The sequence below is a fragment of the Ambystoma mexicanum genome, chromosome 11 (assembly GCF_040938575.1).
Source record: "Ambystoma mexicanum isolate Mex_15411 chromosome 11, UKY_AmexF1_1, whole genome shotgun sequence".
NCBI lineage: Eukaryota > Metazoa > Chordata > Amphibia > Caudata > Ambystomatidae > Ambystoma > Ambystoma mexicanum.
This window is the reverse complement of record NC_090934.1, coordinates 34,021,552-34,309,909: the sequence shown is the minus strand read 5'-3', so window position 1 is coordinate 34,309,909 and position 288,358 is coordinate 34,021,552. Positions and strand designations below refer to the sequence as shown.

Sequence of the window (288,358 nt, the reverse complement as noted above, 5' to 3'; positions counted from 1 at the left end):
ATATCACCAACTCACTTTTGAATCCAACTCCAAAGCTTTAACGGGGCAGGACTAATCTTAGCCACAGCCTGAGTGTGCAGGCTGACCTGGAAGTCATGCAGTGCTCGTAACCTCAGTATACTCAGGATCGCAGCATGGGTTGTGGGCGATTCGCCCTTACATCATCCACATTGCGGTCGATTTGCTCACACAACATCCTGCATCGTGGTCGATTGGTCTTACACCCTCCCACGTTGCGGTTGATTTGCTCTTCCATCCTCCTTGTCATGGTCGATTTGCTCTTACATCATCCGCATCATGGTCGATTCACTCTCACATCATACGCATCACAGTCGATTTGCTCTTGCATCATACGCATCACGGTCGATTCGCTCTTCCATTGCATGCGGTGCAGTCAATTTGTGCTTACATCATCCACATCGCAGTCGATTCGCTCTCACATCATAGGCGGCACAGTTGAATCGCTCTTCCATTGCCCACAGTGCAGTCAATTCGCTCTTACATCGTCCACGGCGCAGTCGATTCGCTCTCACATCATCCATGTCATGTTTAATTTCTACCTTAGAAATGGAATCTTGCCGCAAGGACTTGTTGTCAATAATGAACCCCGACTCTTTCTTAATAACAAAGAGTTTGTTGTCAGATGGAGTTATATTGCCAACAAATGTGGGCGTGATTGGCTGATTTTAATAATAGATACAGCGAAAGAAATGACTGAAAAGCAAACTGTAGAATTAGCAAAATTGGAAGATGAAATCAAAAAATTAGTCCCGTTGGAAGCCTTTACCATAAGATTGGAACAGATCATTAAAGAGATGAATGATTTCAAAGAATCTACAGTGAGAGATAGGATTCGAAGATTAAAAAAAGATATAGCCGATTTCAAACATGAAAAGGCTTTCCGCTATACACAAGAAGGGTATATCCCGAATCAACAATACGATGGAGCTCAAAAAACAGCCAAGAAAAATGTACGCTTTGCTAATACGTCTTATAGCTCACACAGTTCAGACGACGACGGTTTCCCACAGGATCCCAACTACAGATTCCAGAGACGAGGTGCTGGCAGAAATAGGGGCAATGGTAACAACAGACGGAGAGCCCAAAATCTTTGTTCTGCTCAGCGTGGACGCGGTCACCTACCCGTTTTTTAGACCAGGACATGTCAACATGGGATTACGAACCAAGGGTGACACGGAGCAACACAGCTTATTAATGAATCTCTCCAAATATACACCTACAGAAGTAGAGACAACGGTGTTGGAAAAGGGATTTGGGTTTGTACCCACAGCCACCTATGACCGGTTTAATACTCGCCTTGAAATACAGAACCTTTTCAGAAAAATACATCTGAAACAATACTTCAAAGATAATCCATTTGATATGGAGGAAGCCAACAGTGGGTTACATAACCCCTCTACCTTTTGCCCTCCAAGTTCTAGTCACAGTCCTGAGTCAGTGGTCTTTGAGCGGCGAGTCTTATCTGAATTAGATAAATTAGACGCCACAGTGATGACACGTACCTTTCAGAATTGTTCAAATGCACAACGTACAGCCATTAGTGGACTAAAAAACAACAAATCAGTTGTAATTCGCAGTGCCGATAAAGGCGGTGCCATTGTTCTACTTGATCGAGTGGATTACATCTCTGAATGCACTAGACAATTGGCTGACACCAGCTTCTATAAGCCTTTGAGTATTGATCCTACGATTCGCTTAAAGGCTACAATCACAACCAAAGTAGAGAAAGCAAGAGATAGAAAATGGATTACCAATAAAGAGGCAGTATATCTGGTTAAGAATGATCCTAGAGTTCCTGAATTCTACATTCTACCCAAAGTTCACAAGACCTTGGTCAACCCCCCTGGAAGACCAATAGTTTCAGGTACTAATTCACTACTGGAACCATTAGCAAAATTTGCAGATTCTTTTCTAAAAGGTTATGTGCCAGAGATGCAATCATTTATACAAGATTCCACCAGTGTTATCAATATCATTGAACATTTTCCGTTCAAAAGCAGTGAAGATATTTTGGCCACCTTGGATATCGTTTCACTGTATACCAAAATTCCACAATCATCCACCTTAGACATGATCGAAGAACTACTGCTGACAAAACGGACATCTGGTATTACGCCTAATTCTTTTATCCTTTGGTGCACTTCACTCGCTCTTACTGAGAATTATTTCAAATTCAACAACGATTTTTTCCAATAGATCCACGGAACAGCCATGGGTTCGGCGGTGGCACCCACTCTGGCTAACCTCTATGTCAATTCAGTTGAATTACAGAGTATTTACAACGAAACAAATACCTTTCGCCAGCATCAGACCTTATGGAAAAGGTATATCGATGACGTGCTCATGATTTGGCACGGAGACGAACAACAACTATTGACTTTTTTTGATTGGCTGAATGGTATCAATCCTTTTTTACAATTCACGATTCATCGTGATAGACACAGCATTGATTTTCTTGATCTCACTATTTTAGTTAATAACACTACCAACATGCTAGAAGTAAAACCATTCCATAAACCTACGGACAGGAATTCTCTTTTGAGATATGACAGTTTTCATCCCAAAACACTTCGTGACAATCTTCCCTTCGGCCAATTTCTTAGGTTGAAGCGTAATAGTACCAACATCCATGTCTTTAAGGAGGAAGCTGGCATTTTGAGCAACAATCTTATACAAAGAGGCTATCCTCGACAAATTGTAAAACGGGCATTTAAGAGGGCATCCAATAACCATCGACAAGCCTTTCTTGAACACAAGCGAAAATCTTCTACATCTGATCCTGACGGCTTCACCTTTGTCAGCACTTACAATCCATTGTCACACAAAATTGTCAGTATAATCAGAAAAAACTGGCATTTGTTATCTAAAAGTAACAATCCGGTCTCGATACCTAGATGCGCGTTCAAACGCAGACGTAATCTAAAAGAACTAGTCACTAGGAATGACATTAGTGACCACGCTACCTCCCAGCTCACCATAACAGAACAATAGGGCCTAGCGAGACCTAGCGGCCATGCACCTTGTGGTAGTTGTAAATGTTCTTCATCTACCAAAAGCACTACAACGGTTGACATAGGTTTGGCAAAACCCTGGCAACAGCATACTTTTACCAACTGCAATACAAGTGGAGTGATATACGCCATTTGGTGCCCTTGTCCAAAACTTTATATTGGACAAACAGAAAGTAAAATAAAGATTAGAGTTACCGAACATAAGAGCTGCATTAGGAATGAAAACATCCCAGCCCCCATGGTCGGACATTTTTTGACTAATAATCACAACTGTGAAAACTTGAAATGGACTGTTTTGAAAAAAGTATGCATTGCTAATGGCGACAATACAAGCAGAAATATCTTGATCAAGGAAGAGATGAGGCTAATATTTCTTACTAAAAGCCATTTAATTGGCCTTAATGAACAACTTGACCTCGCATTCTAATTTCCTCCTTTGAGGATGTAATTTGGAATGGATTTGTTGGTATCCGCATCTCTCCGTAGAGTCTTCCGTTTCTTTGCTTTTTGTCTGCACCATTTTACCCAATTGGTCCATTGGATATACCCCTATAGTGCGTATATTAGTGCCATTTGAACAGTCACCCCCTTCCAATATGGCCGCCTCAATTTATATTGGACATACCATTGCACGCAACCAGTACCGTGACATTTTGTGTATATATGGAGCCGGCAACTTCCTCTTGCAGTCCTTCTTCAATTTTTTTTGTGAGACTGCGCTCATTTGTATCATGGATTTCAGATGAATGCTCCCGTATGCGGTAAACATTTGTGTCTGTTTTCGTCCTGTATATGTGCACTTGCCTTTATATCACGGTGCAGCATGTTGGTCTTCCATTCTTCTTTTTCAGTATTTTACCGATCCAATATATTTGTTTAAACGGAAGAAGTTTGCTTGCCCGCTGCTTCCGGCTCAATCCTGATTTAAACACACTAAGGAATGGTGTCACTCACGGGGCGTTATGCAGGCTTGGACACCGATTCACATTGTATCATTACTATCGTATGGGTGCATGTTGCTTTTTCGTTTCAGCATGACATGTCGATGGAACGAACTTCTTTCTTGTTATATGGTGCGCAGTCACACGCGTGTTCTGAATAAGTACACATTTCTAGCTTAGACACTGATAAACGATTCTATGTGTTAACAGCATTTTGTCTTTCCATTCCATTGGATGGATACTCTGAATCGTCCTTGTCGGGACACATTTGACATGATCACCGCTGCACCTATGGATGCGGTTTTAACAAACAGATGGTGTACGTCATAATCTAGACTGCAATACAAGTTGCAGCAGATACTGATTTATTCAAGTAAGTTCTTATGATGTTTGGTTTCAGCTCTTTCCATTTACTTTTACCAACCTCCATATGACTTGACATTTCTTTGCGCATATACATATGTATCTTGATCTGTGATTTGTTACAGTAGGTCTTATGTTTTATCCTTTTATAGGACAGATATATATTTTTCAAGCATCCTGGCTTGGTTACATCGCGCTTTGTTAGAACTACTCGATCCAACTAGTGGGCCCAAGCCGCTACTCGATATATAGCAGAGTAAGTGTGATTTTGACCCTAGTACTAACATTACCGATTTAGCAATTAAGATGCGATACATGATTTCAGATGCCTTCTGTCGAAGCACCTGGGAGGGACCAGGTACGGCTACTCTAGGGCATTCTGGGTTAACCATCTGACCTAATCCAACTGTTTATCGATTGCTAGTGTCTCACTAGACCGCCAACGCTTCTATTTCATTGATACGCAGTTGGGATATACTCTTTCTTTTAGTGTAAGTTAGATTTTTGAACCCCGCGCCAAGCACACATTTTACATCAAATTTGGTATTGTGCATTGGTCACCAGATGATCTGTAGAGCCTTCACAGAACGGTTTCGTCTCTTGCATTCATTCTTTTGCTCTGCACATAGGGTTTGAACCTAATATATTTAGCTTCTATACCCTGTTGGTCCTCCCATTGGTTGATTGTGACCACCTGTAGGTTTCCCAATAGGTTGTGTGACCTTGTAACCACGCCCATCTATAGAGCGTGCCACAGATTTATACTGATCTCTTTAAATTATTTGATTCGAGACCAGTAATCTCTGCTCCTCCCTTTTCTTGTTTAGGTGTCAGGATAGGATTGACCCATGGAACTTTGCAGCATCCCAGCTCCGTCGATCATTGATGACTTCAGTTTCTAAGTCACCCTGAAGAATTTCCACATAATCAATTTTAAAAAAAGATGGAAAGAAACATGTCGGTTTTCTATATGGTCCAGCTTTGATGTGGCTAAAAATTTTCAATTAATATGCCTTTTGGAAGGTCCAAATTGGAAAGGACATTCCAACTATATTCTGGCAATATAGTGCTTGTCACTTACTAGATCTTGAGCATGGTGCTATAACAGTATGTGCAATAAGTTCATTGGTGTTTTTGTATAGTCAGTGTTCTCCACTTTCATTTTTGTGGTATGAATTATGGATATGTACATCATCCTCATTGTAGTCGATTTGCACTTATATCATCCCGTGCTGCTCTCTGCACGGTTCTGTTCTCCAGGTCACATGTGCAGGTGGGAAACATGGTGTAGCAGTGCCTCGCGCTGCAAGATGTCCGCTGGCACATCTGCTCAGCGGGCAGTCTTTACCACTCTGCCCTCTTAGGTAATGGAGGAGTGGTGGGGAGGGCATACTTTTTAGCTTAGCGGCCTATTGGCTTCAGATGGAGAGAAAAAAACAGGACGTGGTGGGGGAGAAGCTTATACATTTAAATAAATGACATTACGAACAGATACATTCCTCCCACAGATTTCTCATCTTTTGAAATGCATCCCAGATGCTGCCTGCTCAGAAAGTTATCCAATAGCCACTAGACGGCATCATGCGGCTCCAACACATGCCTTGTTAGGACTCCTTGATGCCATCTAGTGCCGGAAAAGACATCAGCATACCTAACACTCCAAGTCGCCAACACCAATTTACTTCACTTCCTTTTCCCATGGCCATATGCATTTTCTTTATTTTATTTGAATTTTTGGTGAGGTGAAACAGAAAATGCAAAAATGTTTTTAGGATAGGCAGGCAAGTGGTAGCAGGGGACATCAAGGGGCGGCGTAATGTAGAAAGTATTTTCCAACAAACTCAATTTCATCGTTTGTCAGGAAAACGGCTGGGGGGAAAAAATGTGTCTGGCTTCAACGCATTTTCCTCATGTCTTCACTCGATGTCTATGGCAGACCTGCACGATTCATGCCTCTGAGCTGTGCCGTGTCCAGGCTTTGTCTGGGGTGGCTGTTAGGGAGAATTTTCATGTATGTGCTAATTCCCTTTACCCTTAGAGACCCGCAGCTCTTTGCTGACTTGGGACCTATTACTTTTAACCCTGTCGTGAGTGAGACCTTTTTCTCACTCTCTCATGCATTTTTACCCGATTTGGATTTTGTGTTTTCACCGTTTTTGGAGTCTGACAAACTCCATAGGCATCTACTTTTTGTATGGTGACACACAGCACCTTCAGTGCAGTGTCACAGAGAAATCCATTAGATTTCTCATAGGGTTTAAATACCTTTTCTTATGTGAACTACAGTTCACAAGAATAGTAAAGTGAAATTGACTTTATTTACCTTTTCTCTTTGTAGGACCAGCACACCCCATCTTATGTGGAGTGCTGGGGTGGGGGGTTACTTAGTATCCCCTTTATCCTACTGTCTCATGTAACATTTTTATGTTGCCCTCAATACTTTAAATGGCTGGTGACAGTGGTTTATCTCTTCCTACCATTGTGTTTTTCTACTGCAGGCTGAACCCTCAACTGCAGTACAGCACCCATGGGTGACCATTTTGTCAAAATGGCCCTGGTTGTCTTTTTCACCATTTTCTGTTTGGGAGGCCTTTCTTGGGTTTTACTCTGTGTGATGAGACAAGTTTGAGCCCTTTCTTTGTTCTGCCTTTGGGGGACTTCAGTCCCAAGCCCGCCTCTGGCTCCAGTGTGTCTGGAAGGACAGGATTTGAGGGAGGGTACCGAAACTCATGTCCTTTATCTCTAGGAATGCCTGAATGAAACTAGTCCTGATCCCGCTGGCTGGCTGCCCTGAAAGGACAGCCACCCTGCTGTCAGATTGACAGCCTGGGCTGTGAATAAATGGGAAAAACCTGCTTAAAAGGTGAGGGTTTTGGGACTACAGCCAAGTGTCGACCAGTGGAAGAAACATCTGATGAAGAAACAGACAATAAGCCCACCGCAACCTCCTGGTCCTTGAATTGCCCCGTGAAGCCCTGCTGCAGTGCTGATCTCCTGTTTCACCTCGACAGAGAAGCTCCGAACGGATTGACTTCTCCACTTGGGTTAGTAGGACCAACTAAACCAGAGACAAACTCCTTGTGTGCACCATCCCAGACTTGCTGGGCCTATCCATTGGCGCAGAAGCTCCATGCCAGGGGTTAAGTGTCTATAGTCTAGTGCAATGTCTGCCGTGGAACGAATCCGGCTAAAAGCTCCAGGATCCTCCTAAGGACCCTCCAGAAGCAAGACCTCAAGATCCAGAGTCCCCCTCACCAGAGTGCAGTACCGAGGGAGCAAGGAAAGTCCAACCGGTGTCCATTGGTCTTCATCGGTGCTGTTTGCTAAGCTCTGAAACCGAAGCGAAGTGCCGACCCAAAGAAAACCCGTAGCTGCCGACTCTGATCCAAAGTACCACAGCAGGAGTCCTCCCAGCGCCCTCCCTCTAGTCCCCACGACTGAGGCTCAGGAACCAGGGCCTGCTTTGCTGTAGCAAGACAAAATCCAGCTGCACCCCTTTATTCTAACCAAAGCTACTTTTTCAAACTTGGGGGTACATACATTCCTGCCTTAAGTCGTGTGGTCTCTTGGGAGACTTTCATCTGCTTAACTTTTTCGAGTTAATTTCAACTCTTAAGAGCTTGTGTTCCTACAAGTGATTTTTCTGAACTCTCTAACTTTGTGGAAGACTTTTATCCAAGAAGTGCATCAGAACCATAGACTTTGTACGAATGACTTTGGCTGCCCTGACTCCCTAAAGGCACTCTTCTAAATCCATTGACTTTGATATTGCTTATCCCTCATGGGTTGCGGCTTGTTGTACGCGGTTACTACTGGGATAGACTTATATAGACTTCATTGGAGTGTTCATTAGTTCTCACATATTGTGAGAAACTGTTCAAACCTTTTTACTTCCCTTAACCCTTCCTTTCTGCAACTCAGAATCTACAAAGTGTATTAGTGTGATATATAAATGCAAGTTCTATCCTTGTGATTGAAGTCACCTCAGGCCGTGGGAGAAGTGGCTGAAGCATATCCAAAGATTATCCACTAGCTTGATTAATTCTGAAAAGATATTTCAAAGTGAACTTGAATTGTTACAATCAATTGCCTTTTTAAATGACTGCTCATTTAAAAATGATGTAAAATATCTATTTTATAACCAAAACCTTCAGTGCAAGTGTTACTTGGCTACTTGCATTGACCGATTTCATCTCTACAGCACACATTGAGCCCTCTTGAGATAGGCCTGGCTGCTCAGTCATCTACCAACTTGTGTAATACAGACCTATACCAACAAGTGGGTTACCTAATACCAAGCATTCCAGGGCTAGCACATGCCACTCCCTGGACACGCCTATGCCTCAGAGGACCATGAAACTGAGGAGTGTGAAGTGTTTTAGACAACGAAGGCCAACGCGCTGTGCGAGTGCCAGGCTAGAATGTTTCTGCATTCCAGCAAGGCCTCCATGCCTGCATGTGTTAAGGCAAACACCAACAATGCAGTGGAGCACAGGCAACCCCAGCGTGAGGGGGAAGACAGTGTCATGTATTTGAGATCTCAGCAGCATCAGGAGGTATGGCAGGGCCTGTGGAGACATTTCACATCGATGGCTCAGGCCTCTCAATGAAGGTGGACAGTGCTTCCCCTTGGACTATCATTTCTAAATAAACGTTCACAGGAACGTTGTGAGGGAAGAGTTGGCATTTCATATGCCTGCGTGCACAGCCAAACGTTTAGCAGTGAACCTTGCCCCATAAATAACAGCCTTTGTAAATAAAACCCTAATGGAGGGTCATGGCCCAAGTGCTCTGAAGGGGGCATTGGTATAAACCCTGCTTTAAAAAAAACAACTTAGAACAGTTCTAAATAATTACCGCCCAGTGGCCAACTTGTGTTGGCCAGATAAAATTCTGGAAAAAGCAGTATGCACTCAATTCCAACACTTTTGTGGATAGTAAGGGACTATTCGATGAATGTCAGTCAGGGTTTCAACCCAATCACGTGACAGAGACCACTTTATTGGCGGGCCAGGACGATCTACTGGAGGCCGCAGATAGAGGGGGATCCACTGTAGCGTTGAAGCTAGATCTAGCCGCAGCCTTCGATACGGTGGATCACAAGATCATCCTCCAACGAATTGAAAATGTTGGGAGGGCTTCAAAGACAGTGGTGGACTGGTTCAAGTCCTTCCTGTAAGACAGGACCCAACAGGTGACATTAGGAGGTTTCCTTTCAAGATATCATGGCTACGGTGCTGTGTTCCGCAGGGCTCTGCACTATCATCCCTGATCTTCAATTTATTTGTCTGTTACTTAATATTCTGAGGAGGCACAGGCTAAGTTTCCATTCCTATGCCAACAATACTCAGATTTATATAGACAGGGAGAATATTGCTGAGGCTTTTAACAAGATCAACTAATGTATGGAAGAAGTTACAGCTTAATGCAGCGAAAACCAAGGTGATGCCCAGGGAATAAAATGGCGAGTGAAAGAAAGCACTCCACCTCTGATCCTGGGCGACGAACTGTAATTCTCGAGGAAAGTCAGAAACATTGGGTGTTTTTGGTAGTGAAGCCCAGGTAGGTGCCAAAGTAAAAGCAGTATTCTACCCACTGCAAATGTGCTCCCACTTCCGAAGATCATGCAGTGTTACTAGGGAACCTGAACAATTCTTATCTTACTACTGCAAGTCTTATGGCAGCGATCCCAGCAAACCAGATGATGAGACTTCAGAGGGATCAGAATGCAGCGATTAGGCAACCTGCCACCTCAGGAAGCAGGACCACACTTCAGCCCTCCGCAGATCTCTTCACTGGTTTATGGTGGAAGTTTGTGTTAAATTGAAGATAGACTGTCTGATGTACAGATGTTTTCACAATCTTGCATCTAAATACCCACATGCTAGGCTATACCACCATCAACGAACAAGAGATAAACTACTGTTGTGCATACCCAGGACACAACGGGTTTCCAAAGGTGACAGAAAATTTCGGTGTCTGGCCCAAAGTGTGGAACCAGTTACCAGTTGAAATCCGGGCTTGAACGTCCTACGAGGGTTTCAGAAAACTAAAATAAAAAGTTCTTATTCATATGAACCTTATGAGTGTGAGACCAGCTGCTACATATGGCAGTCGTATTGCGAAATATAGTTCCCATGTGCACCCGAACGCAGTTAAGTCTGTTTGATGCGAGTAATAAATAATCAAAATGAAAGCCACCCCACATCCAGCCGCCTGGTTATGGCGAGACAGATTGAACGGAGGGGGCAGCGACACTTCAGCTGATCATTAGCTACAAGGGCAGGGAGTGTAACAGACATTCTTGCGGCAAACGAGGGATCGTCCATATTAGGATGGGAGGAACAAAGGAACCTAGCTAGGGGTTTGCATCCAAGCAAGGGCATCTGTTCCAGTGCTGATGGCAGAAGCGGATGATAGATGGGCCTGATGGACTCTCGCAAAGAGGATTGATGGAACGTGGGCACGGGGCAAACAGCAATGGGAAGATCCCTTTATACGTCGATTTGAGAAACCGGAACAAAAACATGTTGGAGAGACACCCTTTTCAGGCCATGTGTGAGGTGCTGTACTTGGAGAATCGAGCCAGTTCACGGTTATGATTTGTCCACTGCTTACCACCAGGTGCCATTGTCGTCGGGATGTAACAGCGTTCGTCACCACAGATGGCACTTAAGTACCTTCGGATACCCTTTGTCTAGTTTCAGCTGCAGCTCTCCTCAACTAATTATGGAGAAGATTTGGGAGGGTGTAAATAACGTTTTTAAGGAGGACATCCTAAGTTTTGCTGATAGCATCGAGCAACATGAAATGGTGTTCAGGCGCGTGCTGGTTTAACAGTGCAGCGTAGCAAATGTAAGATTCGGGTGGTGGAGTATCTTGGGCACAGGAGTTGCGCTCAGGGAATTGCTCCTAAGCACGCCCACAGCACTACAAGATAAGGATCTGTTGCATTTGTACAAAATGTTGCCCTCATTTCTACTCCGTTGAGAGCGTTGCTGAAGAAAGCAACCTTTGTGGTGATGACTGTATGGAAGCTTTCCAAGAGATGAAGAGCAGCATCTCTGATGCACCATCTTTAGGGAGATTTGTAAGTGGAAGAAAGATGACTGGATGCTAGCTTACAGGACAGTAGGAAGGAAAAGCATATGATAGCCCTCACATCTAAGCCACCAAGGGACGCAGAAAAAAACCGTCTGTGGTTGAAAGAGAAGCTTTGGCAGTGTTTTGGGATATTATGCATTTTAAGTTCTTTTTGCTGCAGTTTGGCATCAAGCACAGCCTTGATCACCCCAGAGCTAATGAGCTGGTGGAACGGGTCAATAGATTTCTTAGGGGTGGCATTCAGTTGGCCATGGGGGCAAGTTTGTGTTGAAACACATGATATGGAGCTACTGCATCACACCCCACTCAGTGACTAAAGTGCCCCCCTTTTGCCTCATTGAAAGGTCGCCAGCCGGGGGACAAAGTGGTTTCCAGGATGGATGGGGTTGGCGTGCTCTGCAAGTGTGAATCAAGAAGTGGTGTTGAGAAAGCTGGAAGAGGCACAATATAAAGTAGTGTTTGATGAAAACTGACCGGTTGGATATTGGATCAAGAAACCCAGGTCTGGTCTCGAAGTGCTTAGTGAGCAAATTCTTGGGGCATAAAAGGATTGCAGTAGTGAGGAACAGGGTGACGCTGGTGGCTGCAAGTATGGTCCAAGGGGAGGCTGGCTTTTATGTGACTAGAGGGTCGGCCCCGGGCAGTTCAGTCATGATATCCAGCACAGCGGGGCAGCTCCTGGGTCTGCACATGCTGCCTGTAGGCAGCAGCAAGGGCTATCTGTAGAAGAGCCTGCTGCCACCCCTTGCTCAGTGCTCCAGTCGCCGCAGCTCGACAAATATCACTTAGTTTTTTTAGCCATGTTCACAGGGCTCCAGATTGAGGGGGTACAGCAGCCAATGGAGGCTCTCATATGGGGGGGGGGGGGTGGGAGGGGAAGAGAACAGCCAGGTCAGGCTCCCCATGTGCGCCAGGTCAGGCTTCCATGTGCCAGCTAAACATTATCTGGAGTTACCACTTACCTAGATCTCTTCCAAGCCCCTCGACTCAATACTGGATTAAAAACAAAATTTGCGGCAGTCGTAGCTACATGAAAAAAATGTTGCCAGTTTTAGAGCTCTCCCTTAACATGCCCATGGATGACAAGGAGTCTGTGCCCAAGACTGCAGTTCAGGGCACATCCCAACGCCCCTCCCGCTCCAGGCAGTTCAGGGGCAAGGAGCTGTGCAGGAAGGGAACTGAGACGCCCAAGTCTCGCTCTTTCCCGCCCAGGAAGGTCCCGGGAGTTGCACAGAGAACAGCACTGCCGGTGCAGTACCCACCCATCCAACACCTTAAAAACAAAAAATATATACCCAAGGAGGGGGGATACGGCCACGGGCCACAGCCTTTAAATCCATCACGAAGCCGTTGAGACTGGCAAGAAGGTGGAGGGGGCATTTAATGTGACAAGAAACGTGTGCCAAGTTTAGGAGGGGCGCTACGTGCCATGCCAGATGGCACGCCTACCTCATCAGTCGAGCGATTACAAGTAGTAGAGACGGCCACTCTAGGGTCGGCCGTTGCTTGCACAGACCCATACGTGTCAAACAAATGTAGTATGTGGCAATCAAGCAGCTACAAGCAGGGTGTGGGCACTTAAACAGAGGCTGGCCAGAAAGGCAGGTGCCCGCCGGGCTCTGCTTCACCCCAAGCTGGGTTGCAATTAAGGTGCAGCTGCAGTATGCGCCGGAGATTCATAGATGTGTTCGTGCCCAAACAATTTGCCAACAAAACGATTGGCACACCCTCCACCACACTAGCGCTGCAACCACAAGCAAGCATTGGCGACTGGCTTTTGTGTCAGCATGGGAAAGGCGTTGCCATAGTGGTATTAACTGGCCATTGGTGGTAGCAGCTGCAAGATTATCAGAGTACATGGGCAGCCAATAGCAGTGACGTGGCAATGCCCAATACTGATAGGACTCGGTGCTAGTCAAGTGGCCAAGACACTGTTCCTACACCAATAGCAGCCCCACGCCGGCCATGAGCTCCCAGAAGGCTGCTTAGATAAACCCACTGGCAGGAATAATGCAGCTCAAGGTACACCAGGCGATGCGTTTTGGACAGGAACGGCCCTGGGCAGGTAAAGACCAACAAGCTGTGTATGCCAGTTTCCCCCACAGATGTATGCTTAATGCAATAGCTTCAGGCACCCAACGGCCAAAACCAAGAATTCTAACAGTTGGCAAAGGCCATCCAATGGCTATAATAACAGAAGGTTGCATTTGCCAGCGCAGGAAACCAGTGACTGAAGGTACAGGTGGTTTCATTACACTGGACTCGGATTTACAGACACCGTTTAAAAGCCATTAACTTGGAGATGGCCGCCTATAGGCGTGTGTGGCCAACAGGCCACTCGCTAGAGGAGGCTGGCGGTACAGGCACCAGGGCCATGTGCTCCACATGGAAGCGCAGCCACCAAGGCCACGAGCCATAGCGTTCCCACACTGCTCTGCTCCAGAGGAAGCAGAGCACTCGCCTCCACGTGTTGCTGCTACCATCAATGGCAAGCAAGTCCCCCCCACGCCCCCCTCTGCCAGGGGGATGGCGGGAGTCCCTCCACTCAGGCGGTTCTCCCATCCCTTCAGGTATGTTGGAGCCCACGCAACTGCGACCCTTGACAGTACAAATCCCCAACACCACGCAGAACCCTACCAAGCAAGCATTGGCAAAGCCAACAGGTGTGTGTAAGCAGTAGGCATTTTCCAGGCACTGCTATAAGCTGCCCAGGTACTCTGCTCATTTTCCTGCCATTCATTAATGGCAAGTGCCCCCCTCCTGTCTACACGTGGGCAGCTAGCCTAGACCTCCCAGTAGACCCCTGCACCCTGGGCTTCTTTTGTGCGATAATCGACTTTATTTCCAAAGCCTCATAGGAAAATGGTTCAACATGAACATGCAGAATGAGGCTACAGTTCCAGGGCCCCCGGCCACCTCCTGCACGTGCGCCTGCCCCGCTGGTAGACACATCAGCGTTTAAATGTCCAGTACGCTGGGAGTTACTAGGCATGGTAAGAAAGTTTACAGTAGCAATCCATGCTTACAGCCCACCATCACCCTCGTGCTTGTCACTCATCACTAGCGCCTATAGAAGCAGTGCGTACACCGCCTCCCCTCCCCCCAAGGACACCTGATGCAAAGTCTGATAGATGGAAAGGAATTCTGCGAGGTGTGGTTGGCTCCCAACAGTCACCGCTGCCGCAAGCTGTGGACATCACGAAGAGTACTTCCTGGGGAGGGGGACGGCTATCCTCAGTAAGTCAGAGGAGACATACAAAGGGGTGTTGGGGTGAATTTATTGAATGCAATGAAGGGGCTAGGGTCTGGACCTCACAACTACAGCATGCCAGTACCTCAGCCAAGGAGGTAAACGAGAGGCCATTCTAGCGCCCCCCTACACCGCCCCCAACCCTTACATTGCACGCATTCCTGCTGTGCCATCACTGGCTAGCTACTGGCCCCGAGCACCCCTGCGGTGGGCTCCTGAGAGTCAGGATAAGTGCTCGTAGCTTCATGCTCAGTCCCAATAGGACTGCACAGGGTCACAAACATCACCTTTCAGAAAAGCCCATGTGCCACAAGACCACTACGCTGGTGAGTCAAAAAGCAAGTTTTAATATTAGGATCAGAATGGCAAATTAGTCCGTGTGCCATCTACGACGCTTGGTTTATTTGCGGTCGTTATTCTAAGTTCCTTTAGACGAAGGAGCTGTTCTTTGCTATAGAAAAGATACTTTCCGTGCCTTTGGGGATAGCAAAGTAGCACCCCCGAACCAGAGTGCACGTGGTCCTAGGTGACCAGGGAGCGCCGACGTGCGCCCCTGGAGAGAGCCCTACAAGCAAACCCAGTACAGGTCTCTATGGGGGTCCACAGTCCCCATAGCACCATCCCACGAATGAAATCTGCTCCAGGCAAGGCAGGCACAGCTCGTGCCCGAACACCTCTTCCCACCAGGAGACGGGACTGGACATGAATGAGCGATACACACTAGGATTGGTCCAATGTATCGGATACGCCCCAATAGAACCCCCAAAGTCAAAGCATGCCTTCAAGGCACCAGCTGCCTCCGGAATCACACGTGGCTGAACGGGCCATTCTAGGCTAGAACCAGGCGCTATAGAGCTCACAGCAAGTGGCCACCCCCACCAGACAGCAGTAGCTACCCCTGCCTGGAAAGGACCAGCATGACAACACTACCAGACTGGAAAGGAAAACCAAGCAGTACTTGCCTGGCGGTAGTTCCACGTGAACCCCTAGGCTGTCCCACCAAGCTCGCCTGCAGCAACTCCAAGCCCCGAGAGTCAACAATCGCCCTACATTCAACGTAGGGTAATCAGCGGACACCCGCCCCCACCAAGCACAGTCTAGTTGCCGCGAACGCGAAGCACAATCCACTACTCCACAGCTAGCCTGGAGTCGGGGTGCCCAACGCCCACTCTATCGAAGGGTAAATCTCCAGCACAAGGCAAGGGGGCCGTGAAACAAGCCCTTAGTTGCCCTAACGCCCAAGAGCTGCTCCATGCTCGACACCCAGGTCTGAGACAGGAGAGCCTCCCAACACTACCCCCACACAACAGCACCATCACACCGCCAGCAGCCTTCCACAGACCGACTAAGCCCAGAAAGTACACTGGTTCCACACACTAGCAGGCTGCACAGTACCTTAAGTGGCTGCTCACGAAACACTGCATGCCCGACCAAAAGTAACCAAGCCACCCTGAGCTAAACCCACATAAGTAATACCCAACCAGGACTGCCAGGCCGAGGGCAACAGCCACCACGAGCTACACCATGCAGTAATAGACCAAACCAGGACTGCCAGGCCGAGGGCAACAGCCACACCATGCATTAATAGACCCAACCAGGACTGCCAGGCCGAGGGCAACAGCCACCGCGAGCTACACCATGCAGTAATAGACCAAACCTGGACCGCCAGGCCGAGGGCAACAGCCACCGGGAGCTACACCATGCATCAATAGACCCAACCAGGACTGCCAGGCCGAGGCCAACAGCCACCGCGAGCTACACCATGCAGTAATAGACCAAACCTGGACCGCCAGGCCGAGGGCAACAGCCACCGGGAGCTACACCATGCATTAATAGACCCAACCAGGACTGCCAGGCCGAGGGCAACAGCCACCGCGAGCTACACCATGCAGTAATAGACCAAACCTGGACCGCCAGGCCGAGGGCAACAGCCACCGGGAGCTACACCATGCATCAATAGACCCAACCAGGACTGCCAGGCCGAGGCCAACAGCCACCGCGAGCTACACCATGCATTGATAGACCAAACCAGGACTCGGCCGGCCCGAGGGAACACCATTCTTCCTGGACCATCATTCCACACCACATCTGTCCAGCATTAAAAGGCCACCAGGTTCCACACCCATCGGGCAGCCATTTGCTAGAGCCCAACACTGCCAGATGCCTCAATACTAGACGCCATGGGACGTTTCATTAGATGGGTCTGGAAATCGAGGTGCTGGACGCAGAGGCCAAACTCAAATGGCTCGAGTAGGGTCGGGATCTGTAAAACAAGGGGGTAAGTTAACTCTCAGAAGGAAAGGGGAGCTGTGATGTGTGAGGCTGTGTGTTTTTTTCGTTAAGCCCCTCTGAAACTCCTAACTAAACAACCATACCTCTACAGCACAACAGAATTGCAGGCACTTAACGAAAAAAACCACACAGCCTCTCACACCAGCACATCACAGCTCCTCTTCCTTCTGAGAGCTAACTTATCCCCTTGTTTTACAAAGCCACTAGAGCACCAAGGAAGTTGCACCTGTGCATGGTATTGGAGCCAACACCTGAAGGATTAGAGCAAGCTTGATAACCAAAAAGCATCCGTAGCGGTGGGTAGGATTGGTGCTGTCTGTCACACATGGGTGTGTAATAGTCAACCCGTTTTCAACAAGCAGCAAAAGCATTGAGCAAGGCTGCACCAAGTCAGCCAGCACTATATATTCCATTTCGTTTTACTGGGCCCAGCAGATACTCTACTAAGACTACATATTGGCGAGGAGATGTTACTGATCGGTTGATCACTGCCACCCCCATAACTGCGACGGGCAAAAATGCCAACTTGTTTAAACCCCCTTTACAGCACACATATGCAGGGGGGAAAGACTGCCTGCAGCCCCCCCATATTACAATTAGATCATATACCCCCGCCACATATATATGTGGTGTAAGGAGAGTCAGTATTTTGGCTGTCGCAATTATGAGGGCAACAATTTGGGCCATTGCCTTATAAGAGGGAGAGTGGAGGCAGATAAACTTGCCCCTTACTGCAAATGGCCACAGTAAGTGACAAAACAACAAAATGTGCCTGGGTGGCCAAATGGCACCATCATTTGAAGTGTACTTATGGTGACCTAGATCAACCCACCGTCACATTAGGAAGGGCACACCAAGCAAGCACCTCGCCCTGCAGACACAGCTTGAGCACATAAAGGGCGGGGGAGGGGGGTGTAGGAAGTGTAACGGACATTTCTACATTCATATAAAGTGACCCATATTGCTTCAGTGAAAAGAGGTAAACATTTAATTTCTTTAAAATGTAACAGTTAGAAAACAATAGAACAAAAAATAAGTGGCCATTAAAAAAGTATTTACAAACACCTTCATAATTCACAGCTTGAATTCTCCCCCATAATAAAAGTAAAGCAGTGGACAGAGATAATCACCCGAAGCCAATAACAGACAATTATCAATGAAACCAGGTCAGCTTTTCATAACCACAACAATTGAAAAAGATGAAAGATGGGGGAATGTAAGTTGAGCCCCGGTGCCTGCGGTCCACACAAGTCCTGCTGGTGAGGGTGGGAGTGTTCGTTATGGCCGCATGGCAACACTGTCCTCCAACAAGGCGATCCATCCTCTGGGTTGCAAGAGCCCCCACCCCTCCCTGGTAAAATAAAGCATACAGTGGGCAGTAGTGATTGGTGTGGAGTGCTCGTGGGCTCCCAAAAGGCCACTCCCAGTGATTAAGTCTGTGCGGGGGTGGATGAGCTAGGCTCCACCAGGAGAGGTCACTTGTGTTGGGCGCCAAGGAGAGTGTCTTGACGGTTCATAGTGAGGGTAGAGGAAATCCTTGGTCTTCACCACAGGGCAAGGGGGGGTGCAGTAGGTCCAGAGGATCTTTTCTAAGTCCAGCATCTGAAGGGGGGGAATAGAAGTGTTCTGGGGCAGAGGGGCTCGTGGTGAGCTTCCAGGTGCGCCAGTGCATGTCCAGAGACCCCAGCCCGTGTTACTAGGGTGCCGGAGCAGCCACCTCTTCCACTTGAGGTTCTACAGGTGGGTGCTCTTCTGGCTCAGCCGGCTTCTCAGCCTGCACTTCCTTCTCCTCAGGTTCTGGAGGGCTTTCAGGATTCTCTGGTGCTGACTGAGCCTCTTCCTCTGGCTCAGGGGTGGCACTGGGTTCCTTGCTCTCTGGAGAAGCAGCTGGTGTCTTGGCGTCATCGGGGACAGCTGCAGGCTCCTTCGCCTCCTCTGGAGCTGCAGCCACAGTAGCTGCAGGCTCTTCGGCTACCTTGGCTTCCTCCGGGGCAGCTTCTGCATCGCTGACCACCTTCTCAGCTGCAGGGGTCTCTTTCTTCACCCTGCGGAAAGAGATGCCACCCAGCTTGAAGGGCTTCTTGAAGGAGAAGCGCTTTTTCTTCTTGGCGGCTTCCTTGGCTGGAGCAGCCTCTCCTCCCTCTGGCGCGGGCTCTATGGCATCCCCTGAACCCACTTCAGCCTTGGCATCTGCTGCTGGCTCTGCAGAGCCATTATCAATGGCTGCTCCGTCGCCATCAGCTTTAGGGGACAAGTCACCGTTTGACTTCACATGTCCGTTCTCCTGAAAAGCAAGAACAAAAACACGTCAGAGGTGGTACCAAGTGCCAACACACTATTCTGAACAGAGTCAAGACAGAAGCCACAAGAACTGCGATTCAAACCCAAGGATGCGGCTTGGCCAGGATAATGCAACGACCACTGGCCAATATACATGTATGGGGCAACACATTAGCCAGCGGTTCTTAAACTCCACGGTAGGAGTGTTTAGATGCAAAAACAACCTTTAAAAAAAGCACTTGAGCTAATGAGTAAAACAATGCTCATGGGTAATGGCCCCAGTACAAAATAATTCCCGCCAAGGCTAGACTCACAGTACAAATCAAGTCCCGACATGTGGACAGGACCCACGACAGAAGGTGTGCACCCCATCACCAAAAGGGCACCCAGAAGTCCACAAGGACTGCATAAACCCTAGCACGAGACACTCATTCTATTTTGTGCAGATCCCAAAGACGCTGCAAAAGCCCCTCAGACCACACCAACAAGGAAACTCGGGGATCAATCTGACATTCCAGTGGAATTTTCAGCACCATGTGGACTGCAGACAAGGGTCACGCAGTCCTCCACGCGTAGACCACTAAAAACCCCAGCATACCATGGAATAGCTGAACCCTCAGCTGCACTCAACACAACTTGAAGAGCAGGGTCCTGTCCTCTAGCTCAGACCCACCCACTACACCATGCAGCAATCTGAAACCTCGAGCTCAGATCCAGCAAGCTATAGAAACGGGGTTCTTTACAATACTGCTAAGCACCACTGCGGCCGCGGCCCCTGGCACACCAACAGCAGCGCCTACACCCAGCTGAGAGCACTCCCAGCCCCAAACCCAACAGCAAGCAGGACCACCCTAGCTGAGCTGAGAGCACTCCTAGCCCCAACAGCCAGCAGGACCATCCCAGCTCACCCGCCCCGGTGGAGGCGGGGGCGGTGCGACTGGCTACACCCAGCTGAGAGCACCCCTAGCCCCAAACCCAACAGCAAGCAGGACCATCCTAGCTCACCCGCTCTTGGGGGAGGGGCTACACCCAGCTGAGAGCACCCCTAGCCCCAAACCCAGCAGCAAGCAGGACCACCCTAGCTGAGAGCATCCCTAGCCCCAAACCCAGCAGCAAGCAGGACCACCCTAGCTGAGAGCATCCCTAGCCCCAAACCCAGCAGCAAGCAGTACCATCGTAGCTCACCCGCCCTGGGGGGGCCTACACCCAGCTGAGAGCACTCCTAGCCCCAAACCCAGCAGCAAGCAGTACCATCCTAGCTCACCCGCCCTGGGAGGGCCTACACCCAGCTGAGAGCACTCCCAGCCCCAAACCCAGCAGGACCATCCCAGCTCACCCGCCCCGGTGGAGGCGGGGGCGGTGCGACTGGCTACACCCAGCTGAGAGCACCCCTAGCCCCAAACCCAACAGCAAGCAGGACCATCCTAGCTCACCCGCTCTTGGGGGAGGGGCTACACCCAGCTGAGAGCACCCCTAGCCCCAAACCCAGCAGCAAGCAGGACCACCCTAGCTGAGAGCATCCCTAGCCCCAAACCCAGCAGCAAGCAGGACCACCCTAGCTGAGAGCATCCCTAGCCCCAAACCCAGCAGCAAGCAGTACCATCGTAGCTCACCCGCCCTGGGGGGGCCTACACCCAGCTGAGAGCACTCCTAGCCCCAAACCCAGCAGCAAGCAGTACCATCCTAGCTCACCCGCCCTGGGAGGGCCTACACCCAGCTGAGAGCTCTCCCAGCCCCAAACCCAGCAGCACCATCCTAGCTCACCCGCCCTGGGGGGGCCTACACCCAGCTGAGAGCACTCCCAGCCCCAAACCCAGCAGCAAGCAGGACCATCCTAGCTCACCCGCCCTGGGGGGGCCTACACCCAGCTGAGAGCTCTCCTAGCCCCAAACCCAGCAGCAAGCAGGACCATCCTTGCAGCAAGGGGGCGCTCTAGTCCACTAAACCCAGCAGCAGCCCCCCCTCCATTTTGTGAGGGGGGCACTGCCCCTCCCCTCAGAGCCGAGGCAGAGCATCTGCGCTCCAGATGAGGCGGCCCCTCCCCGACGCGCTACGGCTGTGGGACACTGCCCCCCCCACCATACATAGGCGGTTTTGGGGGTTGGGGTGTGCGGCGACTTCCAGAGGGGGAGTCGTGGGGTAAAGATGGCCGCCTTTAAAAACTCGGGGGGGGGGGGCAAAGGGCGTTGGCCCGCCTCGCGCTTTACTTCAGGCTTTTTCCTCCATGTGGGGGTGGGGGCCTCTGGGTTCAGAAACTGGACCAGCCAATGGTTGCCGCAAAGCGTGCCAGGGGCACCCCGCCAATCCCAGGGTGCGTTCACCCACCAATCCCAGCGGTGCCCCGGGCAGAGCGCGCGGCCCCCCACCAATCCCAGGGTGCGTTCACCCACCAATCCCAGCGGTGCCCCGGGCAGAGCGCGCGGCCCCCCACCAATCCCCAGCGGTGCCCCGGACAGAGCGCGCGGCCCCCCACCAATCCCCAGCGGTGCCCCGGGCAGAGCGCGCGGCCCCCCACCAATCCCAGGTGAGACCCGGACAGCTCGCGACGTCCGTCAATCCAAGCGGTGATCTGGTCAGCGCACGGACACCCCCCTCCCCCACTAATGGTAACCCGCGCGAACCCCACCCACCGCATTTCTGTGAACACTAGCGCGCCCCCCCATCCCAAGGCTCCCCCATCGCATGGTTCCCAGGCAAAAAGCGCGCGGCCCCCCCAACCAATCCCATAGGTCCTCCGGCACAGCTCGTGCCCCCCACCCCCACCAATCGAAGGGGTCCCCCAGTCAACGAGCTCGCGGCCCCCCACCAATCGGATGGGTCCCCCAGGCAACGAGCTCGCGTCCCCCCACCAATCGGATGGGTCCTCTGGCCAGAGCGCGCGGCCCCCCACCAATCGAAGGGGTCCCCCAGGCAACGAGCTCGCGGCCCCCCACCAATCGGATGGGTCCTCCGGCCAGAGCGCGCGGCCCCCCACCAATCCTCGCCGCGCTTTCGGCCTCTAGGAGGCGCGCGCGTCCCGCACACACTGAGGAGGAACAAAGAACCGCTGGGACTGAGCGCGGCGTGAGGGAAGCTCGAGGCGGGGGACGGGCGCCGGCAACAGATGAGGCAGCGCTGGAGCGTCGAAGGGGCCCGGCCCCTGGGAAGTGATGGGGGCCCTGGAGCCAGGGCGCGGCCGCCCGCCTTTCCGCCGCCAGGAGGCGGGGGCGCGGAGTGAGCGCGCGCGCGGCCGTGTGAGGAGAAGCGGGGCTGGATGTCGGCGCGGCCCGGAGCTTGCCCCCTCCCGGACCCTTCCCTCTGTCCCCTATCCCGGGCGCTGGCCCCTCACCTCGCCGCTCTTGGCCTCGGCGGCGCTCTCCACGCCCTTCAGGACGCAGGCGTTGTCCGCGCTCTTGGAGTCGCTGCTGCCCATCGTGGATGCCGGGGTAGAGCGCGCGGTACAGGGCGGCCGGTCTCGGGGGTGAGGGGCGTAGGCTGGCGGGCGGCTGGAGGGTCTCTCTCGCTGCTTCTCTCGCAAAAGCCGTGCAGAGTCTGCGCTCAACAGGGCGGGGCCCGGCTTTAAAAGGCGGCGCGCGGGCATTTAAAGGGCTGGCCAATCAGAGCCCCGTGCGGGCCCGGGGGGCGGGGCGTGCGGGCCCGGGGGGCGGGGCGTGCGGGGCCGGGGCGTGCGGGGCCGGGGGCGGGGCTTGCGCCAGCAGCGGCAGCAGCAGGGAGCGTGCAGAGAGGCAGTGCTGCCGCGTCCAGACCTCATGCAGCCGTGCAGTGCAACTCCCCCTAATTGGGGGGGGGGGGGGGGGCACAGATCCAGGCTGCGACTGCCGGGAGCGTTGCATGCCCAACAGGCTGCTCCCCCTAATGGCTTGACATTATAATTCACCAAGCACAAATCAGTTCAGCAAGCAGAAGGGAATTACGTCATCGCAGCACACCCCAAAAAGAGTGGGAAGGAGGAGGCGTGCAATAGAGCAGCACCAGTAGACTCCTGTCACCCTCCCACGACGCTTGTGACCAGTGCCGAGTGTTGGGCAGTCTGTGGCACTGGCCTGTGCATGGGGACACTGGTCCTTTGAAGGGACGCGGGGTGTCTGTGGGGTCTTCATCGGTAACGGGTGAGGGCACTAAAGGTTCTGAGTAGGAGGGCCATGCAGCAGGCGAGTGTGAACATTTTAAAACTGCAAAGCAGTGAAGGAACTTTGCTGAAAAGGTTGGGGGATGGGGGTGACATTTAAACCAAAGGGGCCCCTAGCAAATGAGTGGGACAAAATAGTGTACCCCAAAAGTTGAAGGGGGCAAACACCACTGTCCTACCCTAAAATCTCACCCATGCTGCAAAGCATGACTTCTCTGCAGCCCCACCTTTCCTCAGCGGTGACTGGGCCTTGGGCCTGCCCTTCATGCAATCACTGTAAAAGCTGCCACAAGTTACTGTGTGTTTATCTTACAATCAAAAGCTGCCCCCGCCCAGTATCGCGGTGAGAGTGGTAGGCGTGCCACGGAGAAATAGGACTGCTCTTGCAAACACTGCCATGTTCACATAGAAACGGTTGAATAAATCAGCAATATTTACTCCAGTATGTGGGAGTTTCTTATCCAATCACACAGCCTGCATTTTAAGGGCTAAATGAATGCACTCGCTGCAGATGTCTGCCTGTGGCCTGAACTTGGCACAGCTCATCCGTCAGCAGCCGTGGACGTTTTCCATCTCATGAGAATGCCTATGTCATGAAAAGCGCCTTGACGTATTAATAAAAGGACCCTTGACTCCGGTTAAAATAGCTGTTATAGAACTATGCGTCCACAACAACTTATCTTCCACTGCTGGCAATGTCAGTGTTTTTAGCACCTGTTACCACCAAATCTTCTAACACGAGATTACCAAACACCTCTTGAAGATCTAGTTGTCCTCAGAGATCAACTTTTAGCAGACTCAGTGATAGTCTCCACGGCAAATGATCATCTTAACCTCTGGATCATCGGCCTCTGCTCCTCCAGTTAAATAAAGCGAAAGAACGGATCAGGTTGGCAAGAATATCTGCAACACTAGTGCTCTAGCAAGGGCGGAAAAGCCCTGCTCAGGACTCTCTGACCAATACAACTGGATTTTGTGGCTATGTTTGAGCGTTCTGTGCAACATCTTCCTTCGAATAAACAACAGAAAGTGTGTTGATCTCTTGCCAGAGAGACATGTTTTCTCTAATCATAAAGTCATCGGCGGGCCTGGAATATTTGTCTTCAAAAGTGGTAGCAGACCCTTTCATCAAGATGTTTATATCTTCCCTCACTGGTCTGAGATAATACCGGATTTGCTGCTGCTCTCAGGGAATGTATTATTTGACACCCAAACTGATGAGGAAATAACCAGGATGAAGACTTGAGTCGGACTCTGCTAGATCTGTAAGAGTTGCGAGAGAAGCAAACTGTCTTCAAAACGGACATACATCGGATATGTTTATAACACAAGGATATTGCAGTGGTCAAGCACCTTAATGCTGTCATCAAATATATTCCCAGGTATCGAGGTTTCCTGCAGGAAGTAGACCTTCCACTCTCACAGTGCCCCAGTAGGAAATGCAAATGACACATCCATGCCTCAATGGTCGTCTTCTTTCTCTCCCAACATGAAGCACTGAGTGGGGGAACTATTTTGGTTCATGTTCAAATGTGGAGAGACATGATCACTCACCGATGCTTGGGTGCTAGGATTTAAAAAGAACAGATATACACTTAATTTTCAAGATTTTCCACCACTGGTTCCTCTGGTAATGCTTATATGTGTTCTCTCCTGGTTTAGCGGGTGTTAATCCTCTAAGAAAAGGAGCAGTCAAATGGATGTTTAATCGATCAAAGGAAAGAGACTTCAATTTATACTTCAGCTGTTTCAATGGCATTGACCTGATCAAAGGGAAGAAACTTCAACTTATACTTCAGCTGTTTCAATGACATTGACCTGATCGAAGGTAAGAGACTTCAACATAAAATTCAACTGTTTCAATGACATTGACCTGACTGAAGGGAAGAGACTTCAACTTATACTTCATCTGTTTCAATGGCATTGACCTTTACCGAAGGGAAGAGACTTCCACTTATACTACAGCTGTTTCAATGACATTAACTGGATCGAAGGGAACAGACTTAAACTTATACTTCAGCTGTTTCAATGGCATTGACCTGACCGAAGGGAAGATACTTTACTACCATATATTTCATAGTTAGTACGAGTAACGAGACTTACTTTCACACAGCAATACAGTCACCGCATAGGAAGCGCCTCGGATATTGAGAATGAAACAAAGCTGAGTCCCACACAACATTTGCTCCAGCTGTTCACTGAGCTTTACTCTCATGACAATTTGTCACAGCACCCGTCCCAGTCCTGATAATATGGGCTGCTGTTTTGGTCTTGGCCATTCCTTACCTACTTTCGATCAGAATATAAATGCACACATACCTCTCACTACTTCTCAACTTAGACTACGGTCTTCCAAAGGATGTTTCTCCTCAAAGCCCTCCAAAGCCATACCAATCGCGGTAGGTGCTATACTAATGCCAAATAACATCATACTGACTCTTGGCAAAGGGTCTTTGCTGTGTTTCTTATATTCTGTAAACCTTGTGGATCAATCGTTGATACTTACGGTAGGTGTGGGGTTGGTGTTTCTGAAATTAAATACAAAAACGACATGCCATATCTAGAAAATCCATGCCTTGACAAGTCTCAAGGCTTCGCCTCAGCTGCCATGAGGTTTTCACTTCTTGACTTAGGAACAGCCACCTTGGCAGACCTTTATCCCCCTAGTCCCTAGGTGATCTACCTCAACATTGGCTCTTCAGTGACTGTGACCCACTGCATGATGTGCACACACCTGTCATTCGAGTCGAGATGTGCATGTGTTTGCATATACCTGGATATAGCCTGGGCTGTGAACAGGTATGCAGCAGAGGTATAGCCAGGATTGTCTTAACAAGTGGAGCCTGAAGCAAATGTAGTTGGTCTGACATCAACTTCCAGAACACCAGTGGTCCAGGGATGAATATCCGGATGAATATCGGTTTCTAAACCATCAATCAGCCTCACACCTCTAGAACACCAGAAGGGATCCAAACAGATTGGAAACACAAGCAAATTATAAACCTCCTTGTCCGGAATGTCAGGCTTATCTCTGCAAGGTTTGGGATCGTTGGTTAGTTGCAAGAAAGCAAAAATACCATTATCACCCAATGATAAAAGGAACTGTCCAGTCAAGATTGTATAAAAATATCTACTTTGTTATTATCACAACAGACAGTTCTAGCACACAACAAAATTCTCACCCTGTAAAGGAATGCAGAGGACAGACCGTTTCAAAGAAGGAAAAGGGATGCACTCTGGATACTGACAGGTGAAGTAATTAATCACAATAGTTCAAGGATACTTGGTTTCAACACAAAGGGAGCAATGGGTCATAAAATGTAACTAGGGACCTTCAGAGAAGGACCAGGGGGACAGAACCATAATGTACCTTGTGCTTGTAGACGTTCTTGGTTCTTGACAGCCTCAAGTTGTTTTCAGGGCGCTTTGCAGCTTCTGCGACAGAGTTCCAGGCGGGAGACAGCTGTGGGTATCAGGCGGCAGGCAGTTCGGCGATCAAGGCTGGTCGGACAGCTACTGGCTGGCCTACACAACGGCTTGTGGTCATGAATAGCTGTCTCAGTGCTGGTTGGTGTGTCTGACACACTGGTTAAGGCGTCTCGGATTACGTTAGCGACTGCAGCAGTGCAGTCGGTTGCAGCTCGATGAGCTCGACTGGCTCGAAAATGTCCTTTAAGGCGGATGCTGGTTGATGCTTGTCGATACACTCCTTCTAGCTTCTTGGCTGCACTTGTGCCGTCCTTTAAGGTGGATGGTCTAAAGGTGAGGAGAGTGTTGCAGGCAACAGCCTTGGTTTGGTTTGGTTCAGAGACTCTCTGGCACTTCCCACCTAGGAAGCTTGCTTGCTTTCCAGAGCTTAGCAGGGCATGCTCTGTGCTGCTGGGTACTGGTTCTGGAGCTGCAGAAGGGTCCTCTGGATTCAGTATCTCCCTCTGTTCGCTCTTGGGAAGGGATCTTGCTTCCCTCTTGGAGGTCATGGCCTTCCTTCACTGGCGGAAGATGTATGGCAGACTGGACCTTCAGGCAGGGTCCAATGCTGAGCTTTTCCTGTTAATTCTTATGAAGTCTTCAGATGATCTCCCAAAAGAGGGGCTCAGCCCTAATTCCAAACCAACTGGGCCACAGGGGATCAGTGTAGGCTAAGCCTACCTTAATGAACCAATCCTGAATCCCCACTAATAATCTCCTGCAACAGAAAAGGTAAAGGGTGAAAACGTGTAATACTAAGTCCCATCCATCTTCCTGTCTGTTGTGGATCAAAGGATCTCTCTAGTTAATGGAGCTCTCTGTGGTTCCTGATAAAAGCGGCAGGTCTCCCTTGAAGCTGCAGCGAGAACCGACTTTCTGCCTCCACCCATGCACATACTCGTACCTTCTGACTTACTGTAAACACATAGTCCCAAACATGACAGATCACTGCCCTTGATACTGTGAGGCGGGAGCTGGCTTCAGGTTTAAACAGTGCATATCAAAATGTGTTGGGGTTTCCTGTCTCCTTTGTAAAACTCTGCAGCCAGGCCCAATGTGGGCCTGTTTGAAGTATACTCTATTAGTAGACCAAATGAGTTCATTGCGGCCACCACCTGCAGTGCATACACAAAAGGACCGGGTGGATCCATGGAGCATTGGATAGTCAATTAGGCTGGCCATGGCAGGAGGAAGGTTTTGCCCTCCCCCTTCTGAGATGAGATGGTGTACTCTTGGCTGTCATATTCCAACTCAATATGACAGGGGGGTAGTGCAGTGAGCATAGGAAAATGTGTGCAGATTAGCCCCACACATTTTCCGTAGGTTCATCTAACATCATTCATTTTTTTTTAATTTTTAAAAATCCAGGCAAGCGCACATCCACCGTGCGCATGGTCGAATTCCTCCCAGGTGGGCACACCACAGTGACATTAACATCTGTGCTGAGTGGGTATTTACAGATTTTGGGTGGGCCTTGCCTGCTCGGGCTGCACCCTGTCTATGCGTCCGGTTTGCTGCCAGGCCTGTGCATTCTCTCTGGTGCACTGATTGGTGTTTGGTTTACTGAGCCAGAGACCCACGAGTTTCTCATTTTCCAGCATGTTGCAGTGTCTTAAAAAGATTTTGAACAGCCGGAAGTCATCAGTAGAAAAGATTCATAACATGTAACACACTAAACCAACACAGACACTGCAGCAGGATGAGCCGTGTACACCTGTTGACTGGGCTGTGCACTTGCACATCTGTGCTCTTCTCTGTGGACCGTGTTGTGCATGTCAGCCACCGGCAGAGGTCGAAGTGGACGGGAGCGGTCAGGAGCAGTGCTCCCATACTTTTTATTTTTAAGTTTTACCATTCCTATACTTTTATTTTAAAAGGAAACCGTTCTAGAATGGTTTCGTTTTAAAATAAAAGTGTAGGAAGAAATTGAAGCTTGCACTTCAGTGCACTGCACTGCAAATTCCCATAAATAGCAGGTGTGTTTGTTTGGGGGTTTGGATTTTGCGTGGGAGGGGAGCAGGGATGGGGTTTGTGGGGAGCAGGGCCGACCAGGAGGGAACATAGTTCCACTACTTCTTTTCGTACACTTCGACCACTGCCCGTCGATAACCGGAGCTGTGCACTTATCTGTGCCCCTGGGTAGCCCGTGCGCTGCACGGGGAGCTCTGCACATGTCTGCCCCACCCGAGGCCCCCACGTCCTCTGCACAGGAGAAGGGTGGGGTTCCCCGGTCAGGGACTGCCCAAGGCGAGCGCTTTCTTTTTCAGTTTGCCTCAGCGTGGGAAGGAATCCCCGGGGAAGCTGCTTCTGTCGGACCTGTCCTGTTCCTGGGCCTTTCCTATAGCAGAGTGGCCGCCCCGTCTGTACCCCGCAAGTGTGTCAATCTACGAACGCTGCCAGTGCCGGCAAACTTAGGTTCCAGGGAAGGAAGGGACCCTGCTCATCTTAGCCAGGCTTTGCTGGGGGGCGGGGGGGCTGTAGCTCCGGATAGAAGCTCAGGGGCTACAACCAAAAGGCTAGCTAGCCCCGACATTAGTGTAGCCCTGGATCTTTTCAAGACCTAGCAACACCCCAATCTCCCGCCACCCCTGCTCAGAACTAACATCCGCCTTTTCTGGACACGAATCCCTTGTTCACATTGGCTGCCGTACTTCCTATCAAGAACCTCTTGTTTTGATACCAGATAGCCAACCTAATATAATACGCAAAGAATGCACGTCATCGGGGAGGTTGTTATCACAGAATAAGGGCCCACCCGTAAGTCATCGCCCGAGGCAGAGCCATGGGCTATAATTAAGCACGAGTACCCAAAGAAGGGGGAATGGCGCCCATTGGGTGCCCAGAAAGCCTGACTTCCTGGCTCCAAGCAAAACAGGGGCAGTTGAGGGGAGCTGAGTGTATCCAACGGCCTGAATTCCCACCCCTCAGGGTGCTAAGGGTTTTAGGACCTGTTGCAGGGGTTGGGCAGATTTTTAAATCACCCATTATCAGTATACACAATGTACTTTGCTGGGTTGCCATGGAGACGCAGCACCACGCACAGGGAGCCAATGGTGTTGCCTGCACATTGAGTGAGGTGGATGTGCTGTGCGCCTGCCATGAAAAACAGAGAGCAACATGCAGTGGTGGAGGCAGCTTTTGGTGCCCGGAGGGAATTGGGGGGTGGAGGGGGGGTCCTGAAGGGGACCAAGATTTCTAAATGGTTCCTAGGTAAGCAAGTCCTCGCTGGGTGGTGAATGCTTTCAGTCGAGGGTTCTAAATATTTCCTCAAATGAGCGCAAGCGAGCAAGCATAGCGAGGAAGGGTAAAAGAATGGAGGGGTGTTTGGGGTGTTTTCTCATATAATTATTCTTCAAAAAACAAACATGGCAATGCAACAAGCCCTCTTCGACAAAATAAGAAAGCTGACTGCACAAGCAAGAGCTTTGGATAAAAAATTCAGACACTTTTCTCTAGTCTCAGTGATCAGATTTTACAGATCTATGGTGGTCCCATCCATAACATCGGACAATATATGGCTTCGACTGGAAGGGTACTTCTGGAGATCTGTGCTAAGCCTCCCGGCACCCTCGCCTATGGTATTAATTAGACGGGATTGAAGCCTCCCCTCCCTTCAAGCCTCACTTGAAAGAAACAGCATGATGCTACGGAGGAACTCTCTGCCCCTGTACACCAAGCATGATCAGAACAGAAACGACAGGAAATAGGTGCAACATGCTGAAAGCATGGGAGCAAGGCTGCAGCACCAAGCTGAATGAAATACAAGCTGGTGAGGAAGAGTTGATTCAAAACCCTATGAAAATAAAAAGCAAAATGGAAGAGCTGGACTGGATCAACACCCTGGACCACATACTTTAAATGGACGGCTCACCTACCAGAGCAGCCTAGGAAACGAAACTGTGTCCATAAATACCTAAAAAAGTTTCCAAACAAGTCATTAGGGAATATCTTTCTGAGAGCACGTCTCAATCTTTTGGAATCCAACGAAATCCTTGCAGTCAGAGGCTTGGCAAATTCGAACAAATGCCGCTTCTGTAAAAAAGACGACCAGATTGAAACATTACGGCATCTGCTTCTGACATGCCCTGGAACAAAAACCATAAGAACAAAGTACCTGAAGCCACTCCTGGCTCCTATCCACATTCGAGAGTAAACCTTGTGGTGGGAAAGATTAATTGGAGGGGAAAAAACCACCTGGGTAATAGCATCCGTGCAGATACTGAGACATATCCTAAGTGGAACCAACCAATAGGCACAAATTGGACTTATGTTTTTATCAGAGAAATCGTTTTTACTTGCAACACCTACATTTATGTTTGTACTTCTCTTGTAAAAATTGATAATCCGATTAAATCAAGTAATACAAAAAAATATACATTTTTACAATAACATAACGCCTACATTTTTCCAAGTTCTTCCCCATTTCCGCCCCCTTCCCAGCTCTCTGTGCAAGCCACGTCCACGCCTCCTATGGTGTCTCGCGCAAGGCACTCGGCCGCTCGCAGACACGTGCCGGACTGGTGCAAAAGGCGCACAAGTCCAGGAAAAACCTGCGCAGTCGACGGACAGGGATTTGCGCACAGAAAGGCACGGAAATCCCTGATTTTACACGCTAATAATTCCATGAATCGGGCCTTAGGAGTCCAACATCCCGCAGGCATACAACTCAAAGAGCTTTCCGCCCTCCCTGTCTAGTGCCACAAGGTGGCAACCTGATTGGCGCTTCCTTCCAAAAAATACCGCAGGGCCCGGGGTTGAACCTTCATTGGCCTTAAGACTTTTGTTGGGGAGAGCAGCTGAGAGGGAACTTCCTGGGGGCCTCACGGAGATCTGTCTCACCAAGGAGAAAGTTGACCTAATTTGGGTGCTGATAGAGGAAGTCCATTCGATGGCTTGTCCCAGAAGGTGGGTTGGGGTGGGCAGATGGAGCACTTAAAGCAGCCCCATTTCCAGGGTTCTAATTTCATCATTGTGTCACCCTCCTCCACCGCCCCCAACGCCAAAGCGAGTGAGTCTCCCTTCCTTGTCTGGGCTCCCCAGCTCTAGCCACCGGTGCTGCAGCCACCGGAGTACCAGCCACCAGAGCTCCAGCCACTGGAGTTCCAGCCACTGGAGCTCCAGCCACTGGTGCTTCAGCCACCGGATCTCCAGCCATTGGGTTTCCAGCTACCGGAGCTCCAACCACCGGTGTTCCAGCCACTGGCGCGTCAGCCACCGGCGCTCCAGCCCCAGCGCTCCAGCCACCGGCGCTCCAGTCCCAGCGCTTCAGCCACTGATGCTCCAGCCACCGGTGCTCCAGCCACCGGTGCTCCAGCCACTGGAGCTCCAGCCACTGGAGTTCCAGGCTCCAGCCACCGGTGTTCCAGCCACCAGTGCTCCAGCCCCGGTGCTCCAGCCACTGGAGCTCCAGGCTCCAGCCACTGGAGATCCAGCCACCGGAGATCCACCCACCGGAGCTCTAGCCACCAGAGCTCCAGCCACTTGCAACACCTACATTTATGTTTGTACTTCTCTTGTAAAAATTGCTAATCCGATTAAATCAAGTAATACAAAAAAATATATATTTTTACAATAACATAACGCCTACATTTTTGCAAGTTCTTCCCCATTTCCGCCCCCTTCCCAGCTCTCTGTGCAAGCCACGTCCACGCCTCCTATGGTGTCTCGCGCAAGGCACTCGGCCGCTCAAATCCAGGAAGTGCAAAGGCGCACAAGTCCAGGAAAAACCTGCGCAGTAGACGGGCAGGGATTTGCGCACAGAAAGGCACGCAAATCCCTGATTTTACACGCTAATAATTCCATGAATCGGGCCCTAGGAGTCCCACATCCCTCAGGCATACAGCTCAAAGAGTTTTCCTCCCTCCCTGTCTAGTGCCACAAGGTGGCAACCTGATTGGCGCATTCTTCCAAAAAATACCGCAGGGCCCGGGGTTGAACCTTCATTGGCCTTAAGACTTTTGTTGGGGAGAGCAGATGAGAGGGAACTTCCTGGGGGTCTCACGGAGATCTGTCTCACCAAGGAGAAAGTTGACCTAATTTGGGTGCTGATAGAGGAAGTCCTTTCGGTGGCTTGTCCCAGAAGGTGGGTTGGAGGGGGGGGGCAGATGGAGCACTTAAAGCAGCCCCATTTCCAGGGTTCTAATTTCATCATTGTGTCACCCTCCTCCACCGCCCCCCAACGCCACAGCGAGTGAGCCTCCCTTCCTTGTCTGGGCTCCCCAGCTCTAGCCACCGGTGCTCCAGCCACCGGAGTACCAGCCACCAGAGCTCCAGCCACTGGAGTTCCAGCCACTGGAGCTCCAGCCACCGGATCTCCAGCCACTGGGGTTCCAGCCACCGGAGCTCCAGCCACCGATGTTCCAGCTACTGGTGCTCCAGCCGCCGGAGCTCCAGCCACCGGCGCTCCAGCCCCGGCGCTCCAGCCACCGGCGCTCCAGTCCCGGCGCTTCAGCCACTGGTGCTCCAGCCACTGGTGCTCCAGCCACCGCTGCTCCAACCACCGGAGCTCCATCCACCGGTGTTCCAGCCACTGGAGCTCCAGCCACTGGTGCTCCAGCCACCGGAGCACCAGCCACTGGTGTTCCAGCCACTGGAGCTCCAGCCACTGGAGCTCCAGGCTCCAGCGCTCCAGCCCCAGTGCCCCAGCCACTGGTGCTCCAGCCACTGGTGTTCCAGCCACCAGCGCTCCAGCCCTGGCACTCTAGCCACTGGAGCTCCAGGCTCCAGCCACCGGAGATCCAGCAACCGGTGCTCTATCCACCAGAGCTCCAGAGCTCCAGCCACCGGTGTTCCAGCGACTGGAGCTCCAGCCACTGATGCTCCAGCCACCAGAGCTCCAGCCACCGGAGTTGCAGCCACTGGAGCTCCAGCCACTGGTGTTCCAGCTACCAGCGCCCCAGCCCCCGCGCTCCAGCCACCAGAGATCCAGCTACCACTACTCCAACCACCGGAGCTCCAGCCACCGGTGTTCCAGCCACTGGAGCTCCAGCCACCGGTGCTCCAGCCACCAGAGCTCCAGCCACCGGTGTTTCAGCCACCGGAACTCCAGCCACTGGTGTTCCAGCCACTTGTGCTCCGGCCACTGGAGCTCCAGGCTCCAGCCACCGGCTTTCCAGCCACCAGTGCTCCAGCCCTGGCGCTCCAACCACTGGAGCTCTAGGCTCCAGCCACTGGAGATCCAGCCACCGGAGCTCCAGCCACTAGTTCTCCAGCCACCAGAGCTCCAGCCACCGGTGCTCCAGCCACCGGAGCTCCATCCACTGGTGTTCCAGCCACCAGTGTTCCAGCCACTGGTGCTCCAGCCACCGGCGCTCCAGCAACCGGAGCTCCAGCCACCGTCGCTCCAGCCACTGGAACTCCAGGCTCCAGCCACCGGTGCTCCAGCACAGAGCTTCAGCCACCGGTGCTCCAGCCACTGGAACTCCAGGCTCCAGCCACCGGCGCTCCAGCTCTGGCGCTCCAGCAACTGGTGCTCCAGCGACCGGTGTTCCAGCCACTAGCGCTCCAGCCCCGGCGCTCCAGCCCCTGGAGCTCCAGCCACCGGAGGTCCAGCCACCGGTGTTCCAGCCACTGGTGCTCCAGCCACCGGAGCTCCAGCCACCGGCGCTCCAGCCACTGGAGCTCGAGGCTCCAGCCACCGGAGCTCCAGATACCGGAGCACCAGCCACCACTGCTCCAGCCACCGGTGTTCCAGCCACTGGTGCTCCAGCCACCGGAGCTCCAGCCACCGGTGCTCCAGCCACCGGAGCTCCAGCCCTAGCGCTCCAGCAACTGGTGCTCCAGCCACCGGTATTCCAGCCACTAGCGCTCCAGCCACGGCACCCCAGCCACTGGAGCTCCAGGCTCCAGCCACCGGAGCTCTAGCCACTGGTGCTCCAGCCATTGGAACTCCAGGCTCCAGCCACTGGGGCTCCAGCCACCGGAGCTCCAGCCACCGGCGCTCCAGTCACCGGAGCTCTAGCCACTGGTGCTCCAGCCACCAGCACTTCAGCCCCGGCACTCCAGCCACTGGAGCTCCAGGCTCCAGCCACCGGAGCTCCAGCCACCAGAGCTCCAGCCACCGGAGCTCCAGCCACCGGAGCTCCAGCCACCAGAGCTCCAGCCACCAGAGCTCCAGTCCTGGTGCTCCAGCCACTGTCGCTCCACTCACCGGAGCTCCAGCCACCGGTGCTCCAGCCACCGGAGCTCCAGCCCTGGCGCTCCAGCAACTGGTGCTCCAGCCACCGGTATTCCAGCCACTGGAGCTCCAGGCTCCAGCCACCGGAGCTCTAGCCACTGGTGCTCCAGCCATCAGCCCTTCAGCCCCGGCAAATCAGCCACTGGAGCTCCAGGCTCCAGCCACCGGCGCTCCAGCCAACAGAGCTCCAGCCACCGGAGCTCCAGCCACCAGAGCTCCAGCCACCAGAGCTCCAGCCCTGGTGCTCCAGGCTCCAGCCACTGTCGCTCCACTCACCGGAGCTCCAGCCACCGGTGCTTGTTCCAGCCACTGGTGCTCCAGCTACCAGAGCTCCAGCCACCGGAGCTCCAGCCACCGGCGCACCAGCCACTGGAACTCCAGGCTTCAGCCTTCGGAGCTCCAGCCACCAGCGCTCCAGCCACCGGCGCTCCAGCCACCGGAGCTCTAGCCAGCCACTGGAACTCCAGCCACTGGAACTCCAGGCTCCAGCCACCGGCGCTCCAGCCATGGTGCTCCAGACTCCAGCCACTGGTGCTCCAGCCACCGGAGCTCCAGCCACCGGTGCTCCAGCCACCGGAGCTCCAGCCCTGGCGCTCCAGCAACTGGTGCTCCAGCCACCGGTATTCCAGCCACTAGTGCTCCAGCCACGGCACCCCAGCCACTGGAGCTCCAGGCTCCAGCCACCGGAGCTCCAGCCACCAGAGCTCCAGCCACCGGACCTCCAGCCACCAGAGCTCCAGCCACCAGAGCTCCAGCCACTGGAGCTCCAGGCTCCAGCCACCGGACCTCCAGCCACCAGAGCTCCAGCCACCGGAGCTCCAGCCACCAGAGCTCCAGCCACCAGAGCTCCAGCCCTGGTGCTCCAGGCTCCAGCCACTGTCGCTCCACTCACCGGAGCTCCAGCCACCGGCGCTTGTTCCAGCCACTGGTGCTCCAGCTACCATAGCTCCAGCCACCGGAGCTCCAGCCACCGGCGCACCAGCCACTGGAAGTCCAGGCTCCAGCCTTCGGAGCTCCAGCCACCGGAGCTCCAGCCACCGGCGCACCAGCCACCAGCGCTCCAGCCACCGGAGCTCCAGCCACCGGCGCCCCAGCTACAGGAGCTCCAGCCACCGGAGCTCCAGCCAGCCACTGGAACTCCAGCCACTGGAACTCCAGGCTCCAGCCACCGGCGCTCCAGCCCTGGTGCTCCAGACTCCAGCCACTGGAGCTCCAGCCACGGGAGCTCCAGCCACCTGCGCTCCAGTCCTGGTGCTCCAGGCTCCAGCCACCGGAGATCCAGCCACCAGAGCTCCAGCCACTGGTGTTCCAGCCACCAGAGCTCCATCCACCGGTGTTGCAGCCACTTGTGCTCCAGCCACCAAAGCTCCAGCCACCGGCACTCCAGCCACCGGAGCTCTAGCCACCAGTGTTCCAGCCACCAGCACTCCAGCCACCGGAGCTCCAGCCAACGGGGGAGCACGTGGCTGACGTGACCAGACGGACACAAACTAACAGCCAAAACGACCACAATGTACTTCGGACGCAGGGGAGCTGGGATGTAAGGAGAGACACAAACCAATATGGGCATTCAGGCCCACTACCTGCCCTCCCCACCCAACCACACCCTCTGAGTCCTGTGATATCTCTGAGACCGCTCTATTCAACAATAACATCAGACTGTGGACTCCTAGCCTCCCAGTGCGTTTTTAAGGCAGTCTTCTGTGAGTTTGTGGCATTATTGCCGCTGTAAATGCACTACTGGTGTGATAAAAATGTCTTAAGCAAGTGTGCCTTCAGCCGCTTAATTTATAAGCAGTGTGTGTGTTCCCGCATCTGCTCCTTGCACTGAAGTGCAGATAAAAACCAGCATCAGAAAAGCCAACCGTATTGGTCCGTGTATATTTATCTAGCAGGTTTCCAAAATACTCACACTATGTCCCAACTGCTGCCATCGTGTAGCCAGGTTGCACCATTATGGCAGTGTTTGTCAAATGCCTGTCACTGTTTGCTTTGCCAATGCTTGTTTCCATGCACGATCTCTGCCCTTGTGCCTTCCCTGTGCACAATTGTGTCAGCTCTCCATGAGGGCGGTCACTTTGCTCTGGGTGGTCCTAGGTGTACTGCCCCTTGCTCTCCATCCAGAGTTGCTCCAAATGTGTTGCAATGTCGCTCTATTAGTTCATTCCAAAATAATCAATCTATACTCAATTAGTAAAATCATGAAGATGATACCTTCTGTTTTATTACTGAGGCCCTGACATCATGCAATCATTCAGCGCCCATGAATAGGTTATGCCAATGCATTCCGGACATTGGGCCTCATTACGACCCTGGCGCTAAGTGACAAACGATGGCGGTAAATGCTTACCGCCATCGTTTTCCGCCAGGTCCGATCATGACTCCTGACCGTAAACTACGATGCCAATAGCGGCATCGTAGTTAACGCTGCCGCTAACTGCGCTAAGGGTGCGCGCACGCGACCGCCCACACCGTACTTAGCGCCATGGCGGAAAGGCACGCAAATGCCGACCCAAGCGGACATGCACCTAACGCCATCACCGAGGCCGCAAAGTACCTTACCGCCATGGTGCAAATAACGCCATCGCGAACCAACCGTAAAGGGCCAATTCAAGTGAATGCAGCTGCCACAGGTGCACAGAAACAGCACAGGTGAAGGCAATACAGACTCAGGGGAGTACAAAAAGAGCACACCCCACCCCTACCCACACCCAGTCACACTCCACAATGATGCCAATACGACTAGCAATGTTGGGGCTGGAGGACCTGATAGCAATGCATGTGCTACTACAACAGCAACAACAACAACAACAACAGGCAGCACAGAGGAGACGCAGGAGGAGAAGGAGGGCAAGGCAGGCCCAGCAAGCCCCACCAGCACAGCCAGTGCCACCACGCAGGCAGCCCCCAATCCCACGCATCAGAGCCAATCCAAACAACCTCACAGCTGAGCAGATCCACACCCTGTACCGTTTGGACCGGGACACCATCACCGCCATCGTAGACATGATACACGACGACATCGTCAGCATGATAGAAAGTCCAACCGCCATCCCCCCCCTACTGAAGGTAGTGGCTGTACTCCACTTCCTGGCCACAGGCACCTACCAGCACACAGTGGGGCACCTGCATGGCATTTCACAACCATTATTCTCACGAACACTCATCCAAGTGCTCGATGCCCTCCTCAAGCACACAGACGACCACATCTCATTACCACGGACTGCCCAGGAGATTGCAAACACCAAAGTGGGTTTCCATGCACTAGCCAGCATACCCGGTTCCATTGGTGCCATCGACTGCACCCATGTGGAATTGGTGGTTCCACGTGCCATGAAGGTACCGTACCGCAACCGGAAACAGTTCCACTCTATCAACGTGCAAATGGTCTGTGACTCCAACAAGATCATCACACATTGTTGTGCCCGATTCCCCGGATCAACCCATGATTCCATGATCCTGAGGAACTCCACAATACCACGCTACATGGAGCGACATGCAGGCCCAAGATCCTGGCTACTCGGTGAGTGCTATGTCATGGAAGTGGGCATGGGAATGACGTACCAGTGCATACTCCACCTGGCAGAAAGGGGGGGGGGTGATGCATACTCCACCTGGCAGAAAGGGGGGGGGGGATGATGCATACTCCACCTGGCAGAAAGGGGGGGGGGGATGATGCATACTCCACCTGGCAGAAAGGGGGGGGGGGATGATGCATACTCCACCTGGCAGAAAGGGGGGGGGGATGATGCATACTCCACCTGGCAGAAAGGGGGGGGGATGATGCATACTCCACCTGGCAGAAAGGGGGGGGGGATGATGCATACTCCACCTGGCAGAAAGGGGGGGGGGGATGATGCATACTCCACCTGGCAGAAAGGGGGGGGGGATGATGCATACTCCACCTGGCAGAAAGGGGGGGGGGATGATGCATACTCCACCTGGCAGAAAGGGGGGGGGGGGATGATGCATACTCCACCTGGCAGAAAGGGGGGGGGGGATGATGCATACTCCACCTGGCAGAAAGGGGGGGGGATGATGCATACTCCACTGGCCTGTGAGTAACACAGAGAACGGATACAGAGGAAGGGCACTCACAATGCACAAAACCCCTCTGCATACATAGGGTGATGGCATGCAAAACAGGCCATGGCAGCAATGAGCATATACTGGTTGCATAGTGTGAATCAATTAGTGCATGTAGAAGTGAGCCAAGGTAACAGTTCCATGCCAGCCATGGTGGAACATCATGTTCCTGATCAGACAACATGACTGACACATACATTCTCGCCTACATACAGGTGATGCAGCCTACCCCCTGAAGAGGTGGCTCCTCACGCCAGTCCGGAACCCGCAGAACCAGCACGAGGAGGACTTCAACCGTGCACATACACGTACTCGTGTGGTCATAGAGCAGACATTCGGCCTCCTGAAGGCACGGTTCCGAAGCCTCAGCAGGTCTGGTGGGGCACTCCTGTATGGCCATGAGAAGGTGGCAAAGATCGTCATGGCATGTGTCATGCTGCACAATATGTGCGTCAGACGGAATGTGCCCCTGCCCCCTGACGCAGAACTGCAACCACCTGACGATGAGGATGAGGATGAGGAGGGTGCAGATGGGGCGCCACCACATGGAGGAGGCGATGTACAGGAGGGGCGTGCCATGCGCCAAAGTATCATCAACCACTGCTTCTAGCACACACGGCTGGTGTTCATCGCATGGAGACTGCACTTGGGGCACTGTGTGTCTCTGGGGCATGCACACTGTGGACTGTACACCAATAAAGCACACATACGCAATGAAAATGTCCACACATTTCCTTTTTTTGAAAGAAAAAAGTGTATTGGAACCATGAACTGTCGTGTCACACCCCCTCCCCCCTCCCCCCTGCACACCCCAACACACCCCCTCCCACCTCCCACCTCCCCCCTGCACACCCCAACACACCCCCTCCCACCTCCCACCTCCCCCCTGCACACCCCAACACACCCCCTCCCACCTCCCACCTCCCCCCTGCACACCCCAACACACCCCCTCCCACCTCCCACCTCCCCCCTGCACACCCCAACACACCCCAAGTAGCTGTCAACAGATGCCTGTGACAGTGTCCACAGGCCGTCACAAGCCCCCTCTCCCGGCACCCGGGGCACCCCTGGCTGTGGAGCGCAGGTTGCGTCCGGAACGGCGCACGGGGCTGCTCTGCGCAGAACTGGCAGTGGAGGATGTCCCTGGCTGCTCCTGTGCATGCACGTCCTGTCGTGTGTGGGTGAGGCCAATGACCGCACGACGCAAGGCCGCAAGTTCTGCACAGATGTCCCTGGACATGGCCTGCATGGCATCCCTGAGGGTGGCTGTGCTCTGCGCCACTTCCGCCCTTAGTGTCTCCGTGGCCTGTTCAATGCTACACCTAGCCCCCACACATTCCGCTGCATGCTCATCCAGCATTGCGGACAGTTGATGCTGCCGTTGAGTGATGTCCTCGAGGGACGGCTGGCCATGCTGGCCCATGGCCAGTGCAGGTGGAGTGATGGAGGGGCTGGTCCCCTCCTGTGGAGTGTGGACAGGGCATGGGGTGGAAGGCCACTCCTCTGCCTCAGTGTGCCCCTGTGTGTCGCCCTCATGGGGGCTGGCGTCTGAGAAACAGGGGGAATGTAGTTGGTCAGTGGGGCTTCTGACCTCCTGCTCCATGTCCGAGTCAGAACATGCAGCTGTTGCAGCTGTCTCCCCGATGTTGCTGCTGGCCGCTGACCCCCTGCCTTCTGTGGCAGGCAATGTCGGTGGAGGTGGAGCAGCAGCTGCTGGCCTGCTGCCAACAGGGGTGCTTGCCGGTGGGACCTCCGGTATGCCTGCAGTGGGACCTGCTTGTCGTGGGGTCTGCCTCACTGCAGCTGAGGTTGAGGGTGCAGGGAGGTTGTTGGTGGACTTCGCCCTCTTCGGCGCAGGGGTCTCCTGGTCCTCTGGGTGTGATTCAGTGCCTGTGGTGGAGCAAAGGTGGGAGGGCGTTATTGATGGGTATACGGACTTTTGAATGACAATGGTTGACATTATTTTGGCCAGTGGATGAGGCAGATTTCAGGCAGTGCCATGCAGGTTGTCTCCTTTTGGTGTGGCATGTGGATGCAGGTATGCGGGTGCCAGCAGTGTATGCAGGGTGGTGCTCGCATGTGGCTATGGGCAGTATTGATTTGTGTTGCATTTACACTCTAGGGCAACCTTGTGCTACACATGATTGGACTGCTGTGTCTTGTATGAGGCACCTACCTTCATCGCCTGATGTCGGGGCTCCCCTTTCCATCCCTCCAACGCCTTCGATGGATTCCATGCCGATGGTGGCAGCACAGATCTCCTCCCACGGTTGGAGTTTCAGGGGGGATTCTGACCCTCCACCGGTTCCCTGGGCAAGGTTGCGGTTTGCCGAGATGACGGCTCTGACCCGTATGCGCAGGTCATCCCAGCGTTTCCGGCACTGCTGTGGGGTGCGGGGTACGGTCCCCACCGCGCTGACGCGCTCAGCCACCAGGGCCCAGATGGCCTTCTTCTTCCCGATTGCTGTCCGGCTCATTTCAGGGGAGAAAACAACACCTGCGTTGTCCTGCAGGGTCTCCGCTAGCATGCAGAGTTCCTCCCGGCTGAATCGCTCCTGGCGCAGGCGGTCACAGGCCTTTTTCACGCATTTCGGCATTTTCGGGAACTTGGGTGGGTGGGTGTTTTGTCGGGACAGGTGTCAGGGTTGGGTCTGGTGTTGTTTGGTAGGATGGCGATGGATTGTGTTTTTAAAGATGGCCGACAGGCTGCTTCCCGTTCCGGCGCGATGACGCTATTTCCGGTTTGGCCTTTTACGGCCACCGTAAATTACGGTGGCCGTAAATTACGCTGGCCGTAAATTACGGTGGCCGCTACTTACGCTGGCGGATGGGCACCTTGCTCGCTTAGCGATGGCGGTAGGGGCCTTTTCCGCCATGGCGTTATTTGCATTACCGCCATGGCGTAATGCTCGTGCGCGATGGGTCGTGATGTGGCGCTCTTTACGCCATCGTCCCACGGCGTAAACGCTCATTACGCCATGGCGTTAATGACGGGCGCTTACCGCCAGGGTCGTAATGAGGCCCATTGTCCGTCATCAGGGCTTTTGGCGCTCTCACTGTCAATGATCAAAAATAAATGTATATCAGGACATTAGTTGAATGGGTCAAAAAAACAAACATAAAGGAAAAAGAAATCACGATGATACTAGTTTGTATATATTGATGGAAATCCTAAAAAGTCACACCAAATCATTTCAGTTTCAATTGTTCATCGATTGCTACCTTCTGCCACACACGCACCCCCTCCCCCACGCCCACCGGGTCTACAGTGCCAGCATCTTCACCCCTCCTTCACACGCACTCCTAACGCAGAGCACTCACGCACACAAGCTATCGCCTGACATCTCACACAGTGACGCCCCCAATCCCCCATGCACGCTCTGTGTGTGCCACACACGCACCCCTCCCCCACGCCCACCTGGTCTACAGTGCCAGCATCTTCACCTCTCCTTCACACGCACTCCTAACGCAGAGCACTCACGCACACAAGCTATCACCTCACCTGCACATCTCACACAGTGGCGCCCCCAATCCCCCATGCACGCTCGGTGTGTGCCACACACGCACCCCCTCCCCCACGCCCACCGGGTCTACAGTGCCAGCATCTTCACCTCTCCTTCACACGCACTCCTAACGCAGAGCACTCACGCACACAAGCTATCACCTCACCTGCACATCTCACACAGTGGCGCCCCCAACCCCCCATGCACGCTCGGTGTGTGCCACACACGCACCCCCTCCCCCACGCCCACCGGGTCTACAGTGCCAGCATCTTCACCCCTCCTTCACACGCACTCCTAACGCAGAGCACTCACGCACACAAGCTATCACCTCACCTGCACATCTCACACAGTGGCGCCCCCAATCCCCCATGCACGCTCGGTGTCTGCCACACACGCACCCCCTCCCCCACGCCCACCGGGTCTACAGTGCCAGCATCTTCACCCCTCCTTCACACGCACTCCTAACGCAGAGCACTCACGCACACAAGCTATCACCTCACCTGCACATCTCACACAGTGGCGCCCCCAATCCCCCATGCACGCTCGGTGTCTGCCACACACGCACCCCCTCCCCCACACCCACCGGGTCTACAGTGCCAGCATCTTCACCTCTCCTTCACACGCACTCCTAACGCAGAGCACTCACGCACACAAGCTATCACCTCACCTGCACATCTCACACAGTGGCGCCCCCAATCCCCCATGCACGCTCGGTGTCTGCCACACACGGCTCCCACTTCCTTCCCGGTTACGGTGCGGACGGTGGGAGGGAGGGGCGCCTGCCCCAGGTGATGGGATTTGCGAGGTGACGAGCCTTTGTTCCCTGGGGGGGCTCGGGTTAGGTGCAGAGTGAGGGGCGGGAGATAAGATATGTATTCGCTGGGCCTGTCCCCCCACCCCCTGTGGGGCTCTGTGTCCGGCACAGACGGGCCCCAATACACACACTGCTTCCCGTCAGACCCCAGGCGGGGGCGGAAGCCTAGGGAGCCCTCCGACGCCCATCACCCGCAACAGTCCAGCACGGCCTGGCCCGGGACTCGCCTATCGCCATTGTGTCCGGAGATAATGACATTATGGACCGCAGAGCGGGTGCGTGCACAGCCGCCTCTGCCTCCCTGTAGCCTGGGGCTGGGGGGGGGGACTTCCGGGCCTGGGACTGGGGAGGCTTAGCCTTTGTGACCTGGGTGACCCCAGCCCTTTACGATGCGTAGCAGTACCCTGGAGATGGACAGGGCTGCAGACTTTATTCATACTTCAATCATCCAAAGGACTCAGGTAGTTGGCAAAAGGAGAACTGTTTTATTATCAATTATTTAAAACAGGGAGCACAACGGACATCAACAGATGTCACAGCACATAACTTCTCAATGCAGCTTGAAAAAAATCATTCTTTTCTAGCAAAAAATCATCACTGATGACATCAACCTACGTATTTACTAACGTCATCCTACGTGGCAAACTACAAAAACCGAATGGAGAAAGTGATAGGGTCTAAGGCAGCCTTGTCCAACCTTTTTGAATGTGGGGCCGAAGCATACATTTTTTGTCACTAGGTGGGCCAGGAGCCAAAAGTCAACAACCTCGCCCAAAGCAGTATATTAAAAAGCCATATTGTGTGACCTTTGACACAATAGCATCACAGGCAGTGATAGCCACGCAGTCCCAAAGATAGCTTTTGGTGTCGGGCAGTGATCAAAGGTCACTTGCTTGTGACTTCATTCAGTGTGTATGTGTTCATATTTTCCTGAAATAGTGGGGGCGACCGAGCGTAGCGAAGAAGCTACAAGGATCTAGGGAGGGTTTGGGGGTGAGGGGGGGTCGCCCCAACATTTTTTTTCAAATATGGAGTTGAAATGGTGCATTTTACAGCAGAAAAAGTGAACAAAAAGCCATAAGTTTTCAAGCAGGTCTAAAGGGGAACATGAAAGTTCCATGTCACCAACAGCAGACAAGAACATTGTAGAACACAAGGCATGTTAATGATCAATGTGTCCACAGTGTAAGACAGCACCGTCACTGATGTAACACATTGGCATGCTAGCTGAGCCCAGGGTGAGAAGGCAGGCCCTGACCCAGCCCTCCCGGAAGCCTGGAGCGTCTGCAGAGCTGCCTGTCCCGCGTGTAGGGGAAGCTCCGGCAGGCAGAGCCCGGCAGAAGAGGCACATTGTAGCACAGTGCCTTTGTAGTAGTGATTCGTTTTCCACGGTCGTATAGCCAGTGGCAACCCACTCACCTTGGAAGGAAGACGACGACGCAAAGCAACACAGGTTAGAATCCCGGGTCCGCGCTTAGAAACGACTTCGGTATTGCGCGCGTTATACAAAAACAATGATAATTATAGAATAATCCATCCTCGTGAGAGATCATTTCTGTAATCTACAGCTCGGTTTAATGTGAAGGACCTAGACACGACAGTGATAGGAACTAGATGTAGTTGGCGTGCGGTTGTGTGATGGACTTGGGAGGTGCTCAAGTGGGCCCTACTGGTGTGGAGGTTTTTCCCCCAATTAGTGTGTAAGAATAGTATAGCTTTCATCAGGCCCTGCTCGGGCCGAGATTTGCATAAATTTGGGCCTGGCCACCAGCCAGCAGGCCTGGTGCAGTCTGCTCACTGGCCTGTCGGCCCCAGACGGGTCCATGGCCCTCCGGAACCGACAGGTCACCCTGCTAAGCAAGAGCGTCTCAGGTGGGGTGGACCCCAGCAGGACTTGACAACGCAGTGAAGGCAAGACCTGACCGTGCCTGATTGGTGCTCGGACGGGCCCGCACGGCAGCTGGTACCCAGCCCTATCACCTCCCCCTCGCCCCCAGGAGCTGGCTGGGCCTTCTTAAGTTTGGAGGGCCTGGGCGCGAAAACAGAGCCAGGGCAGTGGGGCTTCAAGAACAACAGGGGCACCTGATATCATGGGGTGCACAAGTCTGGGGTTAGGCGCCTGTGCACATCACCCCTCCAGTGAATGCTGGCCCTCTTGACTGCAGCTACATTCTGCTGCAAGACCAGGAGCTCTGTGTGCAACCAACCTACTCACACACGTCACCTTATCTTTCTTTCACCAATACATCAGGGCTGTGGACCCCTGAGCTGGTCAGGGCTGGCCCTGCAGCAAAAGAAACTCTGCTACAAGACCAGGGGCTCTGTGTGCAACCAACCTACTCACACACGTCACCTTTTCTTTCTTTCACCAATACATCAGGGCTGTGGACCCCTGAGCTGCTCAGGGCTGGCCCTGCAGCAAAAGAAACTCTGCTGCAAGACCAGGGGCTCTGTGTGCAAGCAACCTACTCACACATGTGACTTTTTCTTTCTTTCACCAATACATCAGGGCTGTGGACCCCTGAGCTGCTCAGGGCTGGCCCTGCAGCAAAAGAAACTCTGCTACAAGACCAGGGGCTCTGTGTGCAACCAACCTACTCACACACGTCACCTTTTCTTTCTTTCACCAATACATCAGGGCTGTGGACCCCTGAGCTGCTCAGGGCTGGCCCTGCAGCAAAAGAAACTCTGCTGCAAGACCAGGGACTCTGTGTGCAACCAACCTACTCACACACATCACCTTTTCTTTCTTTCACCAATACATCAGGGCTGTGGACCCCTGAGCTGGTCAGGGCTGGCCCTGCAGCAAAAGAAACTCTGCTACAAGACCAGGGGCTCTGTGTGCAACCAACCTACTCACACACGTCACCTTTTCTTTCTTTCACCAATACATCAGGGCTGTGGACCCCTGAGCTGCTCAGGGCTGGCCCTGCAGCAAAAGAAACTCTGCTGCAAGACCAGGGGCTCTGTGTGCAAGCAACCTACTCACACATGTGACTTTTTCTTTCTTTCACCAATACATCAGGGCTGTGGACCCCTGAGCTGCTCAGGGCTGGCCCTGCAGCAAAAGAAACTCTGCTACAAGACCAGGGGCTCTGTGTGCAACCAACCTACTCACACACGTCACCTTTTCTTTCTTTCACCAATACATCAGGGCTGTGGACCCCTGAGCTGCTCAGGGCTGGCCCTGCAGCAAAAGAAACTCTGCTGCAAGACCAGGGGCTCTGTGTGCAACCAACCTACTCACACACGTCACCTTTTCTTTCTTTCACCAATACATCAGGGCTGTGGACCCCTGAGCTGCTCAGGGCTGGCCCTGCAGCAAAAGAAACTCTGCTACAAGACCAGGGGCTCTGTGTGCAACCAACCTACTCACACACGTCACCTTTTCTTTCTTTCACCAATACATCAGGGCTGTGGACCCCTGAGCTGCTCAGGGCTGGCCCTGCAGCAAAAGAAACTCTGCTACAAGACCAGGGGCTCTGTGTGCAACCAACCTACTCACACACGTCACCTTTTCTTTCTTTCACCAATACATCAGGGCTGTGGACCCCTGAGCTGGTCAGGGCTGGCCCTGCAGCAAAAGAAACTCTGCTGCAAGACCAGGGGCTCTGTGTGCAACCAACCTACTCACACACGTCACCTTTTCTTTCTTTCACCAATACATCAGGGCTGTGGACCCCTGAGCTGGTCAGGGCTGGCCCTGCAGCAAAAGAAACTCTGCTACAAGACCAGGGGCTCTGTGTGCAACCAACCTACTCACACACGTCACCTTTTCTTTCTTTCACCAATACATCAGGGCTGTGGACCCCTGAGCTGGTCAGGGCTGGCCCTCTTGACTGCAGCAAAAGAAACTCTGCTGCAAGACCAGGGACTCTGTGTGCAAACAACCTACTCACACATGTGACTTTCTTTCACCAATAAATCAGGGGAAAGCACGAACGCTGTCCCCCACTACCAGAAATAATTCAGTCGCGTATCCCCCATTTGGGGACATCGCAGGGGTCCGCAAATCCGATGAGCAATGGATGAGCCTCATCCTGGGAGATCTGCCCTTCTGATCACAGATTCTCCCCTGCCAGGTAAGTAGGAGATGCAAGCAAGAGGGCAGGGGTTGGGCCCGTTCTGGAAGCCCCGCTAAGGGTGAGAAGGCAGGTGCTGACCCAGCCCCAGCCCTCCCGGAAGCCACGACCCCCATGGTTAATTTATTTATTTATGCAATCTTTGTCAGATAGAGGTATCCGACAAACATTGCATAAATAAATACATCTGTTGGGTCCACGTATCTGACAAACCTTTCATAAATAAATAAATTAACCGGGTCATGGCTGAGGACTGTAACTGCCTCTGGGGTCACCAGAGGCAGTTACAGTCCTCCACCACGACCCGGTCTTCAGCCAAGACCCAGTGAATTTATTTATTTATGCAATGTTTGTCGGATAGAGGTACCCGACAAACATTGCATAAATAAATGAATCTGCCGGTTCCACGTTTTTTTTTCTTTTCAGCCGAGCAACAACAAATATAACCCTAATCCCTTGTCTGTGCTCCTGAGCCTCGTGGGCCACATAAAATGGCTTGGAGGGCCGCATTGTGGCCCACGGGCTATATGTTGGACAAGCCTGGTCTAAGGGAATATCTAAGTATACGTTCTATACTAGTATGGGACAGTGAAAGAAAGTAATTGGTTTCTTAACATCAGGTGGAGCAACTAAGCCCTCCCCTTAAACAGGTCACTATGAACGCCACTAAATACACAACGTCCTATTGCTTGCACAAACTATAGGAACCTTGATTACGTGGTCCCCTACAATTGGTTGGCACTCTAACCTTTGTCAGTACTTTTCCTCCTGCGATAGCAGGTGCTGGTGAGCTCGCCTTGACCATAGCTCCCCACCAATTAGCATATCATCTATCATCACCTCAGTGGTCTGCTGCCAATTAGGACTTTTAACTTGTCCTTGGAAGTGTTCTTAGCTCTGGAGCATTCAGGGAGTGAAGGCACACTCTGCCCTCATGCGTAGGTGTGATCATCTTGTTCGTCCAACTTCATCCTTCCATGTGACTGAAGACCACAAAATCGAGCCTCTCGTGTATTCAAAATACTATTTTCTAATAGATCACTGACGTCTTCCTTGTTTGGTTCATGCCTTCTGAACAGGAGTTTTGTTCTTTCAAACGATTTGTATCCAATGTCTGCTCACTCCAGCCTGATAAGACCTTGGCTTCTTGGCTTGGCTTCATGGCTCATCCAGCCTCCCCTTTCTGTGAATCACTTGGTAATTAATTTATTTTCTTACTGTGACACACAAGAAAAGAGGCCTTCTTTTTCTAGCCCAGCTCTGCTATAGTTCGTAGTGGAAACATCCAATCTTTACTCTTTATGCATATATGTATATATTGGGGCATGCCGCAATATATTCACTACAAAGCTAGCCTCAAGAATACTTTGTCTGCTTGCATTTCTCTGCAGATGTACACGTGTAAACAGGCTTGATATCTTCATCAGTTCTGAGGCGTAAGCTTCTTCTTTCTTGGTCCCAAGATGTCACTTATCCATGATACTTTCTTGATGCCTTACAGAATATCTGCATTCTCTTGTCTCTGCATCTCTTCTCTGTACGTTAGCTCAACTCTGTATAACTGTAAAGACTGGTGGGGGGTATCTGTACTCCTACTCTCTATATGGTAGAGGAGAGGCACAGAGGACCCCAGCCAATATTCTCTATCTGGTAGCTATGGTCGAGTAATCAAGGCCTAGCTTCTCAGGAGGTGATGAAGGCTGGTTCTTAAGTACAGTGTAGTCCCCAAGCACCCACAAAGGGATGTCCACACACTGTATTAGTTAAAGCACAGTTTTCATATAATTAAGGTTCAAGGTTATATACACAATCACAATAACTCACTTTGTGCTCAGTGAATCTACAATGGCAAATATTTACAGTTCTAAGTGGTGCCACAATTATTATCAGATTTCATTAATGTGCATCAACTGTACTCTGGTCAAATGTCACACAAATCAATTAATAAAGGTAACCAACAATAGACATAGGAGTAAAAAAGTTGGTTAGAACAATTGGCAGAATGCTGGCCCTATTTACCTAGACATAGTTCTGTGTGGAGATCCCCCCATCTCGGCAACCTGCAAAATAAAGATATACTAGAAGCCCAGTCAATATATTGTTCAATTAGTCTTATTTCCTTCTAAAGTGTTTCTACCACCCCAATGTACCTGTAATAGCAGAGTTCCTCCAGGAGGTGTCGATGGATCATTCTTGAGCAGCTCCCTTTAAAGCAGGAGCCACGGATCATCGATGGGCCTCAAAGAAAGTGAACTCGGCTCGAGAATCCTCGATGGAAGTTCGGTGGGGTCGAGGCAGCAGCTTCGGTCCTGGCGGTGCTCCTCAGCGATGAGTCGAAGACGTCCTGCAAGGATGAGGCATGCGGGGCACCTCGATGTCGATAGTTCAGGACCACAAAGAGTGTGTGAAGAACTTTGGGCCAAAAAAAGGCGTTGAGTCGTCTGGCGTCTCTACGGTCTTTGGGTGACGGGAAACCCACCGGCGGATTCTCCTTGGCGCGTCGGTGGCCTCGACTTTCTCCGGCGGGACAAAGAGGTCGGCAGTGTGGTCAAGAGATTCCTTCAATTCGAATGTCTTAATCAATGGAGCGTTGCGGCTCTGGTCATCGACGGCACAGCGTCAAGCAGTCCGCGCTTCTGGGCAACACGGCTTTGACGGGCCTTCAGCAGTTATAGCAAACCTGCGAACCATGGTCGGCGACGGTGGACTGAATGTCCGGTGCTTCTCTTCGTTCTCCTCAGTGGTCCCCGTCTCAGGTCAGCAGCCTGTTGAGGGTCTGACTTCCAGGGAGCTTCGGCAAAGGTTAGCGGTGCTTGATGGTCCCTCGGAGCTCGGGAAGAGGGTGCCTAACCAGGTCCTCTCTCAGATCAGTCCTCGATGAACTCGACAGCCTTCGGATCGGGTCAAAGCAAATGCAGCAGAAAATCATCTTCCAGCTGGGCTTCAAGGATAAGCTTCAAGTATCAACTTCAGCTTCTGAACGAATTCTAGTAGTGAGAGGCCCCCAGATATACGGTTGATCTCCCATTCATTCCGCTGGGTCACACTCAGGCAACCAATCACTCAGAAGGGCATTCAGCAGTCAGTCAGCCAATCAGGCGCACGGTGCATTCAGGCCATTCTCCTCCCTCTCAGACGCTCACAACAAGGAATGTGTATTGGGACAAGTACCCAGCCATTCAACACTATACACTGCAGTCAGGCCAGTTTCGGGCAGGGCTGTCTCCGTCATTGTGTCAAACACCAGAAACCACAAACCACAATAAGAAGTGCATATTGGTCACACACTCCATTCACCCAGGTCCACCCACAGGGTTACCCACAACATACAGTCACTGGGAAGGCTCCAGCCAGTTTGGCCTGGACTTCACAACAGCACCATATATGGAACTTACACCTAACAGCCAGTCAGGGGGAAGGGACATGGTCAGGGCTTTCCAGGTCTTTCGGAAAACAAGGTAACAGACAATAGAAAGCAAGAGGCCACAGGGGTCATCTTGTTTCCTATCAGGACACAACTGATTCCAATGGCAGGGCCTGGGTATCCCAAAATGGAGGGTTCTCAGAGCACCTGTCAAATTGAGCATGGAGCTGCCACCAGCCCATACCCCGCTCTGTGGGCCAAACACAGATGCCCAAAAACATACACTAGGGGCACAGGGTTGTACACCCACCCATGGGTGCCATAAGGGTATCCCATGGGTCTGTACACCAATCCAAAAATAGGAAGAGCTGCACTACCAGGAGTCCCACATGGACTCCTGGGCAGAAAACAATACAGAACACCAATGAAAAAGGACTACAGGACAAGGACAGTGAGGCCCTGTCCCTCCAATGCATTTCCAGCATCACCACAACGTCACCATTCGTTTTTGTCCAGGTGTCTTACGAGTTGGTTATTCCCACCAGCTCAAGGGAAGAAGTCATCGTTGTGAAGTCAACCACCCAGCTGCAAACTCAGAACCAGTCCATAACCATGCTCTGAACCAGGGAAAAGTTCAGCATCATGATCTCAACCACCACCAGCAAGCTCGGAACCAGCCCAGCACCACGCTGTCAGCCATCCAAGCAGCAAACCCTAGTAGAAGATTCGGGCACAGAGGATAGGGAGACTTCGGTCCCAAGGACAAACCAATAAACAACCAACAAACAATATCTAACAACTCTGTGCACGTGCACTTTGAACAGGGCCACATAGCCAGGGTTCCTACATCCGAGGTGAGAAATAGAGACAAAGAAATAACGACAGAAGGAAACAAAGACAAAGATAAAGATAAAGAAGAAGCGTCAAATTGTTCAAATCATTTTTCAGATTTTCTTTTCTGAACAAAATAAATCGGAAAAAAAAAAAAAAAAAGAAGTCATCGTTGAAGGAGCTTCTCTGTCGATGGAGTTTCAGGCAATTCGGACCTGCAGCAGAGCTTCACCGGGCAAACCAATGGTCCAGGAGTCGCAGCAGTCGTCTTCCCTCAGCTCGTCTTCGGTTCGTTCGTTTCAGTGTTCGACTCTGCTTTCCAAGTCCCAGAGACCTACTTTTAAACAGTTTTCCCCCATTCATTCCAGCCTGGCTGTCACTCACCCAGCAGGGTGGCTGTCCTTGCCGGACAGTCAGCCAGCCAATCACGCCAGAGTGCATTCAGGTCTCCTAGGAGACTAAGCACAGGGAGTTTGGGGCACCTCCCTCACATCCTGTCCACCCCAGACACTTAGGCGCCAGAGGCGGGCTTCAGCACTGAAACCCGGCAAAGAGCATCGAACAAAGGGACCAAACCTGGTTTGGCGTGCAGAGTTAAACACAAGAAGGACCTTTCCTAAAAGAAATGGCAAAAAAAGATGACCGGAGTCTGTTTTTACATAGGGGTTATGGGCGCCATATTGAAAAACATGGCTGACCCGATTTTTTGCTACCGTTGTTCACAACCGGGAGAAATCATGATAGTTTGTTCTAAAACCACTGCCGCCAGCCATTTCAAGAGTAAAGGGTAACATTTGGCTGTTACATGAGTGTTTAGACATAGGGAATGCTAGGCAACCCCTCTAGCACTCTATAGGAAGATAGTGTTTGCTGGGTCTATGAATTTAAAAAGACCAGCAAAGTCAATTTAACTTTACATGCTCTAGGAGACGGTAGTCAGTCCCAGAGAAGGTATTTAAACCTTGGGGAGTTCTAAAGACACCCCTGTGCTACTGCACTGAAGGGGCTATGTTACACACAAGAAAAAGATGATGCCTATGGAGTTGTTTAAAACCCCATACCGAAAGAACACAAAAGTAAAACACACATCAAAATACATGAAAGAGTGGGAAAACAGGCTCACGCTCTTTCCAGGTAAAAATGAAAATCCTAGAAATCCAGCAAAGTTGCTGGGGGTCTCAAAAGGTAAGGGAAATTAGCACATTCTTGAGAATTCTCCCTAAAAGGCTGGCCCTCAGTTTGCTGCTTGGATGGCTGACAGCGTGGTGCTGGGCTGGTTCCGAGCTTTCTGGTGGTTGGGATCATGATGCTGAGCCTTTCCCTGGTTCAGAGCATGGTTATGGGGTGGTTCTGTGCTTGATGCTGGGTGGTTGACAGCCTAGTGCTGGGCTGGTTCCGAGCTTGCTGCTGGTGGTTGAGATCATGATGCTGAGGTGGTTGTGGTGTGGTGGCGAGCATGCTGCTGGGGTGGCTGAGCCTTTAACTGGTTCAGAGCATGGTTATGGGGTGGTTCTGAGTTTGCTGCTGGGTGGATGACAGCGTGGTGCTGGGGTGGTTCCGAGATGGCTGCTGGTGGTTGGTATCATGAGGCTGAGGTGGTTGTTTGGTGGTGTCGAGCATGCTGCTGGGGTGGCTGAGCCTTTGACTGGCCAGAGCATGGTTTTGGGGTGGTTCTGAGCTTGCTGCTGGGGTGGTTGACAGCATGGCACTGGTGGGCTCTGGCATAGTGCTGTCCTTGTCCAGAGCTTGCTGCTGGTGGTTGTGATCATGATGCTGAGGTGGTTGTGGTGTGGTGCAGAGCATGCTGCTGGGGTGGCTGAGCCTTTGACTGGTTTTGAGCATGGTTTTGGGGTGGTTTTGAGCTTGCTGCTGGGGTTGACAGCATGGCACTGGTGGGCTCTGGCATAGTGCTCGCCTGGTCCAGAGCTTGCTGTTGGTGGTTGAGATCATGATGCTGAGGTGGTTGTGGGGTTGTGCCGAGCATGCTGCTGGGGTGGCTGGGCCTTTGACTGGTTCAGGGCATGGTTTTGGGGTGGTTTTGAGCTTGCTGCTGGTGTGGTTGACAGCATGGTACTGGTGGGCTCCGGCATAGTGCTGTCCTTGTCCAGAGCTGGTTGCTGGGGGTTGAAATCATGATGCTGAGGTGATTGTGGAGTTGTGCCGAGCATGCTGCTGGGGTGGCTGGGCCTTTGACTGGTTCGGGGCATGGTTTTGTGGTGGTTTTGAGCTTGCTGCTGGTGTGGTTGACAGCATGGTACTGGTGGGCTCCGGCATAGTGCTGTCCTTGTCCAGAGCTTGTTGCTGGTGGTTGCGATCATGATGCTGAGGTGGTTGTGGGGTGGTGCCGAGCATGGTTCTGGGATGGCTGAACCTTTGACTGGTTCAGAGCATGGTTCTGGGATTGCTGAGAGCCTGGTGCTGAGGTGGTTGAGAGCCTGGTTCTGGGGTTGCTCAAAGCACAGCACCTGGTGCCAGCCCATGGCTGTTCAGGGCCACCCTTTTTGCACTGGCTGCTCAGGTCTGCTGATGTTCTCCTTAGAGCCTGCTGCCGGCACTGTAGAGCGCCTGGTTCTGGCACTGCTATGAGCCCGAGAGCCTGTTGCTGAGGTGGTTCAGTTCCTGAATCAGGAATCCTGCAACAGCTCAGTGACACTGGTCCGCACCTGATGTTGGTATGGTGTAAGGGCTTGGTACTGGCATGGATAAGTGCCTGGTGTTGGTATAGCCCTGGTACTGGTGTTGCCATTATTCATAACCTGGTGTTGGTGAGTCCCTGGTGCTGGCATTGTTCAGAGCCCTGTGTGTGTTGGCTTGGCATAAGCCAGGCCACACCACCTCACCTCACCTGCTGTCTAGTGTAAGGGCCTGCTGCGGTCATGGGCCAAAGCCTTGTGTTGGCACAGTCCTGTGACTAATCCCTGTGTGGAGGATTGCAAGACTCCAGGCCACGCCTCCATGGCTCCTTTGTGTTGCCCTAGGCCTGATGTATGCAGAGTTCAGAGCCCTGTGTGGAGGCTTAGCACACCCCTGGCATGGTTCGGAGCCTTGTGTGAAGACTATGCCCACCCCAAGTCACATATCCTGCTGTCTAGTGTAAGGGCGTGTTGCTGTCCTGGGTCTGATGTCTGCATAGTTCAGAGCCGTGTGTGGAAGCTTAGCACACCCCTGGCATGGTTCTGAGGCTTGAGTGAAGGCTGGGCAAGACCCAGGCCACACCGCCTTGTATCCTGTCTAGTGTGAGGCCTGGTGCTGTTATGATTCAGAGTCTGGTGTTGGCATTTCCCACTGCAAGATCCCTGTATGGAGGCTTGGCACCCCCTGCCACTCCCCGGATGTCTAGTGTCAGGGCCTGATGCTGGTATGGCCCAGAGCCTGGGGTTGGCACTGCCTGGGCCAGGGCCCAGTCTGGAGGCTTGGAACACCCCACCCTGCTTCCCCTGCTGTCTAGTGGGGGGCCTGGCGCTGGCATGGCTCAGAGCCTGGCATTGGCACAGCCCTGACCCATGCCCAGTGTAAAGGCTTGGCACCCCCACACCTAGTGTGAGGGCCTGGCATGGGCCAGAGTCTTGCATTGGCACTGCCCTGGGCACAGGGCCCAGTGTGGAGGCTTGACACAACCGCAGGCCACCTCTCCTCTGTCTACTGTGAGGACCCTGTGCTGGCATGGCTCAGAGCCTGGTGGGCCAGTGTGGCCGCTTAGCACGCCCCAAGCCATCCCGCCTGCTGTCTAGTGTGAGGGCCTGGTGCTGTCATGGTTCAGAGCCTGGTGTTGACACTGCCCTGGGCCAGGGTCCAGTGTGGAGGTTTGGCACGCCCCAGGCCAGCTCACCTCTCCTGCTGGCTAGCCTCGGGGCCTGGTGCTGGCATGGTTCAGAGCCTGGTGTTGGCACTGCCCTGGGACGGGGCCCAGTGTGTAGGATTGGCACGCCCCAGGCCTGCCGCCTCGTCTGCTGTCTACTGTGAGGTCCTGGTGCTGGCATGGTTCAGAGCACAGTGTGGGGGCATGGCATGCCCCAGGCCAGCTCACCTCACCTGCTGTCTATTGTGGGGGCCTGTTGGTGGCATGGTTCAGAGGCTGGTGTTGGCATTGCCCTGGATCAGGGCTCAGTGTGGAGGCTTGGCATGCCCCAGGCCAGCTTGCCTCGCCTGCTGTCTAGTGTGGGGGCCTGGTGCTGGCATGGTTCAGAGCCTGGTGTTGGCACTGCCCTGGGCCAGGGTCCAGTGTGGAGGCTTGGCATGCCCCAGGCCAGCTCGTCTCGGCTACTGTCTAGTGTGGGGGCCTGGTGCTGGCATGGTTCAGTGTTATGGAGAATTCACATAAATGTGCCAATTTCCCTTTCCTTTTGAGACCCCCAGCAACTTTGCTGAATTTCTAGGACTTTAATTTTCACCTGGGAAGAGTGTGAGCCTTTCTTCCCCACTCTTTCATGTATTTTGATGTGTGTTTTACTTTTGTGCTCTTTGGATATGGAGTTTTAGACGACTACATAGGCATCATCCTTTTCTTGTGTGTTACACGGCACCCTCAGTGCAGTGGCACAGGGATGTCTTTTAGACTTCCCAAGGTTTAAATACCTTCTCTGGGACTGACTACTGTCGCCCAGTGAATGTAAAACTAAGTTGACTTTGCTAGTCTTTTTAAATTGCTAGACCCTGCACACACTGCCTTTCAGCAGAGTGCTGGAGGGAATACCTAGTGTTCCCTATGCCTAGAAAATTCATGTAGCCCTCAAAAGCTACCCTTTCCTCTCAGAATGGCTGGTGGCAGTGTAATTACCATGATTTCCCCGACCGCAACCCATTTAAACGATACGGTAGCTGAAATCCACCAGAGCCATGTTTTTCAAGATGGCGTCTGAGCCCCCTCTGTAAACACAGATTCCGATCAACATTTTTCGCTATTTCTTTTTGGAAAGGTCCTTCTAGTGTTTGTCTCTGTGCGCCAAACCAGGTTTGGTCCCTTTGTTTGTTTGCCTTTGGTGGGCTTCTGTACTGAAGCCCCCCTCTGGAGCCTGAGTATCTGGGGTGGACAGGATGTGAGGGAGGTTCCCGAAACTCCCTGTTCTTAGTCTCCTAGGAGACCTGAATCACTCTGGCGTGATTGGCTGGCTGACTGTCCGGCAAGGACAACCACCCTGCGGTGTGAGTGACAGCTAGGCTGGAATGAATTGGAGAAAACTGTTTAAAAGCAGGTCTCTGGGACTTGGAAGGCAGAGTCGACCAATGGAACAAAAGAACCGAAGACGAGCTGAAGGAAGACGACTGATGCAACTCCTGGACCGTTGGTATGTCCGGTGAAGCCTTGCTGCAGGTCCGAATTGCCTGAAACTCCCTCGACAGAGAAGCCCTTCGAGGACAACTTCTTCCCTTGAGCTGGTGGGAACAACACACTCGCAAGTCACCAGAAAACCATCTCCATACTGGTCGAATTTTCTTCAGAGTGTTGTTGAAAACTGGATTGCCAGTGGGAAGGATACCAGATTGTGGACTTTAAGGCACTCACACCTTAAACTGATGTTTTGCCAAGCTTGTGGGTCTGTCCTCGTGCAGTGCAGGAAACTCCCGACATCCTCCCTCTTGTCCCCATGACTGAGGCTCAGGAACAGCGAGATCTGCAGGAACTGCTAGGAACAACTGCCTCAGCTACAACTTTTCTTCATCCATAAGGTACTGTGCTAATGCGGTAGAGAAATCCTCTTTCCTCTTTGCCGCAGTGAAAGTTTGTGAAACTTTCCCAACTTTGGAGTCTTGTTTGCTCCTAAACCGACCTATACCTCTTTTTCGTGCAAACTACTTCCAAGAACATTGGCAAAGACTTACCTGTTTACTACCAGAACGTGCTATCCTATCCAAGTCACTGAACCGTTGACTTTGGCCCAGCCCTATTGAATTGAATTACCTCTTGTAGTGAACTGAAACTATTTACCCTGCCTATGAAAGTAACTGTGTTTTGATTCTTATAACCTTTGTCTTTCTAACCCCTTTGAAAGTTACTGAAGTGCCATTTTGCTTCCACTTCAGGGGAGCCTAACTTGTTTAGAAACTTATTGGTTTGGTACTGGAGTGTATTATAGTGTGAAATTGAGCTGCTTATTACTAGTGGAATGTTTTCTAACTGTGTAAATAAATGTGTATAGTTTTACCAAGAAACCTTAAGTAAGTGTTCGTTTGAACCACTGTGATGGCAAGTCCTTTGTGTAACATCTTGTACTGCTCACATCCCTCTTGAGATAAGCCTGGCCGATCAGCCACTGCTACACATATCTGTGTAGTACAAGCTTGTACCAAAGGTGAGATTGTGCTTACACCTGTAGTCTTAATTGTGTGTGGTGTTCCCAAATGGTACTGCATGTAATTCTGCCTAACATTCAGAGCCTGGTGTTGGCACTGCTCTGGGCCAGGGCCCAGTGTGGAGGCTTTGCACGCCCCAGACCAGCTCGCCTCGCCTTCTGTCTAGCATGGGGGCCTGGTGCTGGCATGGTTCGGAGCCTGGTGTTGGTACTGCCCTGGGACAGGGCCCAGTGTGGGGGCTTGCCTGCTGTCTAGTGTGTGGGCCTGTTGTTGAGACTGCCCTGTGTTGGCACTGTCCTGGGCCAGGGCCCAGTGTTGAGGCCTGCCTGCTGTCTAGTGTGGGCCTGTTCTTGACACTGCCCTGTGCTGGCACTGCCCTGGGCCAGGGCCCAGTGTGGGGGCCTGCCTGCTGTCTAGTGTGGGGGCCTGGTGCTGTCATGGCTCAGAGCCTGGTACCCCAGGTTGGAGGCCTGGTGCTGGCATGGTTTGGAGCCTGGTGTTGGCCCTGCCCTGGGCCAGGGCCCAGTGTGGGGGCTTGCCTACTGTCTAGTGTGTGGGCCTGTTGTTGACACTACCCTGTGTTGGCACTGCCCTGGGCCAGGGCCCACTGTGGGGGCTTGCCTGTTGTCTAGTGTGGGGGCCTGGTGCTGGCATAGTTCAGAGCCTGGTGGTGGCACTGCCCTGGGCCAGGGCCCAGTGTGGGGTCTTGCCTGCTGTTTCGTGTGTGGGCCTGGAGCTGGCATGGTTCAGAGCCTGGTGTTGGCACTGCCCTGGGCCAGGGCCCAATGTGGAGGCTTGCCTATTGGCTAGTGTGTGGGCCTGTTGTTGACGCTGCCCTTTGTTGACACTGCCCTGGGACAGGGCTCTGTGTGGGGGCTTGCCTGATTTCTAGCGTGGGGGCCTAGTGCCGGCATGGTTCAGGGCCTGGTGTTGGCACTGCCCTGGGCCAGGGCCCAGTGTGGGGTCTTGCCTGCTGTTTCGTGTGGGGGCCTGGTGCCGGCATGGTTCAGGGCCTGGTGTTGGCACTGCCCTGGGTCACGGCCCAGTGTGGGGGCTTGCCTGCTGTCTACTGTGGGGGCCTGCCTGCTGTCTAGTGTGGGGGCCTGGTTCTGGCATGGTTCAGAGCCTGGTGTTGGCACTGCCCTGGGCCAGGGACCAGTGTGGAGGCTTGGCACGCCCCAGGCCAGCTCGTCTTGGCTGCTGTCTAGTGTGGGGGTCTGGTGTTGGCACTGCCCTAGGCCAGGGCCCAGTGTGGAGGCTTGCCTGCTGTCTAGTGTGGGGGCCTGGTGTTGGCACTTTCCTGGGCCAGGGCCCAGTGTGGAGGCTTGCCTGCTGTCTAGTGTGGGTGCCTGGTGTTGGCACTGCCATGGATCAGGGCACAGTGTGGAGGCTTGCCTGCTGTCTAGCGTGGGGGCCTGGTGCTGGCATGGTTCAGAGCCTGGTGTTGACACTGCCCTGGGCCAGGGTCCAGTGTGGGGGCTTGTCTGCTGTCTAGCGTGGGGGCCTGTTGCTGGCATGGTTCAGAGCCTGGTGTTGGCACTGCCCTGGGCCAGGGTCCAGTGTGGGGGCTTGCCTGCTGTCTAGTGTGGGGGCCTGGTGTTGGCACTGCCCTAGGCCAGGGCCCAGTGTGGAGGCTTGGCTGCTGTCTAGCGTGGGGGCCTGGTGCTGGCATGGGTCAGAGCCTGGTGTTGGCACTTCCCTGGGCCAGGGCCCAGTGTGGAGGCTTGGCACGCCCCAGGCCAGCTCGTCTCGGCTGCTGTCTAGTGTGGGGGTCTGGTGTTGGCACTGCCCTAGGCCAGGGCCCAGTGTGGAGGCTTGCCTGCTGTGTAGTGTGGGGGCCTGGTGTTGGCACTGCCCTAGGCCAGGGCCCAGTGTGGAGGCTTGCCTGCTGTCTAGTGTGGGGGCCTGGTGTTGGCACTTCCCTGGGCCAGGGCCCAGTGTGGAGGCTTGCCTGCTGTCTAGTGTGGGTGCCTGGTGTTGGCACTGCCATGGATCAGGGCACAGTGTGGAGGCTTGGCTGCTGTCTAGCGTGGGGGCCTGGTGCTGGCATGGTTCAGAGCCTGGTGTTGACACTGCCCTGGGCCAGGGTCCAGTGTGGGGGCTTGCCTGCTATCTAGCGTGGGGGCCTGTTGCTGGCACTGCCCTAGGCCAGGGCCCAGTGTGGAGGCTTGCCTGCTGTCTAGCGTGGGGGCTTGGTGCTGGCATGGGTCAGAGCCTGGTGTTGGCACTGCCTTGGGCCAGGGCCCAGTGTGGAGGCTTGGCACGCCCCAGGCCAGCTCGTCTCGGCTGCTGTCTAGTGTGGGGGTCTGGTGTTGGCACTGCCCTAGGCCAGGGCCCAGTGTGGAGGCTTGCCTGCTGTCTAGTGTGGGGGCCTGGTGTTGGCACTTCCCTGGGCCAGGGCCCAGTGTGGAGGCTTGCCTGATGTCTAGTGTGGGTGCCTGGTGTTGGCACTGCCATGGATCAGGGCACAGTGTGGAGGCTTGCCTGCTGTCTAGCGTGGGGGCCTGGTGCTGGCATGGTTCAGAGCCTGGTGTTGACACTGCCCTGGGCCAGGGTCCAGTGTGGGGGCTTGCCTGCTGTCTAGCGTGGGGGCCTGTTGCTGGCATGGTTCAGAGCCTGGTGTTGGCACTGCCCTGGGCCAGGGTCCAGTGTGGGGGCTTGCCTGCTGTCTAGTGTGGGGGCCTGGTGTTGGCACTGCTCTAGGCCAGGGCCCAGTGTGGAGGCTTGCCTGCTGTCTAGCGTGGGGGCCTGGTGCTGACATGAGTCAGAGCCTGGTGTTGGCACTGCCCTGGGCCAGGGCCCAGTGTGGAGGCTTGGCACGCCCCAGGCCAGCTCGTCTCGGCTGCTGTCTAGTGTGGGGGTCTGGTGTTGGCACTGCCCTAGGCCAGGGCCCAGTGTGGAGGCTTGCCTGCTGTCTAGTGTGGGGGCCTGGTGTTGGCACTTCCCTGGGCCAGGGCCCAGTGTGGAGGCTTGCCTGCTGTCTAGTGTGGGTGCCTGGTGTTGGCACTGCCATGGATCAGGGCCCAGTGTGGAGGCTTGCCTGCTGTCTAGCGTGGGGGCCTGGTGCTGGCATGGTTCAGAGCCTGGTGTTGACACTGCCCTGGGCCAGGGTCCAGTGTGGGGGCTTGCCTGCCGTCTAGCGTGGGGGCCTGTTGCTGGCATGGTTCAGAGCCTGGTGTTGGCACTGCCCTAGGCCAGGGCCCAGTGTGGAGGCTTGCCTGCTGTCTAGCGTGGGGGCCTGGTGCTGGCATGGGTCAGAGCCTGGTGTTGGCACTGCCCTGGGCCAGGGCCCAGTGTGGAGGCCTGCCTGCTGTCTAGTGTGGGCCTGTTGTTGACACTGCCCTGTGTTGGCACTGCCCTGGGCCACGGCCCAGTGTGGGGGCTTGCCTGCTGTCTAGTGTGTGGGCCTGTTGTTGACAGTGCCCTGTGTTGGCACTGCCCTGGACCAGGGCCCAGTGTGGGGGCCTGCCTGCTGTCTAGCATTGGGGCCTGGCGCTGGCATAGTCCAGAGCCTGGTGTGGCACTGCCCTGGGCCAGGGCCCAGTGTGGGGGCTTGCCCGCTGTCTAGCGTGGGGGCCTGGTGTTGGCACTGCCCTGTGTTGCCACTGCCCTGGGCCAGGGCCCACTGTGGGGGCTTGCCTGCTGTCTAGGGTGGGGGCCTAGTGCTGTCATGGCTCAGAGCCTGGTACCCCAGTGTGGAGGCTTGGCACGCCCCAGGCCTGCTCGCCTCACCCGCTGGCTAGTGTGGGGGCCTGGTGCTGGCATGGTTCAGAGCTTGGTGTTGGCACTGCCCTGGGCCAGTGCCAAGTGTGGGGGCTTGCCTGCTGTCTAGTGTGTGGGCCTGTTGTTGACACTGCCCTGTGTTGGCACTTCCCTGGGCCAGGGCCCTGTGTGGGGACATGCCTGCTGTCTAGTGTGGGGGCCTAGTGCTGTCATGGCTCAGAGCCTGGTAACCCAGTGTGGAGGCTTGGCACGCTTCAGGTCTGCTCGCCTCCCCTGCTGTCTAGCGTGGGGGCCTGTTGCTGGCATGGTTCAGGGCCTGGTGTTGGCGCTGCCCTGGGGGCTGCCTAGTGTGGGGGCTTGCCTGCTGCCTAGTGTGTGGGCCTGTTGTTGACACTGCCCTGTGTTGGCACTGCCCTAGGCCAGGGCCCAGTGTGGAGGCCTGTCTGCTGTCTAGCGTGGGGGCCTGGTGCTGGCATGGTTCAGAACCTGGTGTTGGCACTGCCCTGGGCCAGGGCCCAGTGTGGAGGCTTGTCCGCTGTCTAGTGTGGGGGCCTGCCTGCTGTCTAGTGTGGGGGCCTGGTGTTGGCACTGCCCCGGGCCAGGGCCCAGTGTGGAGGCTTGCCTGTCTAGTGTGGGGGCCTGCCTGCTGTCTAGTGTGGGGGCCTGGTGTTGGCACTGCCCTAGGCCAGGGCCCAGTGTGGAGGCTTGCCTGCTGTCTAGTGTGGGGGCCTGCCTGCTGTCTAGTGTGGGGGCCTGGTGTTGGCACTGCCCCGGGCCAGGGCCCAGTGTGGAGGCCTGCCTGCTGTCTAGTGGGGCCTGGTGCTGGCATAGATCAGAGCCTGGTGTTGGCACTGCCCTGGGCCAGGGCCCAGTGTGGGGGCTTGCACGCTGTCTAGTGTGGGGGCCTGGTGTTGGCACTGCCATGGGCCGGGGCCCAGTGTGGGGGCCTGCCTGCTGTCTAGTGTGGGGGCCTGGTGTTGGCACTGCCATGGGCCAGGGCCCAGTGTGGGTGCCTGCCTACTGTCTAGTTTGGGGGCCTGCCTGCTGTCTAGTGTGGGGGCCTGGTGTTGGCACTGCCCTGGGCCAGGCCCCAGTGTGGGGGCCTGCCTGCTGTCTAGTGTGGGGGCCTGGTGTTGGCACTGCCCTGGGCCAGGGCCCAGTGTGGAGGCCTGCCTGCTGTCTAGTGTGGGGGCCTGGTGCTGGCATAGTTCAGAGCCTGGTGTTGGCACTGCCCTGGGCCAGGGCTCAGTGTGGGGGCTTGCAAGCTGTCTAGTGTGGGGGCCTGGTGTTGGCACTGCCATGGGCCAGGGCCCAGTGTGGGGGCCTGCCTGCTGTCTAGTGTGGGGGCCTGGTGTTGGCACTGCCATGGGCCAGGGCCCAGTGTGGGGCCCTGCCTGCTGTCTAGTGTGGGGGCCTGCCTGCTGTCTAGTGTGGGGGCCTGGTGTTGGCACTGCCCTGGGCCAGGGCCCAGTGTGGGGGCCTGCCTGCTGTCTAGTGTGGGGGCCTGGTGTTGGCACTGCCCCGGGCCAGGGCCCAGTGTGGAGGCCTGCCTGCTGTCTAGTGTGGGGGCCTGGTGCTGGCATGGTTCAGAGCCTGGTGTTGGCACTGCCCTGGGCCAGGGCTCAGTGTGGGGGCTTGCAAGCTGTCTAGTGTGGGGGCCTGGTGTTGGCACTGCCATGGGCCAGGGTCCAGTGTGGGGGCCTGCCTGCTGTCTAGTGTGGGGGCCTGGTGTTGGCACTGCCATGGGCCAGGGCCCAGTGTGGGGGCCTTCCTGATGTCTAGTGTGGGGGCCTGCCTGCTGTCTAGTGTGGGGGCCTGGTGTTGGCACTGTCCCGGGCCAGGGCCCAGTGTGGAGGCCTGCCTGCTGTCTAGTGTGGGGGCCTGGTGCTGGCATGGTTCAGAGCCTGGTGTTGGCACTGCCCTGGGCCAGGGCTCAGTGTGGGGGCTTGCAAGCTGTCTAGTGTGGGGGCCTGGTGTTGGCACTGCCATGGGCCAGGGCCCAGTGTGGGGGCCTGCCTGCTCTCTAGTGTGGGGGCCTGGTGTTGGCACTGCCATGGGCCAGGGCCCAGTGTGGGGGCCTGCCTGCTGTCTAGTGTGGGGGCCTGCCTGCTGTCTAGTGTGGGGGCCTGGTGTTGGCACTGCCCTGGGCCAGGGCCCAGTGTGGGGGCCTGCCTGCTGTCTAGTGTGGGGGCCTGGTGTTGGCACTGCCCCGAGCCAGGGCCCAGTGTGGAGGCCTGCCTGCTGTCTAGTGTGGGGGCCTGGTGCTGGCATGGTTCAGAGCCTGGTGTTGGCACTGCCCTGGGCCAGGGCTCAGTGTGGGGGCTTGCAAGCTGTCTAGTGTGGGGGCCTGGTGTTGGCACTGCCATGGGCCAGGGTCCAGTGTGGGGGCCTGCCTGCTGTCTAGTGTGGGGGCCTGGTGTTGGCACTGCCATGGGCCAGGGCCCAGTGTGGGGGCCTTCCTGATGTCTAGTGTGGGGGCCTGCCTGCTGTCTAGTGTGGGGGCCTGGTGTTGGCACTGTCCCGGGCCAGGGCCCAGTGTGGAGGCCTGCCTGCTGTCTAGTGTGGGGGCCTGGTGCTGGCATGGTTCAGAGCCTGGTGTTGGCACTGCCCTGGGCCAGGGCTCAGTGTGGGGGCTTGCAAGCTGTCTAGTGTGGGGGCCTGGTGTTGGCACTGCCATGGGCCAGGGCCCAGTGTGGGGGCCTGCCTGCTCTCTAGTGTGGGGGCCTGGTGTTGGCACTGCCATGGGCCAGGGCCCAGTGTGGGGGCCTGCCTGCTGTCTAGTGTGGGGGCCTGCCTGCTGTCTAGTGTGGGGGCCTGGTGTTGGCACTGCCCTGGGCCAGGGCCCAGTGTGGGGGCCTGCCTGCTGTCTAGTGTGGGGGCCTGGTGTTGGCACTGCCCCGAGCCAGGGCCCAGTGTGGAGGCCTGCCTGCTGTCTAGTGTGGGGGCCTGGTGCTGGCATGGTTCAGAGCCTGGTGTTGGCACTGCCCTGGGCCAGGGCTCAGTGTGGGGGCTTGCAAGCTGTCTAGTGTGGGGGCCTGGTGTTGGCACTGCCATGGGCCAGGGCCCAGTGTGGGGGCCTGCCTGCTCTCTAGTGTGGGGGCCTGGTGTTGGCACTGCCATGGGCCAGGGCCCAGTGTGGGGGCCTGCCTGCTGTCTAGTGTGGGGGCCTGCCTGCTGTCTAGTGTGGGGGCCTGCCTCTCTCCCGCACCGTCACTGTCTCCACTTGTTTTCCTGCTGGATTCTGGTCAGGGGGGAACAATGGCGCGTTGTTCTCTTCCGCAACATCTGATCAGTTCAGCCACTGAGGCGCGCAGCAGTGAAGGGGAAAGGAAAGAAGAGGAGGGGGGAGTACCCCCGGGGGCGGGAAGAGGGGAGAGTGGGAGGGAGAGCGGGAAGCGGAGAGATAAGGGAATCACATTAAAGAAGGAGAGTGCGAGACCGGCGGGAACTCTAAGGGGATGGCAGTGCAAAAGAGAGGGGCACAGTGTGAGGCACCCAGGGGGCGCCTCAAAGACACTCGGAGAGGGTGAAATGCCAGGGTGGCAAGGTGGGCGGTATAAGCACACTACGGAAGTAGAGCAAGATCACCACACCGAGAGAAGCCATACCTTTGACCCCTAGAGCGGGTGAAAATACACGATTTCGGTTTTGGCGTGTGCGACTCCATTGACGTCTATGGGCGCGGAGGGGGCTTGACGGGTGAGTGAACTGATGGCCTGGCGTGTCACTAGAAGGGAGAGGTAGGGACCGAGGGTGAAAGACACTAGGAGGGTGAGATGGGGAGAGAGATTGAAACACACTAGGAGGGTCAGATAAGTAGGGAGATAGTGAAACACATTAGGAGGGTGAGACAAGTAGAGAGGTTGAAACACACTTGGAGGGTGAGATAAGTAGGGAGAGGGTGAAACACTCTAGGAGGGTGAGATAGGGAGAGAGGATGAAACACACCAGGAGGGTGAGATAGGGAGAGAGGGGGAAACACACTAGGAGGGAGAGATAGGGAGGGAGATTGAAACACACTTGGAGGGTCATATAAGTAGGGAGAGGGTGAAACACGCTAGGAGGGTGAGATATGGAGAGAGGGTGAAGCACTGGGAGGGTGAGATAGGGAGAGAGGGTGAAACACACTAGGAGGGTGAGATAAGTAGGGAGAGGGTGAAACACTATAGGAGGGTGAGATAGGGAGACAGGGTGAAACACACTAGGAGGGTGAGGTAAGTAGAGCGGGTGAAACACACTAGGAGGGTGAGATAGGGAGCGTGGGTGAAACACTAGGAGGGTGAGATAGGGAGAGAGGCTGAAACACAATAGGAGGGTGAGATAGGGAGAGAGGGTGAAACACACTAGCATGGAGAGATAGGGAGAGAGGGTGAAACACACTAGGAGGGTGAGATAAGTAGAGATGGTGAAACACTAGGAGGGTGATATAAGTAGAGAGGGTGAAACACACTAGGAGGGCTAGATAGGGAGAGAGGGGGAAACACACTAGGAGGGTGAGATAGGGAGAGAGGGTGAAACACACTAGGACAGTGAGATAGGGAGAGAGGGTGAAACATACTAGGAGGGTGAGATAAGTAGAGAGGGTGAAACACTAGGACAGTGAGATAAGTAGAGAGGGTGAAACACACTAGGAGGGTGAGATAGGGAGAGAGGGTGAAACACACTAGGAGGGTCAGATAAGTAGGGAGAGGGTGAAACACACTAGGAAGGTGAGATATGGAGAGAGGCTGAAACACATTAGGATGGAGAGGTATGTAGGGAGACGGGTGAAACACACTAGGCGGGAGAGATAAGTAGGGCGAGGGTGAAACACTTTAGGAGGGTGAGATAGGGAGAGAGGATGAAACACACTAGGAGGGTGAGATAGGGAGAGAGGGGGAACACACTAGGAGGGAGAGATAGGGAGGGAGATTGAAACACACTTGGAGGGTCAGATAAGTAGGGAGAGGGTGAAACACACTAGGAGGGTGAGATATGGAGAGAGGGTGAAACACTAGGAGGGTGAGATAGGGAGAGAGGGTGAAACACACTAGGAGGGTGAGATAAGTAGGGAGAGGGTGAAACACTATAGAAGGTTGTGAGATAGGGAGACAGGGTGAAACACACCAGGAGGGTGAGGTATGTAGAGCGGGTGAAACACACTAGGAGGGTGAGATAGGGAGCGTGGGTGAAACACTAGGAGGGTGAGATAGGGAGAGAGGGTGAAACATACTAGGAGGGTGAGATAGGGAGAGAGGGTGAAACACACTAGCATGGAGAGAATGGGAGAGAGGGTGAAACACTAGGAGGGTGAGATAAGTAGAGATGGTGAAACACTAGGAGGGTGTTATAAGTAGAGAGGGTGAAACACACTAGGAGGGTGAGATAGGGAGAGAGGGTGAAACACACTAGGACAGTGAGATAGGGAGAGAGGGTGAAACATACTAGGAGGGTGAGATAAGTAGAGAGGGTGAAACACTAGGACCGTGAGATAAGTAGAGAGGGTGAAACACTAGGACGGTGACATAAGTAGAGACGGTGAAACACACTACGAGGGTGAGATAGGGAGAGAGGGTGAAACACACTAGGAGGGTCAGATAAGTAGGGAGAGGGTGAAACACACTAGGAAGGTGTGATATGGAGAGAGGGTGAAACACACTAGGATGGTGAGGTAGGTAGGGAGAAGGGTGAAACACACCAGGAGGGAGAGGCAGCGACCGCGGGTGAAACACACTAGGAGGGCCAGATACGGAGAGAGGGTGTGTTAGGCAGAATCATATGCAGTACCCTTTGGGAACACTACACACAATTAAGACTACAAGTGTAAAGTACAATTTCACCTTTGGTACAAGCCTGTATTACACAGTAAAATGGTAGCGATGGCTGAGCAGTCAGACTTATCTCAAGAGCAAAGTGAGCAGTAGAACAATTTACCCAAAGGACCAACCAATACAGTGATTCAAGTAAACACTTACTCAAGGTTTCTTGGTAAAAGAATATACATTTATTTACACAGTCAGTTTGAAAACATTACACTAGTAAGAGCAGCTCAATATCACACACTAATAAACTACAAATACACAACCGATAAGTAAATGAACAAGTTTAGCTCCCCTGAAGTGGGAGCAAAATGGCACTTCAGATACTTTCAAAAGGGGTACAAAGACAAGGTTATAAGAATTAACAGCACAAATACTTTCATAGGCAGGGCAAAGGGTTTCAGTAAACTACAATCAGGAATTCAGTTCATAGGCCTGGGCTAAAGTCAATGGCTCAGAGTCTTTGTATCGGAGAGCACAGTTCTGGTAGTAAACGGTTAAGTCTTTGCCACAGTTTTTAGAAGAGTTTGGCTAGGCGAAAATTTTGACAAATGTTTAGGGAAGGACAAGCCTTCGAAGTTGAGAAAGTTTCCACAAACATTCGCGATGGCCGGAAAGATTTCAGGACCGCGTTTGCACAGTACCTTTGTATTGAAGAAGAGCTGTCGCTGAGGCAGTTGTTCCTGGCAGTTCGAGCAGATCTCGCTGTTCCTGAGCTTCAGTCATGGGGACAAGAAGGAGGACATCGGGAGGTTCCTGCACTGCCCAGGGATGAGGCCAAAAGCTTAATAAAATGTCAGTTTAAGGTGTGAGTGCCTTGAAGTCCACAAGCTGGTTTCCTTCCCCCTGGCTATCTGGTTTTCAACAGCACTCTGAAGAAAATTCGACCAGGGTGTGGACGGTGTCCAGGTGGCTTGCGAGTGGGTTGTTCCCACAAAACTCAAGGGAGGAAGTTAACCTTGAAGGGCTTCTCTGTCGATGGAGTTTCAGGCAATTCGGACCTGCAGCAGGGCTTCACCGCTCGTCCAGGAATTGCAGCAGTCCTCTTCCTTCAGCTCGTCTTCGGTTTTTTTCGTTCCAGTGGTCAACTCTGCTTTCCAAGTCCCAGAGACCTGCTTTTAAATAGTTTTCCTCCATTCATTCCAACCTGGCTGTCACGCACACAGCAGGGTGACTGTCCTGGCCGGACAGCCAGCTGGCCAATCACGCCAGAGTGCTTTCAGCTCTCCTAGGGCACTAAGCACAGGGAGTTTCGGGCACCTCCCTCACATCCTGTCCATCCCAGACACCGAGGCGCCAGAGGAGGGCTTCAGCACTGAAGCCCGCCAAAGGCCAAAAAACAAAGGGACCAAACCTGGTTTGGCGCACAGAGACAAACACAAGTAGGACCTTTCCTAAAAGAAATGGTGAAAAGAGTCGACCGGAGTCTGTTTTTGCAGATAGGTCTGGGGCACCAGATTGAAAAACATGGCTGACCCAATTTTTAGCTACCGTTGTTAGCAGTCGGGAAAAATCACTGTAGTTTGATCTAAACCAATGCCACCAGCCATTTAAAGTAGGAAAGGGTAACATTTGACTGTTACATGAGTGTATTGACTCAGGGGAAGCTAGGCAACCCCTCCAGCACTCTATAGGAAGATAGTGTGTTCTGGGTCTGTACATTTAAGGAGACTAGTAAAGCCAATTTAACTTTCCATGCTCTGGGAGACGCCAGTCTGTCCCAGAGTAGGTGTTCAAACCTTGGGAAGTGTGAAAGACATCCCTGTGCCACTGCAGTGAAGGTGCTGTGTGACACACAGAAAATGATGATGCCTCTGGAGTTGTTTTAAAACGCCATAACCAAAAGAACACAACAGTAAACCCACATCAAAAATGCATGTAAGAGTGGGAAAAAAGGCTCACACTCTTCCCAGGGGAAAAATGTAATCTTAGAAATCCAGCAAAGTTGCTGGGTGTCTCAAAAGATAAGGGAAATTAGCACATTCTTGAGAAATCTCCCTAACACTGGCCCCCCCAGACTAAGCGACAGGAGGATTTAATCTACTCCTGGAGGAATCTCCTTACTCCATTCGGTCAAACATCCTGGAGAGACCATCAGCATTTTGGTGGTGACACCCAGACCTGAGTTCAATGGTAAAATCAAACCCTTGCATGCTGATTGACCATCTCAGTAGTTTAGGGTTTTCCCCTTTCATTTGCATCAACCATCTCAAGGGTTGGTGGTCAGTCTGAATCACAAAAGTAGATCCATACAGGTATGGTCTAAACTTCTTCAATTACCACACAATAGCAAAACATTCCCTTTCAATGGTTGCCCACCTTGTCTCAGGTTACTTCAGCTTTGTGCTGATGAAGGAAATGGGGTGCTCCCTACCTTTCTCATCCAGCTGACTCGGAACTGCACCTATATCTGTATTGGAAGCATCTGTTTGCACAATGATGGTTTGGTTATACGTACAAGCTCTTAGGACTGGAGCTTGACAAAGGGCTTTCTTTAGGCCTTCAAATGCTTGAGTGCACTCCTCATTCCACCTGACCTTTTTAGGGAATTTGGGAGAGGAGATGACATTCAAGGGAGAAGCTATGGTCCCATAGTTCTCTATGAAGTTCCTGTAGTAACCAGTGAGGCCTAGGAAGGCTCTCACCTGGGTTTTAGTAGAAGGGCTGGCCCAGCTTTGCACAGCTTGTACTTTGCTAGGCAATGGCCTGATTTCACCTCCTCCTACCTCATGTCCAAGGTAGACCACTTTACACTGACCAATTTGACACTTGCTTACCTTTATGGTCGGATGGGCCTGCTCAAGAGCCTGCAAAACATATCCTAAGTGGTCAACATGTTCTTTCCAAATAGGGCTGAACACTGCAACGTCATCCAAGTATGCCATGCAGAAGTCCTCCATCCCATTCAGAACTTGATTAACCATCCTTTGGAATGTACCAGGTGCATTCTTTAGTCCAAAAGACATTAACTTAACCTGGTAGAGGCCTGCTGGGGTGGAGAATGACATTTTCTCCTTGGCATGGTCTGTCAGTGCTATTTGCCAATAGCCTAAAGTGAGATCAAATGTACTGAGGTACTAGGCTGAACCAAGTTTGTCCACCAGTTCATCTGTCCTGGGTAAAGGGTGGGCATCAGTCTTGGTGACTGCATTAAGAGCTCTATAGTCCACACAGAATCTCAACTCCTTGGATCCTGCTTTTGGTACTAGAACAACTGGACTAGACCATGGGCTGGTAGAGGGCTCTATTACCCCGAGATCAAGCATCTTGTTGACCTCCTCCTTTATGTGGGATCTTACATGATCTGACATCCTGTAACCTCTGCTTTTAACAGCAGACAAGAAAGGTCCCAAGGCACAGTGCGCCAAGAAATGCAAACATTTAAATACAATAGGGTCTGAGCCCTCCCTAGTAGTGACCTGTCCAGCACTCAGCCTTTGCCGCAATTGCGAAGTATAAGAGTTTGCACAGGCAATTTATGCCCCTACGTTACGCAATCCTCACCTCTAATAACAAGCCTCAGATGAAGAGCCGGGGTTGGCTCGAAGCACGTGTCAGGCTAACCAATCTACATAAATAAATACACTATTGTATTTACATTTTTGCATTTCTTGGCGCAGTGTGTCTTGGGACCTTTCTTGTCTGTGCTTAATTACCGTGGTAGTGTACTGGCAGTACACCCACACTTCCTTGACACCTGCTGCCTTTTTGCTGATCACAAGTGACTGTACAAGCGCTGTGGATACCCTTTAACTTTTACTGCCACTCTTTATTGTCTGCTTTTAACAGGTAAACAGTCATCAGTGAGAATATCATGCTGGCCCCAAGTGGCCAATCCTGGTGAAAGTGAAAACAGGGAGGCAAACTGATTTAACAGAAACTTGCACTCATCCTGTTGTTCAGGTGTCAAATTAGAAGAGATATTAACTCCTTCCATGTTCTAATCTAAAGGCTGGCCTCTGAGTAGGTCGGGTAGAGGTTCACTCTCCTCCTTCTCTTGAGCTGAAGCTAGAAGCAAAGCTCCTACTTCTGGTCTTGAGACATAAGCTTTAAGACGGTTGGTGTGAAAGACTCCGGGAGCCTCCGTAGGATTGCCTAAGTCCACCAGATAGTTGACTTCTTCAAGTTTACCCACAACCTTGAAGGGTCCTATCCATTTTTCCTGTAAGGCCCTCTGCCTTGTAGGTACCATAACTAGAACAAGCTGGTCTTGAGAAAACTCAACCATGTTGACCTTCTGGTCATGCCAATAATTTACCAGAGCCTGCCCTGCTTTCAAGTTGTCTGATGCTTCTGCCATCATGTGTGACATTCTCCTCCGGAGACCTATCACATAGTCAGTGACTCTCACTGGCTTGTGGGAAGGAGCACTCTCCAACCCCTTCTTAATTAGGGCCAATTGGCCTCTAACTGGATGGCCATAGAGAAGTTCAAAGGGACTAAATCCAACTCCCTCCTGAGGGACTTCTCTATAAGCAAATAGAAGGCATGGCAGTAGAAGGACCCACTTTCTCCTAAGGGGTTCCTCTAAAGCACCTATCATGCTCTTCATTGTATGGTTGAACCTCTCTACCAATCCATTTGTCTGAAGATGGTAGGCAGTTGAGAACTTGTAAGTTACTCCACAGTTTTTCCACATGGCCTGCATATAGTGGGACATAAAATTGGATCCCCTGTCAGAGATGACTTCCTTAGGAAAACCTTCTCTGGTAAAAATACCAAGTAGGGCCTTAGCCACAGCCAGAGCCGTAACAGTTCTCCTAGGTATTGCTTCAGGATACCTAGTAGCATGGTCTACTACAACCAGGATAAACCTGTTTCCTGAAGATGTTGGAGGGTCTAAGGAACCAACAATGTCGATTCCTACCCTCTAAAAAGGGACTCCCACCACTGGGAGAGGCACCAAGGGTGCCACATTCTTGGCTCCACTCTTGCCAGAGGTATGGCAAGTGTGACAGCTCCTACAGAACTTATCTACATCAGACCCCAACTTAGGCCAGTAGAAATATAAAGAGAGCCTTTCTTTAGTCTTCTTAAAACTTAAGTGACCAGCCAAAGGGATCTCATGGGCTAACTGTAGAAACTGGAGTCTGTTTTCAAGAGGCACTACAAGTCTTCTGTAGTCCCCTGATATAGACTCAGTCGGTTCACTGTAGAAGACGCCATCTTCCCAGTACAACCTATGCTTCCCTGGCTCTTGCCCATCCAGCTGGGAAGCTGCCTGTTGGCGAAGACCTTCAAGAGTAGGTCACTCTCTTTGACCTCTGCTGAGGTCTGCCCTACAGGGTCCACCTTCTGCCAGTAAAGACTGCAGCTCAGGATGGTCTGCAGGATCTAGATCTCGAACAGGAGCAAGGTCCGCTTCCAGCTCTGATTCCTCAGAAGCTGATTCAACCACACAAGGTTGTTCCACACACTCAGCCTCAGCTGGTGGAGGAGTCACAGGTGTGACTTTGGACAGTCCTCTCGGGATGTCCTTGTTTTTAGCACAGGAATGCTGGCTGGCTTCTTCCTGGAGGTTTTAGATTTCCCCTTTTCCTCCTTCTTCTTTGAAATTGCAGTCAGTAAGTCCTGTGGACTGGGAGTTATATTTTCTTCTATAATCTCTGCTTGAGAGCCTTTTAAGGTACTCTCTCTGGCCTTCATAGTCTGCTCCTGTTTCCTTTTGCTGGGAAGCCTGGGGGTGCTTGATACAACTCCAAGAGTTTTTAAGTCATTCCCCAACAGGACTCTCCCAGGTACTTCACTCTGCACACTTGCAGGTATCTTGACAGTCATGTCATTGCACTGGATGAGAGCTGGTAACTGTGGAAGCATTTGGACAGGGCCTCGAGAAAGCTTAGTGAGGTATTTTGGTGTTTTAGCAAAATCCTCTACCTTGAACAAATATTAATCCACTACAGTTATGCTGGCCCCAGTGTCTCTGATGACAGGGGTCTCCTGACCATTCACAAGAACACTGTCTTTGTAATACTCTTTAGTATTGTCTGGAATAGAGTTATACACATCCAAGTTCTGTTGTTCACACAGTCCCAAGGATACTAAAGAAACACTGGCTGAGACTTTCATGGGTTCCTCAGCCAATAAGTGAAAGTTTCCACTTGCCATTGGTATTTCATCCTCTGGGGAGAAGGCTAAGGAGACAGTGTGTTTCCCTGAAGGTTTACCCTTACATCTGGGATCCCCTTTCACATGGTCAGTTGACCCACAAGCATAACATTTTCCCCATGTCTTTATGAATGGGGGTTTGTTCTGACCTCCTTCTGGTTTGGCACCAGGAGGTACACTAGCCTGATTCGGTTTCCCTTGTGGCTTACCCTTGTTATTTTTTGTACCCTCCTTTGGAGTGGAGGTATTGGAATTCTCTTTGGTATCTTTCTTGTGCTGCTTTCCCTCATCCTTCTTCTGAGTTGCCCCAGAATCCTTGTGAGTAGCCCTGTTGGCAACCCACAGGTAAGCAGCCCTTGCTAACTTCTTTGGATCAATTTTCTTAGAGTCAGCCAAGTGCTTTCTCAGCTCAGGAGAGCAGGCATCATAAATAGATTCCAACATAAACAGATTTTTCATACCTTCATAAGTGTTCACTCTGTAACCCTTAACCCATCCATTTAAGTTTGTCAAACATTTAGTCACCCAGGTAGCCCAAGGGGTACCATCATGCTTTTTGAGGGTTCTAAACCTCTTAAGATACTGAGAAGGGGTCTTCCCAAACCTAGCTATCAAAGCCAGCTACACAGTTTCATACTCCTTTCTGTCTATATCCCCCAACTCCAGTACCACATCAGTTGCAACAGGAGGGTAGCTTAGAAAAAAGCCAAGGAATCAGCTGATTCCCTGTAATGGCTTGAATCCCATGGTTATATTCAAAAGCAGCCAAACAATCCAAAATATCAAGCTTAACCTCATACATACTTACTGCATCTTTGGGCATGCGAGGCCTCTTAGGACTGGAAGACCTAGAAGACTCTGGGAGAGAACCAGTTTCAAAAGACAACTTTTTCATTTCAAGTGCATGGTTCAACCCCATTTCTCTGGGTTTAAGTTCTTGATGTTTGCTTTCAGTTTGAGCTTGGATTCTTTTAAAGTCTAACTCCAGTCACATTCCTTCTAAAGAGACATACTCAGGACTAAGTGTTGGACCTGTCGGGGTCCCTGTGGTCAGAGGTTGAGGCCTATGAGCAGGTAGAGATAAAACAGAGCCAACATTCTGAGACTCTTCTGCCTCACCTAACTCACCCATAACATTTGAGTTGGGCTCAGAAACATTATCATCCTCATCAACATTTTCCACATTTGCTGCAGGGGGGGGGGTTCAGACCCACTCCTCAGACTTTGGTATTCTAACAAGTTTTCTATCAATTCAATTTTTTTGCCTTTTACAGTGAGATTCCTAGCTTTACACATGTCTCTCAATGTATCAACTGTTAAAGTGATTAGGGTCTCCTGTCTGTAGCTTTCCATATCATCCATGATAAAACAATTGCTTCTCTAGTGTTGCTTTGCCTTTTGAGGATTATTTGAACAAATGTAAAAGTAGCACTCTAAATGTAACAAGTGTACTTTACCCTCACCACTGTACACCAGTGTTAGGCAGAATCATATGCAGTACCCTTTGGGAACACTACACACAAGACTACAAGTGTCAGTACAGTTTCGCCTTTGGTACAAGCCTGTACTACACAGTAAAGTGGTAGCGATGGCTGAGCAGCCAGACTTATCTCAAGAGCAAAGTGAGCAGTAGAACAAGTTACACAAAGGACCAACAAATACAGTGATTCAAACAAACACTCACTCAAGGTTTCTTGGTAAACATTTATTTACACATTCAGTTTGAAAACATTACACTAGTAAGAGCAGCTCAATATCACACACTAATAAACCACAAATACATAACCGATAAGTAAATGAACAAGTGAAGTGGGAGCAAAATGGCACTTCAGATATTTTCAAAAGGGGTAAAAAGACAAGGTTATAAGAATTAATAGCACAAATACTTTCATAGGCAGGGCAAAGTGTTTCAGTAAACTAAGACCAGCAATTCAGTTCATAGGCCTGGCCCAAATTCAATGGTTCAGATCTTTGTATTGGAGAGCACAATTCTGGTAGTAAACGGTTAAGTCTTTACCACGGTTATTAGAAGAGTTTGGCTAGGCGAAAAGTTAGACGAATGTTTAGGGAAGGACAAGTCTTCGAAGTCGGGAAAGTTTCACAAACTTTCACGTGGCCGAAAAAACCTCCAGACCGTGTTTGCACAGTACCTTGTTAGTGAAGACAAGCTGTAGCTGAGGCATTTGTTCCTAGCAGTTCGAGCAGATCTTGCTGTTCCTGAGCTTCAGTCATGGGGACAAGAAGGAGGATGTCGGGAGGTTTCTGCACTGCCCAGGGATGAGGCCAAAAGCTTTGCTAAACATTGGTTTAAGGTGTGAGTGCCTTAAAGTCCACGAGCTGATTTCCTTACCCCTGGCTATCTGGTTTTCAACAGCACTCTGAAGAAAATTCGACCAGGGTGGCGATGGTGTCCAGGTGGCTTGCGAGTTGGTTGTTCCCACCAAACTCAAGGGAGGACGTTAACCTTGAAGGGCTTCTCTGTCGATGGAGTTTCAGGCAATTCGGACCTGCAGCAGGGCTTCACCAGTCCAGGAGTTGCAGCAGTCCTCTTCCTTCATCTCGTCTTTGGTTCTTTTGTTCCAGCGGTCCACTCTGCTTTCCAAGTCCCAGACACCTGCTTTTAAACAGTTTTTCCCCCATTCATTCCAGCCTGGCTTTCACTCACACAGCAGGGTGGCTGTCCTGGCCGGACAGCCAGCCGGCCAATCACGCCAGAGTGCATTCAGGTCTCCTAGGAGACTAAGCACAGGGAGTTTCGGGCACCTCCCTCACATCCTGTCCATCCCAGACACTCAGGCGCCAGAGGAGGGCTTCAGCCCTGAAGCCCGCCAAAGGCCAATGGACAAAGGGACCAAACCTGGTTTGGTGCACAGAGACAAATACAAGAAGGACCTTCCCAAAAAGAAATGGCGAAAAAAGTCGACCGGAGTCTGTTTTTTACAGATAGGTCTGGCACACCATATTGAAAAACATGGCTGACCCGATTTTTAGCTACCGTTGTTAGCGGTCGGGAAAAATCACGGTAGTTTGATCTAAACCTCTGCCACCAGCCATTTAAAGTAGGAAAGGGTAAAATGTGACTGTTACATGAGTGTTTTGACTCAGGGGATGCTAGGCAACCCCTCCAGCACTCTATAGGAAGATGGTGTGTGCTGGGTCTGTACATTTAAAGAGACTAGTAAAGTCAATGTAACTTTACATGTTCTGGGAGAGGGTAGTCAGTCCCAGAGAAGATGTTTAAAGCTTGGGAAGTCTGAAAGACATCCCCGTGCCACTGCACTGAAGGTGCTGTGTGACACACAGAAAAAGATGATGCCTATGGAGTTGTTTTAAAACTCCATAACCAAAAGAACACAACAGTAAACACACATCAAAAATACATGGAAGAGTGGGAAAATGGCTCACACTCTTCCCAGGTAAAATATAGAATCCTCGAAATCCAGCAAAGTTGCTGGGGTTTTCAAAAGGTAAGGGAAATTAGCATATTCTTGAGAATTCTCCCTAACAGAGTGAAACACACTAGGAGGGTGAGATAGGGAGAGAGATTGAAACACACTAGCAGGGAGAGGTAGGTAAGGAGAGGGGTGAAACACACTAGGAGGGTAAGATAAGTAGAGAAAGAGAGAGCAAAACACACTAGGAAGGAGAGCTAGGGAGAGAGGGTGAAACACAGTAGGAGGGAGAGGTAGGTAGGGAGAGCGGTGAAACACACTAGGAGTGTGAGATAAGTAGAGAGAGTGGGCGAAACACACTAGGAGGGAGAGCTAGGGAGAGAGGGTGAAACACAATAGGAAGGAGAGATAGGTAGGGAGAGGGGTCAAACAGACTAGTAGGGTGAGATAAGTAGGGAGAGAGGATGAAACACTGGGAGGAAGAGCTAGGGAGAGAGGGTGAAACACACTAGAAGGGTCAGATAAGTAGGGAGAGGGTGAAACACACTAGGAGGGAGAGCTAGGTAGGGAGAAGGGTACAACACACTAGGAGGGAGAGGTAAGTAGGGAGTTAGAGGGTGACATGCACTAGAAGGGACAGGAAGAGAGAGAGGGTGAAAAACTCTAGTAGGGAGAGGTAGGTAGGGAGGGGGGTGAAACACACTAGGAGGGAGAGCTAGGGAGAGAGGGTGTAACAAATAGGAGGGAGAGATAGGTAGGGAGAGGTGTGAAACACACTAGCAGGGTGAGATAAGTAGGGAGAGAGGATGAAACACACTAGGAAGGTGAGATAGGGAGGGAGAGAGGGTGAAACACTAGGAGGAAGAGCTAGGGAGAGAGGGTGAAACACACTAGGAGAGTCAGATAAGTAGGGAGAGGGTGAAACACACTAGGAGGGAGAGCTAGGTAGGGAGAAGGGTAAAACACACTAGGAGGGAGAGGTAGGTAGGGAGGGAGGTTGAAACACTCTAGAAGGGAGTGCTAGGGAGACAGAGTGAAACACACTAGGAAAGAGTGAGGAAGAGAGGGTGAAACACACTAGAAGGGAGAGCTAGGGAGTGAGGGTGAAACACTAGGAGGGAGAGGTAGGTAGGGAGAGGGGTGAAACACACTAGTAGGGTGAGATAAGCAGGGAGAGAGGGTGAAAAACACTATGAGGGAGAGCTAGAGAAAAAGGGTGAAACACTAGGAGGGTGAGATAAGTAGGGAGATATGATGAACACACTAGAAGAGAGAGGTAGGGAGAGAGGAGAAACACACTAGAAGGGAGAGAGGGTGGAACACACTAGGAGGGTGAGATAGAGAAAGGGTGAAACACACTAGGAGGGTGAGATAATTAGGGAGAGAGTGAAACACTAGGAGGGTGAGATAAGCAGAGAGAGAGGGCGAAACACACTAGGAGGGGAAGCTAGGGGGAGAGGGTGAAACACAATAGGGGGGTAAGATAGGTAGGGAGAAAGGTGAAACACATACTAGCAGGGTGAGATAAGTAGGGAGAGAGGATGAAACACACTAGGAGGGTGAGATAGGGAGCGGGAGAGGATGAACACTAAGAGGGGGAGCTAGGGAGAGAGGGTGAAACACACTTGGAGGGTCAGATAAGTAGCGAGAGGGTGAAACACACTAGGAGGGAGAGCTAGGTAGGGAGAGGAGTAAAACACACTAGGAGGGAGAGGTAAGTAGGGAGTTAGAGGGTGAAACACACTAGAAGGGACAGGAAGGGAGAGAGGGTTCAAAACACTAGTAGGGAGAGGTAGGTATGGTGGGGGGTGAAACACACTAGGAGGAAGAGCTAGGGAGAGAGGGTGTAACACAATAGGAGGGAGAGATAGGTAGGGAGAGGTGTGAAACACACTAGCAGGGTGAGATAAGTAGGGAGAGAGGATGAAACACACTAGGAGGGTGAGATAGGGAGAGATAGAAGGGGAACACTAGGAGGGAGAGCTAGGGAGAGAGGGTGAAACACACTAGGAGGGTCAGATAAATAGGGAGAGGATGAAACTCACTAGGAGGGTGAGATAGGGAGAGAGAGAGTGTGCACAATAGGAGGGAGAGCTAGGGAGAGAGGGTGATATTCATTAGCAGGGTCAGATAAGTAGGGAGAGAGTGTGAAACACACCAGGGGTGAAGTGGGTAGGGAGAGGGGTGAAACACACTAGAAGGGAGTGCTAGGGAGATCGCGTGAAACACACTAGGAGGGAGCTAGGAAGAGAGAGTGAAACACACTAGAAGGGAGAGCTACGGAGAGAGGGTGAAACACACTAGGAGGGTCAGATAAGTAGGGAGAGGGTGAAACACAGTAGGAGGGAGAGCTAGGTAGGGAGAAGGGTAAAACACACTAGGAGGGAGAGGTAAGTAGGGAGTTAGAGAGTGAAACAGACTAGAAGGGACAGGAAGAGAGAGAGGGTGAAAAACACTAGTAGGGAGAGGTAGGTAGGGAGGGGGGTGAACCACACTAGGAGGGAGAGATAGGGAGAGAGGGTGTAACACAATAGGAGGGAGAGATAGGTAGGGAGAGGTGTGAAACACACTAGCAGGGTGAGATAAGTTTGGAGAGAGGATGAAACACACTAGGAGGGTGAGATAGGGAGGGAGAGAGGGTGAAACACTAGGAGGGAGAGCTAGGGAGAGAGGGTGAAACACACTAGGAGGGTCAGATAAGTATGGAGAGGGTGAAACACACTAGGAGGGAGAGCTAGGTAGGAAAAGGGGTAAAACTCTCTACGAGGGAGAGGTAGGTAGGGAGGGAGGTTGAAACACTCTAGAAGGGAGTGCTAGGGAGACAGAGTGAAACACACTAGGAGAGAGTGAGGAAGAGAGGGTGAAACACACTAGAAGGGAGTGCTAGGGAGATCGCGTGAAACACACTGGGAGGGAGCTATGAAGAGAGAGTGAAACACACTAGAAGGGAGAGCTACGGAGAGAGGGTGAAACAGTAGGAGGGTAGAGGTAGGTAGGGAGATGGGTGAACCATACTAGCATGGAGAAATATGGAGTAACGGTGATACACACTGGAAGGGAGAGGTAGGGAGAGAGGGTGAAACACTCTACGAGGTGAGGTAGGGAGGGAGGGAGGGTGAAACACACTAGGAGGGAGAGGTAGGTCGGGGGAAGTTGAAACACACTAGGAGGGTCAGATAAGTAGGGAGAGAGGGTGAAACATACTAGGAAGGTGAAATAGGTAGGGAGTGGGTGAAACACACTAGGAGGGTCAGATAAGTAGGGAGAGAGGGTGAAACACGCTAGCTGGTAAGATAGTTCAGGAGAGGGGTGAACCACACTAGCATGGAGAGACACGGAGAGAGGGTGAAACACACTAGGAGGGAAAGATGGGTGCAAAGAGGGTGAAACACACTAGCATGGAGCGGGAGGGAGAGAAGGTGAAACTAACTAGGAGAGTGAGATGGGTCGTGTGAGGAATTAGACCATCCGCACGGTGATCGTGCGCTCGCCTGGACTTTTAAAAAAAAGTGAAATTAAATTGAATGATGGTAGGTCAACCGCCGGAACATGTGTGGGGCTAATTTGTAAAAATGTTCCTATGCTCACTACACGACATACACATAGACCCGTGTACTCTGGGTGGACACAGCATACAGGTGCAACCCCCCTGTCATATTTAGTTGGGATCTGACAGGTAGAGTACACCATGCATCTCCAGAAGGGGGAGGGCCAAACCTTCCCCCTGCCATGGCCAACCTAATTAACTAACAAAGGCTCCATGGATCCGCCCTGTCCATTTGTTGAGGCCTGTAGCTGGTGGCAGCATTTTCATACTAATGAGAGTTTAATTCCAACAGGCCCACATGGGACCTGGCTGCAGAGGCTAACAAAGGAGACAGGAAACCCCAATAACATTTCATATGCAACTGTGGCAACCTGATGCCAGCTCCCACCCTCAGTATCAATTGACAGTGAAACGTTATGTCTGGGACTGCTTGTTTACAGTAGTCATCCTGGCAGCGAGACCCCATTCAGAAGGTACGAGTATGTGGTTTGACAGAGCCAGAAAGTCTGGTCACGCCAGTGTTTCATGGGAGACCTGCCGCTTTAATCAGGAACCACAGAGAGCTTCATTAACCAGAGGGACCCTTTGATCCACAACAGACAGGAAGATGGGTGGGACTTAGTATTACATGTTTTCAACCCTTTACCTTTTCTGTTGCAAAGCACTCTGGTTATGATGTGATGCATACGGGAGATTGCTGGTGGGGACCTAGGTTTGGTTCTGTAAGGTAGGCTTAGCCTGCACCAATCACTGTGGCCCAATTTGCATTGAAAGAGGGGCAAGCCCCTTTTTTTACAGATAGTCGGAAGACTTTGCAAGGAGTTAAAAAAGAACTCAGCATTGGACACTGGCTGAAGGTACAGTCTGTCTTACATCTTCCACCAGTGAAGGAAGGCCATGACCTCCAATAGGGAAGCAAGATCCCTCCCCTAACCATCTACCAAGGAACAGAGGGAGATACCATAACAAGAGGACCCTCCAGCAGCTCCCAAACTGGTACCCAGCCAGCACACAGTGTACCCTGCTAAGCTCTGCACCTCCTAGGTGGGAAGTGCCAGAGAGTCTCTGAACCCTAAACACAGGACAGGGCAGCTGCCTGCAACACTCTCCTCAGCTTTGGGAACATCCGCCTTAAAGGACAACACAAGGCCAGTGGAGAAGCTAGGAGGAGTACATCGACAAGCATCTCTCAACCTCACCCTTAAAGGACATTTTCGAGCCAGCAAGCCCCTTGAGCTGCAATCAACTGCACCGCTGACGTTTGTTATGCTGCAGTCGCCAGAGCTGTCTGAGACGCCTCGACCAGTGCTTCAGACCCACCAACCAGCACTGAGACAATGATTCCTGACCCGAGCCACCGTGTAGGCCAGCCTGCAGCCGTCCATCCAGCTTTGCTCTCCGAACTGCCTGCCGCCTGATACCCACAGCTGCAAAACCCTCTGAAACCGACTCGACACTATCGAACACCAAAAACCAAGAACTCCTACAGCATCAGGTACATGTTGTTCTGTCCCCCTGATACTTCTTCGAAGCCCACTAGTTACATTTTACGACCCATTGCTCCCTTTGTGTTAAAGCCAGTATCCTTGAATTATTGTGATTAAATACTATATCGACTACCCTACTGTCAGTATCCAGAGTACATCCCTTTCCCTTCTTTTTTTGAACTGTCCGTCCTCTACATTCCTTTTGCAGGGTGGGCTGTATTTTGTAGTGTTCTAGAACTGTCTGTTGTGATAATAATAAAGCAGATATTTGTATACAACCTTGACTGGACAGTGTAAGGAAGTCATAGTATCAAACAGTGAAGACAGACACAAGTGATCGCAGTTCAAGGGTGTTTATTGAACTTCCATGGGTTGGTTGACCGCCTGTCTAAACCTACATCCAAGGTTGGTAGGAAGCTATGACCATCAACTAATAATAATGCTGTCCTAGTGGAGTCTCTGTCAAAATAAAAGGGCCTATACCAATGGTGTGGGACAACAATGTATGCAAGAAGAAAAGTGCTAAGAAATGAAATATTGAGCAGTTGGCTTCCCTTACCACATTTTCAGCCCGGGGCAAGGTAGCATGCTCGAGCTTCGCACACACTCTGGCTTCTCTGCCACAAGGATACATTTCAAAGCGTAGCTATCAGGGCCTTTTGCCAAAGTCTCTTTCCCAATAACAGTCTCTTATTGCAGAGGGCCTGTTGTAACAAACAAGCACCAACAATCCTTTCTTATCAGCAATTTCACATTCACAAGTTCTAGGGTCCACTTTTCACCGTGGGTCTCCCTCCTTCAGGCTCGAATCCCCTTTTAACACAATGTTCACAATGGGTCTGCCTCGGTCAGGCTAGCACCATGGATATCCCTCATTTGGGCTCGGACCCCTTTAGCACAATGTTCACAACTGGTCTCCCTCATTCAGGCGTGATCCCTTATGCACAATGTTCTCAATTGGTCTCCCTCGTTCGGGCATGGACCATGTAATCTCACTTTCTAAGCTTTTCCTCTTTGTATCAAAAATCGAAGACTTTTGATTGTGCAATGGCTTTTGCTTAAACCTTTGTAGGATCACTTCCATTCACCTAATTTCTCATTCTCCTCTTTTACTTTTGCTTTTGCCACTTCTTGGCTGGATACCTCACAGAGACCTTCGATTGAGCACACTCGCAGTGCCGGACCACTCTGCCACTGGTATTGTATCTTTCTTTGTTGGAGTTCAAACATCCATCAGCCATTAAGCTTTCCTCGTGCCTTTCATCACACGCGTTACCAATATTTGTTCTTGCGCTCTTTATACAATGTTGCCGCTTGCAACCTTGACTTCAACACAGACCGGTCTTACATCGGTCTCCCCAACTCACTGGCTGTGTAGATCCCTCTGGCACTGCTTTGATCTTGGAGCCAAGGATGGTACCACAGCGGTTGCTGCTCCTCCCCAACATGGCCAGCCATGCAGGAGGGCCCGGGTATCTCTGACTCATCATGCAGGATTCTTCAATCTGGTTTCCTGGCCTTACACTTTTTAATCTGAAGTATTTTGGAAAGTAACGGTTTCTCACTGGAAAGGTCAAGGGTATCTCCCTGCTTGTGCACCCTTCTTGGTTTGCCATCTTTCTTCCTTTGTTCAGCTGCCATCTGGAAAATACTGTTCCTTCGTGTGCTTTGCCTCGCTCAGAGTGTGCTCTCGTCCTCTGCCTTTTATCCGTGTGGGGAAGCTTAATGGAAGTCAGGTATGAGTGGTTACCAGTAGTTGCCTGACCTTGCCTGACCACAGTAGTGGGGCATGTCATGTACAATGCTCGGTGTGAGTCTGTTTTCTCCCAGAGCGGTCTGTCCGTGCGAAAGTGTTTGTGAAGGGAAAAGGTGGTGGGGGCTAAAGTTCGCAAATATCCTACTGGGTAGGATGGAGTGAAGGTGTTACAGGGGAGGGGATTCTCCCCGAAAACCCCTCACCCAGGTGATCCTCCGCACTGGTCCACCCCCAGGGTCTGGATCCAAAAGCGATGGCCGTGCCCTGGCCACCTGAGAGAGAGACCCCCAGGGGCACCTTCTGGACACCTTCTGGTTTCTCACAACTGTCCCTTTGTTCATTGGATGATAATTGTATTTTTGCTGTGTTGCAACTAGCCAACGATCCACGACCTTTCGAAAATAAGCCCGCTGTTCCATCCACATTACTAAAATTGGAGAAGGAGATTAATAATTCACTCGTGGTTCCAATCTTTTCGGATCCCTTCTGGTGACTATAGGTGTAGGCTTGATTGATGGTTTAAAAACCGATATTCATCACTGGACCACTGGTGCCCCAGGAAGAAGATTCGTCACATTGGTGACAGGCGGTCAGATCGAGTTGGAGCCTTGCGCACAGCTTAGTCACCCAATGATAAAAGTACTGTTGCAGGCAACGTTTAGACATTACTAGGTATTGTTAAATAATCATGAATCTTGACATAGAGACTGTGAAAGGCATGAGAAAGGATGTCCTGCACGTCCTATGTCAAGAAAGGAGACTTTCCCACAGCACTAAGGTTAATAAACCTGAGTTGCTGACCAGCCTCCAAGCCTGGGTAGAAGCGAGGGTTGTTGGGGAGAAGACCTGGGATGGATTAGACCCTGTGCACCTGAATGAAGAAGACCTTCTGGGAGGGGTAGTGGTAGATGACGAGGAAGACAGTATGAGCAGTGTTTCTCACCAACCATACCGCTGGGGGGCAAGCGTGGTTTCTCAATATTTTAGAGTGTCATGGATCCCACACTACCCAGGTCTCAGAACTGTCTCTAAGTGGATCAGTAATTGTCCAGGCTGTTAACAATGTAGTGGCTGGAAAGCTCCTGTTGGAGGAAAGGAGACTAGCACTGGAGGAACAAAAACATTGGGACTAGGTCACAATTGAGTGGGACAGGGCCGCCATAAAGCTGCGCAGGCTGCCACTTAATGAGAAGCAGGGGGCCAACAGATCCACCTCTATAGAAAGTAGCAGTAGTGGCTCAAACCGGGGTGCCCGGGATAAACCCCAGTGCCACATCCCCAAAGATTTAGCGCAGGCTTACGAGGCCGGGAAGGATATTTTTGACTGGTTTGTAGCACCTGAGCTTGCTTTTCAGCTACAGGAGGTGAACAAGGTACTGTGGGGTGCAGCCTGATGAGCCGTTTGCCAACACCAGGGACTGATGCAATTCTTCAGTTAACTACAGAGGAAAGGCCAGTTTATGAAAGAATGAAGGCAACCCTCCTCGGGAAGTCATGTAAAACCCCAAAAACAGTATCTAAAGTGCTTCAGAGAGCTCGGAAAGACAACTGGGCAGACTTTTGAAGCGTTCACACACTTGTCATTGAAATATCGGAGCGGGTGGGTAGCTGGTAACAAAGTTGGCACATTTAAAGGGATGTACAATTTGATTGCATGTGAGCATGTATTGAAAAATTGTGAGGTTGACCTATACCAGCATCTTGTGGACAAAATGGAGCTTGCAAAGGCTGCCGACAGGTTTGCGAGTACTCGAATCCAGAAAAAGGCTCAGGCGAGCACATCCAAACTGGAAGAGAAATCTTCAGACAAAAAAAGTTAACAAGGATGGGAAGGACAAAGGTCCAACCCAATCCTCTTCGAAGTCATATCCCCAAAAGAATGAAGGGAAATCGCAAAACTTGGGTTCAGCCGTACACACCAAAGAGAAGAGCGCAGGCACCCCTAACACTAGGACACCTGCATTCTCCCCACCCGAAGATTGTTTTGTGTGTAAGGAGCTGGGCAGGAGGAAAGGGGATCCTGCTAGCAAGGGCTTACCCAGGCAAGGCAAGGAATGAGTGGGAACGGTACCGGGTCTCCAGAAGAGATCACAGTCCCAATAATACTCAATTCTATTTAGAACATGTGTATCAATGGACACAAAACTCCTGCAGTCTGAGACATCGGGGCTAGCGTCACTGCTGTCACCTGGCAGTGGGTACAGCCAGGCCATTGTATAGATGGGCCAGATTGTAGTGTCAGCGGGTTTGGCAGAAAGAGTACGTGCCCCTTGGCGATAGTAGAGTTCAGCTGGCGTCATAAAACTACACAGTGCTGTGTAGTGGTGAAAGACTCCATCCCTGTCCCATGTGTGTTGGGTAATGCTCTTCCTGAGATAGTCATGGTAGCCAACCGATTGAGGGCCAGAGAGATCACCAGATTAAACACTCTCAGAGCCTTAGGGCCTGTAGTGCTTTTGGAGGGCTTGTTGGAGGGACCGGCATGGCCAGCAGCGCCTAGTCCAGTTTCACAGACTGCTGAGTTTCCTACTCCTGTGGGAGAGGGGCCAGTAGCCCCTGAGGACTCTGCTTTGGTAGCAGGGGACTCAATGACTTCAGAGTTGCCTGGCACAGCGCAGGATCCTGAGGTGGAGAACCAGGTGAGCGCAGATCTGAAGGGTCTGCCCACGCTGGATGAGTTTGCATCAGCGGGGGGCCCAGAGCAGACTGACCTCTACACAGCCTAGAAAGAATGTCTCACTCTGGCGGGTCTTCGGAAGCAGGCGGTGGAGCAGGCTACGGGCGAGGCCCCTGGACTGTTCAAAGTGTACTAGGAGGATGGACTACAGTACAGTGATCCAAAAAACTCTGAGGGCCAGGTCACCAGAAGGTCAGTGATTCCCCAGTGCCACATAAAGTTCATTTTGCATTTGACTCACTAAATTCCTTCAGCGGGTCACTTGGGGGTGACTAAGACATCAGACCAGTTGTCTGCACACGTTTACTGGCCACAGTTTGGTGTAAAAGTTAAGGAATATGTCCGGTTTTGCCCGACTTGTCAGGCTTCTGGCAAGTCAGGTGGTTTCACAAGCACCCACTTAATTCCACTACTGTGATTGGGCGGTCTTTTGAGAGAAAAGGCATGGATATTTTGGGTCCTTTGTATCCTCCAAACCGCTCAGGGAACAGATACATCTTGGTGGTGGTATACCACGCAACAAGGTACCCTGAGGCTGTCCCGCTAAGGAGCCCCTTGGTTGCAAAGGCTCTGATTGGGATATTCTACTGTGTTGGATTCGTTTCTGACAGGGAATCAAACTTCATATTTGTGTATATGAAGGCTATGTGAGAAGAGTGTGGAGTCACCGAATAGTTCTCTACATCCTTCCACCCACAAACAAATGGGCTTGTTGGGCGGTTCAACAAGACCGTGAAAGGCATAATAGGTGGCTTGGAAGAGCACCTGAGGAGATAATGGGATATTCTCCTGCCTTGCCTTCTGTTCGCCTACAGGGAGGTGCCACAGAACGGAGTACGGTTTAGCCCCTTTCAGCTTCTGTTTGGACACCCTGTACGAGGTCCCCTCAGTTCAGTGAAAGAGAGATGGGAGGACAACCCCTCATCCCCTATGCGAGATGTGGTGGACTCTGTACTTGGCCTTCGGTATAGAATAGTAAAGTACATGGAACAGTTGGCAAAAAATCCAATGGCCAGTCAGGAGCTGATGAAGCACTGGCACGACCAGAAGGCCACAGTGACAGTCTATTCTCCAGGCCAGTAGGCGTGGATTATGGAGCCTGTCAAACCCAGTGCCCTTTGGGACAAGTGGACTGGGCCTTACTGTGTGCTGGAAAAAGTCAGTGAGCTGAATGATCTCATTGATGTGAAAGGACCTAAACAAGGAGGACATTTCCAAGGTGTTGTCCCTAGGAGTGATACAGCCATCCCACAGGCCATGGGCTAACCCAGTGGTACTGGTCCCTACAATGACCAGTGGTGGGAAGACTGATGTTTGCTTTTGTTTGGACTACAGAGGGCTCAATTCTGTCATGAAGACAGCTGCTCACCCCATTCCTCGGGCAAATGAGCTCATTGACAAGCTGGGTGCTGCCAAGTACATGAGCACCTTTGACCTCATGGCAGGGTACTAGCAGGTCGGCTTGACAGATGGAGCGAGAGAGAGGTCAGCATTCTTAACCCCAGAAGGACATGATCAGTTCACTGGGATGCCCTTCGGATTGACGAATGCCGCTGCTACTTTTCTGAGGATGTTAACCAGGTTTTTTTGGACTGAAAACCTCAGTGTCACCTAGTTAGACAACATTGCTGTGCTCAGCCATACCTGGGAGGATCACTTATCCCACCTGAAACAAGTGCTTCAGGCACTGCTCAACGCAGGTCTGACTATTAAGGCCATGAAGTTCCAGTTAGCATAGGGCACAGTGACTTACCTAGGCCACCTGGTCAGTCGGTCGAGGTAAGAAACTACCTCTTGAAGCGAAGGTACAGGCTGTGAAGGATTGGGTCATCCCCACGACACAGACACAAGTGAGAGCCTTTCTAGGTCTTACTGGGTACTACCAGTCATTCATCAAGGGGCATGGGACCATTAATGTAACTTACTAGAAAATGCTGAAGCAGGTAACTTAGACCCCTGCCTGTCAAACCTCCTTTCAGGATTTAAAGGATGGATTGTGCAGGGTCCCAGTTTTGAAAGTGCCAGACTATGGTCAGGAGTTCATTATCCAGAAAGACACCTGTGATATAGGGTTTGGAGCAGTGTTAGCTCAGCTGCACTCTCAAGGGGTAGAGCAACCTGTTGCCTATATTAGCAGGCGATTGACAAAAAGGGAAAGGAATTGGGCAGGCGTTGAAAAAGAGGCTTACATGGCTGTGCGTGGGGGCCGTAAAGAAGCTGAAACCCTACATCTTTGGGTCACACTTTACGATCCAGACAGACCCCCGGCCTCTTCAATGGTTGCTGGTCATGCAAGGGGAGAACCCTAAGCTTTTGCTTTGGGCCATATCCCTACGGGGATTAGATATGGACAACCAGCCCAAGCCAGGCTCCCAGCATGGAACTGCCGATGGCCTCAGCCAGCACTTTTGCATTGATGATAAACCAGACCCTGAGTTGGGTGGCGGTTCACATGTTGGAGCTGGGGGGCATGTGAGAGGAGCTCGCCTGGGTTTTTTACATTTTCTGGAAAATGTGTGGGGCTGATCCGCACACATTTTGCTATGCTCACCGCATGACTTACCGAATGCACCCTAAAACTGAAATGCTAGAAGGAAGTGTGCAGACACCAACAGACATAGAAGGACTATAAGTGAAGTCTGACAGGGGTAAAGTGACGTCATGAAGAAAAGATACAAGGACGCACTGAAACGATATACGAATACTTAAAGAATGAAGATGTAATTGAAGTGAGAAAGTGAATATACATGCACAAGCGAAGCAATCAAACATACTAAGAAGTTAAGTAAGAAGAGATGCAGTAGAGGTACATATGCAGAAACGCAAGGAGGATGAGACGTACAGAAACTTGCTACAGTAGAAAATATGACGCGGGTAAAGCAGAGCCTTTTTGATTAGATGGATGTCGGTTTCGTGTAGTAGCTGAAAACCCGAAGGAGAGAGACCGAGGCAGAAGAGCTGACAGGCACAAAGGAGTAAACATCTGTGAGGACCAAGTATTGGACAATTAAAAGAGAAGAAAGCATATGAAAAATTGAACAACCAAGTTTCAAGAGGCCAAAGAGAGTGATAGCACCCAGTATAATGAAATCAAATAGCACTCATTTAAAGGACAGAATGGAGAAATCATGGTCTCCTCACATGTGGTGCAAGATGAAGAAACCAGGCCTAGTCATAATGCTCCAGACGAAGATAGCAATGAACGGAAGGTGAAGTGATCGATTGGGGAAGAGTCGATACCGAAGGGCTTGAGCTGCACAAACAGATGTAAGTAGAAGCATCGAAAGTGGCAAATAAAAGGGGAGGGATCATATTGCATGTGTTGATATAGTGGGGAATATACCAGGATTTGATTAAAGGAGAGATACCACGATTCCTAATCTCAAGGAGCATAGAAGGCACTGCAGAGCCAAAGAAGGCCATGCAAAACACACTCCAAAATGGAGTAAAAAGGAGATGAGATACTCTTGCTAGAGAAAGTGAGGAAGACGATCGTAGAAAGTAGTGAGCACATTTTTTGTTTGGGGTTGTGAAATTATAAGCGTAAAAAAGTTGACATGTTTTGTATTAGTTGTGATAATATCGCTTGTAGGTTGAAACTATAAAACGATAGTAATACATTTCATGATTAGATTCTAAAAACACAAGCAATTGGCACCAATCAATCAATCAATCAATCAATCAATTAATTACAGGAGGAGAGGAGTTGGAAAAATAGAATATAATAAGACTCTTAGGTTGTCAATGATTAAAACAGGATAGTAAGAATTGAAGGAACCATTAACGAAGAAGTAAAAAGAATATTATTGTGCAGGTTTGAAAATTGTTTGGAGAATTGTTTTGGGAAATGGGCGGCGATTGATGGTGCTTGTCCGAATTGATTGTTGCGGTTTAAGTGATTAAAGTAATAGAAAAATAAAAGGACTGATAAGTACTGACGGTCAAAAACATCTTGTCTTCATGTGGGACACTCCCCTTCTACGCTTGTGCAAAACATTACAGAGATACATGTCTAAAATTAGGAAATACCACTCCATGTGGGTAAAAGGCACGGCTGACAAAATGTTAATGCCTTGGCCTCAAGAAGCTTCGCTATCAAGAACAATATTGCAAAGCATGACAACATACTGACATGCTGCATACTCAGGGAAGAAGTATCAGAAAAGGTTACATGTGCTAGAGTTACAGAAGAAGTATCAGAGTGAGAGAGAAGATCCACCTGAGAAGGAGTGGATGCTTAACCAGCATAAAGAGGAGGACGTAATGCCCTCGGCTCCTCGTTCTCCTCCTAATAACGATAGTACAATTGAAGATAAACAGGGAATTTATCCTTTAAAGGAATTAAAGGCAGCGGCAGGGTATGTTAATTCAATGTACCCGGCCCCCGCTTATAGTAGTGAGGATAATATAGAAGAGAGCAAACTTAAAGAGCGTAAATATATGTCCACACACGATAAACACAAAGAGCATGATCAAAGAAGGGACAAACAGATAGAAATAGAAGAAGCTAAGAGACAAAAAGGAGAGAAATACAGAGCTAGTGGAGAGACAATGGTACAGAACGAGTGGATGGGAGCACACATATTACTCAAATTAGATGGAAAGGGTATTGACAAAGTCAAAGAAAGAGAGGAACGGGAAAAGAGGGAAAAAGAACAAGAAAGGAAATACAAAGAGAAGGAAAAAGAGAGGAAGCAAAAGGAAGAACCAAGAAGGAATGAAGAACAGGAAAAAGCTGTTGCCTCATCTAGGGTAAAGCTCTAAAGCCAATGCATTTCAGAGTACGGACTCCTTCATCAGGGCGAAGCCCTAAAGAATGTTAAATAGAACAAATACAATGGATTACACCAAATTATATAAATTAATAAGCATCTTGTATGATAGTGAAATCATTGTAAGTACATTATAAATTGTGAAGATACATACCAAATGTCACAAAATGATGTAGAGCAGGAGAAAAAAGACAAGAACAAAATGTATGTCAGTGTGCAACATTCCAAACCCATTTAACTCAAAGCAAGTGAAAAAATACAACCGTGAACGGAAAATACCTAAATAGTTGGGGAAAAGCGATCAATTCCAATTCTTTCTCTGTAGAGAAGCTGTTGTGTGCACACGCACTCGCACACAGTTCCACAAGCTGAAACCAGATCAAAATGAAGTGTAAAAATAAACCGCATGTGAAATATGAAGAATTAAATAGATGGAGTGCAGGGCAGCCGCTTATCTGCAGGCAGCGTCGCATACAGTCAATGGAGAAAATGCTTATATCAGGTAGTTATGGAGACCGAATGGACGCCGCCACGAGGCTCCCCAATAGGAGGGGCCAAGCTTGCTGCGTCTTACGTCCTGTTCCCTCCAGAGTTGGAGAGATCAGGATGCGTCAGTCTCAACTAAGTGCACAAAACAAAGGTGTAAATGCAAATCGGGTGATGTTAGGACAAATGGAAATATAAAAATGGTCTTCATACGGAATCTAAATTAGGCAATACGGATTGATGCGCCCGCAATGTGACGCATGACCACGACCACAGTGTGACGTACGCCGATCTGTCTATGGTGACGGGGAGATCGGTATACTATGTAAAAGGTGGTTTGGCAGTATAGCGGGGAATCATATAAAGTCTATAGGGTAACCCAATGTGCATTGATCATTGGTGTGGCCACAGCGTGGAGTGCATAGGTCTCTCAACAGAGATAGGGAGATTAAATGGTGTAAAGACAGGAGCATATTGTAAACACTATATTAGAGGGGGTATAAATGCAAAAGGTGTATCAGAGGTATACATTTATCACCAATGCGACAAAAATAGTATGTGTATAGGGCATAACTATGAGTTATCTGAACAGAGCTGTAACATGGGAGGTAACAGTATCATTGATTGCACGGCCATGGAAGTGAAGCGATGGGCAGAAATACAGGTGACTATCGTACATCATTGACGACTATTACCAGAGAAGAATAAGAAGAGAGCTGGGAAGAGAAAGCCGGAGGAAGCGAGATTGGGGAGAGGATGAGAGCAATAGTAGCTCTTGCTGGGTGAAGGATACAGGCTAACATAACTGACAGATGAAGAGTTGTTTAGAGATGATTTTCAGATGATGAATTCGTATTTTTCAGAAGTCTCACTTATTGGATTAAAGTTGAGAACAGGGAGATACTACAGCGAATGGCATTGATTGATGAAAAAGAATCTGCCATTTTTCCAGGAAGATTTAGAAAAGGTGCCAGGCATATTATGGACCAGTAGTCCATATGACATGGGCCTATTAAGTGGAGCAGGAGCAGTTGAAATAAAACTCAAACTAGGAGCAAACCTGCCACGAGCAAAACAGCATTCCATTTTCAGAAAAGCAGACAAAGGCATATTTGAAAGCATTTCCACGTTAATACAGTGGTACCTTCAGAATCCCCGTGTAACACTGTGGAGTACCAGTGAAGACAACAACTGGGGGGTGTGCAGATTTATTCAAGATCCCCGGCCCCTAAACAATACTGTTGGAGCAGAATTTCCGTTGGTTCCGAATCCAGCTACAATATAATGTAACATCCCAGCGAAAGCCAAATAATAACAGTCATATATTTAACCTCTTAACTGCTGACCTTTATTCAAGTCTATGCAAAAATGAAAAGCATACTCGTCCCTAGCACTTAAGGGGTTAAAGAAGACTTTCCTTTCAATTCCCCTTCATGAAGACTCACATGATTTGACTTACCTTTCGTATAGAAACCAGAGCCTGAAATATACAAGATTACCTCAAGGGTTCTCTGAGTCCCCATCCATCTTTAGTAGCAGAGGCGTTGCTAGGGGGGGGTAAGGGGGCTATAGCCCCTGGTCTTTTGGTTGTAGCCCCGGATAGAATCTCGGGAGCTACAGCCAAAAGGCTAGCTAGCCCCCAGTCCCAACAATCCAGTAATTACCGTAGCCCTGGGTCTTTTCCAGACCTTGAAACTCCCCTGTTTAGTAGGGTTCTTCAGATGGACCTAGGTAATGTGCAACTTGAGAGCACAATAATTCAGTACGTAGATGACATATTGGTGTGCAATGAGACAGAGAAAAGATGCACAGAAGATTCAGTTCAACTAATGATAGTACTAACAGAAAAAGGATACAAGGTAGATAACGAAAAGCTACAATATTGCTAGGAAGAGGTCCTATACATAGGACAGTTACTCTCTCAAGAGGGGAGAAAAGTAACACCAGAGAGAGCAGAAGCGATCATGAAAACAACACCTGAGACAGTGAGGGATAATTTGTATGCCTATGTAATTATTGCAGAGCCTGGGTTTTTGATTACAGTACATACATTTAACCGTTTTTAAAAGGACTCAAGGAAGCACAGATAGGTAAAAGTTAAATAACATGGACAGATGAGATGACTGCAGAATTAAAAAGGGTGACCTGTACAGCCCCTGTGTTAGGAATTGCAGACTACAATGAGGAGTTTTATTTATTCTCAATTTCAAATGGAGAAGTGATGACTGCAGTGCTCACACAGAAAATGACATTAGAACATGGACATAAACCAGTAGTCTACTGTAGTGGGATGATTTTGGACCCAGTAATGAAAGGGCTTTACCCTTGCGAACAAGCGTTAGCTGTTGCTGCTTTCGCAATTGAAAAAGCTGAAAGTATTACAATGGGGTGTTCAATGACATTATTTGTCGAGCATTCTTTATTTGCCATTTTGGAGAAACCCAAAAGCATATTGACTACACAAAGAGCGTCAAGGTACGAAGCAATCATTTCGAATCCAGTGATCAAAACTGTCAGATGTAAGATAGTGAATCCAGCAACATTTATAGCAGAACCAGTAGGGAAGGACGAATATGTACATGACAGTACAATGTATACTGCATTTTATGATGATATTCCCCATGTTAGAAAAAATGCTTGTGGAGGAGAAATTCTATTTATTGATGGTTCTTTGAAAATTAATCAAACGACGGGAGTAAGACATATGGGATTGGCAGTGGTGAAGTTGAACCGGGATGGTGAATTTGAAGTAGTGACGAGTGCATGATTGCCTGCACATTGCTCAGTACATGCTGTCAGATTACTGCATGTTGATGAAGGAAGGTTTAATATGTTATCCATTGTACGGTTAATTGAGTAGCAAGGTTGAGCACCACAGGAGGTACAGGATTCATAGAAGAGACAGGGGTGGTCTTTATCCTCCACTGAGGCTTTATGGAGACAGGATAGCACTGGAAATCCAGTTATGCCTCTAGCATTATTGAAAGATGCGCTGGATCAGCTTCACTATCCTGTGCATATAACCAGAGAGAACCTTGCTGCTATGATTGCAGAAAACTGGTTTTCACCAAATTTAGTACAACACGTTGCACAGTTTATTGTGAACTGCATTATTTGCCTGAAATGTACAGTAGGGCATACCTTGTGAACGGTGAAAGGAGCAATACCATGGCCCAATGTTCCTTTTCAGCATCAACATATAGATGATTTGGATATGTTGGAGGTAAGCAAAGGCTACAGATATTTGTTAGCGGTAGTATGTCCCTTTTCCAGATTGATTGAGGCAGGTCCATTTACGCACCCCGATGCCACATGCACTGCAAAATGTCTCATGCGTTGGGTGTTTCCTAGATAAAACTGCTTGTTAAATAAATAAATAATTATTTTGCTAGACAACCTTGAGAGTAAGTGTTATTTGTATACTTCTATTTGTGGATTTCAATGCTACAGCTCTACAGCTCACATTTACCCCTCTTGAGAAGTCTGGCTGCTAAGTCACACTACCAACTTAGGTAGTACAGACCTATACCAAAAGGTGGGTTACCTAATACCAAGAGGACAAGACTGGCGTAGTCTCCCTGAGGGTTGCTGCATACAATCTTGCCTAACACTGGTGGCAGGCGGTGAGGATTTGTGTAGAGGGGTTAGATTGAGTATTTGCTGTACTTGTGTTCAACTTAACCATCCACAAGGCTAAGCTCCATCAAAAAGTAAAGCTATTGGATAACTTCAATGGGGACGCCCTGATTGTACAACTGAAAGATATGTGCAAAGTTAGGGGTCTGCCTCTAAAATAAAAGAAATGTAAATTCATTGCAAGGCTGTTGAGTCACCAAAGTTTGGGTAGTAGGCCTGAAACACCTACTATCCCAAGTAATATGGAAATTGTTGATGAGGATTACAGTTTAGAGTCTAACTCCATTCTGCAAGAGGAGTCAGAGGAGGTAGAGGAGTACCAGAAAGAGGGCTTCTCTCTGCCACCGCCTGCCCTTCTGCCTTCACCTATTTCCATTGGTACCCTCACAAGGTCCAACATTAAGCCCTGAATAAGTTTCTCTTGAAAACAAAAGTTTAGAGTTGGAGTTCAAAAGGCTAAATACTCAAACGGAAGCCAAACATCAGGACATCAGGCTCAGGGAGTTGGGAATGCAACATGAAGTGGATATGAAAAGACCGTCTCTTGAATCTGCTTCCCTCCCAGGGTCCTCTAGGTCTACAAGTCCCATGAGGCCTCGCCTGCCCAAAGAAGCAGTGTGTCAGCATGATGTAAAACTTGATGTATTGGATTGGTTAAGTACATTTGAATACACCTACTGTCTTCATGGAATCAGTGGGAATAATGTAATCCCTTGGCTCAAGTCCAGGCTCCCCCTGAATGGCCGTGATGCTGTAATGGAGTTGGGTGCTGTGGAGAGAAAGGATTTTGAATCTGTGAAGCTGGCATTAATAGCCATATCTGGGAAAACTCCTTCCCAGTACCTTAAGAGGTTTAGGAGCCTCAAAAGACTGATGGTACCCGTTCGGCTACCTGGGTATGTGATTGTTTAAAGAACTTGGATGGTTGGGTAAAGGGTTACAGAGTGAACTCCTTTGAAGGAACGAGAAATCTATTTTTGTTGGAATCTATTTTTGATGCCTGCTCTCCTGAGCTGAGACAGCACTTGGCTGCCTCTAAAGAAATTGATTCCAGAAAGCTAGCACAAGCAGCTGACTCATGGGTAGTCTACAGGGCCAATCATAAGGATTCTGGGGCCACTCACAAAAATGAGGATGGAAAGCAGCACAATGGTGAGGATAAAGATTGTTCTAATTCCAACCACCCAGAAGAGGCCCCCAAACCACATAAGGGTATATCCCATGGGAAACCTGGTAGGTTTAGTGAACCCTCTCGTGCCCAACCAGAGGGAGCTCAGCAGAAACCCATTCCAGAGAACATTTGGTAAATGCTATGTCTTTGGGTCTGTAGACCATGTGAAATGAGATCCCATATGCAAGGGTAAACCTTCAGGTGTCAGCACTGCCTCCTTAGCCTTCATCCCTGAGGGAGGAGTACAGATGGCTAGTGCCCACTTTCACCTACTGGCTGCAGAACCCTTTGGTGTTCAAGCCAGTGTATCTTTAGTGTGCCTGGGTCTGTGTAAAAACCAGGATATGGATGTGTATAGCTCCATTTCAGATAACTCCAAAGGGTATTATATGGACAGTGTTCTTGTAAATGGCCAGGACACTCCTGCCATGAGAAACACCGCGGCCAGCAGAACAGTTGTGGATGAAAGCTTTCTCAAGCCTGAGGATGTTGCTAAGGAGCCCAAAGTTCCCTCTAGTTTTGCTGGAGGCCCTGTCCCAATGGCTCCAATTCTACCAGCTCTCATTCAGTGTAACCATGTGACAGTGAGGATCCCTGTCAGTATTCAGAATAAGGTGCCTGGAAGAGTCCTGTTGGGGAATGACTTAAAAACTCCAGGAGTAGTGTCCAGTACCACCAGTAGGAAGAAACAGGAGCAAACCAAATTGGCTAGAGAGGCAATATTAAGAGGCCACTCTGAGCCGGTGGGACCCTCTGTAGAGACCCCCACTGTAAGTCCTTGTGTTAGAAAGTTAACCTCTAACCAAGGCAACTCCAAGACCGGAATATTAGGGAAATAGGAGTCCCAACCATGCTCCATCATTGCCAATCCAGTTGTAAAGTATTTGACCCCCGCCTGCTTATGAGGAAGAGGTGGATAGACTAATTGGACCCCTTTTAGGCCTGTGAGAACTGGCAATTCTCAAAACTGGTGGAAAACCAGAAAAGATAAGTTTAGGGCTAAACCCCCTAAGACTGTTGGATCTTCTGTTGAAGACTCCAGCATACATCCTAGTGTTAGGAGGGAAACTTCTAAGCCAGGTAAAACCAGATCTAAAAGGAGGTGGAAGCGCGCTCCTTGCTTGACCACAACCCCTGCAACCACGATACCTGAGTCCCAACCTGCTCTTGTGAGAGAGGCGGTGAGGAACCATGGAGGCCCCTCTAGGTCTAAGGGATTTCTTTCCCCTTGAAAAAGCCTATTGTAGGTTCAGTAGTTGTCACAACTTCAGAGAGACTGTTAGATTAGATCCCCTATACATGAAATAAGAGAGATATACCCAACAGGATATGTAGGTCATATAGCTTGCTAATGAAAACCAATGTTAAAATGTGCCATAGCAAGGGTTACAAAGGGTTGCTGGTGTTCTCCGCAGACCATTTAACCGCCTTGCAACCGGAGATCCATCCTGGTGAGGATTAGATGCTCCTGACCCTTAGTCTGGGGGGGTCAAGTGTTAGGGAGAATTTTCATGTTAGTGCCTAATTCCTCCCACTGTAGAGACCCCCAGCTCTTTTGCTGGACTCTATGACTTTTAATTTGTATCCTAAAGTGAGTGAGACCTTTTGCTCACTCTCTCATGTATGTTTGATCTCATTTGGACTCTGTATTCTCTTTGTTTTTGGAGTCTGACAAACTCCATAGGCATCTACTTTTCTATTGTGACAAACAGCACCTTCAGTGCAGTGTCACAGGGAAGTCCTTTAGATTTCTCTTAAGGTCTAAACACCTTCTCTTGGGTGAACTACTGTTCTCAGGAATAGTAAAGTGAAATTGGCTTTACCTACCTTTTCTCTCTTATGTGCAGCACTGGGGGGCGGGGGGTTACTTAGTAGCCCCTTTGTCTACTTACTCATGTAACATCTTTTATGTTACCCTCATGAGTTTTAACGGCTGGTGGCAGTGGTTTAATTTTCCAACCATTGTGCATTTTTATTGCAGCTGCAGTATTGCACCCATGGGTGTCCATTTTGTCAAAATGGCCCGGTCTTCTTTTTTCGCCATTTCTTGCTTGTGAGGTCTTTTTTGGGTTTTACTTGTCGCGCCAAACAAGGTTTGTTTATTTTATTTTATTAATTTATTTGCTTATGCCGTGCTGTAAGCCCACGGGCATCTGGGCCCCACATGCAGGCAAGGAACAGGAAACTTACAGGAAACTGGACATAACATGTAACATATAGGAGCTGTCAGGGGGTCTCTTTTCTAACTCTAAGGTTGGAATTACCTGAATAGATGGGTTTTGGTTTTTTTTTACAGAAGATGGTATATGTGGGCGCTAATCTTAGCTAAATGGGTAAGTTATTCCATTTAGTTGCAACCTTTATATGGAACGCTTTGCCCAGTCCGTTTGTTCTCTTGTGTGTTGCAACCATGATTTGTCCTTGCGCCTCAGATCTGAGAGCTGAACCTGGTACATAGCGGACAATCTTCTCTTTAGGGTTTACTGGTGCTTTTCCATGTATACACTTATGTGCCAAAGTCAGAGCCTTAAACTGGATTCTGTCTCCGACAGATAGTCAATGCAGATCCCTTCTGTCTTCAGTGATATGCTCCTTCTTAGTTTTCTTTTTTATGATTCTTACTGTGTTGTTCTGAATCATTTGGCATTTGCAATGCACCATTTATTCACCCCTAACAGTAGTGCATTACCATAGTCCAGATGGGACAATATAATATGGTTGCTCTGGCAATAGATGCACAATTTTCCTCACTCAGGTAAGGTCGAATTGCCCTGAGGAGCCGTACATAATAAGAACAGTTCTTACTCATTTGCATGACCTGAGTCTCTGCACTCAGAGATGCTTCCATGAACATCCCAAGTGTTTTCACTTTGCTCACTACTTTTATAGGGGACTCATTAATGAGGAAGGACTCATTTTGTCCTTTTGTTCGTTTTGCCTTTTGAGGGCTTCAGTGCTGAAACCCGCCTCTGGCTCCAGTGTGTCTGGCAGGGCAGGAAGCGAGGGAGGTGCCCGGAACTCCCTGTCCTTAGTCTCCTTGGTAACCTAAATGCACCCAGTGCTGATTGGCTGGCTGGCTGTCCTTGTAGCCTAGCTGTCACTCACCCTGCTGTGTGAGTGACAGATAGGCTGTGCATGAATAGGAGAAACCTGCATAAAAGGTGAGGTTTCTTGGACTCAAGGCAGAGTCGACCACGGGATGAAACATCTGACGAAGGAATCTGGAAGAGAAGCTTGCGGCATCCTCCTGGACCGTTGAACTGTCTGGTGAAGCCCTGCTGCAGTGCTGAAGCCCCAAATTTTGAATCGACTAGAGAAGCCCCGGAAGGGACGTCTTCTTCCCTTGGGTTGGTGGGACCAACTAACCCCAAGACGAACTTTGCTGGAGGACCTTCCCCGACTGGCTGTACTTCTTTGCTGCTGCTGGAACCGAGTGCCAGGGGTCGAGAAATCTGTAGTCGAGTGCATCGTCTTTAAGCCGGACCAGAGCTCTAGGAAGATTCTGAGGACCCGCCTGAATCAGGACAACCCAAGCCTGAGTCACCTCAACAGCGTACTAGACTCCAGAAGATCAAGTGTCTAAGATCCACAGTGGTGCTATTTGCCGGCAGCTGAAACCGCAAAGTGCCACTGAACTGAAAAGAGCCCATAGCTGCTGCCGACCTTCAAACCACAGTGCAGGAGTCCTCCTGACGTCCTCCCTCTTGTCCTCATGACTGAGGCCAAGGAACCCAGGATCTTCAAGACTGCAACCAGAGAAGAAGCCAGCTGGATCCTCTTCTTCAAACCTAAGGTACTGTCTCGACTAAGGGGTACTTACCTCTTTTGTCTGTAGCTTGCATTATCTCACTGGAGACTTGCAGTAGCTGCTTTTTGCGGAGTTGATCTCAGCTCTGTCTTTCACAAGCCTAACAGCTTGTGGCCCAACAGTGATTTCATTACAGACTCTCTAAACTTTGTGCAAGACTTTTGTGCTATCTAAAGAAGTGCCTCAGCTCCATAGACATTGTTCAAGTTGACTTTGGCTGTCCTGGCTCCCTGCAGACTATTCTGACCCATTGACTTGCATTCTAACTGTCCCTCACAGGTGGTGCATAGGTTTAAATTGTATTGCTGGTAAATATCGAATCTAGACTTCATTGGGAGATTGAAAAGTTTTCACATGCTCTGAGAACCTGTTCAATCTTTTTTCCTTCCCTAACTTTTTCCTTTTTCACTACCTCAGAATTTTACCAAGTACAGAGCGTGATATATAAATTCCAATATTGTCCTAGTAAATTGAAGTCATTGCAGGGTGTCGGAAGTGTGTATGACGCATATCTAACGATTATCTACTTGCTTTCCTTGACTCTGAGAACGTGTTATGAAGTATATATATATTTATTTTTTTTAAATATGTTTATTAGTTTTAGACAACCTGAACCAAACTTACAACATTATCAATGATTGTTCATGATTTGCGCATGTAATTCCCTGCCTTCCCCTTGCAACCCTCCCTCCCAAGACCACAATTTGTCCATCGGTTCTATCTGTACCAAGCTCTGAGCTCAGGCTGCCCACTTCATCCGAGGTAGCGTCTTCCCCTCTAGGATGGAGTAATGGCACCGTGCGCGCCACCCATTGATGTATGTCTTCACCGTTGTCAAGCCTCTGTTCTTGCAATGCATTCTCCCACGCTCCTGTTTCAGCTGTCACCCACTTCAGGAGGTCCCCCCACCACAGTGCCCTACTCGGGCTCTTAGTGCTTTTCCATCCCATAGCTATGCGTCTCTTTACTGGTATGTATATCAAATCGTTCAGCTTGTTTAGAGGTTTGTCCTTCCTGCTTCTTTTGTATCAGCCCAGGATGCATGCTGATGGTGTCTGCACGTCTATATCGATGACTGCCTCTACCACTTTTGCAGCTATCTGTGTCCAGAAACTCGTATCATTCACTATCCCCAGAACATGTGAGTCATTCCTGCCCTGGATTCGTTACATTTGGGGCATTCTTGGGCTCTCGCCCCTCTGAACCTTGAGATAACTTCCGGTGTGAGGTACGCTCTGTTGATAATGTAGAACTGTATGAGTTGAGTTGCAAGCGGGTGTTCCTGGAGACCTTTTTATGATAGTGAGTTATATTCCCCCATTCTCTGTCTTCGAATTCCAGGCCCAGTTTGTTTTCCCATTTCGCTTTACATTTGAGTTCTTGCTTGGTTGTGCTGTCCAATAGCGCTTCGTAAAGCCATGAGGTTTCATGTCCCCCCTCAGCTGCATTCAGCATGGTTTCGATAATCTTGTGTTCTGCCTCTGGCCATCTGTCCGCAAGCCTCTGCACCACTGCTCTATGGAGCAGAAACTGCCCTATCGGCAGTCCTGTGGCCCCATTAAGCTCTGCAAACTTTAGGATCCCTTGTTCGTTCACCAGGTCTCCCAATGTAGCGACACCATGGGGCTCCCACTGACTTCGCGTTTCTTTTTGCCCCCAGGGTCTATTTGCCATGATTGCCGCTATAGGGATTTGTGGGGAGTACGGGTTGTCTATCTTTGCTGTCTTGCAGGCCCGCATCCAGAGCTGGGTCCCCAGCTTCACCAAGTATGGGCTGTTTTGTGTTGCGCTTGCTGGGACACAGAGTAAATCCCTGAGTAGCATCTGGGGAATGGCCGGTTATAAGAGTCGAGTGTCTGTCGTGGTCTCATCCGCCATCCATTTCACTACATGTTTCAGTTGACTCGCCAGGTAGTATAGTTCAAAGTTGGGGATTTTCATGCCTCCCTTTTCATAGGGTCTCTATAATACCTCTAGCGCTACTCTGTTTCTTCCTCCCTGCCAAAGGAACCATCTGCAAAGCTTATTTGCATCCCTGAAGAACTGAGGGGGGATGTTGAATGGGACATTGGTAAAGCAGTGTAGAAGCCAGGGTAGCGACACCATTTTAAGAAGTCTAGCCCTCCCTTCCCTGCCATTGAGAGCGGTAGTTTGGCTCAAAAATCCATCGATTTCTCTAGGATGTTCTTGGCTCTTACCGTGTTTAGGGGATGTTCAATTTTGGGGTTGCGGTGAATGGTAATTCCCAAGTATTTAAAGAAGGTGGTCTTCCATTGGAGGGCCATGACAGGGAGGCATCCGGCCTCGTCTCCACTTAGTGCAGCCAGAGGGGAGAGGCAAGACTTTTCCTTGTTAATCTGGATCCCAGTATATCTGTAAAACCCGTCAAGGGTCTCTAGAATGTATGGCAGTAGGTGTTCCGGGTTATGTAGGTATAGGAGTGTGTCATCAGCGTACATTAAGATGAGGTGGGTCACCCCGTCGATCACTATGCCCCGTCCCCATATTCCTGTCGTAGGTAAGCAGCTACGGGTTCAATAGCCATGATGTATAACATGGGGGAGAGTGGACATCCCTGTCGCGTGCCCCTGTCAAGAGACCATTTGTCGGAGTATGTTTTGTTCATGCGCACTCTGGCTGTGGGGTTAGTGTATATGAGTTGAGTCCATTTTAAGAAGGCTGGCCCTATTCCCATTTTCGTCATGGTGGCGTACAGCCATTTCCACCGGACTGAATCGAAGGCCTTAGTGGCATCTAGGGACGCCACTGCATATTTCTGGGGCCTGTTTTCAGTGCTATATATGACGTGGTGCAACCTGCGCAGGTTCTCTGTGATAGTGCGCCCTAGCACATAGCCCATCTGATCTTGGTGGATCAATAGGGGGACTACTTTGCGCAGTCTCCTCGCTAGCAGGGCCGTTAGGATCTTGTTATCTGCGTTTAATATGGAGAGGGGCCTGTACGAGCCACACTCCTTGACGTCCTTTCCAGGTTTTAATAGAGGGATGATTACAGCTTCCCTCATGGTTTCTGGAAGGGTACCTATCTCGTATGCCTCGTTAAACACCTGGGCTAATAGTGGTGCTAGGACCTCCTCATATGTCTTGTAAAACTCCCCCGGGAGACCGTCCGTACCCAGGGTTTTCCCGGACGGTAGAGATCTGATGGTGACCAACACCTCCTCCAGGGTGATGGGTTCGTCTAGGGTCTCTGCCATCTGTGTGTCTATTTTGGGCAGCTTAATGATGTCTAGGACGTCTTCTATTTCAGTGTTTATGGGCGACGTGGTGCTGTCATAGAGATCCTGATAAAACTCAGAGAATACCGAATGTATTTCTATCTGCGTGTGTGCTGTTGAGACTTCCGGTTTACGGACGTGGCAGATGGGTGTCCTGGGGGCTTCCCTCTTGTAGAGCCAGGCTAGTAGCTTCCCTGTTTTGTCCCCAAGAGCGTGACTTCGCTCAATATAGTTCGCATGGCTTAGTTTCCCCAGTTTTCCCCCAATATGTTAGGCAGGCTTGTCTAAGCTCGACCTCCTTTTGCAAATGTTCAGGAGTTGAGTCGGCTCTCGTTTCTAGCTCTCCCGGCAGCCACAATCATTTCCCCTCTCATGACTACTTTGTATGTTTCCCATACCGTACCGATATGTCTTACACTATTTACGTTCACCTGCCAGAAGTCCAATGTGCTTCCTCTTATTTGTTCGCGGAAGGCTGTGTCTAGCAGAGCTTCACTTCTGAGCCTCCATGTAGGTATCGGGGGTCTAGGTGGGAACACCATCCAGGTGACCACCAGCGGGGAGTGGTCAGATAACACTCTGGGCATGTACTGTGCGTCCTCAAACATAGCTTGTTGCTCTTCACTTATAAATATGTAATCTAATCTGGTGTAAACTACATGCGGCAGGGAATAAAAAGAGTACTCTCGTTTTTCTGGGTGCTGCGCTCTCCATAAATCTTGGAGTTTGAGCTGTTGTGTCAATGCAGCTAATATTTTGGCAGGCGGGGATGGGCGAGTGTGTTTGTTGTCTTATCTGTCTTTGCGGGGGTCAAGGGTGCAATTATGGTCCCCTCCCCATATCATGGTACTATCTCTGTAGGGGCTGAGCCGTGTGTATAGTCAATGGAAGAAGACTGTAGCAACGTGATTGGGAGCATAAGTGCTGATTAAGCAGACGCCCTTTCCTTCTATAGTGCCGTGTACCAAAGCCATCCTGCCCTCGTCGTCAGTTTTTGTGTCTATTAGTTTGAAGGGGATGGTCGGGTCAATCCAGACTAGGACCCCTCTAGCGTAGGTGGAGTAAGAGGATCCTATTAGTGTCCCCCGCCAAGTTTTGGCTATTGCTTCTAGTTTATGTGTGTTTAAGTGAGTCTCTTGCAGCAGAGCGATTCCGACCTTGCTCCGTTTTAAATATGTGTGGATTCGCCGTTGCTTGACGAAGCCGTTCATGCCCGTGACATTCCATGTCATGACTTTGATTTTGTCAGCCATAAGTGTTGGATGGCTGGATGTTTGAGGGTGGCGTCTCCAGCGGCTGCTCCTCTGGTTTGGCAATTAGTACAGCTCTAGTTGTTTTGTTGTTTCCCCGTTCAGTTCCCCAACTTTAATACCAACTCCCATGTTCCCTCCCCCCTGTAACTTCAAACTCCCCGAACTAAAAAACTGTCCAGCGAGGTTTCCCCCACTATGAATACCCCGTTTCCGCTCCATTTGACCATACACTGGTCTCCTGGCGCCCTACGGGTGGGTTTAATATACCCAAATAACTTCTGGGGATGGAAGGGTAAGCGGTCCATCTTCGGTACAGCTCCTGTAGGAAATCATTCCTGCTGCGCCTAGGTGTGGTAGCAATTTGTTCCTGTGCGTTTGTTGGTTGCTGGCTTTGTGTGCGGCCTCTCTAGGTGCAGTTCAATGCGGTTTGCACCCCCTCTCTTCAATGTCTTGGATCTGTTCCCCGTCCATCCATTCTCAAGCTTCGGCTAGAGTGTCGAACAGGAGCGTCTTGTTGTTATATAGCATCTTCAATCTTGCCGGGTATAGGAGCATGTAGCGCAGTCCTGCTTTTTTCAATCTGGCCCTGGAGTAGATGAATTGTGCTCTTTTCATTTGGACCTGAAAGGTGTAACCAGGATAAATAGCTATCTTCGCAGAATCTCTTTGAATTTGGCCACCCGATCTGGAAAAAGCTAAGATTGTCTCTCTGTCCTTATAATTGATCACTTTTGCTATCACAGGTCTAGGCGGTGCCCCAGAGGGCGGTCTGTTGGTGAGAGATCGATGGGCTCTTTCAATGGTAAAGCCTTGTGAGAGTTTCTCTGCCCCTATCTCCTTTATCAGGAGGTTCTCCACATAATTCGTGGAGTCTGATCCCTCGATATCCTCCGGCAGGCCCAGGAGTCTGATGTTATTCCAGCGTGCCCGCCCTTCGGCCTCCTCAGCCCTGTCCTCCAGGTGCTTCACTCTTTGTTGTAGCTTGTCGACGTCTTTCAGAAGCTGTGTCTTAGCCTCTGAATTTTCTCAGACCTGGGTTTCAAGTACTTCAGTCCTGTCGGCTATGGAACGTACGTCCTGTTGCAATAGGCCCAAGACTATGGCCACTGCGTCAATTTTGTTCTCCATCGTCGTTTGAAGCGTCTTAATAGCTTCTAAAATCTGGGAGTTGCTTGGTTCTGCTGCCACTCCAGAGGGGTCAGGCAGCACTGCTGTGGCACTTTTGTTTGCAGTTTCAGGTCCTGTGGACCCTCCAGCTGCATAGGTCTCCATGGTGGTTTGTCGCTGCTTGGCTCTCGCCCCCTTCGAGGACATTACACTGGTGCCAGGGTTCCAGTTGTTTTTTGGTGGTGGCTTGTGTTTGCTGTGAATGCTGCCCTGTTGTGGGGTAGCGTGATCACTTGTGCACGCTGTTGTTGCTAGTGCAGTGGTGGCACCGTGCAGTGAGTTTCTATTTCACAGGCGCCTCATCATATATGCCCGCTATAGGGCGGGTTGGATGATGGCATGAGTCTGTTGTGGGATCGCTGTTACCCTTCCTGTGCGCGTTTGTTATTGTCCTCCTCTTTCTTTATTCTGATTGGAAAGCCGGGCTAATGGCTGTGGAGGCGTGTGCATGGTGGACCACGTCCTCAGTTGGGGTCAGCTCTTTGGCCACTGAAGCAGAGTCCAGTTCAGCTGGCCACTCAGCGTGCCCGATGCCTTGGGCAGGCAATTCAGGTTCTAATGTCAATACGCCCTGCACTTGCTCCCTCTCCAATTCGCTACACCCCAAACAGGGGTCCAATCTAGTCACTGCATTCTCCCATTGTGGCCTGCTGCAGCTTCGCGCCACCGGCGCCGGGGCGTTCACTCTCCCCGCGAGAGCCAGGTCAGGGGAGAGGGAGGACGCCCAGCTCTCAGAACGCAAAAAAGTACAGGTGGCTAACTGGGTCTTCCCCTCTCACCTCTTGTGGCTTCTGCTGGCGGGCAGCTCTGTCTGCGGTCTCTGGAATCCCTCTTCGCTGTGCAGGGCTCCCCTCACCGGTGCCGTCGGAGTCACTGCTCCAGGGGCGGCACCCCGCCTTCCGCGGCGGCGCTGCTGACTCCGGGTGACCCTGCGTCGCAACAGGCTCTGTGCGTGGCGGTCGGGGCTCGACACCACTGCCTCACGTCCCGCTCTCCAGGCTCTCTCGGGGGACGCTCCTCATATAGAGCTTTGGGGCCTCGGAAGCCAGTCAGCGATCCCCGGGGTGCCCACTCCTGCTCTCCAGTCACAGCGGTGCGCTCGCCTTTCCCAGCCTCTGACTATGCCCGGGGGGCCTCCGGTCCGCTCCTCGATCAGTGGGGATTGCCGGGGTTCAGACTGCAGCTCAGCGCCGGCGGTCGCAGTGCTGTGCGGATGCGCTTATGGTGGACGCCATTTTCTGCTCGGCTCCGCTGCGTTGCGTTCCACAGTGTCCTCGTCACGTTGTGGCGCCCCTGGTCTCGAAACTCGGGATGGATCCTCTGGATTTGCTCAGCAACGGTTGTGGCAACCCTCAGGCGCCTTATACATCTGTAACGCGTATTTTGCAGCTAATTGTGGACACATCATACGGAGCCTGCCAAAGATGCGTCTTCCGCACATGGCAGTTAGCCACGCCCCCATGTGAAGTATATTTTTATTGTTGCACATTGTCCTTTTTAAAGAAGGAATATAAGAACTGACCGTCAAATAAATAAATAATTATTTAGCTAGAAAACCTTGAGTGTAAGTGTTATTTGGATACTTGTATGTGTGGATTTTCGATGCTACAGCTCTACAGCTCACATTTACCCCTCTTGAGGAAAGCCTGGCTGCAGAGTCACTCTACCAACTTGTGCAGTAAAGACCTATACCAATAGGTGGGCTACGTAATACCAAGAGGACAAGGCTGACGTAGTCTCCCACAGGGTTACTGCACACAATCTTGCCTAACAGCACCCATTCACAGAGATTGCAAAGAGAGGACGGCTACCATGAAAGTGTTAGCGTAAGACCTCGTCTGCATGCAATTCAACGGCCCTAGCCAAATGACCCCCAGATTGTTGGATTTAGCGGGAGGAAAGTTGAGGGAGGGGGCTTTTTGGTGCTTATGACAGTATAGCCTAGGGCTCGTTTACCATCCATTTCAAAACGTTTTTGAGGTCTTCAGCCCGCCCTACCCCACCCAAGGATGTAGCGTGTCTGCCCATGCTACAATTTCACAGTACACATGCCCACTGCCCTCAGGCACTGGTGGACTGGCCTATAGGGAACTCTGCAGATTTCCTGGGAGGTCTCTACACACTGGCCAGGGGTGGACTGGCCTATAGGGAACTCTGGAGAGTTCCCTGGGAGGTCTCTACACACTGGCCAGGGGTGGACTGGCATATAGGTAACTCTGGAGATTTGCTGGTAGGGCTCTGCACCCTGGCCAGGGGTGGACTGGCCTATAGGGAACTCTGGAGATTTGCTGGTATGCCTCTGCACCCTGGCCAGGGGTGGACTGGCCTATAGGGCACTCTGGAGATTTCCCGGTGGCCCGGCCTCTTTTGTGTGTGGGAGAAGGGCTGGGCTTGCAGAATGTGTAATATGGGGCCACTTTGAACATCATTTCCAGACCCCCTTTTGGTGCCCAGCCCACCCATGCCTGCCTGGCCCCGGCCATGGAGCCTCTCTCCTTGGTCACTGCTGGCTCAGCCGCGGGCCTCAAGCTTGGCCTGGCTGTCTCTGTGCCCGATGGCCGCCAGTCTAATCGCCTCCATTCGAGGGTGCTTAGTGCGTCACAGGCCTGGGTTCCGCGATGCCAGGCTGCCCTCCCTCCCCGGGTCAGGGTGAAGCTATTGCGCCACCCTAGCCCTCAGAGGGGCGGCCTCCAGCGTCATTCCTGGGGAATCCCCGGACTCAGGCCAAGGCCCCCAAAGTTCCCTCTGGAAACCCCCGCGCTGCCGCAGATGGAAATGCCCGAAGGATCGCAGCCAGGTTCTCAGTGCGAAACCGAAAGTACCAACTGGGACGGGAGGGGGGTTCCGGGAAACGCTAGGGCTTGTCAGCAAGCCTGGCATGTCCGGGATTTTAAGAGACATCCCATTCATTTGGGACAGAGGTTAATGGCGACTCAAAAGGCCCCTGGGCAACCATGGCTGACGGGACGACAGGAAAAGTCGAGGTGGCTGGCACCGGAGGCTGTGCCCAGTCTAGGGTCTTACTCAAGGCCAGTGCGAAACACTAGCACCCCTGGACCCCCGACTGGCACACGCCACTCCCAAACTACACGCGACAAAACCACTCCTCAATGCCAGTACATCCTTGCTATATAAAGGAAGCTGGGCTCATTACATTGCAATCCCAGTACTGCCCACCCTTCACCCGCTCTCAGGGAAGGACTGGCCTGAAGGCAGTTTCTAGTGTCCGTACTGGCACGCTGCGGTGTGAGCAGCCTGCCGGGGTCTGAGGGCACACTGGCCCTGTGTCGCAGGCGTTCTGTTCGTACCACCTCGCTTGCATTTCGCAAGGGGCAATAGTAGACTAGCCATATGAATTATTTTTTGATGGAAGGTTATCACTGCAAGACACCCGCCTGGACGGGCGGCTCTTCTGAGGCTAACAGATGGGTGGCGCCGTAGTGCAGGCACTAACGCCATGCCCCTTTCCCCGACCCGTGCCACCCTGGGGTTCTCCTTTTGCACATTGCCATTTCAGCATACGGGGCTTTCCGCCCTCGCGAGGACACGCTGCCTTTGCATACGTGAGGTAAGAGGCATTACATGACGTTTCTGGCTTGGCCTCTCTCTGCATGAGCTGTAGAACTCGCCAATGACCCCATCATTTGGGATTGAGAACATTATATTGAGTGCTAAGCAGCTCAGGTTACTGAGATACTCTTTTGAATTATAATTTATAAGTCAGCGTGGCAGGAATGACAAGGTCCACATTTCTTCATTTTAATATAGTTTTGGTTAGTGGGTATAAGGCCAGCAGGGGTCTAAATAGAGTGTTGTGATGTGAGACAATATAGAAAACACGCCTCTTTTTACCCAGGTATTTGGACCTTCTTGTGCCTCTCTTTCTTCCTTGGCGGGGGCGCTGCGCTGTTGCTGCGGGACGTATCCTTTGTTTTGCTTTCATGGAGGCGCCTAATATTATTACATTGTATATGGCATTATATATACAGTATTGTGGGATGTATTTTGGTTGCAATATGTTTACCATTGGGTTTGATAATGCACTCCTGTTACAAACTGGATTTTTGTTTGTCATATGTTAATTGTAGCTTGCATTATGGTAACCGCGGTTGGGCTCGCACACATGGTTACTATTGTATGACGTAGAACATCGTTGGATAAATAGCAGCCTAGAAGAAGAGCTGCGCTCGAAACACGTGCCGGCTGATACCAAGTCTACTGACTTTCATTCACATAAACTACTGCTGGTGAGCACGCGCAGTCAGTGTGACTGCATCATTTGTTTAGCGTGCTTCTAATTGGTGGAGGCCTTGGGCAGGGGTCCCACGTCCAGGCGCAATCACCCCCTGCGGCAGCGTCACCATTCCCTACTCGGTTGTTATGGGATTTGGTTTCATGGGATTATGTTCTGTACAGGCGCTGTGATTCCCAGCACTTTCCTGCCTTGCTGAATTCCTAATGTTTGAGAAAGGCCTTTCCGTTTGACTAGGGTGGTATGGCCGTGGCAAGGGGAAGAGGTGGGCTGGCCTATAGGGAACTCTGGAGATTTCCTGGTCAGGTAGTGGACCGGCCTATAGGAAACTCTGGAGATCTCCTGGTAGGCCTGGTCAGGGCCTATAGGGAACTCTGGAGATTTCCTGATAGGCCTGGTCAGGGAGTGGACCGGCCTATAGGGAACTCTGGAGATTTCCTGGTAGGCCCGGTCAGGGAGTGGACCGGCCTATAGGGAACTCTGGAGATTTCCTGGTAGGCCCGGTCAGGGATGGACCGGCCTATAGGGAACTCTGGAGATTTCCTGGTAGGCCACTCTGCACACTGGACAGGGGGTGTCTGGCCTGCAGGGAACTCAGGAGATTTGCCAGTAGGCCTCTGGAAACTGGGCAGGGGGTGGACTGGCCTACAGGGATCTCTGGAGATTTCCTGGTAAACCTCTGCGGGGCACACTAGCCAGCGGGAGGACGGGCGGCCAAGGGGTGGACTGGCCTAGAGGGATCGCTCGAGATTTTCTGTTAGGTCTCTGCCCACTGGCCAGGGGGTGGACTGGTTTACAGGGATCTCTGGAGATTTCCCGCTAGGCCTCTGCACACTGGCCAGGGGGTGGACGGGCATACAGGGAACACTAGAGATTTCCTGTAGGCCTCTGCACACTGGCCAGGGGGTGAACTGGCCTACAGGGAACTCTAGAGATTTCCCGGTAGGCCTCTGCACACTGGCCAGGGGGTGGACAGGCCTACAAGGAACTCTAGAGATTTCCCTCTAAGCCTCTGCACACTGGCCAGGGGGTGGACGGGCCTACAGGGAACTCTAGAGATTTCCTGGTAGGCCTCTGCACACTGGCCAGGGGGTGGACGGGCCTACAAGGAACTCTAGAGATTTCCCTCTAAGCCTCTGCACACTGGCCAGCGGGTGGACGGGCCTACAGGGATCTCTGGAGATTTCCTGGTAGGCCTCTGCACACTGGCCAGGGGGTGGACGGGCCTACAGGGATCTCTGGAGATTTCCTGGTAGGCCTCTGCACACTGGCCAGGGGGTGATCGGGCCTACAGGGAACTCTAGAGATTTCCTGGTAGACCTCTGCACACTGGGCCCCTTTTGTGTGGTAACCTGTTTTATTTCCAAATGTTCTCCTGTTATGTTAATGGGGTTTATAGCCCTGCACCGCTGCCATTTTCATGGTCTCCGGGCGCTCTGGCCGATCTGAAAAGGAAGGAGGTTTCGGAGCGCTTAGTGAGATGCACTGTTAGTAGCTGGTCACTGTGTGCTGGTTTGTTTTCAGTTGGCAGGCGTTATGTGGTGTTTGGTGCTTGCGTGTGTATGGGGTGGTTTGTGTGTGATAGGTTTTGTTTCCCGTTGTTTGTTGTGGGATGTCGGTAGTTTTGGTGTTTCTGTCTTTTCTCTGCGGCGGAGGTGTGTGTGAGATTTGTCCAGTGTTTGAGGGTGAGTATGTAGAGTGTTTGAGAGTTTTTCGTAGGGTTACTGGGAGTCATCCGAGTCCTTTTGTTCAAGGTTATGTTGATCCGTCGAGTTCATAGTATTCTGGGGTGGTTTGTGATAGAATGCTTTATTTCGTTGGGGGGTCCGGTTTCGGTTCATCAGGTTTCAGTTGTTTTGGGGGGTTTCTCAGTGGTGAAAGTGGACGGGTGCGGTTGGGAGCGGTGCTCCTCTACTTTTTATAAAAAGTGTTACTGTTCGTATAGTTTTATTTCAAAAAAGAAACCGTTCCGGAATGGTTTAGTTTTAAAATAAAAGTTGAGACACACAGTCCTCCAGGTTGTTGCCCCCAGGGCACCTGAATAGCGGGAAGATTCAGGTGCGAACCCTGCCAGAAGGCTTCTATGTGAAATCGTCCGCAGGAAAATGTAGTCATGTGGAGACGTAGCCAGAAAAAGCCGTTTTCAAAAATATAGTCACTCCATGCAAACAATCCAAAGTGTGAAAATGTTGCCAGTAATAAGGTCGCAAAACAGTTCTTTTTTAAAACACAAAAGCACAAGTCTGCACCCCTAACAATGACCCAAACCTTTAATAAAACCTTACTCAGCTCCTAAACCTCGCCCTGATTCTGATTACTACTACCCTGACAGTAGTAGGGTACAGAACGCGATCCCTTCAGCAAGCAAAGCATTTCATTAGCATGTTACTCAATACAAAATCATTGGAAATTCAACAGCGAGCCTAACTCCAACCCCATCCCCTGCTCACCACAATTGACATAACCCTTGCCCTAACCCAAACCCTTGCTGTAATCCTAACCTTACCCTAACTGCAACTCTAACACTTACCCTAATGCTTACTTTAGCAAGACCGCTAGGTTTAGCCTAGCCCCCCTCACATGCTAACATCACCAGTCCTCTGCAACAGAGGTCGAAGTGAGCGGGGGCGGTTGAGAGCGGTGCTCCTCTACTTTTTTAATTAAGTTTGACTGTTCCTATATTTTTATTTTAAAAAGAAACCATTCCAGAATGGTTTTGTTTTAAAATAAAAGTGTAGGTAGCAGTTGAATGTTGCACTTCAGTGCACTGCGGTGAACGTTCCCTTAAACAGCAGGCGCATGTGTTCAGGGGTTTGTATTGCGTGGGAGGGGGCTTGAGGGTGAGCTTTGTGGGGAGCGGGGGATGTAGTTCCACTACTTTTTTTTCGTACACTTTGGCCACGGCTAGCAGCACTACATTTTTGGCTACTTTTAAGCTGCACTTTTTTACTACTTTTTCCTAGGTGACTTTTTCACTGCAGGAATATTTTTAACACAGCTTTTTCGCTGACTACATGACTGCTGGCAACATTTTCACTGGACACTGCCAAAAGCGAAGCTACCGGAGCAATGTCGAGGGGCGGCCAGAGCAGAACACTGGCGTGATGTGAGCCGCTGGCACCAAACAAGGCTGTTGGCAGGAGTGCCAGTATTCAGAATATACTAGGAGAGCCGGGTGATAGTCACCCACCGTACAGGCAGCCTGTTATTATTATTATCAGGGTATTTATTGAGTGTGGCGCTAGCTTCAGGAAGCAACAAAGCGCTTTACAATCATAGGGGGAAGAACACAGGGAGGGACGCAGAGAAACAAGGGGGTGATGAGCTAACAACAGCGGAGGGGCAGTGGGCAATGTGTCAGCAGGGATCTAGAAGCCACTAGGGCCGGAAACAGTGGGGATCAGACCACCCAGTCTCAGACAGGGTGGGGAGTGGAAGACATAGGTGTTAGGGAGAAGCCATTCCTAGAAGAGGAGGGTCTTGAGCTCCTTCCTGACCTGTAGAAGCAAGGGGGCGAGTCTGATGTTGATGGGGAGGAGGTTCCAGAGCCTTGGGGCGTAGACAGAGAAGGCCTGTCTTCTGGTTCTTTTCTCCCTGCACAGGCAGAATTCAACTCTGCACACATGTCCTTACTTCTGGTGGATTGCAGGCCTCCAGAGATGCTGAGTGTCTCAGTGATGTAGCTTGGGCACTTCAAGATGACAGCCTTGTAGATGATGCAGGAAGATTTGAAGATGATACGGGCTTTCAGCGGGAGCCAGTGCAGTTAAGTGAGGGTAGGGGCAATGTGGTTGAATTTGCAGAGTTCTTTGATGAGTCTTACTGCGGCATGTAGGACACTTCCCATGGGGGCTACAGGAAGGCCTTCCAAAAGGGCATGGCCACCATCCAGGTGGTAGAGGACCAAGGCTTGGACAGCGGAGCTGAAGTGGTTTTCTGGATGAAGGGCTTGATTCTTTGCAGGGGAGAAAGTTGGTACCAGGCCGTTTGTGTCTTCCTTGCTATGTGCTGTTTGAACATAGGCGTCTGTCGAAGTTGAACCCAAGGGACTTGGCACAGCTGGCCAGCGGGGTTTGATGCCCTTGTGGTTCATACCATAGAGCCAGGTATGGGTGTCCGGTTTGTTCGGCTTTGTTGGTCAGCAGTAAGAATCTGGAGGGATTGAGCTTCAGGTAAAGACTGGACACCCAGGACTGGATCAATGTGAGGCAGGCCTTGAGCCTGTGGATGTCTTCGATGGAGGATATCCTGATGTAGATCTGCTTGCATCTGCCTGTTGGTGGATGTGGATGTTGTGTGAAGTGAGGAGGGTTCTTAGCGGTTCCATGTAAAGTTTGAGGACCACGGGGGACAGGATAGTTCCTTGCGGAACATCACAGGTGATGGGTAGAGTTGGTGATCTGGAAGAATCCATTTGTATGAACTGTTGGTGCTTTGCAAGCTAGGATTTGGTTCAGCTAAGGACGATTTCGCTGATCCCCATGCAGTGATGTAGATTGTCAGTGAGTGTCTGGTGGTCTATTGTGTTGAATGCTGCTGAGTGGACAAGGAGAACCAGGAGGCGAGGATGGCCATTATCAACGATTTTAAGGGCAACGTCGAGCACCTTGATGGTAGTTGCTTCTGTGCTGAATCTGGGTCTGAAGCCAGTTTGGTGGGACTAAAGGAGGTTCTTGGCTTCGATGTGTTGGACGCGTTGCATGACTACTGCTTTCTCAAGGATCGTACCTAGGAAGGGACGATGGATGATGGAGCAGTAGTTGCTGAGGTAGTCGGGGTTCAGTGTTAGTTTCTTGAGAAGCGGGAGGATTAGTCCAGTCTTGAGGGTCGAGGGGAAGGTTTCGTGAGTTAGGGAGCTTGGCATCAGCTCAGAATTGCTTGCAGTGTGCCCTGAGTGAGCACGGTAAGGGCTTTCAGTGTGATCCTTATTAAGCTTGCCATCAGCGCTCAGTATTGCTTATAGTGTGCCCTGGGGGAGCACATATGGGCTTTCCGTGTGTTCCTTATGAAGCTTGTCATCAGCTCAGTATTGCTTGAAGTGGGTTACCAGTGATAGTATCGAAAACAAAAGGATCGAATGCCTTTTGTTTGACAGTGAAAGGATTGAAAAAAATGGTGGAATATTTTTTTTTTTATGGGGGTCCCCCCCAACCCCTTGTTTTCTTTATTAAAAACATTTTTTTACCAACCCAAACTAAAAAAATATATCAATAAATAAATTTAAAAAATGGGCCCTTTTTTTTGATCCTTTTGCATTCGAGCAAAAGGTAATTCGATCCTTTTTTTCGATCGTTTGACTGGACACTCTTGAAGTGTGCCCTGAGGGAGAACATTCCAGGCTTTCAGTGTGTTCCTTATGAAACTTGTCATCAGCGCAGTATTGCTTGCAGTGTGCCTGAGGGAGCACATTACGGGTTTCACTGTGCTCCTCATGAAGGTTGCCATCAGCTCAGTATTGCTTGCAGTGTGCAATGCATATAAGTGGACACTAGTTAAGAGACCTGCAGTGCGGATAAGCCGATACTAGTAAAGGGACGTGCAGCACAGATAAGCGCACACTTGTTAAGGGATGTGCAGTGCGGACAAGCAGACACTAGTCAAGGGATGTGCATTGTGGATAAGCGGACACTAGTTAAGGGATATGCAGTGCAGATAAGTAGACACTTGTTAAGGGATGTGCAGTGCGGACAAGCAGACACTAGTCAAGGGATGTGCATTGTGGATAAGCGGACACTAGTTAAGGGATATGCAGTGCAGATAAGAAGACACTTGTTAAGAGATGTGCAGTGCGGACAAGCAGACACTAGTCAAGGGATGTGCATTGTGGATAAGCGGACACTAGTTAAGGGCCGTGCAATGCATATAAGTGGATACTAGTTTAGAGACCTGCAGTGCGGATAAGCCGATACTAGTTAAGGGACATGCAGTGCAGATAAGTGGACACTTGTTTAGGAATGTGCAGTGTGGATAAACGAACACTTGTTAAGGGACATACAGTGTGGGTAAGTGGACACTTGTCAAGGGACGTGCAGTGTGGATAAGAGGACACTAGTTAAGGGATATGCAGTGCAGATAAGTAGACACTTGTTAAGGGATGTGCAGTGCGGACAAGCAGACACTAGTCAAGGGATGTGCATTGTGGATAAACAAACACTTGTTAAGGGACATACAGTGTGGGTAAGTGGACACTTGTCAAGGGACGTGCAGTGTGGATAAGAGGACACTAGTTAAGGGATATGCAGTGCAGATAAGTAGACACTTGTTAAGGGATGTGCAGTGCGGACAAGCAGACACTAGTCAAGGGATGTGCATTGTGGATAAGCGGACACTAGTTAAGGGCCGTGCAATGCATATAAGTGGATACTAGTTAAGAGACCTGCAGTGTGGATAAGCCGATACTAGTTAAGGGACATGCAGTGCAGATAAGTGGACACTTGTTTAGGAATGTGCAATGTGGATAAACGAACACTTGTTAAGGGACATACAGTCTGGGTAAGTGGACACTTGTCAAGGGACGTGCAGTGTGGATAAGAGGACACTAGTTAAGGGATATGCAGTGCAGATAAGTAGACACTTGTTAAGGGACATGCAGTGCGGATAAGCAGACACTAGTTAAGGGATATGCAGTGTGGATAAGCGGACACTAGTTAAGGGACGTGCAGTGCATATAAGTGGACACTAGCCAAGAGACCTGCAGTGCGGATAAGCCGATACTAGTTCAGGGACATGCAGTGCAGATAAGTGGACACTTGTTAAGGAATGTGCAGTGTGGATAAATGGACACTTGTTAAGGGATATACAGTGTGGGTAAGTGGATACTTGTCTAGGGATGTGCATTGTGGATAAGCGGACACTAGTTAAGGGATATGCAGTGCAGATAAGCAGACACTTGTTAAGGGACGTGCAGTGCGGATAAGCAGACACTACTTAAGGGATATGCAGTGTGGATAAGCGGACGCTAGTTAAGGGACATGCAGTGCAGATAAGCAGACGCTTGTTAAGGGATGTGCAGTGCATATAAGTGGACACTTGTTAAGGGCCGTGCAGTGCAGATAAGCAGACGCTTGTTAAGGGATGTGCAGTGCATATAAGTGGACACATGTTAAGGGACGTGCAGTGCAGATAAGCAGATGCTTGTTAAAGGATGTGCAGTGCATATAAGTGGACACTAGTTAAGAGACGTGCAGTGCATATAAGTGGACACTTGTTAAGGGACATGCAGTGTGGATAAGCAGACACGTGTTAAGGAATGTGCAGTGTGGATAAATGGACACTAGTTAAGCAACCTGCAGTGTGGATAAGCAGACAATTGTTAAGGGACATGCAGTGAAGATAAGTGGACACTTGTTAAGGGACGTGCAGTGTGGATAAGCAGACACTAGTTAAGGGACATGCAGTGTGGATAAAAATCCACTTGCTAAGGGACGGGCAGTGTGGATAAGCGGACACTAGTTAAGGGACATGCAGTGCAGATAAGCGGACACTAGTTAAGGGACATGCAGTGTGGATAAAAATCCACTTGCTAAGGGACGGGCAGTGTGGATAAGCGGACACTAGTTAAGGGACATGCAGTGCAGATAAGCGGACACTAGTTAAGGGACATGCAGTGTAGATAAGCAGACACTAGTTAAGGGATGTGCAGTGTAGATAAGCAGACACTTGTTAAGGGACGTACAGTGCCTATAAGTGGACACTAGTTAAGGGACGTGCAGTGCAGATAAGGAGACACTTGTTGAGGGATGTGCAGTGCGGATAAGTGGACACTAGTTAAGAGACCTGCAGTGCGGATAAGTGGACACTAGTTAAGAGACCTGCAGTGCGGATAAGTGGACACTGGTTAAGGGACATGCAGTGTGAATAAGCGGACACTTGCTAAGAGACGGGCTGTGCGGCTAAACAGACACTACTTAAGGGATGTGCCGTCAGGATAAGCAGACACTAGTTAAGGGATGTAGGGATGTGCAGTGCAGATAAGCATACACTAATTAAGGGACGTCCAGTGTGGATAAGCGGACACTTGCTACGGGACGGCAATGCGGGTCAGCAGACACTAGTTAAGGGACGTGCAGTGCAGATAAGCGGACACTGGTTAAGGGATGAGCAGTGTGGATAAGCGGACACGTGTAAAGGGACATGCAGTGCGGATAAGTGGACACTTGTCAAAGGGCGTGCAGTGTGGATAAGTGGACACTTGTCAAGGGACGTGCAATGCAGATAAGCAGATCCTAGTTAAGGGACGTGCAGTGCAGATAAGCGGACACTTGTTAAGGGACATTCAGTGCAGATAAGTGGACACTTGTCAAGGGATGTGCAGTGCAGATAAGTGGACACTTGTTAAAGGACATGCAGTGTGGACAAGTGGGCACTTGTCAAGGGATGTGCAGTGTAGATAAGTGGACACTTGTTAAGGGACATGCAGTGCGGATAAGCGGGCACTTGTCAAGGGATGTGCAGTGTAGATAAGTGGACACTCGTCAAGGGATGTGCAGTGCAGATAAGTGGACACTTGTTAAAGGACATGCAGTGCGGATAAGTGGGCACTTGTCAAGGGATGTGCAGTGTAGATAAGTGGACACTTGTTAAGGGACATGCAGCGCGGATAAGTGGGCACTTGTCAAGGGATGTGCAGTGTAGATAAGTGGACACTTGTCAAGGGATGTGCAGTGTAGATAAGTGGGCACTTGTCAAGGGAGGTGCAGTGCAGATAAGTGGACACGTGTTAAGGGACATTCAGTGCGGATAAGCAGACACGTGTTAAGGGACGTGCAATGTGGTTAAGTGGACACTAGTTAAGGGCGTGCAGTGCAGATAAGCAGACACAAGTTAAAGGCGGACACTAGTTGAGGGACGTGCAGTGCAGGTAAGGGGACACTTGTTAAGAAACGTACTGTGCAGATAAGCGGACAATAGTTAAGGGTGTGCAGTGCAGATAAGCGGACACTTGTTAAGGGACATGCAGTGTGGATAAGTGGACTCTAGTTAAGGGCATGCAGTGCGGATAAGCGGACACAAGTTAAGGGCATGCAGTGCGGATAAGCGGACACAAGTTAAAGGCGTGCAGTGCGGATAAGCGGACACTTGTTAAGGGACGTGCAGTACAGATAAGCGGACACTAATTAAGGGCATGCAGTGCGGATAAGCGGACACTAGTTAAGGGCGTGCAGTGCGGATAAGCGGACACTTGTTAAGGGACGTGAAGTTGGGATAAGCAGACACTAGTTAAGGGACGTGCAGTGCAGATAAGTGGACACAAGTTAAGGGCGTGAAGTGCAGATAAGCGGACACTAGTTAAGGGCGTGCAATGAGGATAAGTGGATACAAGTTAAGGGTGTGCAATGCGGATAAGCAGACACTAGTTAAGGGCGTGCAGTGCGCTGGTGAAACAGGAGTTGCTGGTTAGTAATGACTGGGAGATGCACATGGGTCTGAGGATTGGGGGGGGCTGAGGTGCTCCCCAGGGCTGTGAAGTAGAGGAGAGAGAGCTTCTATCTCAGCCCAAGATAATTAGAAAGCGTCCCGGGGACTTAAAGACCAGAAAGGTGGGGTTCGCGGTTGCAGTGTTACAATGTTGCTTTCATTGGTAGTATTAGGGTGCCCATTGAGTGCAGATCTCGCATCGGGGAGCAACTGAGAGCTTTAGAAGTCCTAGGGGCGCAGGGCGCAGGACCCAGTGAGGGGAGCAGAGAGACAGGGAGTGGAGGGCTAGCCACAGCAGAGGGAGAGGGGGAGGAATTTGTCAGCAAGGGATCTACAAGCAACCAGAGGAGGAAACAGGGGGATCAGATCGCACAGTCTCAGGTTAGTCGGGGAGCAGAGGGGGAGTGGGCCTAGGTGTGTGTGGAATAACAAGGGCAGGGTCCTCCTGCCCCACACCAGCTGGACTGGGAATCTTCTGCCAGGTGGAGGGATAGTACACCGGGGGTGCGTCCCTCATTTGCCCGGGTTACCAACACTGAGCTAGTTATGGATTCCAAGCAGTGGCGCAGTGGCAGAACGCTGCTCCAGACCGTTCCCGCTCGCTTCGACCACTGATTCCAACACACGTTTCATATCGTCTGGTAGTAGGGTGGTCATGAGTTGGCTGAGAGAAAAGAGGGGCTGCCCATGGACTTGGGTCCACCAGTGTCTCTGCGCCTCCATGCCCTGTGCCCCAGGCCCCGTGCAGTACAAAGTACGGCACGATAGAGGGCCTGGGGGGTTAGGCGCGGGGTGGGGGAATCAAACGGCGCGAAATGCAAGGGGAGGGGCAGCCAAGCAGGCGCCCCCACCCGCGGCATTGACAAAGGAGACACAACACATATTGGGGAAAGGTGTGAGGAAAAAACAACAGGGGGGCAGGAGGAAGTCCGGCCCCCCAGAGGTACAACAAGCAGCCACAGGACGGGCCGGGGAGGAACGTCCACCGTGGAGGAAGCCGGCGGTCGCAGCCGAAGAGCAGCTGCAGCGAGGAAGACTGGAGCAGCGGGCACGCATGCTGTAGGAGTCCTTCGGCAGTGAGGGAGCAACGCCGTGAAGAGGCCTGGCAGGGCAGGGGAAGGCGCCGGAAGAAGTCCGCGAAAGCCGGGTGAAGAAAGGAAGGTGTGACAACAAAGGGGCGTGGCCGGTTCAGGCACACGCAATCGGAGGGAGCGGAAGCGCTGGGAATTTTAAAGGTACAGGCACACGGAGCAAGTCGAAGTGTGCAATAAGGACGAAAGCGGTAAAAACTGTGTGCTTGGTCTGACAATACTGCCAGCAACCAGTGGCTCAACTGATAAGTGCTTGGGTTTGGTATGCTGGGGACCTGAGTTCTAAACCAATGTCCTGAACCTCCTGGGCAAGCAACATTATTACGTGGCAAACCACGAGGCACGAAGAACAAGGCAGGGGGACCAGTAGTAGGCACATAGAGCAGCCACAGAGGACAAGCCGGAACGCACAGAAAATAATTTTTGCGTGTTCAGAGGAACACAAGCCTCAATCAAGGCAAACAATACGAATTTTCTAAGAACAACGGCTGAAGAATGAGCAAGAAAAGCACAAGAATTTAGCGCATGGGCTAAAAAAGCCAAAAGAGAATATGGAGCACAGTGGGTGCTGGAGCTGATGCAGAAGGAGGAAAAGGCAAGGGCTGTGTCGCCTTTGCTGCTAGAGGATTCCAGCAGCGGTGAGGAGGAAATAGCATTACCACAGGGCCAGAAGAGGGCAAGAGAGGTGGCAGGAGGGCCACAGGAGCAGCCGGAGGAGCCCAGGAAGAGGCAAAAGAAAGCCAACAAAAAAGCTAAAGAAAAAATTAATAATAACATTGAGGACAAAATTGTTAAAATGTTTTAAAAAATGCATCACGGTTCAGGGTAAGTCGCCCAGAACCCAGGAAGAGAAAGAGAAGAGGCACAACAGGCACAGGGCTGAACATTTGGTAGTGACATCTGAGGAGGATAGTAGCGAGGACGAAGAAAGGGAGCACTTGCAGGCATGGGTGAAATGGAAGGGGGTAATATGTAAAGATAAACAGAGAAAGGCAAGGATAGAAGGGGCAGGTGACGGTCAGGGGGCAGGTGGGCCAAGTCCAGCAGACAATGGGGTCCTCATTCCACAAGGGAGGGTGCAAGGGGTTCCGCCAGGGTCTATTCCCCAGGGGACGACCACCAGCCTACCGGTGACGCCGGCCGGGCCTACAAATGTAACAGTACAAGAACCAGCCACAGTTATGACAAAATATGGCAGGCTCACGGTCGGAAAAGACGCCCAAGGATGTTCTATGAAGGCACAGGCATGGTACATTAATGAAAAAGTGAAGGAGAAGATATGGAGAAAAGAATTTCTAGATATCTTTTCGTTACTAGATGTCCAAAAGAGAGGGCAGAATGTTTCATTAGAGGACATAAAGGAGGATGAGAAGGGCTTACTAAAAAGGGCACCAGTACCAAGGAATTTTGATAATTGGACGGCGGCTTTCCAAATAATGTCCACTATCATACTACAAAAATACCCAGAAGACGGTTTATCACTGGTAACATACCAGCAGAGAGTCTTAAAGGTTTACAAAGCATTTGGGGGGGGTGCATGGAAGGAATATGACCACGAATTTAGAAAAGAAATGGATTGCTTCCTAGACATAGGTTGGGATGAGGAGAATTTCAACCTGTACATATTCAATGTGCTAAAAGAAAAATGGGACGCCAGGGAACAGAGTAGTGCGGGAGGTTATCAAAGGAGGCAATATTGGCAAAACGATTACAGAAACGATTACAAATATAATACCAGAAGATACGAGAGCAATTATGACAGAGCAAGGGATCAGAGCTTTCGGAGCAGGCGATACAGCTCACAGAGAAGTTGGCAGAACAGCATACTACCAACAGCACAAGGGGGTTGTAGGGGGAGCAATGGGTCAACAAGGACAGAGGCAGCGCAATGTCGAAACTTCGAGAATGGGATACCATGTAGCTGGGGCAAGAAATGCAAATTCAGCCACAGATGCGAAAATTGTAGGGGGGAACATAGTACCGCTAAATGCACCAGAGCAACAACCGGCACGCACAGGGTGCCGGAAAAACGGAGTTAAGCGAAGAGATGAGAAAGGGGCCACACCAGTTAAGATTGAGAAAATGGAGAGGTGGCTACAGGTGTTTCCAGACCAGGAAGTTGCAGAGACAATCAGGAGAGGTTTCCAGGAGGGTTTCGATATTCCATTTAAAGGGCAAGGGTCCCAGAACACCCCAAAAAATCTGAAATCCGCCTTAGAGAACAGACAGTTAGTGGGCAAGAAAATCAAGAAAGACGTAGAACTGGGGAGGATTGGGGGCCCCTACAGATCCCCTCCATTTTTGGAGTACATAGGCTCACCATTGGGGCTGGTCCCAAAGAAGGAGGTAGGCGAATTCAGGCTGATTCACCACTTATCATACCCTCCAGGGGCATCGGTGAACGATGGCACACCACAAGATGCAGTGTCAGTGTCTTATACAGATTTCCAGGAAGCAGTACAGGTGGTCAGGCAAGCAGGGAAGGGGGCATGGATGGCGAAGGCCGATATAAAGTCAGCATTTCGCCTGCTACCAGTCAACAGGGAATCACAGAGGTGGCTATGCATGCATTGGGAGGGCGAGTATTTTGTTGACAAATGCCTCCCAATGGGTTGCGCCATCTCGTGCGCATGTTTTGAAAAAGTGAGTTCATTCTTACAATGGACACTCACAAAGGAGATGGAGGAGGCACAAGTAGTCCACTACCTGGACGATTTCTTATTTGTGGGGCCACAGGGTTGCGAACTGTGCAGGGCTACCTTGAATAAATTCATGGCATTGACAGAAGACTGGGGCTTCCCGCTGGAAGAAGAAAAAACAATGGGCCCAACACAAATAATCCAATTTTTAGGTATAGAAATTGACTCACAAAGGGGAGTGTGTAGGATCCCGGAGGAAAAAGTGGCAGACCTACTGGGAACAATCAAAAGCCTTAAAGGGAGAAACAAGGCCATGGTGAAGGAATTGCAATCACTAGCAGGTAAACTAAACTTTGCTGGTAGGGTTATACCGCAAGGCAGGATATTCCAAAGAAGGATCGAACAGAGAACAAGAGGGGCTAAGGAGGGGCACCACAGAGTCAGAATTGGTGGGGGAATCAAGAAAGATTTGGAGGTATGGGGTGAATTCCTTAAATCATTCAATGGAGCAGTGATCTGGCGCTCACCAATAAACGAGGAGAACAAGAGGGTGTTGTTTACAGATGCAGCCGGGGGATTTGGTTTTGGCCAATATTGGGTACAGAATAGTGCGCAGAAAAGTGGCCAAAGGCATGGCAGGAGGCGGCATGGACGAGTAATGTCACATTACTGGAGCTGTTTCCTATCTGGGTAGCGCTGTGTGCATGGGAGGCAGAGCTAAATAGCAAAGAGCTAAATGTTTGGTCAGACAACATGGCAGTAGTGCATGCAATAAATAATGGAAGCGCATCGTGCCCGCTGGTCTTGGAATTAATGAGGGCAATAACATTGGGTTGTCTGAATAATAATGTTGTCTTAAGGGCGAGGCATATCGCCGGAGAAGCAAATGTGGTCGCTGACGCCTTGTCTCGTTTCCAGTGGGGCAAGTTCAGAGAGCTGCGGCCGGATGCAAACAGGATAAAAACACCCACGCCACAGAAGGCATGGGTCCCCTTAAAAGCAATGGAGGAAAAACGGTTAACTACAAGGTTGACTCAGAAGAGGAGGAGCAAGGTCAAGTGATACAAAGATTGGCCAGGAACGCTATAACATACAAACCTGGTAAGCAGTACAAGAAACATGTGAATAATGAGTTAAAGGAAACAGGGTTGCAAGAAGTGGGGGAGATTACAATCTCCAAAATGTGTGTCTTCCTGGAGAAAGCATTTGCACAGGGGAAAAGGAAAAGATGGGCAGCAGCGCATTTGGCCACGGTCGCATATACCTCTAAGGTGGCCGGGGTGGCAGACCCAACATTTAGCCCACGGATAAAATATGCAATGAAGGGTTGGGCTAAATTGGAGGGAAGGAAACCAGACAGCAGGAGACTCTTGAATTTTGGGAAAGTGGTTAAACTGTTACAATTGTTGCATAGTACGTGTAGCGACAGTTATGAGACAAGGCTGTATAGGGCGGCTTTTGCGCCAGCGTATTATGGGGCTTTTAGGATTGGGGAGCTGGTAGCACGCAACACAGTTGCAGGGGACGGGCTAGCGAGAAGTGACGTCAGCATAGGGTCCAAAGGCATGTCGATAATGTTGAGGAGATCAAAAACAGACCAGATGGGGAAAGGTAGAACAATAGAGCTGAATTGCATTAAGGAAGGGGAGCATTGTCCCAGGTGCATCACCCAGAAATTTCTCGAGGTACGGCCGGAAGTCGGGGGACAACTACTGATACACAGGGACGGCAGAGCGCTCAGCAGATACCAGTTCCAAGCAGTGCTAAAGAAAACTATAGCAAAAGCAGGGTGGGATGCAGCGGAGTTTGGGACCCACTCTTTCAGAATAGGGGCAGCCACGTCAGCATGGGCGGGAGGCCTGGGAGCGAAAGGCATAAAGAAAATCGGGGGGTGGAGGTCACAATACTTCAAAAGATATGTACGAGAAAATTTGATATGAATCCTCTCCCATCCATCCATGCAGATACGAGCCCCTACTAGTCGGCATGGATAGTCGGCCATTCATTTGTGACCCGGGCAGGCAGGTGGATCGAAGACTTCAAAGAGGGTCTGCATTTTAAAAAGACAATAACATCCTGGTGGGGCCTCCCAGGAATGCATTAGGAGGACATTCACGATCGGTTATCGGACCTGATCGGGTTCCGGGACCCACCGGAGTCCCTGGTAATCCACCTGGGTGGCAATGACCTGGTCAAAACAAATAGTGGAGAACTGATGCGCAACATGTGCGAGTCGCTAAGGGCCATAGCACACTGCTGGTGGAAAACTGAAATTTTTATGCCTGAGATAATCACCCGCAGAGTCTGGTACGGGGCGCACAGGAGGCATGCCATCGAAACTGCAAGAAAAAAGCTCAACAAAGCGGTCGAAAGGTACTGTAGGAGTACGGGGCTCCAGTTTATAAAGCATGGCTTGTCACAGAACAACCCAGAGATGTTCCACCAGGACGGGGTACACCTATCCAGCAAAGGGATGGGAATTTTTACAGATAACATTTTTAGGGCCCCAGCAGAGCGAGGATGCAGATAGGGGCGCTTTTTGGGGGGACCTGAGCGCCCGAGGCGACACCCACTCAGGTGTGGCGGCACGTGTCCAGGAACGGATGCCCCAGGGTAACTAAGACTAGCCGAGGAGAAGGCTGGGCAGCCACTACCCCTGGACACGATGTGCCCAAAAGCGAGTTGGTGTTATTTTTGGTTGTTATGATTTTTGTTTGGTGTTCATTTCTGTAGAAAATAAATAAGCCTACGGCCTATCATTTTTCCACGTACAAAAACCCTGTCTGTACTATTATTTCTTTATCCCGGGTACTAGGGCCTAGGAACAGGAGCGAAGGGGAGCCCACACTACTCAGCCTATTGCGACGAAGACCTCCATCCCAAGCGGCTCGCCCTGCTTCTGCCATGCCCATGTAGGGTTGGTAGTCTACTGCCGTGCCCAGAGTGCTGAGATGGGGGGTTGTGGTCGCTAGACTCTTGGGTGACCCCGTGGGAGAGGTTCCAGCCCTCGCACCCTAGGAAGCAGACTGCAGAACGGGTCGGCGGCACAGAGGGGCTGGTGGGGCCTGTACAGGCATTAAGGGGTGACCTGATGAACCCCCACAGGGACGGTCCATACTTCAGCCAGTGCCCACGACAGAGCCCACTCAGAAAGCCAACACGCACACGCCAGTTTCTCCTGGTTCTGCAGCCTCTAGCCTGTCCCTCTTCCCTCGCAAACCTGGCCCCCTGTGCCCCCACTTCCTGGCAGAGCCCCTGGAGACAATGCAAATGGCAGCGGTGTGCCAGGACCCCGAGAGCACATTACACAGGCACCTGCTGCGGGTTGCACTTACGTGTAGCATTTCACTTTTCACAGGGGGGTCGACCCCCCTTAATTCCCAGGAATGATTCCTACCGGAGACCCGTGGGAATCGTGAAAGGAAACGTCTGGGCCATAATCGGTCGATATTGCACAGGCCCTGCAGACCCTCGACTGCAGCACACACACAGGCCTGCCTCTTGCTCGCTCTGCGTGTACGTGCACACATGCACCTGTGTGTCACACGTGTGCTGGCATGAGCGAACAGTATAATCACTGTCAGCCCAGAATAGCTGCGCACAGCCCTGTGATTAGGACCCTTTCCCTCCCCTCATCCCGGTCCCCGTTTGAGCGCTCGGTTGTTTCCATGGAGACGGGATGTGCTTGTGGAGCTGGTCTTGGCATCGCTGCTGCGGAGCATCCAAGGCAGTGTTCTCTGGTGTGCTTCACACAACGTGGCGTGCCAGCCACGGGGGCGCCCTACCCCACAACTAGGGGGCCACTGCAAGCCCCCCGTGCACCACGGCGCAAACAGGTTCTCTCGCATGCATACCCCACACCTAGGGGGCCACTGCAAGCCCCCTGTGCACCCAGGCTCTCAAGATTACATACCCCACACCTAGGGGGCCACAGAAAGCCCCCCGTGCACCACGGCGCAAACAGGTTCTCTCGCATGCATACCCCACACCTAGGGGGCCACAGCAAGCCCCCCTGCACCACGGCGCAAACAGGTTCTCTCGCATGCATACCCCACACCTACGGGGCCACTGCAAGCCCCCCGTGTACCACGGCGCAAACAGGTTCTGTCGCATGCATACCCCACACCTAGGGGGCCACTGCAAGCCCCCCTGCACCATGGCGCAAACAGGTTCTCTCGCATGCATACCCCACACCTAGGGGGCCACTGCAAGCCCCCCTGCACCACGGCGCAAACAGGTTCTCTCGCATGCACACCCCACACCTAGGGAGCCACAGCAAGCCCCCTGTGCACACCAGTGCACCCAGGCACCCTCGAATGCATACCCCACACCTAGGGGGCCACTGCAAGCCCCCCTGCACCATGGCGCAAACAGGTTCTCTCGCATGCATACCCCACACCTAGGGGGCCACTGCAAGCCCCCCTGCACCACGGCGCAAACAGGTTCTCTCGCATGCACACCCCACACCTAGGAGGCCACAACAAGCCCCCTGTGCACACCAGTGCACCCAGGCACCCTCGAATACATACCACACACCTAGGGGCCCACAGCAAGCGCCCTGTGCACACTGGTGCACCCAGGCACCCTCGAATAGGGGCCCACAGCAAGCCCCCTGTGCACCTCGGAGCACACAGGCACCCTCGAATACATACCCCACACCAGGGGGCCACAGCAAGCCCCCTGTGCACACAGGTGCACCCAGGCTCTCTCGAATACATACCCCACACCAGGGGGCCACAGCAAGCCCCCTGTGCACCTTGGCGTACCCAGGCTCTCTCGAATACATACCCTACACCCAGGAGGCCACAGCAAGCCCCCTGTGCACACAGGTGCACCCAGGCTCTCTCGAATACATACCCCACACCAGGGGGCCACAGCAAGCCCCCTGTGCACCTTGGCGTACCCAGGCTCTCTCGAATACATACCCCACACCTAGGGGGCCACTGCAAGCCCCCCGTGCACCACGGCGCAAACAGGTTCTCTCGCATGCATACCCCACACCTAGGGGGCCACTGCAAGCCCCCTGTGCACCCAGGCTCTCAAGATTACATACCCCACACCTAGGGGGCCACAGAAAGCCCCCCGTGCACCACGGCGCAAACAGGTTCTCTCGCATGCATACCCCACACCTAGGGGGCCACAGAAAGCCCCCGTGCACCACGGCGCAAACAGGTTCTCTCGCATGCATACCCCACACCTAGGGGGCCACAGCAAGCCCCCCTGCACCACGGCGCAAACAGGTTCTCTCGCATGCATACCCCACACCTAGGGGGCCACTGCAAGCCCCCCGTGTACCACGGCGCAAACAGGTTCTCTCGCATGCATACCCCACACCTACGGGGCCACTGCAAGCCCCCCGTGCACCACGGCGCAAACAGGTTCTGTCGCATGCATACCCCACACCTACGGGGCCACTGCAAGCCCCCCGTGCACCACGGCGCAAACAGGTTCTCTCGCATGCATACCCCACACCTAGGGGGCCACTGCAAGCCCCCCTGCACCACGGCGCAAACAGGTTCTCTCGCATGCATACCTCACACCTAGGGGCCCACAAAAAGCCCTCCTGCACCACGGCGCAAACAGGTTCTCTCGCATGCATACCCCACACCTAGGGGGCCACAGAAAGCCCCCCTACACCATGGCGTACCCAGGCTCTCTTGCATGCATACCTCACACCTAGGGGGCCACAGCAAGCCCCCCGTGCACCACGGCGCAAACAGGTTCTCTCGCATGCATACCCCACACCTAGGGGGCCACTGCAAGCCCCCCTGCACCACGGCGCAAACAGGTTCTCTCGCATGCATACCCCACACCTAGGGGGCCACAGCAAGCCCCCTGTGCACACCAGTGCACCCAGGCACCCTCGAATGCATACCCCACACCTAGGGGGCCACTGCAAGCCCCCCTGCACCATGGCGCAAACAGGTTCTCTCGCATGCATACCCCACACCTAGGGGGCCACTGCAAGCCCCCCTGCACCACGGCGCAAACAGGTTCTCTCGCATGCACACCCCACACCTAGGGGGCCACTGCAAGCCCCCCTGCACCACGGCGCAAACAGGTTCTCTCGCATGCATACCCCACACCTAGGGGGCCACAGCAAGCCCCCTGTGCACACCAGTGCACCCAGGCACCCTCGAATACATACCACACACCTAGGGGCCCACAGCAAGCGCCCTGTGCACACTGGTGCACCCAGGCACCCTCGAATAGGGGCCCACAGCAAGCCCCCTGTGCACCTCGGAGCACACAGGCACCCTCGAATACATACCCCACACCAGGGGGCCACAGCAAGCCCCCTGTGCACACAGGTGCACCCAGGCTCTCTCGAATACATACCCCACACCAGGGGGCCACAGCAAGCCCCCTGTGCACCTTGGCGTACCCAGGCTCTCTCGAATACATACCCTACACCCAGGAGGCCACAGCAAGCCCCCTGTGCACACAGGTGCACCCAGGCTCTCTCGAATACATACCCCACACCAGGGGGCCACAGCAAGCCCCCTGTGCACCTTGGCGTACCCAGGCTCTCTCGAATACATACCCCACACCCAGGGGGGCACAACAAGCTCCCTGTGCACACAGGTTCACCCAGGCTCTCTCGAATACATACCCCACACCAGGGGGCCACAGCAAGCCCCCTGTGCACCTTGGCGTACCCAGGCTCTCTCGAATACATACCCCACACCCAGGGGGCCACAACAAGCCCCCTGTGCACACATGTGCACCCAGGCTCTCTCGAATACACACCCCACACCTAGGGGGCCACAGCAAGCCCCTGTGCCTATCAGTGCACCCAGGCTCTCTCGAATACATACCCCACACCAGGGGGCCACAGCAAGCCCCCTGTGCACACAGGTGCACCCAGCCTCTCTCGAATGCATACCCCACACCAGGGGGCCACAGCAAGCCTCCTGTGCACCTTGGCGTACCCAGGCTCTCTCGGATACATACCCCACACCCAGGGGGCCACAACAAGCCCCTGTGCACACAGGTGCACCCAGGCTCTCTCGAATACATGCCCTACACCAGGGGGCCACAGCAAGCCCCCTGTGCACCTTGGCGTGCCCAGGCTCTCTCAAATACATACCCCACACCCAGGGGGCCACAACAAGCCCCCTGTGCACACAGGTGCACCCAGGCTCTCTCGAATACATACCCCACACCAGGGGGCCACAGCAAGCCCCCTGTGCACCTTGGCGTACCCAGGCTCTCTCGAATACATACCCCACACCCAGGGGGCCACAACAAGCCCCCTGTGCACACAGGTGCACCCAGTCTCTCTCGAATACACACCCCACACCTAGGGGGCCACAGCAAGCCCCTGTGCCTATCAGTGCACCCAGACTCTCTCGAATACATACCCCACACCAGGGGGCCACAGCAAGCCTCCTGTGCACCTTGGCGTACCCAGGCTCTCTCGACTACATAGCCCACACCAGGGGGCCACAGCAAGCCCCCTGTGCACCTTGGCGTACCCAGGCTCTCTCGAATACATACCCCACACCCAGGGGGCCACAACAAGCCCCCTGTGCACACAGGTGCACCCAGGCTCTCTCGATACACACCCCACATCCAGGGGGCCACAACAAGCCCCCTGTGCCTATCAGTGCACCCAGGCTCTCTCGAATACATACCCCACATCCAGGGGGCCACAACAAGCCCCCTGTGCACACAGGTGCACCCAGCCTCTCTCGAATACATACCCCACACCAGGGGGCCACAGCAAGCCCCCTGTGCACCTTGGCGTACCCAGGCTCTCTCGATTACATACCCCACACCCAGGGGGCCACAACAAGCCCCCTGTGCACACAGGTGCACCCAGGCTCTCTCGAATACATACCCCACACCCAGGGGGCCACAGCAAGCCCCTGTGCCTATCAGTGCACCCAGGCTCTCTCGAATACATACTCCACACCAGGGGGCCACAGCAAGCCCCCTGTGCACCTTGGCGTACCCAGGCTCTCTCGAATACATACCCCACACCCAGGGGGCCACAACAAGCCCCCTGTGCACACAGGTGCACCCAGGCTCTCTCGAATACACACCCCACACCTAGGGGGCCACAGCAAGCCCCTGTGCACCTTGGCGTACCTAGGCTCACTCGAATAAAGACCCCACACCAGGGGGCCACAGCAAGCCCCCTGTGCACCTTGGCGTACCCAGGCTCACTCGAATAAAGACCCCACACCAGGGGGCCACAGCAAGCCCCCTGTGCACACAGGTGCACCCAGGCTCTCTCGAATACACACCCCACACCTAGGGGGCCACAGCAAGCCCCTGTGCCTATCAGTGCACCCAGGCTCTCTCGAATACATACCCCACACCAGGGGGCCACAGCAAGCCCCCTGTGCACACAGGTGCACCCAGCCTCTCTCGAATGCATACCCCACACCAGGGGGCCACAGCAAGCCTCCTGTGCACCTTGGCGTACCCAGGCTCTCTCGGATACATACCCCACACTCAGGGGGCCACAACAAGCCCCCTGTGCACACAGGTGCACCCAGGCTCTCTCAAATACACACCCCACATCCAGGGGGCCACAACAAGCCCCCTGTGCCTATCAGTGCACCCAGGCTCTCTCGAATACATACCCCACATCCAGGGGGCCACAACAAGCCCCCTGTGCACACAGGTGCACCCTGCCTCTCTCGAATACATACCCCACACCAGGGGGCCACAGCAAGCCCCCTGTGCACCTTGGCGTACCCAGGCTCTCTCGAATACATACCCCACACCCAGGGGGCCACAACAAGCCCCCTGTGCACACAGGTGCACCCAGGCTCTTTCGAATACACACCCCATACCCAGGGGGCCACAGCAGGCCCCTGTGCCTATCAGTGCACCCAGGCTCTCTCGAATACATACCCCACACCCAGGGGGCCACAGCAAGCCCCCTGTGCACACAGGTGCACCCAGGCTCTCTCGAATACATACCCCACACCCAGGGGGCCACAGCAAGCCCCTGTGCCTATCAGTGCACCCAGGCTCTCTCGAATACATACTCCACACCAGGGGGCCACAGCAAGCCCCCTGTGCACCTTGGCGTACCCAGGCTCTCTCGAATACATACCCCACACCCAGGGGGCCACAACAAGCCCCCTGTGCACACAGGTGCACCCAGGCTCTCTCGAATACACACCCCACACCTAGGGGGCCACAGCAAGCCCCTGTGCACCTTGGCGTACCCAGGCTCACTCGAATAAAGACCCCACACCAGGGGGCCACAGCAAGCCCCCTGTGCACCTTGGCGTACCCAGGCTCACTCGAATAAAGACCCCACACCAGGGGGCCACAGCAAGCCCCCTGTGCACACAGGTGCACCCAGGCTCTCTCGAATACACACCCCACACCTAGGGGGCCACAGCAAGCCCCTGTGCCTATCAGTGCACCCAGGCTCTCTCGAATACATACCCCACACCAGGGGGCCACAGCAAGCCCCCTGTGCACACAGGTGCACCCAGCCTCTCTCGAATGCATACCCCACACCAGGGGGCCACAGCAAGCCCCCTGTGCACCTTGGCGTACCCAGGCTCACTCGAATAAAGACCCCACACCAGGGGGCCACAGCAAGCCCCCTGTGCACACAGGTGCACCCAGGCTCTCTCGAATACACACCCCACACCTAGGGGGCCACAGCAAGCCCCTGTGCCTATCAGTGCACCCAGGCTCTCTCGAATACATACCCCACACCAGGGGGCCACAGCAAGCCCCCTGTGCACACAGGTGCACCCAGGCTCTCTCGAATACACACCCCACACCTAGGGGGCCACAGCAAGCCCCTGTGCCTATCAGTGCACCCAGGCTCTCTCGAATACATACCCCACACCAGGGGGCCACAGCAAGCCCCCTGTGCACACAGGTGCACCCAGGCTCTCTCGAATACACACCCCACACCTAGGGGGCCACAGCAAGCCCCTGTGCCTATCAGTGCACCCAGGCTCTCTCGAATACATACCCCACACCAGGGGGCCACAGCAAGCCCCCTGTGCACACAGGTGCACCCAGGCTCTCTCAAATACACACCCCACATCCAGGGGGCCACAACAAGCCCCCTGTGCCTATCAGTGCACCCAGGCTCTCTCGAATACATACCCCACATCCAGGGGGCCACAACAAGCCCCCTGTGCACACAGGTGCACCCTGCCTCTCTCGAATACATACCCCACACCAGGGGGCCACAGCAAGCCCCCTGTGCACCTTGGCGTACCCAGGCTCTCTCGAATACATACCCCACACCCAGGGGGCCACAACAAGCCCCCTGTGCACACAGGTGCACCCAGGCTCTTTCGAATACACACCCCATACCCAGGGGGCCACAGCAGGCCCCTGTGCCTATCAGTGCACCCAGGCTCTCTCGAATACATACCCCACACCAGGGGGCCCCAGCAAGCCCCCTGTGCACCTTGGCGTACCCAGGCTCTCTCGAATACATACCCCACACGCAGGGGGCCACAACAAGCCCCCTGTACCCACCGGTGCCCAATTTCCTGTGCTTAACTTCCAAACAACGCTGCACCGCCATGGACAGGGCTTTCTCATGTTTGACAGTGTATGTTTATCTAGCGCAGGCTACAAAACCACGACAAGCATGCTGTCTGAGAACACGTGCACGTTCAGGGTAAATGAGCAGCACTCATCCTGTCTAATGTTATATTAAACTTACAGTGAAAGGCACTAAACTACCTGAACATTTTGGAAGGTCATCACAGAATACAACAGTGATGATGAAATATGTTCTAGCCCTCTGAATTAGGGGTCCTTAAAAGCAGGGCCCCTAGCAGAGACCAGGTATGTCGTGCCTTCCATTCAGTGCATTTGGACTCCAAAGGGTCATGTGTGGGCGGGTCTCTACCAACAGCTGTGCCTCCCTCCCCAGTTCTCTTCACCTCACCCTTCCACTCTCACACAAGAAGTGAGACTGGCAGTGAGAGATTGCCCCGAGAGAGTGCCGAAAGCGGGCGTCTTGGCACTATATGCCCCCTGTACCTGCCCCCTTCCTCGCCAGCTGCTGGGAAGAGATGCTGAACACAGAGAGGGGCATCTGAATGCAGAGAGCAGAGCCAGTACACACGCTGTGTCGAAAATCCTCATTGCAAATTAAGCTTGCACTGGCACTGCCCATGTTGTACCAGTTTTGATGAGGGATGCATGCCCTGGCTCTGCCCATTCTGTACATTTACTGAACTTTAAGCTTGTGTGCAAAGCTTGCACTGTCCATGCCTCTGGTACGCCTGTTCTCTCTGTGAGGCAGCCCTGTGCTAGCTTTGCCCAGGTAGTAACTGTATGTGCTGTATTTGTGATGAAGGTTTTTGCTTTTGGGAACTTTGTAGTGTTGGTTCCTTGGTAGTGACCGGTGTGGGTGCTAGTGAGGAAAGCTTGCACCGTTCATGCCTACGGTACACCTGTTCTCTCTGTGAGGCAGACCTGTGCTAGCTTTGCCCAGGTAGTAACTGTATGTGCTGTATTTGTGATGAAGGTTTTTGCTTTTGGGAACTTTGTAGTGTTGGTTCCTTGGTAGTGACTGGTGTGGGTGCTAGTTAGGAAAGCATGCACCGTCCATGCCTCTGGTACGCCTGTTCTCTCTGTGAGGCAGCCCTGTGCTAGCTTTGCCCAGGTAGTAACTGTATGTGCTGTATTTGTGATGAAGGTTTTTGCTTTTGGGAACTTTGTAGTGTTGGTGCCTTGGTAGTGACCGGTGTGGGTGCTAGTGAGGAAAGCTTGCACCGTCCATGCCTGTGGTACGCCTGTTCTCTCTGTGAGGCAGACCTGTGCTAGCTTTGCCTAGGTAGTAACTGTATGTGCTGTATTTGTGAGGAAGGTTTTTGCTTTTGGGAACTTTGCAGTGTTGGTTCCTTGGTAGTGACCGGTGTGGGTGCTAGTGAGGAAAGCCGGCACTGCTGCCACCCATGCTTTACCCGTTTGTATGCAGTTTTGTTGTCTATGATGTACCTGCCCATTGTGTGAGTGAAGCTTCATGTGCTGCTTCCTGTGCGGCACCTGTCCTTTGAGTGGGGCCGCCTGCTCTGATGCTATGCATAGTGTACGTTTCCTGTATGTCGGGCAAGTTTGAACTTCTGATGCGTGTGCATGCATGAATTCAACCATCCGCACAGCAGGTGCACACGTGCCTGTGCCTTTTTTATATTTTTAAAGAAACTGAATAATGGGAGATCAACCTCGAAAAATGTGTGGGGGTAATCAGCACACATTTTCCTATGCTCACTGCACAACAAAAACATAGTCACGTGTACTGTCACGTGTACAGCCTACAGGCGCAGTCCTCCTGTCATGTTCAATTGGAATGTGACAGCCAGGAGAACATGAAAGCAGCAAGAGGAGGGGGGCAACACCTTCCTCCTGCCATGGGCAGCCTAATTAAATATCAAATGCTCCATGGATCCGCCCTATCCTTTGTCTGCCTGTTAATTGAAGGGAGGCCTGGTCGCAGGACTGACAAAGGCAACAGGAAACCCAACATCTTTTTGATATGCATCTGTGTCAACTTGAAGTCAGCTCCCACACCTTAGTATGAAGGGCAGTGAAAGTCATGTCTGAGACAACTGTTTACAGTAGGCATACCCTGCAGGGGGATCCCATTCAGGAAGGTACAAGTGATTTGATGGAGACAGAAAGTCTGTTCTCACCATAACTTCAAGGGAGACCTGTGTTTTGATCAGGAGTCACAGAGAGCTCAATTAACCCGAGAAACACTTTCATCCACAACAGATAGGAAGGAGGGTGGGACTTAGTAGTACATGTTTTCACCCTAATACCTTTCCTGTTGCAAAGCACTCTGGTTATGACCTCACTCATAACAGAAGATTGTTGGTGGGGACCCAGGATTGGTTCCATAAGGTAGGCTTAGTCTGCACCAATCACTGTGGCCCATTTGGCTTTAAAAGAGGATTGAGCTCCTCTTTTGGCAGATCATCTGAAGGCTTTGCAAGGAGTAAGAAGAAGGACTCATTTGGACTCTGGCTGGAGGTACAGTCTGCCTTACAGCTCCCACCAGTGAAGGCAGGCCAGGATTTCCAAGAGGGAAGCAAGATCCCTCCCCTAAACATGTCTCAGGGAACAGAGGGAGATACTGAATCCATAGGACCCTCCAGCAGCTCCAGAACAGGTACCCAGCCAGTACACAGCGTGCCCTGCTAGGCTCTGCAGCAAGCTTCGTAGGTGTGAAGTGCCAGAGAGTCTCTGAACCAAACTAAGGAGAAGGCTGTTGCCTGCAACATTCTCCTCAGCTTTGGGCTGTCCGCCTTAAAGGATTGAACTGGAGGCTTCCAGCCCTTTAAGATGAGTAGCAATACCCTGGCGATGGATAGGGATTCAGATGCTACTCATACATCGATATTCAACACGACACAAATAGTTTGGCAACCGTTTGTCTGTTTTAATGCAAGTCCTTAAAACCGGGAGTACAACGAACATCAGCAATCGCTCGATACTCTGACTCTAACTACTTCATTAAAAAGTTGGGTTCTTATACCCATAATTGGTCATGGCTGACGTGTTGATCTGCCTCATTACCAACGTCATCCTACGTGGCAAACTACAAAAACTTATCTTGAAGCGGGATTGGTTCTAAGTGAATAACTAAGCATAGGTGCTATATCTGTATGGAGTAACGGAGAAAGGTAATAGGATCATTAACATCAGTGATGCAACTAAGCCCTCCCGTCAAAAAGGCCACTATGAACATCAGTAAATGTACAACGTCCTATTGGCTACACAAACTATAGGACCCTCAACTATGTGGTCCCCTATGATTGGTTGGCTACTAAACCCCGTCAGTAATTCTCCACCTGTGTGAGCTGCACGCAGACTGAACAACCAGGTGTGCGTGAGCTCATCTTGATACCAGCTTCCCACCAATTAAAATATCCATCATCACCTCAATGGTCCAGTGTCAATTAGTCATTTGAATTTGGCCTTGAGTCTGTACTGTTCTCTGAGAATGTTTAAGGAGTATGGGTACTGTCCGGCTTCCGTGCGTAGGTGTGATCTTCTCGTCCGTCCAACTGTCTTCCATCACGTGAATGGACTCCACGATTTGAGCCTTTTCGTGTATTTGATTTTATTCTTCAATAGTCCTCTGACGTCTTTTGTTTTTGCTTGACCTTCCTAAACAGGAGCTTCTGTTTCTTCATGTTAATTGTATCCAATGTCAGCCAACTCCTAGTTTGATAAGACCTTGGTTTTCTTGGCTCAGTGAACTCCTTAGCTGAAATGTTTTCTGTTTAATTCATTTGCTTTTTGTAACTGCAACACTGACCTGAGGCCTCCCTGCGTTGTTCAGTATTGCTTTATACGTAGTGGAAACATTCATTCTTCTGTTAATCCATATGTATCTATGAGGTATATATGTATATGTTGGCGTTTGCCGTGGTCTAATCTATTTAAGCATGTGGCTAGCTTCATGATTGCTTTGCTGCTTGCGTTTCATTGCATCTGTACACGTTTAAACTAACTAAATATCTTCATCACGTTTGTGGCATAGGTTTTTCATCTTGATCCCAAGATGTCACTTATCCTTGGTACTTCTTTGTTCCATGTAAATCGTCTGCCTCTCTGGTCTGGTTATCATCTATATGGGGTCGATTCAGTCTCGTATGTTGTCACCATTCATCCTGGTCATTCCGTTTCTTTGTTTCATCAGGAATCTCGTTTAAATGGCCATCATATTGTCTTGGATGCAGGTATGGTTTCCCCAATGGGTACTTTACTTCCCATATTCTCTTAGGTATAAGAATGCTTATTGGTACTGCACAGAGTCCTTGCTCTTCTCTTTGCTGGTTCAGTATACGTCACATATGTTGGTTCATACGTTTTGTGCTGAAACCAAGTATCCTTGAACTATTGAGATTAATTACTTTACCAACTACCCTCCTGTCAGTATCCAGAGTGCACCCCTTTTCCTTCATGAAACTGTCTTCTGCATTCCTTTACAGGGTGGGTTGTATTTTGTAGTGTGGTAATGTGCCAGAACTGTCTGTGTGATAATAATAAAGTAGATATATTTATACATCCTTTTATCATTGGGTAATAATTGTATTTTCCCTGTCTTGCAACTAACCAACGATCCACGACCTTGCGGAGATAAGCCTGCTGTTCCGTCCACGTTACCAAAATTGGACAAGGAGGTTTATAATTGATTTGTGTTTCCAATCTGTCTGATTCTTTCTGGTGTACTAGAGGTGTGGGTCTGATTGATGGTTTACAACCTGATATTCATCCCTGGACCACTGGTGCCCCGGAAGTTGATTCATCACCACTCGTGCACCGGAAGTTGATTCATCACCACTCGTGCCCCGGAAGTTGATTCACCATCACTGGTGCCCCGGAAGTTGATTCATCACCACTCGTGCCCCGGAAGTTGATTCACCACCACTGGTGCCCCGGAAGTTGATTCATCACCACTCGTGCCCCGGAAGTTGATTCATCACCACTGGTGCCCCGGAAGTTGATTCATCACCACTGGTGCACCGGAAGTTGATTCACCACCACTGGTGCCCCGGAAGTTGATTCATCATCACTGGTGCCCCGGAAGTTGATTCACCACCACTCGTGCCCAGGAAGTTGATTCATCATCACTGGTGCCCCGGAAGTTGATTCATCACCACTCGTGCCCCGGAAGTTGATTCATCACCACTCGTGCACCGGAAGTTGATCCATCACCACTCGTGCCCCGGAAGTTGATTCATCACCACTCGTGCACCGGAAGTTGATCCATCACCACTCGTGCCCCGGAAGTTGTATCATCACCACTCGTGCCCCGGAAGTTGATCCATCACCACTCGTGCCCCGGAAGTTGATTCATCACCGCTGGTGCCCCGGGAGTTGATTCATCGCCACTCGTGCCCCGGAAGTTGATTCATCACCGCTGGTGCCCCGGAAGTTGGTTCATCACCACTCGTGCCCCGGAAGTTGATTCATCACCAACTTGTGCCCCGGAAGTTGGTTCATCACCACTGGTGCCCCGGAAGTTGATTCATCACCACTGGTGCCCCGCAAGTTGATTCATCACCACTGGTGCCCCGCAAGTTGATTCATCACCACTCGTGCCCCGGAAGTTGATTCATCACCACTGGTGCCCCGCAAGTTGATTCATCACCACTGGTGCCCCGGAAGTTGATTCATCACCACTCGTGCCCCGGAAGTTGATTCATCATCACTGGTGCCCCGCAAGTTGATTCATCACCACTGGTGCCCCGGAAGTTGATTCATCACCACTCGTGCCCCGGAAGTTGATTCACCACCACTCGTGCCCCCGGAAGTTGATTCATCACCCTGCTATAGTGTCATCAGCATGTCCATTGCCTTTCACCATGGACCATGCACTCTCCTGCATGCCAGATCCAGCAGAGTCCTGTACTAAACTCTCTTATTCTCACTGTCCAGCTGTATTCTCAAGGGACACTTCAATGGTTTGCGTCTCCCACTACATGGATTGAAACATTGCAGTGTCATCCTTGATCATGTGTAGACCTCTGCAGACAGCAAAGTACAACAACTGGTGAAAGACTTATCTGGTTGCCGCTGCTTGAACTCTCTGAAGTATTGAGCTCGCCGGAGGCCCATCCTGGAATTTGATGAGTCAGCAGAGGCCTCTCCTCACCGATGGCTTCATGTCCATGAGGAACTCCAAAGGCGTGTACACCTGGAGGCGCATGGGCTACCCCACATGCTTTTTCCAAACACTAATACCTATTGGTATGCGCGCTTTGGCTTTGGCTAGTCGGCCCTGCGCGACCCTTAGCTAGACGGCCCTGCGCAACCCTTGGCTAGACGGCCCTGCGTGGCCCTTAGCTAAATGGCCCTGCGCAACCCTTGGCTAGACGGCCCTGCGCGACCCTTGTCTAGTCGGCCCTGCGCAACCCTTAGCTAGTCTGCCCTGTGCAACCCTTGGCTAGACGGCCCTGCGCGGCCCTTAGCTAGACGGCCCTGCGCGACCCTTGTCTAGTCGGCCCTGCGCGACCCTTAGCTAGTCCGCCCTGCGCAACCCTTGGCTAAACGGCCCTGCGCGGCCCTTTGCTAGACGGCCCTGCGCGACCCTTGGCTAGTCGGCCCTGCGCGACCCTTGGCTAGTCGGCCCTGCGCGACCCTTGGCTAGTCGGCCCTGCGCGACCCTTGGCTAGTCGGCCCTGCGCAACCCTTAGCTAGTCTGCCCTGCGCAACCCTTGGCTAAACGGCCCTGCGCGGCCCTTAGCTAGACGGCCCTGCGCAACCCTTGGCTAGACGGCCCTGCGCAACCCTTGGCTAGTCGGCCCTGCGGGACCCTTGGCTAGTCGGCCCTGCGCGACCCTTTCAGCTAAGCGCTATTCTCCTCCTTTCATGCCCAGGGTCCTTATCGCCAATGTAGAAGCCACCATTTGAATGTGGTCTTTTTAATCACCCTGCGGTACGTAGGAAAGGGGGTAGAACACAGCAGTAGGTCAAAGCTGTGCACCGCATTTACTCCTGTCCTCCTAGACCATAGTCCACTTTCCGCCATTTTGTCTGCTCTCTGTCAGGCTTCTTTCATGCTGCTCCGCATTATGCCCGGGTCCCAAACCAGAAGAAAGGGGACTATGCACTGGGGGGTCAGTAGTCACTATGACGAGTAGCGTTTCCTTCTTTACCCATACGTCCTTGAACCCCTCATCAGGCCACCCCGGGGACCAACCCTCAAAAGGCCCTCTGTAGCCTACCTTGGAGACGGAGGGTTATTGTCCCCAGTCGATCCTGTGTCCCTGGATCAGACCTCTGGCACATACCCCCTGCTGGGTCCTCCATTGCTAAATTAAACAAATGGGGGAGACAGAGGGCGCCCCCGACACATCCCTCTGTCGACTTGAAAACCGCCTCAGTTCTCTTGCAATCAATGTTTTCAAGGCCCTGATACAGCGCTTCCTGAATCCAGGCGTCTATAAGTCCTATCCCCTAAAGGCCAGCTCCCAGTGGTGGCTTGTCCATAATGACCTGCCAACCAGTATGGAGGAGCTCAGCCGACCCAGGGAAAACAGTAGGGGCTCCCTCTGTTCCAGCAAAGTGCTGAGGATGTTTTCATGGGCGGCCTCTGTTAGGGACACGTGGTATGTCTTGGCTTACAGTACCCCAGCTGTGCATGCCCAATGGGCCATGGAAAGCTGGGTGGGAGTCGATGGCACTCTGCCTCCACTGCGCATGTCAGGAAGGGAGAGGCGTTTGACAACTTCCCTGCTTCCTGATTCCTGCCTGCAGGCGCGCAGGAGTGGAAGAGCCACCCAGCCAGCATGCGTGGTGGTGACGGGAATCCTGAACTCTAGCGGAGGCGTTGTCAAGGTAAGGAGAAAAACCCTTTGTGTATATATGTGTGTATGCGTTTATGGGAAGGGTTGTGTCGGTGTAATTTCCCATGTGAAGGTGTGTCTGTGGATGAAAGCACAGTGTGCATGTTGGAGCATATCGTGGTTGTGTGAATGAGAGTGCAGTGAGTGTGTTGTAGCATGTGTGTTGCCACTCTTTACGTGTTTGAATGTGTATAAATATATGCCTCAGGAGTAAAGCCTCTCATTGGTGGGTGAGACTGTGAGAGCGGTCATCTAGGTCGAAACTGAAAGCCTAATATTTTTGCTGGCATTATGGGTAAAGCCAAGGTGCTGAGTGCTTGTACGTGGAGACACTGACCTACATTGGTGCAACCAGTATAGGCATGTTTTCTTTTAGTGCCATGGCATTTTTAATGGCATTATGAGCAAAGACAACATGGAGAGCGTTGCTACATGGAGATACTGACCCAGGTTGTTGCAGCCAGCATGGACATTTTTTCTTACAGTGGCATTTTTACTGGCATTATGGGTAAAGCCAATATGATGAGTGTTCTGATAGGCTATATTGGCGTACATTGGTGCAGCCAGTATGACATAGTTTCTTACAGTGGCATGGCATTTTTACTGCCTTTATGGGCAACAGCAATATGGGTGTTCTTATGTTGGTGTTTGTCTCTTTCCATGCGCCCTGATGCCCATGGGCTATGGTGCGTAATATATCCATAGAATAAATGTGGATGCTGGCATATGCTGGCTCAGCCAGCAAGTACATGTGTAGGGACAGCCAGCATGGACATGTGTAGGGACAGCCAGCATGGACATGTGTAGGGACAGCCAGCATGGACATGTGTAGGGACAGCCAGCATGGACATGCTTTTTTCTTTTTTACAGTGGAATAAAAGCAGGCATACACCCTGGGCAGAAAAACATTGCTTTGGAAAATGCTGCTTTGCACTGTTGGGGACCCGGACGGTGTTGGATTTTGCAGGTGTTGCCCTGCAAAAACGATTTAAAACTATGTGGATTTTTGGCCAATTTTCCCCAGAAAGTATGCTGTAAAATGCACCCTTTTACCAATTATTTTAGAAACCCTATAGTCTCGCTGCTTGGACTGGGGCTCCCACACGGCGCCCTGGCCGCACGCGTATTGCAAATGTTTACGCCCACCCAATTAGGCAAATTACTGGCTTCCTCTGAAACGTGCACAGCCCCGGCCTCCTCAGCGCGCCCCCGGCCTGGTCTGTGCACGCAGCCGCTCCTGACATGAGCGTCACTGAGCTTCACAGGCATGACTCGCGCTGCCATCCATCAGTCGCTGTACCGTGAACCTTGCTAAGCCTCCATGCTAACGCCTTTGTCATTTGTGTCGGTATTCAAGAAAGAGATTGACCTGTAACTCTCCCACAATGATGCAAACCTTGGATGCAGATTTCAGAAGCAAGCACTTAACTCGCTGGGCTATCTTGCCGTGTGACCCGCCCTGAAGCTCTGCAGCTTTGTTCATCGCCCCCAACGCTGTCCAGGTTCTAGTCTTGAGCGCTGCTTCCATCCCTACCCCTGGCTCCCTTCCTCCCTCTCAGGGTCAGGCCCTGAACCTTGCTTCCATCCCTACCCCTGGCTCTCCTTCCTCCCTCTCAGGGTCTGGCCCTCAATGCTGCTTCCATCCCTACCCCTGGCTCCCTTCCTCCCTCTCAGGGTCTGGCCCTCAATGCTGCTTCCATCCCTACCCCTGGCTCTCCTTCCTCCCTCTCAGGGTCTGGCCCTGAACCCTGCTTCCATCCCTACCCCTGGCTCCCTTCCTCCCTCTCAGGGTCAGGCCCTGAACCTTGCTTCCATCCCTACCCCTGGCTCTCCTTCCTCCCTCTCAGGGTCTGGCCCTCAATGCTGCTTCCATCCCTACCCCTGGCTCCCTTCCTCCATCTCAGGGTCTGGCCCTCAATGCTGCTTCCATCCCTACCCCTGGCTCCCTTCCTCCCTCTCAGGGTCAGGCCCTGAACCTTGCTTCCATCCCTACCCCTGGCTCTCCTTCCTCCCTCTCAGGGTCTGGCCCTCAATGCTGCTTCCATCCCTACCCCTGGCTCTCCTTCCTCCCTCTCAGGGTCTGGCCCTGAACCCTGCTTCCATCCCTACCCCTGGCTCCCTTCCTCCCTCTCAGGGTCAGGCCCTGAACCCTGCTTCCATCCCTACCCCTGGCTCCCTTCCTCCCTCTCAGGGTCTAGTCCTGAACCCTGCTTCCATTCCTACCCCTGGCTCTCCTTCCTCCCTCTCAGGGTCAGGCCCTGAACCCTGCTTCCATCCCTACCCCTGGCTCTCCTTCCTCCCTCTCAGGGTCAGGCCCTGAACCCTGCTTCCATCCCTACCCCTGGCTCCCTTCCTCCCTCTCAGGGTCAGGCCCTGAACCTTGCTTCCATCCCTACCCCTGGCTCTCCTTCCTCCCTCTCAGGGTCAGGCCCTGAACCCTGCTTCTATCCCTACCCCTGGCTCTCCTTCCTCCCTCTCAGGGTCAGGCCCTGAACCTTGCTTCCATCCCTACCCTGGCTCTCCTTCCTCCCTCTCAGGGTCAGGCCCTGAACCCTGCTTCCATCCCTACCCCTGGCTCCCTTCCTCCCTCTCAGGGTCAGGCCCTGAACCTTGCTTCCATCCCTACCCCTGGCTCTCCTTCCTCCCTCTCAGGGTCAGGCCCTGAACCTTGCTCCATCCCTACCCCTGGCTCTCCTTCCTCCCTCTCAGGGTCTGGCCCTCAATGCTGCTTCCATCCCTACCCCTGGCTCTCCTTCCTCCCTCTCAGGGTCTGGCCCTGAACCCTGCTTCCATCCCTACCCCTGGCTCCCTTCCTCCCTCTCAGGGTCAGGCCCTGAACCCTGCTTCCATCCCTACCCCTGGCTCTCCTTCCTCCCTCTCAGGGTCTAGTCCTGAACCCTGCTTCCATTCCTACCCCTGGCTCTCCTTCCTCCCTCTCAGGGTCTGGCCCTCAATGCTGCTTCCATCCCTACCCCTGGCTCCCTTCCTCCATCTCAGGGTCTGGCCCTCAATGCTGCTTCCATCCCTACCCCTGGCTCCCTTCCTCCCTCTCAGGGTCAGGCCCTGAACCTTGCTTCCATCCCTACCCCTGGCTCTCCTTCCTCCCTCTCAGGGTCTGGCCCTCAATGCTGCTTCCATCCCTACCCCTGGCTCTCCTTCCTCCCTCTCAGGGTCTGGCCCTGAACCCTGCTTCCATCCCTACCCCTGGCTCCCTTCCTCCCTCTCAGGGTCAGGCCCTGAACCCTGCTTCCATCCCTACCCCTGGCTCCCTTCCTCCCTCTCAGGGTCTAGTCCTGAACCCTGCTTCCATTCCTACCCCTGGCTCTCCTTCCTCCCTCTCAGGGTCAGGCCCTGAACCCTGCTTCCATCCCTACCCCTGGCTCTCCTTCCTCCCTCTCAGGGTCAGGCCCTGAACCCTGCTTCCATCCCTACCCCTGGCTCCCTTCCTCCCTCTCAGGGTCAGGCCCTGAACCTTGCTTCCATCCCTACCCCTGGCTCTCCTTCCTCCCTCTCAGGGTCAGGCCCTGAACCCTGCTTCTATCCCTACCCCTGGCTCTCCTTCCTCCCTCTCAGGGTCAGGCCCTGAACCTTGCTTCCATCCCTACCCTGGCTCTCCTTCCTCCCTCTCAGGGTCAGGCCCTGAACCCTGCTTCCATCCCTACCCCTGGCTCCCTTCCTCCCTCTCAGGGTCAGGCCCTGAACCTTGCTTCCATCCCTACCCCTGGCTCTCCTTCCTCCCTCTCAGGGTCAGGCCCTGAACCTTGCTCCATCCCTACCCCTGGCTCTCCTTCCTCCCTCTCAGGGTCTGGCCCTCAATGCTGCTTCCATCCCTACCCCTGGCTCTCCTTCCTCCCTCTCAGGGTCTGGCCCTGAACCCTGCTTCCATCCCTACCCCTGGCTCCCTTCCTCCCTCTCAGGGTCAGGCCCTGAACCCTGCTTCCATCCCTACCCCTGGCTCTCCTTCCTCCCTCTCAGGGTCTAGTCCTGAACCCTGCTTCCATTCCTACCCCTGGCTCTCCTTCCTCCCTCTCAGGGTCAGGCCCTGAACCCTGCTTCCATCCCTACCCCTGGCTCTCCTTCCTCCCTCTCAGGGTCAGGCCCTGAACCCTGCTTCCATCCCTACCCCTGGCTCTCCTTCCTCCCTCTCAGGGTCAGGCCCTGAACCCTGCTTCCATCCCTACCCCTGGCTCTCCTTCCTCCCTCTCAGGGTCTGGCCCTCAATGCTGCTTCCATCACTACCCCTGGCTCTCCTTCCTCCCTCTCAGGGTCTGGCCCTGAACTCTGCTTCCATCACTACCCCTGGATCTCCTCCTCCCTCTCAGGGTCTGGCCCTGAACTCAGCTTCCATCACTACCCCTGGCTCTCCTTCCACCCTCTCAGGGTCAGGCCCTGAACCCTGCTTCCATCCCTACCCCTGGCTCTCCTTCCTCCCTCTCAGGGTCAGGCCCTGAACCCTGCTTCCATCCCTACCCCTGGCTCTCCTTCCTCCCTCTCAGGGTCAGGCCCTGAACCCTGCTTCCATCCCTACCCCTGGCTCTCCTTCCTCCCTCTCAGGGTCAGGCCCTGAACCCTGCTTCCATCCCTACCCCTGGCTCTCCTTCCTCCCTCTCAGGGTCAGGCCCTGAACCCTGCTTCCATCCCTACCCCTGGCTCTCCTTCCTCCCTCTCAGGGTCAGGCCCTGAACCCTGCTTCCATCCCTACCCCTTGCTCCCCTTCCTCCCTCGCAGGGTCTGGCCCTCAATGCTGCTTCCATCCCTACCCCTGGCTCTCCTTCCTCCCTCTCAGGGTCAGGCCATGAACCCTGCTTCCATCCCTACCCCTGGCTCTCCTTCCTCCCTCTCAGGGTCTGGCCCTGAACCCTGCTACCATCCCTACCCCTGGCTCTCCTTCCTCCCTCTCAGGGTCAGGCCCTGAACCCTGCTTCCATCCCTACCCCTGGCTCTCCTTCCTCCCTCTCAGGGTCAGGCCCTGAACCCTGCTTCCATCCCTACCCCTGGCTCTCCTTCCTCCCTCTCAGGGTCTGGCCCTCAATGCTGCTTCCATCACTACCCCTGGATCTCCTCCTCCCTCTCAGGGTCTGGCCCTGAACTCAGCTTCCATCACTACCCCTGGCTCTCCTTCCACCCTCTCAGGGTCAGGCCCTGAACCCTGCTTCCATCCCTACCCCTGGCTCTCCTTCCTCCCTCTCAGGGTCAGGCCCTGAACCCTGCTTCCATCCCTACCCCTGGCTCTCCTTCCTCCCTCTCAGGGTCAGGCCCTGAACCCTGCTTCCATCCCTACCCCTGGCTCTCCTTCCTCCCTCTCAGGGTCAGGCCCTGAACCCTGCTTCCATCCCTACCCCTGGCTCTCCTTCCTCCCTCTCAGGGTCAGGCCCTGAACCCTGCTTCCATCCCTACCCCTGGCTCTCCTTCCTCCCTCTCAGGGTCAGGCCCTGAACCCTGCTTCCATCCCTACCCCTGGCTCTCCTTCCTCCCTCGCAGGGTCTGGCCCTCAATGCTGCTTCCATCCCTACCCCTGGCTCTCCTTCCTCCCTCTCAGGGTCAGGCCATGAACCCTGCTTCCATCCCTACCCCTGGCTCTCCTTCCTCCCTCTCAGGGTCTGGCCCTGAACCCTGCTTCCATCCCTACCCCTGGCTCTCCTTCCTCCCTCTCAGGGTCAGGCCCTGAACCCTGCTTCCATCCCTACCCCTGGCTCTCCGTCCTCCCTCTCAGGGTCAGGCCCTGAACCCTGCTTCCATCCCTACCCCTGGCTCCCTTCCTCCCTCTCAGGGTCTGGCCCTCAATGCTGCTTCCATCCCTACCCCTGGCTCTCCTTCCTCCCTCTCAGGGTCAGGCCATGAACCCTGCTTCCATCCCTACCCCTGGCTCTCCTTCCTCCCTCTCAGGGTCTGGCCCTGAACCCTGCTTCCATCCCTACCTGTGGCTCTCCTTCCTCCCTCTCAGGGTCTGGCCCTGAACCCTGCTTCCATCCCTACCCGTGGCTCTCCTTCCTCCCTCTCAGGGTCCGGCCCTGAGCTCTGCTTCCATCCCTACCCCTGGCTCTCCTTCCTCCCTCTCAGGGTCTGGCCCTGAGCTCTGCTTCCATCCCTACCCCTGGCTCTCCTTCCTCCCTCTCAGGGTCAGGCCCTGGACCCTGCTTCCATCCCTACCCCTGGCTCTCTGTCCTCCCTCTCAGGGTCTGGCCCTGAACCCTGCTTCCATCCCTACCCCTGGCTCTCCTTCCACCCTCTCAGGGTCAGGCCCTGAACCCTGCTTCCATCCCTACCCCTGGCTCTCCTTCCACCCTCTCAGGGTCTGCCCCTGAACTCTACTTCCATCCCTACCCCTGGGTCTCCTTCCTCCCTCTTAGGGTCTGGCCTTCAACTCTGTTTCCATCGCTATCCCTGACCCTGAACTCCGCTTCCATCCCTACCCCTGGCTCTCTTTCCCTCCTCTCAGGGTCTGGCCCTGAACCCTGCTTCCATCCCTACCCCTGGCTCTCCTTCCTCCCTCTCAGGGTCTGGCCCTGAACTCTGCTTCCATCCCTACCCCTGGCTCTCCTTCCACCCTCTCAGGGTCTGGCCCTGAACTCAGCTTCCATCCCTACCCCTGGCTCTCCTTCCTCCCTCTAAGGGTCAGGCCCTGAACTCTGCTTCCATCACTACCCCTGGATCTCCTCCTCCCTCTCAGGGTATGGCCCTGAACTCTGCTTCCATCCCTACCCCTGGCTCTCCTTCCTCCCTCTCAGGGTCTGGCCCTGAACTCTGCTTCCATAACTACCCCTGGCTCTCCTTCCTCCCTCTCAGGGTCTGGCCCTGAACTCAGCTTCCATCCCTACCCCTGGCTCTCCTTCCTCCCTTTCAGGGAATGGCCCTGAACTCTGCTTCCATCCCTACCCCTGGCTCTCCCTCCTCCCTCTCAGGGTCTGCCCCTGAACTCTACTTCCATCCCTACCCCGGGGTCTCCTTCCTCCCTCTCAGGGTCTGGCCCTGAACTCCGCTTCCATCCCTAACCTGGCTCTCCTTCCTCCCTCTTAGGGTCTGGCCTTCAACTCTGTTTCCATCGCTATCCCTGACCCTGAACTCCGCTTCCATCCCTACCCCTGGCTCTCTTTCCTCCCTCTCAGGGTCTGGCCCTGAACCCTACTTCCATCCCTACCCCTGGCTCTCCTTCCTCCCTCTCAGGGTCTGGCCCTGAACTCTGCTTCCATCCCTACCCCTGGCTCTCCTTCCTCCCTCTGAGGGTCTGGCCTTCAACTTTGTTTCCATCGCTATCCCTGACCCTGAACCCTGCTTCCATCCCTAGCCCTGGCTCTCCCTCCTCCCTGCCAGGGTCTGGCTCGCTTCCATCCCTACCCGTGGCTCTCCTTTCTCCCTCTCAGGGTCTGGGCCCAAACTCAGCTTCCATCCCTACTCCTGGCTCTCCTTCCTGTCATGGACCGCCAAATTCGTCCATTCTGGACTTCATGGTCCATGATGCACCGCGGTATGAACTCCGTGATCCTTCCAACATGGCCGACAGTTCCGAAACGCTGCACACCAGCCCTTGCGCATTACGTTTGACTTCCTAGAAAACAGCCACGCCCCCGCGGCTCTGTGCGTCTCAATGCTAATGTTTGGAGTAGTTAGACGTGTGTTGTCGGAGTCCGCTTCCATGCTCTTTTGATTCCTTTTTTCCCTTCTTCCTATTCCTGGACCCCTGTTCATTCCTTCCTTACCTCTTATCCATGGCTTATTCCTGGATTAATCATGTGCTCGGTCCTAAGGCGCTTCGGTTTGCTCCGAGCCTGGAACTCTATCTCCCTCCTGGCTCCATGACCTGGATACTGAACGATACCCGGCGAAGGACAGCCGGAGAACTCACGCTGGAATCCAGAGACCTGCGCCCAGGCCTATACAAGTCTCGGACAGTAAGAAAGAAGGAAGCCACTTCCAAGAAGGTCGCAAGTAAAAAGAAACAGGTGAGAAGGGGAGAAACTTGTGACACTTCCTCCCTCTCAGGGGCTGGCCCTGAACTGTGCTTCTATCCCTACCGCTGGCTCTCAACGCGGCTTCCATCCCTACCCCTGGGTGTCCTTCCTCCCTCTCAGGGTCTGGCCCTGAACTCTTCTTCAATCGCTAACCCTGGCTTTCCTTCCTCCCTCAGAGAGCTGGCCCTGAACTCTGCTTCCATCCCGACTCCTGCCTCTCCTTACTCCCTCTCAGGGTCTGACCCTGAACTCTGCTTCCATTCCTACCCCTGGCTCCCCTTCCTCCCTCTCAGGGTCTAATCCTGAGCTCTGCTGCCATCTCTAGGCCTGACTCCCCCGCCTCCCTCTCAGGGTCTAGTCTTGAGTTCTGCTGCCATCTCTAGGCCTGGCTCCCCTTCCTCCCTCTCAGGCTCTAGTCCTGAGCTCTGCTGCCATCTCTAGGCCTGGCTCCCCCACCTCCCTGTCAGGGTCTAGTCTCGAGCTCTGCTTCCATCTCTAGGCCTGACTCCCCTTCCTCCCTCTCAGGGTCTGGTCTTGAGCTCTGCTGCCATCTCTAGGCCTGACTCCCCTTCCTCCCTTTCAGGGTCTGGTCTCGAGCTCTGCTGTCATCTCTAGGCCTGGCTCCCCTTCCTCCCTCTCAGGGTCTAGTCCCGAGCTCTGCTGCCATCTCTAGGCCTGGCTCCCCTTCCTCCCTCTCAGGGTCTAGTCCCGAGCTCTGCTGCCATCTCTAGGCCTGGCTCCCCTTCCTCCCTCTCAGGGTCTAGTCCCGAGCTCTGCTGCCATCTCTAGGCCTGACTCCCCTTCCTCCCTCTCAGGGTCTAGTCCCGAGCTCTGCTGCCATCTCTAGGCCTGGCTCCCCTTCCTCCTTGTCATGGTCTAGTCTTGAGCTCTGCTGCCATCTCCAGGCCTGGCTCACCTTCCTCCTTCTCAGGGTCTAGTCCCGAGCTCTGTTTCCATCTCTAGGCCTGACTCCCCTTCCTCCCTCTCAGTGTCTATTCCCGAGCTCTGCTCAATCTCTAGGCCTGACTCCCCTTCCTCCCTCTCAGGGTCTAGTCTCGAGCTCTGCTGCCATCTCTAGGCCTGACTCCCCTTCCTCCCTCTAAAGGTCTAGTTCCATCTCTAGGCCTGGCTACCCTTCCTCCCTCTCAGTGTCTACTCCTGAGCCCTGCCTCCATCCCTGGGCCTGGCTCCCCTTCCTCCCTCTCAGGGTCTAGTCCCGAGCTCTGCTGCCATCTCTAGGCCTGACTCTCCCACCTCCCTCTCAGGGTCTAGTCCCGAGCCCTGCTGCCATCTCTAGGCCTGGCTCCCCTTCCTCCCTCTCAGGGTCTTGTCTCGAGCTCTGCTTCCATCTCTAGGCCTGGCTCCCCTTCCTTCCTCTCAGGGTCTAGTCTTGAGCTCTGCTTCCATCTCTTGGCCTGACTCCCCCGCCTCCCACTCAGGGTCTAGTCTTGAGTTCTGCTTCCATCTCTAGGCTTGGCTCCCCTTCCTCCCTCTCAGGGTCTAGGCCTGGCTCTCCTTCCTCCCTCTCAGGTTCTAGTCCCAAGCTCTGCTGCCATCTCTAGGCCTGGCTACCCTGCCTCCCTCTCGGGGTCTAGTCCCAGCTCTGCTCCCATCTCTAGGCCTGACTCCCCCGCCTCCCTCTCGGGGTCTAGTCTCGAGCTCTGCTTCCACTAGTCCCAAGCTCTGCTGCCATCTCTAGGCCTGGCTACCCCGCCTCCCTCTCGGGGTCTAGTCCCAGCTCTGCTCCCATCTCTAGGCCTGACTCCCCCGCCTCCCTCTCGGGGTCTAGTCTCGAGCTCTGCTTCCCTCTCGGGGTCTAGTCTCGAGCTCTGATGCCATCTCTAGGCCTGGCTCCCCCTCCTTCCTCTCGGGGTCTAGTCTCGAGCTCTGCTGCCATCTCTTGGCCGGGCTTCCCTTCCTCCCTCTCGGGGTCTAGTCCCGAGCTCTGCTTCCATCTCTTGGCCGGGCTCCCCATCCTCCCTCTCGGGGTCTAGTCTCGAGCTCTGCTGCCATCTCTAGGCCTGGCTCCCCTTCCTCCCTCTCGGGGTCTAGTCCCGAGCTCTGCATCCATCTCTAGGCCTGGCTCCCCTTCCTCCCTCTCGGGGTCTAGTCCCGAGCTCTGCTGCCATCTCTAGGCCTGGCTCCCCTTCCTCCCTCTCGGGGTCTAGTCCCGTGCTCTGCTGCCATCTCTAGGCCTGGCTCCCCTTCCTCCCTCTCGGGGTCTAGTCCCGAGCTCTGCTGCCATCTCTAGGCCTGGCTCCCCTTCCTCCCTCTCGGGGTCTAGTCCCGAGCTCTGCTTCCATCTCTAGGTCTGGCTCCCCTTCCTCCCTCTCAGGGTCTGGTTCCCCTTCCTCCCTCTCGGGGTCTAGTCCCGAGCTCTGCTGCCATCTCTAGGCCTGGTTCCCCTTCCTCCCTCTCAGGGTCTGGTTCCCCTTCCTCCCTCTCGGGGTCTAGTCCCGAGCTCTGCTGCCATTTCTAGGCCTGGCTCCCCTTCCTCCCTCTCAGTGTCTAGTCCTGAGCTCTGCTGCCATCTCTAGGCCTGGCTCCCCTTCCTCCCTCTCAGGGTCTGGTTCCCCTTCCTCCCTCTCGGGGTCTAGTCCCGAACTCTGCTGCCATCTCGAGGCCTGGCTCCCCTTCCTCCCTCTCAGGGTCTAGTCCCGAGCTCTGCTGCCATCTCTAGGCCTGGCTCCCCTTCCTCCCTCTCAGGGTCTGGTTCCCCTTCCTCCCTCTCGGGGTCAAGTCCCGAGCTTTGCTGCCATCTCTAGGCCTGGTTCCCCTTCCTCCGTCTCGGGGTCTAGTCCCGAGCTCTACTGCCATCTCTAGGCCTGGTTCCCCTTCCTCCCTCTCGGGGTCTTGTCCCGAGCTCTGCTGCCATCTCTAGGCCTGGCTCCCCTTCCTCCCTCTCGGGGTCTAGTCCCGAGCTCTGCTTCCATCTCTAGGCCTGGCTCCCCTTCCTCCCTCTCGGGGTCTAGTCCCGAGCTCTGCTTCCATCTCTAGGCCTGGCTCCCCTTCCTTCCTCTCGGGGTCTAGTCCCGAGCTCTGCTGCCATCTCTAGGCCTGGCTCCCCTTCCTCCCTCTCGGGGTCTAGTCCCGAGCTCTGCTGCCATCTCTAGGCCTGGCTCCCCTTCCTCCCTCTCGGGGTCTAGTCCCGAGCTCTTCTGCCATCTCTAGGCCTGGCTCCCCTTCCTCCCTCTCGGGGTCTAGTCCCAAGCTCTGCTGCCATCTCTAGGCCTGGCTCCCCTTCCTCCCTCTCGGGGTCTAGTCCCGAGCTCTGCTGCCATCTCTAGGCCTGGCTCCCTGTTAAGTCACGGCCAAACGCACACTTGATTGAAGATTTATTGTAAGTATTGTGGAAAGTAACACACAGCAGGCGCCCTCCTCAAGAGGCAGGCTCCAACTGCCTTTACATACAAAAGAAAACCTCGACAAGCATTCTAATCAGAATAAGCACATCAATACATTCCAGTTAGAATCTGGTTACATCATAATGTCATTGAGTTGCACTGTGTTAACTTAAAGTAAGTCTGACCTTTTCTCAAGTTAATAAGAACCAAAACTCAACACATCTCCTTCCCTTAAACAGAAACATTTAACACAAGTAATAATCATTTAACTTAGTTGGTCTGTACCTCACTCTGTTTGCTTTCACACTATTATCAGTGTTAATATTGCGGTCACTCTCAAAATTCACTACTCTACCTGCATTAGATACAGGCACTAGAGCTTCTTCCTCATAAGACAAATTCTGGTCCGGCTCCTCACTTCCTTCACTAACAACCTTATTGCTTTTGGCAAGTCTAGACATTGCCCAACATTCACCACCCTCCATAATAACAACATTCCCCCTTATGGCTGCAATTTTCTTGGGACCGATAAATTTACTAGTGATGCATTTAGGAGATACTCTGGGATTTTTGATGCACGCCCAGTCCCCAATATACCAAATCATTCCTCCAGTAGACTTTTTTGCCTCAAAGCGAACTTTGTACTCATTCTGAGTCTCCCTAATTAGATCCATGACTTTTTCTCTGTCAACATGTATACTCTTCGCTAGGTTTAGCCAACCCGGACACAACCTTGTCCCAGGGTGTCTACCCTTGAGAGATGAAAAAGGTGAGATACCAGTAACAGAGTGTGGCGTTACACAGTAGTTCCAGACCATCTCCCTAAGAACCGTCTGCCACTTCAATCCAGATGCCATGGCCAACTGTAATCCACCCTTAAGAAACCTATTCATTCTTTCAACCAAGCCATTCGCTCTGGGCTGGTACAATGCTGTCCTGTAATGTTTGATACCATATCTATTAAAAAATTCCACCATTCTGTCCGAACAAAACTGGACCCCATTGTCTGAGATGAGCTCTGAGGGAAACCCCTCCCTGTAAAACACTTCCTCAAGAAAGTGATCATTTGTGACGTAGTTGCCTCCCTTATGGGTTTCCACTCAACCCATTTTGAGTGATAATCTACTAGGACAATGAGGTATTTGAAATCTCCACCTAATTCCTGAATGGGTCCCATCAAATCCACTGCTAACTTCCTCCAAGGCTCTGCTGGGACACTAACCGGCCTTAACGGGGTATCCCTGACAACTTTACTTTTATCACTCTTTTCACATTCCTTGCACTTTCTGACACATCTCTCCACTTCACTATCTATCCCTGGCCACCAAAATGATTGCCTTATGTGTCTTTTAGTGCCCCCCATCCCCAGATGGCCCTGGTGGGCTATGTCCACTAGCTTGGATCTAATTTCATAGGGCGGAATAATCCTCATCCCTTTTCTGAGTTGAGACCCGTCCTCCGACAAATTCAATTCCTCCTTGACATTTTGAAACGCATCAAACTTCCTCTCCACCAGATCCTTTCTGGGCCAACCTGCTTTGACCCAGACTTTTACTTGGCCCAATACTTCATCCAGATTGTCAGCAGACACCCATTCCTCTTTACTTATCGCATTGTGCACCATTTCACAAATGCTAACAGTAGACTCCACATTCGCATTCTTGAAATCTCTGGCCTGAACAGGTAGTCTTGAAAGACAATCAGCAATTACATTTTCACCACCAGGAACATACACCATCCTGAAATCATATGCCAACAACTCAATCATCCACCGGGATATCCTGGGTGAACCTTTAGTCCAGTCGGCACTGCCCAACAACTGAACCAAAGGTTTGTGATCTGTTTTTACAGTGAACGATTGGCCCCATAGAAAGAATTTGAAATGGCTTATTGCCCATGACACTGCTAAAGCTTCTCTCTCCACCACAGAGTAGTTGTTCTCCGCTCCCCTCAGTGGCCGGGAGGCAAAAGCTATGACATGTTCAATGCTCCCTTCATACTGAAAAAGGGCGGCCCCAAGCCCTAACATGCTCGCATCCACAGCAAGCACCGTTTTCCTTCCAGCTACAAACCCACCCAAAGAGGGTGCTTCTACTATGCCCTCTTTAATTTTGTCAAAGGCTTTCTGACATTCATCCTACCACACATATCTGGAACCTTTCTTCAATAAATCTCTCAAAGGAGACGAGATATTGGAGAACCCTTCAACAAATTTGTGATAATATTCCGCCAACCCCATGAACGACCGCAATTGTTCCTTATCAAGGGGTTGGGGAGCACTCACAATGCTATCCACCAAGGACTTTCTAGGAGAAATTCCATTGCAAGAAATCTTGTGCCCCAAATAATCTACTTCTGTCATGGCAATTCTGCATTTTTCTCTTTGTACAGTTAAACCAGCATCCTTAAGTCTAATTAAAACATCTTAAAGCATTGTCATGTTCAACAATATTCCTGGCAAAAATAAGAATGTCATCCTGAAATACAGTTACGTTGCTAAGGCCTTTAAGTACTGTTTCCATCACTCTTTGGAAGACAGATGCCGCTGAGGCCAAGCCAAAGGGCATACGTTTATACATGAAAACACCTTCCGGAGTAATAAATGCAGTTAACTGTTGACACTCCTCAGACAACGGGACCTGGTGGTATGCAGAAGAAAGATCAATAATGGAAAACAGTTTAGGCTCTCCCAGTGTGGACAGAATTTCCGAAATGTTCGGCAAGGGATGCCTTTCAACTACAATGTTCCTATTGAGACTGCGTAAGTCGACACACAACCTCATTTTGCCATTGGCTTTAGTAACCAGAACGATGGGGGACAGCCATTCTGTAGCTACTACCGGTTCAATAACACCTTTGACCATCAGGCTGTCAAGTTCTTCTTTTAGTTGCGCCTTCATCTTCAATGGCACTTGGCGAACCTTATGCACAACAGGTTGAGCATTATTTTTCAATCTAATGTGATGCTCAAAGTTTTTGAGTTTGCCAAGTCCCTCAGAAAACACTTCAGGGAATTCCTTTGTCCAGAAATCCCCCACTTCGGCAATTGTAACTGGAACAGATGCACTGGCTTGTACTACTATACCCAATTTCTTCTGTTCTTCCCATCCTAGTAAGGAAGCTCCCTTTTCCGCCACAAGGAATGTCGCTTGACAGTTTCTACCCTTGTAGCATACTCCTGCAGAGAATTGGCCGACGATATCTATATCAGAATTTCCATATCCACATACTCTAATGCTGGTGGGAAGAATAACGGCATCATCCTGTTTTAGAACATTTCTCAATGTGTCCCTGGATATGATAGACCATGGTGAACAAGAGTCCACCTTCATTGAGAGTTCAACCCCATCAATCCAGAACGTGTCCACAGGGCCTTTATTATTAGTGGACAATTCCGAAATCTGAAACACATGTTTAGGGGTCACCTCTTGTATGGTAGAAGTTTGATGAACATGGTATCCTGCCTTGATGTCACCCTCCTCATGATCCAACATTTTGGGTTCCACACAGTTGATTGATTTATTTTTGCACACATTTGCAAAATGACCCTTGCTTTTACATCTGAAACAGTCTGCATACTTGGCAGGGCATGAGGGAAAATTCATTCCATGTCTGGAGCTGCCGCAGCGAGAACACATGCCTTTTGCATTCCAAACTCCTTTCCTTATCGTAGAGGAATTACCCCTCCTCTTTTGATCCACCACACACACCGAGGCTTGATCAGAATTTGATTTGTCGATCTTGAGTTCCTTGACGTACTCCGAGGTTTGTTCAATGCTTCTCGCCATCTCAATTGCCTCTTGAAGGACCATATCTTTTGCAAGTAACTTCTCCTGAATTCTTGGATTATTTGTGCATCTGACTAGTTGGTCCCTGATGAGAGAATCTGCTAGCTGCTCAAACTCACACGTATAACTTAGTGATCTGAGACAGGCAACATATGATTCCACAGATTCTGATTTCTCTTGAACTCTCTGAAAGAATTTATGCCGCTCGAAACTGACATTCTTCTTTGGCTCAAAGTGGTCCCGAAGTTGTTTGAGGGCAAATGAGTATTCATCCATATCACCAGCTCCAAGGTCTCTATTTCTAGGAAGTCCATCATAAATTCTGCGCCCTTCAGTGCCGAGATTATGAAGAAGGAGAGCTTTCTTCCACGCAGCGGGAAATCTGTCCCCACCCATGGCCACCAAATAGTTCTCAAATACATCTTTCCACCGATCCCATGGAATGACAGGACGGCCCGGTTCGCTGACAAAAGGAAGAGGAGGTGGAATAGAGGTCATGTCTTGTCCTGGACAGAAACACTGTGTGCACACAATAGAATCCGGAAGCTGGGATGTGTGTGGTTGGCTGTGGAGCCACAAACGCAGGCGTTTAAGAACAGCCTTTTAACTTGTTAAGCGTGTACCCCCTTAAATAAACTTCGAGGTAATCCGTGGATGAAGCTGGGCTTTGGCGAACTTTCACACTAGTACAGAGTGTCACACGGGAGATCCAGAGTAGCCAATACCCTTATCCCAGCCAATGGCAGCACTCTGCTGGGCGTGACGCAACAATGGGGGCTGGCGAGTGATCAGCAGTGAGGTGGGCGTGTTCAATCGTCAGCGCCGTGATGAACTTTCTTTGTCACTCGCGCAGATTTGCGCGCCGCACAAGCGCGAGCCTCCGTGAGCGAGGAGGCCTCGAGCCAGACCGCGGTGGGCCGTTACAGTGACCCACCAAATGCCACCCAAATGCAGCCAACAAGACCCGCGGGCGCAGTACTCAAGCAGACCTCAGCCGGGTTAGCCGCTTCCTCCGCTTGCCGCAGGCCTCCGCTGGATAAGCCGCTCCCTCCGCCTGCCTCTCGCCTGCTGTGTCGGAGGAGGGAGGCTTAGGAGGACTTGGATCAGCAATGCAGGAGTACAAAGGCAAACCAAACACGAGCGGGTCCTCAGGGTGCCCTAGCCTCGTCGCCAATGTTAAGTCACGGGCAAACGCACACTTGATTGAAGATTTATTGTAAGTATTGTGGAAAGTAACACACAGCAGGCGCCCTCCTCAAGAGGCAGGCTCCAACTGCTTTTACATACAAAAGAAAACCTCGACAAGCATTCTAATCAGAATAAGCACATCAATACATTCCAGTTAGAATATGGTTACATCATAATGTCATTGAGTTGCACTGTGTTAACTTAAAGTAAGTCTGACCTTTTCTAAAGTTAATAAGAACCAAAACTCAACACTCCCCTTCCTCCCTCTCAGGGTCTAGTCTCGAGCTCTGCTTCCATCTCTAGGCCTGGCTCCCCTTCCTCCCTCTCAGGGTCTAGGCCTGGCTCCCCTTCCTCCCTCTCGGGGTCTAGTCCCGAGCTCTGCTGCCATCTCTAGGCCTGGCTCCCCTTCCTCCCTCTCGGGGTCTAGTCCCGAGCTCTGCTGCCATCTCTAGGCCTGGCTCCCCTTCCTCCCTCTCAGGGTCTGGTTCCCCTTCCTCCCTCTCGGGGTCTAGTCCCAAGCTCTGCTGCCATCTCTAGGCCTGGTTCCCCTTCCTCCCTCTCAGGGTCTGGTTCCCCTTCCTCCCTCTCGGCGTCTAGTCCCGAGCTCTGCTGCCATCTCTAGGCCTGGCTCCCCTTCCTCCCTCTCAGGGTCTAGTCCCGAGCTCTGCTGCCATCTCTAGGCCTGGCTCCCCTTCCTCCCTCTCAGGGTCTGGTTCCCCTTCCTCCCTCTCGGGGTCTAGTCCCGAGCTCTGCTGCCATCTCTAGGCCTGGTTCCCCTTCCTCCCTCTCGGGGTCTAGTCCCGAGCTCTGCTGCCATTTCTAGGCCGGGTTCCCCTTCCTCCCTCTCGGGGTCTAGTCCCGAGCTCTGCTGCCATCTCTAGGCCTGGTTCCCCTTCCTCCCTCTCAGGGTCTAGTCCCGAGCTCTGCTGCCATCTCTAGGCCTGGTTTCCCTTCCTCCCTCTCAGGGTCTAGTCCCGAGCTCTGCTGCCATCTCTAGGCCTGGCTCCCCTTCCTCCCTCTCAGGGTCTGGTTTCCCTTCCTCCCTCTCGGGGTCTAGTCCCGAGCTCTGCTGCCATCTCTAGGCCTGGTTCCCCTTCCTCCCTCTCGGGGTCTAGTCCCGAGCTCTGCTGCCATCTCTAGGCCTGGCTCCCCTTTCTCCCTCTCGGGGTCTAGTCCCGAGCTCTGCTGCCATCTCTAGGCTTGGCTCCCCTTCCTCCCTCTCGGGGTCTAGTCCCGAGCTCTGCTTCCATCTCTAGGCCTGGCTCCCCTTCCTCCCTCTCGGGGTCTAGTCCCGAGCTCTGCTGCCATCTCTAGGCCTGGCTCCCCTTCCTCCCTCTCGGGGTCTAGTCCCGAGCTCTGCTGCCATCTCTAGGCCTGGCTCCCCTTCCTCCCTCTCGGGGTCTAGTCCCGAGCTCTGCTGCCATCTCTAGGCCTGGCTCCCCTTCTTCCCTCTCGGGGTCTAGTCCCGAGCTCTGCTGCCATCTCTAGGCCTGGCTCTCTTCCTCCCTCTCGGGGTCTAGTCCCGAGCTCTGCTTCCATCTCTAGGCCTGGCTCCTCTTCCTCGCTCTCGGGGTCTAGTCCCGAGCTCTGCTGCCATCTCTAGGCCTGGCTCCCCTTCCTCCCTCTCAGGGTCTAGTCCCGAGCTCTGCTGCCATCTCTAGGCCTGGCTCCCCTTCCTCCCTCTCAGGGTCTGGTTCCCCTTCCTCCCTCTCGGGGTCTAGTCCTGAGCTCTGCTGCCATCTCTAGGCCTGGCTCCCCTTCCTCCCTCTCAGGGTCGAGTCCCGAGCTCTGCTGCCATCTCTAGGCCTGGCTCCCCTTCCTCCCTCTCAGGGTCTGGTTCCCTTTCCTCCCTCTCGGGGTCTAGTCCCGAGCTCTGCTGCCATCTCTACGCCTGGTGCCCCTTCCTCCCTCTCAGGGTCTGGTTCCCCTTCCTCCCTCTCGGGGTCTAGTCCCGAGCTCTGCTGCCATCTCTAGGCCTGGCTCCCCTTCCTCCCTCTCAGGGTCTAGTCCCGAGCTCTGCTGCCATCTCTAGGCCTGGCTCCCCTTCCTCCCTCTCAGGGTCTGATTCCCCTTCCTCCCTCTCGGGGTCTAGTCCCGAGCTCTGCTGCCATCTCTAGGCCTGGTTCCCCTTCCTCCCTCTCGGGGTCTAGTCCCGAGCTCTGCTGACATCTCTAGGCCTGGTTCCCCTTCCTCTCTCTCAGGGTCTGGTTCCCCTTCCTCCCTCTCGGGGTCTAGTCCCGAGCTCTGCTGCCATTTCTAGGCCTGGCTCCCCTCTCAGGTTCTAGTCCTGAGCTCTGCTGCCATCTCTAGGCCTGGCTCCCCTTCCTCCCTCTCAGGGTCTGGTTCCCCTTCCTCCCTCTCGGGGTCTAGTCCCGAGCTCTGCTGCCATCTCTAGGCCTGGTTCCCCTTCCTCCCTCTCAGGGTCTGGGTCCCCTTCCTCCCTCTCGGGGTCTAGTCCCGAGGTCTGCTGCCATCTCTAGGCCTGGCTCCCCTTCCTCCCTCTCAGGGTCTAGTCCCGAGCTCTGCTGCCATCTCTAGGCCTGGCTCCCCTTCCTCCCTCTCGGGGTCTAGTCCTGAGCTCTGCTGCCATCTCTAGGCCTGGTTCCCCTTCCTCCCTATCAGGGTCTAGCCCCGAGCTCTGCTGCCATCTCTAGGCCTGGCTCCCCTTCCTCCCTCTCAGTGTCTGGTTCCCCTTCCTCCCTCTCGGGGTCTAGTCCCGAGCTCTGCTGCCATCTCTAGGCCTGGCTCCCCTTCCTCCCTCTCAGGGTCTAGTCCCGAGCTCTGCTGCCATCTCTAGGCCTGGCTCCCCTTCCTCCCTCTCAGGGTCTGGTTCCCCTTCCTCCCTCTCGGGGGTCTAGTCCCGAGCTCTGCTGCCATCTCTAGGCCTGGCTTCCCTTCCTCCCTCTCAGGGTCTAGTCCCGAGCTCTACTGCCATCTCTAGGCCTGGCTCCACTTCCTCCCTCTCAGGCTCTAGTCCCGAGCTCTGCTGCCATCTCTAGGCCTGGCTCCCATTCCTCCCTCTCAGGGTCTAATCCCGAGCTCTGCTGCCATCTCTAGGCCTGGCTCCCCTTCCTCCCTCTCAGGGTCTAGTCCCGAGCTCTGCTGCCATCTCTAGGCCTGGCTCCCCTTCCTCCCTCTCGGGATCTAGTCCCGTGCTCTGCTGCCATCTCTAGGCCTGGCTCCCCTTCCTCCCTCTCGGGGTCTAGTCTCGAGCTCTGCTGCCATCTCTAGGCCTGGCTCCCCTTCCTCCCTCTCAGGGTCTAGTCTCGAGCTCTGCTTCCATCTCTAGGCCTGGCTCCCCTTCCTCCCTCTCGGGGTCTAGTCCCAAGCTCTGCTGCCATCTCTAGGCCTGGCTCCCCTTCCTCCCTCTCGGGGTCTAGTCCCGAGCTCTGCTGCCATCTCTAGGCCTGTCTCCCCTTCCTCCCTCTCGGGGTCTAGTCCCGAGCTCTGCTGCCATCTCTAGGCCTGGCTCCCCTTCCTCCCTCTCGGGGTCTAGTCCCGAGCTCTGCTGCCATCTCTAGGCCTGGCTCCCCTTCCTCCCTCTCAGGGTCTAGTCCCGAGCTCTGCTGCCATCTCTAGGCCTGGCTCCCCTTCCTCCCTCTCAGGGTCTGGTTCCCCTTCCTCCCTCTCGGGGTCTAGTCCCGAGCTCTGCTGCCATCTCTAGGCCTGGCTCCCCTTCCTCCCTCTCAGGGTCTAGTCCCGAGCTCTGCTGCCATCTCTAGGCCTGGCTCCCCTTCCTCCCTCTCAGGGTCTGGTTCCCCTTCCTCCCTCTCGGGGTCTAGTCCCGAGCTCTGCTGCCATCTCTAGGCCTGGTTCCCCTTCCTCCCTCTCAGGGTCTGGTTCCCCTTCCTCCCTCTAGGGGTCTAGTCCCGAGCTCTGCTGCCATCTCTAGGCCTGGCTCCCCTTCCTCCCTCTCAGGGTCTAGTCCCGAGCTCTGCTGCCATCTCTAGGCCTGGCTCCCCTTCCTCCCTCTCAGGGTCTGATTCCCCTTCCTCCCTCTCGGGGTCTAGTCCCGAGCTCTGCTGCCATCTCTAGGCCTGGTTCCCCTTCCTCCCTCTCGGGGTCTAGTCCCGAGCTCTGCTGCCATCTCTAGGCCTGGTTCCCCTTCCTCCCTCTCAGGGTCTGGTTCCCCTTCCTCCCTCTCGGGGTCTAGTCCCGAGCTCTGCTGCCATTTCTAGGCCTGGCTCCCCTTCCTCCCTCTCAGGGTCTAGTCCTAAGCTCTGCTGCCATCTCTAGGCCTGGCTCCCCTTCCTCCCTCTCAGGGTCTGGTTCCCCTTCCTCCCTCTCGGGGTCTAGTCCCGAGCTCTGCTGCCATCTCTAGGCCTGGTTCCCCTTCCTCCCTCTCAGGGTCTGGTTCCCCTTCCTCCCTCTCGGGGTCTAGTCCCGAGCTCTGCTGCCATATCTAGGCCTGGCTCCCCTTCCTCCCTCTCAGGGTCTAGTCCCGAGCTCTGCTGCCATCTCTAGGCCTGGCTCCCCTTCCTCCCTCTCAGGGTCTGGTTCCCCTTCCTCCCTCTCGGGGTCTAGTCCCGAGCTCTGCTGCCATCTCTAGGCCTGGTTCCCCTTCCTCCCTCTCAGTGTCTGGTTCCCCTTCCTCCCTCTCGGGGTCTAGTCCCGAGCTCTGCTGCCATCTCTAGGCCTGGCTTCCCTTCCTCCCTCTCAGGGTTTAGTCCCGAGCTCTGCTGCCATCTCTAGGCCTGGCTCCCCTTCCTCCCTCTCAGGGTCTGGTTCCCCTTCCTCCCTCTCAGGGTCTCGTCCCGAGCTCTGCTGCCATCTCTAGGCCTGGCTCCCCTTCCTCCCTCTCAGAGTCTAGTCCCAAGCTCTGCTGCCATCTCTAGGCCTGGCTCCCCTTCCTCCCTCTCAGGGTCTAGCCCCGAGCTCTGCTGCCATCTCTAGGCCTGGCTCCCCTTCCTCCCTCTCAGGTTCTAGCCCCGTGCTCTGCTGCCATCTCTAGGCCTGGCTCCCCTTCCTCCCTCTCAGGGTCTAGTCCCGAGCTCTGCTGCCATCTCTAGGCCTGGCTCCCCTTCTTCCCTCTCAGGGTCTAGTCCCGAGCTCTGCTGCCATCTCTAGGCCTGGCTCCCCTTCCTCCCTCTCAGGGTCTAGTCCCGTGCTCTGCTGCCATCTCTAGGCCTGGCTCCCCTTCCTCCCTCTCAGGGTCTAGTCCCGTGCTCTGCTGCCATCTCTAGGCCTGGCTCCCCTTCCTCCCTCTCAGGGTCTAGTCTCGAGCTCTGCTGCCATCTCTAGGCCTGGCTCCCCTTCCTCCCTCTCAGGGTCTAGTCCCGAGCTCTGCTGCCATCTCTAGGCCTGGCTCCCCTTCCTCCTTCTCATGGTCTAGTCCCGAGCTCTGCTGCCATCTCCAGGCCTGGCTCCCCTTCCTCCTTCTCAGGGTCTAGTCCCGAGCTCTGTTTCCGTCTCCAGGCCTGATTCCCCTTCCTCCCTCTCAGGGTCTAGTCCCGAGCTCTGCTGCCGTCTCTAGGCCTGGCTCCCCTTCCTCCCTCTCAGGGTCTAGTCCCGAGCTCTGCTGCCGTCTCTAGGCCTGGCTCCCCTTCCTCCCTCTCAGGGTCTAGTCCCGAGCTCTGTTTCCATCTCTAGGCCTGGCTCCCCTTCCTCCCTCTCAGGGTCTAGTCCCGAGCTCTGCTGCCGTCTCTAGGTCTGGCTCCCCTTCCTCCCTCTCAGGGTCTAGTCCCGAGCTCTGCTGCCGTCTCTAGGCCTGGCTCCCCTTCCTCCCTCTCAGGGTCTAGTCTCGAGCTCTGCTGCCATCTCCAGGCCTGGCTCCCCTTCCTCCTCAGGGTCTAGTCCCGAGCTCTGTTTCCGTCTCTAGGCCTGACTCCCCTTCCTCCCTCTCAGGGTCTAGTCCCGAGCTCTGCTGCCGTCTCTAGGCCTGGCTCCCCTTCCTCCCTCTCAGGGTCTAGTCCCGAGCTCTGCTGCCGTCTCTAGGCCTGGCTCCCCTTCCTCCCTCTCAGGGTCTAGTCCCGAGCTCTGCTGCCGTTTCTAGGCCTGGCTCCCCTTCCTCCCTCTCAGGGTCTAGTCCCGAGCTCTGCTGCCGTCTCTAGGCCTGGCTCCCCTTCCTCCCTCTCGGGGTCTAGTCCCAAGCTCTGCTGCCATCTCTAGGCCTGGCTCCACTTCCTCCCTCTCGGGGTCTAGTCCCGAGCTCTGCTGCCATCTCTAGGCCTGGCATCCCTTCCTCCCTCTCGGGATCTAGTCCCGTGCTCTGCTGCCATCTCTAGGCCTGGCTCCCCTTCCTCCCTCTCGGGGTCTAGTCTCGAGCTCTGCTGCCATCTCTAGGCCTGGCTCCCCTTCCTCCCTCTCAGGGTCTAGTCTCGAGCTCTGCTTCCATCTCTAGGCCTGGCTCCCCTTCCTCCATCTCAGGGTCTAGTCCCGAGCTCTGCTGTCATCTCTAGGCCTGGCTCCCCTTCCTCCCTATCAGGGTCTAGTCCCGAGCTCTGCTGCCATCTCTAGGCCTGGCTGCCCTTCCTCCCTCTCAGGATCTAGTCCCGAGCTCTGCTGCCATCTCTAGGCCTGGCTCCCCTTCCTCCCTCTCAGGGTCTAGTCCCGTGCTCTGCTGCCATCTCTAGGCCTGGCTCCCCTTCCTCCCTCTCAGGGTTCTGGTTCCCCTTCCTCCCTCTTGGGGTCTAGTCCCGAGCTCTACTGCCATCTCTAGGCCTGGCTCCCCTTCCTCCCTCTCAGGGTCTAGTCCCGAGCTCTGCTGCCACCTGTAGGCCTGGCTCCCCTTCCTCCCTCTCGGGGTCTAGTCCCGAGCTCTGCTGCCATCTCTAGGCCTGGCTCCCCTTCCTCCCTCTCAGGGTCTAGTCCCAAGTTCTGCTGCCATCTCTAGGCCTGGCTCCCCTTCCTCCCTCTCAGGGTCTAGTCCCGAGCTCTGCTGCCATCTCTAGGCCTGGCTCCCCTTCCTCCCTCTCGGGGTCTAGTCCCGAGCTCTGCTTCCATCTCTAGGCCTGGCTCCCCTTCCTCCCTCTCAGGGTCTGGTTCCCCTTCCTCCATCTCGGGGTCTAGTCCCGAGCTCTGCTGCCATCTCTAGGCCTGGTTCCCCTTCCTCCCTCTCAGGGTCTGGTTCCCCTTCCTCCCTCTCGGGGTCTAGTCCCGAGCTCTGCTGCCATCTCTAGGCCTGGCTCCCCCTCCTCCCTCTCGGGGTCTAGTCTCGAGCTCTGCTGCCATCTCTAGGCCTGGCTCCCCTTCCTTCCTCTCGGGGTCTAGTCTAGTCCCGAGCTCTGCTGCCATCTCTAGGCCTGGCTCCCCCTCCTCCCTCTCGGGGTCTAGTCTCGAGCTCTGCTGCCATCTCTAGGCCTGGCTCCCCCTCCTTCCTCTCGGGGTCTAGTCTCGAGCTCTGCTGCCATCTCTTGGCCGGGCTTCCCTTCATCCCTCTCAGGGTCTAGTCCCGAGCTCTGCTGCCATCTCTAGGCCTGGCTCCCCTTCCTCCCTCTCGGGGTCTAGTCCCGAGCTCTGCTGCCATCTCTAGGCCTGGCTCCCCTTCCTCCCTCTCGGGGTCTAGTCCCGTGCTCTGCTGCCATCTCTAGGCCTGGCTCCCCTTCCTCCCTCTCGGGGTCTAGTCCCGAGCTCTGCTGCCATCTCTAGGCCTGGATCCCCTTCCTCCCTCTCGGGGTCTAGTCCCGAGCTCTGCTGCCATCTCTAGGCCTGGCTCCCTTCCTCCCTCTCGGGGTCTAGTCCCGAGCTCTGCTGCCATCTCTAGGCCTGGCTCCCCTTCCTCCCTCTCGGGGTCTAGTCCCGAGCTCTGCTGCCATCTCTAGGCCTGGCTCCCCTTCCTCCCTCTCGGGGTCTAGTCCCGAGCTCTGCTGCCATCTCTAAGCCTGGCTCCCCTTCCTCCCTCTCGGGGTCTAATCCCGAGCTCTGCTGCCATCTCTAGGCCTGGCTCCCCTTCCTCCCTCTCGGGGTCTAGTCCCGAGCTCTGCTGCCATCTCTTGGCCGGGCTCCCGTTCCTCCCTCTCGGGGTCTAGTCCCAAGCTCTGCTGCCATCTCTAGGCCTGGCTCCCCTTCCTCCCTCTCGGGGTCTAGTCCCGAGCTCTGCTGCCATTTTAGGCCTGGCTCCCCTTCCTCCCTCTCCGGGTCTAATCCCGAGCTCTGCTGCCATCTCTAGGCCTGGCTCCCCTTCCTCCCTCTCGGGGTCTAGTCCCGAGCTCTGCTGCCATCTCTAGGCCTGGCTCCCCTTCCTCCCTCTCGGGATCTAGTCCCGTGCTCTGCTGCCATCTCTAGGCCTGGCTCCCCTTCCTCCCTCTCGGGGTCTAGTCCCGAGCTCTGCTGCCATCTCTAGGCCTGGCTCCCCTTCCTCCCTCTCAGGGTCTAGTCTCGAGCTCTGCTGCCATCTCTAGGCCTGGCTCCCCTTCCTCCCTCTCAGGGTCTAGTCCCGGTCTCTGCTTCCATCTCTAGGCCTGGCTCCCCTTCCTCCCTCTCAGGGTCTAGTCCCGAGCTCTGCTGCCATCTCTAGGCCTGGTTCCCCTTCCTCCCTAACAGGGTCTAGTCCCGGGCTCTGCTGCCATCTCTAGGCCTGGCTGCCCTTCCTCCCTCTCAGGATCTAGTCCCGGGCTCTGCTTCCATCTCTAGGCCTGGCTCCCCTTCCTCCCTCTCAGGGTCTAGTCCCGAGCTCTGCTGCCATCTCTAGGCCTGGCTCCCCTTTCTCCCTCTAAGGGTCTAGTCCCGAGCTCTGCTGCCATCTCTAGGCCTGGCTCCCCTTCCTCCCTCTCAGGGTCTGGTTCCCCTTCCTCCCTCTCGGGGTCTAGTCCCGAGCTCTGCTGCCATCTCTAGGCCTGGTTCCCCTTCCTCCCTCTCAGGGTCTAGTCCCGAGCTCTGCTAGTCCCGAGCTCTGCTGCCATCTCTAGGCCTGGTTCCCCTTCCTCCCTCTCGGGGTCTAGTCCCGAGCTCTGCTGCCATCTCTAGGCCTGGTTCCCCTTCCTCCCTCTCAGGGTCTAGTCCCGAGCTCTGCTAGTCCCGAGCTCTGCTGCCATCTCTAGGCCTGGCTCCCCTTCCTCCCTCTCAGGGTCTAGTCCCGAGCTCTGCTGCCATCTCTAGGCCTGGCTCCCCTTCCTCCCTCTCGGGGTCTAGTCCCGAGCTCTGCTTCCATCTCTAGGCCTGGCTCCCCTTCCTCCCTCTCGGGGTCTAGTCCCGAGCTCTGCTGCCATCTCTAGGCCTGGCTCCCCTTCCTCCCTCTCAGGGTCTAGTCCCGAGCTCTGCTGCCATCTCTAGGCCTGGCTCCCCTTCCTCCCTCTCGGCGTCTAGTCCCGAGCTCTGCTTCCATCTCTAGGCCTGGCTCCCCTTCCTCCCTCTCAGGGTCTGGTTCCCCTTCCTCCCTCTCGGGGTCTAGTCCCGAGCTCTGCTTCCATCTCTAGGCCTGGCTCCCCTTCCTCCCTCTCGGGGTCTAGTCCCGAGCTCTGCTGCCATCTCTAGGCCTGGCTCCCCTTCCTCCCTCTCAGGGTCTAGTCCCGAGCTCTGCTGCCATCTCTAGGCCTGGCTCCCCTTCCTCCCTCTCGGCGTCTGGTCCCGAGCTCTGCTTCCATCTCTAGGCCTGGCTCCCCTTCCTCCCTCTCGGGGTCTAGTCCCGAGCTCTGCTGCCATCTCTAGGCCTGGCTCCCCTTCCTCCCTCTCAGGGTCTAGTCCAGAGCTCTGCTGCCATCTCTAGGCCTGGCTCCCCTTCCTCCCTCTCGGCGTCTAGTCCCGAGCTCTGCCGCCATCTCCAGGCCTGGGTCCCCTTCCTCCCTCTCAGGGTCTAGTCCCGAGCTCTGCTGCCATTTCTAGGCCTGGCTCCCCTTCGTCCCTCTCGGGGTCTAGTCCCGAGCTCTGCTGCCATCTCGAGGCCTGGCTCCCCTTCCTCCCTCTCAGGGTCTAGTCCCGAGCTCTGCTGCCATCTCTAGGCCTGGCTCCCCTTCCTCCCTCTCAGGGTCTGGTTCCCCTTCCTCCCTCTCGGGGTCTAGTCCCGAGCTTTGCTGCCATCTCTAGGCCTGGCTCCCCCTCCTCCCTCTCGGGGTCTAGTCCCGAGCTCTGCTGCCATCTCTAGGCCTGGCTCCCCCTCCTCCCTCTCGGGGTCAAGTCTCGAGCTCTGCTGCCATCTCTAGGCCTGGTTCCCCTTCCTCCCTCTCGGGGTCTAGTCCCGAGCTCTGCTGCCATCTCTAGGCCTGTCTCCCCTTCCTCCCTCTCGGGGTCTAGTCCCGAGCTCTGCTGCCATCTCTTGGCCTGGCACCCCTTCCTCCCTCTCGGGGTCTAGTCTCGAGCTCTGCTGCCATCTCTAGGCCTGGCTCCCCCTCCTCCCTCTCGGGGTCTAGTCTCGACCTCTGCTGCCATCTCTAGGCCTGGTTCCCCCTCCTCCCTCTCGGGGTCTAGTCCCGAGCTCTGCTGCCATCTCTAGGCCTGGCTCCCCTTCCTCCCTCTCGGTGTCTAGTCTCGAGCTCTGCTGCCATCTCTAGGCCTGGCTCCCCTTCCTCCCTCTCGGGATCTAGTCCCGAGCTCTGCCTCCATCTCTAGGCCTGGCTCCCCTTCCTCCCTCTCAGGGTCTAGTCCCGAGCTCTGCTGCCATCTTTAGGCCTGGCTCCCCTTCCTCCCTCTCAGGGTCTGGGTCCCGAGCTCTGTTCCCCTTCCTCCCTCTCTGGGTCTAGTCCCGAGCTCTGCTTCCATCTCTAGGCCTGGCTCCCCTTCCTCCCTCTCTAGGTCTAGTCCCGAGCTCTGCTGCCATCTCTAGGCCTGGCTCCCCTTCCTCCCTCTCAGGCTCTAGTCTCGAGCTCTGCTTCCATCTCTAGGCCTGGCTCCCCTTCCTCCCTCTCAGGCTCTAGTCTCGAGCTCTGCTTCCATCTCTAGGCCTGGCTCCCCTTCCTCCCTCTCGGGGTCTAGTCTCGAGCTCTGCTGCCATCTCTAGGCCTGGCTCCCCTTCCTCCCACTCAGGGTCTGTCTCGTGCCCTGCTGCCATCTCTAGGCCTGGCTCCCCTTCCTCCCTCTCGGGGTCTAGTCCCGAGCTCTGCTGCCATCTCTAGGCCTGGCTCCCCTTCCTCCCTCTCTGGGTCTAGTCCCGAGCTCTGCTGCCATCTCTAGGCCTGGCTCCCCTTCCTCCCTCTCAGGGTCTAGTCCCGAGCTCTGCTGCCATCTCTAGGCCTGGCTCCACTTCCTCCCTCTCAGGGTTTAGGCCTGGCTCCCCTTCCTCCCTCTCAGGCTCTAGTCCTGGGCTCTGCTGCCATCTCTAGGCCTGGCTCCCCCTCCTCCCTCTCAGGGTCTAGTCCCGAGCTCTGCTGCCATCTCTAGGCCTGGCTCCCCTTCCTCCCTCTCATGGTCTGGTCTCGAGCTCTGCTGCCATCTCTAGGCCTGGCCCCCCTTCCTCCCTCTCGGGGTCTAGTCTCGAGCTCTGCTGCCATCTCTAGGCCTGGCCCCTTCCTCCCTCCTTGTCTGCTTCATGGACCTTGATGACAGATGCACATTAACTGTGCATTGCATGCGTGTTACCATGGCAACAGTGCCTGGTCCCGTCAAGAAGCAGCGGCGAGATGAAGGAATAACAAAACAGAAACAGAGTAAGATGGAGAAAGAGAGAGAGAGAGGAGGAGAGGTGGGGGAGGAGAGTGTGAAAGGGGGAGAAAGGGACACAGAGATCGAATGAGGGTGGGGTGTGTGCGAGGAGGAACAGAGAAAGGTCGAAATAGAGTTAAAAAGAGAGATACTTTTAAATATACAGTATTAGTACGCGGCGAGAGTCAACCAGAATGTAAAACACATTCTGATTGTTTCTCGCCAGGTCCTTACAACCAAAGTGTGATAGAGGGAGGGAGAGAAAGTGAGAGACGGAGAGAGAAAGTGAGAGAGGGAGAGAGAAAGTGTGAGAGACAGACACATGTAAAGGGAGATGGAGAGAGTGAAATTAAACATTGGTGTAGTGGAGGAGAAGAGAGCGTGACTGATACACACACGTTTAGCATTCAAACCTTGAGGACTGCAATGTATGGGTAGTGCACTCCTCTCTGAACAAGCTACACCTCAGGTTCACAGGGAGACACAGATAAGGGAATACAGATTAAGGGGGCTGGGGGAGGAAGTTAAGCTGGAATGTTCTAGAAGCTGCATTTCATTTCTACCCGTGGAATGGGTGAAAACTCAAAAGTGGGGAAACTAGTCATAATAAACGCGGGTTAGTGTTACGTTCTGGCTCCGCGTGGAGGCAGAACGTTGTAGGCCTCTGAGGTAGGCCGCAGTGGCGCAGCTCCAGCCGGAGTGAAATGAAACACGCCACACGTTGTTGGAGTCTGTGCCCGGAACTGCCTCCCTTACGCGGGGGCGGGGCTTTTATTCAGACGCCCTGCGTCACCGCGTAGCGGGGCACAGGGCGGATATAACAGGGTAAACTGATTATCGCAGCAGAACCCCTGAAATTCAGTGGGTGTGGGAAGTGAGGACCATCGTACCTGCCCCCCCCCAACCCCCCAACTCCTGTAGATGTCTCCCAAGGTGTCATTATGTGTGGTTTTGTTGCTATACATCAGATCACCTGAACTCAGTCTTCACTAAACAGGGTTTCCTTATACAATAGTTTCTTCAGACCCCCAACACACTGCCTGCGGCTATGGCCAGTGGTTGTGGCCTTCCAGCCTAGGCCCATTCCCCCCCATAGTACCTAACCAGACCCCACTAGCACCGTGGGATTCAAACATGTGCATACCAAGCTTTCCTCGAGTAAACATATTATTTCTAGGATCTTTAACATATAAGCAGATTCTCTTCTCTTTATATTTTCTATTTAAAGCAGTCACTTTCATCCTTTTTTATATTAAAAACAGTCATCTTAATCCCTTTTTATAGAGTCTGGGCCCCTCCTGGACATCATTGCCCCCCTCAGCTCCCCAGTGTGAAAACCACTGCTGACTATCCATAGCCTAAGGGGCCAGCTGCATCAGTGTCTGCTGCCTTTTGCCCTTTGCCCTTTAGTGGGCCACGTCAGTGTCCGCTGCCCTTTGCCCTTTAGTGGCCCACTAGCTAAAGGCTTCAGCCTTGCCTTCGTACATGAACCCTGTCCCTGTTGCCCCAAATATTAAAAAACACAGAGAGACCTAGCCGTCTGCCTCGGGGGCCGCGGCGTTCAGCTGTATCCAGTGTGCATGGCCCCCCTGCCTAGTAGTCCTGATCTCACCTCTGCGCGGGTTTAAAAGACTATCGCTAACTCCCCGTGGACCGTAGGCTATTGATTATACCCCCTTTATATTTCCTCGATGAGTTCTCATACTAAACATTAGCTCTTGCTGCTGTCCTCGATTCCCATACACCACATTCCCAAACATCCTTCCAGCGATTGAGCATATGGCCCTTAGGAACGTGCATATGGAATGGATGGGATTAAACCAGAGTAATTCTGAGTCCAAATAACGGAACCAACTCAGGAAGATGGCAAAGTACTGTTTTATTATCAATTATCTAAAACAGAGCGGTTGCAATGTACATCAACAGATGTACGCTCAGTCTCTCAATCTCCACAAAAAATACAATTCTTATAGTAATAATGCATCAGAGTGACGTCATGCTACGTAGTAATAGTGAAAACCCTATCAAGGGTCGGGATTGGTTAAGGGAAACAACTAAGTATACATTTCTATAGGTGCTAGGATTGTGATTGGCTGCCAGTTGTCATGTGGACCTCCAAAAAACATGTAATTTCAGAAACATTAGATGCACCGTTTCTCTTTGGTTTTCAAACAATAAGGTCCATCGTTATATGGACTTGTATAATCTGTTGGCATGCTTGTGCCATGACTGGAACATTCAGTTCATTTAGCAGCACGTGCGCCAAGACCCAAGTGCAAGGAGATAGGGCATGAAACTACCCCACCCCCAATTAGCCCAGAATCTCTCATCACCCATGCCTTCTGCCATGAAATTGTCTTTGTACTTGGCCTTGCAAAGTATCCTTGCTTTTGAGAATGCACGGGAGTGAGGGCAATCGCTATGGTGTCTGGGACTTCAAGTTCAAGCTCTATTTCCATTCTTGGGTCACGTGACAGGCGACCACAATTTGGTCCATTTTGCAGCTTTTAAATGCTCTAAATTAATTCAAGTTTGGCATCCTTTCTGTTCTATCTTGCACCTTAATGCGAGAAGGTTAATCCTCCGCGTACTCGTTCTTCTTCAGAATAGATAGCTGACCTTGGCTGCTTCAGTCTTGACTGCAGGCCAGACAGCCTCGCCATGCTCCTCCTCCCCTGTGATTTACCTCCCTGACACTCTCCCATTTCCCCCTTTCATTCTTCGGTTTGTGTGACGCATTTTCATTTCTGAGCATTCCTTGCGAGGTTACTGCAGGATCCTTGGGAGATTCCTGTGTTATTCGCCCAATAAGCTGAAAATGTTCTCCCCAAACGGGCTGTGGTGATGTCCACCTGGCAGCACCTGAGCCTGGCTGGAAGCCTGAAGGGGATGGGCTGGGCCGTGAACACCCACCTAACCCCACACCCCACTTGTGTATAGGCGCGTTACAAATGCCACATCATATCATATCATATCATATCATGGACACTGGGGTGACATTGCCATCTTGGCAGATCCTGAGTCCAGCTAGAAGCCTCAAGGGGATTAACTTGGCCATGAATAGGGCCCCCCCGATGGACACTGGGGCGACATTGCCATCCTGGCAGATCCTGGGTCCAGCTAGAAGCCTCAAGGGGATTGACTTGGCCATGAATAGGGCCCCCCCGATGGACACTGGGGCGACGTTGCCCTCCTGGCAGCTCCTGAGTCCAGCTAGAAGCCTCAAGGGGATTCGCTTGGCCATGAACAGGGCCCCCCGGATGGACACTGGGGCGACGTTGCCCTCCTGACAGCTCCTGAATCCAGCTAGAAGCCTCAAGGGGATTGACTTGGCCATGAACAGCCCCCCCTCCCGATGAACACTGGGCGACATTCTGCTGAGACGTTGCCCTCCTGAGTCCAGCTGGACCCCCAATGGGCTGCCTTGATGCTACAGGAGGCTTTGCCCCCTTGAGTTTTACTTCAGCTCCAGTCATTAAGCCGCCCACTCCTTCCTCAGGGTCCAGTTACCCTCTTCTGCTAGAAGAGGACAGATGTAGAGCGCAGAAACCTCGGGACAATATATTTCTTTAGCAGGAGGACTGCTTTTCTGAGTGGGGGGCACCCCTCGCTGAATTGAGGATTAGAAAATGGCAGACACTTTTCAGAGCATGTTCTGGTGCAGGTTTGGTTGTGAAGGAGACACAGAGAAGCAGCGGAAACCATGGCCTTTGGCTGGGATAGGGTTCATGGGAGTGGGAAGTCGAAACATCAGAGGACCGCCCCATACCCTGCCCCGTAACCTGCATATTGCAATAGAGGCCTGCTTCTCTGCAGGTTAGGTGTCAAGGGCTGTGCAGTCAGCAGACTAGCAGGACCAACAAGTGACCCCATCTTCCAACTTTACCTAAATACACTCTACAGCCCTACCTGACCTACCCCCCCCCCCCACCCTACCTTCTCTTCATCTACTCCAACCCATGTCTGGTTGCACCAGGCATAGGCCCAAGCTCCAAGCCTCAACACCAGGAGACCAGATGGCATATGATAAGTGATTGCTTACTTAAAAGTCCTTCTGAGCCTTGCCAAGGTTGTGTTACCAACCACATAGAGCCGTCTTGCCAGGCCTTGCACCTTATGGTAATCAGCGCTTGCCCTCCATTCTCTGCCAGGTGTCTAACTGGCACAAATATACGGTATATAAAGGGTGTGGCTGAGTGTTGGCCAAACAAGGATGTTTTGCTGTTGCTGCTCCTGCCTGCATGCAGCCTGCCTTCCAGTCTGCCTTCCATTGCTTTGAAGAAAGGAGGGGCTTAATCTACTAACACTCCACTCCCGACACAGAGCGTCACGGAGAGTTGGCCGAGTGTTGCATGAGGGCTTGTGGATGGCCCCAGCAGTCTGAACCTCGGCACGACGGACCTGAATATGGCACGCCACTTGACAACGGGCACGGGAGCTTAGTCACGGACCCGCAGCCAAATGAAGCTGCTACAGCACGGAGGTAACGGAGGTGGAGGTGCTGACATTGGTGTGGGACTGGGGTCTTTCATTAGATCCACGGACCTCCGTATTCTTCTAAATACTACACCCCCAGCCCCAAGTCCCTACTGTGCCCTGACATTGACCCAGAGAATCAATCGAGGGATTGGGCTGCTCCGGATGCCCGTGGCAGCCCGAGGAGTCCAACAATCCCTATGAGCCTGCCGATTCCTGAATGTTGTGACTCTACTTACGCAAAGGAAAACAAACGAGCCAGAAAAATTTCCCAAAGCCAACCCCATTGGGAGACCTACCTACGTAGAGACCTGAAGTGTGGGCGACGGCCCACGGAGCACTGTGGAGTCGGCTGTGTTGGAACCGTCCGACTCGCAGCCGGGCAGGGGGCTGGACGAGCCTGAGGGGTTTGTTGACTGTCGTGTTGGCAATGGGCGGCCTGAAGCTGGAGGCGAGGTCGGGTCGGGGATGGCCACGCAGTGTGTTGCTACTTTCCAACCAACGCCTACGTCATACGCCCCCCCAGCATAAAGGGACGGGGCTCCTAACGGCAAAAAAAGCGGCCTGCTGCCGCAAAAAGTAGCGAAGCAAGTCACTATCCGAAAACAAAACAATCAGATGGCATTTTAAGGCAAAAACCCTGGCAACACCACAAACTGGCAAAGAACCTTAGCAACAAGGAGAGGACGACTGGGGAAATGTCTCAGATATGGACCTATTGGTTGGATCAGCCCACTGTCTGCCTACGCATGGGGATCTGTTACAAAACCCCTGCCACAAATCCAGCGCATAAGCCGTGGAGAACCCCAATCATATTATAACACCGGAGGAGCCTAGAAGCCTTGATCCATCTAATGAACCTGACGCAGGTTCTGTGCTTTCTGTGATGGCACCAACAATATTGCCCAGAATAAGGACTGTAGGAGCAGTAAAGAATCCCTGGGGCTTGGAGGCTCAGGGGGGTCAGAGGGCTTAGTACCCTCCCGATTGAACTCCGATTCAGTTTCCCTACCCTGTGCACATGAAAAAGTACAGGAATCCCACACTCGTGCGGGTAAAGAGTTTCAAAAGCCACGGCCACTCGTGGCTGGAAATATTTTAATTAGATGTCCCCAATTGTGCCTGAATAATCCAACTAGGGGAGAGAAAAGGTGCATGATGGAATGCAAAGACGATGATTCAATGCGTCCCAGTGTACCGACAAAAAACTAAAAACAACTCCACTGACCTGCTTAGCAGAGCAACCCTCTCAAAAGCCTACAGGCAAAATCTGCAACACAAACATCTCATGTGGTAAACAGAACGCAGTAAAGAAAGCTGAGGGTTGCCTCTCGACCTCGACTGAGGAGTCGGAGGCCTCAGAGTCAAAATATGAGTCGACCCATATAGAGCCAAGACCATCGCAACATAGAAGTGTCCACGTAAGCAAGGTACCTCGAAGAGCTCAGGCTTTTCAGGACACGGACGTATCAAATAACCAGCGAAACTGGGAGGAGCAGTGTGCTCAACTACAAGCATCAATTGGATCTAGTGTTACTATAGCCCCCTCCCCGTCCTTGAAACTATATGAAAACCTGAGTGAGAATTTCAATGATCAATCAACGTTACTACCTTCGATGCATTCAAAGCTGGTCTTCATTGAAACGTATATAGAAGCCTCCAGGGAAAAAAGGTCAAGAGAAAGAGAGTCAGGGGGAGGGGGGCTATTTTCAAAACTCTTATTGATCTGATCGAAGATGCGCGAGAAGACAAAAGGTCATTTTTGGCGTGCTTCTGGGACACTATTACTTTAATGAAGAGCCAAGATGATCCGGGGAACTCTAAAGCCTTGCCCCGCAGAGCGCAGGCTGAATTAACTATCCATTCACCGCCTAACAACACAGGCCTTGAAGGAAGAATCGAAGAGAGAACTCCCAGAGAAAGGTACCCGTCACCGCACGGGGAGGAAGCCCAGATGCCATCCTGCAGTGGGTTGCAGAAGGACAGCTTGGAGCTGCAAGCACCGATCTTGGTGTAACCCTCTACGCCTCCTACTAGCCCACTGCTATCCTGGAATAGGGTATTGACAAAAGAGACCCCTCCAGTGGTGGACTCCCCAGAGAAACGTGTGAACTCAGAACATTTCGCAATTTTTGCAAATGATGGTCACAAGATCTTGAAAGCCCACACTAAGATTAAAGGAATAAAACCTACTCTGATTAAAAAAAACCTAACGTTAGTAAAGGAGTCCTGAGGAGGAGGATCTAGAAATTTCATCAGAAATCTAAGAACTGTTGCCCTTACTTCGCCTGCTCAACAGTCTAGTGTGGTTCGAAATAAGGCCAACACGAAGGACGGTTCCATATCTGCAGACGTGAACTCCCGGGGACAGGATACAGAACTTGACAGCACGGTAGAGGGAGGGGCCCGGAACTCAGACCCAGAAGAAGACGATCTGATGTTGCTTTCCACCTAGGAAGAGTACGAAGGGGAAGAACAGGAACAGGATCTAGAACTATCCCTGACACCCGACAGGAGCGTGCAGGTAGTAAGTTCTGTGGACCTCAAATAGAATCACAGAACATTTGAAACCTTAGAGGAGAGGAGGAAAAAAACAACTGAGAAGGGGCAAAACGTGATGGGATTCAATCAGACGACGGAGCAAAGGATCTCTGATGTTAATAACAGGGGTCCTTACCCGCCAAGGAGAGTAAGAACACCAGACAGAAAATGGAGGCATGAAAACCCCACCAAGGGCAGAGAGGCTGTGCACCCTGTGTTGTCACAACGAGGTACTAAAACCCAGCACAACCTCCTCTTGGAACGAGTCTTGAAGGCCAACGACGATATTGTATTAAATCGAGCAAATGTCATGAACCTCTTATATAACATACCCCAGCTAAGGGTGATCACGTCAGATGACATAAAGATAGTGGCCTTGCCATGTGAGAGGGAGTACGATAGAGTCTTGTTGCACATGACATCTCCAGCCCTAATAGCTCTCCTACTCAATGCATCCGATGAGCTGAGGGCCCTTGGCTTTGCCACAAAGGAGATGGATGGCTAGGTCCCTCAGGAACCTGCCAGTCACTCAAAGATCTCCAAACCTACTGGAAGTGCTCATAAAGAAAGCAAACCTATGTATCAGGATCAATCTTCAAAGCCAACCAGAGATGTTCCCTTTGCTCCTCAGGGTCCAGATGCCCTAAAAATCCCCATCAACGGACATACAAGAAGGAGCATGCAGGATCCTATTAAAAACACACACAAAAACGAGGCCCTGATTACTAAGAACTCAAAAGGGGAGTCATGGAGCTGATTGGCGAGAGCACTAACAGACCCAATGAGAACCTAGAATGAGAGAGATCCGGCGGAAGAAGTGCTTCAAATAGGCTCCTGGAATGCCAGGGGCTCCACACATCTGCTGAGAGCAATTGATACCAGAATGAATAACGCAGACATCCTCTGTTTCCAGGAAATATGGATGCGAGAAGTCCCCCTCTTGGGCGGCTACACTGGCTACATGAACACTGCTATAAAGGAAATGAGGGGAAGACCCAGGTCAGGGTTACTTACCATGCTCAAAGATAACATCACGGGTGTGGTCACCAAGTGTATCCACCCCAACCCCCGGATTCACATTTTGTAAATAAAGTTGGATGATTCAGTGTCTGCGAACGAGGGAGTGCTAGTTCTTTTCAACTTGTACTGGAACCCACATGCCAAGGCCTCTAACACATTTATTCCAGAAATGACAAATTGGATAGATAAACCAAACTCACCGATCCCTGGATTATTTTGTGCAGAGACTTGAATATTAACTGTCTCACACCGGATCTGAAAAGAAACCTGAAGCCTGGAAAGCTGCTACAAAAGTCAAAAACATTGAGGGCCCAACAGTGGTTGGAGGAAGTCGAGATCAGAGACCTTCATATGTTAAATGGTCAAGTGAACGGCGATTTAGAGGGAGCTATAACCTGGCACTCAACTCTTGCCAGTGCAATACTAGGCTACTTCTTTGTTGATGGTAGGACTTATTCTAGGGTAATATCCCTGATGATCTTCAACTCAGATAAGAGTGATCACAATCCTATGATTTTAACCTGCCTAAGACCCAAAGCATCATCGGGTACAAAGGAAAAAACACCAGTTTGGGCCCACAATGTATCACTGGACCAAACCAGAGGCAGGTTGCGAATCAACCAAAAATCAATTCCAACCCTGGCGAACACTTTAAATGGATCTCAAGTAAATCGGACGGAGAGGTTGGATTACGAATCCTGTTTGGTGATCTTCAGGGAAGACCCCGGGAGCAACGGTAAACCTTCCTCTAAGACCAAACTTGTACATGAGAGCTCTATGGCATTGGGAAAGAGCTAACTACACCGAGATCTTAAGAGGCTAAACCACCTACCAATACAATCTCGATGCCAGGAAAAAAAGAAACTGAAACAACGATTTCGAAACTGGGCCGCCTCTGATAGAGCGTTCCTCTTCTAAAAGGACTTAGAATGCATGTTACAGGCAGTACTGTCCAATAAGGGAAAGAACCTATGGGCATTACTTAATAGCAGGGACGAATGTAATGGCTCCCTGCAACTCAACCCCATACACGAGTCGGGATGGATTGCTCACTTCGAGACTTTATTCACTCAGCAGTTGAACATAGAGCCTTCCGTCCCGTAAACGGTTATTGGTTCGTGGGATATCAAGTTCGACAGATCGGAAATCAAAAACACCATCTTAAAAGCTAGCACATCCCGAGCGCCTGGCCCGGACGGAATGACGAACTCTATGCTGAAACTAGGCCCGGATCTATGGACGGACTTCTGCATGAAACTATTTGAAAGAATCTTACGCAAAGGCAGAGTTCCACCATCGTGGAAAAGGGCGATCATAGTTCCAATATTTAAAAAGGGAGACAGGTTGAACCCTAGGAACTATAGGCCAATCACCCTTTTAGACGTCTTCAGAATTTGTTTTGCAGGAGTCCTGTTAAAGCTTCTGAAGGAATGGATATTAGAGTCAGAATCCAACAATCCCAGACAAACAGGTTTTGTGAGCATAACAGACTGTGGCCTCAACCTGCTAATCCTTAGCCTGCTAAAGTCCAGAACACTGAAATCAAAAGAGTGACTTTACATGGCCTGTGTAGAGATGGGGGCGGCATTTGATTCCATCGACAGAGAGCGACCCTGGTCAAAACTGACCGGAAGAGGCAGTCCTAAAGATCTTGTGGCTGCAATGAAAGACCTCTATTCGGGAACAACACTACAGATCAGACTGAATAAAGAGTGGTGCCTCACAAAAGAAATCCTAACCACCAAGGGCCTGAAGCAGGGGTGCCCTCTGGCAGCCATTCTTTACAACTTCTTCATCCGTGACATGTTGAATATATTGGATCCTCCTAGATCTTGCCCGCCAAAGATCAACGCCAGGGCGGCCGGTTGGCTCCTGTATGCGGACGACCTGGTCCTGCTGGACAGGACCCCTATCGGCCTCCAAAAAAAGCTTGATGCTTTGCAGGCCTAAGTTGTCTTGAACAACCAAAAAATAAATGTGGAAAGAACTGAGATCCTCCTAATACAAAATCCAGGAGGAAGGAAGAGAAGCCCTTTCCGATAGAGGCTGGGCAACAGCACAATCTCTGCAACAAATTCTACTAAATGTCTGGGAATTATGATAAGTTCCAGTAGAACAGAGACGGCCCGGATCGCAAATCTAGTCCTGAAAACTGACCAGTTGACAGCACAGGTTCCTGTGATTGCTAGAAAATACAGCAAATTCTCACTATTGCCGGTGATCCAATTCTACAAGCAGAATGAGGTGCCTGCGCTGGGAAAGCAGGCCTGGGCCTCGCATGGGGAACCTGTTAAAAGCTGGAGAGTACATTTTGGAAATGCATGTTAAGATTGCCTAATGCGATACGCATGCCAATTATAAGGCATGAACTTTGTCTTTATCTATGCACATCAGTATTGCCTGGAAATCTCCCACAGTATCTGGCAAACTGAACTCCTGGGACTGCCCCCCACAATATGACATCATTAAGAAGAGTACAAAAAAGGGAGCAGGCGCCCCTCTCTCGAAAGAACACGCCATGATAACCTGTTCAGTGGTTATTAACCACTTTGAGAGTTCGCAGCCATCTTCATTTTGCTCACTGTACCTTTCACAGATGGGAAATAGCCATTTGCATATCAGTCTTTGTCCCGCCCACAAGGGCAGTCCAGCACCAAAATGCTATGGCAATTCCTCTCTGAACAAGAGTACCAACAGCAACCCCATACACGTGTTTCAGCCTTGTTGGGCCTCATCAGTGAGGTGAAGCTGTGCCTCTTTGAGCACATTGAGCAGGGAGTCCACGTCTGGTTGCCCCCAGGTAACTTAGGGTGACCAAGTTAGTACTGTTACGATTCACCATAATCACATCTTATCTTTGCAACCATTTAATCCGGGTATTGGAGAGCTAAAAGGACGCTAATGGAGACTTCTCTTTCAGATTAAGTAAGGAACTCTGATATCTAAATGCCTGTTTACCCTCTAAGTTGTTTAAATGTATGTGTGACAGGGAAACATGGGAGTTTGTTAGCACCCCAGAAAGGTATACAACTCTTCGTCGATATTGTGTCCATTGGGTTGTTTACTTTCAAAGTCCAGGATACAACTGGTTTCTTTTTGTCTTAACATTTTCTCCTTGTTTCCTCCCCTCAGGCCCATTTCTATTTTGTGTAGTCCAAAGAAACTAAAATTCTCAATATTACTCTGGTGACAGTCAAAGAAGTGTTTAGCCATGGGGTAGTTTTCATTGTTGTGAAGAATTGCACGCACGTGTTGTTGGTGCTGCCAATATACCATTTCTGGCAGGGACAGGTAAGGGCATATACGCCACATGATCAGTTTCGCATATGATCCATTGTGGGATCCAAACTTTTCAGCCTGTCACCGGAGGTTTGAATGCTTCACGATTTATTGCATATTTGCAAATATTGCACCTTGTGCACTTGTGGAACCCCTTCTTTTTCGTAGTCAACCAATTAGTTTGTGTCTTCGATTCTTCTTTGGACATGAAACTCTGGACCAGGATGTCTTTGAAAGATCTGTTTCTTCTAAAACTTATCTGTGGGTGACTTTTAAGACTTTTTGCGAGGCCTGGGTCTGCTAAAATAATGTTCCAATGTTTTTGAAAAATGTGTCGAATTGTTTTGGCTTCTCTGTCAAACGTGAGGATAACCCTAGTGTTGTTCTTTTCTTCCACTAATTCCTCTTTTTTGTTGTGACAGCTTGTCAATAGGGTCTGTCTTTCTAGCTGTCTAGCTTTCAGAAAGCCCTTTCAATGACTCGTTTCGGATACATCTGTCGTTGAAAGCCAGTGGCCGTGATCTTGCTCTCTTTATCATATGCTTCTAAGGTGGTGTTGTTCCGTCGGAGTCTTACAAATTCACCGTAGGGGACACTCAAAATCAAACTCTTCGGGTGTCCACTGTGTGCATGTAGTGGTGTATTTGAGCCCACCTTTTTTCTATGTAATTCGCACATGATTTTCTTGTTCACTATTCTTACATTAACGTCTAGAAAGGTGATTAGAGTCCTGCTATGGGTTTCAGTGAATCTTAGATTTTTGGAATTTTGATTCAATTTTTCAACATAGTCCAGCCAACCCTTTGCAGTACCCTTCCAGATAATGAACAGATCATCGATTATCTGAGCCACAAGACAACACTTTGTGTGAATTCATAATTTGTCTCTGCCCAGACCTCTAGTTCCTCCCATGCTCCCATCATGAGGTTGGCGTATGAGGGCGCAAATGTTGTGCCCATTGTGGTTCGTTGAACCTGTCTAAAATATTCATTGTTGAAGAGGAAGACATTGTTGGTTAAACATAGATCGATCATTTCCATCCCATTTGAGTATGTTCCAAGTAATTCAATGATTTAGTATTCAAATAATGTAGGCACGCTCTTTTTCCATCCTCATGTCCGATGGATGTGTATAGGGAAACAACATCCATTGTTGCCATTAGATATTCCGCTTCCTAAGAGATATCTTCAATTTTGCACAAGAAATCTGTAGTATCTTTGATGTATGACGGAAGAGCAGACACAAACGGAAACAGTACTTCATCTGTATATCTGGACACATTTTCCAATGCCGACCCTATAAGACAAACTATGGGTCTCCCAGGTGGTTTTTTCAGGTTTTTGTGAACATTCGGTAAGAAGTATATAGTAGGTGTTATGGCATGACTGATCCACAGAAATTTCAAAGTTTCTTCGGATATGATGCCTCTTTGTTCCCATCTGTCAAGGAATAATTTCACCGTCTGTTCCAGTTCTGCCATGGGATTGGACTTCAATTTTGTGTAGCAGCTTGTGTCGTTGAGTTGTTTATAAGCCTCTTTAATGTATTCGTCTCTATTGAGTAGGACTATATTACGCCCCTTGTCAGAGGGTTTGATAATGCAGTTTTTAAGCTCCTGAAGTTCTTGCAGGGCTTGTCTCTCATTTAATGTTAAATTGTCTTTAAATGTTGAGTTTTTGGTTCTTCTGCGTAAGCTTTTTAAGACCTCGATCACTAGACTGTGAAACACCTCAATATTACTGCTGACATTTGAAGTAGGGTTAAATCTTGATTTCGATTTTAAACTACTTTTTGGCCTCTAATCTGTGTTAATACCTACTTCTATAAAATCTATGGGTCCTGCCGCTCCTCCCATGTCTGTACCACTTTCAAGTTCCATGAGATCTGACAAAATGTCCAATTCTCTGATTTCAATATATATATAGGGTTGAGTCAGCCATGACAAAACTTAAGGCCAATTTCAATCTTTTATTTCCATACTGCAAACCCTGCTGGCATCCGCCAAAAGCAGAAATGCCACTTGTGTCTGCACACTTAGGAGCAGCAAGTGATCCTTCTGAATGAACAGCTTCGCAAAGCAGTGGCATTTCTAGAAGATTGTAAGAGTCAAGCCAACCCAAATGTTCTTAATGAATTCCAGGAACTGGCAAGTGTCTGGTGTAGCATATCCTTGATTTCTTCCTGGCATGTGGGAAGGGGCATCGTGCCAGGGCCCGCAGTCATCTGATGTGCGCGTGTGACATGGGCAGGAAACCGGCTTGAAATGGGGAAAGCACTAAGACTGGGGGCTCACAATAGAGCAGGAGGTCATCTGAAAATCCCTGTTTGTCCGGAGATATCCCCTGGCACCCCACAGATACAGGGATCTCTGGCATGCCATGCGCTAGCTGCGGGAGTACCAGTACTCTTTGCCATGCCACGTGATGGCTGCCGGTGTACTAGTGCTCTCTGGTATGCCACGTGCTGGCTGCCAGTGTACCAGGGCTCTCTGGCATGCCACTCACTGGCTCTGGGTGTACCAGGGCTCTCTGACATGCCACATGCTGGCTGTGGGGGTACCAGGGCTCTCTGGCATGCCATGTGCTGGCTGCCGGTGTACCAGTGCTCTCTGGCATGCCACGTGCTGGCTGCGGGTTTACCAAAGCTCTCTAGCATGCCACTCACTGGTTCTGGATCTACCAGGGCTCTCTGGCATGCCACGTGCTGGCTGCGGGTGTACTATGGCTCTCTGGCATTCCGCTCACTGGCTCTAGGTGTACCCGGACTCTCTGGCATGCCACATGCTGGCTGCGAGGGTAGCAGGGCTCTCTGGCATGCCACATGCTGGCTGCAGGTGTAACAGGGCTCTCTGACATGCCACTCACTGGCCCGGGGGGTACCAGTTCTCTCTGGCATGCCACACGCTGGCTGCGGGTGTACCAGGGTTCTCTGGCATGCCAGGCGCTGGCTGTGGATGTACCAATGCTCTCTGGTATGTTAGGTGCTGGCTGTGGGGGTACCAGGGCTATCTGGCATGCCAGGCGCTGGCTGTGGGGGTAACAGGGCTCTTTGGCTGGCATGCCACGCGCTGGCAGTGGGGGTACCAGGGCTCTCTGACATGCGTCATGCTGGCTGTGATGGTACCATGGCTCTCTGGCATGCCACGTGCTGGCTGTGGGAGTACCAGGGCTCTCTGGCATGCCATGCAATGGTTGGGGGTGTACCAGGGCACGCTGGCATGCCACACGCTGGCTGTGGGCGTTCCAGGGCTCTCTGGCATGCCACACGCTGGGTGTGTTGGTACCAGGGCTCTCTGGCTTGCCACACGCTGGCTGTGAGAGTACGATAGCTCTATCGCATGCCACGCACTGGCTGTGGTCTTACCAGGGCTCTCTGGCATGCCACACACTGGCTGTGGGTGTACCACGGCTCTCTGGCATGCCACGCACTGGCTGTGGGTGTTCCAGGGCTCTCTGGCATGCCACTCACTGGCTGTGTTGGTACCAGGGATCTGGCATGCCACACGCTGGCTGTGAGGGTACCATGGCTCTATCGCACGCCACGCACTGACTGTGGTCATACCAGGGCTCTCTGGCATGCCACACACTGGCTGTGGGCGTACCAGGGCTCTCTGGCATGCCACTCGCTTGCTGTGGGTGTACCAGGGCTCTCTGGCATGCCACACGCTGGCAGGCTCTCTGGCATGCCACACGCTGGCTGTGGGTATACCAGGGCTCTCTGGCATGCCAGCCACTTGCTGTGGGTGTACCAGGGCTCTCTGTCATGCCACATGTTGGTTGTGGTGGTAGCAGGGCTCTCTGGCATGCCACCTGCTGGTGTTGGGGGTAGCAGGGCTCTCTGGCATGACACGCGCTGGCTGTGGGTATACCAGGGCTCTCTGGCATGCCACGTGCTGGCTGTGGGGATACCAGGGCTCTCTGGCATGCCACATGCTGGCTGTCGGCATAACAGGGCTCTCTAGCATGCCACACACTGGCTGTGGGGATAACAGAGCTCTCTGGCATGCCACATGCTGACTGTGGGTGTACCATGAATCTGTGGCATGCCCCGCGCTGGCTGCGGGGGTGCCAGGTCTCTCTGCCATGCCCCGTGCTGGCTGCAGGGGTACCAGGGCTCTCTGGCCTGCCACGCGATAGCTGGGGGGGTGCTAGGTCTCTCTGCCATGCCACACACTGGCTGCGGGTGCACCAGGGCTCTCTGGAATGCCATTTGCAGGCTGCAGATGGTCTACAGACCCACAGACAGAGCATTTACCAAATGCTCTCTGGAATGGGGGTTCTGCTGACCTCCCTATGGTTGGGCACCAGAGGATTCACTAGACCTGCCAGGTTTCCCAGGGGATCTACCCTTATGTGGTTTGGGGGCCTCTTCTGGTTGGAATTAGAGATATCTTTGTTCTCACCTTTGTGCTGCATTCTCCCATCCTTTTTATGAGTGGCCCTAGAATCCTTATGAGTGGCCCTGTTGGCTACCCATGAGTCAGCTGCTCTTGCTATCTTTTTGGGATCAATCTTTTTAGAGTCAGCCAAATGCTGTCTCAGCTCGGGAGAGCAGGCATCAAAAATAGTTTCCAACAAAAACAGATTTCTCATTCCTTCAAAAGTGTTAACTCTGTAACTCTCAACCCATCCATCTAAGTTTTTTAAACATTCACACACCCAGGTAGCCCAAGGGGTACCATCAGTCTTTTTGAGGGTCCTAAATTCTTAAGGGACTGGGAAGGAGTTTTCCCAAATCTAGCTATCAAAGCTAGCTTCACATTTTCATGCTCCAATCTTTCAAGTTCCCCCACCTCCATTACAGCATCAGTTGCAACCTGGAGGAGCCTAGACAAAAGCCAAGGAATCAACTGATTCCCTGTGAAACCCTGAATCCCATAGTTATATTCAAAAGCTCCCAACCAATCCAAAATATCAAGTCTCACCTCATACATACTCACAGCTTCTTTAGGCATACGAGGGCTCTTAGGACGGGAAGACCTAGAAGACTCTGGGTTAGAAACATTTTCAAGAGACAATTTCTTCATTTCAAGAGCATGTTGCATTTCCATTTCTCTGAGTTTGATTCATTGATGTTTACTTTCAGTTTGCAGTTGTAGCCTTTTGAACTCTAACTCGTCTCATTTTTTCAAGAGAGACAAATTCTGGATCCGTACTGGAACTGGTAGGGTCCCTGTTGCTAAAGGTTGAGTCCTAAGAGCTTGTTGAGGTGCAGAGGGGCTCACATCCCGAGACTGCTCTAACTCTTCTGACTCTTCAATAACATTAGAGTTAGACTTTGAATCATTATCATCTTCATCAACATTTCCATATTTGCTGAAGGAGTAGGGGTGACAGCCCTACTTCTCAGACTTTGATAATTCAACAATCGTTCAATCAATTAATTTTTATTTCCTTTAACAGGGAGATTCCCGGTCCTACACATCTCTTTCAGTTGATCTACTGTTAGAATGATCAGGGCTTCTGTCTGAATTTATCCATATCAGGCATGATAAAATTGCCTTTTAAGTGGTGCTTAGGCTTGTGAAGGTTACTATTTGAACAAAAGTAAAGCAGAACTCTCAAAGTAACAACTCTACAATGTATCCTCACCGCTTGCCACCAGTGTTAGGCAGTGTTTGTATGCAGTACCATTTGGGACCACTACACACAACTAAGACTATAGGTGTAAGCAAACCAACCTTTGGTATAAGTCAGTACTACACAGTTTTTGGTAGCAGAGCTCAGCAGCCAGGCTTATCTCAAGAGGGGAATGTAAACAGTAATGATGTTACACAGAGGTCTACAATCACAGGTGTTAAAATAAACTCTTACACTCAAGGTTTCTTGGTTAAACACGTATTAATTTATTCAACAGTCAGTTATAAAACATTCACTAGAAGGAGGCAGTTAAGTATCATACACAAATATACTCAGTACTATACTTGTTATGTTTCTGAGGCATTCAGACTACTTTGAAGGAGGAGCAAAATGGCATTCAGAATACTTTGAAGGAGGAGCAAAAAGGAGTAGGTTCAGAACATAAAAGGATTACAATTATTCTTAGACAGTGCAGATACTTTGAGTTCATCAGAAGAGTCAATTCAATTCAATAGGTTAGGCCAAAGTCAATGGGCTAAAGTCTTGGATAGGGTAAAACGGTTCTGGTAAGTAAACGGTAAAGTCTCTGTAGAAGTTCTCAGAAGTAGTTTGTAAAAAGTATAATTATATGTTGGGTCACAAACTGATTAGGCCTGCGAGTTGCAAAAGTTTCAAGCACTTTCACCGCAAGAGGTAAGTACTCTCAGTCTCGTTTCACATTTATTTATTTATTCACATTTGTTGAACGCGCAGCAGACCGGAGGCATCGTGGCGCTTGTTGCAGTGATTCTTAGACTTAGTTACATACAGATTGGTGCCCGTGGTTACATTGGCCATACATTGTACTTTAATGACATACATGTTTTGATCATCTGGATCAGAATGGTAAGTTAGTTGAAGAGGGCAGTTTTGAGTTGTTTGTGGAAGGAGAGGAGAGATGTTTCGGCTCTGAGGTGGGTGGGCAGCGCGCTCCATAGATTAGGTGCGAGGTATGGGAAGCCTATACCTCCAGCCTTGGTTCTATTGATGCGTGGAATGGTAGGTAGGTTGGTGTAGGTAGATCTGATAGGCCTGGTGGATTGAGATCTGTGCAGTGTGTCGGATAGGTAGGAAGGTGCTGTATGGTTGATGCATTTATGTGTGGTTGTGAGAATTTTGAAGGCGATCCGTTCCTTGACTGGGAGCCAGTGGACTGCCTTTCTCGCTTGGGTGATGTGATCTCTTTTAATCAAAGTAACAACTCTACAATGTATCCTCACCGCTTGCCACCAGTGTTAGGCTGAGGGCTGCTCTGAGCGCGTTGTTTTGAGTGGTTTGGAGCCTGGATAGGTTGTTCTTAGAGGTGCCGGCTAGGAGAGCATTACAGTAGTCCAGTTTAGCTCCTATGGTGGCTCTCGCGATGGACAGGTTTTATTGCGTTAATGAGTTTGGTACTCAGTGCAGACGCCGATACTATGGAGCTAACCTGTTTGTCCATGGATAGGGTGGCATCTAAGTGCACTCCTAACGTTTTGACTGAGGATAAGACTGGGATGATGCAGTTGTCTATGTTGAAGTTGATGTATAGCGGGTTTAGGTTGGACAGGGTGGGTTTCTGACCTAAGATGAGGATTTCGGTCCTGTCCCCATTCAAGCAAAGGCCGTTGGTAGCCATCCAAGCTTGTATGGTGGAGTATATTAGTTGTAGGGTGGTGCAGTCTTGGTGATAGTTCCCTGTCAGGGAAAGGAGAATCTGCGTGTTTTCGGCGTAGTTGGTGTAGGTGATCCCCATAGCATCTAGTTTGTCAAATAAGGGCTTGGTGAAAAGGTTATATAGAGTGGGGGCTGTACAAGAACCTTGTGGGACCCCACAGTGTATGATGGCGGGTGTTGCGTGAGCTGTGTTGGAGAACACTTTCATAGCTCTGCCTTGTAGGAAGGAAGTTACCCAAGAAGCAGCGTCCTTAGAGAAGTGTGCTGCATGCGTTAGGTGACTGGTGAGAGTGGTGTGATCTACCAAGTCAAATGCTGCTGATAGGTCGAGGAGAAGGAGGAGTGCGGGCTTACCTTTGTCCAGAATGTTTGTGATTTCGTTTTTTAGGTCTAGAAGGGCGGTTTCAGTTCCGTGTCCCTTACGAAACACTGATTGTCTTTGACCTAAGATTGAGTTTGATTCAAGGTAGAGTTGGATCTGAATGTGGGCAGCTTTGTCAAGTAATTTTAGGAGGAATGGAACCGTGGTTATGGGTCGGTAGTTGTTGGGGTTAGCAGGGTCTAGCGTAGGCTTTTTTAGGAGGGGGCGTACCCAAGCCTCTTTGAGACTGTCCGGGACTATGCCTGTCTTGAATGAGGCATTGATGAAAGCCGTGAGTAGAGGGGCGAGCTGTTCTGCACAGTCTTTGATGATTTTAGGGGGGCATACATCACCCTTACATTGTGAGGGTTTCAGATGTTTGAGGATGTTAATGACATCGGTTTCGGAAATCATGGTGAATGTGAATTCGGGTAAGTTGGTATCTTTGGAGCTAGGTTTCATCTGTACGTGTGTACTTTGCTTGGGTAAGGAGTTGTAGTGGTGGGATATCTTGTTTTGGAGGAGGTTTATTTTTTTTAGCATGGCTGATTGTATGTCTGTGCACCAGGCCTCGTCTTTGACAATCTCATCTGGGCACGTTGGTGGTACAGTTAGTTCTTTAAAGATACTGAAGAGTTCTTTAGATTAGGAGTTAGCAGCGGTGATGCGGTGGTTGTAGGCTTCAGATTTAGCAGGGAAGATGGCTTTTTTGTATTTTTGGGCTATGGCTTTGAATATCTCTTTTGTGTTGTCACCGGGGTTACGTTGCCAGTTTTTTAGCACCGGACGTTTGTCTGTGCGCAGAATTTGGAGATCCTCGTGAACCAGGAGTTGGAGTGGAAGGATTTTTTCTCTTTTTTGTGTTCTAGGGGGGCAGCTGTGTTGACAGCCCTTGTAATGGACTCTTTGAATATATCAGAGAGAATATTGGGGTCTGATGAGAAAGGGGGCTTTAGACAAGACACCTTGAGGAGTGCGCTGATATTGGCTGCCGTGAGCTTTTTGGCACTTCTGGCTAGGGTTGCCGAGGCTATAGTGGGCACTTTAGAGCTTCTTGTGACAGGGATGTCGAATAAGATGGAATTGTGGTCTGTCCACGGGAGGCTAGAATTGGCGGTGATTGCTATGTTACAGTTGTGGTCTATAATCCAATCTAGGGTGCGTCCTTTGGCGTGTGTGGGCGAAGTGATCTTTTGGGAGAAGCCTAGGTTGTGGAGGTCTTTGGCTAGGGATATAGCAGCTTTGTCCTTGGGGTCGTTGAAACCTAGGTTAAGGCCTCCTATCAGGGGTGCTTTAGTAGATTTTTTGAAATTATTTCCTATGAGGTGATTAACTTGACCTTGGAAGTTGGTGGTAGGGCCAGGTGGGCGGTATATCGTATGAATATTTATAGTGCTGTTGGGCGAGAGTGCTAGCTTGATTGATAGAATGTCAACATTTCCTTCCTCTTGGTGGGGTAGGGTTCTGATAGATAGGGTTTCTTTATGGATAAGGGCTACCCCCCCTCCTGATTTAGCGATCCTATCTTGTCTGATGATGGCATACCCTTGAGGTAGAGCTAGTGTGATGGCTGGGCCAGACGCTGCGTGCAGCCAGGTCTCCGTAATGGCGAGTATGTCTAGGTCATGGGTGGTTATACAGTCATATATTTCTAAGGCGTGGGCATTGAGGGATCTTACATTGATTAATGCGCATTTGTATGGAGTGCGGCATGGGTTCTTAGGGGCTGTGGTATGAGGGTCTACTTTAGGTATAGCAGTTCCTGGAGAGAATAGATTACTGTTAGGTGTGGTATATGTGGGCGTGCTGCTATGGCATGAGGCAATGTTCTTTCGGCGGTGGGGTGTGTTGACTTTTATGGTGCGTGAGCTAAATCTGCAATTTCTTTGCGGTGTGTGTGCAGGTGTAGCCTGGTATTGGATGGGAGAGGTGCGCGCTCTGAGTCTGTCTAGTCTGAGGCTAGTATTGAGAGTCAGCGCGGTGATTTCTAGTGGGTGTGAGGGCGTGGGTAAGAGGTCCATCGTGGACGGATGATTACGGGAGATTTGGTGGTGGTGATGAGGCTCTTGGCTGCCGAGGAGTGGTGTGTTCGAGAGGGTTAGTATCGCACTCAGTAGGCAGGTGTGGAAGAGCGAGGAGTACATATTGAGCGTGAGTTAGTAGCGCTATGCAGTAGTCACAGTGGGGCCAAGGAGGCGCTATGCATCAATCACAGTGGGGCCAAGGAGGCGCTATGCAACAATCACAGTGGGGCCAAGGAGGCGCTATGCATCAATCACAGTGGGGCCAAGGAGGCGCTATGCATCAATCACAGTGGGGCCAAGGAGGCGCTATGCAACAATCACAGTGGGGCCAAGGAGGCGCTATGCATCAATCACAGTGGGGCCAAGGAGGCGCTATGCATCAATCACAGTGGGGCGAAGGAGGCGCTATGCATCAATCACAGTGGGGCCAAGGAGGCACTATGCATCAATCACAGTGGGACCAAGGAGGCGCTATGCATCAATCACAGAATAATCACAGAGGGGACTGGGGTGGCGCTGGTGGGTCGTGGTAGACAACTATACAGTTGACCCAGTGTTAGCCTGGGGTGGTGCAAGATGGCTAGGAAGCATCCAGTAAGCATAATCAGGATTGGCTAGTGTGCACACAGTGAATGGGATCAACATTGGCTAGGGTATACAAATTTAAACTGGATCAACCGTGGCTGGGATGCCCACAAGGAGCATATGAAGGGCGTCAACAATGGGCACAGTTTAAGGTCATTTCATCATTGGGCACGGCATTTGGTACACCCTTAAAGGCGTTCTGCGTACACAGTGAATCATGCGAGCTTGGCCGTAGGGTTACGAGGCTGCAGATAGTTGATCGGGGTACATGTGACTCTATGGCAATACAGTATAGGGCTTTAAGGGCAGACAGGGGACTTGCATTTAAGCAGCTGGTATTAGAGGGGGATTGCGACACCAGATGAGAGCGCACAAGGGAGAGTGATAATGCGCGGATTTAACAGTACCGTAAATTGCATTGCCCGGTCCAGGATCCAGCAGAGTTTTCAGCCGACGGCGAGGAAAGGCGTGGACAGGCTGGGACAGGAATACAGCCTTTGAGCAAGCAGGCCTTCGAGCAGAGGCCGGCTTACGCCTCCTGGTCTGCAATTGGCCCAGTTGTAGCAGTGGGTGGCCAATGGGAGCGTAGGCGGGTCCAGAGGGGTCCAGGCAAAGTATGGGTAGTGCCTAGCGTTGCCAGGTGGACATCTTGGAATGGCGCCGAGGCAAAACAGAAGAATAGATTTTCGGCGATGAAGTGATCACAGCAAACACGTGCTGTTGCGACTGCGGCGATTTCGGCATTGAGGGCTGCGGCAGTGATGATCTGTAAATGCCCTTTACAGAACAGCGAGATAGTATTAAATTCATGCGTTTCGGAAAATATCCGGGTTGCCTGCCTATGTGATGAAGGAAGCTCCGGCTTCCTTCCTAGGTGGCACACTGCTCCAGCAGTGGTGGATGAGGCTACCACTCCAGTGGTCGTAGGATAGTGAAGGCGGGACAGGCTGGGACGGGAATACAGCCTTTGAGCAGGCCTTCGAGCAGAGGCCGGCTTGCGCCTCCTGGTCTGCAATTGGCCCAATTGTAGCAGTGGGTGGCCAATGGGAGCGTAGGCGGGTCCAGAGGGGTCCAGGCACAGTATGGGTAGTGCCTAGCGTTGCTGGGCAGCCATCTTAGAATGGCGCCGAGGCAAAACAGAAGAATAGATTTTCGGCGATGAAGTGATCACAGCAAACACGTGCTGTTGCGACTGCGGCGATTTCAGCATGGAGGGCTGCGGCAGTGATGATCTGTAAATGCCCTTTACAGAACGGCGAGATAGTATTAAATTCTCGCGTTTCGGCAAAATATCCGGGTGGCCTGCCTATGTGATGAAGGAAGCTCCGGCTTCCCTCCTAGGCGGCGCACTGCTCCAGCAGTGGTGGATGAGGCTACCACTCCAGTGGTCGTAGGATAGTGAAGGCGGGACAGGCTGGGACAGGAATACAGCCTTTGAGCAGGCCTTCGAGCAGAGGCCGGCTTACGCCTCCCGGTCTGCAATTGGCCCAATTGTAGCAGTGGGTGGCCAATGGGAGTGTAGGCGGGTCCAGAGGGGTCCAGGCAAGTATGGGGAGTGCCTAGCGTTGCCGGGCGGCCATCTTGGAATGGCGCCGAGGCAAAACAGAAGAATAGATTTTCAGCGATGAAGTGATCACAGCAAACACGTGCTGTTGCGACTGTGGCGATTTCAGCATGGAGGGCTGCGGCAGTGATGATCTGTAAATGCCCTTTACAGAACGGCGAGATAGTATTAAATTCTCGCGTTTCGGCAAAATATCTGGGTGGCCTGCCTATGTGATGAAGGAAGCTCCAGCTTCCCTCCTAGGCGGCGCACTGCTCCAGCAGTGTTGGATGAGGCTACCACTCCAGTGGTCGTAGGACCTTACCTTACAAATGAAGAAAAAGATGCAGCTGAAGACTTCTGTTCCTGGCACTTCCTGCAGATCTCACTGCTCCTGGGCCTCAGTCATGGGGACAAGAGGGAGGACACGGGGGACTCCTGCACTGGGACTGGTCGAATAGCTGGCACTTGGCAAATCTTCAATTCCGGTAGCTATAGTAAAGCACACAAACTGGTGTCCCTCTCCCTGGTTATACGGTTTCCTGCAGTACTCTGAGGAAATTCAACCAGCTCCGAGATAAGGTGTCCAGGTGGCTTACTGTCGAGTTGATTGGTACCACCAACTCCAAGGGAGAAGTCGTCCTTGAAGGGGCTTCTCTGTCGAGGTGAACTTGGCGATTCGGACCTGCAGCAGGGCTTTACCGGGCAAACCAACTATCCAGGAGTTGCAGCAGCCATCCTCTTCAAGCTCGTCTTCGGTTCTTTTGTTCCAGTGGTCAACTCTGCCTTCCAAGCCAAGAGACTCGCCTTTTATTCAGTTCTCTCCCATTCATTCCAGCCTAGCTGTCACTCACCCAGCAGGGTGGCTGTCCTTGCCGGGCAGTCAGCCAGCCAATCATACCAGAGTGCATGTGGGTCTCCTAGGAGACTAAGCACAGGGAGTTCCGGGCACCTCCCTCACTTCCTGCCGACCCCAGACACTCAAGTGCCAGAGTCTGTGTTCAGTCCTAAAGCCCACCAAAGGCGAATGAACAAAGGAACCAAACCTGGTTTGGCACGCAGAGCAAAACTCTAGAAGGATCTTTCCACAAAGAAATGGCGAAAAAAGAAGACCGGGACCTGTTTAAACAAAGGGGACTCAGACACCATCTTGAAAAACATGGCTCCCGCGATTTAACGCTACTGGTGTTTGTGGTCAGGAAAAATCATGGTAGTTCATTGTAAATCCACTGCCACCAGCCATTTCGAGAGGAAAGGGTAGCATTTGACTGCTACATGAGTTTCTGGACATAGGGGATACTAGGGTATGCTGGGTCTAGGAATTTAAAGAGACAAGTAAAGTCAATTTCACTTTGCTTTCTCTGGGAAACAGTAGTTTATCCCAGAGAAGGTATTTAAACCTTGGGAAGCCTGAAAAGGTTTCCATGTGCCACAGCACTGAGGGTGCTGTGTGACACACATGAAAATATGATGCCTATGGAGTGGTTTAGACTCCATAACCAGAGGAAACACAAGAGTAAAACACATTGGGGGTCATTACGAGTATGGCGGTAGGGGGTTAACGGCACTGATAAGGATGCAGGTGCTGTTAACCCCCTACCGCCGCATTCCGAGGTTCTTTAGCGGGTCCCACTAGGGCCGGCTGGTTTTACAAGCCGCTTTTAGCGGGACCCGTTGAGGGACCAGGGAGCTAAAAACGGGCCCTATGGGGGCTCGAATGGGAATGGGGAATGGTTTTCGGAACGGGGACTTACCGGGTCCGCAAGGGTCGGAATGTCCCGGTAAGTGCCCATTCCCACACCACGGACTCAAACACGGGTTTGGAGGCAGCCATGGTGCTATTAGCACCATGGCTGCCTCCAAACTCGTAGTGACCCCCATTGAATTGAAAATTTCAAAGCCCCAAAGTTTAGCAAAAGAGCTGGAGGGCTCCAAGGTGGGAGGAATTGGCACATTTATGAGAATTCTCCCTAACAGTAGGGTAGGGAGTGCTGGTTGGGGGTGACAGGAGAATGGGAAGTGAAGGACTGGCAGGATTATTGATGACAAAGGTCATTTGTTTGTAGAAGGGTTTGACATTTTTGGAATTTAAACATTGGGCCTCATTACGACCTCGGCGGTAGCCATGCCGCTATTGGCGGCATAGCTGCCGCCAAAATCGCGTCCGGGTTCCCAGAATGAGGAATTAATGGGCCATTCCGAGTTCGGAGGGCCCGGTAATTCCTCCTTCTAGGAACCCGGACCCAGACCTTCCCCATTCCCATTTCAGCCCCATAGGGCTGAATGGGAATGGGCGAGGGAGCAAACAACGGGCCGATTACGAGCGGCCCGTTGTTTGCTCCCTCCTCCCCTCGCGGGACACGCTCTGCACGTCTGGTGGGTTGACGGCACCGGCACCTTTACCGGCACCGTTAACCCCGTCCCGTCTGGGTTATAATGAGGCCCATTGTCAACATGGGGGGAATGACTCAGTTGGAGTACATGTGTAGTGCATTGCAGTTGTATAAGGATACGATTGAGAAATATCACAAGCACTGGGTGGTGGAGACACAAGGGGAGATGTTCTGCCCATGGCCAGAGAAATGTACGAATAACAAGGGGATACTGGAACACGTGTGTGTGTTTAGCTGCTAAATACAAGGGTAAGAAACTTCAAAGGAGAAAAGAGATTTTGGAACTGTGGTAGATGGCGGAGGACATAGAGGATAGTGATGAGTGTAAGTGCCAGTGTGATAACAGCCCAGTCCCGAATATAGTTAGGTCAACAGCACCTGAAGGAACACAGTCACCCCCCACCACAAACAGGGCTTTACTCAACCGTTCCCACCACAGGATACACAAATCCAACATATGTGCCTTCACCTGACACTTCCCTGCCCCCACCACTACCACCACCCTATATAAAATGCCAAACAAACACTAACGCTACAGTGCCGCCAGGTGGGAAACCCTAGAAGGAATTGAAAGAAGCTGTGCAGGCCGCAAAAGCAGAATTAGCATGAAGGCAGGCCCGCCAGGAAGAAGGGAGTAAACCGGGGTTTGCGCTGGATGAGTGGAGAGCTGGAGATATTTTGTTTAGACTAGACAGCATGGCAATCGAGGCTATACACATTGAGGAGGAGAAGAGTGATGAGCGGGGAGCCTACATTATGGGACAGTGAGGTTGGAGGAGATATGAACAGAGAGTTGCGGGAGGAGGAGTTGGGCACACTGGATGAAGCAGAGGATGAGGAGGAGGCACCAGTGGTTAGCCCACGAGTAAAGAGCTTGTGGGGCCCACAGACGAGCAGGTTTTGGCAGGCAGCAGTGGTGAGGAAAAATGAAGTGATAGCAGAAAGGGAAAAAGAGGAATGGGAACGCAGTTACCAATACTGCATAAAGGCCTGCAGAGGGCATAATACATGCCTTGGGCTCACATGGATAAGAACAACCTTATTAAGGCACTACCGCTCCTCACTGCAGGGGCTGGGAAGTGGATATACACTTTTGAAAAACAAACAGCAAGAATACCATTAGCGGTGGGGGGCATACAAAGTTTGCTTGTAGCAATTGTGGGGAACCAGGCAGGAGATGTTTGGGCCAGGACGGGATATCTTAGTGTGACAATAGATTATGATACGCATGATGGAGCACCATTCAATAATACCAGAGCACAGGTATGGGACGCACTGCGGTGAGCATATCCTGGCATGCTGGATCTGCAGTCCATAATGCAATAAACAATGGGGGATGATAAGGGACTGGAGACTAGTGGGACCGATCAGTTTCGCTTTTCTACTTTGTTACTGAAAGGGGATTATCAGAGAACTCGCAGAAGATAAGATCGTAGGTGTGGAAGCAAAAGTGTGGGCTGAGATACAAACTATAATAATGCATCATTGTAAACAAATAAGGAGAGATCAAAGCAAACAGCACGCAGGCTGAGGAAGCAAAACTGGTACCGAAAAAGTTTGCAAAATAGCAGCTGAAGGGGCGGCAGCAGCAGTGACACAGACAGAGCCCTCAGAGCAGGCTGCAGCACAAATGGGCACAAGAATAGCAGCATTTCGGCCACGCAGACGACAAGGCCAATTGGGCAGCAGACCTCAACCATAGTATTCAGACGGGTATTATGGGGGTCAGCAATGTGGAAGAGGTAGTTTCCAAGGAGGTAGAGGGGGCAGGGGTGGATTTGGAGAAATTGGGCTGAGAGGAGGGCAGGCCCAGTTCAGTGCTGGGGATACGGGAAGTGGGATAATTTTGCAAGGGAATGTAGAAGCACAATGGGAACGGGGTACAATCCACACACTCCCGCAGGCTCAGTACAACAACAACAGCACTTCCCCACACCCTCAATACCCTCGTCCATCCCATACGAAATACATCAAGCATACACACAGCTACCACCATGGTCCCCACAGGCGCAACTGCCGGACCCGGCCAACGCCCCAACACAAGTAGCACCACAGAACCAGTCATACGGTGGCCGTATACCTGAAAGTAATGCCATCCCGAACTGGACATGGTTGGCGAGTACAATCCGATTTCATTTTGAGACCAGTTGTGACCCCAGAGCTTTTGGCAGGGACGATACTCTCATTGGATCTACAGTGGTTGGTAATTATAATTATAGTTGGTTATTTATAACTCACTTAATAACCAGAGATTTATAAGCACGGACCCAGGGATCGACCCTGTGTTTCTCCGCATCGTTTTGCTTCAAAGGCAAGCGCATTGCCACTGAGCTATCCTCCCAAGACAAAAAGAATTGTTGTAGTGGGAACAGATTACACTGGATGTGAGTGGCACACCGTATTGTGTATTGAGCCAACGGTACCCCTAAAAGAAGTGACATAGGCAGAATTTTTGAGGATCGGGCTGATGATGGGGAAATAGTGTTGGCTATCTGCATTGGCTGTGAGATCATGGTGCAGTATCGCAAGGTTCAATGTTCACTGATGGCTCTTGTACTCTGCCCTCATTTACTGCCAAAGACTTATAGCAGGTCCCTGAAAGGTTATGGACGACCAGTGCCCACGATGTAGGGTTTCTGAAGGGAGGGACCCCCGTAACAATCACACTCAGACCAGGTGCAGTGTTGCCCCGAGTGAAGCAATATCCACTATCCAAAGAAGCAGAATAAGACCAAAATGATGGTTATAGCCGGGGGGAGGGAATAAAACTGGGTTTTGTAGTGGGTACCCTAAAATACGTGAGCAGTTACCCATATTTGGGAATGGAACTATCAGCCAGAGGCTCCTATGACTTGATCTTTGTGGGCAGGAGATGAAAGGCAAGACAATGACCACACATTATGAATAGATTTGCCAGGGATTCCTCAGGATACACACGAGAGGGCATACTGAAGCTTTACAAGCAGTGCTTCATACCTGCAATTCTGTACGGACTCGAAGCTTTAGAAATGGCAGACTTGGCCTGGTTTGGGGTCCTTGAGGGCCTCTTTTGGAGGAAGATACTGAGACTCCCACCAGCGACCCTGATAGCTTTCGTGGGACTGGAATTGTGCTTGATATCACTTAGAGCGCAGGCGCAAACCCATCAAGGCTTGCTCTATATCAAATCAAAGAGTAAGCCACAATGTCCCTTGTTGGACATGTTGGGGAAAAGTTATGAAGACACGCAGAGAGTCCTAAAAAAACAAAATGCACTGCAGAATAAACAAGGGGTGCTTCCTACAAATAGGTTGGCATCCGGAATTTCAAAGGGGTACCCAGTACCCATTACAAAGCACTTACGCATATTTTCATAAATAAAATTAAAAAGTATGATTGGGCCTGCAATTATTGTGCACTGGAAAAACTGCAGAGTTATGGACCGGTGGTGGGAGTCTCACATAAACACCTACAAACTCAATCTTACCTGATATTTATCGTGTTAAAATGTGTTTTTTGTAAAACATTCATAAAGTGAACAAAATACATATAAATCATTATTATTACTAAAAAAAAAAGCAGAAGAGGGAATACGAGACACCATTACCGCACTCCTGAATCAGGGGATTCTTATGACCTCCAATTCCCCATTCAATATGGCTATATACCCGATAAAAAAGGCAAAGGGGGGAAGTTGGAGGATGATTCAGGATCTCCGCCCCCTGAGGAATGACATTCTACAGGCAGTATTTCCTATAGTTCCCAACCCCATGACCCTTTTGTGCAGCATCCCAAAACAGGCAACCCATTTCACTGTGGTGGATTTGAAGAATGCCTTCTTTTCCATACCCCTGTCCCACACTTGCAATGTGTTACCGCGTTCACACATGACAGAATGCGTTTCAAGCACACGAGATTACCACAAGGGTATTGCGAACCCTCTAGTATTTTTAACTGGATACTACATGCTGATTTAGGGAACATCTAAGTGCCCAGTACTATCATCCAATATGTGGACAACCTGTTAGTGTGCAGTAACAGTGAACAGCAATGCCGAAGCGACTCTATCGCCCTCACGCAGCTGTTGACATACAAAGGGTACAAGGTATACAAAGTACAGTTGCAATATTGTCTCCAGGAAGTGCTTTAGCTGAGCCAATTGAATTCAGTCCATGGGAAGAAAATCATCCCAGAACGCACTGCATCTGTGCGCAGCGTCCCAGCCCAAGACTGTCAAGGAAATGCAGAATTTCCTCGGGTTGTGCAATTACCGTAGGTCATGGATTTAGACTATGCAGCATACACCTGGTCCCTATTGCAGGCCCGTAAAGAGGCACAGACAACTGACAACAAGATTATTTGGACAGAGAACATGGTTACTAGCTTTAATTAATTAAAGGAGAACTTCTCTACTGCCCCAGTGCTAGTGACCCTGACTACACACAAGAGTTCTACATATTCTCCCATTCCAATGGCCAGATGATGACAGCAGTACTGACCCAGAAAGCACAATGGACCAAAAGCCACTAGCCTATTACAGCAGGGTGTTGGATTCAGTGATGCAGGTACAGTTCCCTTTCGAGCAGGCGCTCACTGCGGCTGCCTTCGTGATTGAAAAAAAGCTCCACTATTACCATTATAATTATAATTGTTCTTTTATAACACCGGAGACCAGTTTCTATGCACAAGAACGGGATTCGAACCTGTGTTGCTATGCGTTACCTTCCTTCCAAGACAAACGTCTTGCCCTTGAGCTATCCTCCTGGCCACATGGGGTGCTCCGTGACACTGTGTGTGGAGCATGCAGTGTTCGTCATTTTGGAGCAGTCAAAATCAACGCTGACCACTCAGTGGGCATCCGCATATGAGGTCATTTTGTCCAGCCCAAACATCCATATTGTAAGGTGCAAGACAGTAAACCCGGCAACCTTTTTGACAGAATTATGTACGAAAGAAGACCTTGCAAACCATGACTGTGTGACTTTTGAGGGAGAGGAGGAGGACATCCTAAAACCAAAAGACAGCCCGCCCAAACGGTGGAGGGGTTCTTTTTGTTGATGAGTCAGCAACTATTGATCATGGGATGGCCATGAGACATACTGGTGTGGCAGTGGTCTGCCTAGTAGACGGGGAGTGTGAGGTGGTGGTGCAAAAACCATAACCAAAGCATTATTCAGCCCTAGCAGCAGCACTTATAGCGCTCATTGAAGTGCTGCCTGCGTCCCAGGGGTGCTGAGTGACTATTCTGACTCTGTCTATGTGAACACAACAGCGCATTCAGGATTAGCATTAGCAAGGTGGAAAAGAAGAGGGTTCAGAAGAGCTGATGGATCCCCAGTACAACATGCCACATTATTAGATAAATTGATCAATGCACTCTCCCAACCCTCTATCACGGTGGACGCCAAATGCACCGCCCATACCAATGACACAGACGCAGATTTTCTTGGCAACGCCGCTGCAAATGCTGCAGCCAAACTAGCTGCATATATTCCTGTGGCTGTCATTTCAGAGTATCCGGAAACAAACAGACAAGAGCAGTTGCCAGCCCCATACAGGGCCCTCCCAATTGCTCAGCTTATTGAACTACAGACACAGGCACCCCAAGAGGAGAAGGAGTTGTGGAAGAAAAGAGGGTGTACGCGGACCCCCACAGATTTGTTATGGCGTCAAGAAAGTACAGGCAAGGATGTTATGCTGAACAGACTCTTGCTAATTGCTTTTGACCAGTTGCACTATCATGCACACTTGTCAAAACAACACATTGCTGCAGACATACAGGAGGCCTGGTTTGTTCCCAACCTCCAGGAGGTTCTTTCTACTATGGTGGTAAACTGCATTACTTGCCAGACACACAGCATGGCTCACACCCTAAGAACGACATGAGGAACCTTGCCCTGAAATACTGGGCCATTCAAAGAGCTCTAGATCGATTACGTGTATACGGGGGAGTGGTGTAATGGGTCAAGATATTTTATAGTTGTGGTGTGTCCTTTTTCACGATGGGTCGAGGCTGGTCCTAGTGCACATCCCGATGCAAAATACGTTGTCAAATATTTAGTGAGTGAGGTGTTCCCTCGATGGGGTGTTTTTGATGTCTTGCAATCTGATAATGGCACCCATTTCTTTAAAAGCTATTCAAGGAAATAACAGCGTTACTGGGCATAAAATATCGGATGTGCACAATTTACCACCCCCAGGCCAACGGGATTGTAGAACATATAAGCAATCTGCTAAATAGCAAACTTTCTAAGCTAAAAGGATTTGGTTGCACTGTTTGCCCCTGGCCTTGTTCAGTATGCGCACGCAGCCCTGCAAGGATCACCATTTATCACCTCATGAGGTGGTAACCGGAAGGTGAATGCACGCCCCCCTATATCCCATCAGAAAAGCTTTGGATGCTCACAGGGCTACGTCCATTCTAAGGGAGGAGTTCAGTGATTGGGCCTCATTACAACTCAGGCGTTAAGGGTTAACGCCGTCGTTAACCCTTAACGCCTGATTCCAATTTTAACGGCTGCTTTTAGCAGGCGTTAAAATCCATGGCGCTAAACCGCCTTGGTGCTAATTACGGCACCGTAATTTACGGTGCAGTAATTAGCGCCTTCCCCACTCCCATTATGCCCTATGGGGCAAAAATGGGAATGGGGAAGGGTAAATGGGAAATGGGGATTTACCTCCCCACCCACCTTGGAATGGGGCGGTAAATCCGGCATCCACCATGGTGTAAACATAGTTTACACCATGGTGGTAAAGTTGGTGTACTTACCGCCTGGGTCGTAATGACCCCAATTATCTTTCTGCCTTAACAAAAGCCCTAAAATGTGTCTCTCAACAGATAGCGCCATCACGGTCGGAAGACACAACCAGCATTGCATCTACCTCAGCGACATCACCAACACTACAGCTGTTCCCAAGAGATTGCGCGTTTGTCAAAAACTTCTTCCGAGGTATTAATGTTGCAAGAGGTACACTCTTGGTGGCCTAATGTTTGGTCCATCTTTCATTATGCAGGCTGCGAAATACTTTCCAGGCACGTAGCATGCAACTTGCCCTGATGGATCCTGATGAGCAACAATGTGCCTGGAATCCCAACATCCCACAGTGTTTACAGAGGCCGTACAAGAAGCTGGAAGGCGTAACATTTGTGGCAAAGAGATGGCAGGAGACTACAATGAGCTTCATGGCAAGAGGCCTCGTGGGATTCGGAGAAGAAGTGATCCAAAAGGTGAATGCTGTATGCAGAGACTATTGGAATGAGCATGTGGCAAAACTCACGTGGATTGAAGCAATGGAAAAACCAGTGAAAGCGCAAAAGCAAGAAGAATATGAACTGTGATTTTACGATGAAGAAAGCCTCTTTGTAGGGGCCGACAGCAAATGCAACAAGATGTTATACATCCCAGACCTCAAAAAAAGTCACAGCTGCAGTAATGGACAATTATTGGATTTGCAGCTAGCAGATGTTTCTGCACCTCCCGCCACTATGGAAGGGCACCTGCTTGCTGGCCTCATTGCGTTCCACTCTCCTTGTGGTCCCTGAAGAGTACTTGATAGTGGGACCAGGCGGGCTTTCCACACCAACACCAGCACCTATGATGGATGTCCCTATCACAGTCCCGCCGCAGTGGCCCATATTCGGCATCCTGCCAGAGAAGGAGAAGAAAGAAAAATTACAGAGGAAGAGAAGATCCAATTATTTGTCTCAAGACTCATCACAGTTGCTCAAAGAAATACCAAACCAGTACAGACTGTATAGCCAGAAAGAGACGTTTCTTGCATCACTGTTACTGGCAGAAATACAAGCAGCAGCCAACGCCAAGTGGCTCCCAATCGTCCGCTGGGAAGTGATACACTCGCCAAATGACACAGAGGATGCACTCAGTGCCATAAAGATGGAGACACAGGCTATCTGGCTGATGACGTTACAGAATCATTATGTCTTGAACTTGCTTAATGCCATGGAAGGTGGGGTTTGCAAAAAGATTGAGTATTCATGCTGTATGTGCATAACCCCAAGCGGTTCTGACAATGGGTCTCTTTGACATATAATAGAGGCCCTGCACACCCTCGGCAAGCACATGCAAACAGAGGCCAGTATCCAGAGAAGTGACTGATTCGATGACCTGTTCTCAGGGGCATCATCATGGATGGGGGCGATCGTAAAGGTACTGGTACCAGTGATGGTGGTTGTGCTGGTGATATTCTGCTCATGCCAAATGGGGCTTCGATGCTGTGCCAAGGCAGTGCCGAGCAGTGCAATAATGATGGTTTCAATTGGGGCACATAGCACACCACGCGGTACAAAAGAAAGCCAGGTACGAACTGATGACCCTGACAAACCCTGCATGGTTACATTAGAGCAGTGTCTTCTACCCCAGGCACTGTCACTGTTCCCCCATAAAATCTAAAAAATTATGACGAGCAGTGGGTAGATATTGCAGGAGATGGGGATGCATTTATATGACGTGTACCCCAGAGCAGTATGCCCAGGTGGAGAGAGTTTGCAATCAGTATATAAACCATGGGTACCAAAGAAGGGGACACAAATGTATGAGGAAGCTGAAAGATTGGAATGGGAATGAATACAGGAAGAAGAGAAGTTGAGGTTGGCATAGGAGTCCATTCATTTGGATTTAACAAAAGGGGGGATTGTTAGGGAGCTTGACGATCGTCCCAGACCCCCAAAAGATTTTGCACAAAGCATAAACATAGGAGTCTGATGTAGGGATTCGAGAAACCCATACGGGGCAGTTGGTGCCCATAGGGGTGGACCTATGGCCATATCTAAGGAATGCGCCCTGCAAGGCCATGAGAGGCCTGAGAGCTCCTCACGAAAAGCTATCCCATGTGACGGAGGGCACAAGCCACGAACCTTCACCAGTCTAAACCCTACATTATAGTGCTCAGATGCACCGTCCAGCATTCCAGTGTATCGGTCAATCCCATACCACTGACCATAACACTGTTAGTGTGTTAATCCATCAGAAAGGTCATAGCAGAAAGAGTTCACCCCACGCGGGCTCTCTGTAATTTGTGTTGCAAGGTGCCAGGGTGGGAAAGTAACACATTTATGCCTGGGTGGGAAGAACTGGCACGGTGCCAGCACGTCTGGGAACGAGCAGAGTTTAGAGTTAGTGTGACCTCGACAGTAGCCTCTGCGCCCATGTCTGTAGTACCAGGTGCACATTAGGCCACAGATAGGAGATGTGCTGAATTGTTTTTTTATAATTGACAATTAGGAGCCCAGTGTTTGATGATGTACAAAGCAGGATCTCACATGCAAGAAAACGGACAGGTGAAGCTGGGACCAATGGCCTGGCATCCCCTATGGAGCAGGCCACCTATGTCTAGGGTTGCACCAACAAGCTAAGTGGAATTGTAACCTATGTGATGTGCGCCAGCTGTGACACTTTATACCTTTAGAACCTGATGCTTGTGCTAACCTTGCCAGAGCGCTCCGTGGAAGCAGAGTTCTTTGCTATTGCATTCTTGACTTTTATGGGAATAAACCTTGTTCTCCTTGCAAGAGGTGTACTGGCCGTTTTATCTCTAGTGGGTTGTATTTTTTCTGGTGTGAGCGTTGAGGGGCTTCTCTACAGGAGACAGAAAAGGCCTGCCAGGGAAACGTTTAAAAAGAGAGAGGGCTTTACTGGAACAGCTTTCCAGGACAGAGAGAGTGACAGGGGAAGCTTTCAAGTACAGAGAGGCTGACAGGGAAAGCTTTCAAGGACAGAGAGGCCCTGGCAGGGAGACGTGTGAAGCGACAGAGAGGCCCTGACAGGGTAAGCTTTCAAGGACAGAGAGGCCCTGACAGGGAGACGTGTGAAGCGACAGAGAGGCCCTGACAGGGAAAGCTTTCAAGGACAGAGGCCCTGACAGGGAGACGTGTGAAGAGACAGAGAGGCCCTGACAGAGAGACGTGTGAAGAGACAGAGAGGCCCTGAAAGGGAGACGTGTGAAGCGACAGAGAGGCCCTGACAGGGAAAGCTTTCAAGGACAGAGAGGCCCTGACAGGGAGACGTGTGAAGAGACAGAGAGGCCCTGACAGGGAAAGCTTTCAAGGACAGAGAGGCCCTGACAGGGAGACGTGTGAAGAGACAGAGAGGCCCTGACAGGGAGACATGTGAGGAGACAGAGAGGCCCTGACAGGGAGACGTGTAAAGAGACAGAGATGACCTGCCAGGGAGACATGTGAAGAGACAGAGAGGCCCTGACAGGGAAAGCTTTCAAGGACAGAGAGGCCTTGACAGGGCAACGTGTGAATAGACGCCCTGACAGAGAGACGTGTGAAGAGACAGAGAGGCCCTGAAAGGGAGACGTGTGAAGCGACAGAGAGGCCCTGACAGGGAAAGCTTTTGAGGACAGAGAGGTACTGACAGGGAAAGCTTCCAAGGACAGAGAGGCCCTGACAGGGAGATGTGTGAAGAGACAGAGAGGCCCTGACAGGGAAAGCTTTCAAGGCCAGAGAGGCCCTGACAGGGAGACTTGTGAAGCGACAGAGAGGCCCTGACATGGAGACGTGTGAAGAGACAGAGAGGCCCTGACAGGGAGACGTGTGAAGAGACAGAGAGGCCCTGACAGGGAGATGTGTAAAGAGACAGAGAGGCCCTGACAGGGAGACCAGTGAAGAGACAGAGAGGACCTGACCGGGAAAGCTTTCAAGGACAGAGAGGCCCTGACAGGGAGACGTGTGAAGAGACAGAGAGGCACTGATAGGGAAAGCTTTCAAGGACAGAGAGGCCCTGACAGGGAAAGCTTTCGAGGACAGAGAGGTACTGACAGGGAAAGCTTTCAAGGACAGAGAGGCCCTGACAGGGAGACGTGTGAAGAGACAGAGAGGCCCTGACAGGGAAAGCTTTCAAGGACAGAGAGGCCCTGACAGGGAGACTTGTGAAGCGACAGAGAGGCCCTGACAGGGAGACGTGTGAAGAGACAGAGAGGCCCTGACAGGGAGATATGTGAAGAGACAGAGAGGCCCTGACAAGGAGACGTGTAAAGAGACAGAGAGGCCCTGACAGGGAGACCTGTGAAGAGACAGAGAGGTCCTGACAGGGAGACATGTGAAGAGACAGAGAGGCCCTGACAGGGAAAGCTTTCAAGGACAGAGAGGCCCTGACAGGGAGACGTGTGAAGAGACAGAGAGGCCCTGACAGGGAGACATGTGAGGAGACAGAGAGGCCCTGACAGGGAGACGTGTAAAGAGACAGAGATGACCTGCCAGGGAGACATGTGAAGAGACAGAGAGGCCCTGACAGGGAAAGCTTTCAAGGACAGAGAGGCCTTGACAGGGCAACGTGTGAATAGACGCCCTGACAGAGAGACGTGTGAAGAGACAGAGAGGCCCTGAAAGGGAGACGTGTGAAGCGACAGAGAGGCCCTGACAGGGAAAGCTTTTGAGGACAGAGAGGTACTGACAGGGAAAGCTTCCAAGGACAGAGAGGCCCTGACAGGGAGATGTGTGAAGAGACAGAGAGGCCCTGACAGGGAAAGCTTTCAAGGCCAGAGAGGCCCTGACAGGGAGACTTGTGAAGCGACAGAGAGGCCCTGACATGGAGACGTGTGAAGAGACAGAGAGGCCCTGACAGGGAGACGTGTGAAGAGACAGAGAGGCCCTGACAGGGAGATGTGTAAAGAGACAGAGAGGCCCTGACAGGGAGACCAGTGAAGAGACAGAGAGGACCTGACCGGGAAAGCTTTCAAGGACAGAGAGGCCCTGACAGGGAGACGTGTGAAGAGACAGAGAGGCACTGACAGGGAAAGCTTTCAAGGACAGAGAGGCCCTGACAGGGAAAGCTTTCGAGGACAGAGAGGTACTGACAGGGAAAGCTTTCAAGGACAGAGAGGCCCTGACAGGGAGACGTGTGAAGAGACAGAGAGGCCCTGACAGGGAAAGCTTTCAAGGACAGAGAGGCCCTGACAGGGAGACTTGTGAAGCGACAGAGAGGCCCTGACAGGGAGACGTGTGAAGAGACAGAGAGGCCCTGACAGGGAGATATGTGAAGAGACAGAGAGGCCCTGACAAGGAGACGTGTAAAGAGACAGAGAGGCCCTGACAGGGAGACCTGTGAAGAGACAGAGAGGTCCTGACAGGAAAAGCTTTCAAAGACAGAGAGGCCCTGACAGGGAGACGTGTGAAGAGACAGAGAGGCCCTGACAGAGAGACGTGTGAAGAGACAGAGAGGCCCTGAAAGGGAGACGTGTGAAGCGAAAGAGAGGCCGTGACAGGGAAAGCTTTCAAGGACAGAGAGGCCCTGGCAGGGAGACACGTGAAGAGACAGAGAGGCCCTGACAGGAAAAGCTTTCAAAGACAGAGAGGCCCTGACAGGGAGACGTGTGAAGAGACAGAGAGGCCCTGACAGAGAGACGTGTGAAGAGACAGAGAGGCCCTGAAAGGGAGACGTGTGAAGCGAAAGAGAGGCCGTGACAGGGAAAGCTTTCGAGGACAGAGAGGTACTGACAGGAAAGCTTTCAAGGACACAGGGAGACATGTGAAGAGACAGAGAGGCCCTGACAGGGAAAGCTTTCAAGGACAGAGAGGCCCTGACAGGGAGACTTGTGAAGTGACAGAGAGGCCCTGACATGGAGACGTGTGAAGAGACAGAGAGGCCCTGACAGGGAGACGTGTGAAGAGACAGAGAGACCCTGACAGGGAGATGTGTAAAGAGACAGAGGGGCCCTGACAGGGAGACCGGTGAAGAGACAGAGAGGCCCTGACAGGGAAAGCTTTCAAGGACAGAGAGGCCCTGACAGGGAAAGCTTTCAAGGACAGATGCCCTGACAGGGAGACGTGTGAAGAGACAGAGAGGCTCTGACAGAGAGACGTGTGAAGAGACAGAGAGACCCTGAAAGGGAGACGTGTGAAGCGACAGAGAAGCCCTGACAGGGAAAGCTTTCAAGGACAGAGAGGTACTGACAGGGAAAGCTTTCAAGGACAGAGAGGCCCTGACAGGAAGACATGTGAAGAGACAGAGAGGCCCTGACATGGAGATGTGTGAAGAGACAGAGAGGCCCTGACAGGGAGACATGTGAAGAGACAGAGAGGCCCTGACAGGGAGACCTGTGAAGAGACAGAGAGGCCCTGACAGGGAAAGCTTTCAAGGACAGAGAGGCCCTGACAGGGAGATGTGTGAAGAGACAGAGAGGCCCTGACAGGGAAAGCTTTCAAGGACAAAGAGGCCCTGACAGGAAGACGTGTGAAGAGACAGAGAGGCCCTGACAGAGAGACGTGTGAAGAGACAGAGAGGGCCTGAAAGGGAGACGTGTGAAGCGACAGAGAGGCCCTGACAGGGAAAGCTTTCGAGGACAGAGAGGTACTGACAGGGAAAGCTTTCAAGGACAGAGAGGCCCTGACAGGGAGACGTGTGAAGAGACAGAGAGGCCCTTACAGGGAAAACTTTCAAGGACAGAGAGGCCCTGACAGGGAGACTTGTGAAGCAACAGAGAGGCCCTGACATGGAGACGCGTGAAGAGACAGAGAGGCCCTGACAGGGAGACGTGTGAAGAGACAGAGAGGCCCTGACAGGGAGATGTGTAAAGAGACAGAGAGGCCCTGACAGGGAGACCGGTGAAGAGACAGAGTGGACCTGACAGGAAAAGCTTTCAAGGACAGAGAGGCCCTGACAAGGAGACATGTGAAGAGACAGAGTGGACCTGACAGGAAAAGCTTTCAAGGACAGAGAGGCCCTGACAGGGAAAGCTTTCAAGGACAGAGGCCCTGACAGGGAGACTTGTGAAGCAACAGAGAGGCCCTGACATGGAGACGCGTGAAGAGACAGAGAGGCTCTGACAGAGAGACGTGTGAAGAGACAGAGAGGCCCTGAAAGGGAGACGTGTGAAGAGACAGAGAGGCCCTGACAGGGAGATGTGTAAAGAGACAGAGAGGCCCTGACAGGGAGACGTGTGAAGAGACAGAGAGGCCCTGACAGGGAAAGCTTTCAAGGACAGAGAGGCTCTGACAGGGAGACGTGTGAAGAGACAGAGAGGCCCTGACAGAGAGACGTATGAAGAGACAGAGAGGCCCTGAAAGGGAGACGTGTGAAGCGACAGAGAGACCCTGACAGGGAAAGCTTTCGAGGACAGAGAGGTACTGACAGGAAGGCTTTCAAGGACAGAGAGGCCCTGACAGGGAGACGTGTGAAGAGACAGAGAGGCCCTGACAGGGAAAGCTTTCAAGGACAGAGAGGCCTTGACAGGGAGACTTGTGAAGTGACAGAGAGGCCCTGACATGGAGACGTGTGAAGAGACAGAGAGGCCCTGACAGGGAGATGTGTGAAGAGACAGAGAGGCCCTGACAGGGAAAGCTTTCAAGGACAGAGAGGCCCTGACAGGGAGACGTGTGAAGAGACAGAGAGGCCCTGACAGAGAGACGTGTGAAGAGACAGAGAGGCCCTGAAAGGGAGACGTGTGAAGCGACAGAGAGACCCTGACAGGGAAAGCTTTCGAGGACAGAGAGGTACTGACAGGAAAGCTTTCAAGGACAGAGGGGCCCTGACAGGGAGACCGGTGAAGAGACAGAGAGGCCCTGACAGGGCAGAGAGGCCCTGACAGGGAGACGTGTGAAGAGACAGAGAGGCCCTGACAGGGAAAGCTTTCAAGGACAGAGAGGCCCTGACAGGGAAAGCTTTCAAGGACAGAGGCCCTGACAGGGAGACGTGTGAAGAGACAGAGAGGCTCTGACAGAGAGACGTGTAAAGAGACAGAGAGGCCCTGAAAGGGAGACGTGTGAAGCGACAGAGAAGCCCTGACAGGGAAAGCTTTCAAGGACAGAGAGGTACTGACAGGGAAAGCTTTCAAGGACAGAGAGGCCCTGACAGGAAGACGTGTGAAGAGACAGAGAGGCCCTGACATGGAGACGTGTGAAGAGGCAGAGAGGCCCTGACAGGGAGACATGTGAAGAGACAGAGAGGCCCTGAAAGGGAGACGTGTAAAGAGACAGAGAGGCCCTGACAGGGAGACGTGTGAAGAGACAGAGAGGCCCTGACAGGGAAAGCTTTCAAGGACAGAGAGGCCCTGACAGGGAGACGTGTGAAGAGACAGAGAGGCCCTGACAGGGAAAGCTTTAAAGGACAGAGAGGCCCTGACAGGAAGACGTGTGAAGAGACAGAGAGGCCCTGACAGAGAGATGTGTGAAGAGACAGAGAGGCCCTGAAAGGGAGACGTGTGAAGCGACAGAGAGGCCCTGACAGGGAAACTTTCGAGGACAGAGAGGTACTGACAGGGAAAGCTTTCAAGGACAGAGAGGCCCTGACAGGGAGACGTGTGAAGAGACAGAGAGGCCCTTACAGGGAAAACTTTCAAGGACAGAGAGGCCCTGACAGGGAGACTTGTGAAGCAACAGAGAGGCCCTGACATGGAGACGTGTGAAGAGACAGAGAGGCCCTGACAGGGAGACGTGTGAAGAGACAGAGAGGCCCTGACAGGGAGATGTGTAAAGAGACAGAGAGGCCCTGACAGGGAGACCGGTGAAGAGACAGAGAGGTCCTGACAGGGAAAGCTTTCAAGGACAGAGAGGCCCTGACAGGGAGACGTGTGAAGAGACAGAGAGGACCTGACAGGGAAAGCTTTCAAGGACAGGGAGGCCCTGACAGGGAAAGCTTTCAAGGACAGAGGCCCTGACAGGGAGACGTGTGAAGAGACAGAGAGGCTCTGACAGAGAGACGTGTGAAGAGACAGAGAGGCCCTGAAAGGGAGACGTGTGAAGAGACAGAGAGGCCCTGACAGGGAGACGTGTGAAGAGACAGAGAGGCCCTGACAGGGAGATGTGTAAAGAGACAGAGAGGCCCTGACAGGGAGACGTGTGAAGAGACAGAGAGGCCCTGACAGGGAAAGCTTTCAAGGACAGAGAGGCCCTGACAGGGAGACGTGTGAAGAGACAGAGAGGCCCTGACAGGGAAAGCTTTCAAGGACAGAGATATCCTGACAGGGAAAGCTTTCAAGGACAGAGGCCCTGACAGGGCGATGTGTGAAGAGACAGAGAGGCTCTGACAGAAAGACGTGTGAAAAGACAGAGAGTCCCTGAAAGGGAGACGTGTGAAGTGACAGAGAGGCCCTGACAGGGAGACGTGTGAAGAGACAGAGAGGCCCTGACATGGAGACGTGTGAAGAGACAGAGAGGCCCTGACAGGGAGACATGTGAAGAGAGAGAGAGGCCCTGACAGGGAGACGTGTAAAGAGACAGAGAGGCCCTGACAGGGAGACCTGTGAAGAGACAGAGAGGCCCTGACAGGGAAAGCTTTCAAGGACAGAGAGGCCCTGACAGGGAGACATGTGAAGAGACAGAGAGGCCCTGACAGGGAAAGCTTTCAAGGACAGAGAGGCCCTGACAGGGAGACGTGTGAAGAGACAGAGAGGCCCTGACATGGAGACGTGTGAAGAGACAGAGAGGCCCTGACAGGGAGACATTTGAAGAGACAGAGAGGCCTTGACAGAATGACGTGTGAAGAGACAGAGAGGCCCTGACAGAGAGACGTGTGAAGAGACAGAGAGGCCCTGACAGACGTGTGAAGAGACAAAGAGGCCCTGACAGGGAGACGTGTGAAGAGACAGAGAGGCCCTCACAGAGAGACGTGTGAAGAGACAGAGAGGCCCTGACAGGGAGACGTGTGAAGAGACAGAGAGGCTCTGACAGAGAGACGTGTGAAGAGACAGAGAGGCCCTGAAAGGGAGACGTGTGAAGAGACAGAGAGGCCCTGACAGGGAGACGTGTGAAGAGACAGAGAGGCCCTGACAGGGAGATGTGTAAAGAGACAGAGAGGCCCTGACAGGGAGACGTGTGAAGAGACAGAGAGGCCCTGACAGGGAAAGCTTTCAAGGACAGAGAGGCCCTGACAGGGAGACGTGTGAAGAGACAGAGAGGCCCTGACAGGGAAAGCTTTCAAGGACAGATATATCCTGATAGGGAAAGCTTTCAAGGACAGAGGCCCTGACAGGGAGATGTGTGAAGAGACAGCGAGGCTCTGACAGAGAGACGTGTGAAAAGACAGAGAGGCCCTGAAAGGGAGACGTGTGAAGCGACAGAGAGGCCCTGACAGGGAGACGTGTGAAGAGACAGAGAGGCCCTGACATGGAGACGTGTGAAGAGACAGAGAGGCCCTGACAGGGAGACATGTGAAGAGAGAGAGAGGCCCTGACAGGGAGACGTTTAAAGAGACAGAGAGGCCCTGACAGGGAGACCTGTGAAGAGACAGAGAGGCCCTGACAGGGAAAGCTTTCAAGGACAGAGAGGCCCTGACAGGGAGACATGTGAAGAGACAGAGAGGCCCTGACAGGGAAAGCTTTCAAGGACAGAGAGGCCCTGACAGGGAGACGTGTGAAGAGACAGAGAGGCTCTGACATGGAGACGTGTGAAGAGACAGAGAGGCCCTGACAGGGAGACATTTGAAGAGACAGAGAGGCCTTGACAGAATGACGTGTGAAGAGACAGAGAGGCCCTGACAGAGAGACGTGTGAAGAGACAGAGAGGCCCTGACAGACAGACGTGTGAAGAGACAAAGAGGCCCTGACAGGGAGACGTGTGAAGAGACAGAGAGGCCCTCACAGAGAGACGTGTGAAGAGACAGAGAGGCCCTGAAAGGGAGACGTGTGAAGAGACAGAGTGATTGCCAATGGAAAGTAAAGGTTCAAGGACAAAGGTGAGCTGACAGGAATGGGTTGAATGGACAGAGAAGGCCTGGAAGAGAAAGGTTGATGAGGTAGAGAGGGTCTGGAAGTGGAAGGTTTCAGGGAAAGGGTCTGAGGCTTGGACTGGCCTTACAGGGCAAAAGGCCAAACATGCCTCCGTTGGTGAGTTTTTTGGTCAACGTGGGCGCGAGCCAGCTCAGTCCACCCACTCTCCTGCTGGTAGTTTTGATCAATCTCACCGAACACATGTTCTTTAAAATGCCCTATTTTCCACAAACCTTGCTCCCCTCCTGCCCCTCGCGCCTTGGGAGCTGCGGGGCTACTTCGCCATTGGTGCCCGAGCCAATGTCGTGCCCCAGTCGCAGCCTGGACAGACGGGACCACATCCTGGAAGCCGTGCCGGGCGGTGCCACGCGGAAGAGTGGCACCTGTGCCAAGCTCTGCCCAGGACCAGGTGATCGCAGCACGAGCCAGGTGAGCTCACCGCCTGCAAGTGTGCAAACATGTGCTGCAGGGAGGGGGCGGCGGAGGCCTGAATCCAGAGCACTTATTCCGGAGACGGTCCCCAGGGCACCTGACAGGGCACTTGATGCTGGAGGGAAGGGCGCTGTCAGAAGAGCAGCCATTTGCCAATAAGCCATACACGTTTCAAAAAGTCCCTGTCTGGGACCTGCTAAACAAACATTGCCAAAGCCAACAGTGTCCGTTTTTCGCTGGGTTCCCTCTCTAATGACTCAACTTTTATCTGGTTGCCGGGGCAACCGCTGCCTTTCCTGTCCCCAGGGAGTGGCCCGCTGGATTTCCAAGTCCCTCAGGACAGAGGAAAGACTGTGGAGCCACAAAAGGTGGCACGCATTCCACTCATGCCGGCACGAGTAGAAGGGACAGTGACTGGGGCCCTCCCAACTCCCGCACCCCGTCTCCGGAGCTAGATCTGTTTAGAGGGGTTCCCATCGCTTCCTGGAAGCGCTCGGCTGAGTTCTACACATTTGCCAGATCCAATGCCGTGGCAACTTTCAGAGACTCGTCTAGATGCCATTAATTGGTTACCCTCAAAATGTACCTGAGTGCAAAACATTGTCTATTCTAGAATAACATACAATGTGGTATTTTGGCCACCCTCAAAATTCAACTAAGTGGAAAACATTGTCTATTCTACAATATAATAAAATGTGGTATGCATTTGTTACTTCAGATCCATGTTATGATATTTATTTATTTATTGTATTGATTTATAGTTAGTACAATATACTGGTTATCCTAAAGGAATTAAACTAAATGCAGTACATTGGCTACCCTCATCTAGTTGCAGTATATTAACTAGCCTCAAAATTCACCTAAACAGATACCTTGGCTACTACAAGAATGAATCTAAGGGCAGTACCTTGGCTAGCCTTGCTTTCTCTATGTCCCAGAAGTACGGGGTGTGATATGAACTTATTGGCTACCCCTGGCTTCTTGGTTTGTATCCGCAGCTTGGGTTTTCCCCTGTTTTCTGTTGGGGGCTCTTAGTCTAGTTAGGGAAGCAGTCCTGCCATCCTTTGGTGAGTGTGTGCTCATCCTAGGACTCACAGGGAGGACGGGGTTAGTCATGGTGCTCAGGGGAATGGCTATGTCTTGAGGACCTTCTGGGAGGCCAGGCTGTCCTCTCTGCGTTGGGAGCTAAGTGTCAGTGTTCCAAACAGAGGGGGCTTGGACGGACAAGGTGAAGGAGAGGGGATCACCAGTAGGAGAGCAGTATAGCATATACTCCAGACTTCACTCACAGCATGTGTTCCAGACTTCCAGACTTCTCTATAGCATATATTCCAGACTTAACTATAGCATATATTCCAGACTTCCAGACTTCACTATAGCATATATTCCAGACTTAACTATAGCATATATTCCAGACTTCCAGACTTCACTATAGCATATATTCCAGACTTCACTCACAGCATATACTCCAGACTTCACTCACAGCATGTGTTCCAGACTTCACTATAGCATATACTCCAGACTTCACTCACAGCATGTGTTCCAGACTTCACTATAGCATATACTCCAGACTTCACTCACAGCATGTGTTCCAGACTTCACTATAGCATATACTCCAGACTTCACTCACAGCATGTGTTCCAGACTTCACTATAGCATATACTCCAGACTTCACTCACAGCATGTGTTCCAGACTTCACTATAGCATATACTCCAGACTTCACTCACAGCATGTGTTCCAGACTTCACTATAGCATATACTCCAGACTTCCAGACTTCACTATAGCATATACTCCAGACTTCACTCACAGCATGTGTTCCAGACTTCACTCACAGCATATACTCCAGACTTCACTCACAGCATGTGTTCCAGACTTCACTATAGCATATACTCCAGACTTCCAGACTTCACTATAGCATATACTCCAGACTTCACTCACAGCATGTGTTCCAGACTTCACTATAGAATATACTCCAGACTTCACTCACAGCATGTGTTCCAGACTTCACTATAGCATATACTCCAGACTTCCAGACTTCACTATAGCATATACTCCAGACTTCACTCACAGCATGTGTTCCAGACTTCACTCACAGCATATACTCCAGACTTCACTCACAGCATGTGTTCCAGACTTCACTATAGCATATACTCCAGACTTAACTATAGCATATATTCCAGACTTCCAGACTTCACTATAGCATATACTCCAGACTTCACTCACAGCATGTGTTCCAGACTTCACTATAGCATATACTCCAGACTTCCAGACTTCACTATAGCATATACTCCAGACTTCACTCACAGCATGTGTTCCAGACTTCACTCACAGCATATACTCCAGACTTCACTCACAGCATGTGTTCCAGACTTCACTATAGCATATACTCCAGACTTAACTATAGCATATATTCCAGACTTCCAGACTTCACTATAGCATATACTCCAGACTTCACTCACAGCATGTGTTCCAGACTTCACTATAGCATATACTCCAGACTTAACTATAGCATATATTCCAGACTTCCAGACTTCACTATAGCATATACTCCAGACTTAACTATAGCATATATTCCAGACTTCCAGACTTCACTATAGCATATACTCCAGACTTCACTCACAGCATGTGTTCCACACTTCACTATAGCATATACTCCAGACTTCACTCACAGCATGTGTTCCAGACTTCACTATAGCATATACTCCAGACTTAACTATAGCATATATTCCAGACTTCACTATAGCATATACTCCAGACTTAACTATAGCATATATTCCAGACTTCCAGACTTCACTATAGCATATACTCCAGACTTAACTATAGCATATATTCCAGACTTCCAGACTTCACTATAGCATATACTCCAGACTTCACTCACAGCATGTGTTCCAGACTTCACTATAGCATATACTCCAGACTTAACTATAGCATATATTCCAGACTTCCGGACTTCACTATAGCATATACTCCAGACTTCACTCACAGCATGTGTTCCAGACTTCACTATAGCATATACTCCAGACTTCACTATAGCATATACTCCAGACTTCCAGACTTCACTATAGCATATACTCCAGACTTCACTCACAGCATGTGTTCCAGACTTCACTATAGAATATACTCCAGACTTCACTCACAGCATGTGTTCCAGACTTCACTATAGCATATACTCCAGACTTCCAGACTTCACTATAGCATATACTCCAGACTTCACTCACAGCATGTGTTCCAGACTTCACTATAGAATATACTCCAGACTTCACTCACAGCATGTGTTCCAGACTTCACTATAGCATATACTCCAGACTTAACTATAGCATATATTCCAGACTTCACTATAGCATATACTCCAGACTTAACTATAGCATATATTCCAGACTTCCAGACTTCACTATAGCATATACTCCAGACTTAACTATAGCATATATTCCAGACTTCCAGACTTCACTATAGCATATACTCCAGACTTCACTCACAGCATGTGTTCCAGACTTCACTATAGCATATACTCCAGACTTAACTATAGCATATATTCCAGACTTCCGGACTTCACTATAGCATATACTCCAGACTTCACTCACAGCATGTGTTCCAGACTTCACTATAGCATATACTCCAGACTTCACTATAGCATATACTCCAGACTTCCAGACTTCACTATAGCATATACTCCAGACTTCACTCACAGCATGTGTTCCAGACTTCACTATAGAATATACTCCAGACTTCACTCACAGCATGTGTTCCAGACTTCACTATAGCATATACTCCAGACTTCCAGACTTCACTATAGCATATACTCCAGACTTCACTCACAGCATGTGTTCCAGACTTCACTTAAGCATATACTCCAGACTTAACTATAGCATATATTCCAGACTTCACTATAGCATATACTCCAGACTTACCTATAGCATATATTCCAGACTTCCAGACTTCACTATAGCATATACTCCAGACTTAACTATAGCATATATTCCAGACTTCCAGACTTCACTATAGCATATACTCCAGACTTCACTCACAGCATGTGTTCCAGACTTCACTATAGCATATACTCCAGACTTAACTATAGCATATATTCCAGACTTCCGGACTTCACTATAGCATATACTCCAGACTTCACTCACAGCATGTGTTCCAGACTTCACTATAGCATATACTCCAGACTTCACTATAGCATATACTCCAGACTTCCAGACTTCACTATAGCATATACTCCAGACTTCACTCACAGCATGTGTTCCAGACTTCACTATAGAATATACTCCAGACTTCACTCACAGCATGTGTTCCAGACTTCACTATAGCATATACTCCAGACTTCCAGACTTCACTATAGCATATACTCCAGACTTCACTCACAGCATGTGTTCCAGACTTCACTATAGAATATACTCCAGACTTCACTCACAGCATGTGTTCCAGACTTCACTATAGCATATACTCCAGACTTCCAGACTTCACTATAGCATATACTCCAGACTTCACTCACAGCATGTGTTCCAGACTTCACTATAGAATATACTCCAGACTTCACTCACAGCATGTGTTCCAGACTTCACTATAGCATATACTCCAGACTTCACTCACAGCATGTGTTCCAGACTTCACTATAGCATATACTCCAGACTTCACTCACAGCATGTGTTCCAGACTTCACTATAGCATATACTCCAGACTTCACTCACAGCATGTGTTCCAGACTTCACTTAAGCATATACTCCAGACTTAACTATAGCATATATTCCAGACTTCCAGACTTCACTATAGCATATACTCCAGACTTAACTACAGCATATATTCCAGACTTCCAGACTTCACTATAGCATATACTCCAGACTTCACTCACAGCATGTGTTCCAGACTTCACTATAGCATATACTCCAGACTTCCAGACTTCACTATAGCATATACTCCAGACTTCACTCACAGCATGTGTTCCAGACTTCACTATAGCATATACTCCAGACTTCATTCACAGCATGTGTTCCAGACTTCACTTAAGCATATACTCCAGACTTAACTATAGCATATATTCCAGACTTCCAGACTTCACTATAGCATATACTCCAGACTTAACTATAGCATATATTCCAGACTTCCAGACTTCACTATAGCATATACTCCAGACTTCACTCACAGCATGTGTTCCAGACTTCACTATAGCATATACTCCAGACTTAACTATAGCATATATTCCAGACTTCCGGACTTCACTATAGCATATACTCCAGACTTCACTCACAGCATGTGTTCCAGACTTCACTATAGCATATACTCCAGACTTCACTCACAGCATGTGTTCCAGACTTCACTATAGCATATACTCCAGACTTCCAGACTTCACTATAGCATATACTCCAGACTTTACTCACAGCATGTGTTCCAGACTTCACTATAGCATATACTCCAGACTTCACTCACAGCATGTGTTCCAGACTTCACTATAGCATACACTCCAGACTTCACTCACAGCATGTGTTCCAGACTTCACTATAGCATATACTCCAGACTTAACTATAGCATATATTCCAGACTTCCAGACTTCACTATAGCATATACTCCAGACTTCATTCACAGCATGTGTTCCAGACTTCACTTAAGCATATACTCCAGACTTAACTATAGCATATATTCCAGACTTCCAGACTTCACTATAGCATATACTCCAGACTTCACTCACAGCATGTGTTCCAGACTTCACTATAGCATATACTCCAGACTTAACTATAGCATATATTCCAGACTTCCAGACTTCACTATAGCATATATTCCAGACTTCACTCACAGCATATACTCCAGACTTCACTCACAGCATGTGTTCCAGACTTCACTATAGCATATACTCCAGACTTAACTATAGCATATATTCCAGACTTCCAGACTTCACTATAGCATATACTCCAGACTTCACTCACAGCATGTGTTCCAGACTTCACTATAGCATATACTCCAGACTTAACTATAGCATATATTCCAGACTTCCAGACTTCACTATAGCATATACTCCAGACTTAACTATAGCATATATTCCAGACTTCCAGACTTCACTATAGCATATACTCCAGACTTCACTCACAGCATGTGTTCCAGACTTCACTATAGCATATACTCCAGACTTAACTATAGCATGTATTCCAGACTTCCAGACTTCACTATAGCATATACTCCAGACTTTACTCACAGCATGTGTTCCAGACTTCACAATAGCATATACTCCAGACTTCACTCACAGCATGTGTTCTCGACTTCACAATAGCATATACTCCAGACTTCACTCACAGCATGTGTTCTCGACTTCACAATAGCATATACTCCAGACTTCACTCACAGCATGTGTTCCAAACTTCACTATAGCACATATTCTCAGCATGTAGGGGAATGAAAACACATGGGAGCGTTTGCACAGTTTCTGTGGATTTGACCGTAAGCACATTTAATCAGGAAGAGTTTCCCTCATTGGCAGACGGAACTTTCATGGTTAGCAGTTACTAGTGTGATGGTGATATTGCGTTAAGTCATGTTCTAGATGCGTGATATGCTCAGGAGTACCTACAAATTGTGGCCAAGTAAGCACACATCATGAAAGACAGGGGGACAGTTTAAGGGGTTTTGTGTGGCTTGTTTTTATGGGTTTGAGAGTAGGAACAGATTTGGGAAGCAACAGAATTATTATTTGTATTTTATTTTTATTTTTTTATTTGAATTTTTACTTATTTATAATAAGTTTAATCAAAACTTTTGCATCATCTGAAGCAGAAAGAAAAACTTCTCCAGCTACATAAAACCTCCCAAACTAACTGGTCCGTCACAGTGGGTGCTGATCAAAAGGATCTAAAACTAGGCTCCTGAGATCTACGCTCTAAGCCGAAACACCCTCGGACGCTTGCCGATTTATCTGTTCGAATGCAAGTTCAAATAATTTGACCAGTGCTATGGTCCATCTCGTTTTTTCGCCGGAGATCAATCTGTTCCACAGATCGTCGGGTTGGAATATCCATAGGTTTTTGACCAGCGATGGGAGGTAGATGTTTCTATTTGCGTTGGTTTTTGGGCAGTTAATCACAAGGTGCTTTAGTGTTTCAACAGATGACTCCTCCTTACATAAGCGACATCTCTTGTCGGTTGTGGTTCCTCGGATTGTTATAATCTCTCGAGTCAACAGAAGGTTAAGTCTCGCTTTCATGGCGCCAATTCTCATCTTCTTGTCCGGAAATTTTTGGCAGTAGTTCAGCGGTTTTCGCAGTTTGTTAAAAGTGGGTGGCAGGTGACTTAGGAGTCTGTTCCCCACCTCTTTCTCTATTATCAGGATCCAGTCCATCTCTTCCATTTTTCTTTTAATTCGATCTGGGTTTTCCTTCAGCTCTACTTCTGTGCATGCTATTAGTGCTAGATCGGCCTTTCTGGCCGTAACCCATTTTTTCAGAGCCTCACAGTTGCCTGTTTCACTTTCTTCCTTCAAGGTGTTAAAAATGGGTAATGTATCCGACATGATTATTCTCCTGTACAGTCTCATCGCGCTTTGGTCTACCATCGATGCTAATGATACTAACTCCAGCTCTCTCCTGATGGCCGGCATGGCAGTTGATTTCGGTAGACCCAAAAGTGTTTTCCAAACATAGCCCTCTAGTTTGCTCCAGAGATGGCGTTGGGTGTACAAAGAAGCTTCCATCCCATATGCCAGCGCTGGGATGACTTTAGCCTTATAAAAGGTTATCGCTGGTATTAAGGAAAACTTTCCAAACTTGGAGTCAACCGCTCTTGTCTGGGAAGTTAGACGTCTCACTTTTTCCCACAGTTGATTTTGCGCACTCATGTCTGTTCCTGAACTGTCAATCTGGACCCCCAGATATTTGATATTTTTGACGATTTCAATTTTGGTGTTGTCGAGAAACCAGTTTAGTTTTTTCGTTGCTTTGCTGATTACTTTTTCAATTACCAAGGTTTTGGTCTTTGTTTTATTTATCTCCAAGTGGTTTTCTGCGATATACTTCTCCAGGTTTGCTAGTTTTCTTTGAAGCCCCACCTTGGTCTGATCTATTAGGATCACGTCATCGGCGTACAGAAGACGTGGAATCTCCATTTTCCCAATTTTAGGAGGAAAAGATCTTATTTTGCTTTCTGAGAGCTGGTAATCACCTAGAAACGCTATAAACAAGGCCAGTGCCAAGGGACACCCTTGCTTGACACCTCTATTCACCACTATCTCCTATGATAGTGCGCCTTGGTAGTTTAGTTTAACTCTGATTTTCGTATGAGAGTGAAGGGCTTTTATGGGGTCGAGTATTTTTTTCGGGCAGTTCTAACCTTGCAGTTTTGACCAAAGTCTGTTCCGGTCGATCCTATCAAAAGCTTTCGAAAGGTAAACAAAAGCCAAATAGACCTTTGGTGCACCTTCTTTTACTTTGGCTTTCAGGATGTTTATTATCAGTAGGTTGATTGTTGTGCAGCCATTTTTTTGAAAGCTTGTTTGTAGATGGTCTTTTGATGGGCTGTCTTTTTCCCAAATTCTGAAGTGTTCCAGCAGGAGTCTTGCATAGATTTTCCCTATTATGTCCAATAAGGCTATTGCCCTATAGCTCTCAGGTTCGTTTCTTGCTCCTTTTTTATAAATTGGGACTATCGCCGCTTTTTGTGTGAATTATTTTGATCAAACATGAACACTTATTAAGGCAATGTCACAGACAATGGTTCTTTGAATGATGCACCGCTAATACACATCTTTCCATTTAAATGCTCTCTCTCATTTCTTTTTTTAAAAATACTTTATTTTTGCATTTTAATAACAACAGAAACAAACACATAGACTGATTCCCTCCCGGCGTCCCCCCTCCACGACAAAAAGTTTAACCCAAAAGCCGAAAACACAGTCATATAGTATGAGCATCAGCACAGTCATTACATCGCTCAACGTTATCAGTCCACACTTGTGATCAGATATTGAAATATGGGCCGCAGACCTCGGGGGGACGGGCACGCAAAGGCAAGGTTCGGATAAAGGCTGTCTCAGTGTCATAACAGTAAGTCGCGTCCTTGGCGACCCGTTCCCCATGCCATGGCCACCCTCCTACGTGCCACAACAAGCAATAGTCCCACCAAACGTCTCATTGCGGGCTGCAGGACTCTTGTTCATCCCAACAGGGCCACTATAGGATCTGGCTCCAGCGGTTTCCCAACAATCAGCACAATCTTTGCTAGCATCTCTGTCCAGAACCCAGCAACCCGTGGGCACTCCCATGCCAAATGGAGAAAGCCAGTGGGAGCAAAAGCGCACCTGACACTCGCGGCTGGAGTGGCGGGATAGTGTTTGTGAAGCCTGGCCGGGGAGTGATAGGTCTGGTGTAGAAAATTAAAGTGCATTAACTTATATTTGGAATGATGGGATACTTTCTGTGTTTGCTTAAGTACATAATCTCAGTCTTCACCTCTAATAGGGCCCCCCCAGGACCTCCACCCACCTCCTCCGCAGGGCTTCTCCCTCCCACGGCACGTCCGACACCATCCCTCTGTAGATCCGTGAGACCAGACGGCCCTCCCCCTGCGATTGGACCACCCCTTGCAATAGTGGCCATGTCAGAGGCTGCGCCAGAGATGTGGGAAGAAGATCTTTAAGTGGATGCTGCAGTCGGAAATAAAGAAAGATATCCAGCACCGAGCGTCCCCCCGTTCCCTGGCCTGCTTGACCATAAGTAACATCCCTTCTGTAAACAGATCGCTGAGGGTCTCTATTCCTAATTTGCTCACCCATTGCAAATAAGCCTGTTTGCTAGTTATAGCCAGCCCAGGAATGTGCCGCGCCGGTAGGACAGGCGAGTACAGCGTAAGAATGCCTACCTTCCCTGCTAACTTTTTGCAGACCGCTCAGGTGATCTTGAAGACGTTTAATGTATTGGACGATGCCTTGGGTTCCCCGATAATCACAGCTCGCAACAGGGCGGGAGCCACCAATGCCCTCTCCACTTGTACATGTGGCCTCACAAAGTGTGTGGCGTACCAATGCACAAGTAATTGCACCTGCGTGGCCCAGTAGTATCGTTTCTGGTCAGGTAGAGCCAAGCCCCCTCTTGTCATTGGCTGTATCAATGTCGTGTATGTTACTCTTGCTGGTTTCCCGACCCATAGCAAATCAAGAATAAGCCCCCGCAGCCTCCGAAAAAACAGCACTCGATAGCAATAAGGGCACGTTAATGAAGAGATAGAGGAATTTGGGGAGAATAATCATTTTAACAAGGGAGATATGCCCAATTAGCGTAAGCGTAAGCACTTGCCTTCTCACCACCACCTCTTGAAGGTTCCCATTGGTCCTCTCGTAGTTGTCACGAAATATTTCCTCCCGATTGCGAGACACCAGCACCCCCAGGTACTGCAAACCAGTAGGCCATTTAAAGACAAGTCTAAACTTGTCTTTAAATGGCCTAGTCTCATCTGTGAGGCATTTGCTGTGATTGATTCTAAAGCCTGAGAAAGCCCCAACCTCAGCACTTCCCTCATCACTGGGCACAGGTTACCCTCTGGGTTATCTATGTAGAGGGCCACATCATCCGCGTACAGAAATATCATCAACCTGTGCGGGCCCAGACGTAGTCCCCTCTGGATGTGCCGATCCCTGTGGACTGCCGCCAGTGGCTCCATTACAAGTGCAAATAGGAGCGGAGAGAGAGGGCAACCCTGGCGGGTCCCCTTCCCCATCACAAAGCCGGCCAATTTCACCCACCCAACCACAATTGTCGCCTAGGGGTTAGCATAAAGGAGAGAGACCAGTCTGATAAAGTGGGGGTTGAGTCCCAGCTTTTGGAGTACCGTGAATAAGAAGGGACATTCGACTGAGTCGAAGGCCTTCCCAGCGTCTAAAAAAACTGCAATCGCCTGGGACGAAGGATCAAGCACTTCAATAACCCTGAAGCGATGGCGAAGGCCGAATGTGGTGTTCCTCCCGGGGATAAATCCCACCTGATCGGCCGATACCAGTCAGGCATCACAGGGAGCAGTCTCCACGCAAGGACTTTAGCGAATATTTTGTTATTGACGTTTATTAAGGAAATTGGCTGGAATGAAGCACAGTCTTTGGGTGGATTCCCTTGCTTATGTATTCGCACTATGTTTGCTTTGTGCATCGTCTGGGGCATAGCCCCCATCGCCAGCGATTCCTCAGGTACTCAGAGAAGCAGCAGAGCTTCTCACCTGGTAAGCCAACAGGACCCAGTGACTTTGATCCCGGGAGCTCCCTAATCGCTGCTAGGATTTTCTCCAGGGAGATCTCCTGATTGAGAGTCTCACGAAGGAGTACTTCCACCCAGTATAGTTCTACCCCCTCTAGATGGTCACGCAGGGCCTCCAGGTCCCCTGAGTCTCTAGAACCATACAGTTGCTCATAGAAGGTCTGAAGCACTGCTGCAATATCCTCCTTGGAGTGCACCAGCCTTGCCAGGGGGTCTCTCACGCAATCCACCTCCGATGGGCATCTGTCTGCTGCTATCATTCGTGCCAATAGTGCCCCTGGTATCTGCCCTCATTGTATTGGCGTACCTGAGGAACCAGATCTCCCGGTCTGCATTGGTCCTAAACCTATCTAGCTCCTCACGGAGCCGCACCAGGGTTCAAGGGTCTTTTGTCGCTAGATATTCCCCCTCTAGGTCCTTTATCTGAGACTCCCCTATCGTAGGTGCCGGCCTGATGCCCCGTAGAATCCCGTTCTCCTTGGACATACACAACCCCCCTAATATAACACTTGAGGCTTTCCCAGAGTACTCCCACCGTGGAGACGGAGCCCTCGTTACTTTGAAGGTAGGACTGGATTTCTCCCTGTAGTTCCCGAAGGAACACTGGGTCCTAAAGTGCACCTGCCTTAAGTCTCCAGGAGTGGGCCCACCTCCCATCGCCCCAGCCTACATTCTAAAAGCACATGGGAGAGATCTGACAGAGTGCGCTGGAGTATATGCCTGTCGCCCCACTGGAAACTCCCTAGTCGGGATACTGTTAAAACATAATCACATAATATCGCCTTGTTATAAATATTGACCTAAGCCCATTCGCATTACACAGAAAACCGTGTTCGTAATGTTTCGACTTTCAATAGATGTCGCCGCCATTTTAGGAATCATCCGTCATTTTGATTTCAACTCTTGGTCCATGTTCTAAAATGGTGGACTGTGTTTTCAACTTGCAGTCGAGCCGAACCACCTTTGAGTTTCATTCATGTATAGGCTGACCGAGAGCAGACTGTTTGACCAATGTAAAGAAACCTGTAACTCGAATGAACTGCCATCCATGTGTTGCCTGCGCTCACAAGCCTCATCCTCGTATAAACATTGAGACAACAGAAAACAAACTCAGATTGTGTGTTCTGGCTGAACTGAATTGTAACTATTCTTGCGACAAGACATACCGTGGATCAGAGAATCAACAGCATCATTGTAACTTCATGGACATGTAAACTTGTTTAATCCTTTGTACAATATTGTAATATTTGTCATATGAACTGGGTACAAACTCTAGCCAGTAACTTATTAGTTTGGAGAGAGGCTGGACAAATGTTTTCAAAAATGGTATAAATATTTCTGTGTTTAGATGTCCAGCACTCTCACCCCTCACTGTGTCTGCTGGTACACACTGCAAGGTGTTGGGAGCCAGATAGCTATCTGTTTTGTTTTGAAACTGTACATCAATAAAAGATACTTGTATCTTTTCAACTTGTGATTGGTGTATTTCATTTGTGGTACTAAGCCTTGATATTTCTTTGGTCTTTCAGATGACGCCTGAATAGGGACCCTCAAGATTGATGTCACCTCGCTGAAGAGAAGACGCGGCTATCGGACCGGGATCGGAGAGTGAGAAAAAAAGGGGGCCCCTTTGTATGAGACGCAACACCTCGACAGTACTGCACAATCCGATCCCTGAACGGTAAGCACGCGGTTCGAGAGGGCATCTTGAAGAGCGGCCCATATCGAGGCGGGCCTTTTGCCGAAATAGCCAACCATGAGGGTCCTTTGTAATCCGATCGAACCTCTTTAGTCCTTTGTAATCAGGGGAGTTGTGCCCCGATTCCTAAGTATCCTGATATTTAGTTTTAGATTTGCACTTGCAAGTTCAAACGACGCCAGGTAACACCAGTGAGCTGATATGCCTGGGAAATTGTCTGCCTGTTTCGGGGGTTTATTCCGCAGAGACAAACAATCTTTGGAATTTGGCCAACCGGTGCCACAGGAGGGGTCGCCGGCATGTACTATATAAGTACGGCATTGGTAGTATAGTATTCAACGATATTTGGCACAGACAAACTAGACATGCTTCAGAATTTCAGTGGCCAGTTCATGGTAGTTTTGAGATTGCTCGTATAGAGTATTTGGAGTGTATAGTGTATATTGTTAAAGAAAAATGCTAAGCATGAAGCATTTGATGTAATTCGGAATTGGAAAAAGGAAGCTATGCAGCAATTTAAGAGTAAAGAGAAGCATGCACGTCGTCACATGTCTAACTCAGAGAAAGCATTATTGTACGATCAACAGAAACAGTCGAAGTCTGTTAGAAACATGGATAGGGCTTTCCAACTTGGTTTACAGAAAATATATCCGTCTAAGGACTTTCATACCTCAAACGAATTAATTGATAAGCTTTTAAATGAGCGTAGGACCTTTGCCACTGCACCACCTCCTTATGTGCCTCTTCCTGCTGTCTTACCTTTTCCCCCGGTTGCACCTCCTCCCGTTGCTGCTCCTGTTCCTCCCGTTGTTCCTCTGCCTCCAGTTGTTGCTCCTCTTCCTGTTGTTGCTCCCCCTTCTGCATCTCCACCCTTACTGACAATTGCTGTTCCTGTAATTCCGTCTTTACCACCAGCGGTAGTGTCTCCACTGCCTGTTGTACAGGATTTGTCTGAACTCTCTTTCCCAAGTGGTTCTACTCCACTTGTAGCAATTGAAGGGGCGGGTGCCAAATCAAGAGTAGTGACTCGTAGTACAGTTTCTAAAGCTAGGAAGAGGGAATTGTATGCATAGGCTAAGAAATGTTTAGAGGAAGGTGAAAAATCAGCTGTTTTAGCTACAATCTTTGACGAAGAGAGTATTCCCGAACAGAATGTCTTGATTGAGGGGATGGGAATGCACTTGGCTGAAATGTGGAATGATTTGACGAACATAGATGTCCCACAAGAGTTGAGGGATTTAAATGTCTTAGCTTACTCAAGGGACACTGCAGAGAAAGTACATGAGCATGTTGAGAGGGTTTTTGAGTTTAAAAGGGAGTTATATTGGTTACAGAATGATGAAACAGATGGTGATAGATTGGACGCTATGGATGTGCAGAAACGGTTTCTTCCTTCTTGTAAATCAATGAGTGTAGAGACGCGAATTTGCACAAGGGATGCGCTTAGATGGATTTCAGATGTTTCGATATCTCCTATGGAAGTATATGATACGTTTAGTCAGTATACTCCAGAAATGCAGAAGAAAGTGTAACAGGTAATGGTAGAGTACCTGCAGGATGCGTGTATGAAGAAAAAGATTGGTTGTCCTGCAGATTTGATGATTATTTATAAGAGAGCGTTTTCACCCGACACTGCTATGACTACTTTGACGCTCGATTTAGCCTTACTGCTTAACAAACGTTCAGAGTTGCCTCCTTCTCAATTGCCAATGAGAGAGGTTCCTCCGACATTTGTTCCTAAACTGGAAATTCCAGCTGATGCCGTAGCAGGCACACCAACTACCACTATTGAAGTTCATTATGTTTCACAATTTGTTCATGTCCTGTTCTCTAGACAGGAAGTGAATACTATTAGACAGTCAATTCCAGATATTAGCAAAAATCCAACAGGGTTTTATAAAGAAATAGAATCTGTCTTGCATTTGTCAGTTTTCACTCTGGGTGATATAGACTTGTTGTTCCCTGTGATCCTACCCACTGATTTATGGAAACAGATTAGAACTGTAGATGATCAGACAGAGCTTGGTGACACATTGGTTAACTTGGTACGGTTAGACGGAGAAAGGAAAGCTGGTGAGAGACCGCCACAGGTGATACTGACACTGCAGACAGAATAGTAATTAAATTAAAGACTCTAGTTCCAGAGAGAAGGATAGTTTGGGACAAGCTTACTGCTTGCACCCAGGAGAAATCTGAAGGTGCTACCAGATTTTTTAATCGGTTCGAACAAGTATTTTCTGATTTTAGCGGTCAGGATTTAAGTACTGAGTCAGGGAAAAGGCTGTTTGTGGACAGATTTGTGCGTGGATTGTTGCCTGATATCCAATCACAAATTATGACTTCCGAATGCGCCTGGCAAGCTAAATCACAGTCTGAAGTATTGCATATGGATCAGTATTACGAAAATAGAGTCAATAGTGAAAAAGAGAGGATAGAAAAGAAGAATGGAGACTTGAAAACCAAAGTATTGTTGCAACAGATAGTTAGAGGAACCAGAGGTGGAAGTACACAGTTTAGAGGTCAGTTTGCTCCACAGAGTAATACGCAGATGGGTCCTGTAAACATGAACCAATGTGCTTATTGCAGACAAGAAGGTCATTGGCGAGCACAATGCCCGATCCTTCAGCAGAGATCGAATAACACATATGGTAGACGATCCAGAGGCCGCCCTGGGGTAGGGGGTGTTAGGGAGAATTCTCTCTTTAGGCTGAATTTCCTAACCTAGTGAGTCCCCCAGCAGCTTTGCTGGATTTCTGGAGTTTGTTTTTTTCTCCTGCCAAGAGTGAGACTCTTTTTCTCCCACTCTTGGACATGATTTATGGTGTTCCTTTGACTGCTAATGTGTTTTATGGGCTATGGGGTCCATTACTCCATAGGGTCTCATGTGTTTTTTTCTATGTGTGTTACACAGCACCCTCCGTGCAGTAACACATGGGTGTCATAGTGACACCCCACCATAGACTCCATACCCTGGGACTGACTACTGTCTCCCAGGGCATGTAAAATCACCATTGGCTTTACTAGTCCCAAATTATTAACAGAAACCAGTACAATCCATCATATTGTGGATGTACTGGTCGGGGCAATTCGATTGCCCCCGGGTCTGTTAGTCGAGGGGGCACGTCTCGTCCCCCCTGATCGAGTTTTGGCTGGTGGCAGTGGATACTACTTTTTATATTCGACCGCAAATATATTCCTATGGGATTTTCCCATTGTTCGAGGCTACCAACTTTAATTATTTAATTCTCATAGCCTCGAACATACCGCCTGTTTATTTATTTAATATTAATTCACCGGTTGGTATTTTTTGCCAGGACTCAATTCTAAAATGGCGTTTGCGTTCTCTTCTGTGACTCCAACCCAAGTCGAGCCCTTTGTTTCACTTTTTGGCGGGCTTCGCCACAGAAGCCTCCAAAAGTGGTGCCACTCTGTCTGGGTACCACAGGGGGTATGGGAGGGGGTTAGGCACCCTGGACTGAGTTACCTTGGTAACTCAAGTCGCACTCTTGTGTGATTGGCCCAAGTGGTGAGCCGGGCGGCTCACCACTTAGCATGTTTGATTGACAGCTAGGCTGAGTGAATGGGGGTGTGCTGCATAAAAGCAGGGCTTTGGGGACTGGAACTTCAGAAGTCGCCACAGGACCTGAGAATCCGACGAGGGAGAAGCTGAGCCAACCTACCACGATGACACCAACGGTGGAGCCCTGCGGAACCGACTCACCACTTCCCGACGACAGAGAAGATCTCCCGGCTGGAGAGGCTTCTTCCCCTGACTGGTGGGCACAACCAGTTTACCTTCTTCTCTTCGCACCCCAGCCCGGCTTGTGGTCGAATCGCCCGTGCCAAGCACCCCGGCAACCGGATAGCCACTTACCACTGGACCGCGAATAAAAGGACCGCTCCTTTTAACAGAGAACTCCGCGGCTGGTTTCTTCCCTGGCAGTGCAACGGACTCCTGTCTTCCTCCCCAACGAGATCCTCTCTTCCCCCAGACGAAGCACCGACTTGCATCCGCTGCCAGGAACAACTGCCCCCGCTGGAGTCTTCTCACCACTTTAAGATACCGTGTCCGCCAGGCCTCCCTTTCTAAAGATTGCTACAAGGTAATAATAACCCCCTAACCTTCTGGAATGGGCTGGCCGCCTTGACCCTCTAACTGGTCCCTTTCTTTGGTCCAACTCTTTTTGAACCTTTACAAGACTCTTGTGCACTGCAACTGTGTGACCTTGGACACATTTTGTTTTGATCCCCTTAAAGTGGATCCGGCCTACTGACTCTTAACTCACGGTGTTACTTTGCCTTCCTCTCTTGTTGTGTCCGTGAAACAGTGTTGGGATCTGTTTCAATGTATTCTCTGCTTTTCTCTCCCTTTTAAAACGAATTATTAGAGTGCCATCTACGTTAAGCGCTCACCGCTGTCTGAAAATAAGTGGGGCTTTACTTAAGACTTGTCTAATATTCTTCTAAGGGAGTGTATATCTTTTAGTGACCGTGTTTTTGAATTGCTTACTATTAGTGCCTGTGTGTTTTTCTAGATGTGGTTTTAAATAAATAATTATATCTCTTTTACACCAAGGCCTGGTCAGTGTTTACTTGTTCTACTGTGTTCTTTTGACCTATTGTGAATACTCTGTATACTGCCTAACTCTTCTTGAGGGAAGTCTGACTGCTCAGCCACAGCTACCAAGTGAATCTGTGTGGTACAGACTGCTACCAAGTGGGTTTACTGCCAAACATCTGTAGTCTTAAATCTTTTGCAGTGGTCCCAGAGGGAACTGCACAGGTTTCTGCCTAACAGGGGGTCCTGGTAGAAGTCAGTTCGCTCAGAATCCAAAGTCATTCTCACAAAATAGTCAGCAACATAGTGTTGATAATAGGAATATTTTTGATAATCCTTCGGCTGCCTATCTTTCTGAGGATCTCGTATTTGATGATATATTGTTCCGTTAGGACAGCCCGAAGCAGAGTCTGGAACTGGTTCCTATTCCCGTCAATCAGAAATGGCCCTACATAGAAATGAAGGTGAGGAATAGGAGGCATCTATTTTTGATAGATACGGGAGCATAGAACTGTTCCATAGTTAATTCACGGGTTCCAGATATTCCACTGTTAGGGCAGAATAACATTTCTGTAGGGTTTTCTGGCACACCGGTGGTTAGTCCAGTTTCTCATCTGGGACCGATTCCACTGGGGCCATTTGTGGATCACTCTCCATTTCTTCTAATGATGAATTGTGGTGAGAATTTGTTGGGGTTGAATCTGTTGAAAGAATTAAATGCTTTAATTAATTGTTCTCCGGATGGAGTATGTTTGACGATTTCACCTCAGCAATCTTCTGCTTTGCAATTTCTGACTAGGCCTTTACCGACTGAATTGGATAAAGTTCTGGCATGTTTATGGGCAGTTGACGACAATGATGTTGGTATTTTTTAAATTGAACCTGTTAAAATTGTTTTGAAACCAGGTTTTAAGTTGCCCCATATTTCACAATATAAGATTTCAGTTGATGATGAGCAAGCTTTGAAAAGTATAGTTTCTGATTTTGTACATCGAGGAGTGATTGAGGAAATTGCAAAAGGTTTGTGCAATAGCCGGATTTTACTGGTGTACAAGAAAGGGGATAATGCGATTCCTTTCCATTTTATTATTGATTTACGTGCTATCAATAAGATTGTTGCTCCAACATTTCCAATTGTGCCTAATGTGACCACAATATTAACGATGATTCCAGCTTCTGCTACTAATTTCAGTGTTGTGGATCTTAAGCTTTCTTTAGCATTCCTGTACATGTTGACAGTAGATATTTGTTCGCGTTCACCCTAGGGGGACGCTCGTTTACATTCACGTGTGTGCCGCAAGGGTACACTGAGAGCCCAAGTATTTACAGTAGAGCTTTGAAGGAGCAGCTCGATACACTTGAGTTGCCTCCCACTTGTACATTGTTGCAATATGTTGATGATCTTTTTTTGGCTGTAGACTCAAAAGTTGCTTGCAAGGAGGGCACCGTGTTACTGCGTATTCATCTAGCAGAGCATGGGCATAAGGCTTCATTGAAAAGGTTTCAGTATTTTCGACAGGAGGTCGCCTATTTAGGCTATCTCCTGTCAAAGGAGGGAAGAAGACTGACACCTGAACGGATAAAAAGCATCTCTAGCATGTCTGTCCCAAATACACAGAAAGAGGTCAGAGCCTTGATAGGCATGGCTTCATACTGGAGACAGTGGATCCCTAACTTCTCATTAATGATAAAACCAATGTTGGCATTGACAAAGAAGGGGATTTCTTTGCCATTACCATGGAACTTGGAACACCAGAAAGCATTTGATCTGCTTAAGGCTGCACTGTGTTCAGCAACAGTTTTGGGCACACCAAATTATGACAAGACCTTTGTATTGTATGTGCATGAATGTGATGGATGCGCTTTGGCTGTGTTAACACAGGAACATGGGGGAAGAATAGACTGCGGTTATTTTTCCTCCGCGCTTGATCCTGTTGCATGCGCTTTGCCGAGATGTCTTAGAGCTGTTGCTGCTGCCGCTGAATCTGTAAAACAATGTGAGGGTATGGTTTTAGGTCACTCTTTAACCTTGATGGTACCCCACTCTGTAGACGTTCTATTGAACAGAATGCAAATGCAACATCTCAACACAGCACGGTTAACAAGATACGAGCTGATTCTATTTGCACCACATATCCAAATTAAGAGAGGTTGCTTATTAAATCCGGCCGAACTATTGCCTCTTCCACAAGACGTTGCTTGCAGTGACAAGATGTCACATGACTGCCTCTATACCACAGAGCAAGAAACCAAAGCAGAATTGATTTAAATGACACACCATTGAAAGATCCACAAGGGGAGCTGTTTTGTGATGGCTCCTACTTCAAACCTCCGGATGGTACATCCACTGCTGCTTATGCCATCACTACATTAAGCACTATTGTGGAAACCAAAAGAATTTCGTATAACTCTGTGCAGGCCGCAGAGATTATCGCACTGACTCAACCTTGTGAACTTTCCGAAGGACTTAGAGTAAATATATTTACAGTCAGCCAGTATGCCTTTGGGGTGGTTCACAACTTCGGTAGATTATGGGCAGAGAGAGGTTTCTTGACCTCACACGGAACTAACATTCAACATGGCACCTTGATAGTTCGGCTACTCTCAGCACTTGTGCTTTCTACTCAACTAGCAATAATGAAGTGCGCTGCATACCAGAAAGTAACAGATGATGTGGGGAGAGGAAACGCCTTTGCTGACAGGATAGCCAAACAGACTGCCACTGATTTGTATTCTGAAATGTATGTAACAAAAGAAGCCACCAATAGTTATGTAATAGATGAAGGAATTGATTATATAAACAACATTCAATCTGATGCCACTCCAGAGGAGATAAAGCAATGGGCTGAAGGTATAGCAAGCTTAGATGATGAAGGTTGTTGGATAGACAATGTCAAGAAAAGATGGATGCTACCCAATGCTTATGTCACCGCTATGGTTATGATGGCTCATGGTTCTACTCATATATGTGCTAGAAAAATGTGTAAACTGCTAGAACCTGTCTGGGTAAATGTAAACATCTCGAAAACTGCTGCTCCTCCTCTAAACCTATATCACCCAACCCTCCCCCGTTCTTAGCCCTCCCCAACCACGCTGCCCCACGGGCATCGCCCAATCTGCCCGTTAGACCCCCCCATCCCGTAAACCATAAACCAAACCCAGTGTTCTGGACTGTTAGTGGGGTGAGTTCCATCCTAGATCCCGACTCCAGGGCCAGTACAGATTCCCCCTGAGTCAACTGCTGACCGTGGGTATATCAGACTCATCTCTGCGATATTCACCGGAGGCCCCCGACCATCCCAGGCACCCCTGTGCAGCAGGAGTGGGGCCAGCCCAGCGGGATCCAAGACTCTCACTACCTCCAGTCACACTATAGTTTAGTCCCCGACAACGGGGAGGGGGAAACCGCAAAGCTCACCCCCAGTCCAGAAAACCAGGGCTCTCGTGACCCCCCTCCCCCAAAGCAGGCCAGTTGTGGGGGGCACCCCTTCTTCCAATTGCTGCAAAGGGTCTGCTCTTGGACTTGCACTGTTGCCCCCTTCCGATCTCCCAGCCCAAACTCTTCCAGTGCTCTCCTTCGGGGCAGAACAGCATCCTCCGCCACCTCGGGCCACTTTTGTCAGGAGGGGTCTGTGTCAGATGGCTTCCTGAGGGGCCACTATTGGGGCACCTCTCTCCCCAATGCCCAGCTGCAGGGAGGGGTCTCAGGCCTAGTGCTCTTGCTACCAAATCCTCTCTGAGTGTGTATGTCATCCAGTGTCCCCCGTTCCGGGCCGCCCCCCACCGGGAGCGGGTTCCAAACTACTGCCTGCTAGGGGGAATTCTCATAAATTTGCTTACTTTGCTGGATTTTGAGGACTTGATTTTTTTTACCTGGAGAGAGTGTGAGCCTTTTTTCCCACTTTCTCATGTATTTTGATGTGTGTTTTACTCCGGTGTTCTTTGATTATGGTGTTTAGACAACTCCATCGGCATCATCTTTTCATGTGTGTCACACAGCACCCTCAGTGCAGTGACACAGTGAAGCCTTTTAGGCTCTCCCAAGGTTTAAATACCTTCCCTGGGATAAACTACTATTTCCCAGAGAAATTGACTTTACTAGTCTTTTCAAATTCCTAGACCCAGCACACACTATGTTCCAATAGAGTGCTGGAGGGGTTACCTAGTATGCCCTATATCTAGAAACTCATGTAGCAGTGAAATGCTACCCTTTCCTATCGAAATGGCTGGTGGCAGTGGTTTTACAATGAACTACCATGATTTTTCCTGACCGCGAACATTTGTAGCTAAAAATCGCGGGAGCCATGTTTATCAAGATGGCTTCTGAGACCCCTTTGTTTAAACAGGTCCGGTCTTCTTTTTTGACCATTTCTTTTTGGAAAGATCCTTCTAGAGTTTGTCTCTGCACACCAAACCGGGTTTGGTCCCTTTGTTCCTACGCCTTTGGCGGGCTTCAGGACTGAAGACCTCCTCTGGCGCCCGAGTGTTTGGGGTGGGTAGGAAGTGAGGGAGGTGCCCGAAACTCCCTGTGCTTAGTCTCCTAGGAGACCCAAATGCACTCTGGCGTGATTGGCTGGCTGACTGTCTGGCAAGGACAGCCACCCTGCTGGGTGAGTGTCAGCTAGGCTGGAATGAATGGGAGGAAACTGTATAAAAAGCAAATTTCTTGGCTTGGAAGGAAGGGTCGACCAGTGGACGAAGGAACCAAAGACGAGCTGGAAGAGGACGGCTGCTGAAACTCCTGGATAGTTGGTTTGCCCGGTGAGGCCCTGCTGCAGGTCCGAATCGCCAAATTCATCTCGACACAGAAGCCCTTCAAGGACAACCTCTCCCTTTGAATTGGTGGGACCAATCAACTCGTAAGCCACCTGGACACCATTCTCGGAGCTGGTTGTATTTTCCTCAGAGTGCTGCAGGAAACCGAATAACCTGGGAGAAGGACACCAGTTTGTGTGCTTGACTACAGCAACCGGAATCAAAGATTTGCCTGATGCGCAGCTTTGTGACCAGTCCCCGTGCAGTGCAGGACTCCCCCAATGTCCTCGCTCTTGTCCCCACGACTGAGGCTCAAGAACAGCGAGATCTGCAGGAACTGCCAGGAACAGAAGTATTCAGCTGCATCTTTTTCTACAATATAAGGTACTGTGAAAACCCGACCGAGAGAACTTACCTCTCACTGCGAAAGTGTGTGAAACTTTGGCAATGTACAGGCCTAGTCAGCTTGTGACCAGACATAGGAACCTTTCTTCTATGAAATACTTCTGAGAACCGTGGCAAAGACTTTTCCGTTTAACTACCAGAACCGTTTTTACCTATACAAGACTTTAGCCCATTTACTTTGACCTACCTATTGCATTGAATTAACTCCTCTGGTGAACTCAAACTATTTGCACTGTTTAAGAGAAACTGTAATATTTGTTTTACTATCTTATGCCTTTTTGTTCCTACTTCAAATGCTCTGATTGCCATTTTGCTCCTCCTTCAAAGTAGTTTAAATGCCTCAGAACCTGATAGTGTGAAGTACTGTAGTCTATTTTTGTGTGATATTATTGATTGCTTCCTTTTAGTGAATGTTTTCTAACTGACTGTGTAATACGTTAAGAAGGGTTTTACCAAGAAACCTTGAGTATAAGAGTCTATTTGAATACTTGTAATTATAGAACCCTGTGTAACACCCTTACATCTGACATTCCCTCTTGAGAGAAGCCTGGCTGCTCAGCTCGCTACCAAAAACTGTGTGGTACAGACTTATACCAAAGGTTGGTTTTGCTTACATCTGTAGTCATAATTGTGTGTAGTGGTCCCAGAAGGTACTGCATGCAAACTTTGCCTAACACTGCCACCTCGTCACAATGTTCTAAGCCGGTGCTACCCACCTATTAAATCTGTTGGGCCTTCAGACGGCCAGGCTCCTCTGCTCACCAGCGAAGGGCACAGCTTCAGCCCACCTGTTACATCACTGGCTATCCCCGCACTTCAGTCATGGCTTTGGGCACAAGAACATGCTCCACACTGCCTCCGTTCACAGGCTGCGTCATGCTGTCTCCCTGATCTTCTCTTGGCCTGGATCTGCCCCCTCACCGGGGGGAGGAGGCCGCTCCGCAGTAATCAGGGGGGGGCCCAGATCTCCCACCTCGCTCGCTTCTCCCCTCTGCCTACCTTCTTACTCTCCTCGGGCTCACCGGTGGGCGCAGCGCCGGATGAGGCCCCGGGGGTGGGCTTCGCACAGCCTCCTATCCCGGGCTGCACCACGCTCTATTCATCCCATCCTCTTGTCACCAGAAAGGCAGGGTCGCGCTGCTCTCCGCCCCTCCGCCTCACAGGCTGCTGCTGTTGCGCCCCGACCAGAGGGGCGTTACGGTGCTGCCGCTATGTCCCCGGAGCGGCAATAGCCCGCTCCCGGATATTCACCCCAGCCTTCCAGCGCCCACGCCCCCCGGTGCAGTTGATAATTGCTGCAGTGTGCGGAGGGATCTCAGGCGCTCCAGTCACCAGGGTACTGTGGGGGGGGCTTACTTCACCCCTCAGGCATAACAGACTTGTAGCTATATGTACCTCCAATGCAGATATTTTCAGGATGTTATTAGAGCCCCATACGGAGCTCACAGGGAGACCGCCATCTTGGTTGGGCTCTCTAGCGTCACCCCAAATGCTCTCTTTATAACAAAGAGAGGATTGAACATGTATTTGAAGGCCCTGCTCAATTTTCAGTGTCCCCCAGAAACCTGTCTATCAGGGGCACCCCTCTAATCACAGCTCCGTTTGTGAGGCCCTGTTGCAGTGCCAGGCAGCTCCTGCCTTGCTCGGGCAATAAATGTGACGATCCCGACTTCCCTCTCTGTATTATTGCCCCTTTTATAGAGTACGTGCGCCTCCACTTCCCTGTGAGGTTCATGCCATGCCATGCCTCTTTAGTTGACATTAAAGCCACTTAATATGTGTGATGGAAGACAGTAAAGAAGCGAGCGGCGACTGCTGGGGACCGGCCTTGGTGCCCGTGGCTTTGTCGGTGACGGAGAACCACGTAAAGGGGAAATGTATAGGGCAGGGCACCCCCAAAAAAGAAGTTGACAATGAGGAATGGCTGTTGGTTCTCCCCAGGCTTGTTTCTTGACCTGGGGCGAAGCGGGCGGCTGCCCGGGGCACAATTGCCCGCTCCCTGGAGGGTGAAATCTCCCAGAGTGGGAGAGTAGCCACAGCACAGGAGTGGCCTCTTCTGACTGGCAGTCCCATAGTTCTTGCGTAATGCTACAGAAGTCAGAGGCTCTCTGAACCTTCGCGCCACTTGGGGTCGGTAATGAAAGGCCACCTTTCCTGGTGGCCCCCCGTCTTTATAATCAAGCAGGAACAACACACTACGAGGAAAAAAGACGGCTGCCTTTGAGCGGTCCCAGCTTCCGGCCCGACCCTCCAATTGCTTTCCACCCGGACCTGTGCGCAAAGAAGGAAGACTGCGGTGTGCAGCGCTACTCAGAAAGAAGGTAGGTGCAGCCCGATGCTTCTGTTGACATTTTAGAAAATGTTCCTTTAAACTGTGTACATAGCGTTCGGCTGGTGCTCCAACAGCATTTTGCATAGTTCAGAGTGCGTTCTGGACAAGAATGGGAATATTTCGTTTTGGACTTTCTTAGCCCAGATTTGAGTGCATTGGAATCGCTTTGCTGTGTTCCTGCTGCCCCTTTAGACTGTGTCCCGCACCTGAAAGGGTAAACAGCAGAAACATTTCTCAGTTAGAGTTGAAAGCGTGTATTGGAAGTTGCTGCTGTTCTGGGCACTCTCAGCCGCAACCTTTCTTCTTTGTTGGTACTGTTTTCTGCAGTTCAGAGAACTTCATTTGTTCAGAGTTAGGAATCGGGGCAGGAACGTATGGAACTAATTACATTTCTTTTCATGGTTCCATTGAAGTTTTATCCACATGCAAATGGTTCTTCGCCCTGGCAGGAGTCCTCTCTCGTACTGACTTGGCTGCAGTGGTGCAGCTAGGATTTGTTGACAGGGTGAACCTGCGCTGTGTACACGTGGGCCTCTGGTAAAATTCCCCATAAACCAAGTGGAATTTATTTGATGAGACGGTGTATTTGCTTTTGCTTGGTCCCGCGGACAAGATCTGGGTTTGAGCTTTGATTGTATATCTTTATTTCATTGTTTAGAACAGAAAAATGGTACTCCTTTCATCGGCAGGTCAAGGATGATGGGCAGAAACGTTCTGGCCAGAATTTGCAAACGCAAGCAGTGCAAAGATCTCTGGAGGTTTACATGCATGTGTAACTGGCTCTATGGGGTGAGCTCCTCGCATGGACAGATGTAAATGTTTTCTGCTGTAAAACAGTAATCTGTTTACAAAATTACTCTGAAGTGTGAATATTTGACCACTAGTAATGCAGTGAGACCAATGCCCACGTGTTGTCACATGGTTTTTTTCACACTCTCTATTCCACTTTTACAGGGAGCTGCCATTTTTATTCATTTCATTTTGCATTCCTGTAAAGGTTATATAAACAGGCCTACAAGTACCAGAATGCAATCTGATATGAGGTTTATTATTTTAGTCCAGAAATTGGACTATTCGAGATCCTGTCCTGTGGGTGGAATTACTTTTAAGAGTTCTGCACAGGCCCCTGAAGGCCATGTGCAATGGGCGTATGGTCTAGCGAATGGGTTCCACTTCTATTCAAAAGGGTTTCTGGCATTTAATAAGTGACCAAATGTAAGGTGTCTTTCACTGTAAGAGATTATGCCCAGCGGGTGTAAGGCTCAAATAAGGACTGTCATGCAGACAGAGTAAAAGAGATTAGAGTGGGACAGAAAACGAGACAGTCAAGGAAAAGGTGAGGAAAGTGAGATTACGAAAGGGGGAACGAAAGACAGGAAAATATAGGCCTTATAGGGGAAGGAAAATGGGGGAACAGATTGCACGTGAGGAGGGGAGGCAACGGCGGTTAGAGGGCAAGAGTGAGATGGAAGAGAGCTGAGGGTAGGGGTAGATGTGACTCGCAGGAGGAGTTGAAATGTGACTGGGAGAGAGCACTGTGAACAAGACTTGGTAGCGACCGCTGTATCTCACTTGCTGTGAAATGCACGCCAGAATGTGCAAATTGGCTTAGCTCCGGGGCTGCAGGAGGGCTCTATGAAGTGGGGTCCAGCCCCCAATTCATCATACAAAAACACATTGGTTGTTTTCAAATGTGTGGGTTGTCGTGAGGCTCTTACTAACAATTCCAATTACAGTGTCAAGTGGGGAGAGGAGCTCTAGTAAACTGAAACTGATGAAGACACACCTGCGCTCCACAATGGCTGAGGAAAGGCCATCAGCCCTTGCAATACTTACAATTCAGAGGGAACTGGAATTTGTTGAAAAAACTGATTATGCAACAGCATTAATGCTTTCGCAGCAGCAAAGTCAAGGAGAGTGCCCTTAACACAGACATAAAATGGATACAAACCTTTAAAAGTAGTATATACCGTTTGTGTACTGTGCTTTGTCCGAGGAATTACTGCAAAGTTCTTGAATCATGATGTAATAAAATTGATTTCATTTGGTTAGCAGTGATTTATTGACCTTGGGTAGGAGTTACTTAACGGTGTAGTTTGGGAGTGGCACACTGGGGCGGCGCATTCTAGTCCTTCGCCCTGGGCACCAAATGGTCTAGAAACTGGCCTAGTTTTCCCAAACTCTTGGTACCCACCGACGGCGCCAGGGTCTTTCAAGTTGTTTCAATTGGAATGGGGCTCGAGCCTTACGGTGGTGACGGGGTAGGGGCTGAGGGCAGGGGGTTGGTGGGGCTGGAGCTGCAAACTCCATGATGGCTGTCTTATCATCAAGCAAAATACGTCTTTATTTTAGCACAATAAATGTGGGCTACATTAAACGTGCTCTCTGCATCTACACATTACCGGCTGCCTCTGCTGGCGCCCTCCAGCCAAACCCCCTCCCCCCCATGGCCCCAGCGGCCTTGCAGTTCCCAGCAGAATGCTAGCTCTCATCACCTCCTTGCCTTTATAGTCCGGATTTTAACTACATTAGAAACCTTTCTGACTGCTCATTTAGGGTGTCAGCTCCCGGCGGTCTGCCTTTTTGTTCTGTCGTGCAGAGGCCAACACACCTGTCCTGTGATGATCTGCAGCTAATGTTGCGCTGAAGGGAGCCGCAAGGTGGGGTTCACACATCTGTATTATGTGCACCCCCGCTGCCGCCTCAGGCAGGAATATTACAGCAGTGAATATTGTCCCCAAGCATCATTTTGAAATGGGCCCCCAGGGGCCTCCAAAAAGCTTCAACCCGCCCAAGCCGCACCTTGGGGTACATCTAAAGAACACTGGGTCAATACTAAAGGTCAAAGTTACAGATGGACGGTGCACTAACTCATCATACTGGCCCGCACAGTCCTGGAGCAATGGGAGAGGAGAATGGACCAGACCTGGCAAGGCCGCATTAGTGTCTATAAATCGGTGTTCATCCAGGAAATCGTGTGCTGATTCTGGGGTGCAAGGAACGGGGTGCAGTAGCCGTAGTAGACACCCACACACCCTCAACCCTACTCCCTTGCTCCACCTGATATGCTCGTGCGGCTCACCCTCCATCAACAAATACAAGGAATTATAATGACAAGATTGGTAAATAAATGGAAATGAATGCAAAGAAAGAAGCAGCGATGTGCTGGCTTCCACATCTCGCTCTCACGCCCTGGAAGCCGCCTGAGGGGGGTGCGGGCCCAGCCGGGAGCAGGCACCCAGAGCGCAGGCAGCCCAGCCCTGGGCAAATATTGACCCAGAGGGAGAAGGTGCCCGGATCAGAACCTGGCGAGGAAGCAGGAAGGGGATGGAACAGGCATCGAAATAAGGGAAGGGCAGCCAGGGTGTGGCGAATCCACTTCCGGGGCACCAGTGGCCCAGGGGTGAATGGCGCTTTCTAAACCGTTTATTTATTTATTCACATTTATAAAGGGCGCAGCAGCCCTCAGGCATCGTAGTGCAATTACAAGGCACCGAGCTTAGTTACATAGTACATAACCCATCAATCAGCTCCACACCTCTAGTACACCAGCAGGAACCCAAACAGAGTGCAAACACAAGTGAAGTATACACCTCCTTGTCCAATTCATGGCAGGCTTATTTCTGAGAGGTCGTGGATTGTTTGTTAGTTGCAACACAGAGAAAATACAATTATACAAGGGACTGTCCAGTAAAGGCTGCATAAACATATCTACTTTATAACAGACAGTTCTAGCACACTACGAAATACAGCCCCCCCTGTAAAGCAACACAGAGGACAGACAGTTTCATGAAGGAAAGGGATGCACTCTGGATACTGACATGAGTAGTCGGTAAAGTAATTAATCTCAATAGTTCAACGATACTTGGTTTCAGCACAAAGGGAGCAATGGGTCGTAAAATGTCACTAGGGGCCTTCGGAGAAGAACCAGGGGGATGGAATCACAATGCACCTTGTGCTTGTAGACAGCACATTCTTGGTCCTGGACAAGGTCGAGACGGTTTCAGGGCGCTTTGCAACTCTTGCAACAGAGTTGAACTGGTGACTTTCCAGCCCTTTAAGATGAGTAGCAATACCCTGGAGATGGATGGGGATGCAGATTTTAATCAAACATCAATAATTCAGACGACACAAATAGTTTGGCAAACGTTTGTTTGTTTTAATGCAAGTAACTAAAACAAGGAGCACAAAGAACATCAGCAATCGCTCGATACTCAACTCTCAAACATTTCATAAAAAAGCTGGGTTCTTAAACCCAAAATTGGTCACAGCTGACATGTGACCTGCGACATTACCAACGTCATCCTACATGGCAAACTTCTAAAAGCTCTGCGATTTTGATGGCCATGGAACCTATCCCCTCTATGAAGTACTTTACGACAGCATACATTAATCTGGGGGCTTTCCCACTCAGTCATAATGGTGACATAGTGGAATTGATGCTAAACTCAAGACTCGGTAAAGAAATGATTCTGGGGGCAAAAGAGGATTGGAATCAGCAGGGTTTCATTATCTCTGAACTGTGTCCTCGGTTGATGTCCTGAAACGCATCTGTTCTTGCTCGCCTGGAATCTAACCTGGCTTTGATGGGTCCTGCTGCCTCACTTTCCTCCAGACTGAATACGTGGGATTTGGTCCCAGATATCATCACGCAAGTTCTCCTAAAGATCGGCATCTCGCAGCAGAGACTCTAGTTCATTGCCACCTTAAACTACTTCCTGGAACTCAAGGGGTTTTAATTCATTGGGCCTCATTACACGGTAGGAGGTAACCATGGTGCTATTAGCGCCATGGCTACCCCTTACCGCCTTCTGGGTCCCGGTAAGCGGTATGGGGACTTACCGGGACATTCCGACCCTGGAGGACCCGTTAAGTCCCCATGCCAATTACCATTCCCCATTCCCACTCGAGCCCTCATAGGGCTCAATGGGGATGGGGAAGGAGCTAATAACGGTACCGCTATCAGCTATACCGCTATTAGCTCTGAAGTCCCTCAGCGGGTCCCGTCCTTAACGTGTGGTCTGACCACACGTTAAGGATGGGACCCGCTGAGGGACCTCGTAGTAGGGCGGTAAGAGATTACCGGCACCGGTGCACTTACCGGTGCCGGTAATCCCTTACCGCCTACCGTGTAATGAGGCCCATTGTCTTCTGATCATGTGAGACTGCAGACCGTCCAAAGTTCCGATCTGATTCTTCTTCAGGAAACCTAGTTGACATATACTGTGGGAATTGATGGCTTCTCAACGTTTCAGCAGCTGGCCCAGCAATCGGGTGGGGGTGAGGCCGGCAGGGGGTCTCCTTGGTGCATGTAAAAACAATGTTTTTATGTCATCTGAAATGCTATCTTTAGAGAGACACGGAATTCTGATTGTGAGAGGGGGGCTGTCCGAGAAGTGGTTCGATGAGCATTGGTTGGTGGTTAATTTGTATTGGAACTCTGCGGTTTCAAATCTTTGGGTTTTTCTAGAAGATCTATCGGATTGTCTTGGTAAATACACTTCTTGTTTCCAGCAGATTAACTTTTAATAGCAGGTGATCTAAACTCCCAGTGTGTTGATGTTGTGGATGCATCATCTGGCATTCAAGGAATGGAACAATCAGGTTACAATAAATGAGGGAGGGGGCTCTGGCTATTGAATGGGAATGTGGTGGGGGATCTGTCGGGAGAACCGACTTGGCATAGAGGCACTTCTATCTCTACCTTAGATTATATCTTTGTAACTAGAAGGATCTTCAATAACCGTTTGAAATGTGTTATTGTTAGTGGAAATACAGATGATCACGACATGTAGATTGCCACAATGTCTCGAAAAAGGATCCTATTGTCATAATGTGGCAGTAAACTCTGCTGGCAATCGAGTAAGACAGTTTGAAAGAGGGGTTTGCCTTTAATTGAGAAGTTGTCTGGGAAAGTAAAACAGCTGTCAGATGGTCAGCTGTCGCACTATTGTGCACCGGCCATCTTTCAAGCTTTCTTGTGGGAATTAAGCCCTTAATCAGTCCTCACTAATAAAAAGCAGGTGACCCATAAGCGTATCTATGATTCTCATATCCAGGAACAAAAGAAGCTGAAATGGTCTCAATTGGCTAGGTTAAACAAAATGGGCCTGGATCGTGAGACTCTTGATAAACATCTCAGGGCTGTGAACAGTGCCTATAGGAACTGGGTTAGTTCGCATAGATATTTAATTTACCAGCAAGATGGGGAAAAGATGTTGAGGGCTTTATCCCTCAGACACTCGAGAAACTTTAGGGCAATACTAGGTTCTCTGGACGGCCAACTGCCGGATAGCCAAGAAATGGTCTTACAGGAGCAGGTGTGGGTCAGGCACTTCACAGAGGTGTATGGTTATTTGGATACCCCAATTGCAAGAACAGAGGTGAGGGGTGCTTGGTCCTTAACTTTTACCGGTGAGGCCATTGAATTCCTGATTAGGAGGTCATCTAGCTCTAGAGCGACTGGCCCAAATAGGCTTAGTAACTCTATTCTAAAAAGTAACCCTCCTCTATGGGCATTGCTCCTAAAACTCTTATTTGATAACATCCTGGAGGCCAAAGAACTGCCAGTCTCATGGAGATCTTTTGTGGGGATCCCCATCTACAAAAAAGGGGACCGCTTAGCAGCCTCAAACTATCTTCCAATATCTATTTTAGATGCAGAAAGCAAAATCTTCATTGGCCTGATCCTGGCGGAAATGGAGTCATGGGCTAAGTTAAAAGGAATTATTCCTAAACAACAAACTGGCTTCAGAAGGGGTTTGTCGACTTCACTTAATGGTTTGGTCCTGAGTTGCTTAAGTGCGCAATCGGGGGCGAAAGTGGGGTTGCCTCGGTTTGGACGGTGGATCGATCTCTCACAGGCGTTTGATACTATCAACAGAAATATGCTCTGGAAAATATTAAATGCTTGGGGGGCCCCCTCACCTCCTGTTCATTCTAATAAAACGTCACCAGAATTCCACCATGTGCATCAGGCTCTCGAGAGCTGGCGCCCTGTTGGACCCAATTAAGATTGAACGAGGAGTCTGCCAGGGCTGTATGATTGCCCCTTTTCTGTTTATTCTTTTCATCTCAGATCTGATGGTGTGGTTACAAGATAGGGGTCTGGTGTCGCCGAAAATTGGTGATCTCAAAATTGGATGGTTTGCTTATGCCGATGACGTGGTAGTCTTGGATCACACTCAAGTGGGGCTTCAGCACCTATTATCGGCTTTAGCAGAATATGCCAAGTGTATCGACTTAAGAATCAATCCAGATAAATCAAAGATTCTTATATTTAAAGATCTAAAAAAGGCTATCTAAGCCGTTCACTTGGGAGTTGGAGACTCGGGTTGTTGAGGTAGTATCTGAGATTATCTACCTTGGGGCCAGTATCCAATCCTCCCTGACCATGGACCATGTGGTGGCATCTATCAACCTAAAGGTTCTCAATTTAGGGGCACAGATGGAAAAGATTCTTTTTAAGTTCTGTAAGTTTTCCATTCAGCCCATGATCCAATTCTATGTGGGTAAAGTAATTCCAACCATAGTATTTGGTTTGGACACTAATCCCCTAACGTTCCACATAGACTGGTATAAAATCAAGGCAAAACTGCTTAGAAAATCATTTCATTTTTACAATTGTGTCCCATTAGGCTGTTTGAGGTATGAACAGGGTCTGACCTCACTAATGGGTATTTGGAATGGAAATAGATTTCATTATGGAGGCTGATTCTAGACCCTCCGAAAGGCTCACTCTATGAAGATGCAGCACTTACAAGCAAAAGAGGAGGGAACATCTTCCTTAGTAATCAGAAGGTAAGATGTCAAGACATTTTGGTTGCCTCCGATTGTACAATGGAATTACTTATCCATAATCCCATGAAAGTTAAAATGCGTATTCAGCGAGTTGACTGGATCAGGTCACTAGATAGGATGAGCTTGTTTGCTTTGCCCCGATATCTAGATTGGTCATCAGACTCAGGTATTAGGTCTCTCTTTTTGCGATTTAGGTTGAATCTACTCCCTACGTGGGAAATGATGGCAATAAGAAATAGAGAGGATTTCTTCAGTGCTATTTGTAACAAATGTGATGATAAAGAAAATCAGTCCATTTACCACCTACTCTCAAAATGTTCAGAAACGTGGGCCTTCCGAGTCTCTAGATTTCGTAGATTTGTTCACGATGAGAGGTGGTTACAGTCTGATATTTTTTGGGATCGATTATCATCAGGGGAGCAAGCTTTTTTGACATTTGAAGTTGTTGCAGTCTTAAAAGAATTAAATTTAGGAGGGAGAATACTCAAAGCTAATAATGCCCCGGTTCTCTCGGTCTAATTTGTGGTTTGAGGTCATGTTTTTTTAGTTATTAGACTGATTTGTACCTTAGCTGCATTGTAGTTTTTTATTTAGTGTGTATTTAGTGTGTAAATGCTTTGAGGCCTCTCTTTTCTTTTAGTTTTTGTCTGCAATTTTCTCTTCTTGAAATTGTCTTTTAAGAATGTTTTCATTTTTTTCCCTCTGGTCTGTGATTTTTGACTTGTTTTGTGTACAGAGTGTTAAAAGCCATTAATAGTTTTTTCTGTTTGTTTTTCTATTTTGTATATATGATTAATTTCACCATAAATAAAAAAACAAAAAACTTCTAAAACATATCTGGAAGCGAGATTGGTGTTCTATCTGCATAGAGTACTGAAGAGACATAATTGGATACTTAACATAAAGTGGGGCAACTAAGCCCTCCCTTCAAAATGGCCACTCAGAACGTTACTAAATGTACAACATCCCATTGGCTACGCAAACTATAGGACCCCCCCAACTACGTGGTCCTCTACAATTGGTTGACTACTTACCCCCGACAGTAGCTTTCCACCTACGTGAGCAGCATGCAGACTGAACAACCAGTTGCGGATGAGCTTGTCTCGATACCAGTTTTCCACCAATTAAAAGTAAACTCCATCATCACCTCAATATTTCAGTGTCAATTAGTGTTTGAAGTTGGCCTTGAGTTTTTACTGTTATCTGAGATTTTTTAATTTAATTTTAAGGAGTTTGGGTACTGTCTGGCTTACGTGTGTAGGTGCATAGATGTGATCTCCTCATGCATCCAACTTTCTTTCATCACGTGACTGGACACCACGATTTGAGCTTTTCTGTGTATTTGATTTTATTCTCCACTGGTCGTGTGACGTCTTTTGTTTTCACTTGACCTTCTTGAACAGGAGCTTCTGTTTTTTCACGTTAATTGTATCTAATGTCAGCCAATTCTAGTTCTGATAAGACCTTGGCTATCCTGGCTCTGCCAACTCCTTAGTTGAAATATATTCTGTTTAATTCAATTGCTTTTGTAACTGTGACACTGAATTTGAGGACTTCCTCGTTGCTCAAGACTGCTATACATGTAGTGGAACATTCATTCTTTATTCAATCCATATTTATCTATGAGGTATATATGTATATGTTGGCGCCTGCTGCGATCTATTCACTAAACGGAGTTGGCTAGCTTCACGATTGCTTTGCTGCTTGCTTTTCATTGCATCTGTGCACGTTTAAACTAACTATATTCATCATTCTTATGGCACAAGTCTCTTTATCTTGATCCCAAGATGTCACTTATCCTTGGTACTTCTTTATTCTTCATAAATCGTCTGCCTCTCTGGTCTGGTTATCGTCTATATGGAGTCGATTCAGTCTCGTATGTTGTCACCATTCATCCTGGTCATTCAGTTTCTTTGTTTCGTCAGGAATTGCGTTCAAATGGCCATCATATTGTCTTGGATGTAAGTAAGGTTTCCTCAATGGGTACTTCCCTTCCCATATTCTCTTAGGTATAGGTATTCTTATGGGTACTGCACAGAGTCGTTGCTCTTCTTCTTGCTTTCTTATTGGTGTAGTATACGTTACATACTTTGGTTCATACTTCTCAGGTAATGTTGGCGGGTAAGGTGGAGTAGGGGTACTTGGCTCCTCCTCTACAGAGTTCAAGATGCGAGAGAGCTGCAGGTATCAGGTGGCAGGCAGTTTGGCGAGCGAGGCTGGCCAGACGGCTGCAGGATAGACAGACAGCTGCAGGCTGGCCTACACAAGGGTTTAGGGTCAAGAATCATCTCAGTGCTGATTGGTGGGTCTGAAGCACTGGTCGAGGAGTCTCGAACAACTTTAGCGACTGCAGCGTGACAACAGTCAGTGGTGCAGGCGGTTGCAGCTTGATAGGCTCAAAAATGTCCTTTAAGGCAGACGCAGGTTGATGCTTGTCGATGCACTCCTCCTGGCTTCTTCACTGGGCTTGTGTCGTCCTTTTAGTCGGACAGCTGAGGAGAGTTCTGCAGGCAGCTGCATTGGCCTTAGTTTGGTTCAGAGACTCTCTGGCAATTCCCACCTAGGTACCTTGCTGCAGAGCCTAGCAGGGCACGCTGTGTGCTGGCTAGGTACCAGTTCTGGAGCTGCTGGAGGGTCCCCTGGATTCAGTATCTCTCTCTGTTTGCTGGGAGGTGTTTAGAGGAGGGTTCCTGCTTCCCTCTTGGAGGGCCTGGCCTTCCTTCACTGGTGGAAGATGTAAGGCATTACTCTTTGCAAACTCTTCAGATGATCTGCCAAAAGAGAGGCTCAGCCCTCTTTTAAAGCCAAATGGGCCACAGTGATTGGTGTAGGCTGAGCCTACCTTAATGAACCAATCCTGGGTCCCCACGGACACTATCCTGTATGCATGAGGTCATAACCAGAGTGCTTTGCAACAGAAAGGGTAAAGAGGTGAAACCATGTAATACTAAGTCCCACCCATGTTCCTATCTGTTGTGGGTCAAAGGGTCTCTCTAGTTAATTGAGCTCACTGTGGTTCCTGATTAAAGTGGCAGGTCTCCCTTGAAGTTGCGGTGAGAACAGACTTTCTGTCGCCGCCATACCACATTCTCGTACCTTCTGAATGGGGTCCCCCTGCAGGGCTGACTACTATAAACAGCGGGCTGAGGCATGGCAGTTCACTGCCCTCGATACTGAGAGGTGGGAGCTGGTTGCAGGTTGCCACAGTGCAAACCAAAGGTTGTTGGGGTTTCCTGTCTTTTTTGTTAAACTCTGCAGCCAAGCCCCATGTGGGCCTCTTTGAAGTATACTTTATTACCATGTTAATTATGTTAATTGCTGACACCATCTGCAGTACTTACACAAAAGGACAGGGCAGATCCATGGAGCCTTTGATAGTTAATTAGGATGGCATGGCAGGAGGATGGTTTTGCCTTCCCCTTTTGAGATGCCTTGATGTACTGTTGTCTGTCAATATGACAAGGGGCGGCACCTGTAGGCTGTGTATATCCAGAGTACACCGGTATATGTGTATGTCAAGCAGTGAGCATAGGAAAATGTGTGCGGATTATCCCCACACATTTTCCAGAGGTTGATCTACCATCATTCAATTTCATTTAAAATTTCTAAAAAACATGTGTGCACACACCCACTGTGCAGATGGTCGAATTCCTGACTTAGGGTGAGACAGATAGAGGGAAATGGGGAGGTGAGGCAGGGAAAGAAACTGCAACAGGACTGATGGGAATTGAGAAACTGCAACAGTGCTAAGGGAAGCAGAAACAGGGCTAGAGAGTGAAATTGCAACAGGACTGACGAGAATTGAGAAACTGAAAAAGGACTGATGGGAATTGAGAAACTGCACCGGAGCTAAGGGAAGCAGAAGCAAGGCTAGAGTGAAACTGCAACATGACTGATGGGAATTGAGATACTGCAACAGGGCTAAGGGAAGCAGAGGTGAGACAGGGAGAGAAACTACAACAGGTCTGATGGGAATTGAGAAACTGTGCTGGGCTAAGAGAAGCAGAGGTGAGACAGGGAGAAAAACAAACTGCAATAGGGCTAAGGGAACATAAGCCAGGCTGAGTGAAACTGCAACATGACTGATGGGAACTGAGAAACTGAAAAAGGATTAATGGGAATTGAGAAACTGCAACAGGGCTAAGGAAAGCAGAAGCAAGGCTAGAGAGAAACTGCAACACGACTGATGTGAATTGAAAAAGTGCAACAGGGCTAAGGGAAGCAGAGGCAAGACTGGAGAGACAAACAAGAACAGGACTGATGGGAATTGAGACACTGCAACAGGGCTAAGGGAAGCAGGAGCAAGGCTAGGGAGAAACTGCAACACAACTGATGTGAATTGAGAAAGTGCAACAGGTTTAAGGGAAGGAGAGGCAAGGCTAGAGAGAAACTGCAACATGACTGATGGGAATTGAGAAAGTGCAACAGAACAAGGGAAGGAGAGGTGAGATTAGTGGGAGAAACTGTAACATGACTGATGGGAATGGACAAACTGCAACAGGGCTATTGGAAGCAGAGTTGAGACTGAAGAGAGAACTTTCAGAAGGACCGATCAGAGGAGGGGCGAGAAATGCCAAAAAGTCTAACAAAATCAGAAAGAAAATTTATAAGAGAAACTGCAACAGGATACATGGACGAGCACTGAGAATTGAGAATATGCAACAGGATTAAGGGAAACAGAGGTGAGAATAGAGAGAGAAACAGCAACAGGACAAATGGGAGGAGGGAAAGAGAATTACAGAACTGCAAAAAGGCTAATAGAACCAGAGGGCAGACTAAATCAAGAAACTGCAACAGGAACGATTTGTGGAGGGGTGAGAATTGAGAAACAGAGCTAAATGAAGCAGAGGCGAGATGAGAGAGAGGGGCTGCAATGGGAGGGATGGGAGCAAAGCTAAGAAATGGCAAAATGGCTAAGGGATGCACTGGACAGATGGGAGGAGGGCTGAGAATTGGGAAACTGCAACAGGCTACGGAAAGCAGAGGGGAACCTAGAGAGAAAAACTGCAACAGAACAGATGAGAGGAGGGGTCAGAATAGAGGAACAGAAACAGGGCAAAGGGGGGCCGAGGCGTGACTAAAGAAAGAAGCTGCAACAGGACCAATGGGAGGAGGGATAATAATTGAAAAACTGCAGTAGGGCTAAGAGGAGCAGGGGCAAGACCAAAGAGAGAAACTGCAGTAGGCCAAACGTCTGGGACTTGTGAAAATGCAGAAGGGCTAGGGGATGCAGATGGGAGACTAGAGCGAGAAACTGCAGCAGGACTGGTAGCACTAGGTCTGAGGATTGGGAAAATGCAAAAGGGTTAGGAGATACAGTGGCAAAACTAGAGAGAGAAACTACGGCAGGACTGGTAGCACTAGGTCTAAGAATTGGGAAAATGCAGAAGGGCTAAGGGATGCCGAGGCGAGACTAGATAGAGAAACTGCAACAGGACTGGTAGGACTAGGTCTGAAAATTGGGAAAATGCAGAAGGGCTATGAGATGCCGAGGCGTGACTAGAGAGAGAAACTGTGGCAAGACTGGTAGGACTAGGTCTAAGACTAGGGAAAATGCAGAATGCCCAAGGGATGCAAAGGTGAAATGGATAGAGAAACTGCACTAGACCAAATGTCTGTGAATTGTGAAAAGGCAGAAGGCTAATGGGCTTAGAGGTGAGACTGGAGAGCCAAACTGTGGCAAGACTGGTAGGAGTAGGTCTGAGAATTGGGAAAATGCAGAAGGTCTAAATGGAGTAGAGGGCAAATTAGAGAGAGAAACTGCAATAGGTCAGATGAAGGAGCTGTGAGTATAGCAAAGGGAACCGCAACAAAATTAGGATGATCTGGCCATATGGAGAGCGAGAAACTGCAGGAAGCCAGGGGGAGCATGATGGCCAGGAGAAAGAAACTGCATAAGAACAGAGGCTAGTAGGGAACAGAAGAAGTAGAGACTGCTAGAGAACAAAGAGCGGGTATAAGTGAGAATGAAGGAGTCATGCAATTCATCAGGTAAGGACATGGCTAGCAAATGATGGACCAATCGGAAGTGGACAGAGGAAGACCAATAACAACACTTTGAACTAAGAGCTCTGTTATGCATCTGTACTGTTATGTACCTCTATAAAGCGCTCCGTTATGTATCTATATACCTCTGTAAAGTGCTTGTTACTTCTCAAAGCTGGATCCGCACTCAATAAATACCATAATAATAACAATAATAATAATGACACTTATACAACAAACTGGTTAGTGTCAAGGCGCTGATAACAGGTGTTATTATTATCCTACTCATTATATCAACCTCAGAAGTATGAGAGGCTGAGTGGAGCTTGCAGGCTTTGAATCTGGAACCTGAATGGAGCTTACTGACAAGGTTTAAGCAAGCAGGAGCTTGAGGGTAGATGGGGAAGGGTAGGCATAGAAAGATGACCCGCACCAGGCCAGAGGGGGGCAACAAAGAGGAGGCAGTTGGAAGGAGATAGAGTGATATGGTAAAGGGTAACATGGATGGATATAGTGAGAGAGACTCCAACGGGGCAAGGAGAGCAGGGCTGCAGCTCGAGGCAGAGACTGCAATAGCCAAGAAGTTGGGGCACTGCAATAGGGCAAATGGAAGCTGCTGCCTGGGGATAGGAAGAGAAGCTGCAACAGGTCAATGGGGAGCAGAACCGAAGCTAGGGGTAGAAACTGCAACTTGGCTAAGGGAGGCAGGCCCAGAGGCAGAGGACACGTCGGAGCAGAACTGAAGATAGGAGGAGAAACTGCAACCTGGAAAATGGAGGCAGTGGAGAACACTTGGGAGCAGAACTGAAGATAGGGGGAGAAACTACAACCTGGCAAATGGAGGCAGGCCCAGAGGCAGAGGACACGTGGGAGCATAACTGAAGATAGGGGGAGAAACTGCAACCTGGCCAAGGAAGGCAAGCCCGGAGGCAGAGGACACGTGGGAGCAGAACTGAAGATAGGGGGAGAAACTACAACCTGGCAAATGGAGGCAGGACTGGAGTGAGAGGACACGTGGGAGCAGAACTGCAGCTGAGAGAAGAAATTGCAACCTGGCAAAGGGACCAGAGGGTGAGGACATGTGGGAGCAGAACTGCAGCTAGAGGGAAAAACTGCAACCTGGCAATGGTAGGCAGGACCGGAGGCAGAGGACACATGGGAGCAGAACTGAAGCTAGGGGGAGAAACTGCAACCTGGCAAATAGAGGCAGGACTGGAGTGAGAGGACACGTTGGAGCAGAACTGCAGCTACGAGGAGAAACTGTAACCTGGCAAAGGGAGGAAGGACCGGAGGGAGAGGACACGAGGGAGCAGACTGAAGCTAGGGGGAGAAACTGCAACCTGGCAAATGGAGGCAGGACTGGAGTGAGAGGACACGTGGGAGCAGAACTGCAGCTAAGAGAAGAAATTGCAACCTGGCAAAGGGAGGCAGGACCAGAGGGAGAGGACATGTGGGAGCAGAACTGCAGCTAGGGGGAGCAACTGCAACCTGGCAAAGGGAGGCGGGACTGGAGGCAGAGGACACGTGGGAGCAGAACTAAAGCTAGGGGGAGAAACTGCAACCTGGCAAATGGAGGCAGGACTTTAGTGAGAGGACACATGGGAGCAGAACTGCAGCTAAGAGGAGAAACTGCAACCTGGCAAAGGGAGGCAGGACCGGAGGGAGAGGATGCGTGGGAGCAGGACTGCAGCTAAGAGGAGAAACTGCAACCTGGCAAATGGAGGCAGGAATGGAGTGAGAGGCACGTGGGAGCAGAACTGTAGCTAGGAGGAGAAACTGCAGCCTGGCAAAGGGAGGCAGGACCAAAGAGAGAGGACACATGGGAGCAGAACTGCAGCTAGGGTGGGAAACTGCAACCTGGCAAATGGAGGCAGGACCGGAGGCAGAAGACACGTGGGAGCAGACTGAGGCTAGGGGGAGAAACTACAACCTGGTAAATGGAGGCAGGACCGGAGGCAGGGGACAGTTGGGAGCAGAACTGAAGCTAGGAGGGAAAACTGCAGCCTGGCAAAGGGAGGCAGGACCGGAGCCAGAGGACACGTGGGAGCACAACTGAAGCTAGGGGGAGAAACTGCAACCTGGCAAAGGGAGGCAGGACCGGGGGTAGAGGACACGTGGGAGCAGACTGAAGCTAGGGGGGAACTGCAACCTGGCAAATGGAGGCAGGACTGGAGTGAGAGGACACGCGGGAGGAGAACTGAAGCTAGGGGGACAAACTGCAACCTGGCAAAGGGAGGCAGGACCGGAGGCAGAGGACACATGGAGCAGAACTGAAGCTAGGGGGGGAAACTGCAACCTGGCAAATGGAGGCAGGACCGGAGTGAGAGGACATGTGGGAGCAGAACTGCAGCTAGGGGGAGAAACTGCAGCCTGGCAAAGGGAGGCAGGACCAGAGGGAGAGGACACTTGGGAGGAGAACTGCAGCTAGGGGGAGAAACTGCAGCCTGGCAAAGGGAAGCAGGATCGGAGGGAGAGGACACGTGTAAGCAGAACTGAAGCTAGGGGGAGAAAATGCAACCTGGCAAAGGGTGGCAGGACCGGAGTGAGAGGACACGTGGGAGCAGAACTGCAGCTAGGGGGAGAAATTGCAACCTGGCAGATGGAGCAAGGACAGGAGGGATTGGGAGCAGAACTGCAGCTAGGGGGAGAAACTGCAACCTGGTAACGGGAGACAGGACGGGGGAGAGGACATGTGGGTGCAGAACTGAAGCTAGAGGGAGAAGCTGCAATCTGGCAAAGGGAGGCAGGGCCGGATGGAGAAGACACGTCGGAGCAGAACTGAGGCTAGGGGGAGAAACTGCAACTTGTCAAAGGGAGGAAGGACTGGAGGGAGAGGACACGTGGGAGCAGAACTGCAGCTAGGGGTCAAAACTACAACCCGGTAAATGGAGGCAAGGGCAGAGGGAGAGGACACATGGGAGCAGAACTGCAGCTAGGGGGGAATCTGCATCCTGGAAAATGGAGGCAGGGCCGGAGGGAGAGGACACGTGAGAGCAGAACTGAAGCTAGAGGGAGAAACTGCAACCTGGCAAATGGAGGCAGGACTGGAGTGAGAGGAGACGTGGGAGCAGAACTGTAGCTAGGAGGAAAAACTGCAGCCTGGCAAAGGGAGGCAGGACCAGAGGGAGAGGACATGTGGGCGCTGAACTGAAGCTAGGGGGAGAAACTGCAACTTGGCAAAGGGAGGCAGGACCGGAGGGAGAGGACACGTGGGAGAAGAACTGTAGCTAGGGGGAAAAACTGCAGCCTGGCAAAGGGAGGTAGGACCGGAGTAAGCGGACACGTGGGAGCAGAACTGGAGCTAGGGGGAGAAACTGCAAACAGGCAAATGGAGGCAGGACCGGAGTGAGAGGACACGTGGGAGCAGAACTGCAGCCAGGGGAGAAACTGCAGCCTGGCAAAGGGAGTCACAACCGGAGGCAGAGGACAAGTGGGAGGAGAACTGAAGCTAGGGGGAGAAATTGCAACCTGGCAAATGGAGGCAGGACAGGAGTCAGAGGACACGTGGGAGCAGAACTGAAGCTAGGGGGAGAAACTGCAACCTGGCAATGGGAGGCAGGACCAGAGGCAGAGGACACATGGGAGCAGAACTGCAGCTAGGGGGAGAAACTGCAGCCTGGCAAAGGGAGGCAGGACCGGAGGCAGAAGACACGTGGGAGCAGACTGAAGGTAGGGGGAGAAACTGCAACCTGGCAAAACGAGGCAGGACCGGAGTGAGAGGACACGTGGGAGCAGAACTGCAGCCAGGGGAGAAACTGCAGCCCAGCAAAGGGAGTCACGACTGGAGGCAGAGGACAAGTGGGAGGAGAACTGAAGCTAGGGGGAGAAACTGCAACCTGGCAAATGGAGGCAGGACCGGAGGCAGAGGACACATGGGAGCAGAGCTGAAGCTAGGGGGAGAAACTGCAACCTGGCAATGGGAGGCAGGACCAGAGGCAGAGGACACATGGGAGCAGAACTGCAGCAAGGGGGAGAAACTGCAGCCTGGCAAAGGGACACAGGACCAGAGGGTGAGGACATGTGGGAGCAGAACTGCAGCAAGGGGGAAAAACTGCAACCTGGCAAAGGTAGGCAGGACCGGAGGCAGAGGACACATGGGAGCAGAACTGAAGCTAGGGGTCGAAACTGCAACCTGGCAAATGGAGGCAGGACTGGAGTGAGAGGACACGTTGGAGCAGAACTGCAGCTAAGAGGAGAAACTACAACCTGGCAAAGGGAGGCAGGACCGGAGGGAGAGGACACGAGGGAGCAGACTGAAGCTAGGGGAAGACACTGCAACCTGGCAAATGGAGGCAGGACTGGAGTGAGAGGACACGTGGGAGCAGAACTGCAGCTAAGAGAAGAAATTGCAACCTGGCAAAGGGAGGCAGGACCAGAGGAAGAGGACATGTGGGAGCAGAACTGCAGCTAGGGTGAGCAACTGCAACCTGGCAAAGGGAGGCAGGACCGGAGGCAGAGGACACGTGGGAGCAGAACTAAAGCTAGGGGGAGAAACTGCAACCTGGCAAATGGAGGCAGGACTTTAGTGAGAGGACACGTGGGAGCAGAACTGCAGCTAAGAGGAGAAACTGCAACCTGGCAAAGGAAGGCAGGTCTGGAGGGAGAGGACGCGTGGGAGCAGGACTGCAGCTAAGAGGAGAACCTGCAACCTGGCAAATGGAGGCAGGAATGGAGTGAGAGGCACGAGGGAGCAGAACTGTAGCTAGGAGGAGAAACTGCAGCCTGGCAAAGGGAGGCAGGACCGAAGGGAGAGGACACATGGGAGCAGAACTGCAGCTAGGGTGGGAAACTGCAACCTGGCAAATGGAGGCAGGACCGGAGGCAGAAGACACGTGGGAGCAGAACTGAAGCTAGGGGAGAAACGGCAACCTGGCAAATGGAGGCAGGACCGGAAGTAGAGGACTCGTGGGAGCAGAACTGAAGCTAGGGGTAGAAACTGCAGCCTGGCAAAGGGAGGCAGGACCGGAGGGAGAGGACACATGGGAGCAGAGCTGCAGCTAGGGGGAGAAACTGCAGCCTGGCAAAGGGAGGCAGGACTTTAGTGAGAGGACACGTGGGAGCAGAATTGAAGCTAGGGGGAGAAACTGCAACCTGGCAAAGGGAGGCACGACTGGAGGGAGAGGACACCTGGGAGCAGAACTGCAGGTAGGGGGAGAAACTGCAACCTGGCCAAGGGAGGCAGAACTGGAGGGAGAGGGCACGTGGGAGCAGAACTGAAGCTAGGGGGAGAAACTGCAACCTGGCAATGGGAGGCAGGACCAGAGGCAGAGGACACATGGGAGCAGAACTGCAGCTAGGGGGAGAAACTGCAGCCTGGCAAAGGGAGGCAGGACCGGAGGCAGAGGACATGTGGGAGCAGACTGAAGGTAGGGGGAGAAACTGCAACCTGGCAAAACGAGGCAGGACTGGAGTGAGAGGACACGTGGGAGCAGAACTGCAGCTGAGAGAAGAAATTGCAACCTGGCAAAGGGACCAGAGGGTGAGGACATGTGGGAGCAGAACTGCAGCTAGGGGGAAAAACTGCAACCTGGCAATGGTAGGCAGGACTGGAGGGAGAGGACGCGTGGGAGCAGGACTGCAGCTAAGAGGAGAAACTGCAACCTGGCAAATGGAGGCAGGAATGGAGTGAGAGGCACGTGGGAGCAGAACTGTAGCTAGGAGGAGAAACTGCAGCCTGGCAAAGGGAGGCAGGACCAAAGAGAGAGGACACATGGGAGCAGAACTGCAGCTAGGGTGGGAAACTGCAACCTGGCAAATGGAGGCAGGACCAGAGGCAGAAGACACGTGGGAGCAGAACTGAAGCTAGGGGAGAAACTGCAACCTGGCAAATGGAGGCAGGACCGGAGGCAAAGGGCACGTGGGAGCAGACTGAAGCTAGGGGGAGAAACTACAACCTGGTAAATGGAGGCAGGACCGGAGGCAGAGGACACGTGGGAGCAGAACTGAAGCTAGGAGGGGAAACTGCAGCCTGGCAAAGGGAGGCAGGACCGGAGCCAGAGGACACGTGGGAGCACAACTGAAGCTAGGGGGAGAAACTGCAACCTGGCAAAGGGAGGCAGGACCGGGGGTAGAGGACACGTGGGAGCAGACTGAAGCTAGGGGGGAACTGCAACCTGGCAAATGGAGGCAGGACTGGAGTGAGAGGACACGTGGGAGCAGAACTGAAGCTAGGGGGACAAACTGCAACCTGGCAAAGGGAGGCAGGACCGGAGGCAGAGGACAAGTGGGAGGAGAACTGAAGCTAGGGGGAGAAACTGCAACCTGGCAAATGGAGGCAGGACCGGAGTGAGAGGACATGTGGGAGAAGAACTGCAGCTAGGGGGAGAAACTGCAGCCTGGAAAAGGGAGGCAGGACCAGAGGGAGAGGACACTTGGGAGGAGAACTGCAGCTAGGGGGAGAAACTGCAGCCTGGCAAAGGGAAGCAGGATCGGAGGGAGAGGACACGAGTAAGCAGAACTGAAGCTAGGGGGAGAAAATGCAACCTGGCAAAGGGAGGCAGGACCGGAGTGAGAGGACACGTGGGAGCAGAACTGCAGCTAGGGGGAGAAATTGCAACCTGGCAGATGGAGCAAGGACAGGAGGGATTGGGAGCAGAACTGCAGCTAGGGGGAGAAACTGCAACCTGGTAACGGGAGACAGGACGGGGGAGAGGACATGTGGGTGCAGAACTGAAGCTAGAGGGAGAAGCTGCAATCTGGCAAAGGGAGGCAGGGCCGGATGGAGAAGACACGTCGGAGCAGAACTGAAGCTAGGGGGAGAAACTGCAACTTGTCAAAGGGAGGAAGGACTGGAGGGAGAGGACACGTGGGAGCAGAACTGCAGCTAGGGGTCAAAACTACAACCCGGTAAATGGAGGCAAGGGCAGAGGGAGAGGACACATGGGAGCAGAACTGCAGCTAGGGGGGAAACTGCATCCTGGAAAATGGAGGCAGGGCCGGGGGGAGAGGACACGTGAGAGCAGAACTGAAGCTAGGGGGAGAAACTGCAACCTGGCAAATGGAGGCAGGACTGGAGTGAGAGGAGACGTGGGAGCAGAACTGTAGCTAGGAGGAAAAACTGCAGCCTGGCAAAGGGAGGCAGGACCAGAGGGAGAGGACATGTGGGCGCTGAACTGAAGCTAGGGGGAGAAACTGCAACTTGGCAAAGGGAGGCAGGACCGGAGGGAGAGGACACGTGGGAGAAGAACTGTAGCTAGGGGGAAAAACTGCAGCCTGGCAAAGGGAGGCAGGACCGGAGTAAGAGGACATGTGGGAGCAGGACTGGAGCTAGGGGGAAAAACTGCAAACAGGCAAATGGAGGCAGGACCGGAGTGAGAGGACACGTGGGAGCAGAACTGCAGCCAGGGGAGGAACTACAGCCTGGCAAAGGGAGTCACGACCGGAGGCAGAGGACAAGTGGGAAGAGAACTGAAGCTAGGGGGAGAAAATGCAACGTGGCAAATGGAGGCAGGACAGGAGTCACAGGACACGTGGGAGCAGAACTGAAGCTAGGGGGAGAAACTGCAACCTGGCAATGGGAGGCAGGACCAGAGGCAGAGGACACATGGGAGCGGAACTGCAGCTAGGGGGAGAAACTGCAGCCTGGCAAAGGGAGGCAGTACCGGAGGCAGAGGACAAGTGGGAGGAGAACTGAAGCTAGGGGGAGAAACTGCAACGTGGCAAATGGAGGCAGGACAGGAGTCAGAGGACACGTGGGAGCAGACTGAAGGTAGGGGGAGAAACTGCAACCTGGCAAAACGAGGCAGGACCGGAGTGAGAGGACACGTGGGAGCAGAACTGCAGCCAGGGGAGAAACTGCAGCCTGGCAAAGGGAGTCACGACCGGAGGCAGAGGACAAGTGGGAGGAGAACTGAAGCTAGGGGGAGAAACTGCAACCTGGCAAATGGAGGCAGGACCGGAGGCAGAGGACACGTGGGAGCAGAACTGAAGCTAGGGGGAGAAACTGCAACCTGGCAATGGGAGGCAGGACCAGAGGCAGAGGACACATGGGAGCAGAACTGCAGCTAGGGGGAGAAACTGCAGCCTGGCAAAGGGACACAGGACCAGAGGGTGAGGACATGTGGGAGCAGAACTGCAGCAAGGGGGAAAAACTGCAACCTGGCAAAGGTAGGCAGGACCGGAGGCAGAGGACACATGGGAGCAGAACTGAATCTAGGGGTCGAAACTGCAACCTGGCAAATGGAGGCAGGACTGGAGTGAGAGGACACGTTGGAGCAGAACTGCAGCTAAGAGGAGAAACTACAACCTGGCAAAGGGAGGCAGGACCGGAGGGAGAGGACACGAGGGAGCAGACTGAAGCTAGGGGGAGACACTGCAACCTGGCAAACGGAGGCAGGACTGGAGTGAGAGGACACGTGGGAGCAGAACTGCAGCTAAGAGAAGAAATTGCAACCTGGCAAAGGGAGGCAGGACCAGAGGGAGAGGACATGTGGGAGCAGAACTGCAGCTAGGGGGAGCAACTGCAACCTGGCAAAGGGAGGCAGGACTGGAGGCAGAGGACACGTGGGAGCAGAACTAAAGCTAGGGGGAGAAACTGCAACCTGGCAAATGGAGGCAGGACTTTAGTGAGAGGACACGTGGGAGCAGAACTGCAGCTAAGAGGAGAAACTGCAACCTGGCAAAGGAAGGCAGGTCTGGAGGGAGAGGACGCGTGGGAGCAGGACTGCAGCTAAGAGGAGAACCTGCAACCTGGCAAATGGAGGCAGGAATGGAGTGAGAGGCACGTGGGAGCAGAACTGTAGCTAGGAGGAGAAACTGCAGCCTGGCAAAGGAAGGCAGGTCTGGAGGGAGAGGACGCGTGGGAGCAGGACTGCAGCTAAGAGGAGAACCTGCAACCTGGCAAATGGAGGCAGGAATGGAGTGAGAGGCACGTGGAGCAGAACTGTAGCTAGGAGGAGAAACTGCAGCCTGGCAAAGGGAGGCAGGACCGAAGGGAGAGGACACATGGGAGCAGAACTGCAGCTAGGGTGGGAAACTGCAACCTGGCAAATGGAGGCAGGACCGGAGGCAGAAGACACGTGGGAGCAGAACTGAAGCTAGGGGAGAAACGGCAACCTGGCAAATGGAGGCAGGACCGGAAGTAGAGGACTCGTGGGAGCAGAACTGAAGCTAGGGGTAGAAACTGCAGCCTGGCAAAGGGAGGCAGGACCGGAGGGAGAGGACACATGGGAGCAGAGCTGCAGCTAGGGGGAGATACTGCAGCCTGGCAAAGGGAGGCAGGACTTTAGTGAGAGGACACGTGGGAGCAGAATTGAAGCTAGGGGGAGAAACTGCAACCTGGCAAAGGGAGGCACGACTGGAGGGAGAGGACACGTGGGAGCAGAACTGCAGGTAGGGGGAGAAACTGCAACCTGGCAAAGGGAGGCAGAACTGGAGGGAGAGGGCACGTGGGAGCAGAACTGAAGCTAGGGGGAGAAACTGCAACCTGGCACATGGAGGCAGGACCGGAATGAGAGGACACATGAGAGCAGAACTGCAGCTAGGGGAGAAACTGCAGCCTGGCAAACGGAGGCATGACCGGAGGCAGAGAACACGTAGGAGCAGAACTGAAGCTAGGGGGAGAAACTGCCACCTGGCAAATGGAGGCAGGACCGGAGGCAGAGGACACGTGGGAGCAGACTGAAGCTAGGGGGAGAAACTACAACCTGGCAAATGGAGGCAGGACCGGAGGCAGAGGACACGTGGGAGCAGAACTGAAGCTAGGGGGGGAAACTGCAGCCTGGCAAAGGGAGGCAGGACCGGAGCCAGAGGACACGTGGGAGCAGAACTGAAGCTAATGGGAGAAACTGCAACCTGGCAAATGGAGGCAGTACTGGAGGTAGAGGACACATCGGAGCAGACTGAAGCTAGGGGGAGAAACTGCAACCTGGCAAATGGAGGCAGGACTGGAGTGAGAGGACACGTGGGAGCAGAACTGCAGCTAAGAGAAGAAATTGCAACCTGGCAAAGGGAGGCAGGACCAGAGGGAGAGGACATGTGGGAGCAGAACTGCAGCTAGGGGGAGCAACTGCAACCTGGCAAAGGGAGGCAGGACCGGAGGCAGAGGACACGTGGGAGCAGAACTAAAGCTAGGGGGAGAAACTGCAACCTGGCAAATGGAGGCAGGACTTTAGTGAGAGGACACGTGGGAGCAGAACTGCAGCTAAGAGGAGAAACTGCAACCTGGCAAAGGGAGGCAGGACCAGAGGGAGAGGACGCGTGGGAGCAGGACTGCAGCTAAGAGGAGAAACTGCAACCTGGCAAATGGAGGCAGAATGGAGTTAGAGGCACGTGGGAGCAGAACTGTAGCTAGGAGGAGAAACTGCAGCCTGGCAAAGGGAGGCAGGACCGAAGGGAGAGGACACATGGGAGCAGAACTGCAGCTAGGGTGGGAAACTGCAACCTGGCAAATGGAGGCAGGACTGGAGGCAGAAGACACTTGGGAGCAGAACTGAAGCTAGGGGAGAAACTGCAAACTGGCTAATGGAGGCAGGACCGGAAGTAGAGGACTCGTGGGAGCAGAACTGATGCTAGGGGTAGAAACTGCAGCCTGGCAAAGGGAGGCAGGACCAGAGGTAGAGGACACGTGGGAGCAGAATTGAAGCTAGGGGGAGAAACTGCAACCTGGCAAAGGGAGGCAGGACAGGAGGGAGAGGACACGTGGGAGCAGAACTGCAGGTAGGGGGAGAAACTGCAGCCTGGCAAAGGGAGGCATGACCGGAGGCAGAGAACAAGTAGGAGCAGAACTGAAGCTAGGGGGAGAAACTGCCACCTGGCAAATGGAGGCAGGACCGGAGGCAGAGGACACATGGGAGCAGACTGAAGCTAGGGGGAGAAACTACAACCTGGCAAATGGAGGCAGGACCGGAGGCAGAGGGCACGTGGGAGCAGAACTGAAGCTAGGGGGGAAACTGCAGCCTGGCAAAGGGAGGCAGGACCGGAGCCAGAGGACACGTGGGAGCAGAACTGAAGCTAGGGGGAGAAACTGCAACCTGGCAAATGGAGGCAGGACCGGAGGTAGAGGACACGTCGGAGCAGACTGAAGCTAGGAGGAGAAACTGCAACCTGGCAAATGGAGGCAGGACTGGAGTGAGAGGACACGTGGGAGCAGAACTGCAGCTAAGAGAAGAAATTGCAACCTGGCAAAGGGAGGCAGGACCAGAGGGAGAGGACATGTGGGAGCAGAACTGAGGCTAAGGGGAGCAACTGCAAGCTGGCAAAGGGAGGCAGGACCGGAGGCAGAGGACACGTGGGAGCAGAACTAAAGCTAGGGGGAGAAACTGCAACCTGGCAAATGGAGGCAGGACCGGATGGAGAGGACGCGTGGGAGCAGGACTGCAGCTAAGAGGAGAAACTGCAACCTGGCAAATGGAGGCAGGAATGGAGTGAGAGGCACGTGGGAGCAGAACTGTAGCTAGGAGGAGAAACTGCAGCCTGGCAAAGGGAGGCAGGACCGAAGGGAGAGGACACATGGGAGCAGAACTGCAGCTAGGGTGGGAAACTGCAACCTGGCAAATGAAATAGAGGCAGGACCGGAGGCAGAAGACACGTGGGAGCGGAACTGAAGCTAGGGGAGAAACTGCAACCTGGCAAATGGAGGCAGGACCGGAAGTAGAGGACTCGTGGGAGCAGAACTGAAGCTAGGGGTAGAAACTGCAGCCTGGCAAAGGGAGGCAGGACCGGAGGGAGAGGACACATGGGAGCAGAACTGCAGCTAGGGGGAGAAACTGCAGCCTGGCAAAGGGAGGCAGGACTTTAGTGAGAGGACACGTGGGAGCAGAATTGAAGCTAGGGGGAGAAACTGCAACCTGGCAAAGGGAGGCAGGACTGGAGGGAGAGGGCACGTGGGAGCAGAACTGAAGCTAGGGGGAGAAACTGCAACCTGGCACATGGAGGCAGGATCGGAATGAGAGGACACATGAGAGCAGAACTGCAGCTAGGGGAGAAACTGCAGCCTGGCAAAGGGAGGCATGACCGGAGGCAGAGAACACGTAGGAGCAGAACTTAAGCTAGGGGGCGAAACTGCCACCTGGCAAATGGAGGCAGGACCGGAGGCAGAGGACACGTGGGAGCAGACTGAAGCTAGGGGGAGAAACTACAACCTGGCAAATGGAGGCAGGACCGGAGGCAGAGGACACGTGGGAGCAGAACTGAAGCTAGGGGGGGGGAAACTGCAGCCTAGCAAAGGGAGGCAGGACCGGAACCAGAGGACACGTGGGAGCAGAACTGAAGCTAGGGGGAGAAACTGCAACCTGGCAAATGGAGGCAGGACCGGAGGTAGAGGACACGTCGGAGCAGACTGAAGCTAGGGGGAGAAACTGCAACCTGGCAAATGGAGGCAGGACTGGAGTGAGAGGACACGTGGGAGCAGAACTGCAGCTAAGAGAAGAAATTGCAACCTGGCAAAGGGAGACAGGACCAGAGGGAGAGGACATGTGGGAGCAGAACTGCAGCTAGGAGAGAAACTGCAGCCTGGCAAAGGGAGGCATGACCGGAGGCAGAGAACACGTAGGAGCAGAACTTAAGCTAGGGGGCGAAACTGCCACCTGGCAAATGGAGGCAGGACCGGAGGCAGAGGACACGTGGGAGCAGACTGAAGCTAGGGGGAGAAACTGCAACCTGGCAAATGGAGGCAGGACTGGAGTGAGAGGACACGTGGGAGCAGAACTGCAGCTAAGAGAAGAAATTGCAACCTGGCAAAGGGAGACAGGACCAGAGGGAGAGGACATGTAGGAGCAGAACTGAAGCTAGCTGGAGAAACTGCAACCTGGCAAATGGAGGCAGGACTGGAGTGAAAAGACACGTGGGAGCAGAACTGCAGCTAAGAGGAAAAACTGCAACCTGGCTAAGGGAGGAAGGACCGGAGGGAATGGACACGTGGGAGCAGGACTGCAGCAAAGAGGATAAACTGCAACCTGTCAAATGGAAGCAGGACTAGAGTGAGAGGCACGTGGTAGCGGAACTGTAGCTAGGAGGAGAAACCGCAGCCTGGCAAAGGGAGGCAGGACCGAAGGGAGAGGACATGTGGGAGCAGAACTGCAGCTAGGGGGAGAAACTGCAGCCTGGCAAAGGGAGGCAGGACCAGAGGCAGAGGAAACGTGGGAGCAGAACTAAAGCTAGGGGGAGAAACTGCAACCTGGCAAATGGAGGCAGGACTTTAGTGAGAGGACACGTGGGAGCAGAACTGCATCTAAGAGGAGAAACTGCAACCTGGCAAAGGGAGGCAGGACCGGAGGGAGAGGACGCGTGGGAGCAGGACTGCAGCTAAGAGGAGAAACTGTACCTGGCAAATGGAGGCAGAATGGAGTGAGAGGCACGTGGGAGCAGAACTGTAGCTAGGAGGAGAAACTGCAGCCTGGCAAAGGGAGGCAGGACCGAAGGGAGAGGACACATGGGAGCAGAACTGCTGCTATGGTGGGAAACTGCAACCTGGCAAATGGAGGCAGGACCGGAACAGAAGACACTTGGGAGCAGAACTGAAGCTAGGGGAGAAACTGCAACCTGGCAAATGGAGGCAGGACCGGAAGTAGAGGACTCGTGGGAGCAGAACTGATGCTAGGGGTAGAAACTGCAGCCTGGCAAAGGGAGGCAGGACCAGAGCGAGAGGACACATGGGAGCAGAACTGCAGCTAGAGGGAGCAACTGCAGCCTGGCAAAGGGAGGCAGGACCGGAGGTAGCGGACACGTGGGAGCAGAATTGAAGCTAGGGGGAGAAACTGCAACCTGGCAAAGGGAGGCAGGACCGGAGGGAGAGGACACGTGGGAGCAGAACTGCAGGTAGGGGGAGAAACTGCAACCTGGCAAAGGGAGGCAGAACTGGAGGGAGAGGGCATGTGGGAGCAGAACTGAAGCTAGGGGGAGAAACTGCCACCTGGCACATGGAGGCAGGACCGGAAGTAGAGGACTCGTGGGAGCAGAACTGATGCTAGGGGTAGAAACTGCAGCCTGGCAAAGGGAGGCAGGACCAGAGGGAGAGGACACATGGGAGCAGAACTGCAGCTAGAGGGAGAAACTGCAGCCTGGCAAAGGGAGGCAGGACCGGAGGGAGAGGACACGTGGGAGCAGAACTGCAGGTAGGGGGAGAAACTGCCACCTGGCAAATGGAGGCAGGACCGCAGGCAGAGGACACGTGGGAGCAGACTGAAGCTAGGGGGAGAAACTACAACCTGGCAAATGGAGGCAGGACCGGAGGCAGAGGACACGTGGGAGCAGAACTGAAGCTAGGGGGAAACTGCAGCCTGGCAAAGGGAGGCAGGACCGGAGCCAGAGGACACGTGGGAGCAGAACTGAAGCTAGGGGGAGAAACTGCAACCTGGCAAATGGAGGCAGGACCGGAGGTAGAGGACACGTCGGAGCAGACTGAAGCTAGGAGGAGAAACTGCAACCTAGCAAATGGAGGCAGGACTGGAGTGAGAGGACACGAGGGAGCAGAACTGCAGCTAAGAGAAGAAATTGCAACCTGGCAAAGGGAGGCAGGACCAGAGGGAGAGGACATGTGGGAGCAGAACTGCAACTAGGGGGAGCAACTGCAACCTGGCAAAGGGAGGCGGGACTGGAGGCAGAGGACATGTGGGAGCAGAACTAAAGCTAGGGGGAGAAACTGCAACCTGGCAAATGGAGGCAGGACTTTAGTGAGAGGACACGTGGGAGCAGAACTGCAGCTAAGAGGAGAAACTGCAACCTGGCAAAGGGAGGCAGGACCGGAGGGAGGGGACGCGTGGGAGCAGGACTGCAGCTAAGAGGAGAAACTGCAACCTGGCAAATGGAGGCAGGAATGGAGTGAGAGGCACGTGGGAGCAGAACTGTAGCTAGGAGGAGAAACTGCAGCCTGGCAAAGGGAGGCAGGACCGAAGGGAGAGGACACAAGGGAGCAGAACTGCAGCTAGGTTGGGAAACTGCAACCTGGCAAATGGAGGCAGGACCGGAGGCAGAAGAAACGTGGGAGCAGAACTGAGGCTAGGGGAGAAAATGCAACCTGGCAAATGGAGGCAGGACCGGAAGTGGAGGAATAGTGGGAGCAGAACTGAAGCTAGGGGTAGAAACTGCAGCCTGGCAAAGGGAGGCAGGACCGGAGGGAGAGGACACATGGGAGCAGAACTGCAGCTAGGGGGAGAAACTGCAGCCTGGCAAAGGGAGGCAGGACCAGAGGTAGAGGACACGTGGGAGCAGAATTGAAGCTAGGGGGAGAAACTGCAACCTGGCAAAGGGAGGCAGGACCGGAGGGAGAGGACACGTGGGAGCAGAACTGCAGGTAGGGGGAGAAACTGCAACCTGGCAAAGGGAGGCAGAACTGGAGGGAGAAGGCACGTGGGAGCAGAACTGAAGCTAGGGGGAGAAACTGCAACCTGGCACATGGAGGCAGGACCGGAATGAGAGGACACATGAGAGCAGAACTGCAGCTAGGGGAGAAACTGCAGCCTGGCAAAGGGAGGCATGACCGGAGGCAGAGAACACATAGGAGCAGAACTGAAGCTAGGGGGAGAAACTGCCACCTGGCAAATGGAGGAAGGACCGGAGGCAGAGGACACGTGGGAGCAGACTGAAGCTAGGGGGAGAAACTACAACCTGGCAAATGGAGGCAGGACCGGAGGCAGAGGACACGTGGGAGCAGAACTGAAGCTAGGGGGAGAAACTGCAGCCTGGCAAAGGGAGGCAGGACCGGAGCCAGAGGACACGTGGGAGCAGAACTGCAGCTAGGAGGGAAACTGCAACCTGGCAAAGGGGGGAAGGACCGGAGGCAGAGGACATGTAGGAGCAGAACTGAAGCTAGCGAGAGAAACTGCAACCTGGCAAATGGAGGCAGGACTGGAGAGAGAGGACACGTGGGAGCAGAACTGCAGCTAAGAGGAAAGACTGCAACCTGGCTAAGGGAGGCAGGACCGGAGGGAATGGACACGTGGGAGCAGGACTGCAGCTAAAAGGATAAACTGCAACCTGTCATATGGAGGCAGGACTAGAGTGAGAGGCACGTGGTAGCAGAACTGAAGCTAGGGGGAGAAACTGCAACTTGGCAAAGGGAGGCAGGACCGGAGTGAGAGGACACGTGGGAGAAGAACTGTAGCTAGGGGAAAAAACTGCAGCCTGGCAAAGGGAGGCAGGACCGGAGTAAGAGGACACGTGGGAGCAGGACTGGAGCTAGGGGGAGAAACTGCAAACAGGCAAATGGAGGCAGGACCGGAGTGAGAGGACACATGGGAGCAGAACTGCAGCCAGGGGAGAAACTGCAGCCTGGCAAAGGGAGTCACGACCGGAGCCAGAGGACAAGTGGGAGGAGAGCTGAAGCTAGGGGGAGAAACTGCAACGTGGCAAATGGAGGCAGGACAGGAGTCAGAGGACACGTGGGAGCAGAACTGAAGCTAGGGGGAGAAACTGCAACCTGGCAATGGGAGGCAGGACCAGAGGCAGAGGACACATGGGAGCAGAACTGCAGCTAGGGGGAGAAACTGCAGCCTGGCAAAGGGAGGCAGGACCGAAGGGAGAGGACACATGGGAGCAGAACTGCAGCTAGGGTGGGAAACTGCAACCTGGCAAATGGAGGCAGGACCGGAGGCAGAAGACACGTGGGAGCAGAACTGAAGCTAGGGGAGAAACGGCAACCTGGCAAATGGAGGCAGGACCGGAAGTAGAGGACTCGTGGGAGCAGAACTGAAGCTAGGGGTAGAAACTGCAGCCTGGCAAAGGGAGGCAGGACCGGAGGGAGAGGACACATGGGTGCAGAGCTGCAGCTAGGGGGAGATACTGCAGCCTGGCAAAGGGAGGCAGGACTTTAGTGAGAGGACACGTGGGAGCAGAATTGAAGCTAGGGGGAGAAACTGCAACCTGGCAAAGGGAGGCACGACTGGAGGGAGAGGACACGTGGGAGCAGAACTGCAGGTAGGGGGAGAAACTGCAACCTGGCAAAGGGAGGCAGAACTGGAGGGAGAGGGCACGTGGGAGCAGAACTGAAGCTAGGGGGAGAAACTGCAACCTGGCACATGGAGGCAGGACCGGAATGAGAGGACACATGAGAGCAGAACTGCAGCTAGGGGAGAAACTGCAGCCTGGCAAACGGAGGCATGACCGGAGGCAGAGAACACGTAGGAGCAGAACTGAAGCTAGGGGGAGAAACTGCCACCTGGCAAATGGAGGCAGGACCGGAGGCAGAGGACACGTGGGAGCAGACTGAAGCTAGGGGGAGAAACTACAACCTGGCAAATGGAGGCAGGACCGGAGGCAGAGGACACGTGGGAGCAGAACTGAAGCTAGGGGGGGAAACTGCAGCCTGGCAAAGGGAGGCAGGACCGGAGCCAGAGGACACGTGGGAGCAGAACTGAAGCTAATGGGAGAAACTGCAACCTGGCAAATGGAGGCAGGACTGGAGGTAGAGGACACATCGGAGCAGACTGAAGCTAGGGGGAGAAACTGCAACCTGGCAAATGGAGGCAGGACTGGAGTGAGAGGACACGTGGGAGCAGAACTGCAGCTAAGAGAAGAAATTGCAACCTGGCAAAGGGAGGCAGGACCAGAGGGAGAGGACATGTGGGAGCAGAACTGCAGCTAGGGGGAGCAACTGCAACCTGGCAAAGGGAGGCAGGACCGGAGGCAGAGGACACGTGGGAGCAGAACTAAAGCTAGGGGGAGAAACTGCAACCTGGCAAATGGAGGCAGGACTTTAGTGAGAGGACACGTGGGAGCAGAACTGCAGCTAAGAGGAGAAACTGCAACCTGGCAAAGGGAGTCAGGACCAGAGGGAGAGGACGCGTGGGAGCAGGACTGCAGCTAAGAGGAGAAACTGCAACCTGGCAAATGGAGGCAGAATGGAGTTAGAGGCACGTGGGAGCAGAACTGTAGCTAGGAGGAGAAACTGCAGCCTGGCAAAGGGAGGCAGGACCGAAGGGAGAGGACACATGGGAGCAGAACTGCAGCTAGGGTGGGAAACTGCAACCTGGCAAATGGAGGCAGGACTGGAGGCAGAAGACACTTGGGAGCAGAACTGAAGCTAGGGGAGAAACTGCAAACTGGCAAATGGAGGCAGGACCGGAAGTAGAGGACTCGTGGGAGCAGAACTGATGCTACGGCTAGAAACTGCAGCCTGGCAAAGGGAGGCAGGACCAGAGGTAGAGGACACGTGGGAGCAGAATTGAAGCTAGGGGGAGAAACTGCAACCTGGCAAAGGGAGGCAGGACAGGAGGGAGAGGACACGTGCGAGCAGAACTGCAGGTAGGGGGAGAAACTGCAGCCTGGCAAAGGGAGGCATGACCGGAGGCAGAGAACAAGTAGGAGCAGAACTGAAGCTAGGGGGAGAAACTGCCACCTGGCAAATGGAGGCAGGACCGGAGGCAGAGGACACGTGGGAGCAGACTGAAGCTAGGGGGAGAAACTACAACCTGGCAAATGGAGACAGGACCGGAGGCAGAGGGCACGTGGGAGCAGAACTGAAGCTAGGGGGGAAACTGCAGCCTGGCAAAGGGAGGCAGGACCGGAGCCAGAGGACTTGTGGGAGCAGAACTGAAGCTAGGGGGAGAAACTGCAACCTGGCAAATGGAGGCAGGACCGGAGGTAGAAGACACGTCGGAGCAGACTGAAGCTAGGAGGAGAAACTGCAACCTGGCAAATGGAGGCAGGACTGGAGTGAGAGGACACGTGGGAGCAGAACTGCAGCTAAGAGAAGAAATTGCAACCTGGCAAAGGGAGGCAGGACCAGAGGGAGAGGACATGTGGGAGCAGAACTGCAGCTAAGGGGAGCAACTGCAAGCTGGCAAAGGGAGGCAGGACCGGAGGCAGAGGACACGTGGGAGCAGAACTAAAGCTAGGGGGAGAAACTGCAACCTGGCAAATGGAGGCAGGACCGGAGGGAGAGGACGTGTGGGAGCAGGACTGCAGCTAAGAGGAGAAACTGCAACCTGGCAAATGGAGGCAGGAATGGAGTGAGAGGCACGTGGGAGCAGAACTGTAGCTAGGAGGAGAAACTGCAGCCTGGCAAAGGGAGGCAGGACCGAAGGGAGAGGACACATGGGAGCAGAACTGCAGCTAGGGTGGGAAACTGCAACCTGGCAAATGAAATGGAGGCAGGACCGGAGGCAGAAGACACGTGGGAGCGGAACTGAAGCTAGGGGAGAAACTGCAACCTTGCAAATGGAGGCAGGACCGGAAGTAGAGGACTCGTGGGAGCAGAACTGAAGCTAGGGGTAGAAACTGCAGCCTGGCAAAGGGAGGCAGGACCGGAGGGAGAGGACACATGGGAGCAGAACTGCAGCTAGGGGGAGAAACTGCAGCCGGGCAAAGGGAGGCAGGACTTTAGTGAGAGGACACGTGGGAGCAGAATTGAAGCTAGGGGGAGAAACTGCAACCTGGCAAAGGGAGGCAGGACTGGAGGGAGAGGGCACGTGGGAGCAGAACTGAAGCTAGGGGGAGAAACTGCAACCTGGCACATGGAGGCAGGACCGGAATGAGAGGACACATGAGAGCAGAACTGCAGCTAGGGGAGAAACTGCAGCCTGGCAAAGGGAGGCATGACCGGAGGCAGAGAACACGTAGGAGCAGAACTTAAGCTAGGGGGCGAAACTGCCACCTGGCAAATGGAGGCAGGACCGGAGGCAGAGGACACGTGGGAGCAGACTGAAGCTAGGGGGAGAAACTACAACCTGGCAAATGGAGGCAGGACCGGAGGCAGAGGACACGTGGGAGCAGAACTGAAGCTAGGGGGGGGAAACTGCAGCCTGGCAAAGGGAGGCAGGACTGGAGCCAGAGGACACGTGGGAGCAGAACTGAAGCTAGGGGGAGAAACTGCAACCTGGCAAATGGAGGCAGGACCGGAGGTAGAGGACACGTCGGAGCAGACTGAAGCTAGGGGGAGAAACTGCAACCTGGCAAATGGAGGCAGGACTGGAGTGAGAGGACACGTGGGAGCAGAACTGCAGCTAAGAGAAGAAATTGCAACCTGGCAAAGGGAGACAGGACCAGAGGGAGAGGACATGTGGGAGCAGAACTGCAGCTAGGAGAGAAAATGCAACCTGGCAAAGGGAGGAAGCACCGGAGGCAGAGGACATGTAGGAGCAGAACTGAAGCTAGCGGGAGAAACTGCAACCTGGCAAATGGAGGCAGGACTGGAGTGAAAAGACACGTGGGAGCAGAACTGCAGCTAAGAGGAAAAACTGCAACCTGGCTAAGGGAGGAAGGACCGGAGGGAATGGACACGTGGGAGCAGGACTGCAGCAAAGAGGATAAACTGCAACCTGTCAAATGGAAGCAGGACTAGAGCGAGAGGCACGTGGTAGCGGAACTGTAGCTAGGAGGAGAAACCGCAGCCTGGCAAAGGGAGGCAGGACCGAAGGGAGAGGACATGTGGGAGCAGAACTAAAGCTAGGGGGAGAAACTGCAACCTGGCAAATGGAGGCAGGACTTTAGTGAGAGGACACGTGGGAGCAGAACTGCAGCTAAGAGGAGAAACTGCAACCTGGCAAAGGGAGGCAGGACCGGAGGGAGAGGATGCGTGGGAGCAGGACTGCAGCTAAGAGGAGAAACTGTACCTGGCAAATGGAGGCAGAATGGAGTGAGAGGCACGTGGGATCAGAACTGTAGCTAGGAGGAGAAACTGCAGCCTGGCAAAGGGAGGCAGGACCGAAGGGAGAGGACACATGGGAGCAGAACTGCTGCTATGGTGGGAAACTGCAACCTGGCAAATGGAGGCAGGACCGGAACAGAAGACACTTGGGAGCAGAACTGAAGCTAGGGGAGAAACTGCAACCTGGCAAATGGAGGCAGGACCGGAAGTAGAGGACTCGTGGGAGCAGAACTGATGCTAGGGGTAGAAACTGCAGCCTGGCAAAGGGAGGCAGGACCAGAGGGAGAGGACACATGGGAGCAGAACTGCAGCTAGAGGGAGCAACTTCAGCCTGGCAAAGGGAGGCAGGACCGGAGGTAGCGGACACGTGGGAGCAGAATTGAAGCTAGGGGGAGAAACTGCAACCTGGCAAAGGGAGGCAGGACCGGAGGGAGAGGACACGTGGGAACAGAACTGCAGGTAGGGGGAGAAACTGCAACCTGGCAAAGGGAGGCAGAACTGGAGGGAGAGGGCATGTGGGAGCAGAACTGAAGCTAGGGGGAGAAACTGCAACCTGGCACATGGAGGCAGGACCGGAAGTAGAGGACTCGTGGGAGCAGAACTGAAGCTAGGGGTAGAAACTGCAGCCTGGCAAAGGGAGACAGGACCGGAGGGAGAGGACACATGGGAGCAGAACTGAAGCTAGGGGTAGAAACTGCAGCCTGGCAAAGGGAGGCAGGACCGGAGGGAGAGGACACATGGGAGCAGAACTGCAGCTAGGGGGAGAAACTGCAGCCTGGCAAAGGGAGGCAGGACCAGAGGTAGAGGACACGTGGGAGCAGAATTGAAGCTAGGGGGAGAAACTGCAACCTGGCAAAGGGAGGCAGGACTGGAGGGAGAGGACACGTGGGAGCAGAACTGCAGGTAGGGGGAGAAACTGCAACCTGGCAAAGGGAGGCAGAACTGGAGGGAGAGGGCACGTGGGAGCAGAACTGAAGCTAGGGGGAGAAACTGCAACCTGGCACATGGAGGCAGGACCGGAATGAGAGGACACATGAGAGCAGAACTGCAGCTAGGGGAGAAACTGCAGCCTGGCAAAGGGAGGCATGACCGGAGGCAGAGAACACGTAGGAGCAGAACTGAAGCTAGGGGGAGAAACTGCCACCTGGCAAATGGAGGAAGGACCGGAGGCAGAGGACACGTGGGAGCAGACTGAAGCTAGAGGGAGAAACTACAACCTGGCAAATGGAGGCAGGACCGGAGGCAGAGGACACGTGGGAGCAGAACTGAAGCTAGGGGGAGAAACTGCAGCCTGGCAAAGGGAGGCAGGACCGGAGCCAGAGGACACGTGGGAGCAGAACTGAAGCTAGGGGGAGAAACTGCAACCTGGCAAATGGAGGCAGGACTGGAGGTAGAGGACACGTCGGAGCAGACTGAAGCTAGGGAGAGAAACTGCAACCTGGCAAATGGAGGCAGGACTGGAGTGAGAGGACACGTGGGAGCAGAACTGCAGCTAAGAGAAGAAATTGCAACCTGGCAAAGGGAGACAGGACCAGAGGAAGAGGACATGTGGGAGCAGAATTGCAGCTAGGAGGGAAACTGCAACCTGGCAAAGGGAGGAAGGACCGGAGGCAGAGGACATGTAGGAGCAGAACTGAAGCTAGCGAGAGAAACTGCAACCTGGCAAATGGAGGCAGGACTGGAGAGAGAGGACACGTGGGAGCAGAACTGCAGCTAAGAGGAAAGACTGCAACCTGGCTAAGGGAGGCAGGACCGGAGGGAATGGACACGTGGGAGCAGGACTGCAGCTAAAAGGATAAACTGCAACCTGTCATATGGAGGCAGGACTAGAGTGAGAGGCACGTGGTAGCAGAACTGAAGCTAGGGGGAGAAACTGCAACTTGGCAAAGGGAGGCAGGACCGGAGGGAGAGGACACGTGGGAGAAGAATTGTAGCTAGGTGGAAAAACTGCAGCCTGGCAAAGGGAGGCAGGACCGGAGTAAGAGGACAGGTGGGAGCAGGACTGGAGCTAGGGGGAGAAACTGCAAACAGGCAAATGGAGGCAGGACCGGAGTGAGAGGACACATGGGAGCAGAACTGCAGCCAGGGGAGAAACTGCAGCCTGGCAAAGGGAGTCACGACCGGAGGCAGAGGACAAGTGGGAGGAGAGCTGAAGCTAGGGGGAGAAACTGCAACGTGGCAAATGGAGGCAGGACAGGAGTCAGAGGACACGTGGGAGCAGAACTGAAGCTAGGGGGAGAAACTGCAACCTGGCAATGGGAGGCAGGACCAGAGGCAGAGGACACATGGGAGCAGAACTGCAGCTAGGGGGAGAAACTGCAGCCTGGCAAAGGGAGGCAGGACCGGAGGCAGAGGACACGTGGGAGCAGACTGAAGGTAGGGGGAGAAACTGCAACCTGGCAAAACGAGGCAGGACCGGAGTGAGAGGACACGTGGGAGCAGAACTGCAGCCAGGGGAGAAACTGCAGCCTGGCAAAGGGAGTCACGACCGGAGGCAGAGGACAAGTGGGAGGAGAACTGAAGCTAGGGGGAGAAACTGCAACCTGGCAAATGGAGGCAGGACCGGAGGCAGAGGACACGTGGGAGCAGAACTGAAGCTAGGGGGAGAAACTGCAACCTGGCAATGGGAGGCAGGACCAGAGGCAGAGGACACATGGGAGCAGAACTGCAGCTAGGGGGAGAAACTGCAGCCTGGCAAAGGGACACAGGACCAGAGGGTGAGGACATGTGGGAGCAGAACTGCAGCAAGGGGGAAAAACTGTAACCTGGCAAAGGTAGGCAGGACCGGAGGCAGAGGACACATGGGAGCAGAACTGAAGCTAGGGGTCGAAACTGCAACCTGGCAAATGGAGGCAGGACTGGAGTGAGAGGACACGTTGGAGCAGAACTGCAGCTAAGAGGAGAAAATACAACCTGGCAAAGGGAGGCAGGACCGGAGGGAGAGGACACGAGGGAGCAGACTGAAGCTAGGGGGAGACACTGCAACCTGGCAAATGGAGGCAGGACTGGAGTGAGAGGACACGTGGGAGCAGAACTGCAGTTAAGAGAAGAAATTGCAACCTGGCAAAGGGAGGCAGGACCCGAGGGAGAGGACATGTGGGAGCAGAACTGCAGCTAGGGGGAGCAACTGCAACCTGGCAAATGGAGGCAGGACTTTAGTGAGAGGACACGTGGGAGCAGAACTGCAGCTAAGAGGAGAAACTGCAACCTGGCAAAGGAAGGCAGGTCTGGAGGGAGAGGACGCGTGGGAGCAGGACTGCAGCTAAGAGGAGAACCTGCAACCTGGCAAATGGAGGCAGGAATGGAGTGAGAGGCACGTGGGAGCAGAACTGCAGCTAGGGGGAGAAACTGCAGCCTGGCAAAGGGAGGCAGGACCGGAGGCAGAGGACACGTGGGAGCAGACTGAAGGTAGGGGGAGAAACTGCAACCTGGCAAAACGAGGCAGGACCGGAGTGAGAGGACACGTGGGAGCAGAACTGCAGCCAGGGGAGAAACTGCAGCCTGGCAAAGGGAGTCACGACCGGAGGCAGAGGACAAGTGGGAGGAGAACTGAAGCTAGGGGGAGAAACTGCAACCTGGCAAATGGAGGCAGGACCGGAGGCAGAGGACACGTGGGAGCAGAACTGAAGCTAGGGGGAGAAACTGCAACCTGGCAATGGGAGGCAGGACCAGAGGCAGAGGACACATGGGAGCAGAACTGCAGCTAGGGGGAGAAACTGCAGCCTGGCAAAGGGACACAGGACCAGAGGGTGAGGACATGTGGGAGCAGAACTGCAGCAAGGGGGAAAAACTGTAACCTGGCAAAGGTAGGCAGGACCGGAGGCAGAGGACACATGGGAGCAGAACTGAAGCTAGGGGTCGAAACTGCAACCTGGCAAATGGAGGCAGGACTGGAGTGAGAGGACACGTTGGAGCAGAACTGCAGCTAAGAGGAGAAACTAAAACCTGGCAAAGGGAGGCAGGACCGGAGGGAGAGGACACGAGGGAGCAGACTGAAGCTAGGGGGAGACACTGCAACCTGGCAAATGGAGGCAGGACTGGAGTGAGAGGACACATGGGAGCAGAACTGCAGTTAAGAGAAGAAATTGCAACCTGGCAAAGGGAGGCAGGACCCGAGGGAGAGGACATGTGGGAGCAGAACTGCAGCTAGGGGGAGCAACTGCAACCTGGCAAATGGAGGCAGGACTTTAGTGAGAGGACACGTGGGAGCAGAACTGCAGCTAAGAGGAGAAACTGCAACCTGGCAAAGGAAGGCAGGTCTGGAGGGAGAGGACGCGTGGGAGCAGGACTGCAGCTAAGAGGAGAACCTGCAACCTGGCAAATGGAGGCAGGAATGGAGTGAGAGGCACGTGGGAGCAGGACTGGAGCTAGGGGGAGAAACTGCAAACAGGCAAAGGGAGGCAGGACCGAAGGGAGAGGACACATGGGAGCAGAACTGCAGCTAGGGTGGGAAACTGCAACCTGGCAAATGGAGGCAGGACCGGAGGTAGAAGACACGTGGGAGCAGAACTGAAGCTAGGGGAGAAACGGCAACCTGGCAAATGGAGGCAGGACCAGAAGTAGAGGACTCGTGGGAGCAGAACTGAAGCTAGGGGTAGAAACTGCAGCCTGGCAAAGGGAGGCAGGACCGGAGGGAGAGGACACATGGGAGCAGAGCTGCAGCTAGGGGGAGAAACTGCAGCCTGGCAAAGGGAAGCAGGACTTTAGTGAGAGGACACGTGGGAGCAGAATTGAAGCTATGGGGAGAAACTGCAACCTGGCAAAGGGAGGCACGACTGGAGGGAGAGGACACGTGGGAGCAGAACTGCAGGTAGGGGGAGAAACTGCAACCTGGCAAAGGGAGGCAGAACTGGAGGGAGAGGGCACGTGGGAGCAGAACTGAAGCTAGGGGGAGAAACTGCAACCTGGCACATGGAGGCAGGACCGGAATGAGAGGACACATGAGAGCAGAAATGCAGCTAGGGGAGAAACTGCAGCCTGGCAAACGGAGGCATGACCGGAGGCAGAGAACACGTAGGAGCAGAACTGAAGCTAGGGGGAGAAACTGCCACCTGGCAAATGGAGGCAGGACCGGAGGCAGAGGACACGTGGGAGCAGACTGAAGCTAGGGGGAGAAACTACAACCTGGCAAATGGAGGCAGGACCGGAGGCAGAGGACACGTGGGAGCAGAACTGAAGCTAGGGGGGGAAACTGCAGCCTGGCAAAGGGAGGCAGGACCGGAGCCAGAGGACACGTGGGAGCAGAACTGAAGCTAGGGGGAGAAACTGCAACCTGGCAAATGGAGGCAGGACTGGAGGTAGAGGACACGTCGGAGCAGACTGAAGCTAGGGGGAGAAACTACAACCTGGCAAATGGAGGCAGGACCGGAGGCAGAGGGCACGTGGGAGCAGAACTGAAGCTAGGGGGGAAACTGCAGCCTGGCAAAGGGAGGCAGGACCGGAGCCAGAGGACACGTGGGAGCAGAACTGAAGCTAGGGGGAGAAACTGCAACCTGGCAAATGGAGGCAGGACCGGAGCCAGAGGACACGTGGGAGCAGAACTGAAGCTAGGGGGAGAAACTGCAACCTGGCAAATGGAGGCAGGACCGGAGGTAGAGGACACGTCGGAGCAGACTGTAGCTAGAAGGAGAAACTGCAACCTGGCAAATGGAGGCAGGACTGGAGTGAGAGGACACGTGGGAGCAGAACTGCAGCTAAGAGAAGAAATTGCAACCTGGCAAAGGGAGGTAGGACCAGAGGGAGAGGACATGTGGGAGCAGAACTGCAGCTAGGGGGAGCAACTGCAAGCTGGCAAAGGGAGGCAGGACCGGAGGCAGAGGACACGTGGGAGCAGAACTAAAGCTAGGGGGAGAAACTGCAACCTGGCAAATGGAGGCAGGACCGGAGGGAGAGGACGCGTGGGAGCAGGACTGCAGCTAAGAGGAGAAACTGCAACCTGGCAAATGGAGGCAGGAATGGAGTGAGAGGCACGTGGGAGCAGAACTGTAGCTAGGAGGAGAAACTGCAGCCTGGCAAAGGGAGGCAGGACTGAAGGGAGAGGACACATGGGAGCAGACCTGCAGCTAGGGTGGGAAAATGCAACCTGGCAAATGAAATGGAGGCAGGACCGGAGGCCGAAGACACGTGGGAGCAGAACTGAAGCTAGGGGAGAAACTGCAACCTGGCAAATGGAGGCAGGACCGGAAGTAGAGGACTCGTGGGAGCAGAACTGAAGCTAGGGGTAGAAACTGCAGCCTGGCAAAGGGAGGCAGGACCGGAGGGAGAGGACACATGGGAGCAGAACTGCAGCTAGGGGGAGAAACTGCAGCCTGGCAAAGGGAGGCAGGACTTTAGTGAGAGGACACGTGGGAGCAGAATTGAAGCTAGGGGGAGAAACTGCAACCTGGCAAAGGGAGGCAGGACTGGAGGGAGAGGGCACGTGGGAGCAGAACTGAAGCTAGGGGGAGAAACTGCAACCTGGCACATGGAGGCAGGACCGGAGGCAGAGGGCACGTGGGAGCAGAACTGAAGCTAGGGGGGAAACTGCAGCCTGGCAAAGGGAGGCAGGACCGGAGCCAGAGGACACGTGGGAGCAGAACTGAAGCTAGGGGGAGAAACTGCAACCTGGCAAATGGAGGCAGGACCGGAGGTAGAGGACACGTCGGAGCAGACTGAAGCTAGGAGGAGAAACTGCAACCTGGCAAATGGAGGCAGGACTGGAGTGAGAGGACACGTGGGAGCAGAACTGCAGCTAAGAGAAGAAATTGCAACCTGGCAAAGGGAGGTAGGACCAGAGGGAGAGGACTTGTGGGAGCAGAACTGCAGCTAGGGGGAGCAACTGCAAGCTGGCAAAGGGAGGCAGGACCGGAGGCAGAGGACACGTGGGAGCAGAACTAAAGCTAGGGGGAGAAACTGCAACCTGGCAAATGGAGGCAGGACCGGAGGGAGAGGACGCGTGGGAGCAGGACTGCAGCTAAGAGGAGAAACTGCAACCTGGCAAATGGAGGCAGGAATGGAGTGAGAGGCACGTGGGAGCAGAACTGTAGCTAGGAGGAGAAACTGCAGCCTGGCAAAGGGAGGCAGGACCGAAGGGAGAGGACACATGGGAGCAGAACTGCAGCTAAGGTGGGAAACTGCAACCTGGCAAATGAAATGGAGGCAGGACCGGAGGCAGAAGACACGTGGGAGCAGAACTGAAGCTAGGGGAGAAACTGCAACCTGGCAAATGGAGGCAGGACCGGAAGTAGAGGACTCGTGGGAGCAGAACTGAAGCTAGGGGTAGAAACTGCAGCCTGGCAAAGGGAGGCAGGACCGGAGGCAGAGGACACATGGGAGCAGAACTGCAGCTAGGGGGAGAAACTGCAGCCTGGCAAAGGGAGGCAGGACTTTAGTGAGAGGACACGTGGGAGCAGAATTGAAGCTAGGGGGAGAAACTGCAACCTGGCAAAGGGAGGCAGGACTGGAGGGAGAGGGCACGTGGGAGCAGAACTGAAGCTAGGGGGAGAAACTGCAACCTGGCACATGGAGGCAGGACCGGAATGAGAGGACACATGAGAGCAGAACTGCAGCTAGGGGAGAAACTGCAGCCTGGCAAAGGGAGGCATGACCGGAGGCAGAGAACACGTAGGAGCAGAACTGAAGCTAGGGGGAGAAACTGCCACCTGGCAAATGGAGGCAGGACCGGAGGCAGAGGACACGTGGGAGCAGACTGAAGCTAGGGGGAGAAACTACAACCTGGCAAATGGAGGCAGGACCGGAGGCAGAGGACACGTGGGAGCAGAACTGAAGCTAGGGGGGGAAACTGCAGCCTGGCAAAGGGAGGCAGGACCGGAGCCAGAGGACACGTGGGAGCAGAACTGAAGCTAGGGGGAGAAACTGCAACCTGGCAAATGGAGGCAGGACCGGAGGTAGAGGACACGTCGGAGCAGACTGAAGCTAGGGGGAGAAACTGCAACCTGGCAAATGGAGGCAGGACTGGAGTGAGAGGACACGGGGGAGCAGAACTGCAGCTAAGAGAAGAAATTGCAACCTGGCAAAGGGAGACAGGACCAGAGGGAGAGGACATGTGGGAGCAGAACTGCAGCTAGGAGAGAAAATGCAACCTGGCAAAGGGAGGAAGGACCGGAGGCAGAGGACATGTAGGAGCAGAACTGAAGCTAGCGGGAGAAACTGCAACCTGGCAAATGGAGGCAGGACTGGAGTGAGAGGACACGTGGGAGCAGAACTGCAGCTAAGAGGAAAAACTGCAACCTGGCTAAGGGAGGGAGGACCGGAGGGAATGGACACGTGGGAGCAGGACTGCAGTAAAGAAGATAAACTGCAACCTGTCAAATGGAGGCAGGACTAGAGTGAGAGGCACGTGGTAGCAGAACTGTAGCTAGGAGGAGAAACCGCAGCCTGGCAAAGGGAGGCAGGACCGAAGGGAGAGGACATGTGGGAGCAGAACAGCAGCTAGGGGGGGAAACTGCAGCCTGGCAAAGGGAGGCAGGACCGGAGGCAGAGGACACGTGGGAGCAGAACTAAAGCTAGGGGGAGAAACTGCAACCTGGCAAATGGAGGCAGGACTTTAGTGAGAGGACACTTGGGAGCAGAACTGCAGCTAAGAGGAGAAACTGCAACCTGGCAAAGGGAGGCAGGACCGGAGGGAGAGGACGCGTGGGAGCAGGACTGCAGCTAAGAGGAGAAACTGTACCTGGCAAATGGAGGCAGAATGGAGTGAGAGGCACGTGGGAGCAGAACTGTAGCTAGGAGGAGAAACTTTAGCCTGGCAAAGGGAGGCAGGACTGAAGGGAGAGGACACATGGGAGCAGAACTGCTGCTAGGGTGGGAAACTGCAACCTGGCAAATGGAGGCAGGACCGGAACAGAAGACACTTGGGCGCAGAACTGAAGCTAGGGGAGAAACTGCAACCTGGCAAATGGAGACAGGACCGGAAGTAGAGGACTCGTGGGAGCAGAACTGATGCTAGGGGTAGAAACTGCAGCCTGGCAAAGGGAGGCAGGACCAGAGGGAGAGGACACATGGGAGCAGAACTGCAGCTAGAGGGAGCAACTGCAGCCTGGCAAAGGGAGGCAGGACCGGAGGTAGCGGACACGTGGGAGCAGAATTGAAGCTAGGGGGAGAAACTGCAACCTGGCAAAGGGAGGCAGGACCGGAGGGAGAGGACACGTGGGAGCAGAACTGCAGGTAGGGGAGAAACTGCAAGCTGGCAAAGGGAGGCAGAACTGGAGGGAGAGGGCATGTGGGAGCAGAACTGAAGCTAGGGGGAGAAACTGCAACCTGGCACATGGAGGCAGGACCGGAACAGAAGACACTTGGGCGCAGAACTGATGCTAGGGGAGAAACTGCAAGCTGGCAAAGGGAGGCAGAACTGGAGGGAGAGGGCATGTGGGAGCAGAACTGAAGCTAGGGGGAGAAACTGCAACCTGGCACATGGAGGCAGGACCGGAAGTAGAGGACTCGTGGGAGCAGAACTGATGCTAGGGGTAGAAACTGCATCCTGGCAAAGGGAGGCAGGACCAGAGGGAGAGGACACATGGGAGCAGAACTGCAGCTAGTGGGAGAAACTGCAGCCTGGCAAAGGGAGGCAGGACCGGAGGGAGAGGACACGTGGGAGCAGAACTGCAGGTAGGGGGAGAAACTGCCACCTGGCAAATGGAGGCAGGACCGGAGGCAGAGGACACGTGGGAGCAGACTGAAGCTAGGGGGAGAAACTACAACCTGGCAAATGGAGGCAGGACCGGAGGCAGAGGACACGTGGGAGCAGAACTGAAGCTAGGGGGAAACTGCAGCCTGGCAAAGGGAGGCAGGACCGGAGCCAGAGGACAAGTGGGAGCAGAACTGAAGCTAGGGGGAGAAACTGCAACCTGGCAAATGGAGGCAAGACCGGAGGTAGAGGACACGTCGGAGCAGACTGAAGCTAGGAGGAGAAACTGCAACCTGGCAAATGGAGGCAGGACTGGAGTGAGAGGACACGTGGGAGCAGAACTGCAGCTAAGAGAAGAAATTGCAACCTGGCAAAGGGAGGCAGGACCAGAGGGAGAGGACATGTGGGAGCAGAACTGCAGCTAGGGGGAGCAACTGCAACCTGGCAAAGGGAGGCAGGACCGGAGGCAGAGGACACGTGGGAGCAGAACTAAAGCTAGGGGGAGAAACTGCAACCTGGCAAATGGAGGCAGGACTTTAGTGAGAGGACACGTGGGAGCAGAACTGCAGCTAAGAGGAGAAACTGTAACCTGGCAAAGGGAGGCAGGACCGGAGGGAGAGGGCGCGTGGGAGCAGGACTGCAGCAAAGAGGAGAAACTGCAACCTGGCAAATGGAGGCAGGAATGGAGTGAGAGGCACGTTGGAGCAGAACTGTAGCTAGGAGGAGAAACTGCAGCCTGGCAAAGGGAGGCAGGACCGAAGGGAGAGGACACATGGGAGCAGAACTGCAGCTACGGTGGGAAACTGCAACCTGGCAAATGGAGGCAGGACCGGAGGCAGAAGACACGTGGGAGTAGAACTGAAGCTAGGGGAGAAACTGCAACCTGGCAAATGGAGGCAGGACCGGAAGTAGAGGACTCATGGGAGCAGAACTGAAGCTAGTGGTAGAAACTGCAGCCTGGCAAAGGGAGGCAGGACCGGAGGGAGAGGACACATGGGAGCAGAACTGCAGCTAGGGGGAGAAACTGCAGCCTGGCAAAGGGAGTCAGGACCGGAGGTAGAGGACACGTGGGAGCAGAATTGAAGCTAGGGGGAGAAACTGCAACCTGGCAAACGGTGGCAGGACCGGAGGGAGAGGACACGTGGGAGCAGAACTGCAGGTAGGGGGAGAAACTGCAACCTGGCAAAGGGAGGCAGAACTGGAGGGAGGGCACGTGGGAGCAGAACTGAAGCTAGGGGGAGAAACTGCAACCTGGCACATGGAGGCAGGACCGGAATGAGAGGACACATGAGAGCAGAACTGCAGCTAGGGGAGAAACTGCAGCCTGGCAAACGGAGGCATGCCCGGAGGCAGAGAACACTTAGGAGCAGAACTGAAGCTAGGGGGAGAAACTGCCACCTGGCAAATGGAGGCAGGACCGGAAGCAGAGGACACGTGGGAGCAGACTGAAGCTAGGGGGAGAAACTACAACCTGGCAAATGGAGGCAGGACCGGAGGCAGAGGACACGTGGGAGCAGAACTGAAGCTAGGGGGGGGGAAACTGCAGCCTGGCAAAGGGAGGCAGGACCGGAGCCAGAGGACACGTGGGAGCAGAACTGAAGCTAGGGGGAGAAACTGCAACCTGGCAAATGGAGGCAGGACCGGAGGTAGAGGACACGTCGGAGCAGACTGAAGCTAGGGAGAGAAACTGCAACCTGGCAAAGGGAGGCAGGACTGGAGTGAGAGGACACGTGGGAGCAGAGCTGCAGCTAAGAGAAGAAATTGCAACCTGGCAAAGGGAGACAGGACCAGAGGGCGAGGACATGTGGGAGCAGAACTGCAGCTAGGAGAGAAACTGCAACCTGGCAAAGGGAGGAAGGACCGGAGGCAGAGGACATGTAGGAGCAGAACTGAAGATAGCGGGAGAAACTGCAACCTGGCAAATGGAGGCAGGACTGGAGTGAGAGGACACTTGGGAGCAGAACTGCAGCTAAGAGGAAAAACTGCAACCTGGCTAAGGGAGGCAGGACTGTAGGGAATGGACACGTGGGAGCAGGACTGAAGCTAAGAGGATAAACTGCAACCTGTCAAATGGAGGCAGGACTAGAGTGAGAGGCACGTGGTAGCAGAACTGTAGCTAGGAGGAGAAACCACAGCCTGGCAAAGGGAGGCAGGACCGAAGGGAGAGGACATGTGGGAGCAGAACTGCAGCTAGAGGGAGAAACTGCAGCCTGGCAAAGGGAGGTAGGACCGGGGGAGAGGACACGTGGGAGCAGAACTACAGCTAGGGGGAGAAACTGCTTTTATTCTAGCTTCAGTTCTGCTCCCACGTGTCCTCTGCCTCCGGTCCTGCCTCCATTTGCCAGGTTGTAGTTTCTCCCCCTAGCTTCAGTCTGCTCCCACGTGTCCTCTGCCTCCGGTCCTGCCTCCATTTGCCAGGTGGCAGTTTCTCCCCCTAGCTTCAGTTCTGCTCCTACGTGTTCTCTGCCTCCAGTCATGCCTCCCTTTGCCAGGCTGCAGTTTCTCCCCTAGCTGCAGTTCTGCTCTCATGTGTCCTCTCATTCCGGTCCTGTCTCCATGTGCCAGGTTGCAGTTTCTCCCCCTAGCTTCAGTTCTGCTCCCACGTGCCCTCTCCCTCCAGTTCTGCCTCCCTTTGCCAGGTTGCAGTTTCTCCCCCTACCTGCAGTTCTGCTCCCACGTGTCCTCTCCCTCCGGTCCTGCCTCCCTTTGCCAGGTTGCAGTTTCTCCCCCTAGCTTCAATTTTGCTCCCACGTGTCCTCTACCTCCGGTCCTGCCTCCCTTTGCCAGGCTGCAGTTTCTCCCTCTAGCTGCAGTTGTACTCTCATGTGTCCTCTCCCTCTGGTCCTGCCTCCCTTTGCCAGGCTGCAGTTTCTACCCCTAGCATCAGTTCTGCTCCCACAAGTCCTCTACTTCCGGTCCTGCCTCCATTTGCCAGGTTGCAGTTTCTCCCCTAGCTTCAGTTCTGCTCCCAAGTGTCTTCTGCCTCCGGTCCTGCCTCCATTTGCCAGGTTGCAGTTTCCCACCCTAGCTGCAGTTCTGCTCCCATGTGTCCTCTCCCTTCGGTCCTGCCTCCCTTTGCCAGGCTGCAGTTTCTACTCCTAGCTACAGTTCTGCTCCCACGTGCCTCTCACTCCATTCTGCCTCTATTTGCCAGGTTGCAGTTTCTCCTCTTAGCTGCAGTCCTGCTCCCACGCGTCCTCTCCCTCCGGTCCTGCCTCACTTTGCCAGGTTGCAGTTTCTCCTCTTAGCTGCAGTTCTGCTCCCAAGTGTCCTCTCACTAAAGTCCTGCCTCCATTTGCCAGGTTGCAGTTTCTCCCCCTAGCTTTAGTTCTGCTCCCACGTGTCCTCTGCCTCCGGTCCTGCCTACCTTTGCCAGGCAGCAGTTTCTCCCCTTAGCTGCAGTTCTGCTCCCACATGTCCTCTCCCTTCGGTCCTGCCTCCCTTTGCCAGGCTGCGGTTTCTACTCCTAGCTACAGTTCTGCTACCACGTGCCTCTAACTCTAGTCCTGCCTCCATTTTACAGGTTGCAGTTTATCCTCTTAGCGGCAGTCCTGCTCCCACGTGTCCATTCCCTCCGGTCCTGCCTCCCTTAGCCAGGTTGCAGGACTTTAGTGAGAGGACACGTGGGAGCAGAACTGCAGCTAAGAGGAGAAACTGCAACCTGGCAAAGGGAGGCAGGACCCGAGGGAGGGGACGCGTGGGAGCAGGACTGCAGCTAAGAGGAGAAACTGCAACCTGGCAAATGGAGGCAGGAATGGAGTGAGAGGCACGTGGGAGCAGAACTGTAGCTAGGAGGAGAAACTGCAGCCTGGCAAAGGGAGGCAGGACCGAAGGGAGAGGACACAAGGGAGCAGAACTGCAGCTAGGGTGGGAAACTGCAACCTGGCAAATGGAGGCAGGACCGGAGGCAGAAGACACGTGGGAGCAGAACTGAGGCTAGGGGAGAAACTGCAACCTGGCAAATGGAGGCAGGTCCGGAAGTAGAGGACTCGTGGGAGCAGAACTGAAGCTAGGGGTAGAAACTGCAGCCTGGCAAAGGGAGGCAGGACCGGAGGGAGAGGACACATGGGAGCAGAACTGCAGCTAGGGGGAGAAACTGCAGCCTGGCAAAGGGAGGCAGGACCAGAGGTAGAGGACACGTGGGAGCAGAATTGAAGCTAGGGGGAGAAACTGCAACCTGGCAAAGGGAGGCAGGACCGGAGGGAGAGGACACGTGGGAGCAGAACTGCAGGTAGGGGGAGAAACTGCAACCTGGCAAAGGGAGGCAGAACTGGAGGGAGAGGGCACGTGGGAGCAGAACTGAAGCTAGGGGGAGAAACTGCAACCTGGCACATGGAGGCAGGACCGGAATGAGAGGACACATGAGAGCAGAACTGAAGCTAGGGGAGAAACTGCAGCCTGGCAAAGGGAGGCATGACCGGAGGCAGAGAACACGTAGGAGCAGAACTGAAGCTAGGGGGAGAAACTGCCACCTGGCAAATGGAGGAAGGACCGGAGGCAGAGGACACGTGGGAGCAGACTGAAGCTAGGGGGAGAAACTACAACCTGGCAAATGGAGGCAGGACCGGAGGCAGAGGACACGTGGGAGCAGAACTGAAGCTAGGGGGAGAAACTGCAGCCTGGCAAAGGAAGGCAGGACCGGAGCCAGAGGACACGTGGGAGCAGAACTGAAGCTAGGGGGAGAAACTGCAACCTGGCAAATGGAGGCAGGACTGGAGGTAGAGGACACGTCGGAGCAGACTGAAGCTAGGGAGAGAAACTGCAACCTGGCAAATGGAGGCAGGACTGGAGTGAGAGGACACGTGGGAGCAGAACTGCAGCTAAGAGAAGAAATTGCAACCTGGCAAAGGGAGACAGGACCAGAGGAAGAGGACATGTGGGAGCAGAACTGCAGCTAGGAGGGAAACTGCAACCGGGCAAAGGGAGGAAGGACCGGAGGCAGAGGACATGTAGGAGCAGAACTGAAGCTAGCGAGAGAAACTGCAACCTGGCAAATGGAGGCAGGACTGGAGAGAGAGGACACGTGGGAGCAGAACTGCAGCTAAGAGGAAAAACTGCAACCTGGCTAAGGGAGGCAGGACCGGAGGGAATGGACACGTGGGAGCAGGACTGCAGCTAAGAGGATAAACTGCAACCTGTCATATGGAGGCAGGACTAGAGTGAGAGGCACGTGGTAGCAGAACTGAAGCTAGGGGGAGAAACTGCAACTTGGCAAAGGGAGGCAGGACCGGAGGGAGAGGACACGTGGGAGAAGAACTGTAGCTAGGGGGAAAAACTGCAGCCTGGCAAAGGGAGGCAGGACCGGAGTAAGAGGACAGGTGGGAGCAGGACTGGAGCTAGGGGGAGAAACTGCAAACAGGCAAATGGAGGCAGGACCGGAGTGAGAGGACACGTGGGAGCAGAACTGCAGCCAGGGGAGAAACTGCAGCCTGGCAAAGGGAGTCACGACCGGAGGCAGAGGACAAGTGGGAGGAGAGCTGAAGCTAGGGGGAGAAACTGCAACGTGGCAAATGGAGGCAGGACAGGAGTCAGAGGACACGTGGGAGCAGAACTGAAGCTAGGGGGAGAAACTGCAACCTGGCAATGGGAGGCAGGACCAGAGGCAGAGGACACATGGGAGCAGAACTGCAGCTAGGGGGAGAAACTGCAGCCTGGCAAAGGGAGGCAGGACCGGAGGCAGAGGACACGTGGGAGCAGACTGAAGGTAGGGGGAGAAACTGCAACCTGGCAAAACGAGGCAGGACCGGAGTGAGAGGACACGTGGGAGCAGAACTGCAGCCAGGGGAGAAACTGCAGCCTGGCAAAGGGAGTCACGACCGGAGGCAGAGGACAAGTGGGAGGAGAACTGAAGCTAGGGGGAGAAACTGCAACCTGGCAAATGGAGGCAGGACCGGAGGCAGAGGACACGTGGGAGCAGAACTGAAGCTAGGGGGAGAAACTGCAACCTGGCAATGGGAGGCAGGACCAGAGGCAGAGGACACATGGGAGCAGAACTGCAGCTAGGGGGAGAAACTGCAGCCTGGCAAAGGGACACAGGACCAGAGGGTGAGGACATGTGGGAGCAGAACTGCAGCAAGGGGGAAAAACTGCAACCTGGCAAAGGTAGGCAGGACCGGAGGCAGAGGACACATGGGAGCAGAACTGAAGCTAGGGGTCGAAACTGCAACCTGGCAAATGGAGGCAGGACTGGAGTGAGAGGACACGTTGGAGCAGAACTGCAGCTAAGAGGAGAAACTACAACCTGGCAAAGGGAGGCAGGACCGGAGGGAGAGGACACGAGGGAGCAGACTGAAGCTAGGGGGAGACACTGCAACCTGGCAAATGGAGGCAGGACTGGAGTGAGAGGACACGTGGGAGCAGAACTG

At 51.9% G+C, this 288,358-nt stretch overlaps 1 protein-coding gene and 1 non-coding gene across 2 annotated transcripts; both read right to left on the bottom strand.

Moving 5' to 3' along the window:
• Window positions 1–17,947: 17,947 nt before the first annotated feature.
• MARCKSL1 (MARCKS like 1) lies at window positions 17,948–22,799 on the bottom strand. The gene is made up of 2 exons (XM_069622472.1): window positions 22,591–22,799; window positions 17,948–19,266 (listed from the first exon to the last, which is right to left on the bottom strand). Exons 1-2 carry the CDS (start codon window positions 22,672–22,674, stop codon window positions 18,679–18,681), a joined length of 672 nt encoding a protein of 223 aa, XP_069478573.1. The 5' UTR covers window positions 22,675–22,799; the 3' UTR covers window positions 17,948–18,678.
• A 24,565-nt stretch (window positions 22,800–47,364) lies between these two features.
• Window positions 47,365–47,528, bottom strand: LOC138505294 (U1 spliceosomal RNA). Its single transcript, XR_011280108.1, has one exon. It is a non-coding gene; the product is annotated as a U1 spliceosomal RNA (small nuclear RNA).
• Window positions 47,529–288,358: the final 240,830 nt, after the last annotated feature.

Bases quoted from the DNA above. Each gene is read 5' to 3' on its own strand.
- MARCKSL1 (XM_069622472.1), bottom strand. From the start codon at position 22,674: ATGGGCAGCAGCGACTCCAAGAGCGCGGACAACGCCTGCGTCCTGAAG. The intron at 19,267-22,590 runs GTGAGGGGCCAG...CTTGCTTTTCAG, and splicing joins CCGAGGCCAAGAGCGGCGAG to GAGAACGGACATGTGAAGTC.